This window comes from Acipenser ruthenus, chromosome 2, assembly GCF_902713425.1.
Source record: "Acipenser ruthenus chromosome 2, fAciRut3.2 maternal haplotype, whole genome shotgun sequence".
Classification (NCBI taxonomy): domain Eukaryota; kingdom Metazoa; phylum Chordata; class Actinopteri; order Acipenseriformes; family Acipenseridae; genus Acipenser; species Acipenser ruthenus.
The window spans coordinates 11,842,287-12,109,097 of NC_081190.1; the positions used below are offsets into that span (position 1 = coordinate 11,842,287).

Sequence of the window (266,811 nt, forward strand, 5' to 3'; positions counted from 1 at the left end):
ATTAATGATTTGAGCTCGAGAAGGTGATATGCTATTAGAAACTATAAAGAAACTTTAAAATATATATTTTTAAAACTATTAATAAAATAAATAAATATTGATGATGGTACTTATTTATTTATTTAATTTGTTAAAACCTATTATTCTATTGTCATGCTGCCTTGAGATAATTAATCAACAGAATCAATTTAGCAAAGGTTTAGCTCTCAGTTCACGTGTTGATTTCCCTCAGTTTAAAGGCAACTTCAAAATCCTGTTCTGTCTCGCAGTGTTCCGGAAATAGAGGGCCAGGTGGCAACCCTATTTACAGGTAATCCATATGGAATAAAACATTCACAGGTAGTTTAAAAAATACGCTATATAGAACAATAATCATGTTTTTATAATTAAAAAAATAAAATAAAATAAAATACACGTTGTTTATTTACACGTAATTGAGCCTGCTTGCAATCTATACAGTAAGCTTGCACTGCAGCAGCACCAACTGCAGCGGACAAAGCTTTATTTAACAGTCACCATTCCAAGCAGGTTATCAGTCACATTTTACTACTGCTAAAAATATTAATACTACTACTGAACTTACGCTTGTCAAGTGACCCCACAGATTGGTTATGACTCCATGATACGAGTCGCTTGCACAGTTTGCATTCAGCTTTTTTTTGTTGGTTGTCTGGGCATTTAACAAGAAAATCCTAAACCGCAGAGGGGTTTCGAGACATTTCTTTAAATACAGCTTAGGCTATACCACTTACAACGCTTTTCTGTCGAGATGACAAATGAAGAAATTAAAGGTTTGCCTCTGTATAACACGAGCTGGAGTGGGGAGGGACGGACGGTGCTCAGTTTTCGAAATTCAAAGTATTCTGCCATAGCACTTCTCTTACACCGTCTTGTACACTAGGTGTTCAGTAAATATTTTACTGAAGCAATACAGGCTCTAGAGGTACGAGCCCACTGCTTTGGATACTATACCCGGGCACTTGCCAAATAAAGGTTTCAAAACCAAAATAATACATATTTTTTAAATTGATAAGAAAACACATTGAGTGACATGGTATAGAGTCTATACGTCATGAAAATATATTTGTTCCAGTTTAATTTTCATGAAATTCCTATTTTTTGAAGATTTTCATTTATCATAGCCATGACTTTGTCCTCTGCTGTGACAGCACCATTTTTTGATTAAAAGAGCGATACGTATGTAATATTAGTAGAATGGTGATGATTGTCAGTTTGTATTGGGTACATTTTCCATATATATTTTAATTTTAATTTCAATTTAGGGAAAGAAGCTTGTTTTTTGGAGTATAATATTCAAGCACAGGTGCTTTTTCGTCAGATAATTTCTGGCAAACTCTTCATACATCCAAGAAATCATCAGTATGTTTGGATAATATTCAATTGTACATATCTGTCAACCAACCAGGTGACTCATTTGACAATATACATGGTTTGTGAGCCCTTTTTGACTGTCACGCCAAAGGACATAATTATTATTATTATTTATTTCTTAGCAGACGCCCTTATCCAGGGCGACTTACAATTGTTACAACATATCACATTATACATTATTTCACAGTATACAGATATCACATTATTTTTACATACAATTACCCATTTATACAGTTGGGTTTTTACTGGAGCAATCTAGGTAAAGTACCTTGCTCAAGGGTACAACAGCAGTGTCCCCCACTGGGGATTGAACCCACAACCCTCCAGTCAAGAGTCCAGAGCCCTAACCACTACTCCACACTGCTGCCCAATGTCACACCAAAGGACGTACCATAAAGAGAATTGTGTTTTTTGACAGTTTAACATCAATGTATTCAACATTTGATTACAACATGTTTTCAGAACAACACAAGAAACAAATCACCTATAAAAACCAGAACATTTTCTTCTGTTGGAACAACTATTTGATATCAAGTGCAATGGATTTTGAATATCAGTACCGGGTAAATAAGAAACAACAAACAAGATCATTTATTTAATTAATTTCTTAAAAAACTATAAACATCCTATCTGAAGGTCTAAAAGAAGGCATTATTACATTTCTAGACCACGATGAGGTCTCACTTGATACATATTTGATTGAACAGTACCCAATCAACGTTTGTAAGCTTGGCAGAGCGACAGGATGGCCCTGGCTCTGATATTTTGCTTAAAATATTGTGTAAACTGTAGCATGTATAATCTGGTCTCTCAGGCCAGACAAATGCATTTTTCTTCCCAAGCTGCACCACGCAATTCACCTCTACTTCATCATCAAGGATCTTTGTTATCTGGCCTACTTATAGCTGACCATCATACCTGATGATGACAAAACGTCCTACGATATACGTATCCTCTTCATCCTCACTATCAGCAGAGCTAGAGAAGAGGTTGTCTGACTCATTGCTGGGCTGTGGGATCTCAATTTGGTGTTCGACTTTGGTTCTAAAATCAACTTTGGTTGGTTTGTAGCAGGAGCAGATCTCTGGGCGCTCACAAAAACAACTGACATCCCTATGGAAGATGACCCCCAGTGAAGATGAGGGAATTTGGTAGGTATTCATTATCCCAGTTATTTTCTTTACAGAGTCTGGAAGCATCTTGTCGTACCGGAGTATGTCAGATTCACCTATCCATTTGACCTTGATAGAACTCGATGATTGTTGCTGAGAAACTCATAAAGATCTTTGGGAGACTGCAGGTCACTGCCGCTGTTTACATGTTTGTCAGCCGTCCTTTTTACCGCGTCCCCTACTCCATCTGGAGCGCCTTTCCCGTGCAACTTCTCTGTAAAATTCCATGTCACACGTTTGAACCCCTGCTTGAATGGAATTGTGCTCATCAAGTAGCAGTTGGCCTTATTACAATAATGAGTAAGAGGCCTGTCACTGATTATATGTAGGGTGTCTATTTCTGTCTCATGTTTTTCTTTCAAGTCCTTAATTACTTGCTCAATGTGCACCCATACCGCTTGTTCTTCACGTCTTGTTGAATCTGTGTTGAGTTTCTCCCTGTACTTTCTAGTTCTCTCTGTACTATTTCCAGTCATTGTGATGCGTTGTCTGACTCATAGAACAAAGAAGAAAAAAATGAGGAATTATCATATTTTCCCTCATCTTTCATGATAAATAATGCTCTAACACTTTATATTAAGGTGCTGCTTATTAATGTTTTATAAATATATATCATATATGCTTAATAACTATGTTATAGAGTGTTGATAACGCATTATAGATGGTTTATAACCATGCAATAGCCATGGTTACTGCATGGAATTATGTTTAAACATCCCAAAGTACAATAGGCGGTTAAAAACTGCCCCTTTATAAAACTGTAATTCCGTCTATGGTTATTGCATGGTTATAAGCCATATGTAATGCTTTATCAACACTTTATAACATAGTTATTAAGCACATATTATATATTTATGAAACATCAATAAGCAGCACCTTAATATAAAGTGTTACCAATAATGCCATAATTACCTACATTGTCATATTTATTAAAGTGTAGGGATAGTATAAAGATGGCCTTTAAGACAGCTATGAACTGTTCATATTGTGAGAAATATATGAAATACAGAATGATGTGGGGAAATGTATGAGAAGCAGCACATTTTTTTTACAAATATAATTATAGTGACTCAAAAAGAAGATATCTGTGTCTTCCTGTGTGACGCTCAAGATCTAGCTGCAGAATCACTTACAATTACGTCTCATCTGAAAGACGGAGCACAAGGAGGTTAAGTGATTTGCTCAGGGTTACACAATAAGTCAGTGGCTGAGGTGGGATTTGAACCAGGGACCTCCAGGTTACAAGCCCTTTTCTTTAACCACTGGACCACACAGCCAACCATTTACAGACCTCATTACAGCCACCCATACAATCCAATTACCTTGAAGGTATTCTATAGTCTGTTCTATAGTCTGTTCTTTGATCACATCATTTATTAGATGATGATTTATTATTATATGAATTTTTTGGGTGTCGCAGCAAAGAACATGAAGTTGACACACAGTCAGAAGGGTATCAGAAAATTGAATTATTTCGATATTTCAGATAAAAAAAAATCTCACCTCTTCCTCACAGCATGTGGTCCTCCAATGTCTTCTGTACTTCCTGGTCAAATGGGTCCTCAATATAAGCATAGGCATCCAAATAAAAGACGCGTTTTTAACCACAAACTAATGTCACACCAGAGGATATTAGTTTGAGGGACACGACTTAATAAACTGGTACTATTTGGATGTAGCTTAGATCAGCTTTATGTTTTTATATGGCAAAGTACAAATGTGTGAAATTATGACTGGACCTTTAAAATTAGATATTTTAATAATTTAAGTAGAATTATTTGTGTTTCACTTTTCACAACCTTGCTCAGGACAGTCACACCAAATGACATTTCACATGTTTAAACCAATATTATGCACCCAATATTTCTGTATTTGTAGATTATGTTGTAATAACAATTTTCTAGTTTTCTTCTATATTACTCATTTTTTGTCAGGACATCAAAAATATTACGTCAACTTATGTTAACGTAATATACATTATACAAATCAAAAGATCTAATGTGAGTGACATTTTATGTGTGATTTATAGTATTCACACATTGTCAAACAGTTTCTGTTAATAGGAAGAAAGGAAAAAAGGTAAAACAATCATCGAATCCCTGCACTTCAGGAAATAGTAAATAGTAATATTTTGGAGGTATTCAAACTTGAATGCGGGACTATGTGTGTATTAATACTGCATTTAATGCAGAACTATTTGCCAGTAAATATAAACATTGCAGTATGACTGTATGTTAAACATAAGAGTTTAAGTGGTCTAACATTCAGATTCGGGAATTGTGAAGTGCATTCTACTGCCATCACACGCAGATACTAGATTTAATATTGCGACCGTGCCGTACTTTACATTGTATGAAAAAATGTGTTCATCTTGCAAAAGGCATTTCGACAAGAGTCCAGAAGGTGTTCAGTGTTTCACAGGCTGTTCCTGAAAATCATTTTTGAACCTTGCCAGTTACCGTAGATGTTGTCTTCTCCTTCCGTCTGCTGTAACTATGGCGTCTTCAATGTCACTGCTGGTTTTGAAAAGGGCCTCTTCGCTAAATGCAGCGACTAAATCAATACTAATTCCGACCAGGTAAAAACTCAACATTTGTAGACATTCAGCAATTGTTTATGCGGTTTTAAAAACATGTACATTAACGTGAACATGGTGTACAGCGAGCAGGGATTATCAGTTCTCTCAGACCTTCTTTATTGACTGTGTTTTGTTTTTGAGACGCTATTTATTGGTATTTTTTATTATTATTAATGTCAGGACACCTAGACTTTGAGGAAAACTAAAACTGTAAAAATATTTTAATGTCCTTCTAACGACCTCACGACAAATGATGATAATAATAATAATAATAATTGTGCAGGGTATGTGAGAGATGGGGTTTATAATGTGTGATTTGTGTTTAGCAAATCACACATTATAAAAAAAGGGAAAGTAGTGTGACAGAAATGAGATTTACTATTACATTTAGACAAATGGCCTATCTAAATGATAATGCATTTGAAGTGGGTGTCACCGTGCAGTATCGCTAGTAGGCAGTACAAAACATAAGTGAATAGTAGTGATTGCATGAATTGTTTAAATATCACGAGTACACTTTTAAACTATTTGTATTGCAACAATATAATGCAATATTCCAGGCTTGGTTTTGGGATGCATTGTGTCTCAGGTCTCGTCTCAACACACGAACGTTGTGCTATGTTGTCTCTTGTTTTGCTATGTTGTGTCTTGTTTTGCTATGTTGTCTGTTGTTTTGCTGATGATTTCAGCACTGTTGCAGCTATGATTCTTGAAACGCTGCAGTACCTGCACTTTACAGCTATAGCCTATATCTCTTTCCAATCCGGGACTGTTTTCTAACCAACTGACGATTACTTATTTAACTTATCTCATGCGTTATTACTAGTAAAAAAAAAAAAACTAAAAAAAAACTTAATATAAACCTCGAGAGACTGTTGCAGCAAGTGTGTTGCTCATAGGCGATTCTAATGCAAACAGTAAAACACTTAATTTTTTTTTTTTAAAAATGGACAGATCAGTGTGTCACATTTCGAATAACCCAGTTGAGATGTGTCACACTGTGTCAATTGGGGCCATGTTTGTAAACAGCTGGAGAATACTGCGGGCACTTGGTGTAATGTTAAGCTTGAAGGTCACACTGTAATTACAGTCGCTGAGCTCTTCTCTTTGCACTGGCTAACACTACTGTACAGCCGAAATGATTAGACTTAGAAGGATGTGAACGTTTCTAGCCAGTAGTCTAGACTGTGCATTGACTGGAGTGGCCTGTTCTATTTTTAGAAACCGAATTCTCAGGAAGGAAAGGTGTCTGTAAGCCTTTCTTTCGTTCTGGACAAAAATGAATTACAATTCTGTTTTATGTCAACCATGACCTTATCTATTGAGGACATTGCATCTTTAATGCATGTGCTTTTTGCTAGTTATCCAGTGTTAAAATAATCTTTGCATAGCTCAAGCATGGTGCTACAGAAATTAGTATGTGCTATTAATTTGCATAATTGTGACTCCCAAAAACATTGAAATAAGAAAGTTTTGCAAACCGCATCATCACTAATACAGTAAGTGTTGCAAATGTATTCCATTTGTACTAGAGTATCACCCCCTAACTCTTAACTGTTAAAACAGGCAAACAGTTTTATTTGTTCAGGAGAGCAAGGTATCAAAATATTTGATCTAAAGATGTATTCTTATAAATAAATGTGGAATACTACAGTGTAGTGAAGAGTGTAGTACAGTGATTTAGAGCAGCCCGGCCTCCCGCCCGCTGAGCGCAGCCCGGCCTCCCGCCCGCTGAGCGCAGCCCGGCCTCCCGCCCGCTGAGCGCAGCCCGGCCTCCCGCCCGCTGAGCGCAGCCCGGCCTCCCGCTCCCTGAGAGCAGCCCTGCCTCCCGCCCCCTGAGAGCAGCCTGGCGTGTCCCTTCTTAATATTGCTGCTTGTTCTTGACTGCAGCATGTCCAGTACCACATGCAGTATGTGGTACTAGGTTTCCTACAGAATCCCTGTGAAATTTAACATCATACATTAATAAAGCAGTGTGGGGTCATGCACACCTAACTGGACTAATAGTTAGGGTCTGGTGAATCCACAAACATTGTTAAATACATTTAGCAACCCAATTAATTTTTATACATTTATATATTCTCCACTAATATTAATAATAAGAAACAATGGTCATGTAATATCAGGGCCTTCCTGGGAAGACTAGCATTACAGTACCTTTAGAGTTACAAGTATATAATGGGCAAATCCTGTGTTTGCCAAAAACAGGCACCTCTGAGAAGTGGTTTCTTTCAACTCCAAAACACTGCAGACCTGTAAAGAGATGTTGCACAAATACCTACACTCAAATGGCAGAAGAAAATAATGGTTAAACGCAGCACTCTAGTTAACTGGGCCAGGTTTTGGGATTACCCCTTTATAATTTATATATGGTATCACTTATTTCCATATAAGACACTGAACCTATGTCATTTGTTATAGTTGGGCTGTCACTTTGCAAACTTAATTAGTGCAAGAAGAGTGAATCGCATCTTATAGAAATGGAGCTTGTTGTTGAAGAATGTATCAGCAGATCGGTGACATGCTGTGTTTAAGTACTATGCCAAGGGGGGAAAAAAAAAACGCAAAAACTTAAGCCGTAAACAGGGATATTGAAGTTGTCATCATCCCTTACAATGAACCATATCCCTTTGAAATTGGACTTTAGGCCTATATTGCCCACCATGGTGGAATCCTGTCATGTCAAACAGGATGAGTAATGTGCCATGTAAACATGCAGTGTGAAGAATCTGGAAACGGGAACGCTTCCTGAACATGCACTGTTCTAATTAACTTAGTAACAGCTTTCTTTAACCTTGTGTCTTGCTGTGTTTTTCAATGTCACTCTGCCCCCTGTTGACAGGTAAGAAAGATTGTTTGGGCTGTAATGTGTTGAAGAGTTGGCTTGCATTCATTTGCGTCTGTCTAAACTTTCCCATGTCTTGTGGCTGGTGTTTAATTGGGATTAGACTGCCCTGACTGTACTCTACTACTGTTTGTGTGGACAAACCCCACCTACAGCTCTTCAGCTCCACTGTGATGAGAAAGCTGCAGGCTGTTCATGTCAAGCTCTGTATAGGAGTCTTGTGCACAACCACAAGAGTAGGGCCCCTGAGATATATATATATATATATATAACAGAATGTACCCTGTTTGCTGAAGTTTTATGTCTTTGGAAATGATAAACATTTAGTGGATTTCATGTTTACATCTCTACTGATCTTTTGTATAAAAACAACCTACGGTAGAATGTGAAATGCATGTGTTTCAGCTAATGACAAATGCATGTGTTTGAGTTAATGAAGAAGCTTGAACCCAGCCGGGTTAGTAAGAGGTGAGCTTGTGCCAAAGAGAAAATATCTGATCCACCAATTTCCTGTGTTCTGGGATATTTAACTAGTTAGTCTACTAGACAAATTAAGCTATTGATTTACAATGATACAATTGAAAATAAAAGGGTAAACATTTAATGTCACCACACAAAAACTCTCCAATCAGAATAACCCTTCCATGTACCGTTCCTTTGCAGCATGTGCTGGCTTAAACTTGTACTGTAGAGCTGAGGCATATTTGCACAATTGATCCAGCTTTTCCTGCAGTTCAATGTTTTGCTTCATTCTTTACTAAATTAAAAAATAGCTAATATATTGACAGTTTTGAGTTTGAGTTGGAATGAAATATTTTTACTGAAAGGATTAATAATACTGTGGTAGAGGTAGCGTAGCTGAAGCATGAGCAAGTACAACTTTAACAATCACCTGCATGCATTTTGGTGTCTGCAAAAAGCATTTACCATCTAGTCCTGACATCCTATAATAGCCTGTGGAGAAGCCTGCCTACGAAGCCTTCACATGCTTACCCTCAGCAGCCGTCAATGGCAAGTTTTCTAAAGTGTATAACTTGTTTATGTTCGTTACTCCCTTCTTCAACCTGGGAAAGGGGATTGTCAAGACTGGGATGCCCTTATAGTGCCCCCCCCCCCCCCCCCCGGATTGTGCACATTCCTGCACCTGTCCTGAATTAGGCACCCTACATTAGGGTTCATTAAAACCACTCTTGCACCACCATCCACCTTTGCCTTTAATAGCTTCTGTAGTTTAGGTTTATTGCTTGGATCATAAAATGCCATGTGGCAAGGTTCTACCTCGACGTAAACTTAAGAGTTATTCCTTTGGAGATGTTGTGGTGGTCTTTCTTCAGTAGACCTGTCTTTGTGCCTTTTTATGTTGGTGAAAGATTAAGTGCACTTGAAAGGTGTCGGATCAGTAGCACTCACTGGGGACTTTAAGGCTGTCTGTTTATCCACTAAGCATGTTAGCAGTAGCAGACAGATCTCAAGCTTCCCCAATCTGCCCTGCCAAATACCTGCAGTATGCATTAAACTAGACTTGGGAATCCCTCTCCCCCTTGGCAGGAGAGGTAACTTTAACCATTTCATGCTAGTTACTTTGTAGAAACTGCCTGCTGCCACTACAGTGCCAAAGTCTCATATCTCAGAACCATTTGATATTTGCAGGTTGTATTCTAAACGTGTTGGTCACCATGACCTACGTATGGCTGCCATATTAAGGTCATGCAGCCTTTTAAGTTACTGCTGTATAGAGACAATAGCGCTGTTCTCTTAATGCTTGGTATAGAGTTGTCTAGTAAAAATACATTGTGTTAACCTGTGGCAATATTAATGTACTTATGAAACTGGAGCTGTGGATTATAACATGCAGGTCTAGTAAATGACTAAAAACTACTACATTGAGTGAATGAACATACGTATCAATTTGGGGAATTGCTGCCATGTTGGCATCTTGATTAGGGCCTTCATAAACACATTAACTGTTCAGTATATGATGATAATAACAATGGTGTTCCCTGCAGGAAGACCTGTTTTATGTGACACATTTCTTAAAGATGTATTTTGTCGCAAGACTGTTCAAGATATCTTCTTCCTAACTCAAAATGCAGGTGTTTAAAGTTAGTGAGATCCTGTTTTTCTTGGTCAATACAATATACAAACAATTAAAACGTGTCTCAACACAGTTCTAGTTATTCCAAGAGAACCTACAGAGAACACATAAGAACATAAGAAAGTTTACAAACCAGAGGAGGCCATTCAGCCCATCTTGCTCGTTTGGTTGTTAGTAGCTTATTGATCCCGTAATCTCATCAAGCAGCTTCTTGAAGGATCCCAGGGTGTCAGCTTCAACAACATTACTAGGGAGTTGGTTCCAGACCCTCACAATTCTCTGTGTAAAAAAGTGCCTCCTATTTTCTGTTCTGTATGCCTTTATCTAATCTCCATTTTTGAACCCTGGTCCTTGTTTCTTTTTTCAGGTAAAAAAAGGTCCCCTGGGTCGACATTGTCTTTACCTTTTAGGATTTTGAATGTTTGAATCATATCGCTGCGTAGTCTTCTTTGTTCAAGACTGAATAGATTCAATTCTTTTAGCCTGTCTGCATACGACATGCCTTTTAAACCCGGGATAATTCTGGTTGCTCTTCTTTGCACTCTTCTGCAGCAATATCCTTTTTGTAACAAGGTGACCAGAATAGCTGAAAGGCTCCAGGTTATAGTTGGGAAAAATCCGAATTCTTCTAACAGAAAAGGAAAAGAGCAAATAGTAACAGTTGTAGGCTTCTGTAGCAAGTAAACAAGTGCCATTATCAAGCATTCTTTTTGATTAGTACAACATGTTGCACTATTTGTTTAATTTGTTTTTTATTGTTAAAAGACAGCTCTCAATTTCAAGTAAACATGAGTCATATCGTGTCTAAATATAAAGCAACTAACGTAGTGTTCTGGTCACAGGCTAATGTGATAACTCCAAGCTCCCACTGTATTTTAATTGAATATATACAAGTTACTTTGACTTGAATGAACCTGGGCATACATTAAGAAAATAATATTATGGTCCTTGGCAATGGCAGTTTGTGGTTAATGTATAAATCCTGTTAATATGGCTGACAAAATTAGAAGATGTAGTGCTGTTCTTCATGTTCTTCTGATTATCTTTAGACAACATGTACTGTAGGCCTGCAACCATTAACATGAACACACCATCAAAACACAAATGAACCGGGTAAAAGTGGACTTTAGGGTAAATGGCCTGGTTGTCTTTTTTCATTACTACAGCATATGATCTTCCTTTATTTTTATGGGGAAGTCTAGGTTATCAGTCAATCAATCTTGATTTCTTACATAGCGCCTTTTAAGATAAATCGACTCAAAGCGCTTCACAGATAAAAATAACACATTTAATAATATAAAATAAAATTCAGAAAAATTGTAAAAGATGATAACATATCCATTTAAATTACATACATTAAAATAATTAGTCATTTTAATTCCTACTTTAAAAAGCAGTGGCACATAATACATAATGGGATAGACTGGGGAAAAAAAGCAGTGTGGCAATTTGAAAAGTAAGTAAACCTCTGAAGAAAAGCAAAACCGAGGAGCCGACATTACCTCCCCCCCATACACACACAAACAGAAAAAGTAAATCTAGCATTTTCCTTTGTGTAGGTAGGGTATATGCTCAATCTTTATGAAGCAAGATTCCTTTGTAAAAGGCTTAGCTGCAGAATGAAACCTCTGGTCCCTGATTACCTGCAGCATAGTGCTTGTACAATCTAATCCTTATTGGGTTGTCTGCAGATTTTTGAAGGATAAAAACTTTTAATTTGTTTTCTTTCTCAACTTGAGACTCACCAGACATCACAGTAGGAGTCATGCATCTTTAGATTAAGGGTCTGACCCCCTAGTGTAGGTAATGCACTGGAGATGAATGTGAGCATTATCAGTCCCGATGATCAAGCAGATGATTGTGAGTAAGATACTTGGACCAGATAGTGTACAGTCAGCACTCGGAGATCCGTTACCCAGGTAAACGTCAGTCGCGTTTTACCGCCCTTGTATTAAGAATAAAATCAATCCCCATTATATATATATATATATATATATATATAATATATATATATAACAAATTAATGCACTACCCGTCACATGCGATTTCCGACCCCGTCATCAGTTTTGCAATACAAAGCCCATCTCTTCAATGTTACAATTTATTTGAATATCTTGTCACAGCCCTCATTTTTCTTTTCTCTCTGCATGCCAAATCAGTCTTTGCAGTTATACTGCGCTTCCTCCAGTTTCACCTGATGAAAATGCAGCCAAAACAAGCGAAGAGACAAGCTAGGGTAATGTAACAGTTAACCATTAAACAGTTTTAGATACTGTGATGTCATTTTTTGTTGAATCTGTGATCTTTAGTTGCTTTTGTGCATTTTCATTTGCAAGTAAACTGACATTAGGGCCTTATCAAGCACTATATTCTGTAATTTTGAATACTGACTTTCGATACTGTTTTAATTCTGGAAACTTTCTTTTTTTTAATCTTTTGCTAAATTGCATTACCTTTTACGTTGTATGCAGTTCTGCGCATGGGTAACATTTTGATTTAATTTTGCTGTTGGGTTGTTAACGGGGAATTTTACATACTTTTAAATCCGGTATGTATTGTAGCAGTATGTACTGTATTACAGTCCATGTGTTGTCTCTTTCAGCAAGTGATATTTTCAGAATCATATCGTTCTGAATTAAAATACTTCTGGTGAAAATATAGCACTGTACCAACAAAACCAATACAGTACATCTAAATGGAAGACTACGTATTTTAAAAGTCTTTTTAGATATTTATTTTTTATATTGTATCTTTGTTGTGTTCCCTGAAAAACTGACAAGGGTTGGAACGGGCCAAAATGAAATATCAGATATGCGTCACACGCGTTAACCGTCACTGATAGGGTCGGATATGCGAGTGATGACTGTTACCTTAAAAGTTGCTGATAGAAATCAAAGTACAGACAAAGGCAATGTATTGGGGAGGCTCCTTTACTGTATGTTTTTGAAGGGCAAAGTTTACCACAATTTTTCTAAAAGGCATTCAAACATTGTAACCCTATAAACTAACAAAAAAGCAACTGAAACAATCACTCCATTTCAAAGTTATTAGTTTTACAAGCAGTTTTACAAGCACTGCCTGGGCGAGGTATGTGTTAGGTCGGCTGGGGAGTCCTTGCTGGGCGCCTGCAGGCCGGCCTGTACGCAATTCAAAACTGCGTGGTCCTCCAATGCTGTAAATTCTGGATATGGCTGCACGGCGGGCTTGCAGAGTAATAAAAAAAGCGGACGGCTGACGGCTCGTTTCGGGGGACGCGAGTGCTCGTCTTTGTCTCTCCCGAGTTAATTCGGGAGTTGTAGCCAGGTTGAATAACAATTGGACATTCCAAAACTGGGAGAAAGTGAATAAAAAGAAAATAAGGCTGTAAAGGGTTAAACGGTACACAACACCCCTAAATGGCTCAGTGTGTTCTAAACGTTTTAACAAAAATGTCCTGTTGTATCCTGCTTGGAGGATGCATTGTAAACCATTGCAGGTTAATTCCAAAAACTTTCGATAATTTTCCGAAAAGTAATTCAGATATTAAGTCATGTAAACACAGTTTTTCCGAAAACTTTTCGGGAAATTGGAAACCACCTAGAATATTCCAATAGTATTCTGAAAACTAACATAATTTATGTCATGTAAACACACTTTTCAGAAAACTTATTCTGATAGTGTACTGCACATGTGCAAACACTGACATCATTCCCGCGCACGTGATTATTAAAGCAAAAAAAAAAAAAACACAACGGCAATAATGATTCAACTTTTTGGAGCCACAGAAATGAGACTCAGTACCTGAACAATGGGGGCTGGGAGAACGAGTTTTGTTTTGTTACATTCCTATTTCAATGTCCATAGATTAACACTCACATCTTAACTGACTTTTTGTAAATATTACATCCCAACAACTTATTTTTGGATCGTAAAAAGATGAATAAAACAAGTACAAGAAAGTATGATAAGAATGTATCAGATTTGCTTGGCTTGTTATAGACCGGTCTTGTGTAAGGACGGTAATAAAAAGCAGGTTAGTGATGCACATAACGGGAATGATATAATAATACCTAGTCCAAGGGATGCTTTTCCATTGAGTCTTGGATGTCAGATTTCAGTCATCAATCAGTTTATACAGATCCATTTTTTAACTTACTGAAAGTTATATTATTCATTTAAATAAAGTAATAGTATTTGATGAATAGAAAACACCATTATTACAACTATAGTAGTTCATACATAAATTGCCTATACTGTTGCAGCAAATTAATTCTGTCTAGGTAGAATGCATTGAGAATTTACAATAACTTATATGAACAAACGGGTGAGCTTTTGCAAGGAGTGGCACACGCTGGGCAATTAGAACCAGAGAGATATACTGGATAACAATCTGTTGAATACAGCATAAGAATTTGCAACTTCGCTAAATCTCTTCGCTAAAATACCTGAAAATTCATGCCTCAGTCTTGCTGCAGACTGAACCGAGCCCCGTCTGTTCCCATCCTAGCCTTACAGCAGACTGAAGCGAGCCCTGTCTGATCCCATCCTAGTCTTGCTGCAGACTGAACCGAGCCCTGTCTGTTCCCATCCTAGTCACTACTGCATATGTGCAAATGCTCTACGTTTTCCGAAAAATGAAATCCATGTACACAGTTGAACTGATCCGAAATGTAATTGGATTATCTATTCCAAGTCATGCAAACACAAAAAAGTGTCGTTTTCAGAAAACTTGATCTCGTGTAAATGTACTGGATGTAAAATGTATAATACATCAATTCTGTTTTTTCCTTGAGCATGTGCATCTTAGTTGAAACTGTAAATGACTCTTCACACAAAATGTTTAAATGGTTAGTCTATTAAACACACACTAGAGTTTCAGCTTGACAAGAAAAACTGTTGAAAACAATAACCCGATTGCTCCTCCAGTACCTACAGCTCTGGTAAATGTTTTGCATCACCCCATAGAACTAACTAATTGTGCTTCATAAAGTCAAATGAAACCTGCTGAATAATGTTATGCTAACATACTCTATTACACACCGCTTGGTGGTTTTCCAAATATTTACACTATAGCTATCTATAGTGCTGTCCACCCCATCGGTGGCTGTCGTGTGTTTGTGAAGTGATTCCTCTCCTGAAAAGTGTTCTTTATGACCTAGCCTGTGCTTGGTCAGGATCTATGGGCCCCATTTCAAGGAAGCACAGTAAAACGCAGATGTGAGGATAAAGTACTTCACGCTGGCGCTGGATTGCACCGTCCCGTCATCTACTGAGGAAAAGGAAAAGCTGCTTAGGAAGTTCTTGGATATTATACATGGCAGAGTAGCAGTCCTATGGGTGGGGCAGCTGGCTAATTCACCCATTTCTTACCTCGACAGACTTGGGTTTGAGTCCCACTTTGGCTACAAGTGGTATGAGTTTGTTGGTCTCAAAGTAGCCACCAGTAAACTTTGGTCCATAATTAATTAAAAAAAAAAAAAAAAAGCTTTCTTCATTTCTTGAGGGAAAAGTCAAACCCATTCCACACTTCTGAGTTCATTAAGATTTGCTTAAACATTCTTTTACAGAAGAGCTGGTGAAAAGTGATGTATCCCTCCTATGTGCTGATGAATATCAGACATCTTTATTAGGAAGTGCTTCAGTGTAGGAAAGATAAGAAGTGTTGATGGGGAAAGGCTTCTGAAAGGATTTGATTAACATCAAAGAAAGCTGTCGATGTGGAGGGAGATTTACAAGAGCACATTTTTCCCATTCTGTGCAGGAAATGCATTCAATCATGATGTTTTTAAGGCACAGTTAGCCGTGAAACAGCACAGACACTTTCCTGAAATCTTATTGTTCTTCCTCTGTTATCGGTGGTGTAATGTATTATAATGAACAGAGCAGACACTTTCCTGAAATCTTGTTGTGCTTCCTCTGTTATCGGTGGTGTAATGTATTATAATGAACAGAGCAGACACTTTCCTGAAATCTTATTGTTCTTCCTCTGTTATCGGTGGTGTAATGTATTATAATGAACAGCACAGACACTTTCCTGAAATCTTGTTGTGCTTCCTCTGTTATCGGTGGTGTAATGTATTATAATGAACAGAGCAGACACTTTCCTGAAATCTTGTTGTGCTTCCTCTGTTATCGGTGGTGTAATGTATTATAATGAACAGAGCAGACACTTTCCTGAAATCTTGTTGTTCTTCCTCTGTTATCTGTGATGTAATGTATTATAATGAACAGAGCAGACACTTTCCTGAAATCTTGATGTTCTTCCTCCGTTATCGGTGGTGTAATGTATTATAATGAACAGAGCAGACACTTTCCTGAAATCTTGATGTTCTTCCTCCGTTATCGGTGGTGTAATGTATTATAATGAACAGAGCAGACACTTTCATGAAATCTTGTTGTGCTTCCTCTGTTATCGGTGGTGTAATGTATTATAATGAACAGAGCAGACACTTTCCTGAAATCTTGTTGTTCTTCCTCTGTTATCGGTGGTGTAATGTATTATAATGAACAGAGCAGACACTTTCATGAAATCTTGTTGTTCTTCCTCTGTTATCTGTGATGTAATGTATTATAATGAACAGAGCAGACACTTTCCTGAAATCTTGTTGTTCTTCCTCTGTTATCTGTGATGTAATGTATTATAATGAACAGAGCAGACACTTTCATGAAATCTTATTGTTCTTCCTCTGTTATCGGTGGTGTAATGTATTATAATGAACAGAGCAGACACTTTCATGAAATCTTATTGTTCTTCCTCTGTTATCGGTGGTGTAATGTATTATAATGAACAGAGCAGACACTTTCCTGAAATCTTGTTGTTCTTCCTCTGTTATCTGTGATGTAATGTATTATAATGAACAGAGCAGACACTTTCCTGAAATCTTGTTGTTCTTCCTCTGTTATCGGTGGTGTAATGTATTATAATGAACAGAGCAGACACTTTCCTGAAATCTTGTTGTTCTTCCTCTGTTATCTGTGATGTAATGTATTATAATGAACAGAGCAGACACTTTCATGAAATCTTGTTGTGCTTCCTCTGTTATCGGTGGTGTAATGTATTATAATGAACAGAGCAGACACTTTCCTGAAATCTTGTTGTGCTTCCTCTGTTATTGGTGGTGTAATGTATTATAATGAACAGAGCAGACACTTTCATGAAATCTTATTGTTCTTCCTCTGTTATCGGTGGTGTAATGTATTATAATGAACAGAGCAGACACTTTCATGATCTCTGAAATCTCATTGTTCATCCTCCGTTATCGGTGGTGTAATTTATTATAATGTGCTCTTTGGCAGTCTGGAAAAGTGTGGATTTAGGAAGGGCTGGATTATGGACTGAAGTTGTACAGGCACTGGCAATGTTGAGATGTTAGATCATGTGCACAAGAGACTTAACAAACAGAACTTCATTTTAATCATGTAAACGGTGGTTGATCTTAATAACAGCAGATATTAAACTGTCTCCCAAGGGTATAAAAACCAACACATTGCAGTGCAAGTGAGGTCATGGGGGTTTGTTTTCTGTGAATGTGAATTCTATTAGTAATTCTGTTTCCTTCTAGAGCTGGGTGAACGAGCCACGGTACAGCAAATGTAAATAAAATCATGAATCACTTGTCCTGAAATCCCAGTTGCTCCCCCCAAATTTCAGTTTTTATTTATATAAAAAAATAAAAAAAATAGATTGATCCACTGAGATGCACACTCCATATGTGAAATGCATTGGGTTTAAAAAAAATAAATAAAAAAAATTGAAGTTCAGATTGTTAATGAAGCGACTACCAATTACATAAGCAATGTCTGGTCTGAAACGGGAGCAGAGATACAATTGTGCAAGAGAAAACGCTGGATATTGTCCTGCCTTTTGAAGCAGTTTGCTTCAGGAGTGCAGTGTGATTTTATAACAACGCAGAAAGACCTTTAATAACATTCTGCATGAGAGAAAAAAAAAAAGTTCCAAAGAAAGTTTCTGCGTCTCGCAGTACATTATGTGTGGGTTCGTGACAAGCCAGCTACTGTACATTGAGCACAGAGCAGCACAGTCCTTGCCACTGGCTCTTTCTCTGTGACAGTGAGCCTGTGGGCTGACATAAAGTGCAGTCTGTTGTTAACTGGTAAATGGGAGCATGCCAGAAGCTCAGCAGACAGAACTAATGGGGTGGGAGAGGATTTTTCCTGCCCATGTCTCTCGTCCTTCCATTTCTTGTTTTCTTTAAGAAAGTTTTTGTTGTGTAATTGTTTGTCAGGTTTGTGCATCTTTGTTTTCCTGTGGCATGACACAGATTTTAACTTGTTGTCTTGCAGGTCAGCAAGCACGACGGCATGGCGGCTGGCGCGAGACCAAGCCCACGACACGCAGCTCATAACCGTGGAGGAGAAACTGGTAAGGATATGCTGAGCACTGCCTCAGGGGAACAATGCCATTGCATTAAGCATTCATTGATGTCAGAAATGCTCATCCCGACTGCAAAGCTAAAGGAAGCAAGTGTGGAAGATGCTGTAGTGGAATTCATTTGGAAGCTCTGAAACAAGTGTGGAAGGCACTGTAATGGAATTCATTTGGAAGCTCTGAAGTGGGGCATGAGAGGGCAGGGGTTAAAAGGTCCCAAGGCCCTTTATTTTTTTTTATACCCATTTGTATCAAAACTCAGTGTGTTTCAGAAATGTTGGGGTTCGGTGGCTTGGTGATTCAGTGGATTGGCACTGAAATAGGATAGACCCTTTCAGCACTGAGCCAATCCCAGACATTTTGATGTGATTGCTAGTGGTGGTCTCCTGTCCCTGAAGTCATTGTCATGAGTTCACGGCTGATCTTATACACATTTTTTGAAATAGCAATGGAACAGATTCTGGATTGGTTTAGGCCCTTTTTTGCTGTACCTTTTGTCAAATCCATAATCGGAACGAAACAAACGGGTTGGGAGAGTAAACTGGTGCACAGCTAAACTTTTCAAAATAATGAAGCCAGTTTTATCTGGTGACATCCAAGTTGCCCCACCAGAACAAGTTGTTTTTAGTTTTTCTCCTATTGCAATAGTACCACTGAATGAAAAGTATAAAAATGAAATGCTATGTTAATTGCGATGCCCAAATGGAAGTGCTCAATTTTCAGATCAGCAAACAGTGGATTGTAACATGAAAGAGGTTGTTTACAGTATGGGCATGCTGTGTAACTGGTTTACATTGTGATCACTTTGCTTGCTTAACCATGAAGATTAGTGCCCAATTGAGTTTGTATATATTTGATGTAATGGAGCGCAGATGACATCTGGGGTGGGTTAGGCACACGAAGCTGTGCAGGATGAGGTTTCCTTCAGAAGATTTGCAGGTGTAACTTAATATCAGTGCTCTCATTACAAATTCATAGTATTCCTGCAAGTTTCACTCTGTGGATGGTATTTTTTAATATCCCCACTTATCCTATGAACCTGTCACACATCAACGCACATTCTTCTTATTGGAATAACAGAACTGTTGGGGGAATGTTATCTTCCCATCACCTTCCGAATGGAGTTGGGGCAATAGAATATTTTGATTAATGGGATGGGGTGGGGAAAAAAGCTGGTTTGATGCAAATGTTACATGATTCAATAAAAACAAAACATGAAAGTGTTGCGACAGGGTTTGTCCAACAGAAATCCTTTTTTTTAGCAAGCGCGCCTATGTTTAACAATTTGACAGGTTTAGTATGTAGGGGCTGTTCAGATGGAAATGTTAGCAAACATTGTTAGGATACACTGGTGCTGTGTTGCTCCCAGTTTAGTAAGGTTTAGTACCCCATTAACTAGGAATGTATGTTGAGCAGGGATTTTCATATGTGTGCTGGGTTTTTCTACCCTTACACTTCAGTGTTTTGCTTGAACTAGACAGTCCTATTTATAGGACCTTGACCAATTTGCAATTTTTCAGATTCAGAACACAACTTTAAGCACTGCCCAGTGATTCATCAGGAGTGATCATAACTGTTCTCCATTTAGTAGCTTGAAAAAAAAAGAAAATACTAGTACATACTGGCAATCAAAGGGATTGTCTAGTAAAGATTATACCAGTGTACTGTATACTGACAATCAACGGGATTGTCTAGTAAAGAAAATACCAGCGTACTGTATACAGACAATCAACGGGGTTGTCTAGTAAAGAAAATACCAGCGTACTGTATACTGACAATCAACGGGATTGTCTAGTTAAGAAAATACCAGCGTACTGTATACTGACAATCAACGGAATTGTCTAATTAAGAAAATACCAGTGTACTGTATACTGACAATCAATGGGATTGTCTAGTTAAGAAAATACCAGCGTACTGTATACTGACAATCAACGGGGTTGTCTAGTTAAGAAAATACCAGCGTACTGTATACTGACAATCAATGGGATTGTCTAGTAAAGAAAATACCAGCGTACTGTATACTGACAATCAATGGGATTGTCTAGTAAAGAAAATACCAGTGTACTGTATACTGACAATCAACGGGATTGTCTATTATAGTCTGCTTTACTAACGTAAACAGGCTGTGAACGTGAAAGGTGGATAATTAACATTTGGACATTCAAAGATCACAAAGCTGTCAGTCATGTTTGCAAATCTTATCATCACATCTTTGGGCGCAGTCGACATGTGCTGTCAAACCGTTGCGTGTTAAACCCCCGTCTGTCAGGGGAGATTTAGTGGCACGCTGGCGTGGGAGGTATTTCATTCATACTGCACATATTACACATATTTGCTCTTCTTGTGCCAAATTGCTGCCCCTTTGTACAGGGAATGGGGCCACTGCAATAATTCATAATGTTATCAAACTTTTACTAGAGTTTCAAAGTGTCTTTTCTTTAACATGAAAGGAATGACTTGAAAGGTGCAGGATGTTGACCTTCTGTGGCTGTGAATTCATGTGAGGCAGAGAAAGTTCACGGATTGGAAAATAAGGGTTTGCCTAATAATGTTGGAGCCTCTTTCTAAACTCTACCCAGGAGCTGAGATGTTCCATAGCCGCCTCTCAAAAGCAAAAGGTTAAAGACTATATAAAAAGCATTAATAATCATACTGTAAGCTTTTCTAGAAGCACGGATAAGCTTGTTGAAGGGCTTAATTGCATGCGCTGAGCAATTTGTTCCAACAATCACACACCAAATAGTGAACTGCAGTACAATACTCCACACATTGTTTGAACAAAGCCATTTAAGTAGCTGCAGAGACATGTGTACTGTGTGACTGCTGTACTGACACAGTGCAGGCTACTGTGCTCTCTCTCAGGTGTACTGTGTGGCTGCTGTACTGACACAGTGCAGGCTACTGTGCTCTCTCTCTCAGGTGGACTGTGTGGCTGCTGTGCTCTCTCTCAGGTGTACTGTGTGGCTGCTGTGCTCTCTCTCAGGTGGACTGTGTGGCTGCTGTACTGACACAGTGCAGGCTACTGTGCTCTCTCTCAGGTGTACTGTGTGGCTGCTGTACTGACACAGTGCAGGCTGCTGTGCTCTCTCTCAGGTGTACTGTGTGGCTGCTGTACTGACACAGTGCAGGCTACTGTGCTCTCTCTCAGGTGGACTGTGTGGCTGCTGTACTGACACAGTGCAGGCTGCTGTGCTCTCTCTCAGGTGTACTGTGTGGCTGCTGTACTCTCTCTTTTCTCAGGTGTACTGTGTGGCTGCTGTGCTCCTCTCTTCTCTCAGGTGTACCGTGTGGCTGCTGTACTCTCTCTTTTCTCAGGTGTACTGTGTGGCTGCTGTGCTCCTCTCTTCTCTCAGGTGTACCGTGTGGCTGCTGTACTCCTCTCTTCTCTCAGGTGTACTGTGTGGCTGCTGTGCTCCTCTCTTCTCTCAGGTGTACTGTGTGGCTGCTGTGCTCCTCTCTTCTCTCAGGTGTACTGTGTGGCTGCTGTGCTCCTCTCTTCTCTTGGGTGTACAGTGTGGCTGCTGTGCTCCTCTCTTCTCTCAGGTGTACCGTGTGGCTGCTGTACCTTCTCCTGTCTCAGCAGGGGCCTCTGTGAAGTAAAGCAGGAATAGAGAAGAAGACAAACAGGATCTTTAGGGATCTTGAAATAACAATAGCTGTATTGTTATTTTGACCATACAAATGCAGTCGCTTTTTAAAACATTTATTTTATTTTAAAACATTTACAGTGTTAGAATCACAATTTCTATAATCAACGCATCTCTGCTTCAACCAGGGATGCACCGATTTGTGATTTTTTTTTTTTTTAATGATTTATTTATTGCGGGCCGATTTCAGATATTCTCTATCAATAATTGGCTCATTTTGATAACGATTTCTCCCATTTAGCAGTAATACACTTGTAAACCATCACTTAATTGTGATTTGACACTTGAAAATATAATGAAGCTTTAAGCTGAACAGATGACACATGTTACTTGTACATTATGCAGTCTGTATAAGTAATACTATTGACAGAAGTGAAATCACGTGTTTATTTCAAACGGTGTCAGAAAATTAACAGCAATTTTGTACTTTTTCTTCAGCTAACCTAAATAAAATAGCACTCACTAAATCGCATGTCTCTTCAGCTAAATAAAATAGCACTCACTAAATCGCATGTCTCTTCAGCTAACCTAAATAAAATAGCACTCACTAAATCGCATGTCTCTTCAGCTAACCTAAATAAAATAGCACTCACTAAATCACATGTCTCTTCAGCTAAATAAAATAGCACTCACTAAATCGCATGTCTCTTCAGCTAACCTAAATAAAAGAGCGCTCACTAAATCGCATGTCTCTTCAGCTAAATAAAATAGCACTCACTAAATCACATGTCTCTTCAGCTAACCTAAATAGCACTCACTAAATCGCATGTCTCTTCAGCTAACCTAAATAAAATAGCACTCACTAAATCACATGTCTCTTCAGCTAAATAAAATAGCACTCACTAAATCACATGTCTCTTCAGCTAACCTAAATAGCACTCACTAAATCGCATGTCTCTTCAGCTAACCTAAATAAAATAGCACTCACTAAATCACATGTCTCTTCAGCTAACCTAAATAAAATAGCACTCACTAAATCACACGTCTCTTCAGCTAAATAAAATAGCACTCACTAAATCACATGTCTCTTCAGCTAACCTAAATAGCACTCACTAAATCACATGTCTCTTCAGCTAACCTAAATAAAATAGCACTCACTAAATCACATGTCTCTTCAGCTAAATAAAATAGCACTCACTAAATCACACGTCTCTTCAGCTAACCTAAATAAAATAGCACTCACTAAATCGCATGTCTCTTCAGCTAACCTAAATAAAATAGCACTCACTAAATCACATGTCTCTTCAGCTAAATAAAATAGCACTCACTAAATCACACGTCTCTTCAGCTAACCTAAATAAAATAGCACTCACTAAATCGCATGTCTCTTCAGCTAACCTAAATAAAATAGCACTCACTAAATCGCATGTCTCTTCAGCTAACCTAAATAAAATAGCACTCACTAAATCACATGTCTCTTCAGCTAAATAAAATAGCACTCATTAAATCACACGTCTCTTCAGCTAACCTAAATAAAATAGCACTCACTAAATCGCATGTCTCTTCAGCTAACCTAAATAAAATAGCACTCACTAAATCGCATGTCTCTTCAGCTAACCTAAGTAAAATAGCACTCACGAAATCGCATGTCTCTTCAGCTAACCTAAATAGCACTCACGAAATCGCATGTCTCTTCAGCTAACCTAAATAAAATAGCACTCACGAAATCGCATGTCTCTTCAGCTAACCTAAATAAAATAGCACTCACGAAATCGCATGTCTCTTCAGCTAACCTAAATAAAAGAGCGCTCACTAAATTGCATGTCTCTTCAGCTAAATAAAATAGCACTCACTAAATCACATGTCTCTTCAGCTAACCTAAATAAAATAGTACTCTGTAAGTTACCTGAGACTTGAAAGCTTGTGGTATACCACAAACGGACATGTTAACCCCAGTATTCTAGCTGGTCATTTACAGTAGTAGATAAACTCTTCATGTATTTTTTAATCTTTTTCTTTTAGCTGGCATTTAGCTGAAGGAAATGCAAATGGGCAGTATAGCTCAAAAGAAAATGTCAGATTACTGTACGTCACTAGAACCGATTACTTGTAATTGTCTTTAGGTACAATTTCATATCACTAGCAAACAGGTGTGACTTAATCAGTCGCATAACGGAGGATTCATCGATCAATAGAAGATGTCAAGAAACCCCTAACCAAGGCCCTTTAGTCAATCTATAGAAACGTTGTTAACACACTGCCAAAGCTGAGATCTGCAACGGAGAGAGATGTGAATATACAGATCAGCACAAGAAAGTGAACTGTGTTTGTGTGATGGTTCATGGATAGCTATGTACGTATTTGTGTTTAAATACGTGTGTGTGTGTGTGTGTGTGTGTGTGTGTGTATAATAATAATAATGTGTGTGTGTGTGCACAGAAGGTGTCTGCAAGCTTGCATTAGATTATACAGCTAATACAGAGAGAAGTAAGGGAGGAGGTATTGCATGTAAAAAAAAGTTTCCTCCCTTGAGATATTTACTGAAAAAGGTCAGTTGTTTCAGTCATCACTTTAAATTGCTTTTTCACAGTCCAGCTTTGTTCTTTTGTCTGTTTTATTCTTAAGTTGTTTCATAGTTTCTGAATAGTGTAACTGTACGTGTATTTGTGTACTATAACCTTTGAAAAGGATATGCTATGTAGTGTACTTGCAGAGGGATCGTTACAAAAAATTAGTGATGTCAATCATTTTAAATGCTTGTATTAGGACTACTACTAATAAAACCCGTTTGTGCTTTTTAAATGATGACAATTAAAGATCTGTGTGATTTGCTGCACAGTAGCCTGATTCCCCTTGTGCTGCATGCTTCAGCTTGCTTTTGTTAGTAATTGCTGTTTGATTAAGCACGCTGTGCTGTTAGAAAGCCTGGCTGCTTGGCCAGTGATACAGAGCTTCACACTGAATGTCTGCAGGCAGTTACTTATCCAGTCTGGCAGAAAGGAGGAGCGGGCGGATGGTCCAAATAAAGAAAACACAGGAATCTTAACTGCTTGTGAAGCTTTTTTATAGAGCTTGTCAAAAAGCACTTGGATTTTAATGAGCTCTAAAGGAGAGGGGGTGGAGGATAGATACTATGTATTGAACAGGTATCTGAGTATTCAGTACATCTTGCTTGACAAGCCAGCTTGATGATTTGGCATGCAGGAACAGTCCAGTCTGTGTGGTACACTTTCATCTCATTATTGGCACTATATTTGCCATTGGTAAAAAATCTGATTTTATTTATTTGCAGTTGCCAGACTACAGGGCCATGAAGATAATCAAGCAGATTCTGGGTCATCAGATTTTCTTCACTTGTTCTGTAAAGCAAATGACACAAAACTGTACTTGCTGTACAGTAGTTAAGCCTATACTGCAATATGTATTAAAGAGTTCTCATCCTGGATTTCAATCTGTTTTGTCGCATGTTTTAGGAAGCATTTGCTTTTAAATGTTCTGTTCCACTGAAATGTGGTGCTGTATAGTAAAGTGCACTTCATGCTGTGAGTGTAATGTGTCTAATGTCTAGAAGTTTACTTTGCACTCCCACACCTCCTTCATTACACCACCAGTGGGGTCAGTTTCCACGTCAAATGCAAATAAAAGGAAAGCTGCAAAGGCACAGCACTGCCGTGGACATTTTAGTGGGTGCAGTTAATAGAGTTTCCTGAAGTGTGAATTGTACAGTGAGGCTAGAGGAGGAGGAGGAGGAGGAAGAGCTGTGTATAACCCTCACTCCCTTACTCCCCCTTGGACACATCTCAAGTGTCTGTTTTGTCTGGGCTATCGTACAGCATTCTTGTGCAAAAATGTCAAGGATTCAGTCTGGAGCACTGTGTCAGAGGATATGCCTCTTTTTGAAGGGGTAGACAAGAGGCTTTATGTATTATTCACTAAATAGTATTTAATTTCCTTAACACTCCCGAGAAAGTAACCTTTGGAGAACTCTTTGCTACTGGCTGCTTTTTTATATCACCTGATGAAAAGACATGCAAAGCCTCCAGAATGTTTTCTCAGAATTAATAAAGAAGCAGCTTTTTCCAGCACATATCTGTTCGATTTCATAATCTCTCCACTCAAAAGCACATTCTCTTGTATTCTTTCAATTGTGTAATGCCAGTAACGTGTTTGTATCAGTAGTCTTTTTACATGAACTCCATTTCTCTTGACTAGACAGCATGTGAAGTGAAATGCAGCAACTCTAATGTTAACTTTTACATTCATGGTTCACTTTTAAATGTATTTAAAACATAGACTTAGGATAGAATTTGTGTTTTGTGAAAGGGGGTAATTGTAAAAGTTCCTTAGAACTAGAATAGTAATGGATACAAGTTCTGAAGTTTCCAATTTAAATTTAAACTCTGTCCACATAAAAAAAAAAAAAAAAAAAATATATATATATATATATATATATATATATATATATATATATATATATAGAGAGAGAGATATATATATATATATATATATATATATATATATATATATATATATATATATATATATATATATATATATATAGATATATATATATAGATATATATATATATCCCAACATTTAGCTGAAAGTTACATTTCATTTTCACCATTAATTTCCGGTTTTGAATAACCATAGGGGAAATATCACGGCTGACATGAATAGAAAAAACTGCTTGGAAGTAGTTGCTCTGTGCATTAATGATTCAGACAATTGCTTTCATCATCAATGATGAAGGTTCAGATGACGAAGATGTGGAGCAACTTTGAATTGCATTTCACCGGTCAATAAACATGTTAACTAAACTTCATGATTCTTTATCGTGACTGTGTGCTGTGCTCTACCTTTTGAATTTTAAGCAAGCCTAATTGTAAACGTAATCTATCTACCTAATGTTAAAAATACTCCCTCTGCAATAATGCCTTTAACTTCACACCTGCCTGAGTCAGCGCCCCTCAATATTGAACTTGCACTTTGCAGAGTGGAGTAACCTCAATACACCTACTGTGGAAAGAGAAGTGGAAGCTTACAGAACAGCTTTGAGATTTTTTTTCAGATTTTATGGATGCATATATTGGTGGTCTTGAAGACAGCATTTTCATGCTTCATAGAATACAACTGTCTAGTAAGAAAATAATAGCTAACCATTTATTGCCAACAAAATCCACCAATAGTGAATAGAATTAGTGTTTCAATAATGTGAGCTGGCCATTTGGGATAGTTCTACCTTTCACTACTGGGATGCTATAGCCGGTAATTGAGATAAAATGAATAATGAATAAAGTAGTGCATTTCTGGACCATGTAACAGTTCAAGTGTGAACCACCTTGAACAAGATTGCTTGTACTGCTACTGCTGTTGCACTAATTTCATTAATTAGCGCCTGATTCAGTGGTCTCCTTTCTAGGAGCAGAGTGTAGTGTAGTACAGCTTAGCACTGATCTGTATTGGGGGAGTGAGGTTACATTTCTGCATGTCACTCACTACCCCTGCATCCTATTATGTCTCCAACCTTTACTGTATCTCTAATTGAACACAACAAACTCATTTGAAAGCGTAATACAATGTGTGAAATGTGTGTGTCTGCTAGTGTGTGCGTTACACTTCTGTCTTCACAACAGAGAAACTTCTTTCAGCCAGCTTTGACTTGGAGTCAAAACATCCTGAAAGTAATTTGTTGCAATAACACCCAAAACGAAACCTGCACCAACCACACCGAGATAGAGGAACCATTTGTCTTGTGTCTTCCATTTAAAGCACAAGGCACTGGCAGAAGGCACAGGTGTCGTTGTCCATCAAATCAACAGTACGAAGGTCATTCTTGAAATCATTACTTAAAGGATGTGTTGCAGAAAGAATACCTCTGTTAGGAAAGAGGAACAAGACTAAAAGGCTAAAATATGCACGAGAACACAGGAATTGGACTATGAAACAGTGGTCAAAGGTTCTTTGGACTGTTGGTGGATGGACAACGATACCTGTGCCTTCTGCCAGTTCTGTTGTCAATTCAACGCTTGTCTTCTTTCTGTTCCTTAAGGATATTACCTTCAAGTATCGCATCATCCTTGTTAGACAGCTTTTTGGGTCTTCCAGTCCTGGGTTTGTGAATTACAGGTGTTTCTCTGTACTTGTTGATTATGCTTCGGATACCGCACCTTGAAAATCAAGTGATGTGAGCTATTTCACTCAGTCTTTTTCCAGCTTTATGCAAGGCAAGGTTGTTATAATAGTAGAAAACACTAGTGGAGGCTTTGAGTAAATTGTTGATGCTCATAATGCATCAGAGTAGAAAAATGCAACATATCTAAGACTTTTGCACAGCAGTGTACATGTATGGATGTTAACAGATATTTACATATAAAAGCAATAACTTACTTTAACTTAGTGGTGCTTTGCTTTATTATTATTATTATTATTATTATTATTATTATTATTATTATTATTTAGCAGATGCCTTTATGCAAGGCGACTTAGAGACTTTTCACAATATCCATGGAGATAAACAAGGTCTTGTTATATTGTTTTACTATGCCATCATCAGCCACCTCAAAACCGAAATATTTCTATACTTCACAGCGCACAGACTTTCTAGACAATCTGGAAGTAATTGAATCTTCAGCTGCTCTACATGTAAATGTTGACTCACGTCACCTCTAAAAGTATTAGGTACGGTGTCACGCCAAATTTTGCATTATTTTGAGATGTGTTTTGATGTTTTAAAAGTACATTTATAATACCGAAAGTTCACATTTTAAAAATACATTAATAATAGAGTAAGTAATGAACCACTGACGCATGCACATAGCTCAAAAGAATGCAAACCGGATAGCACTTAGTGCAGCATACAAATTGTGTTTGGTACCTAAACAATACTGAATAATACTGTGGTGTTTGCCTATGAGGCTGACCATGATTGGTATGTATAGGATTTGTTGTATCTTAATATAAAATAAACTTGATTATACTGTGTTTGTATTTTTAGCAGTATTGGCAATAAAATGTCTCTGTGAACGTACATGAATTATTTTTTTAATCCCATGATATTGTGATATGGAAATTATCGATATCCAACAATATCGATATCATATCAAAATATCAATATTGGTACCCATATATATATATATATATATATATATATATATATATATATATATATATATATATATATGTATATGTATATATTAGGATCCCAACCCGAAATACACCCCCATCTAGATCGGGTCGACCCCATCGGGTTCATTTACATTTTTAGAAACCCTCTTTTCGTGTTCTGGGTGGGGTTGTCTTGCAAATTACCCATCATCGCGATGCAGTAAATTCACTTAACCTGAACCTGATCTGAAGAAGATCATCTGAAAACACAGCCTAACTCAAGCAGAGAGCAGCAACGTCGCAATGCGTGTCGCCTTCCAATTAAAGCTACAGTACCACATGAGCTGCGCAGTCCACAACAGAGTACCATCATTTTTGCTGTATTCAGAATAAAATAACACATCAAACAGCAACCTAAATATTCTACATTTGTTTAATTCTAACAAATAATAACACAATAAAATAATCAGAGTAGTGAAACAATTCTGCATTGTTGGAATGTATTTCTATTGTTTTGGCCAGGTTACAATATTTTAATCAATCAATCATCAATCATGTATTTTTATATAGCGACGTTCATGGCAATGAATGCCCAAAGCGCTTTACAGGAAAAAAAAAAAATACAAAGTACAATGTCATAACTCAAATAAAAAAAAATGACTACAAATATTACAAAACAATTTAAAAACAATGAAAACCAAATGTGTTTTTAACAGTGCTTTACACTTCTCATGAGAATGACAGCCTCTCACAACTAGTGGCAACAAGTTCCAAAGTTTAGGAGCACTAGTGGAGAAACTCCGATCTCCTGGAGTGACACACCTGGTCAGCGGAACAGCCAGCACCTCCCAGAGTGACACACTTGGTCAAGGGAACAGCCAGTACCTCCCAGAGTGACACACTTGGTCAAGGGAACAGCCAGTACCTCCCAGAGTGACACACTTGGTCAAGGGAACAGCCAGTACCTCCCAGAGTGACACACTTGGTCAAGGGAACAGCCAGCACAGCTGACGCCTAGGGATATAGGGATGCAGCAAGTCCGATAAATATTTAGGGCCAGTTCCCCAGACAACCTTAAAGGTCAGCAGAAGAATCTTAAAAATAACCCGATATTTGAACGGTATCCAATGCAAAGTTTCCAGGACAGATGTATTATGTTCACTTTGTTTTGTACTTGTCAGTACAAAACAGCAGCAGCAGCATTCTGGACCAGTTGCACTATTCAGATTATTTTATTAATGTTGTTATTTGTTAGAATTAAACAAATGTAGAATATTTAGGTTGCTGTTTGATGTGTTGTTTTATTCTGAATACAGCAAAAATGATGGTACTCTGTTGTGGACTGTGCAGCTCATGTGGTACTGTAGCTTTAATTGGAAGACGACACGCATTGCGACGTTGCTGCTCTCTGCTTGAGTTAGGCTGTGTTTTCAGATGATCTTCTTCAGATCAGGTTCGGGTTAAGTGAATTTTCTGTATCGCGATGATGGGTAATTCGCAAGACAACCCCAACCTGAATTTAATCAAAAAATGTAAATTAACCCCAACCCAATGGGAGCGTATTTCGGGTTGAGGTCCTAACATATATTTTAAATGATGTCTCAATCCAAAAATGTTAGGTGATGCAAACTTTTGGAAATATCTTTTTATACTGTGCTGGCGGATTTGACATGCTGTACTGTAGGGTGCAGATTGAACAGTATTGCAGGGAAGCATTCCAAGCTAAGGGTGACGTGCAATTCTGCTGTAGTTAGTCTTGGCTCTTTCATTTACAGTAGACAAACACAACGCAGCGCTGGCTTGTGTGCAGGGTTACTGGGATCTGGAAGCCCATGATTGGCTCACTCCTGTGTCTTTCAGTAGATGGCAATGGTTCCAGCTGTTCACCTCCAAGTCCTGGAGATAAAAAAAAAAAAAAAAAAGTGTGCCATGTGTGTGTTATCATCACACTTGTTACATGTATATAGTAACTAGTGCATTGCTGACTTGTGTAATGTTATATTTAAACAGTTGTGCCCTGGCTGTATAAAGTGGTCACAGACAGACCTTATAAAACAAGCACTCTTTATAAACAGTGCGTGTGAATAGCAAAAGCTTGTTCCAAGAAAATTGTAAAACTAAAGCTGAAACGTCTGCTAAGAAATGTCTTTATTTTTTTTTTATTTTTTTTTAATTATTTTATGGATGCAGATATTGGTAGTGCTCTTAAATGCAGTAGAGAATACATCTATATAAGCAATAACAGAGTTTCACTAGACATGTATTAGCACCATAATACATATATAGTTAACATCTATACATGTACACTGCTGTGCAAAAGTCTTAGACATGTTGCATTTTTCTACTCTGATGCATTATGAGCATCAACAATTTACTCAACGCCTCCACTAGTGTTTTCTACTGTTATAACAACCTTGCCTTGCATAAAGAAGTATTTTAGTGATCAAGTGGTCCATTTGAGAGAGGCATACCTTTCACTTCTGGGATGTTCCAGTTGCTGTGATCCTGCTTGCTGGTATCACACCATTTTCTAATCTAATGTTAGTCAAGTTTTCCTGTGATTTTGTTTTTTAGATTTCTACAACACAGTAAATAGTGTTACCGATTTTTGGGTTAACATTGCATAGTAGATTTCTGTTGGCAATTTTGCATAATTGTTCACATTTCTTTCTTTTATTTGAAGTATGTTGTAAAAGCAACTCCATTTCACAAGCACCATCTTGGTGTCTGATATAATTTAGCTTCCCTATAGAGTCTGGAAAGTACTTCCCATGCATTCGTCCCTGTGGTCACTCATGAGTTGAGGTTTCATTGCACTAATGATGTCTGAACTGGAAAGTGTACATTCCTGTATAAAGGATTGTATGCTGGCTTCTTATCATCATAGGCAGATACTTTGCAGTTTTCTGCTGACTTCTGGTGGTCTTAAGTTTAGAAAGCTTTTTAATATTTAAAAACATATTTCTTACAAAAGTGTTGAAAGAGAATTGCTCCGTGTGTGACCCTGTCAGATGGGAACGGAGGAAGAAAATCTTTGCAGCCGTAGCCAGAAGTAAAGCTATTTTGTGTAGGTTTTAATGGAGTGAAGTAAAACATCGGGGTTCACCTACTACAATCAGCTGTTGAGGCATTTAACAGTAAATTATATGTATGCAAATAGCATTTTTTAAATAAACAAAAACTTTTTTTTTCAGTAATTAGCTACATTAAACTATATGAAATGTGTTTTAACTGTTTTGGATAAGTAACAAATTATGTATCCAACAACTGTATGCTTGTATCAGATTTTGTGATGCATTTAACAGTGGGTTACTGTTAGGAATAATATTTCTAGCTCTGGAATGGTCTTGTGTTTTTAATTGTGAGCTTTCTCCCATGCTCTTTCTTCCTAGAAGGACTTGAAGTGTCAGAGACATAGACACGCTTTCACATGATGGAGACTTTGCTAGCCGTCTGCTAAACTAAAAGCTTTGCATATTGTCGGCATACCCAGGTATTGTGGGCCTGTGAATAGTGTCAAACTTCATCGTTCTCATTTTGTTTCCTGTACTTAAAAAAAGAACAGTGCCAGCGCAGTGTGGGTTTGCTTTTGTGATCCTCTTTCCTAATTTTCCTGGGAAAGCCACATTCAAACCACACTCCGTGTTAGGATTACACAGAGGTATTATATACTGTGGCATAATGGATGGTATAGGCAGGCTATGCAACAGACTCTGAACCTTTTTTGGTTATTTTCTCCTGAACAAAATAAAATTGGAGCATACAGTAATTCTGCCCTTTAGAACAAGTATGTTAGATGTTTTTGTTGCAAACGCCTCACAATATAGTTGAATGAGCATCCAAGTAAAACATCTTCTATATGAGCTCTGAATAAATATTTATACCTGTTTTTTCTGGGATTTACCATACTATATTTCCAAAGCAAAAATAAAAAAAAAAAAACATTCTTAAGGCTGTTAAATGTTTTGTGACTTGACAGAAATCAATCTAGAAGTCTGTATTGAGCTGTGCATATATTCCCGGATTTCACTGGGTGAAACCTTGTTTGGTGCATAAGAAAGATATCCACCCAGCACTCCAGATACGGTTTTGGGTCTGGGAGTAACTTACCCTCTAATTTTAACACTGAGAGAGTAAATACATTTTCAGGGGGTAAAATGCAACATTACCTTCATGAGTAAGTCATGAGTAATCTCGATTAAATACTGTACAATCTGTAATGGTAATGGGGTAGGCATTAACAAAGTTTTACTTTGAACTACTATACAACCACACGTATTCTACAAGGTTCTTTATCGGCTCAGCGCATTTTTTTCGAGGTATCACACTGACTCTGCAAATAGTAATTACGTTCCTTATATTTTAACATTAAATTCTTAAACTCAGTGAACATGTTAAAGCTTCAATATAAAGCCATACAGATAAATAAAATAAGGAAATGCATTAATAAGTTATAAAACTGTTTGTTTAATATTATAGGCACCTTTTTTCGTGGTTCTCTGACGATGGTTCCAGTTGGATTTGTAGCTGGACTGTGGTGTTTTTACGCTTCAACCTGTAACTTCAATTTTTTCTTATTCTTACTGTGATTGGCAAGACAACAGGGCTAGCCAAAGACTGGGTAATGTTTGTTGGGTTGGTTTTTCTTGTGTACGGTTTCCTAGTAACTGAAGACATTGTATTCTGGGAAATGTAGTTGCTAGTGGAATGCTATGCATATTCTTACGCATTTTCTGTTTTAGTTTTAGTTTTTTTTTTTAATGCGCAAAAACAGCGGGTACGCAGCTTATCTGGACCGCTGTATCCATCACAACAAATCCATCCTTGATTTTATTAACCCACGTGTTCAAGTAACTGTTACAGTAATCATGCACATGCAGATATGCACAGTGTCCTTTTGGATTTTATTAAACCTCAGAAATATATGAAAGCCTATTTATTTATTTATTTATTGATTGCAGATCAAAAACTCTACATGTTTTCACATAAGGAACGTTTTTAAAAACAAAATTTAATGTAAGCAATTTTACACTACTATGTAATTTAGAAACTAGTTTAAAATATGCATTAGTTTTAGTTTTCTTAATGTTTAATAAACAATGTTAACACAGCCCCCCCCTCTACAGAATATGAATAATCTGTCACTTTCCCTTTAGTGTAACAAACTATGTTTCCTCCTGCTCACTGGTAAGTGGGGATTGTTAAGGTTAAGTAGGTGGGGCAACCGGAAATAATTCCTGAGCCTGCTAGCATTCTTGTGGTTTGATAAAGGCGGGGACACTTATTCAGTATTAATTTAAAGGAAAGGAAAGGTTCCGGCACAGCAGCTGCACTCCCTCAATATTACTCTAATTTACCACAGACACAACTGTCACAAACACAACTTATAAACTTGATATATAGCTATGACAGTGAGATGGCTTTTGTGTGGAGTTCATGCAGAAGACCTCCTTTATACAAATCAACTGGCAGATGACGGACAATGATGAAAATGAGATTCTTTGAAGTGGTAATGGTCATTGAAACGTGTGAAACCGTGGCATTGAAAGGAGAGCGGTCTGCAAGACTTGCAGTCCTGGGTGGCTGCTGGCAGCTTGCTGGGAGGTTTGTCTGTGTTTTGTCGCCAACTTCCCATCGCTTGTTTGCTAATTCCCTTAGGAATAGCGGTAGGTTCACTAAAGGTCTTTGAATGGATCCTGCTGTCCATTAATATGCATGCATTTTAATACCAGGTCTTGGGTTCTTTGCTGTTGTTAGGGGGACCTGGAACAGTAATATCACACCCGGAGCTAGACTCACACATGTACATACATTTAGATTGTATGATGCCCGGAGCTAGACTCACACATGTACATACATTTAGATTTTATGATGCCTGGAGCTAGACTCGCACATTTGTATTATTTTTTTTTTACACGTGGTATTTTTAGAGCTCATTCATTTGTTCTGTACTGTAGATTGTAGGATGCATTTGAGTTTTATGAATCATACCTTCGTTTTATAGCACTTTCCACTAGGCTTTATTTAACAAACTTTATAAGAAATCGATGCATTTGTTTTGCCAGTTTAGAACAAAAAAGCTGAATGACTACAACAAGTGCATAAAGATATCCTGCAATGTAACACACTTCCCATTAAAGTGTTTTGAGTGATAATGTATTTCTCCAGATTTAAAGAACATGTTTTTTTCGTTTAGCAGAGCAAAGATTTCCATCGACACATTGTCTGAAGAATTCAGATGTAAAGTTGGCAGAGAGAAAAGAAACTTCAGTTTTTATAGCTCCAAGCTAGTCCTTTTAAGTGTTCTACAATGTTGATGGAGTCTGGAGTAAGCGCTTACCCATTGAAATGTTACTTAAAAGACCAGTTTTCTTGTCACTGGCTTGGATTGTATGGGGAAAATGATCACAATAGAGTTTTGTAATGCATTTTAAAAGTGTGAGAAATCGGCTTGTCTAGACTGAGAGAGAGAGTCTACATTCAATTGGAAATGGTGTCAAGTATGTGATAGATGCCAAGGTTTTTTTTTCTTATTCCTTTTTTTCTCTTCTTTTTTACACTACAGTATCTTTGGCTGGAGCACTGCTGTGTTACAATTATGTACATGTCTTCTACAAGCAGAAACAATGCTGGAGTGCCGGTCTTTTAAAAACTCCAGACTTGCTGCTCTGTCAGCTGTTATTTACATGCATCTTCTGATTTGCCCCCAAACTTGTCTGTAAGACCTGCTCACTTGCAGTGATGTTTGGAGAGAACCGTACGAGTTCAAGACAAGCAAAAGTCGAGTCATGAAAAGGTTATTTAGAGCAAGGTTTGTTTTTGCATCCTGATCCCATTAAATTAATTTAATCAATTACATTTTTTTTAATGGAAAATGTTACAGCCTTCACAGGTTCTTGGTTTTCCAGTTACAGATCTCTTCTTTTAATAGCAAATGTGTGCCTGGTGCTACTGCACTTGTTCCTTATTTGTAGGTACAGTATGTGAAGAGCAAAAGCGCTTGCTGGAAAAGTGGGAAAGAAATTCTACGCCCAGGAAGACAGCACAACAAATAAAAAACTAGTTTGGAATTGTACTGCTTGATAAACAGAAGTCCCCATCTAGAAAAGCCTAGTTCCAGGATCACTGGGGCTTAATGTCATTCTCTGTTTGCCCAGAGTTCTATACAAGTCTACAGTGAGCTTCTCTGAAGCAGACCCATGCGTCTCTCCATTCTGTACATCAGACTTCAAACAGCATGTTTTCAGACATCAAGCTCCTGTACTCTGAAACATACTCCCAGTAAAATACAAGTATAATCTTTTCATCGTCTCACTTAAAACCAAGATCAAGCCGCTCCTGTTCAACAGTGTCTACAAGTTAAGTGGCCTGCAAACTGCAGTGTGCACTCTGAAGCATTGTGTGTGCCACCAAGGTGTGATTTTATATGCCAGTGTTTTTCAGTGTCATTTGGACATGAAGTCTTCTGTTGAGACCCCAAACATCTTGCATGTAGACCTGAGGACTCGGTACAGCTATACAACAGTACAAAGACTATTGAGAAAAGTCTTGTGTGTGGACAAGCTGCCTTCAGGACTATCTATGGGATGGGTTTTTATAAACATTTATTTTTATAGAATAACTGGTGAGCAATTTTCACAGGCTCATCCAGTTGATATTTCTCATAATAACCGGACATTTATGGAAACCTGCGCTCATTAACCCCAGCAACAGAGCGCGACCCCAGTGTGAGCCATCAAACTGAAAGCAATTCCACAACAAGCAACGCACAACTGTACATCTCTGGCAGGAAAACAATTGCTCACCAGAGATTATAAAAAATACTACATGGGGTAGTGTGTGATAAATGACAATTAGATACCCATCATCAGGGTGGGATGCTTTTTAGTTTTTGGGTTTTTTTTAACATTAAAAAGAACAATTTTTCTCACTTGCATTACCATAATGGAGATCAGTGGGAAGTAGATCCACATGGTGGAAGTGTACTCGGTGCACCCGAATGAGTCTGCATGCTTCAGTAGATCCTGCTTTGATGAGACTTTGAATCTGCAGCAATGAAAGCTGAAAGAATGTTAAGGGTCCTGTGATGAAGCATTTAGTCATGCATGTAATATTGAGCAGATTGAGGGTTAAATAAGGTCATCAACGCAGGCTTACCTCGACTTCTTAAAACACAAGCAAGCAGAAATACATTTACAAATGCAGCTGGGGTTGATCATGATGAGGATTGATTTATTTTTTTTATTTGTATTTTTTTCCTACAACAGAAATGGTGTTAGTCACAAGAAGTTAATTGCATTGTGTGTCTTTGTAGGATATCACGCCTTTGACTGGCGTTCCGGAGGAGCATATCAAGACCCGTAAAGTGCGGATCTCTGTCCCTGCCCGCAATGCCATGCAGTCTGGGGCAAACAACGTCCGCAAGTGGAGAATGGACTTCGATACCCGAGAACGCTGGGAGAACAATTTGATGGGATGGGCTTCAACGTAGGTTATTGTTTCAAAAGTACATGCTGTAATCATTAGATCTGAACAATCTTAAAACCTGCACGAGTGTGTACTGACATTTATTATAGTGGTGGTAACAGGCACAGTTTTACAAAATAATGACTGAAGTTACCAGTAAGAACTTGGTACTTCAATGTATTTAAGGTAAATGCTTTGTATTTATTTTTTTCAGGGCTGATCCTTTGTCCAACATGGTTCTTACTTTTAGCTCCAAAGAGGATGCTGTTGCTTTCGCAGAGAAAAATGGTACGTACTTCAACAAATCAGCAGTATTTTCAGTAATCCTATATAAAGCTTAACAATTGGTACATTGTGTCCTGGAGACAGGCTGAAACAACCCTGACATATGGCAGACATGTCAACGCCTGAAGAACAGATTCTGAAAATTGATATATATATATATATATATATATATATATATATATATATATATATATATATATATATATATAATATATATATATATATATGCCTCAGACAGTCCCTCTGTCTAGCCATGTGATTAAGTTACCAGGTTATGACTAAATGCCATGCTTGGCACTTGTAAACTGTATGTTGAAAAAAAGGGGGAAGGATTTAAGTATTATTCAGTTACCAGTAAAGATCACCCACTATCACATCATTAAAGTGTTTTTTTTTATTTTTTAAATCTTATGAAGACCTCATCTTCGCTTATGATTATATGATACTTTATCTACAGGACTGTCGTTGGAGTCTAACTGTATTGTAGTTTTTTCTGTGTTCTAATCCTAAAGCAATGTCAAATCTGAAAAGGCAACTCAGATTTAAAACAGATGAGGTTCTGATGAAGACATGGGACATTCTCCAGCTGATAACACTATGTAACACAATTTTTGTTCCTGGGTAGTAGTAAGTGTTATTTCCTAATTGCTTATGCCTCAAAAGTATAGAAAATGGCTATTATTCCCCACAAACTTTGCTTTTGTGACCGGAGTGATATTTTGAAATTTACCTATTTCCAATGAGAAAACGGGCGAATTTGTGTCTTTTCGTTCACATAAAGTCAGAAAAAAACGACATATGAATCCAAATTAACATGTATTTATACTAAAGTAATACGAAAATGACTACAAAAGATTTAGAAGTGAGTAGTTTTTCGAGATTTACGATTATACTGTAAATCACTTTCACGAATCAGCCACCAAATGTAGTCTCCCATCATGTTCTCGTTATACTGTCCTTCATTGACAGCTCATCCAGGAGCCTCAAAGCCGTGCTGCTCCATAATGGTAAAAAGTACCCGTCTCTTCCCCTGGCTCACTCGGTGCACCTCAGAGAGGATTACAACAGCATCAAGACCTTGCTGGACGCCTTGAAGTATGATGAGTACGGCTGGGACCCCCGGAAGGTGCTGATGCCACCACTGCACATCAAATTGGGCCTTATGAAACAATTTGTCAGAGCTCTAGATAAGGAGTCGGCAGCCTTCAAGTACCTTCAAGACTTCTTCCCTAAGCTGACTGAGGCAAAGGTCAAAGCCGGTGTCTTCGTTGGACCACAGATAAAGAAGATCCTGGAATGCAATGAATTCCCCAAGAAGCTCACTAGTAAGGAGAAAGCGGCTTGGAACAGCTTTGTCACAGTGGTTCGGGGCTTCCTGGGCAATCACAAGGCCGAAAACTATGTGGAGCTGGTTGAGACTCTGGTGAAGAACTACGGCACAATGGGCTGTAGGATGTCCCTCAAAGTCCATATCCTTGATGCTCATCTTGATAAATTCAAGGAGAACATGGGAGCGTACTCGGAGGAGCAAGGCGAGCGCTTCCACCAGGATATACTGGACTTTGAACGCCGCTACCAAGGACAGTATAACGAGAACATGATGGGAGACTACATTTGGGGGCTGATTCGTGAAAGTGATTTACAGTATAATTGTAAATCTCGAAAAACTACTCACTTCTAAATCTTTTGTTGTCATTTTTGTATTACTTTAGTATAAATACATGTTAATTTGGATTCATATGTCGTTTTTTTCTGACTTTATGTGAACGAAAAGACACAAATTCGCCCGTTTTCTCATTGGAAATAGGTAAATTTCAAAATATCACTCCGGTCACAAAAGCAAAGTTTGTGGGGAATAATAGCCATTTTCTATACTTTTGAGGCATAAGCAATTAGGAAATAACACTTACTACCCAGGAAACAAAAAAAAAAAAAAATTGTTACACTGTGTAATCGCACATGCATATAGTATAGTGAACACACTATTGTGCACATGGCCTTGCTAATGGAGACCCAGCAGACGTGTGTGGAAAGGGGCTGTATTTTGTGGTTAAAGTCGGATGTAGAAGGAGGCAAGGTAGTAAAACAGGTGGTTTAGGTGAGGTCACTGTGACCCTTCTGTACAGTAGTGATTGATGCAAGATTGCCTTGTTGGAATCAGTCAACCAGTCCCCTTTATAGACGCCTCTGGAAAGGCTTTGGGCTGTGCTGGTATCTATGAAGGACTGCTCCTTTGTTCTGTAATATAAAACATATTTTTAGTCGTGAAGACAAATGTGTTCCATTTGTAAAGAGAAAAGCGCCAGCATTTTCTCTGACTTTATAAACTGTATACTTTGTCCAGTGTTAAAACCCTCAATCATGTAGGATTTACTGAACACATTTATGTAAAATAAATACAAAAAACATGTTGCACCCTACCAGTGAAACATACAGAGGCTAGTGGTGTGTTTTCTGTCTGATCTATTGCTTGTCTGTGTTATCCAGCATCTGTTGATGCTTTACGGAAATCCTGATAGAGACCCCTGATTGAAAATATGCACTCAAAAAGAGACACGTCAAAAGCGCGTTTCTTTCCAAAATGGTTTAAAGGCAGTGCAGCAGGTGTTTCAGGTGTCTCACAGGTGGCTCCTGTGAGATACATTGTCAGGGTGAATCTTTAGCACAGTAGTAATTGAGAGTTGATTGACTTCCTGGAATCCGTCAGCCAGTGCCTTTTACAGTAGTCTCTGGAAACGCTTTGCACTGCACTAGTATCCCTGAAGGACATCTCTTTTGTTCTGTAATAAATCATTTTTACTAAGCCCAAGTGCATTGCTTTTCAAAATCATGAACTGTGTCCAAAATTCTAAGTACTTTAATCATTTAGGATTTACAAACACATTTTTTAAATTTTTTTTAAATATGGCAATAATAAGAATTATCCTTGTTTCCTTTTGTGAACTGGCCTCAGGATGTTAACCCTACTTTATTTTAAACTATTCCGACTTAACCAAAACCTGGTTTGTAGCCATTGTCAGAATGTATTTATTTAGTTTATTTATTATTTATTTAGCTTGCTCGGCTATTTAACCCCGCTTTTCTCCCCAATTTGGAATGTCCAATTAACACCCCTATTACGTTCTAAAGAAGGTCCTTGGCAAGGTTTGTAACAATATAGACAAGTGGTTCTCTCTCAACAGTGACATGTACATAGGTGCAGAAAGAATAATAAAAATAATTTCAGTGACAAGTCCTAAAAACATTACCATATATGGATGTACCCAAGACTGGTTTACTAATCTTCAGTGCCAAGTGGAATGATTCCCTATCGTCGGATCGCGCTCTGCCTTTTAAAGAACCATGATTACTGCAGAAGTATGTTGTTATTATGTATTTACTGCAAATAAACGTGCTGGTTTCTTTTTGTTGAACAGGCTGGAGCTATGATCTTCAAGAAAAGAAGGCACCAAAGCCTAACCCTAAATCCTATGGAGCAAACTTCTCTTGGAACAAAAGGACAAGAGTGTCTACAAAATAAACTGGCAATGGACATCTGTGTGTCTGACTATGTATAGTCAGCTGTGTTATATTTATAGATGCGCGTAATGCAATTCTTAATCTCCTAATAAAATGACCTTTAAGCAATTATGCCTTTTGAAGTCGGTAGGTTTTTACACTTGCATTTATTCACCTGGCTAAAAGCCTCATTGAAGTTGCCTGTGTCCTGTCATTTAAATTACACTCCAGGTAGTTTTGACAGAAGCTTTTGCTTCAAGAGAAGGCATTGCAATCAAGCGTGGCAGGACAGGGACTGTGTTGTGTTCTCTCCATTCTGCCCTTGATGCCTGATCAGCAGTCTCCCTGGAGTGCCTTATGGATTATAAAATGGTCCAATATTGTCAAAACCAGGCATGCCCACCAGCGCTTCCATCGCAACAAAACTGACCAATCAGAGAATGTTAACATGTTGTTGTTTATTATCCCAGGAGAAAGGGGGTATAGTGGAAATGCCCATATATCCATCCATACTGTATGCACAGAATCCACTCCACTAACAGTTCATGTACAAACTACTGTAGAATAACAGTGGTGCAGCTGGAAACCATGCAACACAGTTCAACCAGTCAGAGGGAATTACACTGAAACCCGCTTAATATCCCTTCAAAGGGACTGAGCTTACATTGTGACAATAAGCGGAGTGACATGATCAGGAGTTCAGCAATAACCTAACAAACCAAACCACCACGTACACATTGAAACCAACTGAAGTTCTCTTCTAGCTCCTCATACTTTCCTGTACACATTCTTTCAGCAGTAGAAGCCACTTGAGAGCTGTGCGATTGTTGATGGGAGAGAAGAACATTCGAGGGTTCTCGGATAGAGCAGTTATTTCAGCCTTCATGGCTATGTTTAAATCTTTTGGTTTACGAGACTTTTTCATTTTAATATGCAATGGTCAAAAAACCAGAGAGTGGGCTCCCGAGTGGTGCATCCAGTAAAGACACTCCATGTGGAGTGCAGGATGCGCACCTATAGCCTGGAGGTCGCAGGTTCGGGTCCAGGCTATTCCACTGCCGGCCGTAGACACGAGTTCCCAGGGGGCGGCGCACAATTGGCCGAGTACCACCCGGGGGGCGGGGAGTACTTGGGTCAACCAGGATGTCCTCGGCTCACCGAGCATCAGCGACCCCTGTAGTCTGGCTGGATGCCTGTGGGCCTGCCGTGGTCCGACGCTGTAGCTCTGAGGTAGCTGCATGGCTGGCCTGTAGAGTAAAAAGAAGCAGACGGCTGACAACACACGTTTCAGAGGAAGCATGTGTTCGTCTTCATCTCCCAAGTTAGCGTGGTTGCAGCAGTGAGCCAGGCTTAAAATTGGGCATTTCAAATTGGGGAGCAAATGGGGAAAAAAAAACAACAATTGGAGATTCCAAATAATAACAAAAGTCACATCTATTCTTTCATATGGATAGACATTCTAACATGACATGATCTAGAGAACAAAAAAACTCTTGTATTGACTTGAACAGAAGGCGATCCAGAAAAGGTCTCTATTTATTACATCATACCAGATTGTGGGATCTCTCTTCCTTTTATTGCTAAACTTCAGTAAGGCTGCAGCAGGATCAGTGTTCGAGACTTTGATGATCCCTGTACTCAACATGCCCCTAACCCCATGAGGAATGATGTGGATAGGTGGTTGCTCTTCTCGCTTTTCTTTTTTTGTGTGTTGTTGGATGGCTTCATTTCTATATACATGTGGTTGCCTTGTGATGTGTGGTTTTCATGAAGTAACACTAAACAAGGATCCGCTCCTCTGTTACTGCACCAGCGTTGACAATCAATACTGCAATTAGGAAAACTAGCCATGCAGTGTTATTTTATTATTATTAATATTGTTTGCATTTTGTTTTTATAACAGTAACCTTTAAATTAGTCATTTCCATTACATGAGAGTAGATGTTAAAACTTCATGATGATATAGATATCCTTCTGCCTGGTGTTGATGGCTGAAGTGTAATGCTGGCTCCAGGGATCAGCTTATTTTGTCTCCCTAGCGCATCAGCACACACAACGTCGGCGATGCTGGCTCCAGGGATCAACCAGGTTGTATTATCCAGACAGCTTAAAAAGTGTTCAATGGGAGAAACCCATTAATCCAATAAACCTGGTCTTTTGTTTGAAAAATCAACAAGAACCTAACTGTTCCTTGTCTAAAGGCATGTGTAGTGGTACCATGGTGTCCCGTGTTGCTGGTCTTTAATTGATTGGGATAATGACGTGCTTGTCTCCAGAGTGGCTCCACTGGGTTTCAGTGAGCTTTGCAGGGACACTTGTTCCAGGACATGTTTCAGCATGCTGTAAATGCAGGTGCATAGTGACCTATTGTTTTCAAACTGTTTGTGCCCTATTGGATCCTGTTTTATGGTTACAAACATAACACAAAACAGCAAAACACTTTCATCGCAAAAGTGAGCAAGCCCTAAAACTCCTGAGCAAAGAAAAGACCAGTCAGCTGTGTTCTGTTATACTCAATTTGCATCTAACCTGTGGTCATGCAGCATGACGAGAGTAACACATTGGAGAGGAGTGGGGATATTGACATCGCAGCGATAGAGCTGTGGGAATGTGTTTAGTCTTCATGGTCAGTCTGAGTTTCGACAGTTTGAGGAGCAATTCTGGGAAAGGCAGTTAATCAATTGAGAATGGAACACCCATGTCCAGATGGACTAGTTAACGCTGAATTAGCAAATGTGTTTCGTTCTTCTATTTTCTGCTATTCTTTTTCTTTTATAATGTCCTGGTTATTTGGCAGCTGAAACCGTTTTTGTTTTGTCTGTTTTTTCACTTTATAAGTTAACTTTACATGTCTCTATAGAGCAGAAGAGCGAGCTCAGATATGAGGCATTTATTACCACATGCTATATTAATGCTTTTACCAGACAGCATATGTGAACAGTATTTTCAATTTGATCCACCTCAACTGGTAAAAGTAATACAAAGCAATAATCTGCTTTATTTGTATTTATTTTTTAAAGTATATATTTGGTTAACATTTTTACATAAACACTGTTAAACCCACTAACAGCAAATATACTTACTATACCAGCAACACAGCATGGAAAACAGCATTGCAATCTGTGTTGCAACATTACTTTGTTAAATAGTAGTTTATTCTACAGATATAATGCCCACAAATATAATAACCTCTATAATGCCACCGATTGGTTTAAAATGCAATACTAAACCAATGACAGTTTTTGTTTAGACAACTCTGAGATAATACACCAGTTTGGAAGGTCATTGATGCTTCTCAGTGCTTAATCACAGCCATACGTTTTAACCACAAGTGAATGTGTATAGATATGGTTCAGTAGCTGCTGTGTGCTGGTTACAATTCCAGTGGTATGTTTCACACCACAGAGAAGCACTGAACATCAGAATTGCATTACTAGAAATAGGATTCATATGGGTTTTCAGGATTCATTTTGCAAAAGATGAACACCTTGAACTGTGACACTAGTATTCGTTTTAGTGCATTTCTGAAAACAGCGATCCATCACAAAGGCAGACAGCCCAGGTTCCTGTTCGTTTTCTTTTAGTGTGGACACAAATAGGTGTGACTGCATACTGAAGTAGCCAGAAAATGGCCTTGACAAGTAATATATAGTGTGACCTATAGCCTTGTTAAAGTATAAATATATTCAGCAGCGGTTTCTCCCATATTTAGGCAACAAAGCCATTATTACAAGATTTACTGCTGTCGCATGCAGAGAAGCTGGTAATAATAGATTTAAGTTGTACAGGTTTCACTGGTATTTCTATTGTACTGAAGGATTCAGGGATTATGTGGAGTCTTGGGATACCTGTATCTGTGCTGCTTGGACTGGGAACCTCTTTCAAAAGGAGCTCTCACTTGTGTTGGGTCTATATGTTTAGTCTAGTGGAACCAGTCTGGAAATCTGTGTGAGCCTGAAGCTCTTCCAGACTTTTTACACAATTCCAAAGGAATTCTGTTTTTTAAAAACTGTCTAACTCTTGGTAAATGCATATGGATCGACAATCTAAAAAGTCAAGGGAAAAAAATGATAGTTGATGGATTCAGAATGTGCACTCGCTTGTTAAAGTAATTGATCTGTACTACACAAACTCAAAGCCTGACAAAACTGAGCGGCTATAAAACATTTTCAGATGCTGGGAATGTTCTACACGACAGGCCTCTTCGCGAGTGTGGAGAATTATATGGGCTGTGAAGGATTTTTACACCTATCTAGAGAGTGTTTGCTGTTTTAAATTTTTTTTTTTTTAAAGCAGTGTTTGGTGTACCTGCTAGCATAAATGACAGGGCAGGATTGTAATGTGGGCAGAACCCTGCGAGACAGGCATTGTTGAAGGGCAGTCAGGTTGACAGATATATAAACCCCCCGAAAGGGTTCTCACGAAGAAGAAAACAAGCAGCCCAAAGCATCCATGGCATGCGGCTTCATTTGAGTTCAGGGCTCTTCAAAGGATCACTTTTGGATGGTTCGCTCTCAGGGCTAGACTGAGTGAGAAGGCCCTCTCTAGGGACTAAAGGCATGCCACAGCAGAACACACTCATTTTCCGCTATTTATCAGCTCCTGTATTCTTCTCTTCCCTTTACCATTCATACCTCTTTCAGCGCGGTTTTATTTTTTCTCTTTCTTTTGAGCAGGACCTGTGTGAGATCAAAGTTGCTATTGATCAGTGAATGAGTAGCGAAGGGGTGAAAGGGTTCAGGTCTTTTAGATACTGGAATCCCAGATACGTGTAGTGGGACTCATTCATGGAATCCCACTCAAACCACCAGGAATGTTTTGCTGGGAATTTTTGGAACCGGATTTGTTCCCAATTAAGGGGCCCATGTTTGCCTTGAGGTTGTACTATTACCTGTATAAAATAATTGGCAAAACACAGCAACTTTCTGTCTGTTAAGTTTAACAGTATGTGAGGCTATTGATGTTCATATTGGCATGATGTTTAAGAAAGCCGTTCGACTTTATTACATCTGATTGTTTTGGAAAAAGCATGAACTGTATTCTTTAAAAAAATATGAATATTGAGTACATTAAAGAAACTTTTTAGTCTAGACTAAGGATTTAAAATGTAGTGCTTAAGATGTATGAGCTCATAACTGCAACTGTGTGGTTTTAGAATGGGCTGAAACTTTAATACAAATCTTACTGTAAAATCGCACATCGCTATCACGGTTTTAAAAAATATCAATCATATTACTCAGATATTTTAATAACTTTGATCTAAATTACTAATAGTTTTGTATTTCCTATATCTGATGGTTTGTTTCTTAAACCGTCCCCTTTTCATATGTAGTTAATTATACTATTGACAAGCAAACTGTTCTTATTTTAAACAGTATCAAAGTATGCAAATCCACTAGAAAATAGTCTGGTTTTAAATATATTTTTTAACAAAATTATTATAGATATGTACTTATACTTGAAGTTTACTTCTAAGTATATTTTCTATTTATTATTTATTATAGTGTTGTTGTCTTTCATGTGCAATTTTTTTTTGTCTTTTAAGAAAATAACGTAACATTGTTTAACCAGAACTTTTAGACCCACGGTTCATTTACAGGAATGTCCTGCAAAGATATAGCCTCAAAACACGCTCTACTAACAAATATAAAAAAAACATTTTTACACACACACACACACACACACACACACATATAATGGTGTCTAGCTGTTATATGTATACACTTTACCAATTGTTTATTACCACTATACCTACAAGTATATAGGAATGTCATTTAAAAAAAAAAAACATTTCAGAACTTTTGACTCTCCTTTGTCGAAATGAAATACATTCACTGCCATTTAACAGTTATCTTTACATCAGACTAACAACAATTAATAATGAATCTATATGTGATGCTAGTATTAGGAAATGTGTTCTAAATGAATAATGAATCTATATTGCATGCTAGTATTAGGAAATGTGTTCTAAATGAATAATGAATCTATATTGCATGCTAGTATTAGGAAATGTGTTCTAAATGAATAATGAATCTATATTGCATGCTAGTATTAGGAAATGTGTTCTAAGGGTCAATAAATACAGCTTCAGCGGACTGCTGGAGTGTCAGATAGGTTACTCATTTTCAATGCATCTAGTTTCATTCAGGTTTTTTTTTAAATCATAATGTAGCAATATTTTGTGTACATTAAATAGTATGATAAATAATATAATACAAAAAACACACACACACAAAAAAAACAGCTAAGTCTGGAACATAAAATACACATGTCAAAAGCATAAATCGTGGACTCCCCGCTTCTTAATTATACTCTGTTAATACAATAATATGACGTGTCCATAAAGGCATAAATCAATCCTTTCCTAATTGCCGCACTCTGTAGAGTACATATCCTACACAGTCTTGTTACGCGGTGTACTGTCTGAAGCAGCGTTAATCGATGAGTACGTGAAAGGCACTCTTTCCTGTCCCGTTTGAAGAAGATGCGAGTTGGCAGCACTGAAAAAGCTCCAAGATTAATGGTGTAAAGGGGGACTCTGACAGCTTTTCCGCTAGTTGCAGTCCTCCTGGGTGGGCCGATTGGTCTTGGATGTCACTTTTGCTACTTAATCTTGTGTATCTGAACAGGCTGACGTGTTTGGGGAACCCGGACCGTCCAGCTCTGTATAGACATCAGTTGGAGGGACAGATAAAAGGAAACGGCACAGAAATACTCCCTTAAAAACGAAAAGAAAAGAAAAGCACATTATAGCAACAAAATAATTAGTGGCCCGAATCGAACAATGCTGTTATCACACAACACATTCCTAATGATCTTTTACACCGACCGAGAGATCACAAGATTTATTTGAATAGTTTCATTAACATGAACAGGTTACACAAAGTGCGCGTTATTTATACAGGAACATTAAAGCTACATTTAAATTATTCTGGAGTCTCATTCCTTATTTGGAGGGTTGTTTTCAATTGTAGTACTAAACGCTTCTGGTGAATCCTGATCATAGCTTGCCAATTAGGACATTCATATACACTATGTTATTATTAAATAAATAATTCATTTTGAATTGACGACACTGTTTTCTACTGTTTATCTTCTGTTAAAATGCATAATACCTCTGTAATGCCAACAGTGTTCATTTAAAAAACGACACGACCACTTTTTTAGTTAGTAGGCTTATCTATCTATCTATCTATCTATCTATCTATCTATCTATCTATCTATCTATCTATCTATCTATACAGATAGATAGATAGATTCTTCTAAACATGGGTAAAACTTGTGAGTGTAATAATACTGCTAATCTAAATGTGTCTAAACGAGACTAAATATGAATGTCATTCTGTTTTTTGACTAAAAGTGTAGAGCAAATACTATTTAGCTAACTAAACTATACAATAAAAAATGCAATTCTGCCTGAGGTTTATTGTTGATATTATACAACATCACAATCCAACCACCTGCAGAGTTTCAACACGATGGGTAGACGAAGACAGCCCAACTTTCAAGAAATATCAGTTATTTATCAAATACCCAGATACACTTAAAGGCAACAGTGGAGAAAAGGCTAATTTTCGGAGACAATGGCAGCGTTTTTTTGTTTTGTTTTTTTAAGTACAGATGGCCAACTAAGTACAAACACAAAGTACATAGGAAAAAAAACGACAAAGGTGATATAGACACGTTCTATCAATAGGAGTTACACTTCAGTATGTTAATTACAAGTAGTATTTGTTCTAATATTAATTAAACACACACACACACACATTTTATTTTAATGAACAATATTAATTGTTCATTAAAATTTTATTAAACAAGATAACATATTCAAAACATGTATACAGTACGTTTGTACAGTTACGGTTTATTTTAGGAAATTGTTGGTTAAATCAGTTAGTTTTAGCTGAAAAACGTTTGGTGAAAACACAAATGTAATACCGTAACTGTAAAAAGCAAAGTAGGTGCTTTGAACCTAATGTACTGTAGAGTGTTTTGAGCGTGAGATTGTTTTAAAAGCACATAGTGCGTTGGTTTGAACGCATTAGTAGAGTGTTATGAATTTACACTAAAAACAACTTCAACGATTTAATTGTTGGGGGGGGGGGGGGGGGGGGGGGGGTCACTAACTCTACTGTGCAGAATAAATTAATTTTTTTCTATGTGTAAATATCGGGACTGTCCCGACCATATAGGGACTGTTGGCATGTATGCGTTACTCATGCAAGACACCTCCAAATCACGCGATAACTATTGGGACACAATTAAACACAATTACATCGGTGAAGTTGTTTGGTACATACTGGTCTTCTTCACCACGCATCAGTGTCATACAGTCTGTTTAATTACATGCAGTCAAAGTCTCCCTCACTTTTCTGGGTTCTTGTCAGCTGCCCTTTCATCCCTGGCACGCTAATGAAAGGACATAGTGGCTGATCACAGTGTCACAAACGTTTGAGTTATTTTATGGAATCGAGGGATTCCCAGACAGATTACTGTTTTTAAATGAGCAGCTGTTCTCTTTCGGCCCGTTATGTCTGTCTCTGGCAGCAACCCTGCTGCTGGGTTAAATCCTGACACGGAGCAGAACTCCGAGTGACAGGATAGAGCTTGACTTTCCTTGTAAAAACCCAGCAACAAAGCCTACTTTAGAGAGTGGAGGTGTGCATTTGCAAGGCTTCTCTGTAAAAGCAAGCAAGTGCAATAATGCTGCTGCTGCTATAAACGCTATCATTTTGAAATCCCCCCTGGTTATTCTAGTGATAAACTGCGCGTTACCATGACCCGTGTCCGTGTGCGTGTTTCTCTATGACTTGTTTGTACTAGTCTATGCTCTTGTCTACAGGGGTGCACATTTGTCGGGTACCTGATATAGCGCCAGGAACATTACATTCTGGCGCCAGTAAACATGTTTAATTAAAAATCCAAAAAAACAAACAAAAAAACATGGTATCCCTTAACAAACGGTGCTGTGTGGATTAGTGTTAGTGTTAAACGGTGCTGTGTGGGTTATGGTTTGTGTTAGTGGCAAGTGTTTGATGTGTGGATCATGTTTTCCAGCTTGTCTGTAGCTGCTGTGAAGGATTGTGTTTAAGGGTTATGGTTAGGGGTAGTGTTTGTGGTAAGTGCTTGAGTCTTGCGTAAATGAAATTGGGTTTAAATATCAAGCTGTTATCCATTAAGGGTGTTGGAAATGTTACCAATTAACAGCAAGGTGTGGGACGTTGTGCTCCCCCTTTCACTGTACTGTCACAAAATATACACTACAAATATTGCAAGCCTGGTCAATGAGGGTCATAGATTATATAAATTTAAAACCTGCCTCTTAGATCTGCATAAAACACCCTTTAAATTCGACTCGGCTTTACCTCACCAGAGTAACCAATTCATGAAAACCCAGAGCAAATACATGGCTTACTATTATTATTATGATGAGGATGATGATGATGATGATGACGATGATGGCAGAACACTAAATAGTGACAGTACAAATAAAACCATTTATTTTCCTGTTGTCTGGAATAATTGTGGTGCCTTTGACTTTGACCTGATTACACACATATCCCTGAATTAGATTTGTATATGAAAAGGATTTGAATAAGATACACAGACAGCGTGTGTTTCAGCGATGGTGTTCGAGGATGTCCCTGACAAATCAATGCTGTTCATCGGTATTGGGAGGAGAAGAAACATGTGGAAACATTTGACATTGTTGCAGATGGTCTTGTCTTGTCTGAGTGTGAGTGGAACTGAATCGGTCAAGGACAGGTTTAATCCTGCACTGCTGATGTGTGGCTGCTAGAAGATGCATCTGCTTAACACCACAGTTAAGAGAGAACTCCAAACAATTACTGCCAACTAACTGGGGGGATTCATTTTAAGAACCACTCCCATTTATCAATTTGCTCCAGCAACATTTAAATGGCATCAGAGCACGTTTCCAGTCCAGGCACCGACATTTCACCGAATGCAGGGAATTAAACTATGAAACCAATCCGCTTTAAATCTATTGGAAAGGGTTCCATTTCAAGCTGTAAATTTAAGTCCTTTAAATGAAACAGGATTCTGGGCAGTGAAAAAGAGCATTTCAGGACAACTTCACTAAGCCTTTGATCCAGCGCTCATTGTGTTTTTAGTTTTTCTTTTTTGTTGTTGTTAATGTTCCAAAACGAATTAGAAACAGCTTTCGTGTTCATTGAAGTCCTTAAATAACAGTGAGCTGTTTATTTGTTCTCCTTGTTATTATTGACATTGGTATTATTCTATTTTAATAACATGAAACTACTGCATGGTTAGTTTCATATGTTTGGATTGGAAACCCCTATTTTAGTGGCTAGGATTCAGTATTAGAGCACAGCAGTTGTGCATTCTGTCAACAGAGACATGCTGTTCATTGCAGTACCTGTCCTTCATTGTATCATATACCTTGAGCACTGGATCTATAACAGTGCTGTGCATGCTTGGTGTGGTTTAGACCTAAATCACTCATCAAAGTGACAAAGTTAATTTGCAAGCCCCTGAAGAGTAAAATACATTATAGAAATAATACATTAGACAGCCTGAGCAATGTGCAAGTTACTCCTGTTTCTAAAATAATACAGTAACTAAAGATAGTGCAGCATCCCCAATACAACGTCATGTCCAGAGCTGAACGTGCCTTTCTTTGGATTCCTGAGAGACACCAGAGTAAGACACTGCTGGGAGGTGTTGAGGACTGAGCCCCGGTCCAGGTTCAGACCCACACGCTGTCCTGTGTGCTAATAAACACCAGAGTAAGACACTGCTGGGAGGTGTCGAGGACTGAGCCCCGGTCCAGGTTCAGACCCACACGCTGTCCTGTGTGCTTAAAAACACCAGAGTAAGACACTGCTGGGAGGTGTCGAGGATTGAGCCCCGGTCCAGATTCAGACTCACACGCTGTCCTGTGTGCTAATAAACACCAGAGTAAGACACTGCTGGGAGGTGTCGAGGACTGAGCCCCGGTCCAGGTTCAGACTCGCACGCTGTCCTGTGTGCTAATAAAGCCAGCTCAGGTAACCAAGCAGGCAGATGCCACTTTATATTATTCAGCTCAGTCAGCAACCACAGAGTTCATTACATAACACATACCTGCCAAAAAATCCTCCCATTGCAGATCCCACTGCTGCCCTGGGGAGGGCACAGAGACAAAACCCTCCCATTGCAGATCCCACTCCTGCCCTGGGGAGAGCACAAAGACAAAACCCTCCCATTGCAGATCCCACTGCTGCCCTGGGGAGGGCACAGAGACAAAACCCTCCCATTGCAGATCCCACTGCTGCCCTGGGGAGGGCACAAAGACAAAACCCTCCCATTGCAGATCCCACTGCTGCCCTGGGGAGAGCACAGAGACAAAACCCTCCCATTGCAGATCCCACTCCTGCCCTGGGGAGAGCACAAAGACAAAACCCTCCCATTGCAGATTCCACTGCTGCCCTGGGGAGAGCACAAAGACAAAACCCTCCCATTGCAGATCCCACTCCTGCCCTGGGGAGAGCACAAAGACAAAACCCTCCCATTGCAGATCCCACTCCTGCCCTGGGGAGAGCACAAAGACAAAACCCTCCCATTGCAGATTCCACTGCTGCCCTGGGGAGAGCACAAAGACAAAACCCTCCCATTGCAGATCCCACTCCTGCCCTGGGGAGAGCACAGAGACAAAACCCTCCCATTGCAGATCCCACTCCTGCCCTGGGGAGAGCACAGAGACAAAACCCTCCCATTGCAGATTCCACTGCTGCCCTGGGGAGAGCACAAAGACAAAACCCTCCCATTGCAGATCCCACTCCTGCCCTGGGGAGAGCACAAAGACAAAACCCTCCCATTGCAGATCCCACTCCTGCCCTGGGGAGAGCACAAAGACAAAACCCTCCCATTGCAGATTCCACTGCTGCCCTGGGGAGAGCACAAAGACAAAACCCTCCCATTGCAGATCCCACTCCTGCCCTGGGGAGAGCACAAAGACAAAACCCTCCCATTGCAGATCCCACTCCTGCCCTGGGGAGAGCACAAAGACAAAACCCTCCCATTGCAGATCCCACTCCTGCCCTGGGGAGAGCACAGAGACAAAACCCTCCCATTGCAGATCCCACTCCTGCCCTGGGGAGAGCACAGAGACAAAACCCTCCCATTGCAGATTCCACTGCTGCCCTGGGGAGAGCACAGAGACAAAACCCTCCCATTGCAGATTCCACTGCTGCCCTGGGGAGGGCACAGAGACAAAACCCTCCCATTGCAGATTCCACTGCTGCCCTGGGGAGGGCACAGAGACAAAACCCTCCCACTGCAGATCCCACTGCTGCCCTGGGGAGGGCACAGAGACAAAACCCTCCCATTGCAGATCCCACTCCTGCCCTGGGGATGGCACAGAGACAAAACCCTCCCATTGCAGATCCCACTCCTGCCCTGGGGAGAGCACAGAGACAAAACCCGCCCATTGCAGATCCCACTGCTGCCCTGGGGAGGGCACATAGACAAAACCCTCCCATTGCAGATCCCACTGCTGCCCTGGGGAGGGCACAGAGACAAAACCCGCCCATTGCAGATCCCACTGCTGCCCTGGGGAGGGCACATAGACAAAACCCTCCCATTGCAGATCCCACTCCTGCCCTGGGGAGAGCACAGAGACAAAACCCGCCCATTGCAGATCCCACTCCTGCCCTGGGGAGAGCACAGAGACACTGGAGCGAGGCAGGAGCTGCATTCCCTGGAGGTAAACAGAGTACAGATTGAGTCATTTGGGATGAGATTAGAGGGTCAACAGAGGTTACAAAAGACTTCCAAACTGTTGCCATTCATGTTGTTTGTTATCTGAGCAGCAATTGTGCGATGCTGTTTACCACGACTTTTGAACCCTTCAGCAATTTAGGTGTTGGGATTATTTTCGCTATATTGTGTAAAACAAACATTCCTTTAATACTTTTAACGTTTAGCTATTAAAGAAATGCAAACAATTTACTAATACCAAATACTAATTTTGTGTTACACAGTTTTTTAGGGGCAATACTTCCATGTTAAATTGTACCTAAAACCAATGTAATTTGCTGGACACAGAAAGGACTGACATTTAAATGAGCTTCCAGTATAAAGAATACGATTTCATACCAGATAAATGATCTAAATAAACTACAGCATTGCCTTGCCTCATCATCATCATCTTTATAACACCAAAGCGGATATCTTCATGACGGTGTGTCGCTTCGGTTTGAAGACACTGTCAGGCCACACACTGTACACAGTATAGTCATAACTTTGTATTTGGTTTGCAGATTGCTTTTGGTGATTAGAGTAGCACGAGCAATTGGGTTTCTTGGGTTAACTTGAGTTAAAAAAAAAAAAAGAAAGACAAAGTGCAGTGTAAGTACTGAACAGCGTGTAGGTTTCCCCATTCCAATGCACTTTTCATTGTTGTTGTTCGTGTGAGGTTTCTTTGACACGGCTGCCAGATTGACATACATGGGAAGTGTCTCAGACTTTGCTGATAATGTCCTAACCCGGTCAGGCAGTGGGCAGCAAGCTATTGGCTTGCTCAGCAGAGCACAGCCTCTTTAACCAGATGAAGTCAGGACACGGCTGTGTTTTCTTTCAATTACAGTAACACTAAAGCCCTTCCATAGGATACAGGAGTCCTGCAATGCGGCTGCTCCTGAAGAATTCCACACACTGGCCCCTGGCTAGGAGTGTCTGATGAATGAGACCGCCTGCCTGGATAATGGAAGCGGGATGATTTGAAGCAGCTGGATTGAGGAAAAGCATCTGTTCCACTCTCAGAGTTAGTAAACAAACCGTGTGGAGAGCTTGGTGTGAGGGAGGTGAAGGATGCTTTTCAGGAACATTCACCCAACAAGTGGCTTGTAACTTTAAATATTTACATCAACCAGTTACAGTACAGCTTACAAATAGAAAATCAATGCTCCAAAGAAATGCATCAACATCCCATGTCCAGATGGTGATTTTGAGGCTAAAACCAAAAAAAAAAAAAAAAAAACACAACAAAAGTTGTATTCATTTATCATCCATCTGTGAGGTCTAAAATGACTATAATAGCAAAGAATTGCATGGAACAATGCATTATATGCGGCATGCACAATAGATTTACTACAATAGCAAAGAATCGCATGGACCAATGCATTATATGCGGCATGCACAATAGATTTTCTAAACGCTACATAGAATTGGATACTGATCACAGAAGTTCATTGACACATGTTACCAATCTGCAACTAAAATGGGAAACTCCATCTGCCTTCATAACAGAATGTAACACTGAGTCAAATCCACAGGAAAGAAGCACTGTTTATTGTTATCAGAGGTCATATTATTGAGATTGTTCTGGTTTAAAGATACCATAATATTATCCTAGTATGGGAATCCATGCAGTGCTTTGAGTTGGAATCTGATGATTGGACTGGCCAAGGGCAGTGTATGAGTCCACCCAGTGCTTTTTAAAGCAGTCCCCCACATCTTTGAATGTATGGATAGGGGCTCAATCATTGTGATACAGTCCATCCATGCCACATCATAGTAAGATCCCCTTTGTTCTCATTCTGTTTGATGTATGTACACTACAGCAGTGATATACAAAGTGCTCTTTATATATGAACATAAGCAAAATCATACAGTCATACTGTATTTATAATATGTGGCTAATTATAGCATCCATATGCTCTTGCGCTATCCCCCCAATAATAATAATACAGCTCTTATTCTAGGATTGGTATTAATGCCTCCTTGGACTGGACTGCAAACCCTCTGCAGTCTTTCAAAGCACCACATCATTGTAATGGTGAGTAGACTGCTAGAAAAGTGTGTGCAAATTATTAATCAGCAAACCTCTGATGTTTGATTGATTGCCGTTGATTCTTCAATGTTACATTCCTGTGATCTAGACCTTGATTAAATCAAAATGGATGGTGCTGTCATTGTTATACTCAATAGAGCTCACATTGTAACTACAGTAGAACATTATACTGTACCACAGTTTGACCCCCACTGTGAAATCTCTCCATATTCATTTCCATATTGACTTCAGCAGTTGTTCTTGTATCCATACTCGCCCAACCCGCAGTGATGGATATTTTTACATGGAATTTTGTTCATCCTTTTTGTTTGCGTGTGGGACATGACTGGGGTTGATAATACAAAAAGTAATGTAAAACCAAGAGTAAAACTTATTTATTACATGTGGTATCCCTTATAAAAGTTTACCATAGTAAAAGCACAGCAAAGTACTATAAAGCACAGTAAAAGCCTGGCAAGGCATAGGTACACATTGTAAAGTCCAGCCAGGTATGGTAAAGCATGCTAATAAACATGGCAAGCCAGGGTACAATATGGTGTATGCATCGTATAACCATAGGAAAAACTGCAAAAAATAGTGTGCAAAAATAGTGTGGTAAACATTTTTTAAAGGGATAGATTCTGCAGCACTAAGGGAGGAATTTCAAAGCATTCCTTTAGGCAATATTTAGAGACTGACTAACAGCATGTGACGAAGGCACAGGCCTTGTATATATGCCAGTGGTGGTCCTGCACCCTACTGAGCACATTGTGAATCCTGGTGAATGTGCCCAGGGAAACAGAAAAGCTGCTGGTTGTCAGCTGACTTTTGCTACTTTAAAGTCTGTAATCTCCTGCATCATTTCCAGTAGTGCGTATTTAACCCCTTTATGTCTGCTTCTCGTGTGACCCCTGCATCCCCACTGCTCTGCTGGCATTATGTCTGCTTCCTGTGTGGCCCCTGCATCCCCACTGCTCTGCTGGCATTATGTCTGCTTCCTGTGTGGCCCCTGCATCCCCACTGCTCTGCTGGCATTATGTCTGCTTCCTGTGTGGCCCCTGCATCCCCACTGCTCTGCTGGCATTATGTCTGCTTTCCGTGTGGCCCCTGCATCCCCACTGCTCTGCTGGCATTATGTCTGCTTCCTGTGTGGCCCCTGCATCCCCACTGCTCTGCTGGCATTATGTCTGCTTCCTGTGTAACCCCTGCATCCCCACTGCTCTGCTGGCATTATGTCTGCTTCCTGTGTGGCCCCTGCATCCCCACTGCTCTGCTGGCATTATGTCTGCTTCCTGTGTGGCCCCTGCATCCCCACTGCTCTGCTGGCATTATGTCTGCTTCCTGTGTGACCCCTGCATCCCCACTGCTCTGCTGGCATTATGTCTGCTTCCTGTGTGGCCCCTGCATCCCCACTGCTCTGCTGGCATTATGTCTGCTTCCCGTGTGGCCCCTGCATCCCCACTGCTCTGCTGGCATTATGTCTGCTTCCTGTGTGACCCCTGCATCCCCACTGCTCTGCTGGCATTATGTCTGCTTCCCGTGTGGCCCCTGCATCCCCACTGCTCTGCTGGCATTATGTCTGCTTCCTGTGTGACCCCTGCATCCCCACTGCTCTGCTGGCATTATGTCTGCTTCTCGTGTGGCCCCTGCATCCCCACTGCTCTGCTGGCATTATGTCTGCTTCCTGTGTGACCCCTGCATCCCCACTGCTCTGCTGGCATTATGTCTGCTTCCTGTGTGGCCCCTGCATCCCCACTGCTCTGCTGGCATTATGTCTGCTTCCTGTGTGGCCCCTGCATCCCCACTGCTCTGCTGGCATTATGTCTGCTTCCCGTGTGGCCCCTGCATCCCCACTGCTCTGCTGGCATTATGTCTGCTTCCCGTGTGGCCCCTGCATCCCCACTGCTCTGCTGGCATTATGTCTGCTTCCCGTGTGGCCCCTGCATCCCCACTGCTCTGCTGGCATTATGTCCACACTTTTATTTCCACACACATTGATTATTGTAATGGTCTGTTGGCTGGGGTGTCTGGCAAGGTCTGTCAGAGACTCCAGCTGGTACAGAATTCATCAGCTTGGGTTTTAACTAGAACTGCTGGATCTGAGCATATAACCCCAGTCCTGGCCTCCCTTCATTGGCTGCCAGTGGGGTTCAGGGTTGATTTTAAGATTTTACTTCTTAGCTACAGGGCACTTGATGATGATGTGTCTCCTAATCTAAAAGATCTCTTACATGTTTATGTTCCCTCTCGTGCCCTGCGATCAGCTGAATTAAATCTTCTAGTGGTTCCTAAAGCTAGGCTGTGGTCGACAGGTGACTGGGCTTTCTCTTGTTATGCCCCGCACCTATGGAACTTACTGCCACTTATTGTAAGGGAGGCCCCTTCTCTTCATGTTTTTAAATCTCGTGTGAAGACCTACTATTATATAAAAGCTTTTTAAATTATTATTATTATTTAATTATTTATTTTATTATTAATGATGTCTGCTTCCCGTGTGGTCCCTCCATCTCCACTCGCCTCCTTGCATTTCTGCACTATGCTTGCTGTCAGAACCCTGTGCTGCTCTCTCTGGGGCTTGCTGATTGATTGCACTGTTTTTCATGTTGCTGTAGCCTGGTCTGGGCTTGTTGATTGATAGCACTGTTTTTTGATGCTGCTGTAGCTTGGTCTGGACAGCCTACTCTCAAGGGTTTATAATGTTAAAGAGATAATGGCTCGGATAGCGAGACGTTCGTATTCATTGCATTCGTATGTGAAAATAAAGGAAGCTCTTATTATTATTGTAGTTTTATAATTAATAAGTAAATGATTCATAATGGTGAATCAATATATATATATATATTTTTTTTAATTATTTGAATAAAAAAAAACAATTAAAACTAAATTATGAAAACTATACGGTACCAGCTTACTTTTCAAATTAAGAGCGAGGTTGCAAAATAGATTTAAAAACCAGATGTCAGTCATTAAATTAGTAAAATACATGTGTGTATTTTAAAAGTTAGAATGAATGTCATTTTAATGTGTCCCGTATTACTTTATTAGTGGTGATCAGCCAATTGAAAAATTACCCTGAAAATCCTGCTTTATATCCCTTGAAATCAAAGCACTAGCATTCTTGTGTATATTTGACAGGAACAGAAATAAAACTTATATATATAAAGAAACATATGGATGAATTGGGTGTGGGCACATATCGCACTGAGAGATGCCTTGGCCATGCTTCCCTTTCCCCTCGGAGGCTCTGTCTGTCCCCCTTCATTGCTGAGGCGCCTGTCGAAGGCACTTGGCTGACAAAAGCACGGGAGAGTGGAACTATTCCAGCATTCACCCTGGAGGAGAGAGACCGGGGGGGGGGGGGGGGGTAGTTCATGAAAAAAGATCATGTAATAAACAAGGGTCAGAGAGGTGGAGGGTCCTTGTATATCAAGAGTCTGAGTGAGGATGAGAGTGCTGCTTGGTGTGTGTGTGTGAGTTTATTATAATGAGTGAGTGAGGATGAGAGTGCTGCTTGGTGTGTGTGTGTGAGTTTATTATAATGAGTGAGGATGAGAGTGCTGCTTGGTGTGTGTGTGTGAGTTTATTATAATGAGTGGGTGAGGATGAGAGTGCTGCTTGGTGTGAGTGTGTTTGAGAGAGTTTATTATAATGAGTGAGTGAGGATGAGAGTGCTGCTTGGTGTGAGTGTGTTTGAGAGAGTTTATTATAATGAGTGAGTGAGGATGAGAGTGCTGCTTGGTGTGTGTGTGTTTGAGAGAGTTTATTATAATGAGTGGGTGAGGATGAGAGTGCTGCTTGGTGTGAGTTTATTATAATGAGTGAGTGAGGATGAGAGTGCTGCTTGGTGTGAGTGTGTTTGAGAGAGTTTATTATAATGAGTGAGTGAGGATGAGAGTGCTGCTTGGTGTGTGTGTGTTTGAGAGAGTTTATTATAATGAGTGAGTGAGGATGAGAGTGCTGCTTGGTGTGAGTGTGTTTGAGAGAGTTTATTATAATGAGTGAGTGAGGATGAGAGTGCTGCTTGGTGTGAGTGTGTTTGAGAGAGTTTATTATAATGAGTGAGTGAGGATGAGAGTGCTGCTTGGTGTGAGTGTGTGAGTTTATTATAATGAGTGAGTGAGGATGAGAGTGCTGCTTGGTGTGAGTGTGTGAGTTTATTATAATGAGTGAGTGAGGATGAGAGTGCTGCTTGGTGTGTGTGTGTGAGTTTATTATAATGAGTGGGTGAGGATGAGAGTGCTGCTTGGTGTGAGTGTGTTTGAGAGAGTTTATTATAATGAGTGAGTGAGGATGAGAGTGCTGCTTGGTGTGAGTGTGTTTGAGAGAGTTTATTATAATGAGTGGGTGAGGATGAGAGTGCTGCTTGGTGTGAGTGTGTTTGAGAGAGTTTATTATAATGAGTGAGTGAGGATGAGAGTGCTGCTTGGTGTGAGTGTGTGAGTTTATTATAATGAGTGAGTGAGGATGAGAGTGCTGCTTGGTGTGAGTGTGTTTGAGAGAGTTTATTATAATGAGTGGGTGAGGATGAGAGTGCTGCTTGGTGTGAGTGTGTGAGTTTATTATAATGAGTGAGTGAGGATGAGAGTGCTGCTTGGTGTGAGTGTGTTTGAGAGAGTTTATTATAATGAGTGAGTGAGGATGAGAGTGCTGCTTGGTGTGAGTGTGTTTGAGAGAGTTTATTATAATGAGTGGGTGAGGATGAGAGTGCTGCTTGGTGTGAGTGTGTTTGAGAGAGTTTATTATAATGAGTGAGTGAGGATGAGAGTGCTGCTTGGTGTGTGTGTGTGAGTTTATTATAATGAGTGAGTGAGGATGAGAGTGCTGCTTGGTGTGAGTGTGTGAGTTTATTATAATGAGTGAGTGAGGATGAGAGTGCTGCTTGGTGTGTGTGTGTGAGTTTATTATAATGAGTGAGTGAGGATGAGAGTGCTGCTTGGTGTGAGTGTGTTTGAGAGAGTTTATTATAATGAGTGAGTGAGGATGAGAGTGCTGCTTGGTGTGAGTGTGTTTGAGAGAGTTTATTATAATGAGTGAGTGAGGATGAGAGTGCTGCTTGGTGTGAGTGTGTGAGTTTATTATAATGAGTGAGTGAGGATGAGAGTGCTGCTTGGTGTGTGTGTGTGAGTTTATTATAATGAGTGAGTGAGGATGAGAGTGCTGCTTGGTGTGTGTGTGAGTTTATTATAATGAGTGGGTGAGGATGAGAGTGCTGCTTGGTGTGAGTGTGTTTGAGAGAGTTTATTATAATGAGTGAGTGAGGATGAGAGTGCTGCTTGGTGTGAGTGTGTGAGTTTATTATAATGAGTGAGTGAGGATGAGAGTGCTGCTTGGTGTGAGTGTGTTTGAGAGAGTTTATTATAATGAGTGGGTGAGGATGAGAGTGCTGCTTGGTGTGAGTGTGTTTGAGAGAGTTTATTATAATGAGTGAGTGAGGATGAGAGTGCTGCTTGGTGTGAGTGTGTGAGTTTATTATAATGAGTGAGTGAGGATGAGAGTGCTGCTTGGTGTGTGTGTGTTTATTATAATGAGTGGGTGAGGATGAGAGTGCTGCTTGGTGTGTGTGTGTGAGTTTATTATAATGAGTGAGTGAGGATGAGAGTGCTGCTTGGTGTGAGTGTGTGAGTTTATTATAATGAGTGAGTGAGGATGAGAGTGCTGCTTGGTGTGAGTGTGTTTGAGAGAGTTTATTATAATGAGTGGGTGAGGATGAGAGTGCTGCTTGGTGTGAGTGTGTTTGAGAGAGTTTATTATAATGAGTGAGTGAGGATGAGAGTGCTGCTTGGTGTGAGTGTGTGAGTTTATTATAATGAGTGAGTGAGGATGAGAGTGCTGCTTGGTGTGTGTGTGTTTATTATAATGAGTGGGTGAGGATGAGAGTGCTGCTTGGTGTGTGTGTGAGTTTATTATAATGAGAGGGTGAGGATGAGAGTGCTGCTTGGTATGAGTGTGTTTGAGAGAGTTTATTATAATGAGTGAGTGAGGATGAGAGTGCTGCTTGGTGTGAGTGTGTTTGAGAGAGTTTATTATAATGAGTGGGTGAGGATGAGAGTGCTGCTTGGTGTGAGTGTGTTTGAGAGAGTTTATTATAATGAGTGGGTGAGGATGAGAGTGCTGCTTGGTGTGAGTGTGTTTGAGAGAGTTTATTATAATGAGTGAGTGAGGATGAGAGTGCTGCTTGGTGTGAGTGTGTGAGTTTATTATAATGAGTGAGTGAGGATGAGAGTGCTGCTTGGTGTGAGTGTGTGAGTTTATTATAATGAGTGAGTGAGGATGAGAGTGCTGCTTGGTGTGAGTGTGTTTGAGAGAGTTTATTATAATGAGTGGGTGAGGATGAGAGTGCTGCTTGGTGTGAGTGTGTTTGAGAGAGTTTATTATAATGAGTGTGTGAGGATGAGAGTGCTGCTTGGTGTGAGTGTGTGAGTCTATTATAATGAGTGAGAGGATGAGAGTGCTGCTTGGTGTGTGTGTGTGAGTTTATTATAGTGAGTGAGTGAGGATGAGAGTGCTGCTTGGTGTGAGTGTGTTTGAGAGAGTTTATTATAATGAGTGAGTGAGGATGAGAGTGCTGCTTGGTGTGAGTGTGTGAGTTTATTATAATGAGTGAGGATGAGAGTGCTGCTTGGTGTGAGTGTGTGAGTTTATTATAATGAGTGAGTGAGTGAGATGAGAGTGCTGCTTGGTGTGTGTGTGTGAGTTTATTATAATGAGTGAGTGAGGATGAGAGTGCTGCTTGGTGTGAGTGTGTGAGTTTATTATAATGAGTGAGTGAGGATGAGAGTGCTGCTTGGTGTGAGTGTGTGAGTTTATTATAATGAGTGAGTGAGGATGAGAGTGCTGCTTGGTGTGAGTGTGTTTGAGAGAGTTTATTATAATGAGTGGGTGAGGATGAGAGTGCTGCTTGGTGTGAGTGTGTTTGAGAGAGTTTATTATAATGAGTGTGTGAGGATGAGAGTGCTGCTTGGTGTGAGTGTGTGAGTCTATTATAATGAGTGAGAGGATGAGAGTGCTGCTTGGTGTGTGTGTGTGAGTTTATTATAGTGAGTGAGTGAGGATGAGAGTGCTGCTTGGTGTGAGTGTGTTTGAGAGAGTTTATTATAATGAGTGAGTGAGGATGAGAGTGCTGCTTGGTGTGAGTGTGTGAGTTTATTATAATGAGTGAGTGAGGATGAGAGTGCTGCTTGGTGTGAGTGTGTGAGTTTATTATAATGAGTGAGTGAGGATGAGAGTGCTGCTTGGTGTGTGTGTGTGAGTTTATTATAATGAGTGAGTGAGGATGAGAGTGCTGCTTGGTGTGAGTGTGTTTGAGAGAGTTTATTATAATGAGTGAGTGAGGATGAGAGTGCTGCTTGGTGTGAGTGTGTTTGAGAGAGTTTATTATAATGAGTGAGTGAGGATGAGAGTGCTGCTTGGTGTGAGTGTGTTTGAGAGAGTTTATTATAATGAGTGAGTGAGGATGAGAGTGCTGCTTGGTGTGAGTGTGTGAGTTTATTATAATGAGTGAGAGGATGAGAGTGCTGCTTGGTGTGAGTGTGTTTGAGAGAGTTTATTATAATGAGTGAGTGAGGATGAGAGTGCTGCTTGGTGTGAGTGTGTTTGAGAGAGTTTATTATAATGAGTGGGTGAGGATGAGAGTGCTGCTTGGTGTGAGTGTGTTTGAGAGAGTTTATTATAATGAGTGAGTGAGGATGAGAGTGCTGCTTGGTGTGTGCGTGTGTGTTTATTTTCCAGCTGAATTACAAAACACAAAACTGCTGCAAAAGCTCCCTGGGATGACCCCTCTGCATGAGAGTGCTATATATATATATATATATATATATATATATATATATATATATATATATATATATATATATATATGTGTGTGTGTGTGTGTGTGTGTATGTATATACAGTATGTATGTGTATATATATATTGTGGCGATCTCGGTTAACGCAGGCAAGTGCATCACACAGGGTGAGGCAATCCAAACACAGGCGAAGGGCGGGCACGAACCTGGGACCTCTCGCACTAAAGCATAGCGCTGATACCAATGTACAAAAGAGCGTATATCAGGCTTGTGTCTTTGTGTGTGATTACATCACCTACCTGCTGCTGCCTTCCCCCACGCACGCTACACTATATATATGTGTGTGTTATTATTTATTTCTTAGCAGTCGCCCTTATCCAGGGCGACTTACAATTGTTGCAAGATATCACAATATATATATATGTGTGTGTGTGTGTGTGTGTGTGTGTGTGTCTGTGTGTGTGCACTGGGTTGGACTGGATTATAAAAGCACACTGCTCCACCATTAGCATCATGACAGGGGTTGTTTTTATTTAACTACATCTATCAAGGCTTTGTCAATATAACAGATAAATGCATAAATACAATGTAATATTATGACCGCCGTTAGAGACTCTGCTTTTCTTGGGCCAGGAATGGGGTCCCCAGGATCAGTTCCTTTACAAAATAACAATATACTATTGCTACACTACTGTTGCTAACTGCATAAACAGTGTTGTGAAATACTTTTCTAATGAGTACGACTGGGTCAGTATTAATTACACTGGTTAGCGTGCTTGCTTGAAGAGATTCTTGCACTTGGTTTTCCCAGCAATGAAATGTCTGAAATGGTTTTTGCAATAGAGACGAGTAATTTCATAAATATGAGAACATACAAGCACTGCGGGACGCAGGGTTCTTTTGGGGTTTAAACTACAGGATTAGTTACTCTTATTTTCTTGGTGTCTCCTTTAATTTTGTAATTCAAGAAATGATTTGGAAGGATAACAAGACAAAAATGGGAATTTGACTGCTTTTGGAATGTAATCAAATATTGTCATTCTTTGAATTGTTTTATGCCAAGTGCACTCATGCATGTTGTGACCATAACATTATTTGATTTGTATTTGATGTGTGTAAAATGCAGGACATGTATTATTGCTCTGTCTTATTATTGTAATAATGACACATACATAGGGGCCAATGTAAAGATACAGTGGTTTGCAGAAGTATTCACCCCCCTGCAAAGTTTTCACCTGAGCGTACTCCACGACGTTTTCAAATTAGACTTTCCATGTAGAATCTACACAAACTACTCCACATTGATAAAGTAAAAAAATGCATAGAATATAAATAAGTAAGATTTACAGAGAAAACAGATTAATCTCAGTTACATGAGTATTCAACCCCTTTGCTACTGCAGCCCTAAATCAGCTCAGATGCAAATGATTTGTTTGAAAGGTCACAAAATTAGTGAAATGATTTCAGCCTGTGTGTACTCAAAGTGGTTTAACTTGTAGATAATTTCCCTCAGGTATATAAAGACTTTCAAGCTGCAACTCACATAATGATCCAGCAAAGCAACCATGAAGACCAAGGAGTTTTCGAAACAAGTCAGGGATAAAGTGGTAGAGAGGCACAGAGCAGGAGAAGGGTACAAGAACATTTCAAAGGTGCTGATTATCCCTCTCAGTACAGTGAAGTCCATCATTAAGAAGTGGAAGATGCATCATACCACCCAGACACTACCCAGATCAGGTCGCCCTCCCAAACTGAGCAGCCGGGCAAGCAGGAAACCGGTTCGGGATGTCACTCTGAAGCCAACAATGACCTTGAGAGATCTGCAAAGTTCTGTGTCTGAGACAGTGTTCACACATCAACAATAAGCCGGTCCCTACACAAAGCTGGCCTGTATGGACGGGTGGCATGAAAGAAGCCATTAGTCAAGAATCCTCATTTTAAAGCACGTATGGAGTTTCTGAAAAAGCATGTAGATGATACTGCAGACATGTGGAAAAAAAGTTTTGTGGTCAGACAAGACAAAATGCAACTTTTCAGTCTAAATTCCAAGAGTTATGTCTGGTGCAAGTCTAACTGCACATCACCCAGTCAACATCATCCCAACTGTCAAGCATGGTGGTGGTAGCATCATGTTGTGCGGATGCTTCTCTTCAGCAGGGACTGGGAAGCTTGTCAGGATAGAGGGGAGAATGGATGGTGCAAAGTACAGGCGAATCCTTGAGGAAAACCTGTTTGAGTCAGCCAAGACGGGAGGAAATTCACATTTCAGCAGGACAATGACCTGAAGCACAAATCCAAAGCCACACTGGAGTGGTTGAACAAGAAGAGAATTAATGTTCTTGAGTGGCCCAGTCAAAGTCCTGACTTGAATCCAATCGAAAATTGCAGTCCATTGACAATCCCCAACAAACTTATCAGAACTGGAGCAATTTTCCCATGAAGAATGGGTAAAAATTTCACCATCCTATTGTGCAAAGCAAGTAGAGACCTATCCAAAAAGACTCATAGCAGTAATTGCTGCAATAGGTGCTTCTACCAAGTACTGACTTAAGGGGCTGAGTACTTATGCAACCAGTAAATTTCATTTTGTACATTTTCTTTGCAAGTTTTGCTGACATTTAACCTCCTCCTCATATAACAGTGTTCATTTTAACGACTACAACTTTAAATAAAAAAGTTCATTTGAAAAACTGTTCATACTTATTCGTAATTCAGCAAAATGTGACATTATTGGTAGGGGTGAATACTTCTGCAAACCACTGTATGCAAAGTGATTTGTGGCTGTAAAACACCCATATTGCTGACAAAAACCGTGTTTAGCTGGTGTAAAGTGGGACTTTAGCGGTCACTAAAAATGCTGCGCATGTAAAGAATGTTTTTCACCTGCTATCAAATTCGCATATAGCCATCATTAATAAATTTAAATGATATTGAAATGTATTCAAATGAAGAAAAGAGCATGGAATTGGGTGGGATCTGGAATATGAGATGTAAGGATTTTGCCATACACTTGGGCAATTGGTGACCCCCCAAAAACTTTACACCTCCTCTGACAAGGTGCACACCATTGTAGATGCGAGTAACTAAGAGCACACACCTGTAGAGGCCTGTCATTGGCCTCAAGATGGCTGTTGTGGTACACTTCCTGATGCGGCGACGCTTGGCTCTTGTTGAGGAGAGGCAGGAAAACCTTCGGAGGAGAAGGGCAAGATGGAGAAGACCTCCACATAGTCAAACCCAGGGTCACTTTGTTTGGGATGGATTGTGTCACTTTGTTTGGGATGGGTTGTGTCACTTTGTTTGGGATGGATTGTCCTCTCTGCTTGCCTCTCCAGCGGTGTCAGCTGTGATGTGGATGGCGGTCCTCCTCCTGTTCCTGCTGCATGCCTGTGCTGCGTTGCGAGTTTCGCTTTTGTTCGCTGATGCAGGTCCTGCCCTTTTTTCATCACCTGGTTGACTGTCCTGGTAACACCGAAAGCATCGACTTTCTCCACTATAGAGGACAATGTGGCCTCTTTGGTAGGATAATTGATGCTGGCTGAGGCTTTTCCAAATAACTGAATTTCATGCTGAGTGACCTCAGCCGTAAGGACTCTCAGATCCTCCTCAGAAAACTTGTATTTTCTTTTCTGTGTGCCAATTGGACTTTGAAGCCCTTCCTCTGGCATTATTTGGTTTGGTTTGATTTTCGTGCTCCACAAATCTCGTTGTTACTACTGAACAAGCTGTTTAAAGGTGCCGAAAATGATAAGAATCACCCCTAAAGATCAGGTTAATGAGTCTGGCAATAGCCATCCAGTTGACAAAGACTAACTGATAAACTAATATGAGCACTATTTTTGGTTTGTATTATTACTGCACAGACATATTGTAATGTTTAAAGTAAAATGGTAAGTTTGTTTATATTATTGATTGATTGCACTCTGGTTAGCATGTAACTTCCTTATAATTTAAAAGTGTACCAATAAATACTTCCTGTGTTAACTGTTATTCAGTTGTACTGTTTGTGTCAATTTTAGCCATTTATTTTAATTGCAGAATAATGCAGATTTTTTTTTGTTGGAGAATTTATTTATTTTTTTATTGTGGAAAACTAGTATTCATTGCTAACTCATTAAGAAGCTGTTTTTATATACCGAGGACACTTGTCTCGACTGGTAGCGGTGTCCACTGGGTGACATTTAATGGACAGCAGTACATGTTGACATTGTAACTTCCCTGAGGTCAATTAAAACGGAACCAAATTAAACAAGACACGTCTGAAGATTAATAGCCTTGTCAATTCATAAACATGAACCTGCAATACTGATCCAAGTTAGTTCAATGTGTTTAACTAGTCCATTTATTTTATATCACACATCAGTGCCAGATTGACAGAGCTCAGTCCAGCCTTTGGATCTGGTTTGACTTGATGCATGTTGTCTTGTGAAGTCACTGTGAACCTCTGAAGGTTACAATGACTAGAAAGAGAGATCTGGAAAAAGACAGAAAGATAGCCTTTAAGAAGACGCAGGGTCACAGGTCAGCAATGTCTCCCACCCTGTGTTTCCTAGAACCTCATCATTAGAAAGATCTGCGTGGTCTTTAATGACTTGATCTGGGATTCTGTCACAACATAAAAGCTGCAGATGATGCATCCTTCTTCCCAAGTTTGTTGAAATCCCAATTCAATCCCTTCTATTTCTGCGTCTCCTTTTCTAATTCAAGCCCTTCCATTTCTGCGTCTCCTTTTCTAATTCAAGCCCTTCCATTTCTGTGTCTCCTTTTCTTTGATCTCCCTGGCAATAGGTGTGAAATCACTTGCTGGTCTTTGTAAACTTTGCAAATGCCTCTCACTAATATGGAAGTTAACACTGGAACACTACCATTCATTTTCTTGTGTCCCGCCGCAAATGGCACTAACATGAAACTATGTCAGGAAATCATGTAGACAGCGTGTTCTATGCATACAGTATATGTGCACACATAGTAGGGTTATGGAAACACCCAAACAATGCTCCAGATGATGACTCTCTAGTTTTAGTTTTACCATATGAACATGTAAATAATTTAGATTTTTTTCTGTTACGATAGTATCAAATTAAAACTTATCACCATCCACAGTCTGATAGTCCCATGCTGCTTTGGTCTATCATCAAGATAGTCCAAGCTGGGGCTGTGATGCCTGCTTTATTATATATAGCGGCAGCTCTCCTGCTCATCTTTGAATGACCCACCATTGATTGATCAAAAGACTAATTCACAATGTAAAGGGTATACTGTAAACAAAACTGTCACTGCTAGACTTGTATAGAGGACCACAGATACCTTTACTGGAAGTGGCAACGAAAGGACAGCAGTGAAAGAGTCAGCAGAGACACGCCTCTTCTACTCAGCCTTTATTGTCATTGCTGGAGCGTGGAAATCATGTAGAAATCACACATATACACAGTAGAACTCGGGCATGACTGGCAGATGCCCACACGAGTCAGTTAACTGCTAAATATAGAATGTATTTCTCCAGTACAAAACACAGGCTATGTGCCTATTCAACTACAAGACTAGCTGTAATAAACATACAAATTTCAGATATTAGAAATTAATTACAAAAAAGGCAGTTGCATTGGCTAATAGGGTATAAACATTTGATAGATTCTATAAATACAATGAGATGCACCAAGCACACTCTTTAAAAAAAATTACGAAAAAGTCAGAGATTTGTTCAAACCGTTTTGAGAACAGCAGTAACGCACACATGCATGAGGGCAGTGGCACACAGAGGAGGGAGACAGGGAATGAAGACTCTACATTAAGAAGCCCAGGACAGGCTTTGAGAACAGCAGTAACGTACACATGCATGAGGGCAGTGGCACACAGAGGCCGGAGACAGGGGGGGACCTTACTGACAGGTGGAAGGCATTAGGCATCAGACAGGGACTTGTCACAAACAGCTGCTCTGGCTCTTGATTGATAGTGTTTTTATTCTGCTGAGGAGAATGCTGCAGCATTCTAAAGCATTGAACCAAACGGTAAAGCATAACATCCCACAGTCTTCATGTGAGGTTTCAGACAGTGTGCTGAAATTAAAACGAAAATGATCACAAAGCCTGTAGGGGGTTGTGCAGACTTACATCAGTCTAAGACAATATTAGAGTTGTTGGTCTTCTACAGCACCTCAGAAGGGAAGATCAACAGTAACACCAGATAGTCATTTGATGACCATACAAATACGTTAGAGCAGTGCTGTTTAAAAATGAAGCCAAGATCCAGCAAAACTAAATAAAGACCTGCAATGCACACTCGTCATTTATCAATGGGTGAAAATGAAGAGCCCTTATTTTTACTCTACAGCATCCCAATACATTTCACTTTTGGTAACATCTAGTGATCTCCTTCTACTGTACAGCTATGGCCAACCGTTTTGCAGCACCCAATAGAATGAACTCATGTTGCTTCATAAAGTCAATGAAACCTGCTGAATAATATTACGTTAACGTATTGAATTACACACCACTTTGTAGTTTTCCATATATTGAATGAAAAACTGACAAATTGAAAAATTTGACATTTTGAAATCTAGCATGAAATAATATACTACTATTATGGCTTCTGGTAGACTTTTGCGATATCATTTTGTAGTTTCTTTGAACATAATTTAGATATTTTATTTAATATCATGTAATCAATTATGTCTCAATCCTAAAATTCTAGGGGATGCAAAACTTTTGGCCATAAGTAATTTGTAGACATATCACATAAGGCTAGACTAGAACCAGCATTGCTAAAACATTCCTTGCTATGAGTTACTAATGCACTTGATTACCATGCTTACCAGATCATTTATATATTAAGCAAGTGTGTTATAATATTAAACTATCGATTTAGTCACAGAGAAAAAAAGTTTCACTTCAACAAATGCCCAACACATTATTTTCTCTACACAGTTTAAATAAAATAGCTCAAATAGTGATAAACAAGATTTCGTTTTTTCTAGTTTGGTCGTATGTTTTTTTTACATTTAATTTAAAATGGATTGAATATGTTACCAGTGGCTTTAAGGATCTTATCCAGTTATAGTAAAATACATCATTCACATACACTACTCGTACTCAACAACATGTACAGTACAGTTAAACATGGATGTGTTTTTCAGGACAGTTTCTGCTATCAGTGTGGATTTCCAGACATGTCATACTCTTCCAGGCTCCAGGTCCTTCTCTTCCAGCTGGCCGATGAGCTGGATGAAGCTTTCTCTTACTGCCTCCATGTTCTCCAGCGACGAGGGCTGCAGAATCCACCGCTTCCCCCGGGCCAGGGGCTCCAGCTCAAAATACTTCTTTATCTACATGAACAACACAGAAATACATCGATATTCAACAGGACTTTCTGCAGCCTCGTTTCAGTCCCATGTCAGTACTGATCAAAATGAGGAGCCATAGCATTGTTTGATTTGGTGACAGGTTGGTAGTTTGCTCTTGTGTTCGATTTTTGGGGATGAATGCAGTGTTTGTGAAATGGAATGGGACTGACAGACCTGGACACAGGGGGCTGTTAATAGCTGCAAGTTTTGAATCTGAATGAATGTGTGAATTTTTCTTCACGAAGCAGAGTTGCTGTGTTTTGATTCACTTTTGGTTTGTCTGGCACCTTTACCTTTGCAATCATGTTGAGATGGTTGAGGCAAAATCTAGTCTTTGTCTGGTGTCTGGTACCTTTGTAATCATGTTGAGATGGTCGAGGCAAAATCTAGTCTTTTTCTGGTATCTTTGTGATCATGTTGAGATGGTCGAGGCAAGGTCTAGTCTGTCTGGTATCTTTGTGATCATGTTGAGATGGTCGAGGCAAGGTCTAGCCTGTCTGGTATCTTTGTAATCATGTTGAGATGGTTGAGGCAAGGTCTAGCTTATGTTCCATACAATTGACACAATTGGTACTAATATTGCTGTTTACATGTTACTAAGTCTGTGGTAATTACTCTTAAATCAGAGCTAATCAAGTGACTGAAGAATGTTTTTTAAAACAGAGATATTTTCATTGCATAGTCAGGTCATGTTTTAATAACAAAAAATATATATAGTGGTGAAATGTACAGTCTTCATTTGAAACAAGTGTGGACAAATAAATCTTATTGTTAAATGCAGCTTACACTATTCTGTAGGAATTGGTAGAAGAAGAATACTTAAAGTGCTCTACAAGCAATAAAAGTACTTTCAAAATTCAATAAACTAACAAATGCTACTTTTAGTGTTAAGCAAGTAGTATCATGCCAAAAACAAATTAGATTCCCAAGACACTGTCATGACTTTTTATTTATTGACATATACACTATTGTGTTAGAAAAGCAATGTTAAACTTTCTTGCCACTATAATTACACAAATGGTTGCCAAGAGACAGAATTGCATTCCTTTTTTCAGCAACAGTGTACAAGAGGAATGCAAATTGTCCCAGTAGTACAAACAGAACTACAAATATGTAAAAAGAAATACGTCTGGGCAAAACACTTCCAGTAATTTGTACTGCCTGTGATATGATATTACGAAATACGCAATAATTCATTCACCTACGGGGTTCCAAAAGGTTATTTATGGTTTTTCTCATTCACAGCTGGCATAATAATAATAATAATAATAATAATAATAATAATAATAATAATAATAATAATAATAATAATAATAATAATAATATACACAACGATTATAACTGGCTGAAACTGCTTCCATTATTGTTTTATTGTCCATGGATGTTGTTTATCCATGGATCACCACTGTTCATGTTTCAAATTGATTCATGAAAAAAGACACAAACCCTAGGGAGAACCCAGCTCATTTTTTTGAGGATGTTGTGTCTAAATGAAACTCCTGGCTGTCACAGGAATGAGTGAACAGAACACACCAGGCAACCTTGACCTCAGACATAGGGCCTGCACTAAACCCCATCCAGCTTTCTGGAAGCCTGCCACCCAACCATAAAGACTACCACCATATTTCATCACACTTTCTCAAAGAGTTCCAGATTTATGGGGAGTTTCACCTCTGACACTGGACTTAGACTGAGCACCCTGACCTCTGACCCCCAACAGCCAGGACACAGTTTCTATCAGCATGTCGGGGGTCATTGCCTCCTCAACCAGGCTGCCCATTACCTTCCAGTTTTATTAAACTTGTTTTTAAAATGCAATGACCCCCTGAACATGCAAAGACAACTTTCAAAATGTGATCAATTTATACTGGCTCATAAAAAGACTCCATAACATTGTTTCTATACGTGGCCATACTGTCCGTACCTGTAATGTAACTTGTCTTTAAAGTCTGTGTCTTTATAATGGTATAACATACACCCTGAATATGAATCCCATTGCATTGCTTGAAATTATATTTACACTCATTATACTTTCTAATGGTGCAACATACATGTATCAGATTGATCAGTCTGCATCGGGGGTATTAGACTGGGGGGCTGCATCAAAACAAAGAGTTCAGATCTCAACAGAAGAAACCCACAGTGTTAACGAATGTGTCTGGGTAACATGAGCCTGAAAGACCTTCACCCTCCCAAGTGTTTATCACACACCCCCTTCTGGAGGGTTATGGGCCTGCAAGGAGAGCTACTCAACAGCAAAGCAAGCCTTTTCTACTCTGTGCTTGAATGTGAACAGTTCCATTGGTCTGAACAAGAGTGATTTGTTTGTTTTCTGATGGATTTGTTTGTTTTCTGATGGATGTGTTTGTTTTCTGATGGGCGTGTGGATTTGTTTGTTTTCTGATGGATTTGTTTGTTTTCTGATGGATGTGTTTGTTTTCTGATGGGCGTGTGGATTTGTTTGTTTTCTGATGGATTTGTTTGTTTTCTGATGGATTTGTTTGTTTTCTGATGGATTTGTTTGTTTTCTGATGGATGTGTTTGTTTTCTGATGGGCGTGTGGATTTGTTTGTTTTCTGATGGATTTGTTTGTTTTCTGATGGATTTGTTTGTTTTCTGATGGATTTGTTTGTTTTCTGATGGATTTGTTTGTTTTCTGGTGGATTTGTTTGTTTTCTGATGGATTTGTTTGTTTTCTGGTGGATTTGTTTGTTTTCTGATGGATTTGTTTATTTTCTGATGGATTTGTTTGTTTTCTGATGGATTTGTTTGTTTTCTGATGGATTTGTTTGTTTTCTGATGGATTTGTTTGTTTTCTGATGGGTCTGTGGATTTGTTTGTTTTCTGATGGATTTGTATGTTTTCTGATGGATTTGTTTGTTTTCTGATGGGTGTGTGGATTTGTTTGTTTTCTGATGGATTTGTTTGTTTTCTGATGGATTTGTTTGTTTTCTGATGGGTGTGTAGATTTGTTTGTTTTCTGATGGATTTGTTTGTTTTCTGATGGATTTGTTTATTTTCAGATGGATTTGTTTGTTTTCAGATGGATTTGTTTGTTTTCTGATGAATTTGTTTGTTTTCTGATGGATTTGTTTGTTTTCTGATGGATTTGTTTGTTTTCTGGTGGATTTGTTTGTTTTCTGATGGGTGTGTGGATTTGTTTGTTTTCTGATGGATTTGTTTGTTTTCTGGTGGATTTGTTTGTTTTCTGTTGGATTTGTTTGTTTTCTGATGGATTTGTTTGTTTTCTGATGGGTGTGTGGATTTGTTTGTTTTCTGATGGATTTGTTTGTTTTCTGATGGATTTGTTTGTTTTCTGATGGATTTGTTTGTTTTCTGATGGGTGTGTGGATTTGTTTGTTTTCTGATGGATTTGTTTGTTTTCTGATGGATTTGTATGTTTTCTGATGGATTTGTTTGTTTTCTGATGGATTTGTTTGTTTTCTGATGGATTTGTATGTTTTCTGATGGATTTGTTTGTTTTCTGATGGATTTGTATGTTTTCTGATGGATTTGTTTGTTTTCTGATGGGCGTGTGGATTTGTTTGTTTTCTGATGGATTTGTTTGTTTTTGAGGAGTGTGTGGATTTGTTTGTTGAAAATATTTGATGATAACATTGAAAATAATTGGCATGTTATATGTTTTCACACACTAACCCACTTAATATGTTTGTTCTCTGCCAGTCAGAGAAAACAAAATAAGAGCAAAATAAATAATTCTGTATGCCACCAACCTTTTTTAAAACTTAATTTAATTATTAATTATAATATTTAACCAGGAAAACCTATTACGAGATAACATGTTGTTAATAAAGCAATGGTTAATGATTAAAGAGTCGTTGGTAGAGTTAATGCCCTTTGACTTTGTCGTTAACTGCAGATAACCAACCCGTTTCTCAGGGATTAAACACAATTCCATTCAGACATAAGCTCCCTCCCTCAAGAAATACCCAGACAGCTTTTGAAATGAGCACAAGGTCACCCAGTCTAGCCTGTTCCAGGTCAATGGGAGTCAATGCAGAAGCCTGCTCTGCCAGGAAAGCTCATTAAATCTGTTAAAGGTGTATTCATGTATAAGAGTGACCCTGTAACCCAGAACGTGGGACCCTCCGCCTCACTGAGCAAGAGGAGCAATACCCGGATTCTTCACTTCTAATACAGCATACAGACAGCAATGGCTACAGCGCGGGCACAAGCTTTGCATCACCTGCAATGTTAGGATTGCGACATAATCCTATATATATATATATGTGTGTGTGAGTTTATTTAACATCATGTAACCAAAGAAACTACAAAATGATGTTGCAAAAGTCTACTGGAAGCCATAATAATAGTACATTATTTCATGTTAGATTTCAAAATGTCACATTTTTCAATTTCTGTCAGTTTTTCGTGAAGTATATGCGAAACTACAACGCGGTATGTAATTCAAGGTGTTAACATTATTCAGCAGGTTTCATTGGACTTTATGGAGCACAATGAGTTAATTCTACAGGGTGATGCAACACTTTTGTCCACAGATAAAGCCCATGCAGTGTGCAATACAAGAGAGTCCTGGACCTCCAGCCCTGCTGGCTCATACCTGTGCTGCAGTTTATTAACTACACAGGAAATCCTCACCTCACAATGTGATTCCTGTTTGAAATTCTTCTGCAAGGAGGACTATCTGGTATCACTTGATTGAGTAAAATGAAATGCCAAAACTCTGAGAAGGTACTGGCACTTCTAGCTTGTGATGAAATAACCATGACTGACAGCTCTCCACACAAAGGCCTATAATCCTTATGGGAAAACAGGGTCCCTCTGCTGTAGTGGAGTCCACTCATTACTCTCTGTGTTTACACAATTGTGTTCACTTGGAAACAACTTGCCAAATGAAATACCAAAAAATAAAATACATATTGGTACTGCATATGTTTTGGTGCTGACTTTAGCGAAAAGTGATATGAGAATCAAATGTTCTGTTTACCTACATACAGTAGCATATCTCCATTCACATTCCTGATTGAGCAACAATCTGTTTTTTGTGCCAAATTATGCAGAAGGGTTTTTATTGCCATACAGACGGCATTAAAAACATAAATATAATGTGAGCCAAGTGCTGAGAGCAGAGTAGTCTTCCTGCCTGGGACTACAGCACTGCAGAGCAGCCCAGCCCTGATAGAGTTAACATCTAGAAAACAGAAAGTACTGATTAGAGGAGAAACCTCAAAATGGAGCAAGGTAACCAGTGGTGTACCACAGGGATCAGTATTAGGTCCTCTGCTATTCGTAATCGACATTAATGACTTAGATTCTGGTATAGTAAGCAAACTTGTTAAATTTGCTGACGACACAAAAATAGGAGTGGCAAACACTGTTGCAGCAGCAAAGGTCATTCAAAATGATCTAGACAGCATTCAGAACTGGACAGACACATGGCAAATTACATTTAATAGAGAAAAGTGTAAGGTACTACATGCAGGCAATAAAATTGTGCACTGTAAATACAATATGGGAGATACTGAAATTGAAGAAGGAATCTATGTAAAAGATCTAGGAGTTTATGTTGACTCAGAAATTTCATCTAGATAATGTAGGGAAGCTATAAAAAAAAGGCCAACAAAATGCTCGGATATATAGTGAAAAATGTTTAAATCAAGGGAAGTTATGTTAAAACTTTACAATGCATTAGTAAGACCTCATCTAGAATACTGTGTTCAGTTCTGGTCACCTTGCTACAAAAAGGATATTGCTGCTCTAGAAAGAGTGCAAAGAAGAGCGACCAGGATTATTCCGGGTTTAAAAGGCATGTCATATGCAAACATGCTAAAAGAACTGAATCTATTCAGTCTTGACCAAAGAAGACTACCTGGAGATCTGATTCAATAAGTTACTAACAACCAAAACGAGCAGGATAGGCTGAATGGCCTCCTCTCATTTGTAAATGTTCTTATGTTCTTATGAGTCTCCCTGCCTGGTACCCCAGCACTACAAAGCAGCCCAGCCCTGATAGAGTCTCCCTGCTTGGGACCACAGCACTGCACAGCAGCCCAGCCCTGATAGAGTCTCCCTGCCTGGGACCACAGCACTGCACAGCAGCCCAGCGCTGATAGAGTCTCCCTGCCTGGGACCACAGCACTGCACAGCAGCCCAGTCCTGATAGAGTCTCTGTGCCTGGGACCACAGCACTGCACAGCAGCCCAGTCCTGATAGAGTCTCCCTGCCTGGGACCACAGCCCAGCCCCTGATTGAGTGGAATTCTTTTTTTTTTGTGACACAATCTCTACAGCTTGAACATGACACCCAGATTACTTGCTCTTCAGCATTTTGCAGGTTACAAGGAAATATAATCAGTGTGTGTTGAAACATAAGAATAGTTTGCTAAGGATTATACTCCAGATGAACCTCATTTCCCCTTCTTATGTAAACAGCAAGTCTTTGTTGCACACACGCACATCTATTTTCACTCAATCACCAAACAATAAAATCCAATATTTTGCTGTTATTTTTAAAATTCTCAATAATGTTACAACCTCTGAATGATTTCCTATTTCCTCTAAAATAAGCTTCGGAGGTATTAAATGGGGAATTTGATTTAGGAACAGACACACATATTGGAACCTATTGCCCTGAGTCACGGACACAAGACTACTCGAAACATGCTGTACAGCTAAAAAAAATCATTGGGCTCAAAGAACCAATCTTGTACACATTGACTTCTTCCTTTAGGCTAGCATTAGTCTAGACATCATAGCAGGGTTGACATTATTCAATAAACCCATTAGAAATAGGAGAATGGTTTGTCTATCTAATAGAAGAGTTCAAGTTTCTACATACTGTAGATCAGACTTTAGATGCTAGATCTGCAGTAAGTGACCTGTGTCAAATGTAGATGAATGCAGCTATTGCTCTGTGGCAGAAGAGTAAAGAAGTAAAAAAAGGATTAAAGCATTTGAACTATGACTGTGTCTCCTGAATCATTTCAGGGAAATAAAGAGACAGATGCAGAGATGGGATTTACTGACCCTCTTACTCACATCACAACATGGAGTAGTTGTAGAGAGCAATGAGCTCATCTTACCATTACATTACACATCCTAGGAGAGCGGCACTAACATCTTACACGGTTTGATTGGCTTTGATTTTGCTGTTACCAGATTCGCTTCATATCCTATACGTGTGTCTGTGATGATGTTGTACACAAACATTCAGTGACACCGTTGTGTCAACCTATAACAATGCAGCGATATTTTAAAATCTAAAGCATGGGAAAGGGGCAGTTTGATCCATCACCCCTTCTTTCCAGGGTGGAATCCAATTTCTTCAGTGAACAGCAGCAGTGATGTCATCGCTTCAGCTGGTAGAATATCCAGACATTTATTAAACCTCATTTCTATTTCTCATGTGGGTTTGTTTTTCTCATTTAAAAATGGGTGCAATAAATAAGTAGTTATTGACATTCCATTGGTCACGTCTTCCTAATTACTGATACAGAAGTGCCTCTGAATTCCAGTCCACCTCATCATCAATGTGATGCCATTGGCACATTTAACAAACTTAAAATGCATTTCTGCTTCAAGGCTATTTACAGTATACAAGTTAGGCACAAGGTCTGAGCACTGACCCTCAGTACTTCCCTTGAGTTTGACGGTGATCATCTTACAAGCATCTATTCTACCCAGAGTACCTGCTACTTTTATCTCAGTCAGCAGACTGGGACACACTTTATAGAGCAGATATTATTATTATTATTATTATTTATTTATTTCTTAGCAGACGCCCTTATCCAGGGCGACTTACAATTGTTACAAGATATCACATTATTTTTACATACAATTACCCATTTACACAGTTGGGTTTTTACTGGAGCAATCTAGGCAAAGTACCTTGTCCCCTACCTGGGATTGAACCCAAGACCCTCTGGTCAAGAGTCCAGAGCCCTAACCACTACTCCACACTGCTGCCCGTTCTGTTTGAACCCTTGACACTTTAGACTTGTTTATAGCCTACACACACGTATTTGCAGAATAATTATGCTTATTAATATTTAGTATTATTGTTTTCCTGATCTGGATGCTGTCCTGATTTTATCTTAAAATGCAAGACCAGTGCCAAGCTGGGTCTGTTTCAATAAAGCTGTGTTCTTGATGGGTCTCTTCCAATAAGGCTGTGTTCTTGCTGGGTCTGTTTCAATAAGGCTATGTTCTTGCTGGGTCAGTTTCAATAATGCTGTGTTCTTGTTGGGTCTGTTTCAATAATGCTGTGTTCTTATTGGGTCTGTTTCAATAATGCTATGTTCTTATTGGGTCTGTTTCAATAATGCTGTGTTCTTGCTGGGTATGTTCCAATAAGGCTGTGTTCTTGCTGGGTATGTTCCAATAACGCTGTGTTCTTGCTGGGTCTGTTTCAATAAGGCTGTGTTCTTGCTGGGTCTGTTTCAATAATGCTGTTTTCTTGCTGGGTCTATTCCAATAAAGCTGTGTTCTTGCTGGGTCTATTCCAATAAAGCTGTGTTCTTGCTGGGTCTATTCCAATAAAGCTGTGTTCTTGCTGGGTCTATTCCAATAAAGCTGTGTTCTTGCTGGGTCTATTCCAATAAAGCTGTGTTCTTGCTGGGTCTGTTTCAATAAGGCTGTGTTCTTGCTGGGTCTGTTTCAATAAGGCTGTGTTCTTGCTGGGTCTGTTTCAATAAAGCTGTGTTCTTGCTGGGTCTGTTTCAATAAGGCTGTGTTTGAATTCGGCCCCTCCTTGGTGTTTACAGTGATGATCGCCTGGCATATGAGCAGCACTGGGTGTAGTTAATGAGTGAAAGTCCCCCACTCAAATATCAGAGACCACCAATTACCCTGTCTGAAACTCTGGCTTGTAAAACTTGTAAAATGGTCTGCTACACACCAAAACGATATTGCTTAAATAACCCAAAATGCATTACCCATGAAATTGATCTGTTTTAATTTGTTCATTCTAAACCTCCTCAAGTTTCCATTTTATCTGTAGAGAGCAGATGCACATCTGCCTATCCACAAATCATTACGCCCATAAAGACACTGGCTGACTAAAGGGAACATCAAAGAGATTTCACAAAAAATTCAATGCATCCCATGAACTCAAAAGGATTAGGGATAAAAAGTTAAATTTGTATAGATCAGTAAAGACGTATTCTGTGTTCAGTATTCAGAATTAAACATTTGCTCTTGAAATTTCAATATTACTTTTTATTATTGTAAACCGGATGTTAGCTCCCCTTGATAAATGTGTTTTTTATTATTGTAAACCGGAGGTTAGCTCCCCTTGATCAATGTGTTTTTTATCATTGTAAACCGGATGTTAGCTCCCCTTGATCAATGTGTTTCTTTATTATTGTAAACCAGATGTTAGCTCCCCTTGATAAATGTGTTTTTTATCATTGTAAACCGGATGTTAGCTCCCCTTGATAAATGTGTTTTTTTATCATTGTAAACCGGATGTTAGCTCCCCTTGATAAATGTGTTTTTTATCATTGTAAACCGGATGTTAGCTCCCCTTGATAAATGTGTTTTTTATTATTGTAAACCGGAGGTTAGCTCCCCTTGATCAATGTGTTTTTTATCATTGTAAACCGGATGTTAGCTCCCCTTGATAAATGTGTTTTTTTATTATTGTAAACCGGAGGTTAGCTCCCCTTGATCAATGTGTTTTTTATCATTGTAAACCTGGATGTTAGCTCCCCTTGATCAATGTGTTTTTTATCATTGTAAACCGGATGTTAGCTCCCCTTGATAAATGTGTTTTTTATTATTGTAAACTGGATGTTAGCTCCCCTTGATAAATGTGTTTTTTATTATTGTAAACTGGATGTTAGCTCCCCTTGGTAAATGTGTTTTTTATCATTGTAAACCGGATGTTAGCTCCCCTTGATAAATGTTCTCTTTCTTCTGACCAGTTCATTTGGGATTTTTTGGCTTAAATAAATAATCTTTCAGTTTTGATTCCCTAAAACAATAAATGTGTGCAGACTAGATAAGGCGACCATGTTTGACCCTATGAAGCGATTCCCTATGGCAGAATGCAGGTTTATTCTGTAGTAGCTTGTGGAAGTGTGCATGGACAGCCACACTGCTGCCTTGCAGATCTCCACCTCAAAGTCCTTTGCACAGAGGTGCTGAATGTTCTAATGGAATTGTCAGTGACAAAACCAAGAAGTGCCTCTCTAACAACTTCAGCAGTTCAGTGACAAATGAACTCACTGGCAGAGGTGTGCTCCAGGATCCAGAACAGCATAAATATTTAACAATGTCAGTGCATATGACAATGGTGTTGAGTCAGTTAGAATGACCATGAGAACTGAGCTTCTCTAAATGCACAGACATGCATGTTTACATCAGACAGAGAGAAAGAGAGAGTCTCCTTTTCCACTGGGGATCCAAGCTCTGGCAATACTGGCAGACAAGCTGGCCATCTGCCTGGGATTATACACACAGTCTACACTATGAATACCGTACAGTATATGGAAATCCTTGTCAGGCATTGCTAAGGAACTTTACAGCTAAGGCACAACCAATATGCCTGAGATCATAGTCAAGTGCTGTCTGAACCCCCACACAGGCATATGATTTCAGACCAGAAGCTATGGCTGAATCTTTTCATTGGACATAGACAACAAGCATTTTAGCATAAGATAAGAGACCATTGTTTTCTATACCATGGCTGGGTACTATGAGGTGCATGCATTATCTGTGCTGCTATGGCATAACACTTCAGATCACAGCTAGATGCATATCGTGTATTTATTCATTATACACAAGGCTAATGTAATAATCACTTGATTGCATTATTAATTGTTTGTTAATAGAGCAGCAGATACACTTTTCCAGCCATGCAAGGCTGGTCGTCTTGCAAAGCAAAACAAAAAGAACCCTGACAGGATCAATAACTGCATAGCAGCCCCTTGACTGACGGTAACCCAAGGCATGTACAGGAGGTCACAGGAACGGTGTGTTTGCCTGGCCTGATCACTGATTCACAGTAACTAACATCTGGATCCAGTGGCTTGAATGAGGCTCTGGCAAGCCACCATGCCATTGTCACTGTTCCTCTGCATGTGGGGCTTGGCTCCCCTCACTTGCTCTGAAGGGGCTGATCTGGCCAGGCCAGGCCTAACACAAGTGAGCGAGAGAAAGCACACAGGCCTAAAGGTTGGTTCATACTTCAGACTCTGACATCATTTCTGGTCGGAGCCGAGGGTCTCTGACCCTGTGCGACAGGTACTAATTACGTCATCCACACTCTTGCGACGTGCGTCTGCTTTGGAAAGTCGTGCAGCCTTTTCTCATGTGTCTGCGACCTGAAATCGCACAGGCTCGGGTAATGTTGAAAAATGTCAACATTTGCTGCATGTTTGGAGTGCACAACTTTTATAGCTGTCTGTGCCTGACCTATCGCATTCATCTGCGACAGAAGTATGAACCAGCCCTAACACAACTGAGCAAGAGAATACGCACAAAGCATGGAGGCCTGTTGCTAGGCACAGCGTCACTACATCGAAAGCTGGAACACTCAAATGACCTGGAATTGTCTGAAGAATCCATCTGATCAGCTTCCTTACATTTCCACAATGGTACTCTTCATACAGTATGTAAACGTGAAGGGATTTTTTGGATTCAATGTACTTGTTACAGCATGTGCGGTGCTTTCAGGAAACGCATTCAGCTGCCTATGAACAGCGGACGCCTGGATAACTTCTTCTCAAATCATATCAATGAAATGATCCTACACAGTTTGTATTTGTTTTCCCTTTGCTTCCAATCACAACGATGTATCAATTTACCACCCAGATTGTATTCCTTGTGCTGCGACAATGAATCAGAATTAACTGAATAAATCAAAACTTTTCATTAATATTTTAATAATTCATTTTTTGTATAAGGCCTCATTTCTACTCTTTGTAGACATAATTCTTAGTTGTTTGTTTTAAATAAGAGGAATTGAACCCATCAGTCTATAAGAGGAAAAAACAGATAGATAGATAGATAGATAGATAGATAGATAGATAGATAGATAGATAACCAGTAAACGTGTAGTTTTACCAGCTCAGCGGTCAATGTATAAAATAACTGAGGAGGTGGTAGTTAAAATGCTACAGTATTTGAGGTGAATTCAGAAATAAAGTAGTGTCAGTGCACTTAATGAAAAAAAAAAAAAAAGATTTCTGTAAGATCTGTTACGTACTTGGTTATTTAACCAATTTATTATTTATTTTTCTTAAACAACAGCCTTAGGATTTATTTTTTATTATTGCAATATTATTATTATTACAAAAACATTAATACATGGCCTCTGCTAAATACATCATTATTATTATTATTATTATTATTATTATTATTATTATTATTATTAATAATAATAATAATAATAATAATAATAATAATAATAATAATAATAATAATGTATTTAACAGGGACCATGTATTAATGTTTTGTCCTATATACTTTATGTAAAAAAAAATACAAAAAAAAGTACTTTCCAGATTGTATTTGAAATCAAAATTAGGTATGGTTATAATGACATCTCTTTAGCAAAGCTCATGCCTCTACTAAGTTTGGTTTAGTGTTATTAAGGGGTTAGCATCATTGTATTAAAATGAACTCATTGAGAAACAAGCATAACTAACACAAGTGTGCACAGGTTTTGCATTTCAGTGAGAATCATACTTACTACTATCTCCTTAGTTATTTTATACATTGACTGCTGAGCTGGTTAATCTACACATACTACATACTAAGCTACACATGAACCATAACATTATATATATATATCTCCTGCCAGAGCTAAATCCACAGTTCGCTTGTGAATTGTCTGTTTCTACACAGGACAGGTCTTAAAAATAGGTCTTGTATATCATAATATGTCAGAAGATCGCAGAGCTGTGGATGAGCTCAGAGATATCACCGAATCTGACAGATCTCTGTTTGACTCAGACTCATGTCACGTGTGAATTGAGTTCAGAAGTCTTGACTTTGTCCTTATTGGACAGCTATCTGCATCTACTGCCTGTCAAACAATGGAGCAGGATTTACCACAGCTGGAGGTCCTTCCTCAAAAGGAGTTCTGCATTGAATAGGCTTGGAGATCGAGTTCCCCTCTCATCCTGTTATACTGGTCCCTCCAGGTCAAGGTTCAGGACATCGACTGAGATGTGTGGGAAAGCAGTGCAGACTTACAGACAGACAGACAGACAGACCGCTGTCTGCATTGAGCTTCTTATATAAAGTGGTCTAGAAGGGGTTAAGAATATGCATTGCAGTTAGCAGCACTGTGGTTAAAGGAACAGTATACAGTACAGAAATGAATGGGACTGATCACCACTTACACCTATGTCTCCCTCCACTGTTTGACTTGTTTTTCAAATTAGATGAATGAGAAAGCTTAAATCAGGTATATAAATAACACTGTCATTAGACAAACCCCAGCTCCTCCTCTACCGCAGCGCTACTGTATGTATATGACTTCACAATAATCCCCCTTTGCTCTATAAAACTCAATCTTTCAGATTCGTACAAGCCGACCTCAGCTTCTTTGAGCAACGAGGATCTGACCGGTTAATTAGTCAAGTCATGGAGACTTTCAATGGATTTCTACAGCCCACGCTTACCTGAAATATCTGCTTCTGAGGACTGACACCAAGATCCAAGCCACTAGGTTACTACAGCCCACGCTTACCTGAAATACTTGCTTCTGAGGACTGACACAAAGAGCCAAGCCACTAGCTTACTACAGCCCACGCTTACCTGAAATATCTGCTTCTGAGGACTTAGACCAAGAGCCAAGCCACTAGCTTACTACAGCCCAAGCTTACTTGAAATACCTGCTTCTGAGGACTGACACCAAGATGCAAGCCACTAGCTTACTACAGCCCACGCTTACCAGAAATATCTGCTTCTGAGGACTGACACCAAGATCCAAGCCACTAGGTTACTACAGCCCACGCTTACCTGAAATACTTGCTTCTGAGGACTGACACAAAGAGCCAAGCCACTAGCTTACTACAGCCCACGCTTACCTGAAATATCTGCTTCTGAGGACTGAGACCAAGAGCCAAGCCACTAGCTTACTACAGCCCAAGCTTACTTGAAATACCTGCTTCTGAGGACTGACACCAAGATTCAAGCCACTAGGTTACTACAGCCCACGCTTACTTGAAATACCTGCTTCTGAGGACTGACACCAAGAGCCAAGCCACTAGGTTGCTGGATCAGGGCAGAACAAAGATTTCTCTCAGGCATTACCCCTCAGTATTGCCCAATGGACATCCAGACAGCTCCTCTTGTAGTAATAAGAAGTGCTGTCTGCTTCTTTTCTCTCCTGGTTTTAAAGACAGCTCCTCTTGTAGTAATAAGAAGTGCTGTCTGCTTCTTTTCTCTCCTGGTTTTAAAGACAGCTCCTCTAATAAGAAGCGCTGTCTTTTATATTGTTAGTTGCAGTGCTGTTGATTTTACTAACTGTAATAAAAATGTAACATTTTATGATGCCATCTTGACTTTATTTTAAAGTAGTAATAGTGTGTTTTTAATTGAATGTTGAACAGCTTGCATTCTGGGTATTTTTTATTGTGTCTTCTTTTTGGCCTTGAAGTTATCGATGAATGTGTTGCACTTTTGCAAAATCTGTGCAAGGCTTTGTTTGGTTTGTTTTTGCTTGTTTTTTTTTGACACAGAGCAGCATGGTTTTCCAGACTGTGTGGCTGAGGTCTTGCATGTTGCGTCTCCCAGCCTGTGAATGATGAAAGGGTCATCAAAGCAAGGCCCTTGTACAAGACCAGTCTGTCAGCACAGGATCTCAGTAAGCACCCTGGATAGGGCCTTTCACCATGTGACCAGTCCTGTTGGACAACTCCAGCCTTGCACAACTGCTGTTGAGAATTAAAGGAAAGAGTTTTGTTTGTAAAATGTCTGTGCTTTATTCCAGGGTTAAAAAAAGGAAAAAATAATCTTGCTGACTTAAAATATAATAGTTCCTTCCAACCAATGCATTTCTATTTGATAAAAATTGTAATTCAGTACTGTTCTACAGTTATTTTAGTGAACAAACCCCTGTGGATTTGAAAAGTAGTCACAGTACCTAACATGCTAAAAACCTAGCGTCAAAATACACCAGCATGTCAACAGAATGGTTTTAAGCAGGAAGAGACACAGCTGCTTTAATGAATTCCCCCGTAGGTAGAGTCAAAGAACACAAGTCTCCTTTTAATGAGACCCCTTATAAAGCACAGGCTTGTACAGTAAACAGTACAGTAAAACCCTTTTATAACATGCTCTGCATTTGTGTGAAATTACAACACCTCTTCTAATAAGGCTGTCATTAATGTACAGTATATATTTCATATTTACAGTGCAGGCTAAATAGCAGTGCTTCTCACAATATCGGTCTTGTTATTACACAATTATCCATCCACTCACTGGATTCTGTTTCATATAATCCATACATACTGCATATATAGGATACAGGGAACCAGGAGCATGTGGTTAATTTTAACATTCCAGACACCTTCAGCTAACTAACTGGGACTATACAACAGTGGAGAATGTTCAGCTGTTTCCCTTGAGGAGAATAATTAATCAGTTACCCCCTTCAGTCACTGCTGCTATGCTGCTGCAGATGTGCATCGAGTAGCTACTGTAGTCACATCAGATACCCAGATCGAGTAGCTACTGTATTCACATCCGATACCCAGATCGAGTAGCTACTGTATTCACATCCGATACCCAGATCGAGTAGCTACTGTATTCACATCCGATATCCAGATCGAGTAGCTACTGTATTCACATCCGATACCCAGATCGAGTAGCTACTGTATTCACATCCGATACCCAGATCGAGTAGCTACTGTATTCACATCCGATACCCAGATCGAGTAGCTACTGTATTCACATCCGATATCCAGATCGAGTAGCTACTGTATTCACATCCGATACCCAGATCGAGTAGCTACTGTATTCACATCCGATACTCAGATCGAGTAGCTACTGTATTCACATCCGATACCCAGATCGAGTAGCTACTGTATTCACATCCGATATCCAGATCGAGTAGCTACTGTATTCACATCCGATACCCAGATCGAGTAGCTACTGTATTCACATCCGATACCCAGATCGAGTAGCTACTGTATTCACATCCGATACCCAGACCGAGTAGCTACTGTATTCACATCCGATACCCAGATCGAGTAGCTACTGTATTCACATCCGATACCCAGATCGAGTAGCTACTGTATTCACATCCGATACCCAGACCGAGTAGCTACTGTATTCACATCCGATACCCAGACCGAGTAGCTACTGTATTCACATCCGGTACCCAGATCGAGTAGCTACTGTATTCACATCCGGTACCCAGATCGAGTAGCTACTGTATTCACATCCGATACCCAGATCGAGTAGCTACTGTATTCACATCCGATACCCAGATCGAGTAGCTACTGTATTCACATCCGATACCCAGATCGAGTAGCTACTGTATTCACATCCGATACCCAGATCGAGTAGCTACTGTATTCACATCCGATACCCAGATCGAGTAGCTACTGTATTCACATCCTATACCCAGATCGAGTAGCTACTGTATTCACATCCGATACCCAGATCGAGTAGCTACTGCATTCACATCCGATACCCTGATCGAGTAGCTACTGTATTCACATCCGATATCCAGATCGAGTAGCTACTGTATTCACATCCGATACCCAGATCGAGTAGCTACTGTATTCACATCCGATACCCTGATCGAGTAGCTACTGTATTCACATCCGATATCCAGATCGAGTAGCTACTGTATTCACATCCGATACCCAGATCGAGTAGCTACTGTATTCACATCCGATACCCAGACCGAGTAGCTACTGTATTCACATCCTATACCCAGATCGAGCAGCTACTATATTCACATCCGATACCCAGATCGAGTAGCTGTTCACATCTGATATCCAGGTATACCCAGGAACTATATGAAGTGTGTGCTGCATACTAGTGGACTCACAAACTAACACAAAACACCCCCCAAGACTGGAACAACTGCCACAAACTATATGACTGTGGAATGAATTCTACCTTGATCAGTCATCAGACCTTAACACAAGTGAGTCTCTCTGGGAGAAGCTGCTGCAGGCACCACACCCAGGAAAGGAACCCCAACACGCAGCACTCTGCATACTATCTGAGACGCTGGAAAGGATGAGTGCCCTGCTATGTACACAGTAAAATCCTAGAGACTGATGCATCATTTAAATCTGATGTAGATCTTGTGTGCTCCAGGTTTTTAATATATCAGTATTTCTGTGTAAAGCGGTTATAGTGTATGCTAAACTCTACCGATTTCAACACATGAAAGATATCCTGAAATATTTCAATGAAACAGCTCTCCATATCTTATAGTGTATGCTAAACAATGTTGATTTAAAACACATGCAAGATATCCTGACTATTTCAATGAAAAAGTTCCTGAATATTTCAATGAAACAGTTCTCCACATCTTTGTGTCTCCCTCTGAAGCTCACCCTGAGACTCACTTACAGCAGCTCAGTGTTTCCAGCACATGATCACCCATGCAGAGAAAGCTGCCCTGTGATTGTACAGGAAGGTACACCTGTGTCTGCTCTTACCATCTGGCCCAGGGGGTTTGTTTATTTAAAGAGCACCTAGTCCCTTCAACACTTCTGCCTCTGTTGTGCTAAAGTTATTTAAAACTGGATAGGAAAAGGTCTACATGTGGGGCATGTTGTCCGTATCCTCCTTTGTAAAAACTTGCGAAAAGTAATCATTTAATATAGTTGCTATTTTTTTCTCTTCATCTATGATTTTGCATTTGTATCTATTTTACTTCCTCCTTCAATGTTCTTTTGCTGTTATAATATTGGAAAAACTTCTTGGAATTGATTTTAGCCCCCTTGGCAATGTTGATTTCTATCTCTCTCTTGGCCTTTTAACTTCCTTTTTGATTTGTGCTTGCAGTTTGCAAGTACTCTTTCTGTGTACTTTGTTCTTAGTCCCTTTTAAATGCTCTGTAAAGTGCCTTTTTTCTCTGAATATATATTTTTTTAATTGATCTATTAAACCGTTTTGGCCATTTTGTTTTAGATTTTGATTTGTCGACTTTTGGGATGTAATTGTTTTGTGCCTTTCGTACTACATTTTTGAAAAATATCCCTTTTTCCATGGATGTTTTCTCTATTTTACTCCAATCTACTTCTGTTAGTCTCTGTTTCATTCCTTCATAGTTTTTTAAATTGTAAACCTTCGCTTTAGTCATTACTTTTGGAGTTTTAAAAAGCACTTCAAATCATACCATGTTGTGATCTGACTTTGCCAATGGTTCTCTAACCTCTGTTTTAGTTATTCTGTCTTCGTTATTTGAAAAGACTAAATCAAGGCGTGCCTCCCCTTTAGTTGGTGCATTGACAAATTGCGTTAGGAAGCAGTCATTTGTCATTTCTACCACTTCAATTTCGGCTGTCATGCTCCCCACCAGGTTTTCCCATTTTATAAGGGGGAAGTTGAAATCCCCCCATTCTCCTTTGCTACACGCATTTCTAATGTCATTGTATAACAAATTATTTTGCTCTGTATCTGAATTTGTCGGTCTATATCATGCCCCTATTATTATGCCCTTTGAATTTTTGTCCATTATTTTGACCCATATTGATTCTGCAATGTTTAGTTTTTCCAGATTTAACACCTAGGCTTCAAGACTATTTTTGATGTATAGTGCTACCCCTCCGCCTCTTCTGTCCTGCCTGTCTTTCCTATACAGTGTATACCCACTAATATTATATTCGTCTCCATCCCTCTCAGATAACCAAGTTTCTGTAACACCTATCACATCGTAGTTACTTGTTAGTGCAGTAGTTTCAAGTTCTAACATTTTGTTTTTGAGACTTGTAGCATTTAGATAAATACATTTAATGGCTGTCTTATCTGAGGGGTTGCCCTTGTTTTGATGTAGTCTCCCTTCTGTTGTTTTGTTGATTTCTCCCCCCTTCCTTTCTAATTTAAATGCTTCTGAACCTCCTCGAGGATTCTTAAAGTACATTGGTTCCCTTTTTATTTAATTGCAGTCCGTCCTGCCTGTATAGATAGTCCTTGTTGTAGAATGTGGTCCAATGTTCAAAGAAGGTGAAGCCTATTCACACTGTAGATGCCTTTTCATTTCAATAAAGTGCTGTATCTTAGCTAAGGTTTCTGTTTTTTGATGTCTATTCTTTGTATTTTTCTGTGCTTATTTTTTTTTTTTTTTAGCTATTTTTGAGTTTTATGTAAATCGTTTTCAGGGCTTTCGCTTTTTATTTACTTTATTTTGGAAGCATTTCCGAAACGCTTGTACGTTTTTGTCTGTCAAAATATGTATAGTAGTAACTCAACAGTACTTGCACACTTAAGCTGTAACTTTTTTCCTTTGCTGCCTTCCACAACTAAATCCTTATGGTCACAGGCACATTTTCTGGGGGTTTTGTGTGTAGGCATTTTTTCACATTTCGCCAATTTACAACTGTTTTAAATCCTCCATATCTTAACCGTAATACAGCTTTAAATACTGCGAACAAGCCTTCATTCCTGTTTGTAATCTCGCAAGTGGAGTCTCCAGTAGAAATGCAGGAATGTGCTGTCACTCAGTAGTTGGAGTGGGTTTAAAGTATTCAGAACGAATCAATGAAATTTACCAGTCTGGAAGCGGGACATTGCCCAGCTGTACTGGGAAACATAGTTTTTTTGTAGTAGTGGTAGTAGTAGTAGTAGTAGTAGTAGTAGGCTTTATTTTTTTAATGGGAAAGGGTGGTCAACATGAATTTATTAACCACTGTTTTTCCAGTGGTTTCCAGTGTTTATTGGCTATACACCGATTTCATTTTTTTTGTATTGGGGGTGTTTTAACGTTTTTTTTTTTGGTTATAACCGAAAATCAGAAGCTGTAATCTTAGCATTGTAGATAGGGTGACCAGATTTTCAAAGCTCAAAACCAGGACACCTTGTTAAATAACTGTTAAGACTAATTAAACCATTTAAATCTAGGCTATTTAATAGTTATTTAAATAGCCATTCTCTCACTCTTAGTATTGTCTTTTTTTTTAAGCAGCTAGCTAATTTCAGTACACTCCTGGGTGTAGAATTTCTGGCTAATTACAGTTTATGTAGCTATATTATACGTATTGCGTATTTTTATACTGAGTTCAATAACAACAACAACAATAATAATAATAATAATAATAATAATAATAATAATAAATCATGAAAAATAAATGTAGGTATTTGGAATTGTTCTTTCTTTCTCTCCTCACTGCGTCAGGCTCTATTTATTGACGTTGTTGGTTTAACCTGGTCGATTGGGATGCTTGCTGTCTCTTGCTGCTCTGTCTGGGCTAAATCCTGCCACAACTGAACAGCTACAAAATGACCCTATTACACAGAACTGTAGATTCATATATTGAACATCAAACAGAACAGAACAGAAAACACAACAGAAAACGCATGGCGCACTGAGGAATAAGCACATACGCCTGTGTTCATCACTTTATAAAAAAACAACGTTCTTGTTTTCACTGCAGGTGCCATAAACTAAAAGTGGTTGTTTACGTTACTTTGACAAAAGGTATTTAGAGTGTGTCACGCTACAAGAAATGGCTGAAAACCAGGACTTTTTAAAGATTATGAGCAAAATGTCAGGATACCGGGACCGCTGATGGAAAAGTGGGACTGTCCCGGCTAAAACGGGACGTCTGGTTACCCTAATTGTAGATTCATTTATATTTAATTTCAATATAGTGCTGTATCTTAACATTGTAAATATTTGATCATGTAGCATCATCATTTCTAATCCCAAATGTAAACAACACCAGCACTGTTTCTTTGAAACCCAAGCCTTGAAAGACTGGGCTCTAAACTCATATTCTGGTACATAAACATACATGTTATTGCATTGAAAACTCTGCCCATGCTTTTCAGGGAATAGACGCATACACATGTGTGCTGTCTGATATAAATATAGAACAATGTGAAGGCTGGGTCTGTGCAGGGGAGGCAATTCCACTAAGGTTCATGACGTTATTTGGACCCTTTTCTAAAGTTGTGAGTTGTGGTTGTGAAAGTTTTCAATGTATGGCCACAAGAAGGACTACACTTGAAAATGACACTGTTACAGAATGTTGAAGAGCTTGAATCGATGTTGGTTGCTGAAGAGTTCATTCAGTCTAACAGGCTCAGTAAAAGGAATCATCATTTGTTAATGAACAATGACCTCATTTTAAGTTATCGCAATGCCAATAGCCAATTGAGTAAAACGTATTGCAATCTTAATGAGAGAGGTACTTGCTTGGCCTGGTCTCATCTAACTACATCATTCCATTGAATTACATTTCAAACCCAGCCGCTAAAGTAATTGGCTATTTGGAATTACAGCATGACTGGGTCTTTTTGGAATTACAGCACGGCTGGGTCTTTTTGGAATTACAGCACGACTGGGTCTTTTTGGACTGTTAATGCCAAAGTTGAGAGTAACAGTAATGGAAGTTTATGCAGTGAAACCCACTTACTATCACACCCGCTTACTATCATCACATTGAACTGTCCTGACCACAATACCACGGGAGTCAATGGAAACAAGCCCCTGATTATATCACTTTGGTTAATATCACACTCCATTTAATATCAAGGAAATGTAACAGTGATACAACTGATTTCCACCACACTTAATATCACTTCAGAATGTCTGCATCCACTGCAGTGCATTGTGACACATTCTGTATACACTGTACTGCATCCACTGCACTGCATTGTGACACATTCTTTATACACTGTACTGCATCCACTGCACTGCATTGTGACACATTCTTTACACACTGTACTGCATCCACTGGACTGCATCGTGACACATTCTTTATACACTGTACTGCATCCACTGGACTGTATTGTGACACATTCTGTATACACTGTACTGCATCCATTGAACTATATTGTAACACATTCTGTATACACTGTGCTCGACAGCTTTGTGGTCACATGATCACCCAGCTTGACTCATGGAGATCAGAAGTGTGTGTTTTTAGTGTTTTTTTTTTTTTTTTTACCTTTGCAAAATTAAAAAGTCTCGTAAACCAAAAGATCTAAACATAGCCGTGAATGCTGAAATAATTGCTCTATCCGAGGAGAAAAAGATTCTTAAAAACAGGAGTGCAATTCTGAGATTCTACCACAGCTCTCAAGTGGCTTCTACTGCTGAAAGAATGTGTACAGGAAAGTATGAGGAGCTAGAAGAGAACTTCAGTTGGTTTCAATGTGTACGTGGTGGTTTGGTTTGTTAGGTTATTGCTGAACTCCTGATCATGTCACTCCGCTTATTGTCACAATGTAAACGCAGTCCCTTTGAAGGGATATTAAGCGGGTTTCAGTGTAATTCTCTCTGACTGGTTGAACTGTGTTGCATGGTTTCCAGCTGCACTCCATTATTATTTACATCTACAGTATTTTGTACATGCTGCTCAGTCCCTTTGAAGGGATATTAAGCGGGTTCGACTAATTCCACACACAAAACATGTCTTTAGTTCAAATCAGAAAAACAAGTACAGAGGTAAAACGTTTCATAGAATGGGGTCAACTGAATCAAGCACATATTGTAATCCAAAATGTAATTCCCTTTACTGTTTAACTAATACAAAACCTACCGCTTTACTTCATGTGATCACAATAAAAGTATAACAACATGAATATTTTGTAACACTAAAATAAACGTATCAAATGAAAGGGCAAATGTTTCGCTGCAGACATTGAGAAAGAGTACTGTCACTGAAGTTCACTTCAGTGTTACTACTATACAGTACCACTGTCCCACCAGATTACAGTGCAATTAATACACTCCAATAAGAAAGGTAAATGCACAGCATGTTCCATTCATTATTATTATATTATTCATTTCATAGTGCAAGTTTCTCCTCCTCCAATGCTTTCTTCCAATGAGCTCTTACCACGTCAGCGTGGGCCTCTGACTCCTTAAGAAAAGTGCCATTGACCACGAGATTGAGGGGTTATGTGCATGAGCACACACAGGACAGAACCGCCTCGGAGCTGCCGAAGTGTCAATGGAAACAGAGTCCAATCTATAGCGCCAGTCCACACAGGACAGAGCCATCTCAGAGCTCAGGGCATGTCAATGGACTTGGAAATGCAGTAATAATGCAAGTGAGCTTTTTTAACTTGGGATGGAAGCTGCTCTCATACCTTTTAAAATGAAATGACATGCTTCTTTCAGAACTGCGTAAGTGACACCTATTCAGCAAATGGAAATGCACTGTGGATAAGGGTTATGGGTAAGGCCCTGTGAAAATCGCAATTTCACGGGCTGCGCGGAAATCGTGAAATTAGCCCAATACCGCAATTTTTACAGTATTCTTAAGAAATAAAAATAATTTCATAATTACGTGTATTTCATACAAAAAAAAAATCACATTAACGAAACTGTACAGCTCTGCTATGTGTCTGCGTGTAATATTCGCCATGCACACAGTGCTGTGCAGTGATTATGTCATGTCACTATATGCAATCTAAGCGGGAAATTAAAATACTACACGCTGTAGACAAGAAAATGGATGTCTCTAAAAAGGCTAAAAATGTGTCTGCAGCAGATCAGGTAAAGCAGTATCTAACAGGAGTTTTACACAGTGATGGAGGTAAGCTCTTCTGTACGTCCTGCAACGTTACTGTAGATCACCACTGAAACTGTGAAAATCGCAGAAATTAACATATTTCCATTTTATTTGTTTTGCAAGACCTAAATGCTGACAGGCATTTAGATTCAAATATTCACCGAAAGAGAAAGGCGGAAATCCAGAGCAATACTGTGACTGCTTTACTTGAAAAGAAACAAAAAACGATGACTTCCATATTCCAAAAGTCCACTTATTAAATTTTGACCTGACAGAGGTGTTTGTTTGTGCATATATCCCTTTTGAAAAATTGGACAACCAAAAGTTACGGAAATTCTTCAGACAGAGTGTAGCAAATGGTGGAGCGATTCCATCATCAGCCCAGCTGAGACAGGAATACTTACCTAACGTTGAGAGTATCACAAGCAGGAGATTATGGATTTGGTAAAACAGTCTGGTTGCTTGTCAGTGGTCACACCGACGAGTCGACTGATGCCCAAGATCAGCATGGGTTACACATTTTATTTGTTTTGCAAGACCTAAATGGTGAACATGCACCTGACGTACTAACTGAAAGCTGTCCTTGCAGATACACTTTACCTGCAGGCTGTTAATTACAACACCGTTTCACAAGCTATTGTAAAGTGCTTGAATAACTTTGATGTTAATGTTGATGTCAGTGCATTTATCTGTATATTCGCTGTTTAAAAATAATTATAATAATCTGTACACGTAATTTATAACATATTTCCGTGCACATTCCGTGAAATACGATACTTTACCCATGACACTACTGTGAATTTTAAAGAAAATTTCTGTGATTTTCACAGGGACTTAGTTATGGGATTATTGAAGCTATAACCTAGAATCCCTTTAAAAGTGCAGTAATATAAGTTAAGATAGGTTTAAGAAAATTAATGTACTGAATCTACCTGTACATCTGAGAATGTTTTCCTGAAGGCGTTATGTGGGGAACTAAAGACTAGAAGACTAGCTCTACCTCCGCTACGCTCCCCTGCCTCCAGAGCCCGCTCCTTCTCCACCCTTGCTCCGCAGTGGTGGAATGACCTTCCTACAGATGTCAGGACTGCCCAGTCCCTGACCACATTCCGGCGCCTCCTCAAGACTCACCTCTTCAAAGAGCACCTGTAGAACTCCTCTGTTAGTGTCCCAGGATACAATCACCCTTCATGTAAATGTGCTTTATTTTGCTCTTATCTGCCCCCTATTTTACTGCATTTAATCCTGTACTTCAGAATACTGTAATCTGCCAAGTGTTTAACTAGTACTTTGTATTTAATCACATCCTGATGTAACTATCACTATTTAATCATATCCTGATGTAACTATCACTATTATCTGCTGTATTATTGAATTGTGGTTTGTCACACTTGTACTTTGCTTGAACAAAAGTTATTGTATTTCTTGCTCTTATTGTATTACTTGTATTGTAACACTTGAAATGTATTTGCTTACGATTGTAAGTCGCCCTGGATAAGGGCGTCTGCTAAGAAATAAATAATAATAATAATAAAAAAAACAAAAATCAACAGCATTCAAGACCACAAAATACTTCAGGCTGTTTATTACCACTTATATCCATGGATCAATGATAGACAATCTACAATAAACTACAGATGAATAGATGTTGTGCAGTTAGCCAATGAGAAGTGATGTAAACATTTGATTAAATGAAGAAAATAACTGCAATCACACTGACTGCCGAGTTTAGACCACCAACAGTCATGTTTTTCTGACATTCCTTCATATTTCAATGTTCCCCTTCAGGTTCAGTTTAGGCACAGAAAGATGCTATCAGCTATTATGGGTCCCAGAAGGTCTGAAACAATCCCCAATTTGACTTCCAAAAGTGCAACAAAAAGCACTGTTATGAAAACACTAGGAATCCACACTATTGTCACTGTGCCTTAAAAAGGATTTCCTCATTTTCCCAAAGAGAGTTTGTAAATATTTTACTGGCAACAGCAACTGCTGATACTGTTCTAAAAAAATAATAATAATAAACATAAATATTTCAATACTTCAATGGAAAGATTCCACGCATTCTAAATACGGTTGAGCTAGAGGGATATAATCTTAACATATAAAGAAGAAAGTTTGTCTGTCTGTCTGTTCCTTTATGCATTCGGACCCCGCAGGAGCCAGTGCAACCAAACTTTGCATGGTAAGGTCAAGGGCTATGTTCGGATCCTAAATTTTGACCCCTGGGGTACTTTATTTAGTAACCCCTTTGCTGGATCACTACAGTAGCCATGTATCTCAAATTAAAGAAACCGGCAAAAATGGCAAAAAAATTAAAAAAAATAAAGTTAAAAAAAGGGAAAGGGGTCCGAGCGCATTGTGCGACACCCAAGATCGGTAACTTATAGGAAACCATAAGGCTACCGTTCCCCAATTTGTCATGCATGAGATATTGAAATATTGAATTGCCCCGGGCAACGCCAGGTACTTCAGCTAGTCCGTGATATATCTTTGTAAACGCATCACAACAACAAATCAAACAAGATCACTCCATCAGCTGTTAACAAAATGTCATTTAAAGTAAATTTCAATCTTTTTAATAAGATGTCAATTGAGGAATGGCTAAATCAAAACATCCTGGAAAATACAAGCACCTCTGAGATGTCTACAGTCGCTTTAAGTAGTACAGAGAGAAGTACTACTACTAATAATAATAATAATAATAATAAATATTTTTTCACAATCTTTCTCTCAGCTTCCTCTCTCTAGTCTCTGCTGTCTATCCACCCTGCTCTCCACCTCTCTCTAGTCTCTGCTGTCTATCCACCCTGCTCTCCACCTCCCTTTAGTCTCTGCTGTCTATCCACCCTGCTCTCCACCTCCCTTTAGTCTCTGCTGTCTATCCACCCTGCTCTCCACCTCTCTAGTCTCTGCTGTCTATCCACCCTGCTCTCCACCTCTCTAGTCTCTGCTGTCTATCCACCCTGCTCTCCACCTCTCTTTAGTCTCTGCTGTCTATCCACCCTGCTCTCCACCTCTCTTTAGTCACCCTGTTCAACTCTCATTGTGCAATAGTGTAGACACAAGACCACTCCCATTGACTGATTACAATGAGCCAATAAAAACAGCATGCAATAAACACTGGCAATCATTCATAAAGACCTTCTTGTTAACATTAAAAAGAATTAGCTAAGCAGCACTAATGAGCTGTTAATATACACTCACAATGCTGATAGATTTAATGCTGATGGTTTTGTTTTCCTTTGAAAAAAAAAATTGCACTTGGTTCAAAATATGGCCACATTTATTTAATTTGAAATTCTAAATGTTATTTAAAATTGGGGTAGATGTCTATTTGTAGAGAGAAAACAACATTTAACCTATACAGTGAATCTAAACCCTGTTAACAATAGCAACAATCCTTATTCTCCCACCAATGGAGTGGCCACATGATGTAATCTGTGTTCTAAACTGTATCATTCCCATCTTGCTGTGCTACTTACAACAGTTGACTGTGTTGGCTGTAATAACCAGAGACATGCATGGAGTTCAGTGAGTTACTTGACACCCAGATAAGCTGCAGGCATCGTGTGTGTCTGTTAGCATCTAAAGGTCTCAGGAACAGACCTGTAATAATATACGCTAGTGTTACACACAGCTTTTGTTTGGCTGAGCAGGGATTTGAAAACAAGACCTATTTGCTTCCAGTCCTCAGCTCTCAGTACTGAGCAATCACTGGCCTTACTTGCGCATTACTATAAACCAAGAGAATCCACAGCATCCAGAAACCATGAGGATCCACAATGCCCAGAAACCAGGAGGACCTCCCAACATCCAGAAACCATGAGGACCCACAACATCCAGAAACCATGAGGACCCACCACTGACAACACTGCCTTGCTGGAGGCTGGGTGGGGATGGGGTTGGTCCAGGAGCTGTGGATGACTGTGCCAGAGGAAAGCACTATTTTAAGACTACATTTAACTGGTTAACATGCATTGTGCATACTAGTATTCTAACATAACCGATTAGAAAGTAAACATCTACTGATTTGTAAATAAATTAACCAGATATTGTATATGAAGGCCATTGTTAACATATTATATATACTTTCAGAAACTCATTGTATAACAGATATGGTATATAAAGGATATTGTTAACATATTTTATATATACCTCAGAACCTCATTGTATAACATTGATGGAGTGAAATTACGAAGTCATGTTGTCTTGTGTTTACACGTGATTCCATTATCATAGACAGACTCAATGGCTGTGCTAATATCTATTAAGAATTAGTACAGCAATTGCCACTTGAGAGCAAAATCCAAGTTAAAAAAAAATGCTTTTACAGTGGGTGAATAGTAAATGCTCATTAGCAAACATTTGCCATCTTCTTTAAATGTGGTGGCTGTGTTGTCCTGTCCTGGTATAACCACTTTAAAAGAGGCCCCGAGCGAGTCACATATACAACAAGAGCACAAACAGAACAGAACAGGGAGGCATGGACAGCAGGGAGCACCTTCACAGCAAAGTGACTGGGAGAAATCGCTCTTCTGACCCCAATGAAGACTGTACATTTGGAAAGAATTTGAAGCACATTAATGCAGGCACCTGCTGAGACAGGGGAAAAGTGGAGCAGGAAAACAAGCTGAATGTTTCATATCACGGAATGTGTTCATACTAAGGAATGTTCCCACACATATTTAACAGGGTTTTACTTTATACTCTTACATTTCATCAGATGGCAATACTTATAGCAATTACTACAGGACCCAAGTGCACAAGGTCCAATGTTTTACAGTGCTACTGGCATGGATAAATGTGACAGCAGGGCATTTTCAAAGTCGTTATTTTAATTTCAATGTATAGGATCCAACTACAATGACATCTGAAGCTTGGACGCCAACATGGTTTCTGTTGGAAAGAAGGAGTGGATCCATTATTTACTGTACTACAGCAGAATCTGCTTTCAAAAAGACAGTCACAATCTGTTCTGCAAACTGTCTTGTCTTTTCCAGAATGATGTTGTGTGCATTTGTCTGATTTTTTTTTTTTTTTTTTTTATTTGAGTTTGGATTGGTTTATACTTTCTGTAAAAGTTCCCAGATCAGACACAGCACAGTTGAAGTTACCTTGCTAAGTGTACACTGAGTATCACTGTCAATGATCACACAGCACAGTTGAAGTTACCTTGCTAAGTGTACACTGAGTATCACTGTCAATGATCACACAGCACAGTTGAAGTTAGCTTGCTAAGTGTACACTGAGTATCACTGTCAATGATCACACAGCACAGTTGAAGTTAGTTTGCTAAGTGTATGTCACAAAGACGGCCGGAGTGGGTGGCGTCAGACCAGAAGCAGGAATTCACAGACACAGACAGTGGTTGTGATGAGCTGAGTGCAATGGCTGCACTCAGCGTTTATTAACAAATAAAAGGTTTGCAACAACAAAAACACAGGACACGGCACTACACGCCAAAATAAAAAGACAAACAAAACGGACTAGACAGTAAACAGACAGACAGACAAACGAAACACGGTGAGTGAGACAGTTCTTTCCTTATTATTATTATTATTATTATTATTATTATTATTATTATTATTATTCTTATTCTTTTTACCTCCTTCTCCACACTCGTTCTCCACTCACCGAACACCTAACCACGAGTGACTGAAACGTGCATCTATATATACTGTTGTGCTGGGATTCAATTACTAATTAATTACTCACTTGAATCCCAGCACGTGAATTCATTACGTGAAACCCCGTGTACACATATTATATTTTAAATGCACGTGCGTGATGTGCAATCCCGTGCCTAAATACAAATATACAATTTAAACACACGTGAAACACAGACCCGTTTATATCCCGTGTACCAATCTATACACCAACATTAACATACGCACGCATATACAACACAGAACACACAAATGCACACAGGGGCGGGGCACTTTGCCACATATACCCCCCCTTGTGCGCAGCACACATGGCCTCAACGGCCACCTCCCCCCTTAAAAACCCAGCAGTCCAGGACAAAGTCTCGGGCTGGGAAGGGAGGCTTCAGTGGGCCCATGGCTGGAAATGCTGTCAGCTCCCCTGCCGGTAGTGGCACGGCTGACAGCATGCTGGTCCCGTCCTGCAGCGAAAAAGCTGCGGGGGCAGGTGGTCCCCCGACCTCCCCCTTCTTCGTAGCCGGCAGCTCCCTCCTGTGGGGCTCCGGCCACAAGAACTCCTGCAGCGAAACTGCTGCTGGGGAAAGTGGTCTCCAGACCTCGTCCCCCTTCTTCGTGGCCGGCAGCTCCCCTTTCTGGGGCTCCGGCCACCGTACTCCCTGCGGAGGTACGGGCAGCAGAGGCAGCTCCTGCTCCTCTGCTCCGGGCGGTGGCGGAGGCAGAGGCAGCTCCGGCTCCTCTGCTCCTGGCGGTGGTGGAGGCAGAGGCAGCTCCAGCTCCTCTGCTCCTGGCGGTGGTGGAGGCAGGGGCAGCTCCTGCTCCTCTGCTCCTGGAGGTGGTGGAGGCAGAGGCAGCTCCTGCTCCTCTGCTCCTGGAGGTGGTGGAGGCAGAGGCAGCTCCTGCTCCTCTGCTCCTGGAAGTGGTGGAGGCAGAGGCAGCTCCTGCTCCTCTGCTCCTGGCGGTGGTGGAGGCAGAGGCAGCTCCTGCTCCTCTGCTCCTAGTGGAGGAAGCGGTGGAGGTGGCGGAGGCAGAGGCAGCTCCTGCTCCTCTGCTCCTGGTGGTGGTGGAGGCAGAGGCAGCTCCTGCTCCTCTGCTCCTAGTGGAGGAAGCGGTGGAGGTGGCGGAGGCAGAGGCAGCTCCTCTGCTCCTGGCGGCGCTGGCTCCCTCCGCTGTGGCGGCTGGGCTGGTGCGCGCCGTGCTGACTTCAGCAGCATGAATAGAGGCTGCTGGGGGACACCAGCCTCCTGCCCCTCTCCCCCCCAAAAATTTCCAGGGGGTTGGGCCTGTAACTCCTCCCCTTCCGGCTCTTGGGGCTGAACCAGCAGGCATTTTCCCTCTGCTGGTGGCTTGGGTCCCAGAGCTGTGGAAGCCCCGACTTGCCTCCCTTTGGGCTGTGGACGCACCGACTCCTCCCTTTTGGGCTGTGGACGCACCGACTCCTCCCTTTTGGGCTGTGGACGCACCGACTCCCCCCTCTTGGGCTGTGGACGTTCGGGCTCCCCCCACTCAGGCGTAGGACGTTCGGGCTCCTCCCACTCAGGCGTAGGACGTTCGGGCTCCTCCCACTCAGGCGTAGGATGTTCGGGCTCCTCCCACTCAGGCGTAGGACGTTCAGGCTCCTTCCGCTTGGGCACTGGCGAGCTGGCATAGGGGCATCCTGACCAGTCATGTCCCCCTTCCTCACATCGCCCGCACCAGCTCGGTGGCACCTCGGAGCAGTCCCTCCAGCGGTGATCCACCTCTCCGCACCAGGTGCACCAGGGGAACAGGTTCTCTGGCTCCTCTGGCCGCTGTTGCAGTTGTGGTTGGGGCGGTGGGAGCAGCAGTCTACCCCCCCCTGCTGGTCGTGGAGACTGAGGCGACCCCTGCTCCTCCCTCTCCTGATGGACAGGGCAGCGGGCCACGAAGTGCTCACCTCTGCAGATGGGGCATAGTTGGGGTAGCTGTCCGAGGGGGTACCAGGGGCAGTTGGTGCTGGAATGCCCAGGCTCAGCGCAGCAGTAACACCCGGGCTGCTGTTCCTCCGGCTGGTGTTGTGGTTGCTGTTGCTGCTGCAGCTTTCCTTTCCCCCTTCTCTTCTTACTCCTCCTCCCCACCTTCATCTCCTGGGCCGGTTCCTCCTCCTCCTCACCTTGGAAGGGGCAGATCGCCACCGTGTGTCCGTAGACTCCACAGGCCATGCACCAGCCTTGGTCCTCGAGGCCCCTGAGGAGGTCCTCCAGGTCCCGGCAGCCGTCTCTCCAGCCTTCCATTTTCACTTTTTTTTTTTTTTTTTTTTTTTTTAAACCAGTCCTGTGGTGGTTTTTTTTTTTTGTTTTTTTTTTTGTTTTTTTTTTTTTAAACACAAAACCCCCTCTCCTGGTCTGACGCTTGGAGGCGCTGTTATCCCACGATGACACCACGTGTCACAAAGACGGCCGGAGTGGGTGGCGTCAGACCAGAAGCAGGAAATAAACAGACAGAGATTTGTGGTTTGGTGAAGCTGAGCGAATGCTTTCGCTCAGCATTTAATAAACAGAACAGAAAATAAAAGGTTTTAACACAAAATACGGGACACGGCACTACACGCCAAAATAAAAAGACAAACAAAACGGACTAGACAGTAAACAGACAGACAGACAAACGAAACACGGTGAGTGAGACAGTTCTTTCCTTATTATTATTATTATTATTATTATTATTATTATTATTCTTTTTACCTCCTTCTCCACACTCGTTCTCCACTCACCGAACACCTAACCACGAGTGACTGAAACGTGCATCTATATATACTGTTGTGCTGGGATTCAATTACTAATTAATTACTCACTTGAATCCCAGCACGTGAATTCATTACGTGAAACCCCGTGTTCACATATTATATTTTAAATGCACGTGCGTGATGTGCAATCCCGTGCCTAAATACAAATATACAATTTAAACACACGTGAAACACAGACCCGTTTATATCCCGTGTACCAATCTATACACCAACATTAACATACGCACGCATATACAACACAGAACACACAAATGCACACAGGGGCGGGGCGCTTTGCCACAGTGTATTATTATTATTATTTTTATTTCTTGGCAGACGCCCTTATCCAGGGCGACTTACAATTGTTACAAGATATCACATTATTTTTACATACAATTACCCATTTATACCGTTGGGTTTTTACTAGAGCAATCTAGGTAAAGTACCTTGCTCAAGGGTACAGCAGCAGTGTCCCCCACCTGGGATTGAACCCACGACCCTCCGGTCAAGAGTCCAGAGCCCTAACCACTACTCCACACAGCACAGTTGAAGTTACCTTGCTAAGTGTACACTGAGTATAACTGTCAATGATCACACAGCACAGTTGAAGTTAGCTTGCTAAGTGTACACTGAGTATCACTGTCAATGATCACACAGCACAGTTGAAGTTAGCTTGCTAAGTGTACACTGAGTATCACTGTCAATGATCGCACAGCACAGTTGACGTTACCTTGCTAAGTGTACACTGAGTATCACTGTCAATGATCACATAGCACAGTTGAAGTTAGCTTGCTAAGTGTATACTGAGTATCACTGTCAATGATCACACAGCACAGTTGAAGTTAGCTTGCTAAGTGTACACTGAGTATCACTGTCAATGATCACACAGCACAGTTGAAGTTAGCTTGCTAAGTGTACACTGAGTATAACTGTCAATGATCGCACAGCACAGTTGACGTTACCTTGCTAAGTGTACACTGAGTATCACTGTCAATGATCACACAGATGAAGAAGGGTAATCAGAGGGCTGTTAGTTTGAGTCGCTGGGATCCCGGGGGAAGGAGTGTATCACATTGTTATCTATTGGCATTCCATCAAAGTTCGGTTTTTATGTCATTTGGAATGATGTATCGCTTTGTTTTATATCTTAAGCTAAAAATACATATTGTCTGTGTACCTGCTGTGTTTCTACATCGAATGCTGTTGTGTTCTTATTGCTATTGTGTTTTATCATGTAAAGTGCTTTGAGATGCTCTGCATTTGGGCGCTATAAAAAATGAAAGATTATTCTAGATTATTATATTATCGGAAGGAGAATCAGAGGGCTGCTATTTGCTCACGCAGCACCAGAGCCCCGCTCAACCCTTTTTAATATCTGATTACAAAGCTTGTTTACACTCACTGGTGATGAGAACAAGAACCCCAGAGCTGGAAACAAGGACTATATTAACAAAGGGGGCTGACTGGGCTTCATTCAACTCCAAAACATGTACTTTCCTCTTGTGAAGATGATCACTGCAACTTAAAACAAGGACAGTGTGGAAAATCTGCAGCCCGGATGCATGTCTCCTGCTGAGTGGCTGTGAATGAATGCGCTCCGCTCTGGGAAAAGGATCCAAACAGGATTTCAAACCCCCCATGCAAATAATTCAAACTCACATTGATTCAGGGTTTCACCACTCAGCTATTCATCCTTTTTCTCCAGGAATTTATTTTTTTGTTGTTTTTTTGTTTTGTTTTAGTTGGAAGGATTTTTTGTTCATACAAAAGTGTACTTAGTAGCGATATTTACATTCTCCAAGTAAGCTTTCTGTTCCCCATCCTGTCATCCCTTCAAACATAAAGTCTGGCCTCACGCTCTCGAAATAAAATAATAACACACTGGGGAAATCGAGCAAGTCCTGGTGCTTATTGTTAACACCAGAAACGGTCAGTCCTGCCCCACTGTTTTGACTAGGTTCTGTGTGTGTTCCCATACAGCATAGAGATTAAACTAGCCGTGGAACAGGATCCGTTACCCTTCAGTATTTGGGCTCCGCTCAGCTCTTTGTTCTTTGACAACCTTTCTGTCATTAGTAACCATTTACACATTATCAGTGAAACTTATACATAGAGGCCAACCCCAAACAGTGCTTTAGAAAGGATGCTGCAATACCTCCTGCAGAGAGCAACACATCCCTGCCTTAGAATCTCTTATATTTCAACAATCTGCCTTAATTTTTTTTTTTTAAACATTAAGTGACTTCTGGGGCATCAATGCCTGTCTCTGCTATCTTTACTCTACTATACATGTCTGAAGTATCTTTACTCTACTATACATGTCTGAAGTATCTTCACTCTACTATTCATGTCTGTAGTATCTTCACTTTACTATGCATGTCTGTCTGTAGTATGTTATTTGAGCTGAAGGCACAGAAACAGGGGATTCTAGTTCTGATATCCTATCTCTGCATTGATTCAAGAATAGCCTTAAGAGGCAAAACTGTTTTTAATGTACATATTTTTATACTTTCACTTTGAGTACACTTCAGTCATTGTAATGAACACATGTAAATATGATCTTTATTTTAATTTGTATTCGTGAAGAAAGGGACAGCACTGCTTCTTTTCTTTTAGCTTTGGTTTCCATACTAAAAAGATTTAAAAACAAGTCAAATATTTTGTTACCGGTACCGATCACTGGCTAGTAAAAGTAGTATGCTATTACAGAAGCTCTATTATGCACGAATATCCCTGTCCTTTTTAATTCTGACAAGTTTACAACAAACGTCTAAGAGAAATTACTGGAACCGTGTTATCAATTAACTGCACAATGCATTTAAGACAGTGTATACCATGACTCTGTAAGATTTTATAATGATGTTACCAACATTTTCCCATTTTAGGTTCCTAGGTACTATTACTCTGTGTTTTATACAGTTACTCCTCTTCACTCAGCAATGTGACAATCAATATCAATAGCTTCACGGTAATACTAACCTCAAGCTAAAACAAAAAATGTCTGGTAAAACATATACGATTCTTAACAATTCTTAAAACCAGCTAAAACTAATAGAATTCTAAAAAGAGAAGTACATTTGTGTTAAAATACTTTCCAACAGTGTGATTTGCTCCTATGATCTTAGGACCGCAAGCTAATGCTTTATTGATTTTACCATTGACCAATGGGACAAATCTGCAACATATTGTAGCTTCCTATGGGTCTTTACCTGCAAGGAGAGAGGCAGACACAGCTCTTTTAAAGACTTTTTAATAATGCAAGTACTGCCAGCCACAAGCACCACTCCCACTCATACATGCTGACAGCCCACTACCCTACAGATGCAGACATTCTCACAAGCCAAGGTAATAGCGCAATGACAACAATTAAGCTAAACAACCTTCTCAATAAATAATGGAACACGACAACACAAAAGGGCAACACAACAACAATTACTAACCATCAAATATTTACAGAATTAATGGTTTTCCCCAAAACAGTTCCTCAATCCCAGCCTCCTTTGCACCAGTTATTTACATACCGCTGCCATTCCTGAGACGAACACCTCACACAGCCTTGTTACAGTGCTGCTTCCTTTCTTCCGAATAAACCATCACAATTGGCACTGGCCTACCCCTACTTTCAAAATTCTCCTGCTTGCCTACAAGGCCCTTCATAACACTGGTCCAGAGTATCTCTCCAACCTGCTGACCTGCTATGTCCCTGCATGCAAGCTGAGGTCCTCTGACTCAGGTCTACTGGTTATACCCAAGCAAAAGCGTGCCACACTCGGAGAGCACTCTTTTAGCTTCATGGCCCCGACTCTCTGGAACTGTCTCCCAGCTTCAGTGAGTGCACCTCCCACAATCACTCGCTTCAAATCAACTCTCAAGACCCACTTGTTCTCTCTTGCTTTTAATGCTTTCTAAGCTTGGTATCTATTATTAACTGTTGTCTAAATTGCTATTTCAGGTTTTTTATTCCATCTTAACTGTATGATTCTGCTTGGCATACACATTTTTTCCTAGCCTTTTATTTAATGTGTTTGCATTGTTTTTTAATGTTGTATTTAATGTACTATGTCCTGTATTTCACTGTATTTAATGTATTATGCATTGTTCCTCACTTTCATGTAAAGCGCTTTGTGATGGTGTTCCACTATGAAAGGCACTATATAAAATAAAGATTGATTGATTGATCCCACTTATAGTACAAGGATTGTTTACGATGATCGTCAACATTCTTGAAAAAGAACATTCCATTCTGGGTGCCAGAGGTCATTGTGAACATAGCCAGTGTTGCATGAGACCAGCGTCACTGACTGAGAAATACTATACCATACAAACTGGCATCCCCATCACCTGACAAACAACATGCACTTCACATCATTGAAGCCACTTCAAACATACCCTTACTAGCCACTTACTGTTAAAGAAACAGGATGGAGTGGAACAGGCAGTTACAAGCAGTAACCAGGGAAATGAGTTTGGCATCACTTCTAGACTAATGATCCAGGACATTAGAATATATCAAAACAATTGCAATTATGTTGGTAAACAGACCACAAGTAGCAAAAGCATGTCATGAGTTTATAGAATTGGAACAGTACCCTTAAATCCTTTTCAAGACACGATAAAAAGTACACTAACATCAAAGATCAAAATAGAAGCATCGCTGCCGTATAACCTCAGGATTCAGATGTAGCACACAACGGTTTATGTAAAACTCCCCAAGTAATAAGGATGGCTAATTGAAAATGTTCATTTTTGTGTATAAATGCCTCCTTTAGTACAAATAAGTGCAGTAATGACCTGTCATTCCTTCTTAAATAAAACCCATTAGGTAGGGTACAAAGTCTCCAGGGTAGATCCCTCACTCTTTCATACACTTCATAATAAGATATATTTCTAGACTGGAAATGCCCAAATGTAATCCACAGATACAAACTATTCTGAGAAATGTCAGTACTACATCTTACAATACATCTGACAAGTCTTCAGGCACAGACATTAGGTAAACTCACTGATCTAAAAGTACAATCCAGAATCACCCAAGCAGGGTGAATCGTGTTAAATCACATCACTGAAGAAGGATTTTCAGGTCTGTGCAGATCATGTGCAGCCAGGGCTGGGAGTAAGAACAAGGGGTGAGCCATGGAAAACCACAGGGACTGCAGAGTAAGAACAAGGGGTGAGCCATGGAAAACCACAAGGACTGTATAGTAATAACAAGGGGTGAGCCATGGAAAACCACAGGGACTGTAGAGTAAGTACAAGGGGTGAGCCATGGAAAACCACAGGGACTGTACAGTAAGAACAAGGGGTGAGCCATGAAAAACCACAAGCACTGCAGAGTAAGAACAAGGGGTGAGCCATGGAAAACCACAGGGACTGTAGAGTAAGTACAAGGGGTGAGCCATGGAAAACCACAGGGACTGTACAGTAAGAACAAGGGGTGAGCCATGGAAAACCACAAGGACTACAGAGTAAGAACAAGGGGTGAGCCATGAAAAACCACAGGGACTGCAGAGTAAGTACAAGGGGTGAGCCATGGAAAACCACAGGGACTGCAGAGTAAGAACAAGGGGTGAGCCATGAAAAACCACAAGGACTACAGAGTAAGAACAAGGGGTGAGCCATGGAAAACCACAAGGATTAGAGTAAGAACAAGGGGTGAGCCATGGAAAACCACAGGGACTGTAGAGTAAGTACAAGGGGTGAGCCATGGAAAACCACAGGGACTGTACAGTAAGAACAAGGGGTGAGCCATGAAAAACCACAAGGACTACAGAGTAAGAACAAGGGGTGAGCCATGGAAAACCACAAGGATTAGAGTAAGAACAAGGGGTGAGCCATGGAAAACCACAGAGACTGTAGAGTAAGAACAAGGGGTGAGCCATGGAAAACCACAGAGACTGTAGAGTAAGAACAAGGGGTGAGCCATGGAAAACCACAAGGACTGCAGGGTAAGAACAAGGGGTGAGCCATGGAAAACCACAGGGACTGTAGAGTAAGAACAAGGGGTGAGCCATGGAAAACCACAGAGACTGTATAGTAAGAACAAGGGGTGAGCCATGGAAAACCACAGAGACTGTAGAGTAAGAACAAGGGGTGAGCCATGGAAAACCACAGGGACTGTACAGTAAGAACACATGCAGAGTAAGAGTAAAACACTGTTTTCTTCATACTATGTAAGATGTTTCTCAGCCAATCCTGTTTGAAACATCTTGTGTAAAAAAAAAAAAACGTGTGGTAGTTTTTAAAACACAGCTCAACGACACAGAAAGTGTTTGCCATTGTGTAACACTGACATGTTTTGGGAAGCACTTATGGGGAAACAAATGTACATAAAATGTGACTTCAGTGATTTATACAGAATAACATGTAGCACATGCTTTTATGGGTAAGATATGGATTGAAATTTGATTTTGTTTTACGAATTTAAACATCAGGATTGTTTGCATTCAGAACCAAAGTTCCCTTAATATATAACTGCAGCATGGCTTCACCACCAAGTCTTTGTATTCACAATCTAACAGCACCCCCCACGTCCAGCTGTGAGAGGGGGTCAATGGGGGAGTTTCCATGTGTGTTCTAATTTTACTTGATACATTGCATCGAGTCAAATGAAAAATGGCCCTATACATTTCGTGTTTATTTTCTGCCACAAACCTGATCCTCTGGAGCCGTTCTCTCAAACGTGCACGTGCAATGCCACTTCACGTGTAAATAACCCACATGGAAACTCACCCAATGTCACTGACATTGTTCAGAGGACTCAAAGTCCAAAACCACAACGGATCAAATGGCTTTAGACTTACTTAACTTGAACAACAAACATTTCAAAGTAAAATGTCTGTATTTCAATATATCAATTACAATAATGGAGATTTAACATTGAGGGAAAACAATGTGTACTGTATTAATTTCATTCCATAACATTCCCTTAATCTGGTCTATCTATGCAGTCCTTAGCAGAACTATTTGCCCCCCCTGGAAGGGCACCCCCTGATGCCAACACAAATGTTAGCAGCTGTAAAGATTCCACACCCCTTGCCAAGTGTCATTTCCTGCCAGCCTCTAAACCCCTGAAAACAAATACTGTACAGACGTCAAACTATTTCTGCAGATCAGTTGCTGACAGACAGGCTTTTAGACACTGTGGAATATCAGAAAGGTTTACCCTCGAGACTCTGGTTAGACCACGTGACGTTTTCCATAGAGCTTCCAAATCTCTGAGTCTATTTCTATTGTTCTTGGCAGTAAACAGAGCACAGCCCAAATATATCAAATGTAGAAAACCAGAAATACCAAAAAGGTATATTAATTGACAGTGTTTCGTGTTTTTGTTCTTGGCATTAATATTAGTTATTTATTACTCATTTAGCCATTCTTCTAGCATCGACATTACAGCAAGTAAAGGCGGATCTAATCCGTCATTAACCATATGTACGCACTTATAAACAGATGGAATCACAAAGACTTGATTTGTGAACTCAGCATACTGAGTGTGAACTGAACACACTTGGGTACAATAAGGAATGCATCGAATTTAGATTTTGGAGAATTATCTGCATTTTCTATTTGAATAGAGAAACTGATTCTGTGTGCACTTAAAGGAGAGGTCAACACCAATTTCAGCCTTGTTTTCCTACCTCTCATTGTGCCTATCAACAGTCTCAGAAGATCCTTTTGATTTCCAGAAGTTCTATCAACTTGAACTTGGGTTATGTGATGACCTCTTTATACCCGATTGTCACACACTGTGCTTCTCTTGCTGTGCCCGACACCCTTCCTCTGAGCTGGTAATGCAGTGTGTCACATCACACATTCTTTCTTGTTTGCAAATGTATTATTACAAATTGTTCTACAGTTTTAAATGTGTGGGATGTATTAAATACTGCACACACATATATCTATGCATACAATAAATATGTGAAATATTATGACATCACAGTGACACCTCTCCCAGATACCAGGCAGAGAAGCATTGGTGTGTGTGTGTTCCTATGTAACTGTGTGAGTGTGTTTTAGGGCATTGTACAAGGTCTTGTCTATGCTAGTCTTACATACCTCCACTAACATGCTCTTGGGATGTTGTTTTAAGATACACTAATGATATTCAGGTGCAAGCCCTGCGGCTTCCAAAGCTTACCATTCATTTGATTCACCCACAGAATAAGGTATTTGCCAAAAGGCAGATTAAATAATAAAGTATGTTTATATATGTCTGCTTTGGATACCAAATGGACTGAAGTCACAATGCATGTCGCACAGGTGGATAATATGAGGCAAGTAAGAACTGTGCAAAGACAGAGATCTGAAGAGGAAGTCCTTCATCTTGCTCCACTGTTTCCAGAAACGTGTAATAGTTTGGATAAGTGCTGCTCAGTGTAGGTTAGGTACAGCAGCATTCACATCCACGGGGCTGCTCACTGCTGGGGTAAGATGAGCCTTCACTTTGAGTTGCATTTCACATGTACAGTACAACGTGAGCCAGCTTGTTTCAGAGACTTCTTTATTATTATTATTATTCTTGCATGTAAGCCAAGCCATTGTACACATTTTTTTTCCCTTCAATACCTACAATTGTATAATTTCTTGCATAAAGATATAACATTGGTAGCGGTCCATGGAAAAACCCTTGAACCCCAAGGGGCCCTAGCTTGGACCAGGCATGACAGCACTGGGGTCAGTGATTTGAATAGCAACATTTCTATTGCCGTTGAGACTTTGGGCTTTTAGATATGATACAAAATGCAACTTGATTAAAAACAAGAGAGTGCGACAGGGCCTGATGATGTCACTACCTGATCTGTCAGTAACTGATTTACCCATTTTCCTGAAGGCCACAGGCACATTCTTCCAGGCACCTGGCATGCTGTATCATTTAGTGTCCTCCTTTAAAAATGCACACCATTCATTCGCCAAGTTCTTTAACATCACAATCTGCATTATTTAATTCTTCTGCCACTGTAGTCCAAAAATCTCTTTACTTCAGACATCTAATATACACAGCTTGAAGAGTAAGGACAACTTTTTTTTTATTTTTTTACTTTTGAATAACTATGCTAAAAAGGATTTTATGTGTGTTTCTGATGTCCCAATAAATCATGAAACACATAATATGCCACTAAGCTCAGTTTGAGCAGACTCTTTTGTGATCACCCATACAAAAGTCAGAACAGGAAAAAAAAAAAAAGAATATAACCCTTATTACTTCACATTACTTTATTGTTATAAACTTTAAATGCAGGATTTCCTAATAAATACAGATAGAAACGGACTAATATTTGGAATCTGTTTCTTGTAAGAAGGATGACATTCCTATTCATTTTTTACTTTCTCACGTCATGTAGCCTGATGTGTCCCAACAAGTCTTGTCTTCTGTGTCACCCGAACTGTCAGAGTCTAAAAGCAGAGCGGTACACAGATCAAACAGCCAGCCCTGCTCAATGTTTACCCAGACGGGAAGAGGAACTGCAGGGGTGAGCGAGAGGGACACATTCTGTGTTGATCTGACACCAAGAGTGTGGGAAAGAGCTCCTGCTCAGAACACACTGAGATCAATGAGCTAGTCAGGTGAGTGGGGATGACCAGAGTGTAGGAAAGAGCTCCTGCTCAGAACACTCTGAGATCAATGAGGTAGTCAGGTGAGTGGGGAATCATTTCTACTCATCAGGAATTAAAACACAGATTGTTTTGGTTCATTTTGCACCATCCATGCATCGGTCCTTATTGCCCCAATGAATCTGCTGAAGTGTTTCAGTAATGGAGTAATACAGGTAAAAGAGAATTGCACGTGAATGCTCTGGCTTGTAGCGATCACAAGTCATACAGGCTAATTCCCTTGAAAACAAATCAATGTTTGGGAAAGGCAGCATCCACATCATTCAGCTGAATCGTTCCGGCTCCAATAATATCTGGTAATATGAAAATGTTAGGCTATAAATTGGGAATCCAAAATAAACAAGGATGTTCATAAAATCCATCCCGTCATTACTATAAATACAAAGTTTCCAGCTACTAGCATCATTAACCCTTAAGTCTGTTTGCTTTTTTCTATATACAGTACAAGTCGCCGGCCTTCTTCTGTATAGAAACAGATCAGTTTATAAAGAAACTATAATATTATAATAAACACCTGGAAGCATTGATCGCAGACGGGTTATTTTAGTTATTAAAAAAAAAACCTGTCAGGGCATAGTCACACACACACACACAAACACACACACACACAGACACCGACACACACACACAGACACACACAGACACACACAAACACAGACAGACACACACACACACACACACACACACACAGACACACACACCGACACAGACACAGACACAGACACACACACACACACACACACACAGACACAGACACAGACACACACACACACACACACAGACACACACACACAGACACAGACACACACACACAGGAAGTGCGGAGATCAGTAGATCAGTGCAGCCATCACAATGCTTAGCTTTAGAACCGCTGACCAGGTCCCTTGCTATTTTGATCAGTTGAATCCCCATGTCTACTAATGGAAAATTGTAAGCGCTGCCTAGAGCCAATGAACAACAACTCACTTAAGATTGTGAAAAAAGTCTCTGTTTAGTCATCAACCATGTTGAGTAAAAGACAAACCAAAGTCCACTTGTTTGTTGTTTGCGGAGATTTGGTGGGTCGCACACTCAGGATGGCTCAACTGTATTCTTAATTCATTTTAGACTTGATGTTCAAGAATGTAAAAAGCAAGTGGCAACGTTTTACATCTAAAAAACAATTCTTTATTATTAAAAACACGAAACACACCGCGTTTAGACAATACTTGTCTTCATCAGGTGTTAGAGATTTAAAAAACAACATCAGGTGAATCCAATATGTAAGTCAGTAGATGGAGCCAATTACATAGAATAATACGTAATTAACTCATTAGTAAAGTATCTAAATACAAGATAATTGGTCCTGACATATACTTAAATAAATATGATAGTGTAAATATCATTATTCAATCATTAAAAGTACAACTATGGAAGCATGTATTCGTAATAGGTCATCAATACATTCTCAAAAGGGACTCGAAGTAAAAAGATCATTGATTTCAAATTCAGTAAGTGAGAAATAACAGTTCAAGAGTATTAACAACACAGATTATTACAATAACGTAACTTAGATTTAATTTGAGGTAAATGACTTGGTGTGGTTATCTTCTTCATTTCCGTACACATTGAACTCTGTAAATGGTAGTTTACGGTAGTTAAAGCTTGGGGCATTGAGGTGTAAGGTGACCACATAACCCCTTTGTGTTCTACGACCGCAGTGCATGGTGTAGGAGCCTCTAGACTCCCACAGGACTCATTCAAAGGTAATGCACCAGACAGGTCAGACTGTTCAATGCCTTATTCTTCACAGAGAACAGCCGACCTTGGATGCTTTTCAAAGTTACTTTGTTAAGATTAAAGCTAGCCCCTTTGACTTATGCTTTCTTAGGTGCGGGTGGAATCTAACTCATGTATACACTGGAATGTGTATAATCAATAGCAATCTTTACATGCATTTCAAGTGTCTCACACTACTATCATAGACTCATGACGTGTGATTATTAAGTCCAGAAGATGTATAAAGCACACGCTTGCTTAAACATCACAATAAAGCTTTGTATTCAGTTTTCTGCCGACAGCTTCTTTCTTGCATTTGTGTTTGTATGATATTTGAATAGGAGCTGTTCTCTGAATATCCAGTCAGTGTTTGGAGCAATGTACTTTCTAACTCATTAACCTCCTGTGGTGGGGTGCCCTGCTCCTGTGTGTATTTTTGTGTTTTATTTTGTATGTGGTGTGTTATTGTTGGTGTACAGGGTATAAATTGGGCTATGTCGCGCAAGTGTTGTAAAAATGTCTATTTGTATTAAGGCACGTGTATTGCACAATCACTTCATGTGCAGATAAAATGTATTAATATGTGGGCACAGGGATTGCACTAATTAGTTGACATGCCGGGATTCAAGTGAATGATTAATTAGCAATTGAATTCCAGCACAGCTGTATATATAGAGGCACAGATCACTCATTCAGGGTTGGGTGTTCGGTGAGGAGAGAACGAGAGTCGGACGGTAAAGAGAAAAATAATAAAATTTCTAGTCATGGTGACTTAAAATCAGCACGTTACTTGTTTTGGGTTTGTCTCACTGTGTTTGTTTGGTGTCTGTCTGTTTTGGTCAACGTGCCATTTTGTTTTGTTTGTTCAGTGTTTTGTTTTCTGTTTAAACCTTTCATTTTACAATAAACCAGCGCAACAGCGCAATTCACTCGCCACTCTCTGTGTTTCTTCCTGGCCTGACATCACCACACAAGCCAACCTGTCACACATTTATTAATACAATAAACACTGGAAAATTTCTGTGAAACCGAGAAAGTCTAATTATTATTAGTATTCCCATGCCACTTCCCTCTCCTCTGTCCTAATTCTCCTCAACCTCTCTGCTACCTTTGACACAGTCGATCACACTATTGTCCTGTCCTCCCTCGCTGACCTGGGACTCCCCGGCACTGCTCTTGCCTGGTTCTCCTCCTACCTCTCTGATCACACGTAATGGGTGTCCTGGCGTGGCTCACCCTCTGCCTCTTGCTTTCTTTCGATAGGTGGCTCCCAAGGCTCAGTCCTGGGACCCCTCCTGTTTTCTCTCTACACCCGCTTCCTGGGTCCCCTCATCTCCTCCCGTGGCTTCTTGTATCATTTCTACACTGATGATGCACAGATCCTCCTCTCCTTTCCCCCTCTGACTCTGACATCTCCTCCAGTATCTCTACCTGTCTCTCAGCCATCTCCTCCTAGATGCACTCGCATCATCTTACACTTGAATCTTGAATCCACCACCCTTGAATCCACCACCCTCTCTCCCTCTTCATCCACCAAGAACCTCGGTGTCACCCTCCATCCCTTCCTCTCCTACTCTCAGCACATCTCTACTCTGGCACGCTCCTCAGCAACATACACAGAATTCACCCTTCCTCACCAACTACACCATGCAGCTCTTAGTTCAGGCCCTGGTACTGTCCTGCCTTGACTACTGCAACTCCCTCCTGGCTGGCCTCCCTGCCTCTACTATCCGTCCGCTCTAGCTAATCCAAAACTGCTGCTCGCTTCCCTTCCTCGTTTCTCCCACGCTACTCCACTGCTCTGCTCCCTCTACTGGCTCCCTATCGCCGCTTGCATCCAATTCAAAACTCTTGTATTCATATCCGTATTCAAGTTTTTTGTAATTGCTCTTATTTGAAATCATTCTTATCCATTTATCGTACTTACTACGTGCTCTTTTTGCTCTTATAAAAAAAACATTTTTACTATAAGTTAACTGCTCTTAGTCGAATTCGCTCTTAAATGTAATCATTTACTGTATTCTTTATGTTGCTCTTATTTGTATTTAATCTTATTATCTACTGATTTTACTGACCTTTATAACTGCTCTTATCTATAATGTGATATTTTGTAATGTGATATTTTGCAATGTGATATTTTGTAACAACTGTATGTCACCCTGGATAAGGGCTACTGCTCCGAAATATTTCTTACCAGAAGGAATGATGATAACCAGATAGCCAGTTCAGATGCTGAAGCCTGAACGCTGCTGTATTCCAGTGTGTCCCATTTAAGCTCTTTACTCTTCTGATAAGTGTCTCAATCAGAGCCTAACCTCCCCTCTACCAGTCCTCCAGAGGACTGTGTGTTTCCCAACACAGGATGCCTGTGTTTCAAGTAATTGGGGCTGCCCATGGGACCAGTCTGTCCCACTCGACAGTAAAAAAAAAAAAAAGAAAAACAACAAGAGAGTCCAATGTAACTGAATAACTCTCTCTGATAAACATTCTGGAAAATTCACAAGAACTCGCTGATACTAGATTTAAAAACTGAGAGACCAGCAAAGAACAGAAGAGATTACCAGATATTCCTGATAAATAACGTGTGTGTGTGGGGGGGGGGGGGGGGGGGGTTTAAAAAAAACAAAAAGACAACAAAGACAACAAATACAACAAAACGTGGATCAAACAAGAAAAGTGTTTTTGAAGTGAGTCTAACTCTTCGGGAAGCCAAGGTTCAATCATCTGTTTGAACGTTTTGGAGACATCAGCCTCTAGAATTTCTCAAGAGGTTTTGAGGTCACTTGTCTCCCCTGTGTGGGGCTTCCAAGACTGAAATAAGATGTCTGAAGGCATGTCGTATTCAGACAGGCTAAAATAATTGAATCTATTCAATCTTGAACAAAGACTACGCGGTGATCTGATTCAAGCATTCAAAATTCTAAAAGGCATTGACAATGTCGACCCAGGGGACTTTTTCGACCTGAAGAAAGAAACAAGGACCAGGGGTCACAAATGGAGATTAGATAAAGGGGCATTCAGAACAGAAAATAGGAGGCACTTTTTTACAGAGACTTGTGAGGGTCTGGAACCAGCTCCCCAGTAATGTTGTTGAAGCTGACCCAATCCATAAACCTGACTAATGTGTGCTTATAAACTGTGGATGGCATCATTCTGTAACGTGGAAACAGCGTCTCATGGACTGACCCTGTTAGCCTCTCACGTCACACACTTGCACTTTCTCCAGCATAGAAGAACAAGCACACACAGAAGCACGCGCTCTGTTTCCTAATCATGCTATGCAGGCCATCTTCAATAAACGCTGTTTACAGGATACAGGACTTACAGCGATTGTAAGGGGATACACTGTATGGGCACAAGAGATTGGGAATGCTCATGAAGAGAAGTTTTCCTGCATGAATATATTCTGTAATATAGAGTGACATAGAGAGCACAGCAACCAGTGTCTCCCTGAAAATAAGGGATGTCTGAAATTTATATTGATAACTGATTAGGTTGTAATTAAGAAATAATATTTTCTACCTCGTAGAACTCTTTGCAGCTTATTACGTACCGTGCAATTTCCAAATCCTTATTTTAACACTTTTTAAGCAACTGGGTCTAACGTAGTAACACCTGATGTGTAAGGTGAGTTTAGAGCATCTGTAAGACTTTCTACTAAATTGTATGATCCTGGATGAGCAGGGCTGGCGAATGGAACTCAAAACACACACACGCATATATATAGTACATGTCTATATTATGAACAGACTGCAAAGCCAGTCATTTTCCACTAAACACAAACAGACAAAGTCCAATATTAGCTCCGGTGAACAGACATGAATAGATTACTGTACATGAAAAGGTAAAGGACTCTCTAAAGGACCAAAATAGTTGCAAATGCAAAGGGAGCCCCTTCACATAACTCATCCTAACATTAGCTCAGTGCTTCACTGCAAATCTATGCTGTGTTCAGATCCCTTTCACAGCTCAATATGAGACACCGCGCTACCCAACCATTCCTAACGATGCCACTCACCTCAAACATATTACACCACGGCTCTGCTTATCAACACTGAAATTAATCAAACCAACTCAACTGCAGAAAACTAGCAACAACAAACAACAACTCATGCAACTTTGTTGTGATCAATTCCTTGCTCGGTTTATGCAATGAACATTGTTTTATTACTTCCACACAATCTGCATTTGCTCTTCCACTTTTCCACTTGTTGCTAAATGGGGCACCATGTGTCTATTTATTCAATATTAAATTACAAAACATGTTGTCTGACTCTTCACTCAAAAAGCGTCAGTCTTTTTCATCATCATTTTAAAAAGAACATCCTGTGCATTCAATCCCCGCAGATCAGATTCAGTTCTGACTCATTTAAGTTTAGCATCCAGGATTTAGCAAGGTGTCGAACTATTTTTAAAAATGTATTTACAGGACTGCAAAACTAGCGTCTGATGTTACTAGTCTGAAACATTCAGAGTATTTGGAGGTTATTTTGCTGACAAAAAAAAACAAACTTCTAAAGTTATTTCAATGCTGTTACCACCACGTCTCACGTCAGTAATTATGTACCCATTGCTGCCCTGAGTTACATGTATAGCCAGCAATAGTTTGTATTGCAAGAATGCAAACACAGCCACCAAGCTTCTGAGGAGATGAGAGAAAGTTAGTTCAAGTGAACCGGGCAGACAGGCGGTGTAAGACTGTATATCTCCCAAGTATTGTTATGACTCGTGCATACTGGATCATTAATGCTTGCACATGGAATTCACAGTTCCCCCATCGTTGAAAGCAGAAATCCAAATTCAATCCAAATAAAGCCCCACGGAATAGCACTTTACTGCCATCTCTGTTTAACCTTCCAGCTGCAGCCTGTGTCTCCTCTGGTGAATACATAAGCTGTGGTGTACCATGCCTTGGGCAATGTTAAAGAGGTCCCTTCTAAACGTGACAATGCTGTATTACAGCAACACAGCATTTACTATGTGGGCTGCAGAAGAATCCTGCTGTGCACGGCACATAATGAACTTTGAATGGGCAGATTATTATGTCTACCTCACACAAGACAGAGTGTTTGTTTTCCAACCTTTGCAATGAGCAGAGTGGGCTCGTCTTGGAAAGGAAATAAGAACACAGACTTAGCCTAAGGCATCCTGTATTCAATCCCTGAATTCTATAACTTTTTAAGAACTTTCCAGACTTTCACTAATACCCTGTACATAACCTTGATAAACAAGTCTGCACAGTTCAAGTGTACCTGGTAATGTCATACATGTGTGTTACTATTTTAATTGTGGCTCTCTTAAAATGAATCAATATTCAAACTCACATGCTATACAGATCCCCAGGTTTGTATCAAGAGCATAACGGGATGTACCCCAGTGCTTCCCAAGCATGAGTGTTTGTGCAGACTTAGAAAACAGGCATTCCCACCAGTGTATTCCACCTGTGGAATCTGCACCTCTCTGACCTGTTTCTACACCATTGTCTGCATGTGCTGAGGAACAGCTGTTGAGAGACCATGTGGATTAAAACGCCACTCAGGGAGAACTAGTTTAGTAATAGTTTAGTTTAGTACTAGTTTAGTTTAGTTCTTGCTTTTTGGACAAACTGTTTCATTTCATCCCAATCCCAACAGACGTTTTTGTGAGTGAGCCTCAGGGACCTGAGCAACGCATTATTAACATGTGGCCTGCATCAAGATTTAAGATGTTGCTATTTTTTCTATCAAGTAAAGTGAATGAGAAAATGTTTAACAAGTTGTACTTTTCAGCAAATTATTTTTGGACGTGATAGACTTACAGATTTTTCATCACAAGGTTACTACAATTTGCAGTAGGATGCACCCTGTATGAGCTCCTATATGTCATGCTGAGGAAGGCATGCTTGTAATGTCTGTATCTGTTGACCTTTGTCCACAACAGGAAGACTACCTCAAGCTACAGAATTTTACAATGTCATCAGTTAATGCTGTATGTATTAACAATGAGGTCCTTCACAATCTTTAAGGGAATTTGCGTCTCAAACACAAGTCCAGGGAAGCATAGTCCCACCACAATAACAAATAATAGCATTGGAATGGGATCTACAGTGAGGCAGGGCTGAGATAGCAGGCTACATGGGAGACATGTACATAATAGCATTGGAATGGGATCTACAGTGAGGCAGAGCTGAGATAGCAGGCTACATGGGAGACATGTACATAATAGCATTGGAACCCACTAAACCCGTAGCACATCCACGCATTTTTTTCATGAAGAGGATCCTATATTTAATAGGTGGGAGATTGAGACTCCAGCAGAATGTAAAGTGGAGCCCGGGGTGCTGTTCCTGTCTCAGGACACTTTGTATTGTTCCCGTGCTTTGCACAGACAGCTTCCTCTCTGACACGAAGCTGCTCGTCTCACACAATTTGCATTTACTTTTTTTCTTTTTTTTTTAACAATGCAGATAATTTTGTTTTCTTTCTACCTCTCACCTAGCATACAAACTTCTATCTGGATTAACTTCAAATATGTGACAAAAGGAAATCACAGCAGCACCATATTCTTTGCATGACAGTGTAATTCCTTCTGCCTTAAAGCAATGTCTGCAAATCTCAGACAGTTTACTTGTTCATGTAGCAACATTTTACCAGGGGCACAATTCTTGCCAACTATTTTCTTTAATTTGCATTGATGTGCTCTGCTGATTTAACTCTTCCCTTCATGGCTTTTCTCTTTCAGATTGAAATGCACACTGTCTCTTCTTTACATGCAAGCGTTTAACTCTTTATGCTTGTTGTTGGGGTTTCTGTGATGTTGCCTTGTAGCTTCCAAAAGCAAAGCAGAAATGTGATGGAACCATTGAAGTTTAACACAATACATCCTTCTGCAAATCTTAGGGACTGTGAGCATGTTAAACTGTCACTTTACCAGCAGCATGTTGAACTGTCACTTCACCAGCAGCATGTTGAACTGTCACTTTACCAGAAGCATGTTGAACTGTCACTTTATCACGACACTGTTCACAGCTCTGGTCTGGAACTGGCCGAAACACTCTGTCCCTTTTGGGAACAATGAAATACCTTGGGCCGGCACCACAGACAGCCCCTATTTCCTGTTGTAACACCTCTGCCTGGCTGGGATCTAAGGGTATCTCTCCCAAAAAGAGAAAGGGGGCTCATGCAAATTCGCCCGATGACCAACACCCGCCTGTCTGCCGTCCTTCGGAAGAGCCTTGGTACGAGGCAGTATGTGTAAGCAATATAAAATAAATGTCATTGAATGTGATATGTAGAAAATGTGTGTAAAGGATGCACAGGAATTACAAATGTATTGTGTTAAAACAGGTGATAGAGCACACAGTGCACAGAACTGGAAAGAGTTCAAACAGGTGAGACAGCACACAGTGCAGAGAGCTGGAAAGAGTTCAAACAGGTGAGACAGTGCACAGAGCTGGAAAGAGTTCAAACAGGTGATACAGCACACAGTGCACAGAGCTGGAAAGAGTTCAAACAGGTGAGACAGCACACAGTGCACAGAGCTGGAAAGAGTTCAAACAGGTGATAGAGCACACAGTGCACAGAGCTGGAAAGAGTTCAAACAGGTGAGACAGCACACAGTGCACAGAGCTGGAAAGAGTTCAAACAGGTGATAGAGCACACAGTGCACAGAGCTGGAAAGAGTTCAAACAGGTGAGACAGCACACAGTGCACAGAGCTGGAAAGAGTTCAAACAGGTGAGACAGCACACAGTGCAGAGAGCTGGAAAGAGTTCAAACAGGTGATAGAGCACACAGTGCACAGAGCTGGAAAGAGTTCAAACAGGTGATACAGCACACAGTGCACAGAGCTGGAAAGAGTTCAAACAGGTGAGACAGTGCACAGAGCTGGAAAGAGTTCAAACAGGTGATACAGCACGTAGTGCACAGAGCTGGAAAGAGTTCAAACAGGTGATAGCGCACATAGTGCACAGAGCTGGAAAGAGTTCAAACAGCCCTGGAACTAGCCTCAAACCCTGGGAGTATCTGTCACTGTGACTGCGGAAGGAAGGGAGCCCCCATCGCTCATCAGCAGTGCTTACAGCCACCTATTATAACTGCCGTACACAGCAACAATGCATACACTCACATTTAAAACAACACAATCAGAGAAACTCATTTAACTAACACATGCATTAAAATGAGAATCCTCTCCCCAATCCTCACAGCTGCGTTGCTCTGAGCATGGAAGACATTCAGACGCAGGCAGTGGCTGTCGCTCGTATTAATACCAGGGTGCGGGTTCCCCGTTATATGGTATGGTAGCTCAGAAGTTAGAACAAATAAACAAACAGTAACATTTGGACATCCAATACAGCCAAACAATATGTGTGGGGGAGGCAATGGCCTGTTGGGTCTGGTCTCATTCCTCCACCCCAATCTCAAACGTCACTGGTCCTGTCAATACTGCACAGTGTATACACAAGATGGATGTAGAAGTGACTGCATGAACAGCTGTCCTCAAAATCATTTAGAAACACACTTGAGTTAAATCTTTGAATATTGTTGAGCATCGGGCATATGGAGCTGGTTCCAGATCATTTCAAAACAGATTTAGTTCATGGGAACAGCTCAGACAAGTATTTTAGGACTTTGTATTTCCCAGGCATTAAGAGACTACAGAACAACCCTTCAAAAGAGGCTTTTACATGCATCAGTTATGAGGGACAGCCCTGGCACCCTATTGGGTGAAGCTTTGATATAAAATTCTGATTTTGTTTTTACCATCTGTTTTATTTCACACTTAGGAATCTCTGATAAATGATGGCACACAATAAAATATGTCTTAATCTGGGCATGCCTACCACTACAGGCTATAGCCACAAACTACTGATGTATCTAAAGCATACTGGCAGTTCGTTCCATTTTGAAGTGGCCAGACTTTTTAAGCCATATACAGGTAACAGGTGTATGTAAACACAATAGGGCCTTCCTTGGCATGGCACCAGGGGAGTTGAATCATTTTCAAAAGATAGGGAATGCTTAGAAAAGGCAGATAATGTGCCCTAGTACCAGCTAGAAAAGTCTCCTTTTCACAAGACTCAGGAGCGCGGAGACTTCTAGCATTGTGTCTGTTCTCTGTGATTCAACAGATAAAGCTTGTTGTGAAATGTTAAAATACCAAACATTAAAGGACTTTGATGTTGTCATGGGTCTAAATAAACTTGAAATGACTGTTCAAGCCAATGCAAGCAGGTCTAATTCTCCAAATATGAGTCAATGCTCTAACAGGGAAAATAAATTGTCAAAAAGAAATAAAAACTTGAATGAGAACATGCTAACCCCCATTATCTGGCAGTCTTTTTTTGTGCTCAAAAGTACATTGCTGGAGTTGTGTTTGTCTATTAAATTTCCACTGGCTACTAGAAGTAACTCATAACATACAGGAAGGAGAGGGAGACTTTACCTGGGATTAATTCATATTTCTGGTTTTCTTTTTAGGATAAAAGGACACCTCTCTCTCTCAACCCCAAATAACAACACTGCAATACAATATAAAAAAGCAATCCCTCAAGTATACAATGTGCAAGTTTAAAAGTTTAAGCAATGTTAAACCACATCTTCTTTTAGTTTCATTGATAAGCATCATTTGAACAGAAATAAATAAACACAAATAGCTTCCACAGTGCTTTCACTTTCTACCCTTCAAGTCTGTACAAGCTAGAAAATAAAGAACATGAGAGAGGGGCCCTTGTGCGTTCTCCATTTCTTTGCAGGGATGTGTAGGAATATTGTCATATTCGATGTATCTAATCCACCTCTTAATTTCCTGTCTTTAATCTGTGCCCTTCTAACCCCTGCTTGTAGTGACTGCACTTGTGAAATTCAGACAATGTGATAGAAATGACTTGCTCGGGTCTCGAGTGTTATGGTAGTTTTTAAATTGCCCTCACTAAGTTCTTAACAAGCATAAAAGCAGGATTCTTTATGAATGTGTAGCAGCTTGATTAGTACTGTCTGTTCAGTGTGTTTGCAGTGAGAGGTATTGTATAGCTGTCTCAGGGACACTTTAATAATAATAAACACAATTGAAATCTGAATATTTTACAGTATACAGGATTTTTGTAAAGAAAAAAGTTTAAATTTTACCATGCCTGCTGGATGGACTAAATGTCCCACATTTTTCAGGAAGGAAGTTAGTAAAAGTTTTTGTGTATACATTTCCAACTTAATAACGAATCAAAACATGTTGCACTGCTGCATTTGAGCCCTGTTCCTGTGGGGAGGGTAAGGATAGCGGAGTCCGGATTTAGTCAGCCATCCAGCAAGCCAGCATGAAACACAGGAAGTGGTCAGGGCCCGTTCTGAACAGCATTCCTGCTCCAGGGTCAGTGGGTTTGATAATTAGCAGCAAAGCCTCGACACGGAGCAAAGCCTCGACAAGGAGCAAGGCCCCTGCTTTCATCTGCAGCCGCTGGTCTCTCTGAAGCTTCATTATGAGATTCACTCACACCAATTAGCAAAGATCAGAAACAATTCGCTTTTCAAAGGCTGCCTATCACGTCACATGGCACTTGCTTTGCAGTGATGTTACATGACAGCAAACCAGATGAATGATGAACAAGGCAGCACGGAAATGATCCTCTAGGAATTCCAGCTCTCCTCAGCAGTGCAGACCCAGGGGGTTCTTACAAAACAATATTCCAAGCTTGGACACTTTACAAAGAGCCTTGGTCTTCATCTCACTAAAACAGGGAACACAAAGCAAGCATCTATGTTGGCCAATCAAGTAGTATAGTGCCAGTATGGGACCCTTGAAACTGCAAAGTCCTCATTGTTAAACAACGATTCCAGTAGATTACATGGGACCCTTGAAACTGCAAAGTCCTCATTGTCAAACAATGATTCCAGTAGATTACATGGGACCCTTGAAACTGCAAAGTCCTCATTGTCAAACAAAGATTCCAGTAGATTACATGTCTGCATGTCTCCTGTATTACAGACCCAGTAGCTGAGAATTCCATTTGTATCACTGTTCAATGACTTGTTGTAATGAAATGCACAATCTGTGAATATGGTATGGTAGCTCAGAAGTTAGAACAAATAAACAAACAGTAACATTTGGACATCCAATACAGCCAAACAATATGTGTGGGGGAGGCATTGGCCTGTTGGGTCTGGTCTCATTCCTCCACCCCAATCTCAAACGTCACTGGTCCTGTCAATACTGTACAGTGTATACACAAGATGGATGTAGAAGTGACTGCATGAACAGCTGTCCTCAATATCATTTAGAAACACACTTGAGTTAAATCTTAGAATATTGTTGAGCATCGGGCATATGGAGCTGGTTCCAGATCATTTCAAAACGGATTTAGTTCATGGGAACGGCTCAGACAAGTATTTTAGGACTTTGTATTTCCCAGGCATTAAGAGACTACAGAACAACCCTTCAAAAGAGGCTTTTACATGCATCAGTTAGTTTCCTTGTATATTTCTGTCATCGATATCAGTGGTAATGGATGTCTTTGATAACATCAGCATTAAAAATGTAAAGTAATTAAGACACTAGACAATAACAGAACAGTATACAAACCGAGCTAGTGCTTTAGGCTTTCCTTCCAAGATGAACTCTATAAAGCTCCCCCAAGTATACAATCGAGTTAATATAGTGCAAGCTAATGATAGTGCAAGCTAATTCTGAGTGCTGAATTCCTAGGGGCAATGGGAGCTTTCAAAATACTAAACAACTTAGTGAGCTGTTTGTGGAGGGGCATGTTAGTGCAGAACACCTTGTCTGATACATTACGCACATCTGGAGCACTTCTGGCATGAAGACAAAGGTAGGTGAGACTGAAGTAGAAATCAAGCCATTACACAACAACAATTCAGAGACAGGACTTTCTCAATGAATTCGCTCACAGTCCTATAAACACCTACTGAAAGTGTCTCATGTTTGACAAAGAATAAGCTGTTAAAATGGTACCAGTGCCCCTGCAATGCACATTGCTTGACTGTCCTGGTCAACACGGACGTATGAGACCTTTCAGAGTTAATCTAACCTTGCTGCGACAGTTTAAACAGGGATGTCCTGGAATAACACCTTTTAATTTCACAGCTTGTATTGCAAGCACACTATACTCTACAATTAGACCTCTGGGTAACACTTCATATTGAGGGTCATACATAAGTATTTCATTATTATGCAATTCACCATTTGCTGAAGTTTAGTTCCATGTTAATAAACAGTCAATAGCTGTGCCATCATGTGTGTGTCTATCATTAGACCTGCAGTTGAGCTCCTGTTTCATATGTGTGTTGAGTATGTATTTTGAGACTTGGTGATTCCTAAAGTATGAAGGTATGTAATTTTACCGAAATTCGATAAGCTATCCATGCTACCTAAATAATGCACATGTAACCCCTAAGTGTTGATACCAGTGAGACTCATTCTAGCATGTCTCACACCCAGCAGAACCCGGGACTACGTCATGATCTGAGCTCATTCTAGCGTCTCACACCCAGCAGAACCCGGGGTCTACGTCCTGATCTGAGCTCATTCTAGCATGTCTCACACCCAGCAGAACCCGGGACTACGTCATGATCTGAGCTCATTCTAGCATCTCACACCCAGCAGAACCCGGGGTCTACGTCATGATCTGAGCTCATTCTAGCGTCTCACACCCAGCAGAACCCGGGGTCTACGTCCTGATCTGAGCTCATTCTAGCATGTCTCACACCCAGCAGAACCCGGGACTACGTCATGATCTGAGCTCATTCTAGCATCTCACACCCAGCAGAACCCGGGGTCTACGTCATGATCTGAGCTCATTCTAGCGTCTCACACCCAGCAGAACCCAGGGTCTACGTCCTGATCTGAGCTCATTCTAGCATCTCACACCCAGCAGAACCCGGGGTCTACGTCATGATCTGAGCTCATTCTAGCATCTCACACCCAGCAGAACCCGGGGTCTACGTAATGATCTGAGCTCATTCTAGTGTCTCACACCCAGCAGAACCCGGGGTCTACGTCATGATCTGAGCTCATTCTAGCGCCTCACACCCAGCAGAACCCGGGATCTACGTCATGATCTGAGATCATTCTAGCATCTCACACCCAGCAGAACCCGGGATCTACGTCATGATCCAAGCTCATTCTAGCGTCTCACACCCAGCAGAACCCGGGGTCTACGTCATGATTTGAGCTCATTCTAGCGTCTCACACCCAGCAGAAACCGGGATCTACGTCATGATCCAAGCTCATTCTAGCGTCTCACACCCAGCAGAACCCGGGACTACGTCATGATCTGAGATCATTCTAGCGTCTCACACCCAGCAGAACCCGGGGTCTACGTCATGATCTGAGCTCATTCTAGCGTCTCACACCCAGCAGAACCCGGGGTCTATGTCATGATCTGAACTCATTCTAGCGTCTTACACCCAGCAGAACCCGGGACTACGTCATGATCTGAGATCATTCTAGCGTCTCACACCCAGCAGAACCCGGGGTCTACGTCATGATCCAAGCTCATTCTAGCATCTCACACCCAGCAGAACCCGGGGTCTACGTCATGATCTGAGCTCATTCTAGCATCTCACACCCAGCAGAACCCGGGGTCTACGTAATGATCTGAGCTCATTCTAGTGTCTCACACCCAGCAGAACCCGGGGTCTACGTCATGATTTGAGCTCATTCTAGCGTCTCACACCCAGCAGAAACCGGGATCTACGTCATGATCCAAGCTCATTCTAGCGTCTCACACCCAGCAGAACCCGGGACTACGTCATGATCTGAGATCATTCTAGCGTCTCACACCCAGCAGAACCCGGGGTCTACGTCATGATCTGAGCTCATTCTAGCGTCTCACACCCAGCAGAACCCGGGGTCTATGTCATGATCTGAACTCATTCCAGCGTCTTACACCCAGCAGAACCCGGGACTACGTCATGATCTGAGATCATTCTAGCGTCTCACACCCAGCAGAACCCGGGTCTACGTCATGATCTGAGCTCATTCTAGCGTCTCACACCCAACAGAACCCGGGGTCTACGTCATGATCTGAGCTCATTCTAGCGTCTCACACCCAGCAGAACCCGGGGTCTACGTCATGATCTGAGCTCATTCTAGTGCCTCACACCCAGCAGTACCCGGGTGAGCTGCCAATGCTCCACAGGACTCCAGGTTTATTTACAATACCAGCACCACAATCCATGTGTGGCACGTTTATCTTATCAAGTGCTTTCTACACCCAAAATAAATACTAATTAGGTGGGTGGAGACTTACTTTTTACATGACAGTACAACAGTATTATGGCAATAAAAGGACATACTTAAAAGTAATATTATTGTGTTTGAAAAAAGATACATAACTGGGTAACGGATTCTTTCACATATGGCAAGTCTCACTTACACAATGAAAACTGCACTATGAAAATAACCCCCTACATTAGGTCTGGGAATGCAATGGGATGTCCGAGAATGTACAGTGGTTGACCTTTCACATTAGGTATGGGAATGCAACGGGATGTCCGACAATGTACAGTGGTTGACCTTTCACATTAGGTCTGGGAATGCAATGGGATGTCCAAGAATGTACAATGCTTGACATTAACACTGATATTTCTACTTACAATGTGAAATTGTAGGTTTGCTTAAAGTTATGACTATTGACAGAGCAGTCTTTCAGGATGGGAGTGATTATTGACAGGGCAGTCTATTGACAGAGCAGTCTTTCAGGATGGGAGTGATTATTGGCAGGGCAGACTTTCAGGATGGGAGTGATTATTGGCAGGGCAGTCTTTCAGGATGGCAGTGATTATTGACAGGGCAGTCTATTGACAGAGCAGTCTTTCAGGATGGGAGTGATTATTGGCAGGGCACTCTTTCAGGATGGGAGTGATTATTGGCAGGGCAGTCTTTCAGGATGGGAGTGATTATTGACAGGGCAGTCTATTGACAGAGCAGTCTTTCAGGATGGGAGTGATTATTGGCAGGGCAGACTTTCAGGATGGGAGTGATTATTGGCAGGGCAGTCTTTCAGGATGGCAGTGATTATTGACAGGGCAGTCTATTGACAGAGCAGTCTTTCAGGATGGGAGTGATTATTGGCAGGGCAGACTTTCAGGATGGCAGTGATTATTGGCAGGGCAGTCTTTTAAAGGATGGGAGTGACTGATTTCAACCCAAGTTCCCTCTAAGCTGTGCTGGCATTCACTCAGTAACAGTAAAACTGGAATTTGTTAGAATGAAGTTGGCAAGGATGTTGGTAACCTGCCCAGTGTATAACACACACCTTTTGTATAAACTTCAGAGACAGCATGCTATATGTAAATCAAAAGCATCCTAGTATACTATATATAGAATACTACAGTGTGAGTGAGTGGACTGTACACCCCCTTGTATATACTGTACAGCTCTGCCAATACATAACACAACATTTGTAAAAGGGTGTGTGTTACTCCCAACAGTACAGTTTTAGGGTCATGTTGTATTGGTGTGATGAATATGAATTTCATTTTTTATTGGTGGAGTGAATATGAATTTTATGTTTTATTGTTGGGGTGAATATGAATTTCATGGTGTATTGATGCGATGAATATGAATTTCATGTTTTATTGTTGGGGTGAATATGAATTTCATGGTGTATTGGTGGGGTGAATATGAATTTCATGGTGTATTGGTGGGGTGAATATGAATTTCACGGTGTATTGGTGGGGTGAATATGAATTTCACGGTGTATTGGTGGGGTGAATATGAATTTCACGGTGTATTGGTGGGGTGAATATGAATTTCATGGTGTATTGTTGGGGTGAATATGAATTTCATGGTGTATTGGTGGGGTGAATATGAATTTCATGGTGTATTGGTGGGGTGAATATGAATTTCATGGTGTATTGGTGGGGTGAATATGAATTTCATGGTGTATTGGTGGGGTGAATATGAATTTCATGGTGTATTGGTGGGGTGAATATGAATTTCATGTTTTACTGGTGGGGTGAATATGAATTTCATGGTGTATTGGTGGGGTGAATATGAATTTCATGGTGTATTGGTGGGGTGAATATGAATTTCATGGTGTATTGGTGGGGTGAATATGAATTTCATGGTGTATTGGTAGGGTGAATATGAATTTCATGTTTTATTGTTTGTTAGCAGCTAAGCTGGTTGATTTGAGGCCTCTAAAAGCAGGCCAGTTGCATTTTCCTGTCTCAGAGAATAGATCAAACACAGTTCTCGTGACAAGCAGTCCAGACGTATCCCTATTAGATAGGGTGAGGTTGCATGAGCATCAAAAGAAAACCAATCGTTTTATCTGTGTAGCACACACCATTCAACACCCCAACATTTAAAACCAGCCTCCTTTTAAAAAGAAATACACCGGGATGAGTGCCCAACAACTGGGAATAATCAGCCACTTCATTTGCATTTACATCTACCAAAATTATGCAAATTCCAAAAGTTTAATTCACGGTTTGCATACAAATTACACTTTTTTTTTTCTTTTCTTGTACGCCACCAATGCGTGAAGAGAATGTCTTTTTTTCTTCAAATGTTTTTTTTTTGTATTCCACACAAGGTTGATGTCCAAAAAAACAAAAAAAAGTGCAATTGTTTGCATCTAAAGAATACTAGAACTGAATTTACATTTGACTATGATATAGTTCACAGACTCTTTACTAGTGCCCTTGCAATATGAATAATATCTGTTCTACCCCAAGCGAATTGAGCATCAATACAATAAGAAAAGAAAATCTGAATGCTTTGAAATACAGTAGTCTCCGGCTAAGAGAACAGCCCTCGGGAAGCAAGCGAAGTGTTCTCATAGCCAAAGTGTTCTCCAAGAAGTAGTTAGCCACCAGACACAATATGAATCAATAAATAAATAAATACATATGTATTACTTGTCATAACGCATCAACATGAAATTAACTGAATAAGTAAAAGGAAAACAATAGGCAATTGTATGTTAACAAACTATAATAATAAAGTAACAGACAATCCAACGGTCAAAAAGCTTAAATCACTATATACTCTGAAATCAGCTGCCGGTGTGTTTCGGGCTACCACAATGGCAGAGGCAAAAAATATTGGGTTAACTTAACGTTAATAAATTAACTGTCAAATAAATTAACACAGCACCCCTACACATGTTACAAAATGCAGCAGCAATATACAAGACATGCACATTATTTAACAGAATGGTGAAGCAACTCACCAGAACGGGAAACACCAAATTGCTTGACGAATTGTGTCTGATTCAGGTTTTTTTCAAGAGCTCTAGCTTTCCAACTCTGTGCAGCAAGAGAAACAGCGGCCCATTTTGCTGTTTGTTTACATGCTATAATTCAATGATATGATGGAATTTCTGGAAAGAGTTAATAAACCAATCGGTGTCTCTCAAGACACTCTCGTGATGACAAGTCACTTTTTTACAAGACAGTACTGTGTCTGTTGTGAACGAATCGCTATTGGTGCCAAGAAGGTGTTCATTTAAGCAAAGTTCTTGTTCCTTTAGCCAGAGCATTTACAATGGGAAAAATCAGTTTCACCACAAGGGTGTTCCCTTAGGCAAAGTGTTCTATTAGGAGGTGTGCTTATACATGGATACTGTACTACTCTTATCTAATTAATAGCAACATGTTTTATAGTTAAACACCTGAAGTGTCTGACTTTAATAGAAGCAAAGAGGGCAAGTCAAAGACAAATGCATTGTGGACTTGCTGATACGCACCAACCTGTCTTTGTAATTTTATACCAGAGAGATTTCCATTTCACAGCACAGAGTGCACCGCTCTGATTCAGAACAATGGGCTGCAGTAAGTCTGACCCTTGTCAAAGTGTTCATGTGTTCACACTTAGAAAACAGAGTTTAAGTTATCCTCTTACTGCAGGAGAGCTACTTTAGCACTCATGAGAAAACCAGCTTTAATTCACCAAATGATGGATCACATCAAATTCAAATTCAAGGCTGAAAAGGGGTTTTAAAAGCCTTGGTGGTGTACTGTACTCCTACAACAATGAGAAAAGTATAACAACGCTGACTGGCAAGAAGCTACTGTTCATTCACAAAGACATTGTACACTCAACTCTGTGGAGGCCAGAAACAAGCCCTTCTCAGTGTGGAAGAGTGAAGCAAGTTCTCAAACCCAGCAGCTAGCAGCACTGATATATTACATTGAGAAAATAATACATTCAACTGCTTTACATCTATCGCTAAATGTTTTTATTAAATGCATGTTTGTTGCTTGTTTTAAAAACAAGACCTTGACAAGTCAGGGCCTTGTGTCTTTTTAAAAAGCTTTCTAGGAACCCTTTAAAAAGTATTCTACCATGCTTGTTAATGTAAACATAGGCCTTGTTGTTATTACTGCAGTGGTGTATCTGAAAGGGATTAGGTCTGGTGAAAACACAGTCACAGCTGGATCCGCAGGAACATTCACTCAGCACCATTGTGCAAACAGGAGAGCTTCAGCTGTTGCATGCAGAGCACTTTTACAGTCTTGTCCTTTAGGGAGGTTGCAATGCATTTGAAACCATTATAGTTTAAAGAAAACCTACAACTTATGACCAGTGATTATAAATGACAGAACAAATGACTTTATGTATTCGTACATATGCACAGCTTACTAAACATATTCCGGTTTTCTTGGAATACATCTCTAAAATTAGAGGAACTTTTTCATTAGAGTTGATGTGTCCCTTAAAGACAACACATCCTTCTTAGTGTATTTTGCATTTATATTATAAACTATACATTTTTCCACTTTCAATACCCATTTTCCTTCATCAATTTATTTGTTTACATATTTCAGATTTTTTCCAATTTTATTTAAGATGTTAGTAATTATTTATTTTTTCATGCAGGGAGGAAAAAGACAATTTCATATCTAATGTAATGTACAATACTGAATATATATATAGAAGTTGTTGCATGGAGTCCCAGCAACAGGGTAACTTTAAACATTTAATTAAGAATTATCTTGGATACAGGAAATGGTGACCTCATTTTGAAATGTATGCACAATTCTGAATTGTTAAAATAAAAAGAAGTTTCCAATCTGCTTTGAAAATGCATGGGAATGTACTGGCGGACTCCAGCCTATGGCCTCTAACCTGTTTCGAAGTAAATCAGGGACGCTAATGTGGACAAACAAGTCCTTTCCACACTGTCTGATCATCTCCTGGAGCCTCCATCCCTCTCCTCAACAGTCTAGCCATCCTCTCTCACTGGAGCCCCGGACTCATGCATTACAGCTCATTACATTCGATCCCAGGTTAGTCAAATGGAACTGCCAGCAATTCCCAAAGGCATGACTTCAAAAACCCGTCCATGTCAATGAAGTAAATCCCAGAGAGTCAGGTCACCCAGATCAATGATCAAAAGAAAACCCAGAAAACAACAGTACAAAGAACCAGGAAGAATATGAAGCACAGCAACTGCAATGAGCCAGTTCCTTCAGGAAATACAAGCATCGCGCAGCCCTCTGCAGCTCCTCAGCTCCGAGTCTGATTACTGCGCAGTCCTCTGCAGCTCCTCAGCTCCGAGTCCGATTACTGCGCAGTCCTCAGCTCCGAGTCTGATTACTGCGCAGTCCTCTGCAGCTCTGAGTCTGATTACTGCGCAGTCCTCTGCAGCTCCTCAGCTCCGAGTCTGACTACTGCGCAGTCCTCTGCAGCTCCTCAGCTCCGAGTCGGATTACTGCTGGAGGCCTTCATTGCTAAAGCTTATATTGCAGGTGACTCGCAGGATATATAGACACACCAGTCTTGAAGCTGTGCTTGCTTAGGTGCATCCCACTCTGTATGGTACAGCACAGCTAGAACAGGGTTACAATCACCAAAAGTAACTATTGAGTTGTTTGAGCAGTGCAGTACATGGGAAGTCTCTTTAATTAATGTGCTGTTGTCTGAACTTGCCCTGTTCAGCACTGCTACCGAGATCACTTTCTTCTCTATCATTTGGTACATGCCCCGGAGATTGTCTCAGACAGTGAACTCAACAGTGAAACAGCAAGTGGACACATAAGCAATGTAGTTTTATTGTGGTATAAGTTGAAACTGGAGCAGTGAAGAAGGAGAGATGGCAGGCACAGCCACAGCTGTTTTAAAAGCGGGAAGATGATTTCCTGTCCATCTGCAACAATTGTTTACCAAACTGTTGTAATGAACTCTTGTTTGATATGCAGAACAGGGAGCTGCTCTTACTTTGGAAACTGGGGAAAGCTGCCCCCTCTGATAGTCTGAATTGATCTGAGCTTTAGGTTTTGTTTGTTTGTTTTTTTTATTTTCCCAATACATCCCTATCACTCAGTGTCGATTCAACATGACCTTTGAACCCATTCTGTTACCCTGTTTACATTTGTCAACTAAAGATGAAACGTTTCAGTCAGCCATGATATGCTATTGGTCCTGTTTGAAGCAGCAGTCTTCAGTCACAGTGGATTAGCTGTTCCACACCATGGAGAAGCATTCCAAGTGATTTGGGGTTGAGCTGCTTGTTTATATAACTAACTTGCATGCTACAATCATCTATTAAAACACAAATAAAAAAAGTGCTGTTTTAGCTTCTGCTGTGGTTATATCCACCTTGAATCCATCCCAGACGCTCCTCTAGTTCGACGAGCCTGTATCTGAAGTCACGAGATGAAGCAGGGAGCTGCTGGGTTACAGTAACTGATATGTTGTCTCTTTCACTCCTGCAGCACACAGGTCTGTGCAGTTATTTACTTAACCTTTTGACTTCCACCATGTCACTGTTAAAATGGCTCTTTAACTTTGTTCTATAAAAGCTTTGTTATATCATTTTACAATCACACAGAACACCACATTGTTAACATAACCTAAGAGAAAACACAAGGAGATTCTGACAGGAAATCAGAATTCTGTAGCTTATGACAGCGTGTTGTGGTTGGTTTCATAACCAGTGCTGTCAAAAACAATAATCTCTTACACATACTGGATGTACTTTTAAAGAGAACACAATTTACATTAGGCAGGAGAATACAATTAGGAGCCCTCTTGTTTATTCAGCATAACTAATGGAACGTTCCACTGACTGTGCCAGACTTGTACACTGCAGGATTGATCAGGGGAAGGCAGGCTTGTACACTGCAGTATTGATCAGGGGAAGGCAGTGTACACTGCAGGATTGATCAGGGGAAGCCAGGCTTGTACACTGCAGTATTGATCAGGGGAAGGCAGGCTTGTACACTGCAGTATTGATCAGGGGAAGGCAGGCTTGTACACTGCAGGATTGATCAGGGCAAGGCAGGCTTGTACACTGCAGGATTGATCAGGGGAAGGCAGTGTACACTGCAGGATTGATCAGGGGAAGCCAGGCTTGTACACTGCAGGATTGATCAGGGGAAGGCAGGCTTGTACACTGCAGGATTGATCAGGGGAAGCCAGGCTTGTACACTGCAGGATTGATCAGGGGAAGCCAGACTTGTACACTGCAGGATTGATCAGGGGAAGGCAGGCTTGTACACTGCAGGATTGATCAGGGGAAGCCAGACTTGTACACTGCAGGATTGATCAGGGGAAGGCAGTGTACACTGCAGGATTGATCAGGTGAAGCACCACTTGGTGTACACTGCAGTATGGGCTCAACCCACAGGCTGGAGCTGAACACCCATCCCATCAAAAACACACAGCTTCTGTGGAGTTTCATATTGCACTGGAGTAAATCTTACGCAGAATAAATGACCTTAAAACAAACGTTCCCAATGTTCAATTCAAAGAAGTCTTAAAACATTGTACTGACTTTTCCAGTTTTTTTTTAATCTACCACCCTTGACGAAGAAATTCACAGAAGAGGTGGTGTGACAAATGGAAAACAAATTGTATTAAAGGAACCTTTTCTTTAACAACAATATATTTTTTGCTACACACAAGGGAATACTTTAAATGAAGACCATTCGAAGGCCACCAGTTCAATGCCAAGGGTAAACCACAAGGCTCAGGGCCAACTATGATGTAATGTAGCTTATCCGCATTGGAGAAGCACTGTTCCCACTTACTGTGTGCTGTGCACCACGCACTACACATACATCCTCAACCACAGAGACAGAGAGCACAACCATGCTACAGATACATCCTCAACCACAGAGAGCACAACCACGCTACAGATGCATCCTCAACCACAGAGAGCACAACCACGCTACAGATACATCCTCAACCACAGAGAGCACAACCATGCTACAGATACATCCTCAACCACAGAGAGCACAACCATGCTACAGATACATCCTCAACCACAGAGAGCACAACCATGCTACAGATACATCCTCAACCACAGAGAGCACAACCATGCTACAGATACATCCTCAACCACAGAGAGCACAACCACGCTACAGATACATCCTCAACCACAGAGACCACAACCACGCTACAGATACATCCTCAACCACAGAGAGCACAACCACGCTACAGATACATCCTCAACCACAGAGACCACAACCACACTACAGATACAGATACATGCACGGCACTCTCACATTAATGAAACTGAGAGTCATTCCCTTTGTATTCAGAGCCGCATGGCACTCTCACATTAATGAAACTGAGAGTCATTCCCTTTGTATTCAGAGCGGCATGGCACTCTCACATTAATGAAACTGAGAGTCATTCCCTTTGTATTCAGAGCGGCATGGCACTCTCACATTAATGAAACTGAGAGTCATTCCCTTTGTATTCAGAGCCGCATGGCACTCTCACATTAATGAAACTGAGAGTCATTCCCTTTGTATTCAGAGCGGCATGGCACTCTCACATTAATGAAACTGAGAGTCATTCCCTTTGTATTCAGAGCCGCATGGCACTCTCGCATTAATGAAACTGAGAGTCATTCCCTTTGTATTCAGAGCCGCACGGCACTCTCACATTAATGAAACTGAGAGTCATTCCCTTTGTATTCAGAGCGGCATGGCACTCTCACATTAATGAAACTGAGAGTCATTCCCTTTGTATTCAGAGCGGCATGGCACTCTCACATTAATGAAACTGAGAGTCATTCCCTTTGTATTCAGAGCGGCATGGCATGCTCACATGGATGTACCGTACTGTGGGCCTCTTGTTTCCAATGGTTCTGGTTATGCACTGATCCACCAGGATGAGCCCCACACTGTTATTGTGCTTTTTATTATAAAATGAAAGGTTCCGTGATTGAGGAATAATTCAATGTACCTAAAACAGCAACAGGACAGGACACAGAAACAACCTTGTGTTTCCTTTGTTGCAGTTGTAGATGCGAAAGCAATTTATTAAGAACTTTGTGGAATTGAAATCCACCAAGCAACAAAAGCGTAACTGTTAACTGCTCGTTTCAGATATGTAAATACTTTGAAAATCACAAGTGGGAATGCTGGGAGGTCTAAACAAATCCTGCATGCTGGTGAGACAGCTACACAGTGTCTTAGAGCAAGCTGTTTGTTCTTACATTAGAGTCCTGACTGGATGTCTAAAAACACCAAACACCCAAACTAATGGTAACAGTTCAATATTAAAGATCATCACATGCCATGCTATGAAAATGAGTATCTTACAGAAATAGTTATTCAGAATTGATAAACAGAAAATCCACTAAACTACACTGTGTACAGGTAGCAAGGAGTGCAGCTGTTAGACTGACGCTGTTACACTGTGTACAGGTAGCAAGGAGTGCAGCTCTTAGACTGACGCTGTTACACTGTGTACAGGTAGCAAGGAGTGCAGCTGTTAGATTGACACTGTTACACTGTGTACAGGTAGCAAGGAGTGCAGCTGTTAGATTGACGCTGTTACACTGTGTACAGGTAGCAAGGAGTGCAGCTGTTAGACTGACGCTGTTACACTGTGTACAGGTAGCAAGGAGTGCAGCTGTTAGATTGACACTGTTACACTGTGTACAGGTAGCAAGGAGTGCAGCTCTTAGATTGACACTGTTACACTGTGTACAGGTAGCAAGGAGTGCAGCTCTTAGACTGACACTGTTACACTGTGTACAGGTAGCAAGGAGTGCAGCTGTTAGATTGACACTGTTACACTGTGTACAAGTAGCAAGGAGTGCAGCTCTTAAGACTGACACTGTTACACTGTGTACAGGTAGCAAGGAGTGCAGCTCTTAGACTGACGCTGCTTAATGTCATATATAGTAGAGCAGCTTATCGTTTTTTGTCTGCATTATTTATGGCTTTCTCTTGTGGTCTTTTACAGCATGTAGAGATTTGTGCCATTAACTGAAGTTGGCGTGACAGAACACAGAAACACATTGCTGCTGGATACTCTAGGGAAGGCAGGCCAGTATCTGGAACAGAATGAGCCCATGCAGTGTGAGTGTTCGTTGATATCTATCACTTCCACTGTTGAGTCATACCCTTTACTAATACTGAAGGGTTCGAGTCTCTCTCTTCCTCTTATCTGAAGTACTGAACCCTAACCCTAACCATACATTGCCATCAAATGTGAAAACAACTTCTTTGTACCTTGTGAACAATACTTTGTATATTTTATCGAGCTGGTAATATTTTTTGTCCCCAAATCTAGCCCTTTTTACCTGATTTCTGAAGGACATTTGCAAATATCTATCAAATACCCCTCAGAACACTGTGAGAGTCAGATTTCCATTAAGCTTAATTATCTGGAATGACAAGTGACACAAGCTATAGAACAATATTATTTGGTAAATATCTAGTACAGACATGCTTAACAACACCACATATCTAATGCAAATGTAGAAGTTATACAACATTCCACCAATAAAGGGGTCAATAATGAACCCAGGTGGAAATACCAGTCGTATGAATTGTAGCGCTGATAGGGCAGCGCTGAGACCATTAATAAAACCTCATTATGGTGGATACTCTTCTAGTCTTGTGCACTGCTAGAAGTCTCTATGTAAAGACCATGCAGTCTTAGCTTATCGAATCCATCGTGATGACAATAGCTGTGCAGTACAGGAAAGCCGTGTCTCGGAAGCCTCTGCTGTATAAACAGTGTCCAGCTCCTCTGAAACTCTCACAGCTCAAGCTGATTTTAAAGCAGGTGAAATAGACCCCGGAACGATCTCCCTGGCTGTCACAGCCCTCCCAGCATCCTCTCTGCCTGTGCTGTTCAGAGTGGCGGTACTACTGGGGGCAAATGAGGTTGGAAGCTTCTCAGGCTGTTTCAGCGGGACTTCTGATTCCCACCTAAACAGAAGGAGGAACAGCACTCTTAAATTCCAATGCACAGGGTGTCAGTAGAGGATACATCTTTTTAAATGTACATCCATAAAGTATACGATACTGCAGCTTTAAAAAAAAACAAAAAAAAAAACACTACAGTACAGTACAGCAATCTAAAATGTTGATAGCAAGCACAAATTATACGATGAGTGTTTAAAAACAGCTAAATCAGTCAATCCACTTTCACTAACATCATTCACGTGTGGCTGAATTACAACAAAACTACTTTAAATAGCCAAGCTTAATGGATAGATTTAGAGCAGTAATACGCTGGGATTGCCTGAACTGACCTTTACATGTACATGCCTACGTAGAACTAGACAGTTTACAGTTCAGCAATAATAAATAACACCACCACCACCAATATGATCCTCTCAATCACACAAATCCTCAGAAGAGGACGCACCCGTGCAGTGTAAACATTTACAAACTACACCAACGTATTGCAACAAAACATCCACCTACTACTTCCGGGACCCACAAACAGATACAGTAACTTCTTCAGAATGTTTGAACACATTCTGAACTAGTCCTGCCAACTGATAAACAAGGAGTGACTGACGCGGGGTCACCCAAATCAGGGCCAGCAGAACATAAAGCCAGCAGGCGCTCTAACGCCCCCCTACAGTTGGGATTTGCATGCATACATGTTCTGGCCAAGTTCAAACTATTGCAACATTTTTAAATGAAAATATATATCTTAGATGGCAACCAATCCTAACCTCACATATACATGTGCACCGGTTGCATCCCAATTTCTATTAGTGTCCTGGAGAGAAAACAAGACATCTACCCTCTCAATTGATCTGTGTTAACCATTGCAGTGCCATTCAGGGGCCTCTCAATTGATCTATTATTGTACGTGAATACATCGTGTGGAGGGGTTCTCTTATTGTATAAGTGAATACGTTGTGTGGAGGGGGTCTCTTATTGTATAAATGAATACGTTGTGTGGAGGGGGTCTCTTATTGTATTATAATTATTTGTTTATTTAGCAGACGCCTTTATCTAAGGAGACTTACAGAGACTAGGGTGTGTGAACTATGCAGCAGCTGCAGAGTCACTTACAACTACGTCTCACCCGAAAGACGGAGCACAAGGAGGTTAAATGACTTGCTCAGGGTCACACAATGAGTCAGTGGCTGAGGTGGGATTTGAACCGGGGACCTCCTGGTTACAAGCCCCTTTCTTTAACCTCTGGACCACACAGTGTATAAGTGAATGCGTCGTGTGGAGGGGGTCTCTTATTGTATAAGTGAATACGTCGTGTGGAGGGGGTCTCATTGTATGTACAAGAGGTGTCATCTTGTGCAGTTTGGGCGAGAGGAAATGAATGGTTGATTTCTCATATGGGATTTACAATCAGTGTTTTGTTTTAACAGAAACTATTAACCTTTTTCCCCACTCTTAACTTGATGAAGAGAAGAGAGAAAAGAGAAAAGAGAAGAGTTTGATGCTTACAGGGCTACCAGAGTGCATTATTGTTCCCTTTTAGCCGAAGCGTACTCACTTTCTTTTTCCTTGATGATTCACTCATTTACAGGGTTGCTTCACGGAGTGGAAACATTTCATTGATTAAATGATTTGTTGTTGTTGTTTATTATTCTTATCCCTCTGCAGAGGCCGTGTTATGAAATACAGGATATACTGTGACGCAGGCAGTGGATACAAAACATCTCCTTGATGCCCTGTGAATAACCCTTTAAACTTCCTTCAGCAAAACCTCGACCTGTGGAAGCGGAGCAGGGCATTTTAACTGGCTTTCTTCACACTGTAGAAATGCAGCCTCTTCCCCTCGGAGAACAAGCACATGTTGGGTTTGGAAGCTTACCTCTTGTAGAGAGCGGGCAGCTGGCTTGTCTTGATGGTTGGCCAGTATTAAGAAAGGCAGTATGCAGAGCTGGGGGTGCTGCAGGGCTGAGTGAAGCTCGTTTCTTGCGATTTCTAGCTCCTCTTCTGAAGAAGCACTGTCCAGTACGAATATCACCCCTTGGGAGCCTTGGTAATATCGACTCCAGTACTTCTTGATATTGTCAGCCCCTTACAAAGCAAAGCAAAGACGTTATTGGCTTATTTAACAGCAGTCTTGAACAGTTTCATGCAGATGTAACTTATGAGTTGTAGCTTTGTGAATGTGTGAGTTTGTAATGTACAGGAGAATATCAGCATTACAAACACATTGGGAGGGTGTTCATAAGTACACTAAATCAGAGATCAGATACCTATGTGTTACCTTCCCTACCGAGTCACATACACTACCTGCAATCAGATCTGCATGCGTCCGATTGACACCGAACCCTAACCTCTAACCCCTAACCCTAACACTCCCCACTGTGTCACATGCACGACATGCAATCAGATCTGCATGCGTCCGGTTCACAGAACCCTAACCTCTAACCCCTAACCCTAACCCTAACACTCCCCACTGTGTCACATGCACGACATGCAATCAGATCTGCATGTGTCCAGTTGACACAGAACCCTAACCTCTAACCCCTAACCCTAACCCTAACACTCCCCACTGTGTCACATGCACGACATGCAATCAGATCTGCATGTGTCCAGTTGACACAGAACCCTAACCTCTAACCCCTAACCCTTACACTCCCCACTGTGTCACATGCACTACATTCAATCAGATCTGCATGTGTCCGATTGACACAGAACCCTAACCTCTAACCACTAACCCTAACACTCCCCACTGTGTCACATGCACGACATGCAATCAGATCTGCATGCGTCCGGTTCACAGAACCCTAACCCTAACACTCCCCACTGTGTCACATGCACTACATGCAATCAGATCTGCATGTGTCCGGTTCACAGAACCCTAACCTCTAACCCCTAACCCTAACACTCCCCACTGTGTCACATGCATGACATGCAATCAGATCTGCATGCGTCCGGTTCACAGAACCCTAACCTCTAACCCCTAACCCTAACACTCCCCACTGTGTCACATGCACGACATGCAATCAGATCTGCATGCGTCCGGTTCACAGAACCCTAACCCTAACCCTAACACTCCCCACTGTGTCACATGCACTACATGCAATCAGATCTGCATGCGTCCGGTTCACAGAACCCTAACACTCCCCACTGTGTCACATGCACTACCTGCAATCAGATCTGCATGCATCCGGTTGACATACAGACATATGTTCAGATGCATGCCCAGCCACCACCAGTAGGGGATGAGCATTCGAGAATTGCTTGTAAATTAAATTTGAGAAAATGCTTTTATCCTGTTTTGGTTAGGAACATAATTTCCAAATGCTTTAACCTAAATCTTTAACCTGAGGAATATTATGAACAAAAACTAATGTGAAATGCCATTTTAATTAAAATGGCCAGTTTGAATAAACTGGCCAGAAGGTTCTGTACATTTCCTGGCTCATGTTGATGCAGGTGATAAGTAACGGTCACTTCAAATCTACATCTTTAAGCAAGTTTCCAATCAAAACAACCTGAGCTCTTGTTTCCCACTGGATTGCAAATTATTAACAGATCTTTGTCAACTGGAACAATCCCAACTGCTTTTAAAACTCCCGTGGTTAAGCTATTACTCCAAAAAATCTCATTTAGATCTACAGTTTCGTGCAATTTTAGACTGATCTCCAAATTACCTTTTATAGCGAAGATCATGGAGAAGGCAGAAGCCAATCAACTTAATATGTTTCTTTAGAACAATAAAGTTGCCTTAAAAACTGGGTAGGGTTGTCTGGAACTGTACTAAACTGCTTTAAATTATATCGTACTAATAGACGGAATTTTGTTTCCTTGGGAGATTCAGCATCAGGGTTATTTACAATTACCTGTAGCGTAAACATAGTGTACATTTTCACAGCTATGATGATGATACACAGCTTTATATTTCTGTGAAACCTGGGGACACCTCTGCGGTCTCTGATTTAATTCAGTGTCTGAATGATGTAAAAATCTGGATGTCTCCATTTTCTACAATTAAAATCAGATAAGACAGAAGTTTGCATTTTGCAAATTCCAGCAACAACTGTAATTTGCCAATTCTCTAATAACAGAGTTGAGTAATTTAAATTCAAACCTAAAATCAGAGGCCAGAAATGTGGGATTCATATTTGATTCTGATTTATGTTTTGAGGCTCATATCCGTAATGGTCACCAAAGTATCTTTTTATCATCTATGAAATACTGCTAAGATTAGGTCTTGTCTTTCATTGTCTGATTCTGAGACGCTAATTCATGCTTTTGTGACCACATAACTCCTGTGCTGGCTTCTCTACGCTGGCTTCCTGCAAGATATACTCATTATAAGATCCTACTTTTGACTTATAAAACACATCACGGCCCGGCACCTGATTATCTAAAGAGCTGTTGTCCCTGTATGTATCTAGACGTGCTTTAAGGTCGGCTGATTCTGGTCTTCTGTCCCTCCCATAGATTAAGACAAAAAGTAAATGAGAAAGAGCTTTCAGTTACAATGCTCCCAGCTTATAAACTACCATCTGATATTAGAGATGCAGAGTCACTTCATATTTTTAAAACCAAGATTAAAAACTCACTTTTTTTAGACTAGCATTTTATAGACAATGTTAAGTGTTCATCTCTTTTTATTTCTCTACTAATATTGATGTTTTTTATTTTTTGGTGTTTTGATTTATTTTACTACAACTTGTTCATATTCCTGTTTTTGTATTGTTTTAATTCATTTTATTGTAATTCTTTGTTTTTATTGACTTTTTAAAGCGCTTTGATATACTGTTGTATGAAAGGCGCTATATAAATAAATAACCATACTTGCTTACTTAACAACCAATCAACAAAGGGTATTCCACTGGTTTGTGTTTCCAAAGACATTTACCACTTTACAACATTAAACATACACCACATTACAGCTATTTACACCAATAAAACCCACATTACAGCTGCAATTAATACACGTAACTGCAGTGTTTTCAGATTTCCTGTCCTGGCAGATTACAAAGAGTTACAGTTTATTCATCCCATGTTAACATCGCATCAGGTTTCATTTAGCTAGGCACTATATTATAATTAGGGCTTCTAGTTTTGAGGTTTTATTTTTGATCACGTGACGTCCCTTTAAACATATTTTGAGCCGATTCACTTTCTTAATCAAACGCTAATTACCAAAGGAAGTTGTTTCTTTTTACCCTCATGTCTTGATTGAGTTAACAAACGACGTGCATTGATCTCACCTGATTCTATTTCCTGCATTTCGTTCCGACTCAGATCGCCGAATTCATCTTATTAATTTCCACTGCGTTAGTTTCTAGTAGTGCATCACTAATTTAAACAATCTGGTATTCAGTTAAGGCTTAACAACCATTAATTAAGGTTTAAAGGGAGGGAGAGAGATGGAAAATAAAAACCAAAAACTAGAAGCCCTAATTATATACCGTACAGCTATGGCTAAAAGTGTTGCATCACCCTATAGAATCAACTAGTTTTGCTTCATAAAGTTGAATGAAACCTGCTGAATAATGTTACGTTAATATATTGAATTACATACCGCTTTGTAGTTGTCCATATACTTAAGGAATATACTTAACTAGTTAAAATTTTCTTCCACAAAAAAACTGTTCAAATTGCATTTTGGGCCCAAGACTTCACAGCTAATGTATTTCATTATAGTAGATCCTAGGTTGGGGAGTTATTGGCAGCTCTGACCAGTAACATCATCATCTCGTGAGACTGACAGCTACAGTTCAGTGCATACCAGCATGCTGAGTGCATGAAGTTCATGCTGTGATTTATAGTCTGGTAGTGAGAGCTACAACCTGACGAACCACCAGCACATTACTGAGTCCTGAGACAATGTGCTAGCAGCTTTCTATGTGGCCCTCACTGGAGGAACATGGAAGTGAAGTCATTCTAGCAGGAGTTATGTCATCCAACAGAAACTCCACGTGGAGTTCCCAGCAATGTCAAGCAGCAAATCATAACAAGCTCTAGTCCCTTCTTCTATCTTGTGCTGTAATCACTTTCGGTGTTTAATTCTCAAGGCAGGTTCGATGCTTTTTAAAACATGTCTTCATTGATGACCGGTCCTTGTTAAGCAGATTGCTTAATCCAGTGGTTCTCCAACAGGAATAAAGATACTTTGTAAGCAAGGATTCTGAGTCAGGTAAAGCAGGCAGTAATTCCCATACCCATTACTTGTTAAAGTGTAGTGTATTACAGAAACAGCTCCTCAACCTTACTGGATTGCTGACTGCATTGTCGTCTCTCACTCGCACAATTAGACAGCTTATTACTCTTTTTCTTCAAGTTATCTTTGTCTGTTTTGACTTCTGAAATTCTAGGAACATTGAGAATGTCAGCATATCATCCTATATGGCACACAAGCATTTCACCACAGCAACGAACAGTCATTAAATGGAAGAGAAGACGAGGCATTGCACATTATCTGCTCACCACTAGAGGTCACAGTTTCCCAATGGCCAATTCTTAGCTCCCGAATTTCTGACCACGCTCTTGTGTATGCTGGTATTGAAAAATACAAGGTTTAAAGGTTCAGGTAAAGTACCAAGAGGTGTCAGGACAGAAGTATTTAAAAAAAAAAAAAAAAAAAAAAAAGGATTGTCAGCTAGAGTGACTATAGACCAGCTTTGTGGGGTCCCCAGATGACAATTTGAGAACCACTGATACAGACATGGCGAATTAATTGAAGTCACTTTATATCCAACGACAGCTGCATTGCATTTTCTTACCAAACTGAACATCCCTGGGTTGTTCCATCATCCTGTTACTCGTTACACAAAGGCACAGAGATCCTGTAGCCTGAACGGCTAGTCGAGAATTAAAAATGTTGCAGCATTAGATTTTAAGGGAATTTTTCTGATTGTCTTACGGGCAGATCACTGGTTGTCTGCAAACAAAACTGATTTTCCGCAACACAAAAAAATGAATTATATATATTTCATATTTTTGGAAGATGCAAGCCCACTTTTTTGTTTAAAAAAATAAATGAACAAGCACCGTATGTACGTGAAGATCACAACCGAGAGTTTATAGTAAGATCCGATCTGTTCATTTACATGCTCGCTCAGTTGATACATATCTCATTCGCTGACATACACAGCTACACGTAAATGCTTTGTCCATACACAACCAAACAGTACACAGATCATGGCAGATTTGTACTTTCACTACATGACATACTGCATTTTTAAAAGGAAATAAAGGCAGTGCCTAACCAAATGTGTTTTTACATCCATTTCCAAGATTTCACAGATGTTTGTTAAAATTTACGACTTTCACGATTTCCGTGACCTCTGTGACAAAATCGTATCCTTACTTATAATATATGATTCACCAAAAGATACAGTGTCTACTGCACATATCAACCTATAGTAAAAGCCCTTGGAATGTGAAATCAAGTCAAGGTGGTTCCTCAGGGTGTCAGCACATTATATACTGACCTTGAGATAATACTGGAATATAGCTTCAAAATCACTGCTCAGTTGTACAGCACATTGAGTATTAGTATTAGAACATCATATTCATTGAAAGAGCTATATGTTTGGGAATTAAGTCTAGAAGAAAGATCTTCAAATTTGCTTCCATTATTAATTAACATTTGTAAAAATGGCAACAAAAAAAAGAAAAATCAAATCTTGGCAAGAGCAGTGAGGTGTGGTAACAGAAAAAAAGTCTGACTCCTGATGAACCTGCATGCTTGTCAAGTGACACAGCGCGTGTGCATTTCTGTTGAAGGGATGCTGGCACTAGGAATAGCCAGTGCACACATCCACGTCATGTGCCAGCAATGTCTGCATCCCAGCAAGTCTGGAATACCTGCAGGATCACACTTTGTTTAATTGCCACAGCAAACCCCTAGGAAAATGTACAGATAGTTCTGTTTCACCTTCCTATCACTGTCTGAATGATAGAAAAGGACATTCAAATGTCATCAGACCTGCCTACGTTTCACAACCAAATCACATGGCAATCCGTCCTGAACCCTTTGAGCACTTCTCCAGCCCTTCAGTGCTAATCAGCTTTACTTTGTGCTCGTCACTCTTACCAAGTTTAGGAAGAACGTTGCCTCCTCTGAATGGGACTCTTCTCTAAAGCACATTACACTGCTGCGTTCAGCACACCTGTCATGTGCCTCATGCCTCACAGGAATCAGAAATGATCAAGGTCTGGAAAACTGGCCTCATCCTCCGTCATATGCTGTCATTCCTGTCTAGTATTTCATCGTAGAGAAGGGTGGCTTGTTTTTGTTTCTCTTATTCTACCTGGAAAGGCATGTTTTTACAGGACTCGAGGTTGACTTGAGACAACTTGAGTTACTTGTGAAAACAACCCGCATCAAGTTTACCATGGTTATTGTACTTTAATAATTGCTCCTATCTGTATTATGATATTCTGTAATGTGATACATTATAATTAAGGCCCTGTGAAAATCGCGATTTCACAGGCTGGGCGGAAATTGTGAAATTAGCCCAATACCGCGATTTGTACAGTATTCTTAAGAAATAAAAATAATTTCATAATTATTTGTATTTCATACAAAAAATAAAAGAAATCACATTAACGAAACTGTACAGCTCTGCTATGTGCCTGTGTGTAATATTCGCCATGCACACAGTGCTGTGCAATGATTATGTCATTTCACTCTATGTAATCTAAGAGGGAAATTAAATTACTACACACTGTATATGAGAAAATGGACGTCTCTAAAAAGGCTAAAAAATGTGTCTGCAGGAGATCACGTAAAGCAGTATCCAGCAGGAGTTTTACACAGCGATGGAGGTAAACTCTTGTTTTGTATGTCCTGCAATGTTACTGTAGATCACTACCGAAACTCATCTGTTGACAGGCATTTAGATTCACCGAAAAGAGAAAGGCGGAAATCCAGATTAGTACAGTGACTGCTTTACTTGCAAAGAAACAGTAAACGATGACTTCCATATTCCAAAAGTCCACTTATTAAATTTTGACCTAACAGAGGCGTGCGTTTGTGCAAATATCCCTTTTGAAAAATTGGACAACCAAAAGTTACGGAAATTCGTCAGACAGAGTGTAGCAAATGGTGGAGTGATTCCTTCATCAGCCCAGCTGAGACATGAATACTTACCTAAAGTTTCCGAGTATCACAAGCAGGAGATTATGGATTTGGTAAAACAGTCTGGTTGCTTGTCAGTGGTCACACTGACGAGTCGACTGATGCCCAAGATCAGCATGGGTTACACATTTTATTTGTTTTGCAAGACCTAAATGGTGAACATGCACCTGACGTACTAACTGAAAGCTGTCCTTGCAGATACACTTTACCTGCAGGCTGTTAATTACAACACTGTTTCACAAGCTACTGTAAAGTGCTTGAGTAACTTTGATGTCAGTGCATTTATCTGTATATTTGCTATTTAAAAAAAATAAAAATAATCTTTACACGTAATTTATTTTATATTTTATGCACATTCCGTGAAATTACGATACTTTACCCGTGACAATGCCATGAATTTTAAAGAAAATGTCCGCGATTTTCACAGGGTCTTATTTATAATGTGATAACTTGTAATGTGATACCGTATTACTTCGAATTTAAGACCGTCCAAATTTATCACCCTCAATTTGAGGAAAAAATAAAACATCAAATAAATATGCATTTACAAAGATACTACCTCAGTTATGCTGTTGTATCGTACAAAACTGACACGAAACAGTGTTGTTGTAGATTAACCACGAAGCTTGTTTATTGTGCTGCGGACTGTATAATACTTAAGATGGCGTCTCTGTCATACACACACCACCACTCACTTACAGCATCACACATCCTGGCAACAGCAAACACAACACAACACTCCACTGCATCAGGCAACATGTAACCCAGCAACCACAACCGCATTGAACATTGCTTGGTATGTCAGAAAATACGGGGGTCTGATCAGAATTTCCGATCTGTCCAAGCTGGTACTGTTTGTTAGAAATGCTGAAATTGTAAACGTTTCTCTTGGAATTCCTCAGGAAGCTTGGTTTGTTTTTTCTCAGCCGTGTCATATTGCTGCGTGTGTACTCGGGCAGATGCCTTTGTTGTCTTTTCTCAGCAGTAAGTCACGTTGCTGTTTGTGTACTTGGGTAGCCACGTCTTTTGTTGGCGATTTTAATACACGCATCACTATACTGTACTCCAATTTACGAAGCAGGCTATTTTTGAGAAGCAAAAAATGATTAAAAAAGTGCATCTTAAATTCGAAGGAATACGGTATTTTATAATGCGATATTTTGTAACAACTGTAGTCGCCCTGGATAAGGGTGTCTGCTAAAAAAATAAATAATAATATTAAGAAATAAATAATAAATAATGTACACAGGAATGTTGTAGTTTCAGGTTGATAAGGGTTACCACGGTTTTACCATTTATTACCATACTTATATTGTCCTTTCTTGAACTGTACTTTATTATGCTTCGCTATATTATTACAATTTAAAGTCAGAGTAGCAGAATAAAGAAAAGCAGAGGGAGTGTTTGACATTATCATAGACACAAATATTCCTTAACATGACTTCCCAGAGCAGGTAACAGTGCAGGGCTCCCCCTTCATAAGGCATCCCTTTATACAAGGGCTCCCACTGGCCCCATAATGCTATTCCATTGGCCTTTGCATTCTCAGCATACAGCTGAACACGAAGAGCAGGGCATGTAACTACAGTGTTCAAAACATACTATACTGACCAATGGGTGTTAGAATAATCTTTTACAGTAATGGAATATTAGTTTGTACAAATTAAACAATTGCAGAAAACTGAGCATTGAAAATTGTAAGGGTTACAGGAACACCCTGCACTGTTTACATGAAACGAATACCCTTTTCTATGCTGTATCCTGTGCTGTCCGTATCGCATTTTAATCATAATTTTGCGTCGATATTTTTATTAATACACAATGGGTCATAAATCCCCTGGGAAATACATCTTTCAGCTTTTACTCAAAATCGTTCTCAAGAGAAAGAGGTTCTCTAATAAGCACCATGCTGTACCAGTAGAGCTCCCTCCTCAAGAAGGCTTGTCCTTTCAATCACAGCACCAGCATTGTTGCATTGACCGGATACACCAGGATTCATTATAATCACAGCACCAGCATTGTTGCATTGACTGGATACACCAGGATTCATTATAATCACAGCACCAGCATTGTTGCATTGACCGGATACACCAGGATTCATTATAATCACAGCACCAGCATTGTTGCATTGACTGGATACACCAGGATTCATTATAATCACAGCACCAGCATTGTTGCATTGACCGGATACACCAGGATTCATTATAATCACAGCACCAGCATTGTTGCATTGACTGGATACACCAGGATTCATTATAATCACAGCGCCAGCATTGTTGCATTGACTGGATACACCAGGATGCTCACAGGAGAATTTTTTTTTTGCGAATGCCGTAAAGCAAAAGTTGAGGAATTCATGTCTGGCGGATTTATGACAGATGATGTGTGAATACAAATATCAAAAACAACCAAGATTATGATTAAAAATATATTGCTGTGATATAGACAACCCAGGATACAATAGGTTTCTTGTGCACACTGCAGCATGTTCCGTCACACTTTCAGAAAGGACTATCCCACAGAGGTTTGCTTAGAACAGTTAGATTAACAATGTTACCTCCAAGTTCCTTTACATTCAGGATTGCGTTCTGGAATGGAACTGCTTTGATGCTAAAACCTGAAAAGAGATGTCAGAATACAATTAGACTCCTACGGATTCTATTACATCATGCATGGATTGTCTGGGGTCACAGAATACAATTAGACTCCTACTGATTCTATTACATCATGCATGGATTGTCTGGGGTCACAGAATACAATTAGACTCCTACTGATTCTATGACATCATTCATGGATTGTCTGGGATGGAAAATGTACTTCAACAGACATTTCAGGAATATATGTATGTCCTCGTACCTGTTCACCCATAACCCCTGATCAAAAAGCTTTGAGTGGGCCGGGTCATGGGCCCATACATAACTAGGATGTTAAACCTATGCTTAGGAAACACTCATTTCTCAAATTACTATTTACAAAATCGGGTAAGCTAATATTATCCCATTGTTTGTTTGTTATACAAAAATGTTACACTTTATGAATAACCAGAAAATTCATGACAGGATATTAGCGGAAGGATAATTCTGAAATGCACAGGTTTTTACCCACAACAGGCAACTTTCTTACCAAACCAACCTTTATTACACGTTATACAGCGGTTGTGGGTAAACTATATCCTTGATGCTGCCAAATGACTGATTTATTGTACCTGCCCATTTTGTACAAACAATGCATTATTGCAACGTGACTCACAAGGAGAGTGAAATTTGCAGAAAGCCCTTCGTATCAGTGATAGGGGTTGTGAAACAGCAGATGAACCATCCTGTGTGTGCTTCCCAGTGTATTGGAATACACTGGGGACCCCTGCAGTAAGCTTTGGGAACTCATTCACATTTAGATTTGGTTGTTAGCTTATTTTATCAAAGGCTCCATTAGGTAACCACCCACTCAATACTTGAATACAAGTACATTGCCAGTTCTTTGTGTAGTTTTTTATTTTGTTACAAAAGGAAGACCGATATATAAAGCTAGTGGGTTGCTTTTTATTTCTAATAATATGTGAGTCTCTAGAGATGTTATTGCGTGCAATTACACAACACAGAAGCCCTATTAACAGCAAGTGCATGGGCAAAGACACACTTTAACAGCACAGCATTAGAAAGGAACTGCTTTACCTGTTCCTAGCTGCAACAAAGTTGTTTCTGGGTAGTTTTGCTCTTTTTCAAATTGCCTTTGAGCTTGTTGTGAAGGTTTTATGTGAGGATTGTATACTGTAGCCCAAGCGGTTTACCTTACCTGTGGTAGGCACAACTGTTTCTGTGCCTTCACTACAAAGACGTGAAAGCAGACTGGTCTTGCCAGAGCCCGTCAGACCAATGCAAACCACATCATACTCCGGTCTCGGAGGAGGAGGTCCTTTGCAGCAGAGTGCTCTGAAACACTGGAGAAAAAATACAAATATCACAAAGGGGTGTTTATTATGCACTTGCATTCATTTTCAGAACAGGTACACAAACTGGTCTATCAGTACATGAATCACAGTTTGTGGCTGGAAGCCATTTCAGCAAATGCAGTGTGAACTGTGAATGGGATGTTTAAAAGTAATGTGGAAATATCAACATCTACAACTAAATGAGAAAGTAAAAGCATAATTTCAAAAATAAACTTTTTTAGATCATAAAAGTGATTGAATCCATTTCTCAATCTTGAGTGGCTAAAATGACTGTGGAGCTACACTGTATAGCTGGCATGTTCAAGATCAGTAGATCCAGGGGAGGAAGGGATCCTTTCAGCTGCTTGTTTCAGGGGACAAGGAAATCAGCAAACAAAAAAACTAACTTAATAAACCAAAGAATATACAGTAGCTCTCACAGAACAGAAGAGCAAGACATGTAGGCACCAGTACTCCTAGCTTGTATCATATTATGCCTAAAAAACAATCTTGAGTATAAGCTTCATGTTGCATGTGTTGTGTTTTGTATTGTATGATGTGGAAACGCCCAAATTGGGCAATACTGTACGATATCCTGGTGCTACAACTTCACTCCTCTGTCTTCAATCACATCTCCACTCCACTGTTCCACTGGCTTCAATCCCATCTACACTCCACTGTCTTCAATCACATCTCCACTCCACTGTTCCACTGGCTTCAATCCCATCTACACTCCACTGTCTTCAATCACATCTCCACTCCACTGTTTCACTGGCTTCAATCCCATCTACACTCCACTGTCTTCAATCCATTCTACACTCCACTGTCTTCAATCCCATCTACACTCCACTGTTTTCAATCACAACTCCACTACACTGTCCCACTGGCTTCAATCACAACTCCACTACACTGTCCCACTGGCTTCAATCACAACTCTACCCCACTGTCTTCAATCACAACTCCACTCCACTGTCCCACTGGCTTCAATCACAATTAGCTGGGTAGGTGTTGCTTCTTTAGCTACCATGATGTTGTTGCTGGAAATTTATGCCTAGAAATATTAAGAATGCTGAAAGTAAAAACAAAGCAATCTGCCATGCCTTTGAAAACACACTGACATTTTTATTTATGTTATGCTTTTAATTAGATTGGATGCATTTAGATTGTGTTTTATGGCGTTTCTGTAAAATGCCTTGAGACATTACCTCATTGTTTTTTCAGTTGTATTGCTGATTGGTTGGGTTTTATGGTAATGAATAATCTCTCTCATATATATATATATATATATATATATATATATATATATATATATATATATATACACATATATATATATACACACACACACACACACACACACACACACACACACACTGGTTTGCAGAAGTATTCACCTCCCTGCAAAGTTTTCACATTTTGTTGGCACCTGAGCGTACTCCACAAAGCTTTCAAATGAGACTTTACGTAGAATCTACACAAACTACTCCACATTGATAAAATTAAAAAATGCATATAGAATATAAATAAGTAAGATTTACAGGGAAAAGCAGATTAATCTCAGTTGCATAAGTATTCAACTGCTTTGCTACTGCAGCCCTAAATCAGCTCAGGTGCAAATTATTTGTTTGAAAGGTCACAAAATTAGTGAAATGGTTTCAGCCTGTGTGTACTCAAAGTGGTATAATTTGTAGATAATTTCCCTCAGGTATATAAAGACTTTCAAGCTGCAACTCACATAGTGATTCAACAAAGCAACCATGAAGACCAAGGAGCTTTTGAAACAAGTCAGGGATAAAATGGTAGAGAGGCATAGAGCAGAAGAAGGGTACAAGAACATTTCAAAGGTGCTGATTATCCCTCTCAGCACAGTGAAGTCCACCATTAAGAAGAGGAAGATGCATCATACCACCCAGACACTACCCACATCAGGTCGCCCTCCCAAACTGAGCAACCAGGCAAGTAGGAAACTGGTTCGACATGTCACTCTGAAGCCAACAATGACCTTGAGAGATCTGCAAAGTTCTGTGTCTGAGATGGGAATCAGTGTTCACACATCAACAATAAGCCGGTCCCTACACAAAGCTGGCCTGTATGGACAGGTGGCAAGAAAGCAGCCATTACTCAGAAAACCCTCATCTTAAAAGTACATATGGAGTTTGCAAAAAAGCATGTAGATGATATTGCAGACATGTGGAAAAAGGTTTTGTGGTCAGACGAGACAAAAATTGAACTTTTCGGTCTAAATTCCAAGCGTTACATCTGGCGCAAGCCCAACACTGCACATCACCCAGTCAACACCATCCGAACTGTCAAGCATGGTGGTGGCAGCATCATGTTATGGGGATGCTTCTCTTCAACAGAGACTGGGAAGCTTCTCAGGATAGAGGGGAGAATGGATAATGCAAAGTACAGGCGAATCCTTGAGGAAAACCTGTTTGAGTCAGCCAAAACTGGGGAGGAAATTCACATTTCAGCAGGACAATGACCCGAAGCACAAAGCCAAAGCCACAATGGAGTGGTTGAACAAGAAGAGAATTAATGTTCTTGAGTGGCCCTGTCAAAGTCCTGACTTTAATCCAATCGAAGATTTATAGCAAGACTTGAAGATTGCAGTCCATTGACGATCCCCAACAAACTTATCTGAACTGGAGCAATTCTCCTGTGAAGAATGGGCAAACATTTCACCATCCTACTGTGCAAAGCTAGCAGAGACCTAGCCAAAAAGACTCATAGCAGTAATTGCTGCAAAAGGTGCTTTTACCAAGTACTGACTTAAGGGGCTGAATACTTATGCAACCAGTACATTTCATTTTGTACATTTTCTTTGCGTTTTGCTGACATTTAACCTTCTCCCCATATAATAGCATATATTATTTGTAATTCAACAAAATTCTACATTATTGGTTCTGCAAACCAATAATGTAGCATACATATACACAGTGCCTATAGTAAGTATTCTCAATCAGATTCAAGTCCGGGCTTTGACTGGGCCACTCTAGGACATTCACTTTCTTGTTTTTAAGCCACTCCAGTGTCACTTTGGCTGTGTGCTTGGGGTCATTGTCCTGCTGAAAGGTGAATCTCCATCCCAGTCCAGACATAACGCTTTGCATTTAGGCCAAATAGTATCTTTGCTTTGAATGTACTACCCAACTGTGGGAACTTACAGAGATAGGTGTATTTAATCTGAAATCATGTGAAACACTTTTATTACACACAGATGCACTCCATTTAACTTGTTGTGTGAATTCTGAAGGCAATTGGTTCCACCTGAGCTTATTTAGGAGTGTCATAGCAAAGGGGGCGAATACTTACTGTATCTATTGAAGACTTTTCAGGTTGTTATTTTTAATTGATTTCTTTTTTCACCCCCCCATTTTTTCACACATTGAAAGTGTTGAGTAGGTTGTGTAAATCAAAGAAAAAAAAAATCCCATTTAAATGCATCGATTTCAGGTTGTAACACAACAACCTGTGAAAACGTCCAAGGCGGGGTGAATACTTACTATAGACACTGTGTGTATATATCTGTGTGTGTGTGTGTATATATATATATATATATATATATATCTCAATGAGACTTCTGCACCTGTTAACAGGTAGTTTGGCCCACTCTTCCTGAGCAAACTGCTCCAGCTGTCTCAGATTTGATGGGTGCCTTCTCCAGACTGCAAGTTTCAGCTCTTTCCATAGATGTTCGATAGGATTCAGATCAGGACTCATAGAAGGCCACTTCAGAATAGTCCAATGTTTTGTTCTTATCCATTCTTGGGTGCTTTTAGCTGTGTGTTTTGGGTCATTATCCTGTTGGAGGACCCATAACCTGCGACTGAGACAGAGCTTTCTGACACTGGGCAGTACGTTTCGCTCCAGAATGCCTTGATAGTCTTGAGATTTCATTGTGCCCTGCACAGATTCAAGGCACCCTGTGCCAGGCACAGCAAAGCAGCCCCAAAACATAACCCAACCTCCTCCATGTTTCACTGTAGGTATGGTGTTCTTTTCTTTGAAAGCTTCATTTTTTCGTCTGTGAACATAGAGCTGATGTGACTTGCCAAAAAGCTCCAGTTTTGACTCATCTGTCCAAAGAACATTCTCCCAGAAGGATTGTGGCTTGTCAATATGCATTTTAGCAAATTCCAGTCTGGCTTTTTTACGTTTTTCTTTCAAAAGTGGAGTCCTCCTGGGTCTTCTTCCATGGAGCCCACTTTCGCTCAAAAAGCGACGGATGGTGCGATCAGAAACTGACTTTCCTTCACCTTGGAGTTCAGCTTGTATCTCTTTGGCAGTTATCCTTGGTTCTTTTTCTACCATTCGCACTATCCTTCTGTTCACTCTGGGGTCGATTTTCCTCTTGCGGCCGCGCCCAGGGAGGTTGGCTATAGTTCCATGGACCTTAAACTTCTTAATAATATTTGCAACTGTTGTCACAGGAACATCAAGCTGCTTGGAGATGGTCTTGTAGCCTTTACCTTTACCATGCTTGTCTTATTTTCTTCCTGATCTCCTCATACAACTCTCTCCTTTGCTTTCTCTGGTCCATGTTCAGTGTGGTGCACACAATGATACCAAACAGCACAGTGACTACTTTTCTCCATTTAAATAGGCTGAATGACTGATTACAAGATTGGAGACATGTGTGATACTAATTAAAGAAACTAATTAGTTTGAAATATCACTATAATCCAATTATTTATTATCTTTTCTAAGGGGTACCAACAAATGTGTCCAGGCCATTTTAGAATATCTTTGTAGAATAAGCAATAATTTATCTCTTTTCACAGCTTCTTTGCTTTATTCTATGACATACCAAAGGCATGTAAGTATACATGATAAAATAGCTTTTAATTTCATCACTTTTCAGGAGGAATGAAGCATTATTTCAATGAGCTGTAAGGGTACCAACAAATTTGAGCACCTGTGTATATATATATGTGCCCAGTCCCTGACCACATTCCGGCGCCTCCTTAAGACTCACCTCTTCAAACAGCACCTGTAGAACTCCTCTGTTGTATCCTGGGACACTATCACCCTTCATTTAAATATGCTTTATTTTGCTCTTATCTGCCCCCTATTTTACTGCATTTAATCCTGTACCTCAGAATATTGTAATCTCCCAAGTGTTTAATCTGTAGTATTTTGTACTTAATCATATCCTGATGTAACTATCACTACTTAATCATATCCTGATGTAACTTTCACTATTATCTGCTGTATTATTGAATTGTGGTTTGTCACACTTGAGAATTATTGTATTTCTTGTTCTTATTGTATGACTTATATTGTAACACTTGAATGTATTTGTATTTGCTTGCGATTGTAAGTCGCCCTGGATAAGGGCGTCTGCTAAGAAATAAATAATAATAATAATAATAATATATATGATTTACATTACATGAGAGTAGGTGTTAAAACGTCATGCTGATACTGGACTCAGCTCTTGCCAAGATAAGTACCAACTAAGACATAGCTTATTTTACTGTAAACAAATGTGATCCATCTGTGTTTCCTTCCATCTGATGATGTAGATATCCTTCTGCCTGGTGTTGATGGCTGAAGTGTAATACTGGCTCCAGGGATCAGCCTATTTTGCCTCCCTGGCACATCAGCACACACAACGGCTGCAATGCTGGCTCCAGGGATCAACCACAGTGCGGCCTTCCTAGCGCATCAGAATGACAACCGTCTGGACTGAGCTGAGTAGGGTACTTCTCTGGGGTCTTCAAGTGGGCATCTTCCATCCTTGGTGACAGTGATTCTGGCGTCCCAGCATCACCCCCCTCCGTCCCCCACTCAGCTAAGCTTCTCTAGTATACTGTATCCTTGAATAAACATAATTGTGATCATATAACAAGCTGCTTCACATGATTTATTTTGATTGTTTTGTATATGTATTGTCCTCAGTGATTGAGCACCATTGACATTTGGTCCGCTTTTAAGAATCAATCGCTTATAAGAATCAAATCTGTTTATATATATATATATATATATATATATATATATATATATATATATATATATATATATATATATATATATATATATATATATATATATTGTTGTGACCGGCCGGCACTCATGACTTTTCAAGCGCTAAATTTTAATAACAAAAACAAAAACGAAAATGAAAACAAACACCTAGCTCTTACGAGCCCTAACTAAACATGAGCAGGAACCTACTCTATATAAGCCGGACAGCTAAGCTGTTTACCGGCTGAAAACAAAACACACAGTTTTCTTTATCTACACAAAAGTAACACACAGTACCTCTCTGTGACGGCTCAGCAGCAGGGTACACCTCCTGCTTCCTTCTACTTAGCGGCCCAGTGCAGACTGACTGCACCTCTTAAATACCCTGCACCTGGTTCTAATTTACAATTACTTCCAGGTGCAGGGGATAATTAACAATAAAATAATTAAACAAAACGTGCATACGCACATGTTTTATGCAGGGAGGATATTACCCCCCCTCCCTGCTGTGTTATATATATATATATATATATATATATATATATATATATATATATATATATATATATTAGCTCAAAGAGCCAGCTGCCCAACGTTTCGATATATATATATATACATATATATATATATATATATATATATATATATATATATATACACACACAGTATATATTCCAGTCTGTAGCAGTGTAGATAGTTAGTTCACAATGAATTTCACTGTTGTGATAAAAAGTTAGCTTTATAGCTGCCTCAAGGCTCTCCTTCTTCACAATTTAATAAAGACATCAAGACAGCAAACATCTCCTGTAATTAGACATTGTGGCAAAGGGCCAGCATTGGCTCCATAGCAAAGCTTTGACAGCAGTTTTAACGAGCGAAAGCAGCAGACACCCAGCACAGCTGGAATGAATTCATACTGAAATGCACCACATTCAATCGCTAAATCAAAGTGTAACCTACAGAACAGATTTAATACACATACAACCATGAAGATCTCAGAATGAGTAACAGTGATCAGTAACAATAATCCCACTGGGCTCTTCATTAAATAGCAGATTGGTCTGCCTTGTGCCACAGTTATGGGCTGGACCCCACATGTCTTTAAGAATGGTGGTCCATTACTCCGGGAGTACGGACCACAAGTGGGGCACGTGGAGGATTGCAACCGCAAAACTAGACTTTAAAATGAATTATTTTCTTGAAAGCGACCCTGTGTCTGTCCATCTTATCAGGGTTGACATTAAGCTTTGTGGAGTTGACTTGAATCAGCCATTTGTAAAACGGACCAGAGGAATTGTGTGGTTAGATGGCTTTTTTTTTTTTATTTGCAGCATAAAACAACTTCCCTTAGTGCTCTGTTGAACTAGAAAGCAGCCGTTTTCCCTTCATACAGTAGAAATGGGAATTGTACAAAGGTTAAAAGAAGGGCTTGCTCTCCCTCACTCTGTATGAGCATATTGCAAACAATGAGCTTGAAGACTGGCAGCACTATCTGGGATAGTGCTGGTTGTAATCTGGCAGCACACACTGCAGTGTCTATTGTTCATCATTTTCCTATTGCTGGTCTCGGCTATGCCAAGATACTCCTCGCAAACTCGCTCTGCAGCACAAGATGTGAAACAGCTCATTGTGAACCAGGCCTCTCGCAGATAGGACATCAGCTTGTGGATTCTCTTTCAACTGGCTGAGCGCAGACCCTGGGAACATGCCTTCTGTCTGGCAGTGCACAGAAAGCATGAAGACAGGACAGAGGCTGCTTCTTCAGCCAGTTTCCAGCACTCCAGACAGCGCCTGCAGGCCAGAATCCAGCATGTGTCTGTGATGCTCAATCATGACCTTTGAAATGACAGCCATTTCTATCAAGCGAAATGTGGAGATGGAGAGCAGTTGAATGACATGTATGTAATAGACACCAGCAACAGTCAAAACAGAAGACTTCCCATTGCTAAGGGCGCACAGGGTGCCTTCAATCACCTTTTTGTTTTTGCTGCCGAGTTTGTTTTCGTTAAATTGCAATGATGCCAGAGACCCACCGCACAGTAAAGTACAAAGAGGAGTGGAACTGCACTGTTAAAACATGAAGACAAATCCCCTCTCACCTAGAAAAACAAGAGGCTTGTGGATCTCATGCTGTGCACAAAGAAGGGCAATACTGTACATGACATCTTAGCATGGCCTTTTTCTCTATCGAGTGCCTAGCATAATCCAGAGACAAGATGCATAACGGCCGTATTTTTCAAAATAATAATGCATTTTACACCTTAACTGTCAAATTCACAAAGCACACAACTGTACTGATTAGAGACCAGAACCATTTTTAGATTCCAGCAGGAGCAAGCGATTTATATCCGGTCAGCTTCCTTGCGTGTAGAATGATCGAGAGCCTATGGGCATACAAGGGCAGACTGTTTTGTTATTTAATACCCTTATTTAATACCCTTTTCCCCCTCTCTATATACCACCAATGGCTCCTCTCTAACATTGTATCTGTGACCCTCAACCCAAGTGAGTCCGGATCAAAGACTTGGAAAAACATTTCCACCCAAAATGGACGGGCTGTCTGTCTGTCAAAAGGTGATTCCCACTGAGCGCAGAGGACAGCTCGGGTTACCTCCATGTGCCAAGATGAAAGTGCTGGCCTGAGCCCCACTAATCCACATATATTTTGTTCTTTCCAGCAGGGGGACCAATGAGACAACGAAACAGCAGTCGCTGACACTTTTTGCCAAAACACTGTTAGCATAATCAAAAAGGATTACCAACCAGCATTCGCAAAGCAGCTCAAGGTTACCTTGGGGGCTGCAATGCTTCGGCAAAAGATGCAATGAACTCATGTTAAAAACGCACTTCATTCTTCCAGGAACGCTCTGGAGGAGGATGGTTGAGGGGGGGGCTGGGGAGGGGGCGGTGCTGTAAATCTTAATGTCAACGACAGGGAGGCTGTTGTGAGCCATTACCATAAATCTGACAAACGCTAATTTGATGGGAGGCTGTATCTGTCTGCTCCAAAGCTAGTCTAGACAGTCTTTTGAGAAATCCTGCAGCGGGGTTGTTTGTTCCCAGTAACACCATCTGGAAATGGCAACATGAGGCGACCGGTGCAGTTCACACACGGATCAAAGGGTGCGCTTCTACTGCTATTGTGCACTAGAAATGCAGAACAAGCTCAATATATATTAAAATGTATGGAAATGCAGAACAAACTCAACATATAGATGACAATGTATGGAAATGCAGAACAAGCTCAACATATAGATGACAACGTATGGAAATGCAGAACAAGCTCTCTCTCTATATATATATATATATATTTGGCTTGGACACCCTTCAATAACATATTAATATTCATTGAGGAAACCAAAATACCTGCATTCATTTATTTCTTTATTCATTTGCACACTAGTTTACTTCGGGTCAGACAAGACACAGGATATCTCATTAGCGCAGGGAATTGAAATATACATCTATGTTGTATGCAGATAGCAAAGCCTGTTAGTTAACTGGGTGTTACAAGCTACTTGCCTTACAGACATCAAATATTGGATGTTACTGAATTTTCTAATGTTGAATTCACATAAAACAGAGGTTATGCTGGTGGGCTCACAGTACCAACTAAAAGGAAATGTGGGATTACATGAGCTTGACACTTGCAGTCTCTCATCGAAACTTAAACTACAAATTAAGAGCTTGGGGGTCATCTTTGATCCTGATCTCTCATTTGAGAGTCATATTAGGGAAGTTACTAAAGTATCTTTTTACCATTTGAGAACTATAGCCAAACTTAGACCAATTATTTCTGTATCTGATGCGGAGAGTCTAATGCAGGCCTTGTTTCATCTAGAATTGATTATTGTAATGCACTTTTTTCTGGTGTCCCAAAATGTGTGGTATCCCGCTTGCAGCTTGTTCAGAATACTGATTTTAAGATTTTGCTGTTAACTTACAAGGAATGGATTAGCACCTAGTTATTTGCAGGAGTTACTGACCCTGTATCTACCAAACCACACTCTGAGATCACAGGATGCGGGGCTGCTGGTTATTCCTAGGGTCGACAAGAGCAACACGGGAGGTAGGGCTTTTTCTTGTAGAGCTCCTAAATTATGGAATGCTCTGCCTTCATCTGTCAGGGAAGCTGGGACTGTTACAGTTTTCAAGTCAAGACTAAAAACACACTTTTATAAAATGGCTTTCTTATCTTGGTGGGTTTTAATGTAACTTTAAAATGGCTGCTTTTGTATTATGTGTATACTGTTATTTAAAACTATTATTTAAATGGTCTGACTGTGGCAGTTGTATGTGTGACATGCTATACAAATGTATTGTGGTTTGTTATTTTTTCTGCTATATACTGCACAGTGCTTTGCGATACTTTTGTATAAAAAGAGCTATATAAATGCAATAAATAAATAAACTAACTTTCTATACATTTAGTAAATGTCAGACAGTAAAATGGTGACATGGCTTTGCATTGTTCCGTTATTTTCCTAAACCACATTTTAGGCACTTTCCTAAATTCCTAAACTACATTCTAAGCACTTGCCTAAAACTGATAATTAATAATCACCATATTTCTGTCTGTTGGCAGCTTGTTAAATGCCTGGGCAGTTAGTTAATTGAAGGGATTTGCTGTCTTCCTACAACATTTATATTACATAAATCCAGACACATGTAGAATTGCCTATAATACTCTAAACCATGCTTGTACCAAGTATCAGGTCTCTGCAGTACAGTACCATGTAAATGCAGCAGACTGAAATACAGTACCATGTAAATGCAGCAGATTGAAATACAGTACCATGTAAATGCAGCAGATTGAAATACAGTACCATGTAAATGCAGCAGATTGAAATGGAGCTTTACAAAAGAGAGAGCAGCTGCTACAGGCAGCTTTGGAGAGGGTTCAAGTGAGGTGAATTTGTGCAGATTCAGAACAGTGTGGAATGAAGTGTCTGCTGTGGCTCATCATCTCAGCATTGCAGCCAGGGAGCCTGGGAAGCTCTCCAGAACATGAGCTGCACACCGTTAAAAAGTAAAGATGCACCCATTTCACAGGCTTTTCATCCTTCCTGTGACACTGCCCCTCTGAATAAGAGCCTGACGCTGGAGACTCCGGGGTTTTACTTGTACTGGTATTGCTTCTTTATTAACCTTCTGTCATACCCCACTACTGGTTCATATTTCATTGTATACACTTACTAGCCGTATAAACACTAAATGGTCTATTTAATCATCAAAGCTTTCTATCGATACCAGACCGAAGATAAAGTTTAACAATATTTTTTTTTGAAGACTCTTCTCCAATAAGCGCATGGGTTAGTCTAATTCAACATATAACAAAGTGAACACATTTATCTGTCTCACCCGTCACAGCGCAACACATTTTTAATATATGATGCGTAATAATAATTTATATTAACAAGAGTAAGATGGAGACACTGCGACCATAAACAGCCTACCCAAGGGAATCAGTTTCATTTTTCTACAAGCATTGTACTAGCAAGACTGCAGTGTTCATCTCATTGAGGGGGTCCTCTTACCAACCACTGAACATTGCAGAAAATGGAATGGGAAGGTATTTAGGATATAAATCTTCTAATTGGAAGGGGTGATTAGCCTAAACCTATTACCATAGCTTTGTTAAACCTTTAGTTTTCCACACAATATAGTCGAAAAAATCTTTTCCGCACTGAGACAGATCAAAGCCCAACGGGCCTCCTATTGAACCACCCTGACTATTACAAATGTGAGCTCAGAGGGGGAGAGCCGGGCTCCTGAACAGGGGGGTAAAAGGACTGCACCAGTTAGTGATCATGTGTCTACAAAACCAATTCATCCGAGATGGCCCCAATCTTTAATAAAAACACATCTTTGGCTCCGTTTGCCAGTGTGGGAACATTTTTAAGATAAACATATTTCAAGCAACCCTAAACGCATAGCTTTAATAGCCATTTACAGGTCTATTGTTAAAGAAAGATGGGGGTGGACTCAAAAATGAATAGTTTTATACAGGTATATAGAATTAGGCTGACACGGGGCAAAGCATTCAATTCATTTTTATGCAAATGCCCTGCTCTGATAACAGCAGGAGTAAGGATCTTTGATAATAGACAGAATACTTCACACTATTCTATGTAAACTGATTTCACAATAATTCATTACAATGTTCATTGTTTTATTATACATAAAATGTGTCTGATCCTCTGTGGAAGTTCTCTGACTGACATCAAGTCAAGACAATAAATAAGATACCAAATTCCTGGGATAGTGGAACTGCCCCCAGATCCTCCACATGCAAATTACAGAAGAGTTTCAAAACAACCAATAAACAGCTGAGGACCATGTTGATCTGCTGCACTATATCTGAAAGCCAGCTGAGGACCATGTTGATCTGCTGCACTATATCTGAAAGCCAGCTGAGGACCATGTTGATCTGCTGCACTATATCTGAAAGCCATCTGAGGACTATGTTGATCTGCTGCACTGTATCTGAAAGCCAGCTGAGGACCATGTTGATCTGCTGCACTGTATCTGAAAGCCAGCTAAGGACCATGTTGATCTGCTGCACTGTATCTGAAAGCCAGCTGAGGACCATGTTGATCTGCTGCACTGTATCTGAAAGCCAGCTGAGGACCATGTTGATCTGCTGCAATGTATCTGAAAGCCAGCTGAGGACCATGTTGATCTGCTGCAATGTATCTGAAAGCCAGCTGAGGACCATGTTGATCTGCTGCACTGTATCTGAAAGCCAGCTGAGGACCATGTTGATCTGCTGCACTGTATCTGAAAGCCAGCTGAGGACCATGTTGATCTGCTGCACTGTATCTGAAAGCCAGCTGAGGACCATGTTGATCTGCTGCACTATATCTGAAAGCCAGCTGAGGACCATGTTGATCTGCTGCACTATATCTGAAAGCCAGCTGAGGACCATGTTGATCTGCTGCACTATATCTGAAAGCCAGCTGAGGACCATGTTGATCTGCTGCACTATATCTGAAAGCCAGCTGAGGACCAGGTCCCAGAGGGGACATTTCCACTGTGCCACAAGGCTCCTTTGAGGAGTTTGGGGCCAGCCATAATCTGAGTGCATTCTTCTATACAGTTGGTTATTTTAAAAGCATATCTCGAATGTCCAGTTTTGTAAACGTGTATTTTTGTTTTTAAACATGATGTCCATGGAAGTGGACAATAGGTAGGATTTTTGGAAATATTTTGTCAGCTGCTGTACAATAACTTAGATTATTTACTATTTAGATGGTTGAAATTGGGACATTTAGAAAGAAACAAAATTGTTTTCTTTACCAGCACAATACCACGATATATTAAGGGTAGTGGATCTAACTGCTGTGTTTGTTATTCCATGCTGTTAAGCAGGCATCTAATTGACTATTCACATTTTTGATTCACTGGGTGAGAAAGACACAGAATTCAATAAAGACTGTAAATAAAAATGCTTGCAAATGAACCAAACTTAAATACAAATCCTTCACACACCTATACAGTCGCTGGATGTTATGTACTGGTGTGTAAGGTAACACTGCCTCCTCTTGGACGGAACCAGAACTACAGCTATGATTGTTTAACAGAAAGCCTGGGTCTGCTGATGTTTCAAGGGGCCTGAAGTTCAGTGAGATTTTTGGTCTCTTAAGATATTCTTCCAAGACGGATACGTAATGCCTCTATTTTAATAATATTGTATTTTAGTTTAATATCCTATTATACGGGCAGCAGTGTGGAGTAGTGGTCAGGGCTCTGGGCTCTTGACCGGAGGGTCGTGGGTTCAATCCCAGGTGGGGGACACTGCTGCTGCACCCTTGAGCAAGGTACTTTACCTAGATTGCATTAGTAAAAACCCAACTGTATGAATGGGTAATTGTATGTAAAAATAATGTGTAAAAAATAATGAAATTGTATGTAAAAATAATGTGGTATCTTGTAACAATTGTAAGTCGCCCTGGATAAGGGTGTCTGCTAAGAAATAAATAATAATAAATAAATATGTGCATGCTGCTTTATTTCCTGATGCTGTACAGTAGGCTTCTCACTCACTATTCACCCATCAAACTAGAACAAAGCATTCTGGTAACAATCTAAGGGGTGTGTCACATTAGATTGAAAGGGTTATAAACACAATATGAGGGGTGTGTCAAATTAGATTGAAAGGGTTATAAAACACACTCCGAGGGGTGTGTCACGTTAGATTGAAAGGGTTATAGCTCCCGAGTGGCGTATCCAGTAAAAGCACTCGCGTACAGTACAGGATGCGTCCTATAGCCTGGACGTCGCCGGTTCAAGTCCAGGCTATTCCTTTGCCGACCGAGGACGGGAGCTCCCAGGGGGCGGGCTGTCATCAGACTGCTTCAGGAATCAGTTGAATTGCATGCAAATGAGCAAAGTTCCATAAGAACTGAAATCACATGCAGATATTTATCATGAAGCATCTTCCAAATCACACTCCTTCACAACGCCCAAACAACGACAGCTTTGGTGTGATGCATTTTCCAGTTCTGTGGGACCAATATCTTGTCCTTGGTGCCTTTCAATAAGAATCCTGTCCTGATCATTGAATGAGCTGCGCTGTCAGTAAAGATACCACAGCTTTAAATATTAAACTAGTTTAAACTTGAGTATGAATCCTGTCCTGATCAGTGAATGAGATGCGCTGTCAGTAAAGATACCACAGCTTTAAATATTAAACTAGTTTAAACTTGAGTATGAATCCTGTCCTGATCAGTGAATGAGATGCGCTGTCAGTAAAGATACCACAGCTTTAAATATTAAACTAGTTTAAACTTGAGTATGAATCCTGTCCTGATCAGTGAATGAGATGCGCTGACAGTAAAGATACCACAGCTTTAAATATTAAACTAGTTTAAACTTGAGTATGAATCCTGTCCTGATCAGTGAATGAGATGCGCTGTCAGTAAAGATACCACAGCTTTAAATATTAAACTAGTTTAAACTTGAGTATGAATCCTGTCCTGATCAGTGAATGAGATGCGCTGTCAGTAAAGATACCACAGCTTTAAATATTAAACTAGTTTAAACTTGAGTATGAATCCTGTCCTGATCAGTGAATGAGCTGCGCTGACAGTAAAGATACCACAGCTTTAAATATTAAACTAATTTAAACTTGAGTATGAATCCTGTCCTGATCAGTGAATGAGATGCGCTGTCAGTAAAGATACCACAGCTTTAAATATTAAACTAGTTTAAACTTGAGTATGAATCCTGTCCTGATCATTGAATGAGATGCGCTGTCAGTAAAGATACCACAGCTTTAAATATTAAACTAGTTTAAACTTGAGTATGAATCCTGTCCTGATCATTGAATGAGATGCGCTGTCAGTAAAGATACCACAGCTTTAAATATTAAACTAGTTTAAACTTGAGTATGAATCCTGTCCTGATCAGTGAATGAGCTGCGCTGACAGTAAAGATACCACAGCTTTAAATATTAAACTAGTTTAAACTTGAGTATGAATCCTGTCCTGATCAGTGAATGAGCTGCGCTGACAGTAAAGATACCACAGCTTTAAATATTAAACTAGTTTAAACTTGAGTATGAATCCTGTCCTGATCAGTGAATGAGCTGCGCTGTCAGTAAAGATACCACAGCTTTAAATATTAAACTAGTTTAAACTTGAGTATGAATCCTGTCCTTATCAGTGAATGAGCTGCGCTGTCAGGAAAGATACCACAGCTTTAAATATTAAACTAATTTAAACTTACTGTAGGAGGGTTAAAAGCATCCTGTTGCTTACTGAAATGTTGTCAGGAACGTGTGTTTGAACTGCTGCCTCCATCATATCCCCTGTGCAGGGGTTTTCATCAGAAGAATTTTGTTGTTCAAAGCTACCCTTGTATGTTTGCATGGACAGATCCACTGGGAAACAGGCAGCTCTTCAGTTTAGAGTGACAATGTCATAGAGCTGGAATCCTGTTTCTTAGGGGATTTCACACTTGCTTTGTTTGGGCTGTTTGATGCCCGTTGCTCTATTTAGCAAGTTAATTCTGATTTGAATCCTTTGAAACAAACCAAGTGTGAAAGTGCCAGGGGTACACTGGAAGTAGCATACTATCCATGTTATAAGCACGTTTAAAAATAATGTGAAACAATAAATAATAAATCAAACAAATTCAGTGTAACAGGAACAGGTCGACATGATATGTCGACCTGTTCCTATCCAGTTTTAAATAACTTTAGCATAACAGAGGCAGAAGTGTTAAAGGGACTAGGAGCTCTCAAAATAAACAATTTCCCTGGGCCGGATGAGATCCTCCCAATAGTACTCAAAGAAATGAAGGAAGTTATTTACAAACCGCTAACCAAGATCATGCAACAGTCTCTTGACACAGGGGTTGTACCGACAGACTGGAGAATTGCAAACATAATACCGAGCCACAAAAAGGGAGACAAAACCGAACCAGGTAACTACAGACCAATAAGCCTGATTTCTATTATATGTAAACTTATGGAAACTATAATAAGGTCCAAAATGGAAAATTACATATATGATAACAGTATACCGGGAGACAGTCAGCATGGTTTTAGGAAAGGGAGATCATGTCTAACTAACCTGCTTGACTTTTTTGAGGATGCAACATCAACAATGGATAATTGCAACGCATACGACATGGTTTATTTAGATTTCCAGAAAGCTTTTGACAAAGTCCTGCATAAAAGATTAATTCTCAAACTGAACGCAGTAGGGATTCAAGGAAATGCATGCACATGTATTAGGGAGTGGTTAACATGTAGAAAACAGAAAGTACTGATTAGAGGAGAAACCTCAAAATGGAGCGAGGTAACCAGTGGTGTACCACATAGATCAGTATTAGGTCCTCTGCTATTCCTAATCTACATTAATGATTTAGATTCTGGTATGGTAAGAAAACTTGTTAAATTTCCAGACGACACAAAAATAGGAGGAGTGGCAAACACTGTTGCAGCAGCAAAGGTCATTCAAAATGATCTAGACAGCATTCAGAACTGGTCAGACACATGGCAAATGACATTTAATAGAGAAAAGTGTAAGGTACTGCACGCAGGCAATAAAAATGTCCATTATAAAGATAATATGGGAGATACTGAAATTGAAGAAGGAATCTATGAAAAAGACCTAGGAGTTCATGTTGACTCAGAAATGTCTTCATCGAGACAATGTGGGGAAGCTATAAAAAAGGCCAACAAGATGCTTGGACATATTGTGAAAAGTGTTGAATTTAAATCAAGGGAAGTAATGTTACAACTTTACAATGCATTAGTAAGACCTCATCTAGAATATTGTGTTCAGTTCTGGTCACCTTGTTACAAAAAGGATATTGCTGCTCTAGAAAGAGTGCAAAGAAGAGCGACCAGAATTATCCCGGGTTTAAAAGGCATGTCGTATGCAGACAGGCTAAAAGAATTGAATCTGTTCAGTCTTGAACAAAGACTACGTGGTGATCGGATTCAAGCATTCAAAATTCTAAAAGGTATTGACAATGTTGACCCAGGGGACTTTTTCGACCTGAAAAAAGAAACAAGGACCAGGGGTCACAAATGGAGATTAGATAAAGTGGCATTCAGAACAGAAAATAGGAGGCACTTTTTTACACAGAGAATTGTGAGGGTCTGGAACCAACTCCCTAGTAATGTTGTTGAAGCTGACACCCTGGGATCCTTCAAGAAGCTGCTTGATGAGATTCGGGGATCAATAAGCTACTAACAACCAAACAAGCAAGATGGGCCGAATGGCCCCCACTCATTTGTAAACTTTCTTATGCTCTTATGTTCTTATGTAACTGCAAATTGAAACTGCTCCCTCACATCTTTCCCATGTTAAACAGATAATATGCGGACCATGTAATATACTTCACATCGATTTCAATGCTGTTCTCACTCCAGTTTCTCAATAAAAGCTATGGGGCAGCTTGTAGAAAGTATCCTACAATGAACATTCTTATTGTATAAGAATGTGAACTTCTTTACCAGTCCAGGACAATGTATTGCATAAATAAAACCTTCACTGTTCACTGAAAGGCAGTGCAGTTGATTATGTGCACACTTGCAATTCAGCAAAACAACACTAGATGGTGGAAGAGGACAAATCAGCAACTTATTTTGTCAAGGTTTTTCTTAACCACTTCAGCTCCAGGGCACAGGCATGTATGTCAAATGAAAGAGCACTTGCAGTACCATGCCTGCCCTAACACTTCAGGGTTCTCAGAGTTACTTCCATGAGCAGCTGTAGAGTGTTTAGTCATGGGATATTCTAAATTAGCAGTTCTAATTGCATATTTATGTTCCGCTACTCTTTCTTTTAGTTCTCCCTCAATAAAAACACCCACATGGGCATTCCAAACGACAGACTACATAAGCAGTGTTACAATTAATGAAGTTATTGATCTCATGTGATCTATTTGTCTTAACATCACTAAATTGTTTATCTTGCACCCACATCTGAATGTCCCTTTTAATACCGCAGGAAACAATCAACCATCTAAACTATATACATAGTGTTTAACCTTATTTTACAAAAAAAATGTATTCCTTTTATATATTGTGTGCGTAATTTTGTACATACGTTACATAAAAAAAGGGAATATTTATGTTATATATATAAAACGTTTATTTTACTGTGTATACATTTTGCTAACTAATATATATATATATATATATATATATATATATATATATATATATATATTATAACTAGGGCCCTGCGTTTTACGCGACCTGCTTTCTTAGGCTGCACTTCATTCCTCCCACCGCAAGGTGGTCATGTAGTCTGCTTAATTAAACCACTTATTTATTAATAATCTCCTGATTCCTTTAATCATCTCAATTAGTCATTCTATTAACGCGCATTGGTGCGCTGATTAGGCGGCAGCAGCAACTATGGACATTTATTTAGTCATGCATCCCTTTATTACTAATACGTCTTATTCAATATTATTTCTTAGAATGTGTAAATAAATAATTTAAATGTTTGAAGTTTACTAGTAGAAACACATAATTTGTCAACAAAATATTAAAAAAAACAGCACTGATTCCTGGAACAATTTATATAAAATACTGAAATCATAACATCAATGCTGTAACATATATTACAAATATAACATAATAATAATAATAATAATAATAATAATAATAATAATAATAATAATAATAATAATACAAGGTTGTTCGCAAGCAGCACATTAAGTGTCACTTACAGTTTCATGAAAGAAAAATGTCCCGCGCATTAAATGTTGCTATTAAACTTAAGCATCGTCAGTTGGTTAATCCTGCCTTCTTTCATAGATTGACGCTGTTCTGTAAAAACTTGGTCAAGAAGAAACACTTCTTTCAGCATCTACAGAATTGGTAACAACTGACAAATATGTTATAGCCTTTCATGTTAAATTGGGAAATAATTCTTCAGCTTTAATCCAAAATTCATTCAAAGTCATTCTACTGCTGTTTTCTTTTGCATATGGTAGGTATTTGTCCATTTCTGATTTACAGTCATCAAATCCTGGAACAGAATATAATGGGAGGGCTTCCAGATCCAAACTACACACTTGTTGTGGGTCAAATATCCTCACTGCCATCAGAAAGTTATGAGCTGGTTGAAAAAAATGTGGTTTCTTTTTGCATTGATCCGGGTTGTAGTAATTAATCAATTTTTCAGAAACATCATGGAAGTTTTTTACACAGCGGCGTCTGTGCTGTGTACCTCTTGTGCCATTGCTCGGTATGTATTTATTAATTCTGCACCTTAATTAAATGTCTGATGGACTCTCACTTCACGGCTTTCAAACCACTGAATCAGATCCACCAGTCTCTTGGCATGCGTCGCAATTAGGGAGAGTTGAGATTTTAAACTTTGCACATCTTTAAGCAGTTTCTAGCGGTCCATTAACACTACAGTGTTTGGTGAAATGTGCATTTCTTTTTCCACAAAGCCTGTGTAAAAAGGGATGTATTTGGAATGATATTCAGCAGCAGAATACCAAGTGCCCCATCATGTTATGCATGGCTCAGGGTAAAGTACAGCCTTCTTGTTGGATTGCTTCTGTCAGGTGGTCTTTAAAATGTAGTTTTCTTCTTGGGCAATCTTTAAACTATTTATTTAACGGTTGCAACCAGCTTGTCTGCTTCCGGAAAATCATTTGCCCAGATATTGCTGGCAAGGGCTATTATGTGGGCATTACAAGTCAAATGTACTGAATTTGGTAGTAAACCTCAAAGAATGTCATTGTATGTCTTGATCATGTAACTGGCATTATTGGAGACAAATCCAGTCACATTATTAAAATTAACTTAAAATGCGTTTAAACATTACACAACGCCCTGTGCCACCGATGAGTAATTCACAGAGTGCAGATTAACTGTATCAGCTAATATTACTTTCATTTCAAAGGTATTCATTAGTCCTTGGAGAACAAACAAAATGTGCAAAACATTTGTAGACTCGTCAGTAACTACAGATACACTGTCAGACATCTTTACCAGTTGTACAATTTCCATCTTGTGCAACTCAGCAATTTGGGGTAGATATCCCTTTCTCAGTTTTTTTAAAATCGAACCCCGATGTTGACATTAATTATCGTGCAAATTTTAACGATGATTATCTCTACCAACTTTGTCAAGTTCCTTGGTGAGCGTTGATGGACAGCAATCTTCAAGTCATGCCACAAATTTCCGATTGGATTTAGGTCGGGGCTCTGACTGGGCCACTCAAGGACATTTACCTTTTTGTTCCTTAGCCACTCCAGTGTAGCTTTGGCTGTGTGCTTTGGGTCGTTGTCATGCTGAAAAATGAACTTCCGTCCCAGTTTCAGCTTTCTTGCAGAGGGCAGCAGGTTTTCCTCAAGGACTTCTCTGTACTTTGCTCCATTCATTTTCCCTTCTATCCTGACAAGTGCCCCAGTCCCTGCCGATGAGAAACATCCCCATAACATGATGCTGCCACCACCATGCTTCACAGTAGGGATGGTGTTCTTTGGGTGATGCGCTGTGTTGAGTTTGCGCCAAACATAACGCTTTGCATTTAGGCCAAAAAGTTTCATTTTAGTTTTGTCAGACCACAAAACTTTTTGCAACAGGGATGAGAAATGGATATTGAAGGGATGAGAAATGGATATTGAAGGGATGAGAAATGGGTAGAGAAGGGATGAGAAATGGGTAGAGAATGGAAACAAAGGTCCTCAACCTGAACACCAGAAGCAAACATAGGTGAAGGCCATGTGGGGGAAAAAAACCTGCCAGCCAGCCATAATGGTGAAAACAGGAAACAGATGTTTTGTGATTGATGGAATGCAAGGGGCAAGCTGGCAGGCAGGACGAGTCTGCCTCCCCTGATACAAAACAAAACAGAACTCTCCCCAGAGTGCAGAAATCTCTCTTCCACGAGCTAGAGACCCATCTACAGGCATCAAACACTGTGCAGGACAGGAGTAACTGTCTGTGTGGAGAAATCTCTGTTCCACTAGCTGCAGGTATCGATTAGCAATCCTTACAATTGAATGTTTCCCTACCTTACAAAGTGCACTGTGAAATGCTTAGTAAATACCAAATGTGAAGTAATGTTTAATATCCATTATCCAATTGAAAGGTAATGCTTTTTTTCCCCCACCTGAAAACACAATTTCACAATCTAACACATATTAGGAACATCATTGTTTTTGAGGTTATAGCTCCTTGTTTTCACTAAATACTACATTCATTATCATCTGTGTACACATGTAAACTAATACATGTACACTTATGTTCACCCCACCCTAAAAAAAGAACAAGTTTTCCTGATCAGCAAAGAGACAATTTCTGTATTTATTTCAGACACATGAGCATGTGTTCCTTTAAACACAGTTAACAAACTGTACCGACAAGGCTGAGAGCTGATTAATTACTATAATTCAGAAGGCAGAGTTGAAACCAGAAGTAACCCTTCACTGGGGGAGTGAAGGGTTACTGACTGGGGGAGTGGACTGTGTATTCTTACCCAGTCCACTCCCCCAGTCAGTAACCCTTCACTGAAGAACACACACCCGGTCGGTAACCCTTCACTGAAGAATACACAGTCCACTCCCCCGGTCAGTAACCCTTCACTGAAGAATACACAGTCCACTCCCCCAGTCAGTAACCCTTCACTGAAGATCACACAGTCCACTCCCCCGGTCAGTAACCCTTCACTGAAGAACACACAGTCCACCTCCCCGGTCAGTAACCCTTCACTGAAGAACACACAGTCCACCTCCCCACCCCCCTGGTTGTACAGACAAACAGACAGACAGACAGACACCAAATGTTGTGTTTGTTGCCACAAGCCTTTTTCTTTCCATTTTGCCACATTACAGTGGCTTGATCCTGAACAGATATCCAGGGAACAGAAGGAGACAGCAACCACACAAAGCGCTCTGCAATCAGTGTATATAACGCAGTGGGTGCCACCGTTTAACAGCGAGCAAGTAGGAGATTGATTGGATGTCTTATAAAACTTTCCCAGGAACAAAAAGAGAAACTGTTTTGAAAAGGAAACTGGCATTGTTTCCCAAACAGTTTTGAAAATGCCTCCCTGTTGCTGCTGGGTTACATCAAGTGATTGTTTAGATCTGTATCCTGTTTAGCTCTATACAAGTTCAGGGTCCCACACACCAAGTGATTGTTTAGATCTGTATCCTGTTTAGCTCTATACAAGTTCAGGGTCCCACAGCTAGCATGCAGTCACCCAATTCGGCTCCAGGAGCAATGTTTCCGGACTGTATGTATCTAAGCTGAATAAAACGTGTATTGTGTACTGCTTAGTATAATAGTGAATGGGAAGTAATGTTTAACATCCAAATTGAAAGGCAGTGGTTTTTTTTGGGTTTTTTTAAATAAATGTAATATGCCAGTATTGATTTTATTCAAGCCTTGCCCATCGTTGAAACAGTGCCATTCAGTTTACTGCAGGTAGTTTACACCTTTACAAAACATTAGAAATATTCTGCCATTCAACGTGATTGGAAATGGTTGACAATGGTTGTGTAAATACAGCTGCTGACCATGGTGGCAAACCATGGCTAAAGGTACCATGATCATGGTCAACCATTACTATTTACATTTGAACATTCCCAAAGAGACAAGACTAACTGCAGTAAACAAAGTGATTGTAACTCTGCAGGTTGAGTCGAGTGCTGCAGCCAATACAAGACATAACAGCGAGACCAATCCGCTACTGGAAGAGTTATTAACATGGTCACTGTTTCCAGAAAGACACTGCAGCAAGACCAACGATGTATTGGATGAGCACTAACTGCATTTATAACTATGTGTGCAGCACACAAATGTACACACCGTTATTCATTTCCCCAAACGCTGTGCATTTCATCAACGACTGTACTGCATGAGCTGGCTTGCATGTCAGCATGCTACCCTAACGAGGGCATTGCTGACCAGGAAGAAACCTTTAAAAAGAGGCTCACGCTGGCTTACACTGCAGCTCACTGTATAATTCAAATCACTGATTTAACTGTGCCCCCCACCCCCACTTACTGTAGACAATGTGGAGATCCTTTAGAATGAAGCACTGCAATGAATGTGTCAGCTCTGTGACATTACACTTTACCATGAGGGTCAGAATGAATGTGTCAGCTCTGTGACATTACACTTCACCATGAGGGTCAGAACGAATGTGTCAGCTCTGTGACATTACACTTTACCATGAGGGTCAGAATGAATGTGTCAGCTCTGTGACATTACACTTCACCATGAGGGTCAGAATGAATGTGTCAGCTCTGTGACATTATACTTCACCATGAGGGTCAGAATGAATGTGTCAGCTCTGTGACATTATACTTTATCCAGACCCACAGTTTGGGATGTAGGGCTCTGTAGTGTTCGTGGTGGACTGCTTTTGTACTCGGGCATATCTCATGGAAAATGATTGGTGCGGCTGCAGGAAATCTATGATTTCTGGGAATAGAACACAGTGAGGTCATGGATTTTTCCTGTTCCTGCTTTCATCAGCCTTCCTGGGGCAGGGGTGTCATGACACCTCCCGAGAGGAGACTTAAACCAGCCTGCACTGCGTTGTATTGTTAGTTTATTACAGCTCCTACATGAATGAACTGGCATCCTAGCTTTCTGCACCCAGTACAACAATCCCATTCTCTGGCAGCCCTGCCATAGCTTGAGTGCACTTGGCTTTTCACAGCATGGCTTTTGTGGTTTGAAATAAAAAAATCCAGATATTACAAAGTAAAAACGCCTCAGGGATAAATGACAAGTTGCCAAGTTACAGAAAACAGCCCAGCTACCCAGAATACTTTGAAAAGACTCCCAGCACCCAATTTGGCTGCATCTACATCTACAAATCTATGTTGACAGAAATGAAAGTAGCCAATAAGCAAGACAAACAAGAGGTTACATCCAACTCCAATTAAAAGAACCAACTCCTGCTCACATTCTACTGTTAGATTCCAATTAAAAGAATCGACTCCTGCTCACATTCTACTGTTAGATTCCAGTTAAAAGAACAAACTCCTGCTCACATTCTACTGTTAGATTCCAATTAAAAGAACAAACTCCTGCTCACATTCTACTGTTAGATTCCAATTAAAAGAACAAACTCCTGCTCACATTCTACTGTTAGATTCCAGTTAAAAGAACAAACTCCTGCTCACATTCTACTGTTAGATTCCAATGCACTATCACTTATTTAACTATTACTTTCTCCTCATCACTGTAAGAAAATATGAAACATGTTCGGCAGCGGTTATATATATATATAAAAAAAAGAATCATTAAGATTAGATTATGGAAAAAACAATCATTCTGTTTTTGTTGAGTGACATTCAAATTTAACAATCCATTTTTTCCTGGTTAGAAAAATTAAATATTCTACAGGTGTGTGTGATTTTAAAACATACCTCGCACAACTAAGAGCCATCTCTTCCACTGATATGAAGGCAAATCTGAAAAAACAGAAAGGGGTTTGCACTCCACTTCCTACTGGCTGGCAACACCAGCAGCTTGTCCTGAGGAGGTCAGAGCTCCAATAGCATATTGCTATTACAAGCACTGTATGACTGATTAGAGTTGTTACATTTACATGCAAATCTTGTTCACGTGAACATGCTTAAGACAGAGTTAGAATATTAACTTCGGACGTACTTAAGCAGGCTAAAATGTCGGTTGGTGCAACAGGCAGAATTCAAACAGGGTTTAAGAGTGACTTTTAAGACTTGGACTTGCGTTCGGCTGGTGCAACCCACCCCTGGAGACTCTTGGTTTTCATTTAAGGCATCCTCACACAATATTAACTAGAGGTCTATCGCTTCTGGCACATTGTATGGGACCCCATTCACACAGACTCGGATACAACTACCAGAGAGTACTGGGACAAAAAATGTTATTTTTTAGTGAATGATTTCCATCCAAACCAAACTTTTAAAATCTAGATTTTTGAAAACGAATGACAAGCCTTGGCTTCCAAGTGGATTTCTTCAATACCTATCTTTCAAAGCAGGCTTAATAATAAACTTATCAGCGTTATGCAAGATTCAAAGCTGCAACACACTTGTTTCTTTTAAGGTGGTGCTGAACTGGTAAATAAACAAAACTCTAATTAACTACAAAGTAAAACCTTAAATTCAAAGCTTTTGTTTAAAAAAAACGAAGACAAAATAAAAAATGTAGTTACATAAACATTGAAATGATTGTAAACATGGACGCATGCTGTGCTAGACACGTGACATTCTTCAAGCCAACAGCAGAAGAAAAGCAAACCTATTTCACATTGCTAGCAACAAGGATATTAAAAATACCCCACAGATCCACTTACAACTAGCTGCGCTTCCCTTACAAAGCTACAGCAAACAGCTTTATTTGTGTCTTTGGTGCAATGTGGAACAGTGCTGCTCCACCTTAATCACATGTCAACAGTTGCTATGGGAGCAGGAAGCCAGCTTCTGTCTGACAAAAGATCTCACTTGCAATATTGAAAATGCACAAAATGTTAATACAATCCTTACACAGCATAAATAACAAATATGATAAATAACATGTTAATAAAGTCCTTACAAGCAACAGCTCACAATGTATATTATAAATAACATGTTATTTGTTCAAGATCTTACATTACCGTATAAATGCCAATCCTGCAGAGAGCAAATGAGAGCAAAACACAATCAGACATCGTCCACGGCAACAGTGTAACCCCCAGCAACAAACAAGAGATTGAGTGTATGTGAATGAGCCGGGGAGGAAGAAGCTGAGGCAAGCAGGCGATCTCATTAGACTCAATGCATGCCCCAGCACACCGACACGCTCTCAGCAGAGAAGAAAATAATCTGTTTGAAAGGAGATAATGACCCAGCGCAAAGTTCACATTAACACGGCGATACCCACCTTGTAGATTAAAAGCTCAGGGACATATTCACTTTCTAAAATAACAATAGCAATTGGATTAGACAATATAAAATGCTACTGTACATGGATAAAACTGCAGAGCGCATTTTACATGTACAGGTTTATATTCACCATAAAGCCCTGCAAATGTACTTACACAATATAGGCCCTACCAATCTGATAAAACTATATGACAGTATGTGCTCTATTTAGCAACAAGTTCAGGGTCATTCATTTTGTTAAGACAACAATACAACTTTACCAGGTATAAAAACAAGCACAGAAATGCATAACTCTGCCTTGAGTATAAAGCGCTGTGCTACCACACGTATAAACAGGTGTCAAGAACTATAAAGCATTTACTAGATATTTACTAGACCAGTGGTTCTCAAACACTTACTGGTGGACACATTGCTAATTTTTCCTAAAAATACCAAGTATATCATATAACAAATAAAGAAAATAGACATATGCACTTCTAAATGTTTTCATTTATTTCTGTAATAAAGCCAGCGTGTCTCTCTTAAATACAGCAGCCCCTCTCTAATGGGCAGAGATTTGTGACGCATGCCAAAATGAAATCTGATCAGAATGAAAGCTCCGCCAATCAACACGCAGTTTGACTGACGTTGATGCCGGCCAATAGCATCTACAGAAACAGAAGCAGTATGAGGAATCGGAATGCAAACAGCATGAACTGTGCTAAATGAAAGCTGGATAAAGATTCATTAAGAGAGGAGTTGCTGGGGGGCTGCTAGGGCCGCACAAAATCCCGCTGGTGGCCGCATTTGAGAGATGTTGTTCTAGACTTCTTGTGTGCTGCCTCGTTTCCACTGCCTGGCTCTACAGGCTTCGGATGCCCACGGCGAGCTGCCCAAATCAGAAGAACGTTTCAGTGCTTTTCAACAAACCTGGACAACCTCAGAAGCTCTTGCTGTGCGTCAAAGATCGCAAGTTTCTTTCAAACATAACTGCAAGCAAACATTAGTAAACTTTATACCTCCTTTAAGAAAGTTGCAACCAAAAGTTTGCTCCCATATAGTAAACTGATACTTTTAAACTGGCAGTTTAGATATTTCTAAATTGTTGTATTGGACGTGTGTTTTATCATTAGGTAACTGTATATAAACACATGGACTTGACTAGACCCTACTACAGTACACAATGAAAGAAGTAAAAGTGACAGTCTATTAAAAAAAGTACCTACAAGGTTTTTATTATTAGTTTATTTAGCAGACGCCTTTATACAAGGCAACTTACAGGGTGTGTGAACTATGCATCAGCTGCAGAGTCACTTACAACAATGTCTCAGCCAAAAGACGGAGCACAAGGAGGTTAAGTGACTTGCTCAGGGTCACACAGCAAGTCAGTGAGCGTGCCGGGATGTGAACCGGGGACCTCCTGGTTACAAGCCCTTTTCATCTTTTACTCTTGATCTCTTTGAAGACAATTTCACTTTCATCACTTACATGCTGTTTTATAGTAATGGAAAGAAAAACATCTTGACCAAGTCCTGCATACATTTAAAGTATATGCCTGTCTGTGTGATGCACTTTACTCATACAGTTGGTGCATGGACCAATACACTGCATGAAACCAAAGGAGTACCTGCATTTCCACACGAAACAGCACATATGTCCATGACTTGTGCAGTGAATGTAATGAACAGTGGTACTGTAATAATGTGTGGTTTTTTGCACTATAGTTTGGATAAAGCCTGACATCCTCATAGCTTAACAGGTGAACCTGCTCTGCTTTAAAATAAGAGTGGTTTCAATACATAATGTAGGTGGTGGCCGTGTGTTCACATACTGTATTGCTTCCCTATCAAACAAAGACGTGTACCTTGCTGCATCACAGTCAGCCAGAATAAATCTTCAACTAGCCAATGTTAACACATAACCCTATCACACAGCTGTGCAGCACAGCAGGAGGTTTCAAATGAACTCTGTGGGGAAAACAGATCCAGTGATACAGTAGCACTTTTCAACAACACTACAACTAGCTAATTAATTCATACTTACGCCAGACATGTTCTGTTTGATACCTGCTGGTTTCAATGAGGGTCATTCCACGTCAACTCAACCAGAAAAGGGGCATTTCGTTGCCCCTCCGTCTCAGATTTTCCTTGACAAATTCACCTGGGGGTTTTCTGACACGCTGAGTTCAGAAATGATAGCCATTATTTTTTATATTTTGCTTGATGCTTGTAGATCTCATTAACATCTATCCAAACATATCTTTGGGTGATTTTTTGGAGTCCCCCCCACGCAAGTTATTATGGCCTAAACTTGGTACAAATAGAAAAAATTCAAATTTCAAGGGGGTTTAATGACCAGTGGTGGGACTTGAAACCAAAAGTTTTTCACAGAATTTGAAAGACTGGTTCCTAAGGGTCTTACAGCAATACTTTTTAGGACCCACATCCCCTACAGGGTAAAGGTTTAGGCTGAAGTTCGAATAAAACGTGTTAGTTACCCCTCGTCTTGCAATTTGCCAGAAGTGAGTAGGGTGCGTCTAGTATTTTTTTTTCTGAAAAGCCCTATTCAATACAAGTAGAACGAGGTGCTACACATGATGGTAGCATCTAAATTGCACCCTGGGTGATTCTTCTGGACAAGGTCCCTTTCTCACTTTAGGTTGACCTTTGCTAGGTCACAGGTCAAAGGGGAAATTTTTACAAAAATAATGGCTATCATTTCTGAACTCGGCATGTCTGAAAACCCCCATGTGAATTTTTCGCGGAAAATCTGAGACAGACGGGCAACGGCACTGGTTGAGTTGCAATGGAATAACCACTAACTAGATGAGCCACACCCACTGAAGCTCTAGACAATCAGACTTGTCATTGTTATTTGTTGTAATAACTCATGTCTTGAATTCCTTATGAAATATAGCTTTACATAACTTGCACCTTCTTTATCGTGTGTGCACAGTCCTCACTGCCTGGGGAGAACATCCCTATGGCTTTTAGAACTTTGTAGACAGTGGAGAAAATGCCCAGCTGGCTTTCCTCACAAATAATAATTACTGGTAAAGAGTCTTTCTGCAGTGAAAAAATAATAATACAGTGCAAACAATGTAGAATTCAAAAGTGAAATGTACGTATTCAATATATCTCTGATATGCACCTGCAACACTGTACTATACTAAACTATATCTTGAAAAACACTATACTGCAAAATCTGCAGGTGGAACAGTTTCAGAAAATGTACACACTTTATAATGACTTATTAAAATCAAAGACAATGTGTAACTATTTTCAAATGGGCTGTGCTGCACTCTGAGAGGCTTGCAATGTCACAGCTGTCGGTTTCTTCATTACAACTCTTCAGTTTAAACACCAGACAACTCTACAAAACAATTGTCAGCATGAATGATGGTCGTAATTGAAGTCAAATGTGCTCAAGCTTGCTGCCCTGTTGTCTTATCTGGCGCAGTGCTTACACACACACACACACAACAAAGTGGGCAACTCCAAGGGCAGTGTTTGTATGTCCAGTGTTGCAACTCATACTGTGATCAGCCAAGCTGAACGCAAGGTCCTGCATGTCCAAACCAATCACTAGTCATATCTCTGCTCAGATCTAATGGCAGCACAATTACTGAACCAGAAGCATACTTAGCATTCCTATAATTCAGCGCTAATGGATCTGTCAGTCTGATAAGAATCCATTATACACTGCTAGTTACAGTATATGAGCTCATTCATTAATTCCTGATTAACCACTGTTAAAGTAGAAGTAACACATTGCATTATTTCTCCTCGATACACTAAACACTTGCAGGTAAACCAAGTTTGAAAAATAATAATAATCCACACAGGTATTTAAATGGAAATGACATACCAGATAATCCATGTACTGGGTTAGTTGCCGTTATCTTCAAAAAGTAAAGTCTCTATACTTTCTTGGTTGTGTCTTTGGTATATACCTGATGTCTTTGGTATATACTGGATGCATTCAAAGTACTTTATTGATGGCACCGTGCTTTGTATTCCCCGCCTTTGCACAGCAGAAAATAAAAAGGCAATTCCTTGTGATGTAATAATTCGGGTGCTGTGGCGGCTTTGCTGGGTTCCAGATGCACCAACGGTCGAGCGAGTTTGATCTTCGGAGTTATGTGAAGACCCGCTTTAAACCACTTCGTTACGATGACAACATTTCCGTGCTTTCAGTACAAATACAGTGTTACAGGAAATGTAACCAGTCCTCTTTGCGTATGGGTGGGCAAGTCATGTGATTGGACACGTGCTGCTATTTTCATTTAGCAAAGGATACGCATCCAACAGCTGTGAAGTTACGCAGCGTGCACCCATGACCACGTGATTCGGGTCTTTCGCAAGCTAGAATGTGGAAAGTGCGTAAATAGTCATGTTTACAGTGAGTGCAGACACTGTACCTTGCAACGGGACTGGTATTGGTCATGTATTATACACAAATATACATATGAACCCAAGTGGCTGTCTAATAATTAACACCACAAAAACAATGAAAGGTTGTCTGACCTCATTTATTGAAAATGGGGTTCTTTCAGGTTGAAATATACATGTTGCCCCATTTTTGCATGTAGCTATTAATCTTAAATTTAGGAAGTTAAATGAACTTGTTTCTTAATGAACACTTAATTAAATTAAATTGTTTATCATTATTATTATTATTATTATTATTATTATTATTATTATTATTATTATTATTATTATTATTATTATTATTATTATTATTATTATAACGCCTATAACACTCAGTACACCATACCAGATAGACAGGGCTGAGCTCAGCTTATGAGAGTCTTGCAATACCGATACATGGACAGAATGGTAGCTCTATTAGTATTACATGATAATTGTGATATGAATCTTTGTAATACCGAATAATAGAAATACAATGTGGCTCTACATTGGCTTTTGGAAAGCTCTAGCAAAGAGAAAAGCAAATTAATTATACACCATCCACTACACCAAATAACTGTTTCTAATATCACGTGGTAGGCTGTTATTGTTTTAATGATGCAGGGGAACTGGGGCGTTTTTCTTTTCTTCTTCAATCCACTGACGCAGTAGCAACTCTGAAGCCATTCAAATAACAGTAGCCTATCTAATAACAGTCATTAAACATGGGGTGTGTTTATTGCAGATAATAACAACTCAATGTTTTCATTACATTATCATCTAATCAACGCATGTTAAATGTACAAAAAGACAGATTCTAAAAATAGACCCGCTATTACTATTTAAAGCTGACATACACATAATCAGAATTATTACACAAATAATCCACAAGATTGTTTATTTTAGCTTTGAATGGTGCCCAAGTAACAGCATTATTGGCTTTGCTGTTAACTTGCTGAGCACACTGGTACAGTTTTGTACTTCACAAAGATCAAAACCGGGACGATTTAACTATACTGTTTCACCGGGAACCGAGAAATGAAGGTTGAAAACGAGGACAACCACAGTTTTCCCAGGATCTCTGATAAACCTCTATCTATCTATCTATCTATCTATCTATCTATCTATCTATCTATCTATCTATCTATCTATCTATCTTGTCATAAAGCTAGAGAAAGATACAGGAAGATTTCCAAACATTTCAGTATCACAATTTCAACTATTGTTTCTATTATCAAGAAGTACAAGACTCATGGTACTGTCACAATGCTCCCTCAGTCTGATAGAAAGAAGGTTCTTTCACCAAGAACAACTAGAAGAATTGTGAGGAAGGTTAATAACAATCCAAGATTGACTGCCAAAGATATTCAAAGTCAATTGGCTCCAAGTGGGACTGGGGTTTCCATTTCAACCATAGGTCAAGTATTGCATGGTGAAAGTCTCAATGGTCACAGGCCAATGAAAAAGCCACTCTTAAGAAAACGTCACAAGGAAAATCACTTAGTTTGAAAAACAGCATTTGAATGATGGATATGAGTTCTGGTCAAAGATTTTGTGGATAGATTAAACAAAAATCGAGCTATTTGTCTATTTGTCGAGCTATAGTCTAGAGCAGTCACTCTGTACTAGTCTAGAGCAGTCATGCTGTACTAGTCTAGAGCAGTCACGCTGTACTAGTCTAGAGCAGTCACGCTGTACTAGTCTAGAGCAGTCACTCTGTACTAGTCTAAAGCAGTCACACTGTACTAGTCTAGAGCAGTCACGCTGTACTAGTCTAGAGCAGTCACGCTGTACTAGTCTAGAGCAGTCATGCTGTACTAGTCTAGAGCAGTCACGCTGTACTAGTCTAGAGCAGTCACTCTGTACTAGTCTAGAGCAGTCACGCTGTACTAGTCTAGAGAAGTCACTCTGTACTAGTCTAGAGCAGTCACGCTGTACTGGTCTAAAGCAGTCACGCTGTACTAGTCTAGAGCAGTCACGCTGTACTAGTCTAGAGAAGTCACTCTGTACTAGTCTAGAGCAGTCACGCTGTACTAGTCTAGAGCAGTCATGCTGTACTAGTCTAGAGCAGTCACGCTGTACTAGTCTAGAGCAGTCACTCTGTACTAGTCTAGAGCAGTCACGCTGTACTAGTCTAGAGAAGTCACTCTGTACTAGTCTAGAGCAGTCACGCTGTACTGGTCTAAAGCAGTCACGCTGTACTAGTCTAGAGCAGTCATGCTGTACTAGTCTAGAGCAGTCACGCTGTACTAGTCTAGAGCAGTCACGCTGTACTAGTCTAGAGCAGTCACTCTGTACTAGTCTAGAGCAGTCACTCTGTACTAGTCTAGAGCAGTCACGCTGTACTAGTCTAGAGCAATCACGCTGTACTAGTCTAGAGCAGTCACTGTAATGTACAGTAGTGTGAGTGTATTGAAGTAAAAAGGAACAGGGTGCAGTTTGAAGTGAGATGCTCATGAATTGTTTATATCCTTAATGTACAGTAGTTTGCAGATAATCCCAAGATCAAGCAGCAATGTAGTTTTTCCAAATTTTCCACCAAAATTTACTGGACTTTTAAGACCACAGTATTCAAGGAGGCATTTCAGGGCTCTTAATGTAATGGTCAACGGACTGTGGCAAACAGCAGTTAAAGTAACTTGGGAACTTCCAGTGCATGGATTACAAGACAATGAGAAACCTGCATGTTTATACTTGTGTCCAGTGAGGTGTATGAACCCCAATGGTAAAGAAGCTTGTTTGCATCTGAAACTCGCATGTGAGTAACACCCATCCCCTGTCAAGACTGGGGATTCAAAACTAGAGCCATCGCTATAACTACCACAACATATACAAACATTAATACAAAGTAGCATCTACTGGAGTAGGAAAGGGCATTGCAAAGTGAAAGCAATTTTCAAGACAGTGTGACATGTCTATGAAAGGATGTACAAGCCCATTCATGTGTGTGACATGTCTATGAAAGGATGTACAAGCCCCTTCATGTGTGTGACATGTCTATGAAAGGATGTACAAGCCCCTTCATGTGTGTGACATGTCTATGAAAGGATGTACAAGCCCCTTCATGTGTGTGACATGTCTATGAAAGGATGTACACTCCCCTTCATGTGTGTGACATGTCTATGAAAGGATGTACACACCTCTTCATGTGTGTGACATGTCTATGAAAGGATGTACAAGCCCCTTTGTGTGTGACATGTCTATGAAAGGACGTACACACCCCTCCATGTGTGTGACATGTCTATGAAAGGACGTACACACCCCTCCATGTGTGTGACATGTCTATGAAAGGATGTACACTCCCCTTCATGTGTGTGACATGTCTATGAAAGGATGTACACACCCCTTCATGTGTGTGACATATCTATGAAAGGACGTACACACCCCTCCATGTGTGTGACATGTCTATGAAAGGATGTACACTCCCCTTCATGTGTGTGACATGTCTATGAAAGGATGTACACATCCCTTCATGTGTGTGACATGTCTATGAAAGGATGTACACTCCCCTTCATGTGTGTGACATGTCTATGAAAGGACGTACACACCCCTTCATGTGTGTGACATGTCTATGAAAGGACGTACACACGCCTTCATGTGTGTGACATGTCTATGAAAGGACGTACACACCCCTTCATGTGTGTGACATGTCTATGAAAGGATGTACAAGACCCTTTGTGTGTGAAATGTCTATGAAAGGATGTACACACCCCTTCATGTGTGTGACATGTCTATGAAAGGACATACACACCCCTTCATGTGTGTGACATGTCTATGAAAGGACATACACACCCCTTCATGTGTGTGACATGTCTATGAAAGGATGTACACTCCCCTTCATGTGTGTGACATACAGTATAAATGTAGGTAGGACCCCTTCATTATATCCCTGTGACCGGGCGTTTCATCCCCAGCTGGATTTTATAAACCTTACAGCTGCAGGAGTCTCTTGACAGACTTTATTGAATTTGTGACATGTAGTGGCAGCTGAAAGTTTGTATCTTCTGTCCTTCACTTGTCTCAGATCTGCTGTCCCGAGACTTGATGAAAGACATGTTCACAGTGCAGATCCTGTTTATTCCTAAAGATCAGCAGCTGTGAAGAGGACATGTGCAACTTTTTCCTTGCATTGTCTGTATGACCTCCTTGTTTCTGGAGTCATGGGAGTGCACAGCCACACACTCCAATACTAAGATATGTCCAACAAGCCATGAGCCCCAACAAGCCATGAGCCCCAACAAGCCATGAGTCACAACAAGCCATGAGTCACAACAAGCCATGAGCCACAACAAGCCATGAGTCACAACAAGCCATGAGTCACAACAAGCCATGAGCCACAACAAGCCATGAGTCACAACAAGCCATGAGCCACAACAAGCCATGAGCCACAACAAGCCATGAGCCACAACAAGCCATGAGTCACAACAAGCCATGAGCCACAACAAGCCATGAGTCACAACAAGCCATGAGCCACAACAAGCCATGAGTCACAACAAGCCATGAGCCACAACAAGCCATGAGCCACAACAAGCCATGAGTCACAACAAGCCATGAGCCACAACAAGCCATGAGTCACAACAAGCCATGAGCCACAACAAGCCATGAGCAACAACAAGCCATGAGTCACAACAAGCCATGAGCCCAAGCCATGAGTCACAACAAGCCATGAGCCACAACAAGCTATGAGTCACAACAAGCCATGAGCCCAAGCCATGAGTCACAACAAGCCATGAGCCACAACAAGCCATGAGTCACAACAAGCCATGAGCCACAACAAGCCATGAGTCACAACAAGCCATGAGCCACAACAAGCCATGAGCCACAACAAGCCATGAGCCACAACAAGCCATGAGTCACAACAAGCCATGAGTCACAACATGCCATGAGTCACAACAAGCCATGAGCCACAACAAGCCATGAGCCCAAGCCATGAGTCAAGCCACAACAAGCCATGAGTCACAACAAGCCATGAGCCACAACAAGCCATGAGTCACAACAAGCCATGAGTCACAACAAGCCATGAGCCACAACAAGCCATGAGCCCAAGCCATGAGTCACAACAAGCCATGAGTCACAACAAGCCATGAGCCACAACAAGCCATGAGCCCAAGCCATGAGTCAAGCCACAACAAGCCATGAGTCACAACATGCCATGAGTAACAACAAGCCATGAGTCACAACAAGCCATGAGCCACAACAAGCCATGAGCCACAACAAACCACAACAAGCCATGAGCCACAACATGCCATGAGTCACAACAAGCCATGAGTCACAACAAGCCATGAGTCACAAGCCATGAGCCACAACAAGTCATGAGCCACAACAAGCCATGAGCCACAACAAGCCACAACAAGCCATGAGTCACAACAAGCCATGACCCACAAAATACAGTTTCGCCAGCCAAGCCTATTTAGTATTCTGATTGGCTGGATATATGTTAACCGTCGGCTTCACAAAGTTTAAAAAAAATCTTTACACAGTATGGATGACGTTAAGTGTGCATGCTTAGAATTTTTAGAACATGATGCAGTGACAAAATATCGCCTCATTCGAGAGCATTTAACTTATTTTGAGATAACTCAGAACTACTGCACATTGCAAGGAAGGATTCACAGGTCCCGTTATCCGTGTTGCTTTGCCAGCAGTGCGGTTTACTGGATGTTTGATACCGTGATCTTCTTTTTCCAAATGCAATGCTAGCTACTTGTTACCCAGTGGTTAGTTTTGTCTGCAACTGTGTACAACTGAATGTATTGTTTATTATGTGCTTTCAAAATAGTTAATAGCTTACAGGTTAGGATTGGGCAAGATGCACAGTTTAACTATGCTGAAAATACGATTAATGCAGTTTCCGGCGTATTAAAAAAAAAAAAAAACATCAGTAGTGCCTTGTATACGCACAGGTGCCAGTAGTTTAAAAATATATTTAATTCCTTTGGAAATCGTATGCATTATCGATGTTTTTAACATGGGCGTTTTGCACCCATCCAATTCGTGAAACGTTGTTCTTGTAACTTGTAAGGTATTAGCATGATTCGACATTTCCACGCTCTAATAAATAACTGTTAAGCTTTATTTAAACTAATGATTATAGTTTCCAATCTGGATGCAAAAAAAAAAAAAAAAAAAAAAAGAATACACCTTGGTTAACGAATATGAATCTATTCACGTAAGATATGAAAGCTATTGAATAAGCTATAGGGACGTGGATTTTGGTTAAGTTTTATGAACGTTATGGCCAAATGTTTTGCATCACTCTATAGAATTTACATATATTTTGCTTCATAAAGTCGAATGAAACCTGCTGAATAATGTTACGTTAGCTTATTGAATTGCATACTGCTTGGTATTTTTCCATATAGTTAACAAAAAACGGACACAAATTGAAAAATGTGACATTTTTAAATCTAACATGAAATTATATTATGGCTTTCGGTAGCCTTCTGCGATATAATTTCGCATTTTCATTGATTACATGGTGTTAAATAAAATATCAAAATCATGTTCGTATATTTTGTTTTATTTATAAAAAAAAATGAATGATGTCTCAACCCTAAAATTATAGGTGCTGTAACTGAATCAGATTGAACAGGAATGCTTGGCACTGTCAAAAAATGGAAAGATATCTGTATTTTTGCTCCAGTTGCAAAAATGTCCTGGCTATGCCAGTGTTCTGAGTACTTCTGGGTTCTGATGCTCCAATTGGGTTATCATCATTTTTCTCTAAAACTGCCTCTGCCTGGATAGGAACTTGCTTTCAGCTGGTCTGTGGAATTCTGACTGGGACGACTGGCTCCTCCCACAAATCCTGCACCTCCTCTTCATTGACGTTCCAGTGCTGTTCTCGCCGTCTTTAACACACCTATATAAACACTAGGATAGCTGGGCAGACAAGATGAACACATTTAAAAAGCTGAACCCGCCAGCCACTTGCGACTTGTGCAACAAATCATGTGGGTAGTGGAAGGGCATTGTGTGATTCTAAGCAAGAAAATGACTTCAAGGAACTCAGCGGAGACTCCTGGTGGTGACATGTGATACTGCATGGTGCTTTCCATTGCTTCAGGTTTCGCGCTGTTAAGAAGCGGTGTACTGAAAGACACTAACCAATTTACAGCAATAGAGAGCACCCCTGCACCCTTCAGAAATCCCAGCTGTATTCAGGAAACTGACTTCACAGACAGACCGCACCGATCCTTGGGTTATGGAACTGGCTTCCACAGACATCAAAGATGGGCTAGCCACTCAGGTAGGCGGTGTATTTCATTATCTTTTCTTTTTTTAAAAATACAAAATCCCCATGTTAGTGACAAAGAGACCTGACACTACGGGAGGGAGTGCAGCACACAGGTGAACTTAAAACAGTTCAGATACTGCAGTACTGGAGACTGATCCTGCACAGGTGAACTTAAAACAGTTCAGATACTGCAGTACTAGAGACTCACCCTGCACAGGCGAACTTAAAACAGTTCAGATATTGCAGTACTGGAGACTCACCGCTGCTCCTGATGCTGCTCATTCTTTATATATATATATATATATATATATATATATATATATATATATATATATATATATATATATATATATATATACAGTACTGTGCAAAAGTTTTAGGCAGGTGTGAAAAAATGCTGTAAAGTAAGAATGCTTTCAAAAATAGACATGTTAATAGATTATATTTATCAATTAACTAAATGCAAAGTGAGTGAACAGAAGAAAAATCTAAATCAAATCCATATTTGGCGTGACCACCCTTTGCCTTCAAAACAGCGTCAATTCTTCTAGGTACACTTGCACAAAGTCAGGGATTTTGTAGGCATATAGTCAGTTTGTTCGCTGAAGGGCTGGAGAGCGGTACACGAATGAGTGTCTGCAGGCAACAGTGAAGCATGGTGGAGGTTCCTTGCAAGTTTGGGGCTGCATTTCTGCAAATGGAGTTGGGGATTTAGTCAGAATTAATGGTCTCCTCAATGCTGAGAAGTACAGGCAGATACTTATCCATCATGCAATACCATCAGGGAGGCATCTGATTGGCCCCAAATTTATTCTGCAGCATGACAACGACCCCAAACATACAGCGAAAGTCATTAAGAACTATCTTCAGCGTAAAGAAGAACAAGGAGTCCTGGAAGTGTTGGTATGGCCCCCACAGAGCCTTGATCTCAACATCATCGAGTCTGTCTGGGATTACATGAAGAGAGAGAAGCAACTGAGGCTGCCTAAATCCACAGAAGAACTGTGGTTAGTTCTCCAAGATGTTTGGGCCAACCTACCTGCCAAGTTCCTTCAAAAACTGTGTGCAAGTGTACCTAGAAGAATTGATGCTGTTTTGAAGGCAAAGGGTGGTCACACCAAATATTGATTTGATGTAGATTTTTCTTCTGTTCACTCACTTTGCATTTTGTTAATTGATAAATATAAACTATTAACATGTCTATTTTTGAAAGCATTCTTACTTTACAGCATTTTTTCACACCTGCCTAAAACACAGTACTGTATATATATATATATATATATATATATATATATATATATATATATATATATATATAGTTTCAAAAGAAGAAGTTTGCACCTTCACATTAGACAACGAGACACGACTACATCACATGCATTTCCAGTTTTAATCACTAGAGGTCAGCAACGACTTACAGATAATAGAGTATCTGCAGAATAACGGATCGGATAACTGTTGTACTGCTGATTTCTAAATCTTATGTAAAACATAGCAATTGTGCATGAATAAATATAAACATAGGCTGCAGAGTCGCTGTTCAGTATTTCACTACAGTGAAAAGAAATATTGGTATTTTATATGTATTACTAAGTTCCTATTCTTTACTGAAGGCAAATCCATCTTAAATCATGTAGCCGCTGTATAATAGGTGGGTGTAGGTAAACAGGATCCTCACTGTAACTGCACAGCTATACAGCACTATAGTGTAGTGAGTAGAGTACTGTACACTTAATATCCTCACTGTAACTGCACAGCTATACAGCACTATAGTGTAGTGAGTAGAGTATTGTACACTTAATGCCAATTGAATGTTACCAGAACTGTAAGCATGCATGTAACATTAAGCAAAATATGATGAAAGAGAGGAGCTGACATAAAGAATTGTAAACATCTTCCACAAGGCAGCTTCCTTCTGGAACTGAAGAGCGTGATTCGACTGTAGACTGAAGCACGTCTAACTAAGCTTCTCCAATAAAATCCATGGGCGCAGCTGCCAGAAAGTCTTGTGTCTTGTGGGTATAAGCAAAGTGTAATAGAGCAACACAGTTTGTAAACCAAGGAGCAGAGCCAGCACTCAACAGGACAGCGTATAGAAAGACCAAGGGAATCCCAGGAAGAAACACAGACTCGTCATCAGACAGTATTGTTGCCAAATCTAAAAAAAGGCCAGCCGATCCAGCCCTTCACTGATAAAACAGCGGAAGCCTGTCTTTTTATAGAGTATAGAGCTCTGCGGCTGGGACTGGGGTCTGTCTCCAAACAGACACTCAGGAGGAGAATGGAAGGAGTCACCGTCAGGCACTGGCTGAAATGCCCAGTCCGCTACCAGGCCTGGTTTGTAGAGAAGGACCTGGAGGAATGCAAGGAGGAGCACTCCTTATTCGCCCTGCCGGGGCCCTCCGTCCCAGGGCTGAAACTGGGGAGCGAGGGAGCTGCCACTGGAGAGACAGGCAGGGAGCCTGCTTTCCAGGTGCTGTTAGACGTGGCTCAATTCCGCCCTGAGGAGATCCTCATTCAGGTGTACGAGGGCTGGCTCCTGGTGAAAAGCAAGCATGGGCCCCGGATGGACCAGCACGGCTTCATCTCCAGGAGCTTCACTCGCCAGTACAAGCTGCCAGACGGGCTGCATGCGAGAGGCCTGAGCGCTGTGCTGTGTCATGACGGGATTCTGCTGGTGGAGACGAGACACTGAGCTGATGAAAGAGTTTCATTCGCTGTTTCAAGAGGCTTTCTTTGAAGTTCGCCCATCAGCACAAGAAGAGAGAGAGATTCCATGTTAAAAGTTGGTCTTGTTCAACATATACAGACAGAAACGTTTGAAGTGTTTTGTTAAAGTGGTGAAGGCTGTAATTACCTGTACTGTTCAGTGTGTTAAACAACGACATAACTTTATATTTCAGTTAAAATGGATAGAAATTAAATAACTTCAATGTATCTTTTGATTTTTTTGTATTTTTTTTTTCACCTGTAATGATCTGGTACACACACAGAAAAGACCATTAGGACAAAGGGATTATAAAGGCAACTGTAAATATATACAATGCATGTTCTTCAGATCTTTGCTGGAGGCCTGAAGCATTCTCAACATTTTGTTTTTCAGGCTAATGCCTTTGTCAGTGTCAGTAATGGCAGTGTCAACAAACACTGGCTAGGAAACATAATACGGTTATAAAGCCTTCTTTGGGAGGCATCTCTGGCAAGTTCATACAGACAGGTGGGTGTTAAGGGTGTAATTGCTATTATCTGAATATAAATGATCTGAAATCCGTATTTTCATTGTGAGATGGGAGTATGGTCCTAGCTTGCCTTGTGAAATAGAAAGCGCAGGTGGTGTGCCACATTCTTCCTTTAAAACCCCCATGATGAAAAATGCTTTTCTCATCAGCATCGTTCAGAACTGATAACCTTTGAAACTGGAACAGCACACTAGCATGAACACCCACTTGATGATGTGTTCAGAGTGACTTCAGTTCTAACTATAGAGCTGGAATGCACAGTGCTGTGGCGTGCCAAGCTCAACACAGCCTTGATACAATCTGTTGTGCTGAATTAGAACTATCTCCAAAGAGAATCCAGCACTTCTAAATATGGTGATCTCCCAGTGTTCCAAGATCTGCAGAAAACCAGTCTAGGAAATCACATTTTTAGCCTTTTTAGAGACATCCATTTTCTTGTTTACGGTGTGTAGTATTTTAATTTCCCTCTTAAATTGCATACATTCACATGACATAATCATTGCACAGCACTGTGTGCATGGCGAATATTACACACAGGCACATAGCAGAGCTGTACAATTTCGTTAATGTGATATTTTTTTGTATGAAATACAAATAATTATGAAATTTTATTTCTTAAGAATACTGTACAAATCGCGGTATTGGGCTAATTTCACGATTTCCGCGCAGCCCCTGAAATCGCGATTTTCACAGGGCCTTATTTTTTAAACCTTGTGTCAGTATACACCATGTATTATAACACACTGAAACACTGTGTCAGTATACACCATGTATTATAACACACTGAAACACTGTGTCAGTATACACCATGTATTATAACACACTGAAACACTGTGTCAGTATACACAATGTATTATAATCCATTCCATGTCAGAAACAGTCAAATTGTTAGATCGTCCTGGCTTTTTTTTTTATTTCACATTTTTTTTACACGTAGAAAACAGTAGGCAACAGTAGGTATAGCCTATCAAATTATTTCTGTTGCCTACCAATTTCCTGGCGTATTAAAAATGTTCTGAACAGAGCGCACACAACTAAAACAGTTCAAACGCGCTGCTAAGCTGCTGCTCTCGCTTGTGTTGAATTCATTTGCCACACAGACACTGAATTATTTATTATTTTTTTTAATTATCTGCACCTCCTTGAGTCATATAATACAACGGTAATGATAAGGGGTGCGTTCACTGAGATAATTCTGCGCAGATTCTGTGCAGAATCTGACCAATTTAGCCAACCCATTGGCTAAATTGGTCAGATTCTGCACAGAATCTGCGCAAAATGATCTCCGTGAACGCGCCCTGTGCATTCCATGAACTCCCGCCCCGGTAAAAGCCAACTGTGCAATCTATGGGCTACATCCTTTTCTGATTTGAGTCGGAGATCAGAAAACACGATAGACTGACAGGAGAAAGAACCAATAACAAGCAAGGAGTGCCCGTTAGATTCTGAAATGACCAATCGCCATTTAGTTTTTTGTGTTTTAGGTGTTTAGAAATGTTATGTGCTCAACGTTAGTGTGGTAGAGAGGACTGAGAAAGCGGTATTGCTGAGCAGTGTGTCTCCCAGTTAAATAAATAGAATTTGCAGTGTTATATTGTTTTTTTTTAAAAAGTGCTGGGCATCGAGAAAATATCGACCTGGTTGTAGACATATTAATTAAACGGAAAGGAAAATAAGTAAATACATTTAGGCACTCGCGATCACGAAAGGGTCTGCAAAGGGGAGCCTAGTCACGTGACCTGGCCTCTTTACCGGCTTGTCCTATAACTCATTATTCAATTTTATTTTCAATTTAAAAAATATGTATTCCTCAAAACTGGTCATATGTGAGGGCTTTCTCACAATAATTACATTTGTTAAAGCAACTATTCAGGTTGTTCTGTAAATAATAGGTTACAGAAATATACAGCATTTCAGTAAAAAAAAAAAAAAAAAAAATGTGTAAAATTAACCAAAAAAAAAAAAAATTCTAAAAACATTTAAATAGCCAAATTGGAGCCACTATAAACAAAAGAGAAGTGTAGCTAATTTTATTATTATTATTATTATTATTATTATTATTATTATTATTATTATTTATTTTAATTTTATATTTTATGAAACAAAATGCATAAGAAGCAGCTCACACTACAAAACTTTCTGTAGCCAATAAGAAACCAAATGCATGTGAAAGCTTACACCCCACAGCAGAAGCAGCAGAATGAATTCGATTCTGGCTGCAGAAGCCAATGAAGTTAGTCAAGAAACAGGAAGTGTCATAACTCGGCTAGGTTCAGGTCACAAAGCCTTTGTGGATGCTAACAGGTGTTACCTGAGCCATGAAATCTCATTCATTCTTTACCTTCCAAGGCACAGATTTGCATTGCGTGGCCACGATGAGACTCTGAGTCTGTTAACAAAGACAACTCTTTGGAGCTGCGAGATCTTCTTCTGAAATATGACGCAGAGATTAATGAAAGAGAATGTTCTCCTAAGAACAGACAGAGATATGCGGCTGGTCATGTACAAAATCAACACTGCCTTATTTTTGTGTCCAGATACAAAAGAATACACCATTTTGTTTGCCTAAGCTGCTCTCGGACCCCCACATATAATTTGCCTACTTCAGACATTCAATTGCCTACCATTTCTGTGAACCCTGTGTCTGCCCCTGGTGCTCAGCACGTTGACAGCACAGTGATTTATTATATACAAAAATAAAATAAGTAAACGCATGGATTACTTGATTAATAATTCTGATTATGTGTTTAGTCATTCATATTATGCTTAACTTCATGGACCATGACTATTTTTTTTATTGTATTTTATGTTGGAAGTGCCACCAGCCAAGTCAGTCTTTTTAGGGCTTCAGAGTTGCTACAGCTTCAATGAATTGAAGACAGAAATGTCCCAGCATTGCATGAATAAACCTAGTGATGCAGCGGATATCGTCTAGGCTTCATTTTTGCAAAGATCTCGACCATGACATCAAAATCAGGGTTTTTTTTTTACCAATGATTTTTAAGTTGCCATTAGAAGCAGACTACTCAGATGAGGATTGGTCATGAAAAACTGACACACACTGGTTTCGTATTTCTGTAAAATGACGCTTCGTTGTTTTAATAATGTTGACCAATAATAATAATAATCACATTCACACACTAACTGAAGATTTTATTAAAACTGAAAATCATTTAAAAAAAAAAAAAGTATATTAAACTAATGTTCTCAGTATTTACAAAGAAATATGTGTAGATGTATTCTTTTTGAATAATTTACATGTTAAACCAAATCACATAAGCATTCACTGTGTGTGGTGTACCCAGACTATTTCTTTGTTTTATTTATTTTATTTCGTCTCCACAAAAGGAGCAAAAGCAGACAGTATTTTCTTGTCATGACTAGCAACATTTTTTTTATGTACTCGTGCTGTATTCGTTTGCTTCACTCCCGGTGCCCTTAAGTCTAGGTCAGTGACGGCACTTAAGACTAGGTCAGTAGCTGTCAGCCATGTGCAGAAATCTTGATTCGTCACCAGCCCCCAAATCCACCCCACCCGAAAAAAAACCTTAGGTCTGGTATTTATATATCTACATTTGTTTCTAAACTTACTATATAATAGAAATCTGTACATATGAATAAAGTATTCCAGATTCAATCTATTTTTCACATTTAGCAAAACATACATTAGAACTATTTCTGATACACAATCAACTACATTTTATGTATATTTCAGATTTAACAGCATTTTATATGGGGGTTACATTGGGAAGTGCTACCTTTTTAAATTATGGATTTTGTTTAATATAAAGCTTTTACTATTACATGTATGTACAACTCTGTCATTAGTAATTCTACACATGAATTATTCAATGTGTAATCTTTTAAAACACCGTTGCGTCTCAATGTATTACTGTAAACAGCTCAGATCGATTCGTGCTGCCTGACTGTATGTACATACCATTTAACCTCCGCCTTCGATTACTCAGACTGATTACGTGTGGCGCTGTTGTTGCAATTCAGAACGAGACGGTACTGCAGCTGGAGAGATACAGCAGGAGTGCTCGCAAGTAAAATCTATGCAAAACTGAACTGGATGCAAGCCGGATTCAACTTTCCAAACGTAGTGCATGAAATGCATCGAAAGCACACGACTCAGGGTCAGTCGGATTTTAATAACAAAGAAAAGGAGTAAGAGTGAGAAGAAAGTAGAAGGGAGAGGTGTTTGTTTCGCAAAGTCTTTCCACTTGTGTTGAGTTTTTGCTGGTGCTGGCTGAGTGGTAATTCATTGGCAGTTCTATTATTCGTTTCGTTGTTTGGGACTATGGCGCTGAGGGCGAGGGCTCTGTATGACTTCAATTCGGAAAATCCCGGGGAGATCTCCGTGCAGGAAAATGAAATCGTAACCCTGGACAGCGAGACGGATATTGAAGGCTGGCTGGAAGGAGTGAATAGCCGAGGGGCTAGGGGGCTTATCCCAGCTTCTTACGTGGAAATCCTTAAGACTAGCGAGCCTCCCCCTTCTTTAAACAACGCAGCCGGCAATGGGAACGCGTCCAGGTATGGCAACATTCCCACCGGTGGATACGACACTTCATCTTACACGACCCAGACCCAGAATCAAAACTTCACCCAAGCCCCGGCAGCCTTTACTTCGCTTTCTGTCCCTGTGCAGCAGCAGCAGCAGGCAGCACAGCAGAACTACCAGGCGAGCCAAGGCAGCGATGATGACTGGGATGACGACTGGGATGACAGCTCGACCGTGGCGGACGAGCCCGGGGTGGTGGGGGGCGGTAGTCAGGACTGCCATGCGGCTCGATACAGGATCTCCACCCGGTCCGATACCTCTTCTGTATACAGCAGGAGTGGTCAACAGCAGTCAGCCAAGGGCTCGGCAACTGTCAGTAGAAACCTCAACAGGTTCTCCACCTTCGTAAAATCTGGCGGAGAAGCGTTTGTACTGGGGGAGGCTGCCGGCTTTGTGAAAGACGGTGACAAGATCTGCGTGGTGATGAGTCAGTATGGCCCCGAATGGCAGGAGAACCCGTACCCCTTCTCGTGCTCCATAGACGACCCAACCAAGCAAACCAAGTTCAAAGGGATGAAAAGCTACATGTCTTACAAGCTGACCCCCACGCACACGCAAAACCAGGTGAACCGCAGGTATAAGCACTTCGACTGGCTCTATGCCCGGCTGGTGGAGAAATTCCCGGTTATTTCGGTACCACATATACCGGAGAAACAAGCCACGGGCAGGTTCGAGGAAGACTTCATTTCCAAAAGAAGAAAGGGGCTGATTTGGTGGATGAACCACATGACCACCCATCCAGTCTTGTCGAGGTGTGATGTGTTTCAGCATTTTGTGACCTGCGCTAGCACGGACGAAAAAGCATGGAAGCAAGGAAAAAGGAAGGCGGAGAAGGATGAAATGGTGGGGGCCAATTTCTTCCTTACCATCAGCACCCCGCCGGCCCCCCTTGACTTGCAGGACGTGGAGAGTAAAATCGACGGCTTTAAAACCTTTACTAAAAAGATGGACGACAGCGTGCTGCAGCTCAACGCCACTGCCAACGAGTTTGCAAGGAAACAGATCACCGGGTTTAAGAAAGAGTATCAGAAAGTCGGCCAGGCTTTTAAATCCCTGAGCCAAGCGTTCGAGCTCGACCAACAGCTGTACTCCGCGGGGCTGAACCATGCCCTCGAGCACACGGGAGACGCTTATGATGCCATCGGGGAGTATTTTGCAGAACAGCCCAGACAGGACGTGGACCCAGTGATGGACTTGTTAGCTCTTTATCAGGGACACCTGGCAAACTACCCGGACATCATCCACGTCCAGAAAGGTAATACAATGTTTTTTTTTATACTTTGAGAAGAATTTAAAATCAAGTGCATTGAATATGCACGTACTGTATTAACCACACGGTCAATGTAAAAGAATAAATCCATAATAATCGGTCAAGTAACCCGGCTCTATCTTCAAAAGGCATTTTGCGTTAGAGTACCAATGCAGTAATATTAATAACTGTAATAAGAAATCATAGTAGGACGGGCAGGTAAACAGAAAGGGTTATGTCAAACTGCAGCATTAGTTTTGTAGAAGTGGTGAGCATATTGCGCTGTAGCTATATATCACGTCAAATGCTACCTGTGACACCGCTGCTTCTGTGTGAGAAATCAATCTCTCATTTTTACTGAGTTTAATGACATCCCTATATCAATACGTTCACTCACAGTAGAGTGAGAATGTTAATAAATATGCCTTGGTTCTGCTGTTTAACGAACATGTGCATTGAACAGTAGAGGTACAATAATGTGTGTTTCAGGGCAGTTCACAATGGTATGTGCAGTGTAGTGATCTATGAGTAGTCATGTTAAATTAGCAGTGGGTTTTTCAGTTCCCGTGGTCAGGGGGTCCTGTATCTCTAATAGTAAACGTGCACGTACACAGGGTCATTATTGAGGGATTTCTACGTGAGCGAGACTCATTCGAGTGAATCTGTTTTGCATTCACTGTGCAGTAGAACGCGGTAATGCAGTCGTCACTACCCTAATCTGACTCTGTTGAACGCGGTGTACTCAAAGCGGCTCCCAAACGTTTCTTTTGCTTCATTCCATTCCAATGAGCTGTTACTATAAAATGAAGTGTCCCCACCAAACCTGCAAGGGGAGCTGATCACTGTAAACCCACCTGATTGCCACGAAGTGTGAAAGCATAGGAACTATTGATAGTGTACTTATCAAAGCATAGGAACGATTGATAGTGTACTTATTAAAGCATAGGAACGATTGATAGTGTACTTATCAAAGCATAGGAACGATTGATAGTGTACTTATCAAAGCATAGGAACGATTGATAGTGTACTTATCAAAGCATAGGAACGATTGATAGTGTACTTATCAAAGCATAGGAACGATTGATAGTGTACTTATCAAAGCATAGGAACGATTGATAGTGTACTTATCAAAGCATAGGAACGATTGGTAGTGTACTTATCAAAGCATAGGAACGATTGGTAGTGTACTTATCAAAGCATAGGAACGATTGATAGTGTACTTATCAAAGCATAGGAACGATTGATAGTGTACTTATCAAAGCATAGGAACGATTGATAGTGTACTTATCAAAGCATAGGAACGATTGATAGTGTACTTAAAGCAGGAACATGTATTACCGCACTGCTTTCTAATACACTGTATTTGAGCACTGATTTCTATGCACTGTATTTGAGCACTGCTTTCTATACACTGTATTTCAGCACTGCTTTCTATACACTGTATTTCAGCACTGCTTTCTATGCACTGTATTTGAGCACTGCTTTATATACACTGTATTTCAGCACTGCTTTCTATACACTGTATTTCAGCACTGCTTTCTATGCACTGTATTTGAGCACTGCTTTCTATGCACTGTATTTCTGCACTGCTTTCTATACACTGTATTTCAGCACTGCTTTACTGCATTTTGGCAAGTTTGCATCAGAAATAGGATCACCATGGCACTACTGTTGACATTTGCAGCAGATTACTTCTCCAGGTGTCTAATTTATATTTTCCCTGCAGAGAACAGCTCAGTCCACTGTATGTACTGTAGTCAAATGCATTACCACTCCCAAAGAATGGGTCAGATGATGTCATCTTTACAGGGAGAAAATAGCCTTGCAAAACAGACACTCATACAGTAACAACAAGGAGCCATGCATAATGAGTTCAACAGCTACGCTTTACTAATTCCAAAAATAATGTTGTTGAAGAAACAAGAAGACACTACATCATCTTCCTATGGCATCTAGGCTGTGTATTTGGGACACATTTTTAATAACATATACACTATACAACAGTTATTAGTATTTAAACAGAGACCCTTACAATAATTATGAATTTCTGAAGCATGTTCTGGAAACTCCTCAGGCACAATGTAACGTACTGTATCAGGATTGAGTGAATTTGTGTTTTGTGGATAATAGACACGTATGGATCGTGTTCTTTTAGCCATCTAGCACCCACACTTTGGAACTCCCTACCGAGGCACATTAGAAGCATCCACTCTCTTTCCCTTTTTAAAACACATATAAAAACATTTTTGTTTGATCAGGTTTGTAGTTAAAATTCTTCTTGTAGTATTGTTGTTTTCTGTTTTTGTTATTATTTTTTTTTTTTTTGTAGATTTTGTAAAAGTGTTTGTTTTTTGCTTTTTCCTTTGCTGGCTCTGTAAAGCGCCCTGAGGCGCTCCCCGTGTATATGGGGCGCGATATTAAATATAAATGTGATTGATTGATTGACTTTGAGATATTGATTCCCAGTCAAACTATTCTTTTCTTGGTCAAGTTTGATTATGTACCAGAAAAAAATTACCTTTTTTGGGCAGAAATATAAATAAACGTATCTCTCGGAGAACATTTGAGGTAGTTATTCACTTCATATTTGCATTACTGTATGTAAACCCTGCAAGTAAAATGTGTCGGTGACCTTGACGTAGACCTCTGACCCAATTGGGCTGCCATACTGAGGGCGTGAGTCTCCTCATGGTAGACAGGAGTGTTTATTGAGGAGTGTGAACCTGACCTGTGAATGGAAGTCCAATCCATTCATCCTGATCTGTGAATGGAGGGACCCAGATGCCTCTGGGGGCTGGGTGCAGACTTCTGTATGGAAGTTCAATCCATTCATTCTGTTTGGACTGTACAGTTTAGTTTAAACTCTTGAGGGGGCCAGACGTCTTTGGGGGCTGGGTGCAGACTGTCTTCTGTTAGCTCTAGGGCTTACTTTAGGTTCTCTGAAGACGTAAAGTATGTAACACCTGTAAAGCACATATGTACAGTACATACTGCCTTCACTTCACAACCAGTAGGCCTTCTGATGTTGTCCACACAACTATTTATCTTCATTCTATCAGATTCCCCCTCCTGTACCCTGTGCCCCCTGGGACGCGGGTTTGGTTCACACCTGTCTGTTTCAGCACCTCGACTGGAGAAGAAAAAAATGAGAAATCCTTTTGAAATACACATGTTGCAGATCCCGCTTAGTCCCAGACTAATGTAGTACTGTGGGTCATGTGGTTTTCTACCCTTTCCCTGTGTGATTGTGTCAGCACTCTCCAGCATTATCTCGCCTGGCTTCTTGTTTGCATTGCTGTGGAAAGCAAGCGCACAGTCTGAGGGCTGAGTCACACTCGCTGAAGAGCGGGCTTCTGGACCACTTCATGTGTGTTTTTCCATGGCTGGCAGCCTGCAAGGTGTCAGATACAGTGTACAGTAATAGAATATGGCTTTCCTTTTCCAGGAAGTAGGCTTTTCACAGGGGTGTGCAGTCATCTTCAAACAGCCAGGATGCTGCATGTGTTTAAAATGATGACTCCTGTAATGAATTCTAACCTGATGGAGTGAAATGATCAGGATGCTGCATGTGTTTAAAATGAGGACTCCTGTAATGAATTCTAACCTGATGGAGTGAAATGATCAGGATGCTGCGTGTGTTTAAAATGATGACTCCTGTAATGAATTCTAACCTGATGGAGTGAAATGATCAGAATGCTGCGTGTGTTTAAAATGAGGACTCCTGTAATGAATTCTAACCTGATGGAGTGAAATGATCAGGATGCTGCGTGTGTTTAAAATGATGACTCCTGTAATGAATTCTAACCTGATGGAGTGAAATGATCAGGATGCTGCGTGTGTTTAAAATGATGACTCCTGTAATGAATTCTAACCTGATGGAGTGAAATGATCAGAATGCTGCGTGTGTTTAAAATGATGCCTCTTGTTGTAATGAATCCTAACCTGATGGAGGGTTCTGGCTGCTCTCATACTCATCCAGTTTTAAGTAATCACAACTACTGTAACAAAATAGTTTCCTCAATGTTTTCCACTGCTGTATGCACATCCATTTATTAGCTTAGGTCCCAGATGTGCAATTTTAAACCCCGATCTCTGATACTATACTAGGTTAAAGAAATGCTTTTTAAACCCCGATCTCTGATGCTAGGTTAAAGGACTGACTTGCCCCCCCGAGAGTGGAATTGTCCCCACCCCTTTCACTGGCTTCTTTACTGTCAGTAACCAGTTAGCTGCTTCCCCTGGTAACTGACATGCAGAAGACACTGCTGGTGTGAAATGGCCTGGGAAGTGCAGCAGTGACAGGTTCCTGTTAGGTAGGGCTAGCAAATGAAGAACAGAGGAACAAACAGGTTTACTATAGCATGTTTCTCTTTAAACCACACGCTTGAGACTTATGTAGATCATGGGAGTGCAAACTGGGTAAGATATATTTTACAATAGCTAAAATTACTTTCAAGTCTGCAACACAGCCATTGAGCATCCAAAGAGCATGCAATCTTTAAAAGTGGCACAGCGGAGCTATTGAGAAGAGAGTGTGAGAGACGTGGGGGAAATGGATCTGCTCACGGGAGTGAGACGTTACAGGAGAGCAGAAGAGTCATGCAATCTTTAAAAATGGCACAGCAGAGCTATTGAGAAGAGAGCGTGAGAGACATGGGGGAAATGGATCTGCTCACGGGAGTGAGACGTTACAGGAGAGCAGAAGAGTCATGCAATCTTTAAAAATGGCACAGCAGAGCTATTGAGAAGAGAGCGTGAGAGACATGGGGGAAATGGATCTGCTCACGGGAGTGAGACGTTACAGGAGAAGGAAGCAAGTGAGCAGTAAAACTAATTAGGCCACAGAAGTTACGCAATTGAGTTTTGTAAGAATGAAAGGTGTTCAGTAAAATATTGTGTAATATTTCAATAACCCGTCTGAAATAGAAAATGCACATCAGAAAACACACTTCTGAGCTACTGTACAGGTCATGCAGTATACAGTGGTGGTCACCTGTCCCTCACTAAGTCAGTGTTACAGTATACTGTCTGTACTGTCCTTCACTGTAAGTCAGTGTTACAGTATACTGTCTGTATTGGGGTTTATTCTTCAAAACAAATACAACATGTTGTTGCTAAAAGCTGGGGAGGCAATTCAATTTTGAGGTTCAGAAAAGTCTACCTGTTTACTCTAGTCTGGGGCAAAGGCTGAGTCAAACTAGGAGTCTCTATAAACTAGTTTGAGAGTAGAAACCGGTGATATGCTTCAGACAGCAGGATCACTATACCGTATGCCTCCTGACTTTGACTGTCCACACAGCAATGAAGGCCAGCTATGATGTCACATCGTTGTTTGCTCAGGCTGGCTCACATGTGTACAGCAGCTGTCTGAAAGGAACGCTGTACAGTACGAGGAGAACAGACGAGAATATAATCCAGTTTTCTGGGCTGGGCCTTCCATAGAAACAAGAAATCATTTGAACACACACTCTTAACTCTACACATTACAGGTTACATGTGGTGCTTCTGAAATGTGAGATGAAACCAACAGAATGCAAACAATGGGTATTCAGGGAAACTGGGGGGGAGCATCAGGGGGGGTCTATTGCATTGTACTGCAGCTTCAGGGGGAGGTCCTATTGCATTGTAATGTAGCTTCAGGGGGGGGTCCTATTGCATTGCACTGTACCTTCAGGGGGGGTCCTATTGCATTGTTCTGTAGCTTCGGGGTGGGGGTCCTATTGCATTGTACTGTAGCTTCGGGGGGGGGGTCCTATTGCATTGTACTGTAGCTTCAGGGGGGGTCCTATTGCATTGTACTGTAGCTTCGGGTGGGGGGTCCTATTGCATTGTACTGTAGCTTCGGGGGGGGGGGGGGGGTCCTATTGCATTGTACTGTAGCATCAGTGGGGGTCCTATTGCATTGTACTACAGCTTCAGGGGGGGTGCTATTGCATTACACTGTAGCTTCAGGGGGGGGTCCTATTGTTTATTTAGCCGACACCTTTATCCAAGGCGACTTACAGAGACTAGGGTGTGTGAACTATGCATCAGCTGCAGAGTCACTTACAACTACATCTCACCCGAAAGACAGAGCACAAGGAGGTTAAGTGACTTGCTCAGGGTCACACAGTGAGTCAGTGTCTTAGGTGGGATTTGAACCGGGGACCTCCTGGTTACAAGCCCTTTTCTTTAACCACTGGACCACACAGCCTACTATTGCATTGTAATGTAGCTTCAGGGGGGGTCCTATTGCATTGTACTCCAGCTTCAGGGGGGGGGGTCCTATTGCATTGTACTGTAGCTTCAGGGGGGGTCCTATTGCATTGTACTGTAGCTTCAGGGGGGGTCCTATTGCATTGCACTTGGCAGATGCACTCAAATCCCCCCCCACCCCGATGAGAATGAGAAGGCAGATTCTTCTGCTACTCTAAAATACCCCCCCCCACCCCGATGAGAATGAGAAGGCAGATTCTTCTGCTGCTCTAAAATACCCCCCCCCACCCCGATGAGAATGAGAAGGCAGATTCTTCTGCTGCTCTAAAATACCCTCCCCCACCCCGATGAGAATTAGAAGGCAGATTCTTCTGCTGCTCTAAAATACCCCCCCCCACCCCACCCCGATGAGAATGAGAAGGCAGATTCTTCTGCTGCTCTAAAATACCCCCCCCACCCCGATGAGAATGAGAAGGCAGATTCTTCTGCTGCTCTAAAATCCCCCCCCCCACCCCGATGAGAATGAGAGTTTAAAGTTAAATTTCAGTTTTTGTTTGCTTGTTCAGCTACAAAAAGGCCAACCTCAAGTAAACCTCATGTTATTACTTTATGAAAACATGTCTGTGTCCGCTGTTTACTGTGAAGAAACGGAAATGGCAAGGAATGAAAAAAAAAAAAATGTGTTGTCAACATTCTGTACTGTTTATTTCAGGAATAAACAAAACAATGTTTTGTCATGGAATTTGACTTTTACCAAAAACAGAAAAAAATATATTAACAGGTCTCATTTGAACATATAATCACATTCATTTTACCAAATTATGTTTAATCACGGTACAATTAATCAAGTAATATCCGGAAGTACACAGAGGGCGATCTCCATTTCCTGGTTTGGGGCCAGGAGACTATGACATCCCAGCACTAATTTTATTGTTTTGTTTTGTTTGTTTTTGTTTTGTTTTGTTTTGTTTCAATTCTCCTTCAAGCAATAACAACATCATTGCAGGTGTTCTCTGCGCGTCACAGCGCATCACTGGACTTTGTTGTTTTCACCTGCATTCATTCCACACCTGTTCCTGCTGCCTCCGATTAAGGATTGCTGTGGATTCATCTTCCCTGCCGGTGTGAGCAGCAGCATGTGCGGCAGTCGTGCAAGAACATCAGGAAAGGACACGGGCTGTTCTGGGTGTTTCTGTGTTGTGTGTTGGTATTTTATTGGTTGTTAGTTGTGTATTTTAAATGTTTGTAATTCTTCATTTGCTTTTATATGTCTGCTGTCTTTTTCATCTGCCATTTCTCTCCGTATCCTTATTTTTCTTTTTCGATTTTCTTTTTCCTTCTTATAAGAAACATTTTAAAATGTTTGCTTTTATTATTTTTATATTTTGTTTAATGTTTGTAAGTTGCTTTGGATAAAAGCGTCTGCTAAATAATGAAATAATAATAAAAAGCAATACAGTAATAACATTGTAGAAGGAGGCATTTCCTCCAGCACGGGCACACATTGCAGATTTCTACTGCAGAAAGTGCGTTGATAGCAGAGTATAGCGGTTCTGCATCAGCAGCTCAGCATGTGTTAGACTGTCACGAAGATTAAATACATTAAGATTTATCAATAGACCCTGATGGGGGTCCATGTCTTGCATCAGTAATGGCAGGTCCACTGTGGTTCCAGGTTAGTGCTCCAGTCACGGTTTATTGATTTGAAACTAATTAAAATGAGTAACAGTGCAGCAGCAAAGAAGCAGGTTTTCTAATTCAGTGACAGTAGAATAATAATAATAATAATAATAATAATAATAATAATAATAATAATAATAATAATAGACACAGTGCACTGCTCTGTCATCTTAGTACATTGTTATGGCAACATTTAGATTCTGGTTGTGACTTTGAACAATACTGGTGCAGTCTGTCCGGTACAGTAAAGACTTCTAAGGAGAACCCATATTTATATGTGGATGTAAGAGTAACAAAACATTGTAGAATGCTATCAGTGGAAATACTTTGTTAAATGACTGTGTACCCAAGCCCTTCTGTGTTGCTGAATTCCTTATATCTTCAGCAGTGTCCAGTGTGTACACAAGCATGCTCTGTACTGGGCTGTATATCGTTGCATTGGTGTGTCTTTTTCTTAGCCTGCTGCTTACTTACTCACTGCAGGGTACAGCAATATAAAAACCTCCTTTTGTGAGACAGATGTACTGTATCTCCGGCCCTGTGAGGCAAGCGAAAGGACAGTTGCATGTACCGCTAAACTGAGAACATCAGCAGAGGATGGGGAGTCTTCCTATTGATTAATTGTATAAAATAAATCCACATTTCTGTTCCGTCGGCACTGTATTGTTGTTATTAAATCTCGTATACCCGTCCCGTGACGTGCACCTGGGTTAAAGGCTCCAGGTTCTGTCATTGGCAATACGTGTTCACTGGATGAAGCAGAACAAAAACAGGAAAACGGCTGAAGATAAACACAAACATGTTTTTCATGTTTTGTTTGAAGCAGTATATCAGCCCATCCAGAAAGCCACACTATACCTGGGAGTTTCACAGTGCTCGTGTTTGTTTGAAGCAGTATATCAGCCCATCCAGAAAGCCACACTATACCTGGGAGTTTCACAGTGCTCGTGTTTGTTTGAAGCAGTATATCAGCCCATCCAGAAAGCCACACTATTCCTGGGAGTTTCACAGTGCTCGTGTTTGTTTGATGCAGTATATCAGCCCATCCAGAAAGCCACACTATACCTGGGAGTTTCACAGTGCTCGTGTTTGTTTGAAGCAGTATATCAGCCCATCCAGAAAGCCACACTATTCCTGGGAGTTTCACAGTGCTCGTGTTTGTTTGATGCAGTATATCAGGCCATCCAGGAAGCCACGCTTCACAGACCCCAGCAGAAAATGTTTAAGCCAGTCCTGCACTGCAGATCTCGCATTGCACTGTAGAGCAGCGACGTCATCGGTATGGGGCTTCAAACAAGGGTTAAAACAAACATTAAACAAGGAAAGGTGTTGAGTTCTTCCTGAGCGCGATGCCTTTATTATTCAGTCATTTTGTTTCACAGTAAAAGAAAAGGATTATTTTGGTCTCTTGGCAACTGAACAGGAAATCTAAGTCCATTTTTGTGGCGGGTCTGTTTTTCGTGTTCCGAGCAAAAATAAAAAATGTCCTGGAAGGACGAGAACAGTCACAAAACGCCAATTCCGACAGTATGAGGAATGTTATGCAAATGAAGTGGGTACCTAATTAAAATAGCCCCCGCGCAAAAATCAAAAGGGTTGATGTGGTCGGATTGAGTATTTTCCGTCTAAAATGGTTCCGCCTATTTCAGAAAGTCCTAATGGAGATAGAAACCTATTTCAAACAGGCTCCGTCTAAAGAAAATGGTGTGGGTACAGTGACTCTGACTACTTTGGCGATGGTGCTCAATGTGTTGTTAGAGATTGCTGCGATTTTAGAGGATGAAAGGGATAATGTAGCTGCTATGCCAAATGAAAAATAAATAAATAAACTAATACATAAATGAATAAATAAATAAATGTCTATATATTTATATATTTATTTTGACATTTATTTATTTATTTGTGCATTAATTTATTAATGTATTTTTCATTTTGCGGAACCAAAACTATAATTGAATACAATATACATTAAAAAAAGTGAGGCTACATTAAAATAAGAGCTCTCTAACTGCACTTGTTGTCTCTTTGTCCTTATGTACTTGCTTTATTATTGTGTTCTATTAAATGTCTCTTCTTATTTGCCTTATTATTGTGTTCTAGTAAATGTCTCTTCTCTTCTTTCTCCGTATCTCCTGAAACACACGTCTGTTTTGTTTTTCTCTGCCTTTGCTACCTTTCAATCCCACATGTCCATTGATTGAAATCCTGAAATGATGTAAACAGTGTCATTTGCATCATTAGCATGTAGGTTTATCATTCAAATTCTGAATAGTTTTTCCGCCACTTTTATGTAAGTTTGGGAGAAGAGTCGGGTTCAAACAGACGGAGACGGCGAGTTTCGGACTGTCGGAAGGCACTTTTGATATTCAGGGCCTGTGTGTCTGGTGTTTCTATGTTGCACTTCTGAACTTGCTAATGCTTGTCCAGGTTGTTGGGATACGGCAGAGAACATGCCTATAGAAACAGCAGCTTAAAGAAACCCTCTGCAAATGTAAACCTTGCTACAGACCCGTAACACAGCCACCTACTGGAGTTCATTCCAATTATGGATATAGGCAGCATACCTCAGGCTTTAACATTTAGTGAATGCACAAGGTATACAAGTGTGTGTTGAAGTGAACGTGTGCCGTTAACTTGTGAACCACATTGTAGTAATGTTGCAGCCTGAGCCAGGTGCTTTCTGCTGCTCTGAGCAATGTGTGATCAGTGCAGAGGAAACAGTGAAATGTGATCTCTCTAGATGTCAGAGCCTGTGTAGAGACTGCCTGTTGAATGTTTGGTATGAGTTGTGCGCATGACTAATCCCAGGCAGCTCCTCACTGGGAGTTCAAACTCACTGTGTTTACAGTAGCCAGGTAACATGCATGGTATACTGTGCCAGAAATGATCACAAAGACTCGTATCTGTCCAGTTGTACCACAACAGTTCATTATACAATGCCATGCATCAGTGCTAAGGTTCCTTGGAGAATGTCTTTTGTTAGGGAGAGGAGAGATGAAATGCAAGGTGATTTACAATCCATTGGAGCTGAGATACTGAACCACCAAGGTGGAATGTTTTCATTGGTTGCCATGTCTACCACATTTGACTGACAGATGACTTTACCAGGGGAAAAAATATATGGGTGGTAGTCAAAGGGCAGTCTTTTGGTTGAGATGTCCAGTATAATATTCATTTACAGTAGAAATACAGCGATTGAAGCTACAGAGCAATGTACAGTAGTTTAAAGGGTACATAAGGACCTTTTTATTTTATTGTGTTACATGTTCCCATGTGTTGCTACAACTGTTTACGTAAGGTGTGTGTATTGTTTTATTTTTTTTACATTTTGACCACTGGTAAATCCATCTGTTACATATGTGAGCAGGAGAATGATGGGAAATGTAGTTATGAGAGGTCTATGCAGGTACATGGGAAGCCATCTTGAGGCAGGGAATGCAATTTAAAAGTTTAAAAAAAGTGGTCAAAATGTAAACAAAAAAAAAAATTAAAACCATACACACACCTTACGTAAACAGTTGTAGCAACACATGGGAACATGTAACACAATCAAATAAAAAGGTCCTTATGTATAAACTCAATTCAGTAAACATACAGTAACAGGCTACGTTTAGCAGGTTCATCTCAAAGGGTCATTTTAAAGACGCAAGTTACTGGCAACGTTTGCAGAGCCCATTTGAATGTTTACTGGGCTGGTTTAAGACAGAAATGAAATGAATTGAAGAGCTGGGTCAGAGTAATCACTATGTTAGTGCTCATGGCTTTTAAGCAGAACGTGTTTTACATTGATGGCCACTGGCTGTACAAATAGGAATACGTACAAATCTGGAGCATTAATGTACAGTGCTGTATGTGTATAACCCACGGCACAGGGCACAGTGCAGTGTGGAGCTTCATACAGCACCATGTGACTAAGAAGTTGTCATTAAGAGTAACATGGCTAACTTGGATTCTTTGAGCTATCCTGTGTTTGCTTTGTTTTTAATCATAAGTTATTTTGTTAATGGAAGCTCTTCATGCCAGTTGAGTTGTACTGCATGCTGAGTATTAACATTCTGCATGCTGAGTATTAACATTCTTGAGACAATCTATTTGCTATGTTCTGTAATTGCTTGTAGTTCTCTGTGGCTGTCACAGGGTCTGTGCACTGTGTTCTGTAATTGCTTGTAGTTCTCTGTGGCTGTCACAGGGTCTGTGCACTGCGTTCTGTAATTGCTTGTAGTTCTCTGTGGCTGTGACAGGGTCTGTGCACTGTGTTCTGTAATTGCTTGTAGTTCTCTGTGGCTGTGACAGGGTCTGTGCACTGTGTTCTGTAATTGCTTGTAGTTCTCTGTGGCTGTGACAGGGTCTGTGCACTGTGTTCTGTAATTGCTTGTAGTTCTCTGTGGCTGTCACAGGGTCTGTGCACTGTGTTCTGTAATTGCTTGTAGTTCTCTGTGGCTGTCACAGGGTCTGTGCACTGTGTTCTGTAATTGCTTGTAGTTCTCTGTGGCTGTCACAGGGTCTGTGCACTGTGTTCTGTAATTGCTTGTAGCTGTTTGTGGCTGTCACAGGGTCTGTGCACTTGATTGCTCAATGCAGTCTCTCCTCCCCTGCTGTTGGCTGGATGAAATATGTGAAGTGCTTCTCCTTCATTTCTTGGCTCAAACCCTTGCTCTGCTCTGGTTAGTCAATAATACATGAATTGTACTCTGATGAGGACCGTAAAACAAGCCTCTGTCAACTCCACTGTGTATTACATGAAAAAGCTGTTGTTTCACTTGTTTGAGTGCGACTTTACAACAGCAAAATATATTGACATTATCAGGCTTTTCTTTTTCTATCAACTTGAAATGTCAATTCGAATGTTGCCTCATTGCTGCAAGCCACTTCCTGAACAGGAGGACTGCAGACAAACAGACAGCCTCTGTCTCTGCTGTCAAAACAATGTTCACATGAGAAACCAGAGCAACAAATCTTACTGCACCAAGCAGCTGAACCCTGGAATAGTCACTGACGGATGCAGTTCCATAACATGGAGAACTGAGCCTTTTTATTATTTATTTTATTATGCTACAAACAAGCGAATGTAGAATAAAACCATAATAAAGTGCTGCTGTTGAAGAAGAAAGCAAAGCAACAGTGAAAGGCAGGATAGAGTAGCGGCAAATAGCTGAATAAAACCCTACTGTGTCCGAAAGCATGTTACTGTGGACACACCATCAGAAATAATACAACTCTGAACACACAGTACTGCATGCACACAATGTGAGGGTTTCCTTAAAGAAAGCTCCTGGATGTTTCTATCAGTTTATACTGTAAATGAAGTAGACCAGTTCCTTATTTGCTAGGTATCGTAATTTAATTATTGGTTTTCCAGCCACAAAAAAAAACAAAACACACAGTTAAACTATGGAAAGAACCTGTGGCTGTCTCATTGAAGCTCCGCTGCCTTTGTCTTCTGAGAACATATTTATATGCCTTTTCTTAAAAGTGTAACATATTGTGCAGTATCCTCACCAAAGCTGTGACGTGCAGTAGAACCATCGCTGTGGAGTAAAGGATTGAAGCTGTGAGTGAAGGGTTAGGGTTAGGGTTAGGGTTAGGGTTAGGATTGTGAAGTGAAGGGTTAGGGTTTAGGATTAGGGTTAGGATTGTGGAGTGAAGGGTTAGAGTTTGGATTAGGGTTTAGGGTTAGGGTTAGGATTGTGGAGTGAAGGGTTAGGGTTAGGATTAGGGTTTAGGGTTAGGATTAGGGTTTAGGGTTAGGATTGTGGAGTGAAGGGTTAGGGGTTAGGGTTAGGATTGTTTAAACTTGTATCTGTGCTGCAGTAAAGCCATCCTGCAGTGTAACCTGAACAATATGTTGCACACAGATCTGAAATATATAATATATCATAGATTGTAGCTCTTGGAAAAGTGTATAACAAGGCATTGTTACTGTCCTTAGTGACCTTGTAAAGAACATACAGTACAGAGAATTGGGATGAAGCCTGGTGCATTGAAAACTTCATCTGTGGTTTAGAAATGTTTTAAAGATGGCATTTTCTGGGGGACTCTGGAGTGAGTGGGCTTACAATGAAACTTGGTAAAAATGCTTTTAGTATAAATTATTCGGTAAACGTGTTTGCTCTCATCATTACAGCTGTAGTAGGGAATAGGGTTAAAACACAGTTTCCATTTTGCAATCTATACTGTAACACTATTGTAGTTTGGAAGGAGCTTTCAGGTGGCCTGCACGTACAGTGCAGTGGCTGTGTGTACAGTAGTTAAATACCTGTGGTTACTGGGTCTGTTATTTTTCTCTGTTTAAAACGTATCGGTGACCCACTTCAAGCTAGATCGAAAGCTTCACCAGGGCTCTCCCAAACCTTTTCCCATTCGGGGTCCAGGACTGTCAACTACAACACTGAAGCTCCCAAAGGGGGTTCCAATAAAGTACAAAGGCTTAAATGTCACGGTACATAAATACTCTTTTTTTTAAATTCATTTTTAACAATAAGATACAAACAGTAAGCCACAAACTAAAACTTTGTTTTCTGTATAAAACAACAGAGAACCAAGGCATAGCAATAGAATCCACAAAATTAAAATTAAATAAAGATCAAAGGACAACCAACCAGGCACCCCCCACTGCTCCTATATTAAAGGAGACCAAGTGCTTTTTAAATTCATAAATCATAATTCTTTTTTTGTCTTATTTAAAAGACCTACAGTTCCCTGAACTCACTAACTTGCTTATTCAGTATTGAAAACTATGTGTGCTCTGCTCTCCGTGCCAGAACACTAAGCACTAGGAAAATGAGAAGTGAAGTCCTGCTTTTGTTACATTTCTTAAAACTGCATCAACATAGTTAATAGCAAACTCGAGGGGGGCTCATGTTTAAAACCTATTTAATATGATCGTCTAGTATTAGGGATTCTGTCTAACTTTGTGCACTGTAATCAGCTTGTCATTGTTAATTACAGTACTGCTGAAAAGAATCTGCTTTAAGTCATTCCACAGCAGTCTTTCTACCTCCAGTAATTGAACACAGTCCCTCTATTCAGCTCTAACAGGAAGAGGTTAAAGCACAGTGTTCTGAGGAATGGGGTGTGGTTACAGTTCCACTGTGTGAGCCTCTTTCACAGCCTTGACTGGAGCTGCTCTGAAGTGCCAGGATTACTTGAGGAGGGAGAGTGGCAGCTCCTTGACCTAATCGATACAAGCTGGGGGTGGGAAGGTGGGCCAGGACTAGTGGTTTGGAACAGATGGATACATTTGTTTTATACGCTTTCTTGTTCAGATGTTTGTTTCTACAAGGCGTATAACTTGTGAACACTGTGTTGGATCGATCTGAAATTTGCTGTCCAGCTTTGTAACAGTGATGGAAACAGACATAGCTGCAGATTTTTATACCAAACCCCACCCGCTTAATAGACCTTAATAGCGCCAGCCTGTGTGAGCGCACATCGGAGCAGTTTACCATGTTAGGCAATCATTTCTTTACTTGTGGTTTTATACAAGATGCTGGCAACAATAAAGTGATTATTACTGTGCGTCCGCGGTGACTCTGTAAACTCAGACGCTGATTCATCGTGGTAGATTACCCTACTGTGGACTTCAGAAGAAGTCAGCTGATGTACTATAACAATCATAAACACAGATGGCAGCTTTAAAAACACAATTCCATATTGTAACTGGTGTCTCCATGATAAGACGGGAAGCACGGGACCTTTTGAATGGGCCGTTTCTGGGAATAGCTGCACAGATGCAGTTTCCGGGTGTTTGAATTCTGTTCGGTACTCCAGCAAAGTGTAGTGCTGTTCCCACATTCTTATCTGCTCACATGCCCTTGACCAACTTCCAAATAGCAAGGAAGGAGATTTCATCCTAACTGAAGGATTGGACAAAAACAGGAAACAGAACGAAAATGACTTCTTATTTAAAGCTCTTTGAGGGTCTTCACTCAGAATCATGTTCAGTTTCACAGAATGCTGTAGCTGTTAACGGATTTCCTGGAAACAAAGCACTTCAATGATTTGGGTTCTGTGGCCGGTAGGTCTTCTGCAGTGCGTGCCATTGAATCAAACGCAAGGACTTTCAATTGTACCTCAGCTGCAAATTTAACGCTACAGAGGTACAGTGCGAGCATGGGCTGTACTATTCTGCTGTATACAGACAGTCCAGACAGTAAGTCCCACATCTGATGGCCCCATACTGCTGTAGTGAAATGACTGTTGAAAGCTACATTTGAATTGGCAAACATTATGCAAGACTGCTTTGTGTTGAGATCAATACGTGCAGTAGTGCTGTATCTACAGACACCAAACAATGCTTCTTGGTTTCCATAACAGGGCAAACTGTATCCAAGCACAAACACAAACCCTGAAAACACCCAGCTGGACACAATGCAGGAGTGTGTGTGCGTGTGCGTGTGTGCGTGTGTGTGTGTGTGTTGGTGGATTATTGGTGTTGCTCTCTGTTCGAATGCTGGGCACAATCCAGTTTCTGTAATTGTTGTCATTAAAAAGAACTAGAAATGTGCTGTCTATAGGAACAGACACCTCAGAGACTGATCTTATTATTAAACGTTCATTAACCCCTTTTATATTTACATTTTTATATGAGGTGGTTTTGTATGGCACTGACATTAATTACAGCAGGTTAAAGAGTAAGTAGCAGGGTTCCGAAAAATACAGCGTTACCCGTCCCCACGTGTTGCTACAACAGTTTAAATAACGTACCTGTCATTTTTCTTTTCATTGTTAACATCCTGACAACTTTTTACTTACAACTTTAAACTCTGTTTCAAAGCTCTTTTCTAAACGGCTGCTCTAGTGCACTGGGGTTTGTTAACAATGAAAAGAGAAATGACAGGTACGTTATTTAAACAGTTGTAGCAACACATGGGGGCGTGTATTCTTCAGAACCTGGTTACCCCGCTACTTACTCTTTAAGATGCTATATACTAAGCATTGCCACATTGCTGTACTGCTGTGATACTCATTGTTGAGCAATCATTCCAGCTGTCACAAGGCTGACTCGAGTAGCTTACCAGCTTTTATTGGTATGAAGTTTAGCCTGTAAGCTTGAACTGTAACTCTGTATGCAGGTCAAATACAGGGATTGGTTTATACAGTGAAGGTCATGCATTGTGCCAGCCTTTTGATGGCTGTAAAATCATTATCTACTGTTTCACACTGCTAGGATGTAGTTTGGTAGAAACAAATCTACAATAGATAGTGTATACAGTAATTAAGTTCTGAGATTGAACCATGACTTTCAAATGAAGTGCAGCTGTAAACCTGGCTGTGTTGTGCTGTGCTGTAAGACCTTTACAGAAAACACACTCCCTTTATTTGCAATGTCAGTTCATTGTTTATGTACAGTGTACTCTGTTCTTGGTTCTCTGGTTTCACAGGGTGTGTTATATCTTTTCCTTGTGTATGTTCAGTATGCTCTAGTTTAACAGGGAGTGTTGTAGCTATTCCTTGTGTATGTACAGTATACTCTGTCTTTGGTTCTCTAGATTCGCAGGGTGTGTTAAGTGCAGCTGCTTTACTCATTTCCTATGTAAATGTGCGAATGTAGCAGAACGAGTTGTGAAACTGCACAGTCAGGACTGGAATTGTTGGCCAAACTACTACCTTTCAGTTCTGTGGCAGTATAGTTTGTACTGACAGGTGACTCACTGCTGCATGTTCTGGGATGAGGTTGAGAGGGAGGTCAGGGTCAAAGGTGAGCTATAAAAAGCTCTGTTAAATACAGTGGAGAATACAACTGAATACAGTCGCCTGGCAGTGCCTGGGATGGGAGCTTTCAGTGGGAGAACACCACAAATGATACCACTGTGCTTCTTGCTCCTTGACATGAGTTCAGAAGCACAGAAACATTATCTACAAATTGTTGGTCTGGAGCCTTGTGGGATTACCCTGTCTTCACACTGATAGTTCCCACAGTTCCATCATCTCAGCTATTCACTCAAAGCAACAGGTCAAACAAATAAGCTGGCGTGTACACAGGTGTTCTTCTGAACAGTACCTTTGTACTTGCTGTTAGATTTCCATTGATTTCTTTGCTTGGATCTGTGCAGTGTACTGTGTTAACGATTTGAATTGCAATGCATCCTGGTTGTATTCACTGTAGGACCACTCGCATGCAAAGTGAGTACAGCTGTATAACTTTGAACCACGTACATGGTAAGCAAAGTGTAACGGGTACAGTTGCAGTGGAGATGGGAAGCCTCCAGTGACTGCCTGTCTAACTGGCTTGTTCCTTTGTGCTTGCAGGAGCCCTCACCAAAGTGAAGGAGAGCCAGAAGCATGTGGAGGAGGGGAAGATGGAGGCGCAGCAGGCGGAGGGCATCAGCGAGCGCTGCAACATCATCTCCTTCAGCACACTGGCGGAGATCCAGCACTTCCACCAGGTCCGCGTGCGCGACTTCAAGGCCCAGATGCAGCACTTCCTGCAGCAGCAGATCTGCTTCTACCAGAAGGTGACACACAAACTGGAGGAGGCCCTGCAGAAATACGACAGCGCCTAAGAGGCCCCCTTCCATCCTTCACCTCTCCCCAACTCTGAACAACAGTTAGCCCTGCTTCAGCAATACCAAGGGAAGCACACTCCAGTTACCCACTGCAATCCTGCTCCAATTAGATTCAGCAATACCAAGAGAAACACACACCAGCTACCCACTGCAATCCTGCTGCAGTCGGATTGTGCGCCACTGTTGTTTTCCAAGTGGTTTAGGGTCCAGTGACTATACCCTGACTATTGAGGAAACAAGGCACACAGACACCAGGGAGTTACATAGAGCTTAGTCTTGTAGATCATCTTTATTAGTATTTATTAGCAAAGCAAGTAAAACACTGCAGTGGTTTGTCTATAGGGAGGGAGGTATGTAGGTTGGTGGGACTATATTAGAAAAAAACATAAAACAGGAAGTATATTATAACGACAAGTTATATTTTGTATGCTTACACAACCAATGTAACATTTGCAGACTGTTTGTTATATGCCTTATTGCATTGTATAAAAAGTGTTTTGATATGTTATTGTTTATTACGCATCCAACATGTTAGAAGGATCCTGTGATAAAGATATCTACTGTAGACTGGCCTGCCTTGGTTGCCTTGGAATATCCCCCTGGATAAACTTGAGCCTCAACAAGAAATAGCCGTTTACAATAACCTAATAGAGCAGCTGTCACCGCTGCCTTGTGCCTTTAGACTTCCTGTCTCTGTTAACCTTTGTAATAACAAATAGATCCACAAAAACATCATCAGGCCTGTTTCAAAGGATTGACTAGCAAAGTAAAGCACATCTCTGATGTGAAGCCAAGCTATAAAAGACAAGTGACCTCCCTCTCCAGTGTCTTGAGGAATGACCTCCCTCTCCAGTGTCTTGAGGAATGACCTCCCTCTCCAGTGTCTTGAAGAATGACCTCCCTCTCCAGTGTCTTGAAGAATGACCTCCCTCTCCAGTGTCTTGAAGAATGACCTCCCTCTCCAGTGTCTTGAGGAATGACCTCCCTCTCCAGTGTCTTGAGGAATGACTGCCTTCTCCAGTGTCTTGAGAAGTAAAGTTGCTTGTGTATCCAGTAGTTCCTGATGAAATGTGTGATATCCATTACCCTGAGAAGCCTGTGGTTCCTCTTCACTCTGAGGAAATGTTACTAATGAAGACTGGAATGTACCGAGGGAGGGGGAGCTCCAGGCTTGATGTTTGCACTCAAGGCACCAGCATAAACACAAAAACAAAATCCAAACACCAGGCTTGTATTCAAAGAAAGCATGCCGGGTGTGTAACGAGAGGAAGTACTTTTCAAATCCCTGTGGGTCTCTGCTTCAAAAACTGCTTTTAACTGTAAGCAGCAGCTAAAGCAGGACAGTCTTTGTATATTGCTTTTTTTTGTAGCACTTCATATAAAAGTGAACAATTGAAAGCTGCATCTCTTCAAGCTATTCAGCTGCACCGTGCAGCTCCCAGGACCCAGTGTACCAGCTCACAGTACAAAATAAACCCTTCCCACAGAACTGCTTGCTTGTTTTACTATTCAACTGCAATGGTCCATTGAATACTCAGCTCATGTTGGTATTTACACACACACACACGCACGCACACACACACACACAGCTGCATTTCTCAAAGTAGTTTTTTTCTCATTCATGATCCTATCATTAAAATGTGTGAATGGAAGTGTAACGTGCACAGAAGAGGCTTCGGGATCAACACTCTGTGACACAAACTGTGACACTTGTGCTTTGCTCTTCCTGTGAAGGGCAGTAGCAGCACGTCCTGTCCAGTATTGACCACTGCAGCTTGCTGGGAGTAATAAGAAACTCCCCAGACAGCTGAGTAAAGAGGCGTTTCAGTTGATTTCACTGGATTTATCAGCACAGCTGCACAGCAACAAACGTGTTCTGTATCAAGTGGGTGTAATTCTTTTAGTTTTAATCAATTCAAAGATTAAGTTATTACTGCACACACAAGCCTTTATTGATTTTGTTTTCTTATTTATTTAGGGTTAGGGTTAATGATGGACATATACCAGTGGCACTTCATTATTGATATTTATGTACTCTGTCTAATAAGAGTGAATCGCAGGTGGGATGGAGGAAGGAACAATCTACTTCATTTAAAAATATAATACAATTCAGTACTGTAAACAGTACTAAATACAGTCGCCACTTTAATTTGTACCTAAATCATTCTGAACGCATGTACTGACCATGCTGTCTGTGCCCTGCTATATTCTACTGGAAAGCTCTTGCGTATTATACAACAGTTTACTTTTAGAAGGCAAGATTTTTATTATGCCCTTCTAACCATTTTTTTTGTCCCCCCTGACAGTGTGCTTGCTGTGCTCTGCAGTGCTCACACTCCTGACAGTGTGATTGCTGTGCTCTGCAGTGCTCACACCTCTGACAGTGTGATTGCTGTGCTCTGCAGTGCTCACACCCCTGACAGTGTGATTGCTGTGCTCTGCAGTGCTCACACTCCTGACAGTGTGATTGCTGTGCTCTGCAGTGCTCACACCCCTGACAGTGTGATTGCTGTGCTCTGCAGTGCTCACACTCCTGACAGTGTGATTGCTGTGCTCTGCAGTGCTCACACCCCTGACAGTGTGCTTACTGTGCTCTGCAATGCTCACACTCCTGACAGTGTGATTGCTGTGCTCTGCAGTGCTCACACTCCTGACAGTGTGATTGCTGTGCTCTGCAGTGCTCACACTCCTGACAGTGTGATTGCTGTGCTCTGCAATGCTCACACTCCTGACAGTGTGATTGCTGTGCTCTGCAGTGCTCACACCCCTGACAGTGTGCTTACTGTGCTCTGCAGTGCTCACACTCCTGACAGTGTGATTGCTGTGCTCTGCAGTGCTCACACCTCTGACAGTGTGATTGCTGTGCTCTGCAGTGCTCACACCCCTGACAGTGTGATTGCTGTGCTCTGCAGTGCTCACACTCCTGACAGTGTGATTGCTGTGCTCTGCAGTGCTCACACTCCTGACAGTGTGATTGCTGTGCTCTGCAGTGCTCACACCCCTGACAGTGTGCTTACTGTGCTCTGCAGTGCTCACACCCCTGACAGTGTGATTGCTTTGCTCTGCAGTGCTCACACCTCTGACCGTGTGATTGCTGTGCTCTGCAGTGCTCACACCCCTGACAGTGTGCTTACTGTGCTCTGCAATGCTCACACTCCTGACAGTGTGATTGCTGTGCTCTGCAGTGCTCACACTCCTGACAGTGTGATTGCTGTGCTCTGCAGTGCTCACACTCCTGACAGTGTGATTGCTGTGCTCTGCAGTGCTCACACCTCTGACAGTGTGATTGCTGTGCTCTGCAGTGCTCACACCTCTGACAGTGTGATTGCTGTGCTCTGCAGTGCTCACACCCCTGACAGTGTGCTTGCTGTGCTCTGCAGTGCTCACACTCCTGACAGTGTGATTGCTGTGCTCTGCAGTGCTCACACCCCTGACAGTGTGATTGCTGTGCTCTGCAGTGCTCACACCTCTGACAGTGTGATTGCTGTGCTCTGTAGAGCTCACACTCCTGACAGTGTGATTGCTGTGCTCTGTAGAGCTCACACTCTTCAGTGTGATTGCTGTACTCTGTAGAGCTCACACCCCTGACAGTGTGCTTACTGTGCTCTGTAGAGCTCACACTCCTGACAGTGTGATTGCTGTGCTCTGTAGAGCTCACACCCCTGACAGTGTGATTGCTGTGCTCTGTAGAGCTCACACTCCTCAGTGTGATTGCTGTACTCTGTAGAGCTCACACCCCTGACAGTGTGATTGCTGTGCTCTGCAGTGCTCACACCCCTGACAGTGTGATTGCTGTGCTCTGTAGAGCTCACACTCCTCAGTGTGATTGCTGTACTCTGTAGAGCTCACACCCCTGACAGTGTGCTTGCTGTGCTCTGCAGTGCTCACACCCCTGACAGTGTGATTGCTGTGCTCTGTAGAGCTCACACTCCTGACAGTGTGATTGCTGTGCTCTGCAGTGCTCACACCCCTGACAGTGTGATTGCTGTGCTCTGTAGAGCTCACACTCTTCAGTGTGATTGCTGTACTCTGTAGAGCTCACACCCCTGACAGTGTGATTGCTTTGCTCTGCAGTGCTCACACCCCTGACAGTGTGATTGCTGTGCTCTGCAGTGCTCACACCCCTGACAGTGTGATTGCTGTGCTCTGTAGAGCTCACACTCCTGACAGTGTGATTGCTGTGCTCTGTAGAGCTCACACTCCTGACAGTGTGATTGCTGTGCTCTGTAGAGCTCACACTCTTCAGTGTGATTGCTGTACTCTGTAGAGCTCACACCCCTGACAGTGTGATTGCTGTGCTCTGCAGTGCTCACACCTCTGACAGTGTGATTGCTGTGCTCTGTAGAGCTCACACTCTTCAGTGTGATTGCTGTACTCTGTAGAGCTCACACCCCTGACAGTGTGCTTACTGTGCTCTGTAGAGCTCACACTCCTGACAGTGTGATTGCTGTGCTCTGTAGAGCTCACACCCCTGACAGTGTGATTGCTGTGCTCTGTAGAGCTCACACTCCTCAGTGTGATTGCTGTACTCTGTAGAGCTCACACCCCTGACAGTGTGATTGCTGTGCTCTGTAGAGCTCACACTCCTGACAGTGTGATTGCTGTGCTCTGCAGTGCTCACACCCCTGACAGTGTGATTGCTGTGCTCTGTAGAGCTCACACTCCTCAGTGTGATTGCTGTACTCTGTAGAGCTCACACCCCTGACAGTGTGCTTGCTGTGCTCTGCAGTGCTCACACCCCTGACAGTGTGATTGCTGTGCTCTGTAGAGCTCACACTCCTGACAGTGTGATTGCTGTGCTCTGCAGTGCTCACACCCCTGACAGTGTGATTGCTGTGCTCTGTAGAGCTCACACTCTTCAGTGTGATTGCTGTACTCTGTAGAGCTCACACCCCTGACAGTGTGATTGCTTTGCTCTGCAGTGCTCACACCCCTGACAGTGTGATTGCTGTGCTCTGCAGTGCTCACACCCCTGACAGTGTGATTGCTGTGCTCTGTAGAGCTCACACTCCTGACAGTGTGATTGCTGTGCTCTGTAGAGCTCACACTCCTGACAGTGTGATTGCTGTGCTCTGTAGAGCTCACACTCTTCAGTGTGATTGCTGTACTCTGTAGAGCTCACACCCCTGACAGTGTGATTGCTTTGCTCTGCAGTGCTCACACCCCTGACAGTGTGATTGCTGTGCTCTGCAGTGCTCACACCCCTGACAGTGTGATTGCTGTGCTCTGTAGAGCTCACACTCCTGACAGTGTGATTGCTGTGCTCTGTAGAGCTCACACTCCTGACAGTGTGATTGCTGTGCTCTGTAGAGCTCACACTCTTCAGTGTGATTGCTGTACTCTGTAGAGCTCACACCCCTGACAGTGTGATTGCTGTGCTCTGCAGTGCTCACACTCCTGACAGTGTGCTTGCTGTGCTCTGCAGTGCTCACACCCCTGACAGTGTGATTGCTTTGCTCTGCAGTGCTCACACCCCTGACAGTGTGATTGCTGTGCTCTGCAGTGCTCACACCCCTGACAGTGTGATTGCTGTGCTCTGCAGTGCTCACACCCCTGACAGTGTGATTGCTGTGCTCTGTAGAGCTCACACTCCTCAGTGTGATTGCTGTGCTCTGTAGAGCTCACACTCCTCAGTGTGATTGCTGTACTCTGTAGAGCTCACACCCCTGACAGTGTGCTTACTGTGCTCTGTAGAGCTCACACTCCTGACAGTGTGATTGCTGTGCTCTGTAGAGCTCACACTCTTCAGTGTGATTGCTGTGCTCTGTAGAGCTCACACTCCTGACAGTGTGATTGCTGTGCTCTGTAGAGCTCACACTCCTCAGTGTGATTGCTGTGCTCTGTAGAGCTCACACTCCTGACAGTGTGCTTACTGTGCTCTGTAGAGCTCACACTCCTCAGTGTGATTGCTGTGCTCTGTAGAGCTCACACTCCTGACAGTGTGATTGCTGTGCTCTGTAGAGCTCACACTCCTCAGTGTGATTGCTGTACTCTGTAGAGCTCACACCCCTGACAGTGTGATTGCTGTGCTCTGTAGAGCTCACACTCCTCAGTGTGATTGCTGTACTCTGTAGAGCTCACACCCCTGACAGTGTGATTGCTGTGCTCTGCAGTGCTCACACTCCTGACTGTGTGATTGCTGTGCTCTGTAGAGCTCACACTCCTCAGTGTGATTGCTGTGCTCTGTAGAGCTCACACTCCTGACAGTGTGATTGCTGTGCTCTGCAGTGCTCACACTCCTGACTGTGTGATTGCTGTGCTCTGTAGAGCTCACACTCCTGACAGTGTGATTGCTGTGCTCTGTAGAGCTCACACTCCTCAGTGTGATTGCTGTACTCTGTAGAGCTCACACCCCTGACAGTGTGCTTGCTGTGCTCTGCAGTGCTCACACCCCTGACAGTGTGATTGCTGTGCTCTGCAGTGCTCACACTCCTGACAGTGTGATTGCTGTGCTCTGTAGAGCTCACACCCCTGACAGTGTGCTTACTGTGCTCTGTAGAGCTCACACCCCTGACAGTGTGCTTGCTGTGCTCTGTAGAGCTCACACCCCTGACAGTGTGATTGCTGTGCTCTGCAGTGCTCACACCTCTGACAGTGTGATTGCTGTGCTCTGCAGTGCTCACACTCCTGACAGTGTGATTGCTGTGCTCTGTAGAGCTCACACCCCTGACAGTGTGCTTACTGTGCTCTGTAGAGCTCACACCCCTGACAGTGTGCTTGCTGTGCTCTGTAGAGCTCACACCCCTGACAGTGTGATTGCTGTGCTCTGCAGTGCTCACACTCCTGACAGTGTGATTGCTGTGCTCTGTAGAGCTCACACCCCTGACAGTGTGATTGCTGTGCTCTGTAGAGCTCACACCCCTGACAGTGTGCTCTGCTCTCAGGTTGCTGGAGGCAGTGCTGGGGGTGTGATTGCTGTGCTCTGCAGAGCAGTGGGACTGGCCTGATAGATTGATCAACCCCCATGCAGCACAGGCAGCACAGCCAGGAAAAAAAGTGAACTGAGCAAAATGAATAATTATTTAAAACAAGAGGGATCAACAGTGAAAACTGCTGAAGGAAATGGTTGCTTTGATTTAAAATGTAAAAGTTCACATAGTGCTACATAGAATATATTTATGGGTAAAATATTTCTATAATAATTGTGCAGAATTGATTACAATAAAAAGCTCAAGGTTAAAAAAAATGCATTTATCAAGGGAAGACCAACCAACACTTGGTGTATCCAGTTATCTAAAGTGATATTCTCTCATCTCTATATGGCATGTTTTACTATTTTCACTATTTAGCATTATTTTATTGTTTTATTTATTTAATACTTTAAACAATTTTATGGGTAATGTTCTTGTTATTATTGTCATTACTTATGTGTGTGTGTATGTGTGTGTGTATATATATATATATATAATATATATATTTTTTTTCTTTCTTCGTGTGAAGTGCTTTGTGGCAGTCCTCTTTAAAGACACTACAATATAATGATTGATCATTTGATTGATTGAACACACTGTTTTAAATGTTTTTATTGCAGTGTGAGCCCCCCATGCACTGTGTTCAGCTTGGATCATGTTAGCAGTTTGTTATTGTACAGGCAGGAGAGCTCCCCAGGACCGCACTGGAAAATCATTGAAAGCAGTAAAGCTTCCGTGCCCAACAACCACTGTGTGTTTTCTACTGAGAGTTTTCTACAGTCTTCCTAAATGCAGCCGGCTGTGCTCTCTGTGTCTTCAGAAAGCAGGCTTCCTAATCCTGCCCTGGAAATGCTTTGCAGTGCTCAACAGGCTCCTCCCACTGCCAAACTGACACAGCTGGCTGTCAACTGGACCTCATCTTCACCAGGGACTGCTTCCCCCTTGTCCTCTTGTCATTCCTCTCGATATCAGATCAGTACTTTATCTCCTTCTCTGTGTTGCTCCTATTCCTTCCTACTCTGCCAACCTCCTCTGTCACCTTCCATCGAAACCTCCGTTCTCTCTCCCTCTTGGTCTTCTCCTCTGCTGCTCTCTCGCACCTCCCCTCTCCCAACTCTGTTGATTCGGCTACCTTCACCCTCTTCTACTCCCTCACCTGCCTCGACTCCCTTTGCCCCCTCACCTCTCGAGCTGCCCTCCCCGCCCCAGCCCTGGCTCTCCTCCGTGCTCCACTCGACTCGTACCGAACTGCGCTCTGCTGAAAAGTTGTATCATTTCTATGCTTTCCCCTCTCTGACTCCCACATCTCCTGTATCTCTACCTGTCTCTTGGCCATGTCCTCCTAGATGCACTCACATCATCTTAAACTCAACCTCTCCAAATCAGACCTTCTTTTCTTCCACCCCTCTTCCTCCCTACCAGTGATCTCTCTTTCTCTTTTCCTCTTGAATCCACCACCCTCTCTCCCTCCTCATCCACTAAGAACCTTGGTGTCACCCTCTAATCCCCCCCCCCCCTCCTACTCTCAGCATATCTCTACTCTGGCATGCTCCTGACACTTAGTTCAGGCTCTGGTACTGTCCCGCCTTGACTACTGCAACTCCCTCCTGGCCGGCCTCCCTGCTTCCGCTATCCGTCCACTCCAACTCATCCAAAACTCTGCTGCTCGCCTTGTCTTTTCCCTTCCTCGTTTCTCCCACGCTACTCCACTGCTCCGCTCCTTCCACTAGCTCCCTATCCACTAACTCTTGTACTCGCAATTTGTTTCCTCGACCTTTCTGCCCCATCCTACCACCAGACCATTATTTCTTCCTACACCCCTCTGCTCCTCCTCCACCAGCAGATTAGCTGTACCCCACCTCCACTCTCCTGCTTCCAGAGCCTGCTCCTTCTCCACCATGGATATCAGGACTTCAGTTCCTGACCACCTTCCGGCGCCTCCTCAAGACACACCTGTTCAAACAGCATCTGTAAACACTACAACTCTCGACCATGCTGTACTACATGGCACCCACTTGTACCAGTACTTGCACCAGCTTGTACTTGCACTGAACTGCTCCATACTTTGCTGTATTCTACTACTGCTCTCAATCGTAATTATACTTTCTGTATCTTGTACTTGATTTTACTCTTACAGGTAACCGTATTCACATTTTTTGTAATTGCTCTTATTTGAAATTGTTCTTATCCATTTATAGTACTTACTACTTCCTCTTAATTGAATGTACTTTAGCAGTTTAGCTGCTCTTTGTCATAATCGCTCTCAAACGTAATTATTTACTGTATTTTTTATTTTCTCTCATTTGAATTTGCTCTTGCGATGTTGTATTTTATAACGGCTCTTCTCTGTAATGTGATATTTTGTAATGTGATACTTTGCAACAACTGGGTGTCTGCAAAGAAATAAATGATGATGATACTACTAGTAATGAGCTGGATCTGGAACACACTGCAACAGGAACAGGGTTCGACATTAACCATGGTGTGTGAACCGGACGTTTACAATATCCTGCAAGGCACATTGAAAGATGGCAGCTATTCATGTATTGCTCTGGTTTTTAATATAACATGTTTTAGATTCTTATATAAGAACATAAGAACGTTCACAAACGAGAGGAGGCCATTCAGCCCATATTGCTCGTTTGGTTGTTAGTAGCTTATTGATCCCAGAATCTCATCAAGCAGCTTCTTGAAGGATCCCAGGGTGTCAGCTTCAACAACATTACTGGGGAGTTGGTTCCAGACCCTCACAATTCTCTGTGCAAAAAAGTGCCTCCTATTTTCTGTTCTGAATGCCCCTTTATCTAATCTCCATTTGTGACCCCTGGTCATTGTTTCTTTTTTCAGGTTGAAAAAGTCCCCTTGGTCGACATTGTCAATACCTTTTCGAATTTTGAATGTTTGAATTAGATCGCCGCGTAGTCTTCTTTGTTCAAGACTGAATAGATTCAATTCTTTAAGCCTGTCTACATACGACATGCCTTTTAAACCCGGGATAATTCTGGTCGCTCTTCTTTGCACTCTTTCTAGAGCAGCAATATCCTTTTTGTAACAAGGTGACCAGAACTGAACACAATATTCTAGATGAGGTCTTACTAATTCATTGTAAAGTTTTAACATTACTTCCCTTGATTTAAATTCAACACTTCTCACAATATATCCAAGCATCTTGTTGGCCTTTTTTTTTATAGCTTCCGCACATTGTCTAGATGAAGACATTTCCGAGTCAACATAAACTCCTAGGTCTTTTTCATAGATTCCTTCTTCAATTTCAGTATCTCCCATATGATATTTATAATGCACATTTTTATTGCCTGCGTGCAGTACCTTACACTTTTCTCTATTAAATGTCATTTGCCATGTGTCTGACCAGTTCTGAATGCTGTCTAGATCATTTTGAATGACCTTTGCTGCTGCAACAGTGTTTGCCACTCCTCCTATTTTTGTGTCGTCTGCAAATTTAACAAGTTTGCTTACTATACCAGAATCTAAGTCATTAATGTAGTTTAGGAATAGCAGAGGACCTAATACTGATCCCTGTGGTACACCACTGGTTACCTCGCTCCATTTCGAGGTTTCTCCTCTAATCAGTACTTTCTGTTTTCTACATGTTAACCACTCCCTAATCCATGTGCATGCATTTCCTTGAATCCCTACTGCTTTCTCCCATATTGCTGTGGAAGAAGGCACTGGGGAGCACTTTGTGATTGAATGAATACATTTCTTGAATGCCTACAGTAGCAGAATGCAGTTTACGCAATTCTGCATGGTTCTCCTAATGTCGTTATTAAACAAAGTAATTTGAGAAAATATTTAATATATTTTATTATTTTGTGAGTTTTGTCGAGTTCGGCAAGATTTTGGTGTCTGACCAAAATTTCTACCAGAGCTTCAGCTTCTCGCACTGTCCATGTAGTTTAGGATTACCATGATTTCAACAGTGAATTTAATTTAATTTACTGACACTGTAGCAACTCTGAAGCCAAAAATAACAGTATATAAAAACACAATAATATTAAAAAAATTAAACATTGGGGGTGAATTTATTGCAGATAACTCATTATTTTATTTGTATATCATCTAGTCAAAACATTAAATGTACAAAAAGCCAGAATGATACAGTTTTGTACTTATTATTGGGCCAGTTAAAATTGTATCTGGGCCAGTAAAAACACTACCTCAGTGGCCCAAGGGGCCAGTAGTAAAAAATCTAAATGTAGAGCCCTGAAGAAGCCTAGTAATAGAATGAGATGGATGTGGAACACACTGCAACAGGAAGCGGCCTCTGCCTTGGAGCACGTCAAGGCCTTGCAGATCGAACACTAGAAAAATGTCGCTCCTGGACTGGATTAAAGGAAATGCATTCCAGCTGCTTTGCAACTGCAGGAAAACAAATGGGTTACAATGCTGAGAAGTTGCTGACACAAGCTAAAAGCGTTCACTGTGGCTAAAAGTTTTACTGTGTGGGAGTTGAGCACGATTCATTGTCTATAAAAGGACCGCATCAGTACAATATCTAACAGCAGCTTACTTTATTATGGTATAAAACCTTGTTAACATGAACAAGCTTTTAAAATCTCCAGAAACTGAAATGTTGAAATGCTTTGGTCCAGTTTAGGAAGTTGTTTGTCACCGAAATCCCCAAATACAGGTTTCAAAAGTTGTTACTTAGCTACGAGCCAAATATCCTAATAAAGAATATGTATGAACTCTCCTTTTTAAAAGAGAAAGACTAACCCTTCCTTATAGAAACAGATACATGGATTCTTGTATGTTTGTATTACAGTGACGTGTTCCATTTTGTTTTTGTATTTACAAAGCGACACCTCTGACAGAACCAATGTTAATGGTCAACCGCATTGATCAAACAGGCTATTATAGGCTAGGATAATAATGTCTTCCTGTTGTTTTTCATTCAGACGGCTGCAGTTTGACCAGTAATTAGTGGGCTTATTCCCGTCTTCCAGACAAGTCACAAAGGCCAGGAATATCCCCTGCTGAGCAGCTTGTTAATGAGAAACAGAACAATACTGCAAGATGTTATGTTGTCTGCCAGCAGTTGCAGGATAAATCATTGGTCCTGAATTACTGTGGTTTAGTTTGGGCACTTGCACTGGCCTGCACTTTTTGCAAGGATACACCTGTAATAAGGAAGTCAATCTGAATTGTCTGCACCGTGCACCCCAACTGAAAAGCTAGACCTCATTGTGAGTTCTGGCTTACATTGTCTGCTTTTCATAGACATGACAATTTCAGAAGCCTTTACATGATTGGCAATATATGTAGCCAATTGAGTTAATTAATGCAGAAAACATTACATTTCTCCAGGTCTTTCTGTGAGCAATGATTCCTCCAACGCAGCTGTCTTCTCCAGGTCTTTCTGTGAGGAATGATTGCTCACGGCTGTCTTCTCCAGGTCTCTGTGAGGAATGATTGCTCACGTCTGTCTTCTTCAGGTCTTTCTGTGAGGAATGATTGCACACGGCTGTCTTCTCCAGGTCTCTGTGAGGAATGATTGCTCACAGCTGTCTTCTCCAGGTCTTTTTGTGAGGAATGATTGGTCACGTCTGTCTTCTCCAGGTCTTTCTTTGAGGAATGATTGCTCACGGCTGTCTTCTCCAGGTCTTTCTGTGAGGAATGATTGCTCACAGCTGCCTTCTCCAGGTCTCTGTGAGGAATGATTGCTCACGGCTGTCTTCTTCAAGTCTTTCTGTGAGGAATGATTGCTCACGTCTGTCTTCTTCAGGTCTCTGTGAGGAATGATTGCACACGGCTGTCTTCTCCAGGTCTCTGTGAGGAATGATTGCTCACGTCTGTCTTCTCCAGGTCTTTCTGTGAGGAATGATTGCTCACGTCTGCCTTCTCCAGGTCTCTGTGAAGAATGATTGCTCACGGCTGTCTTCTTCAAGTCTTTCTGTGAGGAATGATTGCTCACGGCTGCCTTCTCCAGGTCTCTGTGAGGAATGATTGCTCACGTCTGTCTTCTCCAGGTCTCTGTGAGGAATGATTGCTCACGTCTGTCTTCTCCAGGTCTTTCTGTGAGGAATGATTGCTCACAGCTGTCTTCTCCAGGTCTTTCTGTGAAGAATGATTGCTCACGGCTGCCTTCTCCAGGTCTCTGTGAGGAATGATTGCTCACGTCTGTCTTCTCCAGGTCTCTGTGAGGAATGATTGCTCACATCTGTCTTCTCCAGGTCTTTCTGTGAGGAATGATTGCTCACGGCTGTCTTCTTCAGGTCTTTCTGTGAGGAATGATTGCACACGGCTGTCTTCTCCAGGTCTCTGTGAGGAATGATTGCTCACAGCTGTCTTCTCCAGGTCTTTTTGTGAGGAATGATTGGTCACGTCTGTCTTCTCCAGGTCTTTCTGTGAGGAATGATTGCTCACGGCTGTCTTCTCCAGGTCTTTCTGTGAGGAATGATTGCTCACAGCTGCCTTCTCCAGGTCTCTGTGAGGAATGATTGCTCACGGCTGTCTTCTTCAAGTCTTTCTGTGAGGAATGATTGCTCACGTCTGTCTTCTTCAGGTCTTTCTGTGAGGAATGATTGCACACGGCTGTCTTCTCCAGGTCTCTGTGAGGAATGATTGCTCACGTCTGTCTTCTCCAGGTCTTTCTGTGAGGAATGATTGCTCACGTCTGCCTTCTCCAGGTCTCTGTGAAGAATGATTGCTCACGGCTGTCTTCTTCAAGTCTTTCTGTGAGGAATGATTGCTCACGGCTGCCTTCTCCAGGTCTCTGTGAGGAATGATTGCTCACGTCTGTCTTCTCCAGGTCTCTGTGAGGAATGATTGCTCACGTCTGTCTTCTCCAGGTCTTTCTGTGAGGAATGATTGCTCACAGCTGTCTTCTCCAGGTCTTTCTGTGAAGAATGATTGCTCACGGCTGCCTTCTCCAGGTCTCTGTGAGGAATGATTGCTCACGTCTGTCTTCTCCAGGTCTCTGTGAGGAATGATTGCTCACATCTGTCTTCTCCAGGTCTTTCTGTGAGGAATGATTGCTCACGGCTGTCTTCTCCAGGTCTCTGTGAGGAATGATTGCTCACGTCTGTCTTCTCCAGGTCTTTCTGTGAGGAATGATTGCTCACGTCTGCCTTCTCCAGGTCTCTGTGAAGAATGATTGCTCACGGCTGTCTTCTTCAAGTCTTTCTGTGAGGAATGATTGCTCACGGCTGCCTTCTCCAGGTCTCTGTGAAGAATGATTGCTCACGGCTGTCTTCTTCAAGTCTTTCTGTGAGGAATGATTGCTCACGGCTGCCTTCTCCAGGTCTCTGTGAGGAATGATTGCTCACGTCTGTCTTCTCCAGGTCTCTGTGAGGAATGATTGCTCACGTCTGTCTTCTCCAGGTCTTTCTGTGAGGAATGATTGCTCACAGCTGTCTTCTCCAGGTCTTTCTGTGAAGAATGATTGCTCACGGCTGCCTTCTCCAGGTCTCTGTGAGGAATGATTGCTCACGTCTGTCTTCTCCAGGTCTCTGTGAGGAATGATTGCTCACATCTGTCTTCTCCAGGTCTTTCTGTGAGGAATGATTGCTCACGTCTGTCTTCTCCAGGTCTCTGTGAGGAATGATTGCTCACGGCTGTCTTCTCCAGGTCTCTGTGAGGAATGATTGCTCACGGCTGTCTTCTCCAGGTCTCTGTGAGGAATGATTGGTCACGTCTGTCTTCTCCAGGTCTTTCTGTGAGGAATGATTGCTCACTTTGCTCACGACTGTTAGTTATCGATTTTTTATTAATGTGCGCCCTTATTTTATTTCCCAGTGTTGTGAGCTTGTAAGCTAATCCGTGCTGTTGTATTTACATTGTAACACGTTAACTGAGATGGAGAATTTCATGTTAAATACAGGCTCCAAGTAGCGTAATTATTTCCAGTCCCCTGTGTGTGTGTGCTGTGTGGTGACATTCTCCCTGGTTGTGTGCTGTGTGGTGACATTCTCGCTGTGTGTGTGTGTGTGTGTGTGTTGTTTGGTGACATTCTGTGTGTGTGTGTGTGTGTGTGTGTGTGTGGTGTGTGGTGACATTCTCCCTGTGTGTGTGTGTGTGTGTGTGTGTGTGTGTGTGTGTGTGTGAGTGTGTGCTGTGTGGTGACATTCTGTGTGTGTGTGTGTGTGTGGTGTGTGGTGACATTCTCCCTGTGTGGTGACATTCTCCCTGTGTGTGTGGTGTGTGGTTACATTCTCCCTGTGTGTGTGGTGTGTGGTGACATTCTCCCTGTGTGTGTGCTGTGTAGTGACATTCTCTGTGTGTGTGTGCTGTGTATGGTAAAATAAGCTAATTTTCATTTTACTAAAAGCAAAAAATCATGAAAACATTCTACAGCAAAAATGCTCGTACAATCCTTTCATAGAGCTTCTTAATTTATCTTCCATGAATCTCCCACTCCTATCCTTAAAAAATAAAGAAACTCTGCCACCCCTTCACCTCCCCTCTTCCAGAACCCTGGAGTCACCACTGCTCCCCATACTGTACTGTAAGAGTAGCCATGGTAACCTTCAAGCCCGTCTGTCTGCCATCCCTTCACCTCCCCTCTTCCAGAACCCTGGAGTCACCACTGCTCCCCATACTGTACTGTAAGAGTAGCCATGGTAACCTGCAAGCCCGTCTGTCTGCCACCCCTTCACCTCCCCTCTTTCAGAACCCTGGAGTCACCACTGCTCCCCATACTGTACTGTAAGAGTAGCCATGGTAACCTTCAAGCCCGTCTGTCTGCCATCCCTTCACCTCCCCTCTTCCAGAACCCTGGAGTCACCACTGCTCCCCATACTGTACTGTAAGAGTAGCCATGGTAACCTGCAAGCCCGTCTGTCTGCCACCCCTTCACCTCCCCTCTTCCAGAACCCTGGAGTCACCACTGCTCCCCATACTGTACTGTAAGAGTAACCATGGTAACCTGCACGCCCGTCTGTCTGCCACCCCTTCACCTCCCCTCTTCCAGAACCCTGGAGTCACCACTGCTCCCCATACTGTACTGTAAGAGTAGCCATGGTAACCTGCAAGCCTCTACATACCCCTGATGGGCTCAGCTACTGAAATCTGGATAACCAATTGTTTTGATTAAACTATGCAGAGGCATCTGTTTCAATTTTCTTTCACATATTAGCATGCTGATTTGCCGCCTTAGACTGTTATATGGGTTAATGTGTAAGCCAGCAATCTCAATAACCCAGCAATCATAAAACTACAAAACAATGACAGGATAGTGTGGATTTGTGCCGAAGTACCCAGCCGTAGTCATAACTAAAACTGACAGTTTTCAGAACCGCCACGTGCAGTTTTATTTGTAAACTGGAGCTCTTGGCTCATTCAAGGCATTCCTCACATTGAATGTTTTCACACTGAGGTCCTGTCAGAATAGACCCAGGGGAGAATTTCATCATTGCCTGTCCTAGTAATGAATTAACACTTAGGTCACACACACTGATACTCCAGTTGCAATGGTTCTCTGTGACACTGTGTTAGCTCACACACACTGATACTCCAGTTGCAATGGTTCTCTGTGACACTGTGTAAGCTCACACACACTGATACTCCAGTTGCAATGGTTCACTGTGACACTGTGTTAGCTCACACACACTGATACTCCAGTTGCAATGGTTCTCTGTGACACTGTGTTAGCTCACACACACTGATACTCCAGTTGCAATGGTTCTCTGTGACACTGTGTTAGCTCACACACACTGATACTCCAGTTGCAATGGTTCTCTGTGACACTGTGTAAGCTCACACACACTGATACTCCAGTTGCAATGGTTCACTGTGACACTGTGTTAGCTCACACACACTGATACTCCAGTTGCAATGGTTCTCTGTGACACTGTGTTAGCTCACACACACTGATACTCCAGTTGCAATGGTTCTGTATGACACTGTGTTAGCTTACACACACTGATACTCCAGTTGCAATGGTTCTCTGTGACACTGTGTTAGCTCACACACACTGATGCTCCAGTTGCAATGGTTCTCTGTGACACTGTGTTAGCTCACATACACTGATACTCCAGTTGCAATGGTTCTCTGTGACACTGTGTTAGCTCACACACACTGATACTCCAGTTGCAATGGTTCTCTGTGACACTGTGTTAGCTCACACACACTGATACTCCAGTTGCAATGGTTCTGTATGACACTGTGTTAGCTTACACACACTGATACTCCAGTTGCAATGGTTCTCTGTGACACTGTGTTAGCTCACACACACTGATACTCCAGTTGCAATGGTTCTCTGTGACACTGTGGTAGCTCACACACACTGATACTCCAGTTGCAATGGTTCTGTATGACACTGTGTAAGCTCACACACACTGATACTCCAGTTGCAATGGTTCTCTGTGACATTGTGTTAGCTCACACACACTGATACTCCAGTTGCAATGGTTCTCTGTGACACTGTGTAAGCTCACACACACTGATACTCCAGTTGCAATGGTTCTCTGTGACACTGTGTTAGCTCACACACACTGATACTCCAGTTGCAATGGTTCTGTATGACACTGTGTTAGCTTACACACACTGATACTCCAGTTGCAATGGTTCACTGTGACACTGTGTTAGCTCACACACACTGATACTCCAGTTGCAATGGTTCACTGTGACACTGTGTAAGCTCACATGCACTGATAAGAACATAAGAACATAAGAAACAAATGAGAGCAGGCCATTCAGCCCATCTTGCTCGTTTGGTTGTTAGTAGTGTATTGATCCCAGAATCTCATCAAGCAGCTTCTTGAAGGATCCCAGGGTGTCAGCTTCAACAACATTCAGGGTTCTCCGATCCGCCCGTCGTGCAGATGCTACTGTGCCTTTAACAATAAGGATTGATTGTGCTTCTAGCAGACTAGATCACTTGCACATTGCTGGGTGAAAATAAAATCTTGGCACCACATGACAGCTGTGTTACATCTTGACTCAACATTTAACCAATCAGAGAGTTGAAGGTGGGGGTTCTGTGTTAAGCAATTCGAGAGGCTAAAATGTTAAAAATCATCGGCGCAATTCCCACCATACTACTGTATATTTGTGCCAGCTACTTTATTAAAAAAATATTAAGATTATTTTCGGGTATTATCATTCAGTCCATTTTTTGTCGTATTATTGTACTGTAAGGTCTTATATAGTACATAATAGCTATACATATGCAACAAAAAAAAAAGCGTATTTCTTTTGTTGTGATATCGTAACAATATGTACCCAGGTGCTTGTGAGAGATATTGTGGATTCATTTATAGAGGCTGTACGTCTTTAAGAAGAAAGGCATGATGGGATATCAGCTGTTGTCAGCTGACATACAAATGCTGAAGTGCAGAGGTGCTGGATTATTACACTGCGGTTTCATGCAACAGTTATAATAGTTATTATTTTGTTACCTCCAATAACCCTTTATCCAATAACCATTATCTTTCCCCAGTCAAATCGTAGAGTGCCTAAATAAGCATGGTAATTTACCATAACAAAAAAAGGCATGAAAAAGGAAATGTAGAACATAAAAAAGAGCAACCAGATATAGTCAACGAAAGACAACACATTATTTAAATTCTTTGTCATATTTAGTGCTCCCAGCTATAATGTTCTGCTGCCCGGCTGTACAGAATTCCTGGGGAGAACCCTGACATTACTGTGGAGTTGGTTCCAGACCCTCACAATTCTCTGTGTAAAAAAGTGCCTCCTATTTTCTGTTCTGAATGCCCCTTTATCTAATCTCCACATTCTATGAATTGAATCTCTAGATTCAATTCAGCGCTGCAGCGTCTCAGTTTCACCTGCCAGTACTGTCTGTCTGTGTGTTTCTGGCCTGACGTCAACCCTACAGCCAGCCTGTTCACACGTGGTTTCAGAAGTTTGATAACAGCGCCTCCAAGACTCAGCCCAGGAATAGTACAACGGGTGAATATTTTGAAGAACATTCTTTTTTTGTTGTGCGTGGATTTTTGGAGAAAGAAAGTCTTTTTTGTCTGTGTGTAAAGAGGTGTGTGATGCCATCAGCCTGCGGGACTGGATCCTGGACAATGCTGGGCTGGAAGCCCAGTCTATGCCCATAGCCATCCGGGTCCTGTGGCTGATGGACAGGGAGCGATGGGAAGCCTATGAGAGGGAACACACACCAAAAACCCTGGAGGAAGGTGTGGAGTTGGTCCTCTGCTATCTGGAGGCAGCGATAAACAGAACAGCAGCCCAGGCAGCAGGGAGTCCAGCGCAGGGGGAGAGGGAGAAGCCCCGCTGTCTCCAGCACCCGGAAGGGGGGAGCATGAGCGTCCAGCGCCTGGAAGAGGGGAGAACGAGCTTCCAGCGCCTGGAAGAGGGGAGCAGGAGCGTCCAGCGCCCAGAAGGGGGAAGCCCGTGCATCCAGCTCCCAGAAGGGAGGAGCCGTTGCTGCCGTCCCGAGAGCCAGAAGAAGAGGAGTGGCAGGCTCACCCCCCTGAATTTTTTTTGGGGGGGAGAAGGGCAGGATGCTGGTGTCCCCCAGCTGCCTCTGCCTCCACCACCTCCATCGCCAGGAGCAGAGCAGCAGGAGCTGCCTCTGCCTCCACCGCCAGAGGGAGAGCAGCAGGAGCTGCCTCTGCCTCCACCGCCAGAGGGAGAGCAGCAGGAGCTGCCTCTACCTCCACCGCCAGACCCTGCTGTCAGCATATTATGTGTTGTTATTATTATTATTATTATTATTATTATTATTATTATTATTAATATTATTATTATTATTATTATTATTATTAACAGCCTGTATTGAATGCAGTCTGGTGCATATGTTGTTGTTATTATTATTATTATTATTATTATTATTATTATTATTATTATTATTATTAACAGCCTGTATTAAATGCAGTCTGGTGCATGTGTTATTCAGGGTTTAAAAGCACTATCCGAGGGTGACGAGTTATTGAAGTGTAACAGGGTGGAGGCTGGATGGGAACCAGTGACCCGCGAGCATCTAAAACAGTATGAAAAGAGAAACTGCCAGTGTATCACCCTTAAGACATCAGCCTGAGTTGTAAACGTTTTAGGGTTACTTGTTTGTATTCCATGAATTCTCCACAAATAAGCAGGGGATGTACAATATGTACACTTTAATAAAACTGTCACTTAAAAATAATTTCAGTCAAAAGCAGCTGCAATAGCTATCCTTCAGTTCACTGAGATAAATGAATAAGAATGTTTCAGTGTTGCCAAAATGATGATCTATCCGGCGTGTAACAGTCCTCCCCTGTCACAGCCCTTTGGTACAGCCCCCCCTTCTCTCCAGCAGGAGAATCCACAGATCCGGTGTGTAACAGTCCTCCCCTGTCACAGCCAGCCCTTTGGTACAGCCCCCCCCCTTCTCTCCAGCAGGAGAATCCACAGATCCGGTGTGTAAAGGTCCTCCCCTGTCACAGCCAGCCCTTTGGTACAGCCCCCCCTTCTCTCCAGCAGGAGAATCCACAGATGCGGTGTGTAACAGTCCTCCCCTGTCACAGCCAGCCCTTTGGTACAGCCCCCCCTTCTCTCCAGCAGGAGAGTCCAGTCAGCTGGGTGTTCTAGAGTTCTGAAACATCGTTCCACTGGATTAGTTGTGCAGTGAGTGATCAAAACTGGTTTACTGAATACACAACAGATATGCCTTGGGGTTATTAATCTGCAGAGGAACATGTGTGCAGCTAAACTGACTATTGATGCCTGAAGTGTTCTGCTTAATTCTTCCCTTCCTCTATTAATAGTTTCTACAACATATCTGGATCACACCCGCTTGTGAATGTTATGAAATGTTCACATTTGTAAATCTAAGAGCCCTTGACTAAAACACACTTCTACTTAAGTTTGCTTAAAATACTCTTACTGTAGACCATTAAGCACAGAGAAAGCATGGGTCTTCACGTCTGTATCCATGGATACGTGCAGCAAGAATTCCAGCAAATCTCCACTGGTGCACCGGAATTGTGTGGTATTTTTCTTTTGTGATGGTTGTCCTCTGAGAATAAACTGCAGCCCATCTGACCCTACAAAGGGAAGCATGCTACTGGTCCCAATAACTGATGAGTTTGTCTGCACTACTAAGTGTTCAAGCCAATGGTAAGATTCAGAACCTTCTGGTTCAGAAAGTAAACCTCCTCTGAAATGAATTAGAGTGAAATGAGCTTGAGGTACAGCAGATATAAAGAATGGGGCGTAAAACAGTGTGGGCACCACTTTACAGTGTGGGCACCACTTTACAGTGTGGTTCTAATTGCTGTGCACTGTACACAGGAGTTACTGAGTAAATCAGTGTGGGCACCACTTTACAGTGTGGCTCTAATTGATGTCACTGTATTTACACAGGAGTTACTGAGTAAAACAGTGTGGGCACCACTTTACAGTGTGGCTCTAATTGTTGTGCACTGTATTTACACAGGAGTTACTGAGTAAATGATGTGTACTTATACATAATTACAATTTTATTATGCATACTTACAATGTACTTAATTTGGAAATCTTTTTGCTCGATATAACTCTAACCCTAACCCTAACTCTTTTCTGATACAATTGTGTACTTACATATACCGTGCAAAAAGATGAACCTGTTTCTTTGTATTGGTTTGTCCAGCATTAGAGGGTAGCCTGATTCTTTGTATTGGTTTGTACAGTATTAGAGGGTAGTCTGTTTCTTTGTATTGGTTTGTCCAGCATTAGAGGGTAGTCTGTTTCTTTGTATTGGTTTGTCCAGTATTAGAGGGTAGCCTGTTTCTTTGTATTGGTTTGTACAGTATTAGAGGGTAGCCTGTTTCTTTGTATTGGTTTGTCCAGCATTAGAGGGTAGCCTGATTCTTTGTATTGGTTTGTCTAGTATTAGAGGGTAGTCTGTTTCTTTGTATTGGTTTGTCCAGTATTAGAGGGTAGCCTGATTCTTTGTATTGGTTTGTTCAGTATTAGAGGGTAGTCTGTTTCTTTGTATTGGTTTGTCCAGCATTAGAGGGTAGCCTGATTCTTTGTATTGGTTTGTACAGTATTAGAGGGTAGCCTGTTTCTTTGTATTGGTTTGTTCAGTATTAGAGGGTAGCCTGTTTCTTTGTATTGGTTTGTCCAGTATTAGAGGGTAGCCTGTTTCTTTGTATTGGTTTGTTCAGTATTAGAGGGTAGCCTGTTTCTTTGTATTGGTTTGTACAGTATTAGAGGGTAGCCTGTTTCTTTGTATTGGTTTGTACAGTATTAGAGGGTAGCCTGTTTCTTTGTATTGGTTTGTCCAGTATTAGAGGGTAGCCTATTTCTTTGTATTGGTTTGTTCAGTATTAGAGGGTAGCCTGTTTCTTTGTATTGGTTTGCCATTAGAGGGTAGCCTGTTTCTTTGTATTGGTTTGTACAGTATTAGAGGGTAGTCTGTTTCTTTGTATTGGTTTGTACAGTATTAGAGGGTAGCCTGATTCTTTGTATTGGTTTGTTCAGTATTAGAGGGTAGTCTGTTTCTTTGTATTGGTTTGTCCAGCATTAGAGGGTAGTCTGTTTCTTTGTATTGGTTTGTCCAGTATTAGAGGGTAGCCTGTTTCTTTGTATTGGTTTGTACAGTATTAGAGGGTAGCCTGTTTCTTTGTATTGGTTTGTCCAGCATTAGAGGGTAGCCTGATTCTTTGTATTGGTTTGTCCAGTATTAGAGGGTAGTCTGTTTCTTTGTATTGGTTTGTCCAGTATTAGAGGGTAGCCTGATTCTTTGTATTGGTTTGTTCAGTATTAGAGGGTAGTCTGTTTCTTTGTATTGGTTTGTCCAGCATTAGAGGGTAGCCTGATTCTTTGTATTGGTTTGTACAGTATTAGAGGGTAGCCTGTTTCTTTGTATTGGTTTGTTCAGTATTAGAGGGTAGCCTGTTTCTTTGTATTGGTTTGTCCAGTATTAGAGGGTAGCCTGTTTCTTTGTATTGGTTTGTTCAGTATTAGAGGGTAGCCTGTTTCTTTGTATTGGTTTGTACAGTATTAGAGGGTAGCCTGTTTCTTTGTATTGGTTTGTACAGTATTAGAGGGTAGCCTGTTTCTTTGTATTGGTTTGTCCAGTATTAGAGGGTAGCCTATTTCTTTGTATTGGTTTGTTCAGTATTAGAGGGTAGCCTGTTTCTTTGTATTGGTTTGCCATTAGAGGGTAGCCTGTTTCTTTGTATTGGTTTGTCCAGCATTAGAGGGTAGTCTGTTTCTTTGTATTGGTTTGTCCAGTATTAGAGGGTAGCCTATTTCTTTGTATTGGTTTGTTCAGTATTAGAGGGTAGCCTGTTTCTTTGTATTGGTTTGCCATTAGAGGGTAGCCTGTTTCTTTGTATTGGTTTGTCCAGTATTAGAGGGTAGTCTGATTCTTTGTATTGGTTTGTCCAGTATTAGAGGGTAGCCTGTTTCTTTGTATTGGTTTGTCCAGTATTAGAGGGTAGCCTGTTTCTTTGTATTGGTTTGTCCAGTATAGAGGGTAGCCTGTTTCTTTGTATTGGTTTGTCCAGTATTAGAGGGTAGCCTGTTTCTTTGTATTGGTTTGTCCAGTATTAGAGGGTAGCCTGTTTCTTTGTATTGGTTTGTACAGTATTAGAGGGTAGCCTGTTTCTTTGTATTGGTTTGTCCAGCATTAGAGGGTAGCCTGTTTCTTTGTATTGGTTTGTACAGTATTAGAGGGTAGCCTGTTTCTTTGTATTGGTTTGCCATTAGAGGGTAGCCTGTTTCTTTGTATTGGTTTGTCCAGTATTAGAGGGTAGCCTGTTTCTTTGTATTGGTTTGTCCAGCATTAGAGGGTAGCCTGTTTCTTTGTATTGGTTTGTACAGTATTAGAGGGTAGCCTGTTTCTTTGTATTGGTTTGCCATTAGAGGGTAGCCTGTTTCTTTGTATTTGTTTGTCCAGTATTAGAGGGTAGCCTGTTTCTTTGTATTGGTTTGCCATTAGAGGGTAGCCTGTTTCTTTGTATTGGTTTGTCCAGTATTAGAGGGTAGCCTGTTTCTTTGTATTGGTTTGTCCAGTATTAGAGGGTAGCCTGTTTCTTTGTATTGGTTTGCCATTAGAGGGTAGCCTGTTTCTTTGTATTGGTTTGTCCAGTATTAGAGGGTAGTCTGTTTCTTTGTATTGGTTTGTCCAGTATTAGAGGGTAGCCTGTTTCTTTGTATTGGTTTGTTATAAGAGGGTAGCCTGTCTAAAGCTTTCTTTACTTTCATAACAGGTTCAACAATCGCTTCTTTTCTGACTTTTATATTCTTAGCTACAGCAGAGTTCTTGCTTGAATGAATGCTTTGCTAAACGTCATTATTGCCTATTTTGTTATTTCAAATTTCTGCTTCCCTATTAACACGAAGAAGGAAGTGAGCCTCCCTCTTGTGTCTGATACACGCCTCAATGAAAATACAAACAGAGAAACCTGTGAAGTCATGGATTTATACTGGCAAGCCTTTACAAGGGTTTATACTGGCAAGCTTTTGCAAGGCGGAGGCTGCTGCAGATTATTGTTAGCTGAAGTACACCGGGCCTGATAAAGTCCAACAATGAAACACATGGGGCACACAGACACAATCTGCCAAAGTTCACAGCAGACATTCTGTTCAGTGCATTGATGCAGCCTGTGCTCCGACTCTTTCTCACTGTCTGTGCAATAAAACTGCATTGTTACTGATTGCTAATAATTCCATGATCGGAGCGGCTTTTAAAATATTCTTATTCTTCATAAATAACATATTAAAGCTTTGAAATAATGAATTGATCAATAGCATAGTTTAGCAGGATATCAAAGGTAAAAAAAAAACACCATTCATTATAAAAACAGAATCAGACCTGTTTATTACTTGGAGGAAACACATCCAAAGAAACCTGATGCCAAAACGGAACCAATGTTGTATTGGAGAGGTCATGATCCAGTTTCCCTTGAGGGCAGTGGCTAATGATCCCTTTGTGCTGTCTTCATGTGTTCCGACAATTGCTGCATTTAGTGCATTCTTCTCCAGGGCAGCTGTTTTAATCTTTTCTGTTAGTCTTGGTGTCCTTGGTGTTCTTCTGTTTGCATGAACAAACCGCTGGAGCAATCATTGCTATCAGCTTTAGAGCCACATGATACCTCTTTGTGGAAGGGGAGGTTCTAATCATTATTATTTATTTCTTAGCAGACACCCTTACAAAGGGTGACATACAGTTGTATACAAAAAATAAATATGAAGAATTACAGTACAATTACTTCAGTCCAAATAAGAGAAAATACAACAAACAGTACTATTTAATATCGGGGCAGTTCAAGAGCAGATAAAAGTGATACGAGTACAAGTGAAGGATTAAATACAGTAAAACAGAGAGCAGATAAGTGCAAGATAAAGTGCATTAAAGGCAGAGTTCTATATTGTCCAGAAGGGAAGAGTTGAGTTTTACAGGTGTTGTCTAAAGAGATGTGTATTGAGGAGGCACCGGAAGGTGGTCAGGGACTGGGCAGTCCTGACATCCATAGGAAGGTCATTCCACCACTGCAGGGCGAGGGTGGAGAAGGAGCGGGCTCTGGAGGCAGGGGAGCGTAGAGGAAGTACAGCCAGTCTTCTAGTGCAGGCAGAGCGGAGAAGTCGGGTGGGGGTGTAGGGAGAGATGAGGGTCTGGAGGTAGCTGGGTGCAGTCCGGTCAAGGCATCGGTAGGCGACAACAAGACAGGATGCGAGCAGTGATCGGGAGCCAGTGGAGTGAGCGGAGGAGTGGAGTAGCATGGGAGTCCCTCCTCCCTATCCAGTGAGACGCAGAGTATGGGACAGGACGTAGAGAGAAGACAGCAGGAGTTACAGTGTTATCAGGAGAGAGCCTGGTTTCAGTGACAGCAAGGACATCGAGAGAGAGGTGGATGGCAAAGGCAGAGATGAAATCAGCTTTGTTAGCTGAAGAGTAACAGTTCCATAGGGCACCACAGAGAATGCAGGAGGGGAGAGAGTGGGAGGGGGGAGAGCGGGTGCAGTCGGCATTCTTTAAGTCTGTTTTTATAAGCGTTCCATAGGAAAGTTCCACCATGAGGCCTGACTCTGACTGCAAACTGCTGACTGTTTCCTCTCATTCTGGCTTCTCTCCAGAGCTTTGATTTTCACAGATAGCAGTAAAGTGTTTTTGCAAGCCATCAATACAGACCCCAGTGGTTTTAGTCATCTGTAAGTAATAAAGTTTTTTGTGCATGTGGAGTATGTCTTATTACACGTGTTTGAGAATTCTCAAGTCCCTACTTTTCAATAGTAAGTGCAGATGTCGGGAAAGTTGTGGTCCACATGATTGTATAAGAAGAAACCACATCTCAACATAATAGCATATCTGTGCTCTATGAATGTCTGCTAATTCTGTTCTCTAAAGTCATAGAAAAGCACTCCGTTTTATAAGCTTGAGGAGGTCTTTCATTAAATAAGTTGCAGTCAAGGAAGTACTTTACATTGTGTCTTGAATTACTGTGTATTTACATAGTAGTTAATAAGTAAATGCATGTGCAATTTCACATAATTAAAATGTACATAGTCACAATGTACTTAATGTGTAAATGTTTTTACACCATATATGCACACAATTGTATCAGAAAAGGGTTAGGGTTAGGGTTAGGGTTAGGGTTAGGATTATATCTGTCTGTCAGCTTAGCTGAGTAACAACACCCCATTCAACGCACTCCCTGATGTCTGTCAGTCACTCTGTGTTGCTTGGTTACACTGTCAGTCACTCTGCGTTGCTTGGTTACACTGTCAGTCAAGGGCGGCGTGTGAGTCTTTCCCCCCTGCATTTATTGAACCCAACGATGTACAGTAAGATACACAGTAAGATATATATATATAATGTGGAGTAGTGGTTAGTGCTCTGGACCAAAGGGTTGTGGGTTCAATCCCAGGTGGGGGACACTGCTGCTGTACCCTTGAGCAAGGTACTTTACCTAGATTGCTCCAGTAAAAACCCAACTGTATAAATGGGTAATTGTATGTAAAAATAATGTGTAAAAAATAATGTAATTGTATGTAAAAATAATGTGATATCTTGTAACAATTTCAAGTTGCCCTGGATAAGGGTGTCTGCTAAGAAATAAATAATAATATATATAATTAAGACTTACATTTTTTATTTTTATTACTCTGTTACTAGTGAGTCTGATTACTGAATAGTTTCATCACAGTAAGGATAACAAGCTGCACTGTTTTTTAAAACCTTTAAATCCGTTAACCTGTTCTGCAGTCCTACAGTACCTACACCAATTTTGAACACAATTTCCATCACTTCCCACCAATTTAAATCAATTATTAATACTGACCGTTAAGCTTCTGAACACGCACTTACAATCATACTTAAGGGCATTCAACGTATTTCATAAGGTATATCTGCAAAAAAAAAACAACCAAACAAACTGCACTCTTACCGTAAACTTTTGAATATCTATATGGAGCTCAGATCGGCTGGAAGAATAGATGTTAAACCAGCCAAGCATTGTCTACTCGAATGACATTGAAATGCAACTAAATCCTGTATTTCCTGTATTAGTGATACTGCAACAGGGCCGTCATGGCCTTGTTTACCTGTGTATCCGAAAACTGTCTTTGATAAGCAAAACCATTCATTTTCATCAGAATATTAAAATACATTTTCATATTTAGAGTACAGTAAGCAGGCAGATGCGGTTTTCTGCTGTCCTTGCAGACACTTTTTCAGAAGTTCAAAAGACCCCGCTTTCACTGAAAATGGAGTGAATGACTGGAAAAATCTAAAGAAAAAACTTCAGAAGCATTCATAATCTGGCACCACAAACAGTGTTCTGAAATGTGGCATTTGTTCAAACAGTCGAAGGAAGTATGTTCTGACTGTAGTGTCACAGTTATCAAATTCTCACAAAATGATGGTGCGTGAAAACAGAGAGTATGCTACAAAAATATTTTGCAACAAGTTCTGTAAAATCAAATTCAGATCAAGCAGTTTGTATAGATAACAGCAATTCGAATAAATGTAGAAATTGTGAAGAGGATGTTCCAGGCATGGGAATGAGCGAAAAGGATTCAGAGTTTTTGTCGGCTGCCTCCTGCAGCGGTATAGGGGGCTCAGATCGGTGGGAAGAACTGACGTTAAACCAGCCAAGCATTGTCTCCTACAATGACATTGAAATGCACCTAAATCCTGTATCTGAACTACAATGTTGATTTTGATATCCCAGCTGCCCTAGCGGTCTCGCGGTTGCGCAGTAGGAAAAATTAAAAATATGTTTGTTAGACCTGCTTTGCGCTTTGGCGGGGAAAAAATTGATCTTCTTCGCTCACATATGTTTTGTGTTGGTCAGAACAATTTCTTGTGAGGGTTTGGGCAATTTACTTTGGGGAGGCTTAGCCTCCCCAAGCTTCCTATACGCACTGTCTATGCCAGTCTATGCCATGTCAGTCACTCTGCACCGTCTATGCCATGTCAGTCACTCTGCAAAGCGTGGTTACACTGACAGTCTGCCGTCCTGCAGGACCACTGCAGATTTAACACCTTTTCTTTACATATAAAAAAACACTTTTATTAGCTGTTGTTCTATTTTTAACCTTATAGTTTGTCATTTTAAAGTTCTTCAGTCAGTTAAATGTTCAGTGCAAAACAACAAAAAGAAATGCTTGTGTTTATCATGCAAACCCTGCTTGTGTTTATCATGCAAACCCTGCTTGTGTTCTTCATTGAAACCCTGCTTATGTTTATCATGCAAACCCTGCTTGTGTATATCATGCAAACCCTGCTTGTGTTCTTCATGCAAACCCTGCTTGTGTTCTTCATGCAAACCCTGCTTGTGTTCTTCATGCAAACCCTACTTGTGTTTATCATGCAAACCCTGCTTGTGTTCTTCATGCAAACCCTGCTTGTGTTTATCATGCAAACCCTGCTTGTGTTCTTCATGCAAACCCTGCTTTTGTTCTTCATGCAAACCCTGCTTGTGTTCTTCATGCACCGATCATTGTGTCACACGCTGGCCTACAGCTAGGGTCACACATGTTGCATCACCCTGTACAATGAATTATTTTGCTATGTTATGTTAACATATTGAATTATATACCGCTTTGTAGTTTTCCACATACTTAACAAAAAATTTAACATGACACACTGTGCTACTATTATGGCTTCCGGTAGACTTTGGTAGTATCATTTTGTAGTTTCTTTGAATACATGATGTAAATAAAGAATTATGTTCATATATATATATTTCAATTATGTCTCAATCCTATAATTATAGGTGATGCAAAACTTTTGGCCGTAGCTGTGTGTACTTTACAAGTTTGTCTCATTGGAGAATGCTCTGGTCCGTCTCATTGGAGAATGCTCTGGTCCGTCTCATTGGAGAATGCCCTGGTCCGTCTCATTGGAGAATGCTCTGGTCCGTCTCATTGGAGAATGCCCTGGTCCGTCTCATTGGAGAATGCCCTGGTCTGTCTCATTGGAGAATGCCCTGGTCCGTCTCATTGGAGAATGCCCTGGTCCGTCTCATTATTATTATTATTTATTTCTTAGCAGACGCCCTTATCCAGGGCGACTTACAGTCGTAAACAAAAATACATTTCAAGAATGTATTTCAAGTCTCATTGGAGAATGCCCTGGTCCGTCTCATTGGAGAATGCCCTGGTCCATCTCATTGGAGAATGCCCTGGTCCGTCTCATTGGAGAATGCCCTGGTCCATCTCATTGGAGAATGCCCTGGTCCTTCTCATTGGAGAATGCCCTGGTCCATCTTGCAGCACACCACGCCCCTTCACCAGACAGCCCAACAGAAAGAAGCTGCTGATGTACAATGAGAATACCTTATATTTAAAATAGTGGTGGGTGAAAATCATGGATTTCAAACTCCTCTTTCTTTGAATCACTTTTACTCTATTATCTTATTCTGGGGCAATTTGAAAATGTTAGAGTCAGTTACACAGACATGTATATGAGTAATGTACATTGTCATCTTTGTGTTGTAATTTACAAAACAATATACCATTGTTTTTTTGTTTTGTTTTGCTTTTTTAAATAAACAAAATACAGTCCAGTTTAATAAACACCATTCATTTAAATGTTACTCTTAAAAAATCCCCAAACAAACTTGACAGGCTCTTAACCTTTCCAGCTTGTCAGGCTACATTCTGTCATGATTCATCAGCAACGACCAAACAGCATGGATTTATCTCTGCGGCTCCAGAGCTTTCGCTCCTGCTGATGTCATAGCCGGTGATGAATCCAGGCAAGGGTTGTAATGTGTTGAAGTGTCTGTTGTAAAGTCTGTGGCTGCTCTCCAAAGAATCCACTAACATCCTGCCTACTTGCTTAGCATTGCTGTAGAGTTGAACTGAAGTTTCTTTTTCCATGGAAAGTGGTCAGGACTGTCGATGCAGAACCACCAATCACTTCATAGCGTCTCGTCTCCTCCAAATAAAGGCCTGCAATATATATATATATATATATATATATATATATATATATATATATATATATATATATATATATATATATATATATTGTAAAACGACTCACCCACTCGGGTTCGTTGCCCCTTTAAAAACACGACCCAGGACACTCAAATGGATTTTTGTTAGCGCTCACGCGCTATTTTTTTAATAAACACAAACGTAAAACAAAGCACACAAAATAAACACCTAGCTCTTTCTGAGCACTAACTACACACGCAGGAACCTAACTATCACAGGACGGCTAAGCCGTTTCCCTGTTCCACAAAACTTAACCACACAGGTTTGCACTGTACCTTTTTCCTCGGGACTGCCAGGAAGCAGAGCACTCCTTTCTGCCTCCTTCTCTTTAGCAGCCCTGAGCAGACTGCCTGCTCTCCTTTTAAACCCCGCACCTGGGCCTAATTTCCAATAACGCCCAGGTGCGGATGATAATTAATAATAAAACAATTAAACTAAACAATAACACAATTAGAAAATCAAATGAAACAACAAAACAACACAAATCAAAACAGTGCATTTCTATAGCAGGGAGGTTTTAACCCCCTCCCTGCTGTTTCTCATAACCCGCTACTTCACAATATATATATATATATATATATATATATATATATATATATATATATATATATATATATATATATATATATATTAAACATCAGCTGTCTCTTAGCAGTGACACTCTTTCTAATCCGTTGAAACTACAAGCACTATCTGGAAGCACTTTCATGACAATGCAAGGAACAGTCAGAATTATACATTTTAAACTGCTGCCAAGCCTCAATAAAGAATCTGAAATGAAAGCAGAAAGTGTGTTAAAGAGAATGGGCAGGGCTGGATAAGTCCTTTTGATACTGTATCCAGTAATATCAAGCATGCCATTCTTCTCTTACGATGACCGGAGTCACAGTACAGAGTGAGCAGCAGCTGTGTGTGTGTTCAGATATTCTGAGAGTTTTGTGATTTTAGGAGAGAATTTGCCTTCAAGTTAAGCATGGTGCAATGTGCTGGTCTCAAAGACCCCAAAATGAATATTTATGGGGGTGCCCCATTTTGTTTATTTTTTTATTTTTTTATTCAGGTGATTTGGTGAGTTTAAACTTGGGAAACAATTGATTTCTTTTCCTCAGTTGCAAAGCTGACACCTTGTTTGTCCACTTGACTGCCAGGGTGAGTCGTGCCAGTATTAGACGCCAGAGACTGTCTCTCTCTCTCTAACTATCTGCCATTTCCCCCTAGTGAAACGGGGCCCAAGGTAGATACTGCTGGTTGCTTGGGGGATGTTCTTTGGTTTGTTGTACAGGAAAGTTACAAAATACAAATAAAAAGTGCACAGCAGAGTGGATAGAGCGCTTCACTGTGTTCCCTATTCAGATGTGCTCTTCTTTGTTGTGTATCAGATAGTAATGCCAAGGGGATTGTTCAAATCAAACGCACTGGCTTTGGCTAGGTTGGATACCAGCTGCATTTTGTGGGTTGATGAGTTTCACAAGAATTCAAGTGCTGTGTCTTGATGAAAAGCATGCCATGTGGTTTATTACAGAGCTGGCAACTATTCCCTAGTTATCTCATTTCAAATCAGTCTGCATGCCAGGGAGCACTGTCTGAATCACATCTCATCCCATCTTTCTGATAACAATGACTGTTACGCTGTCCAGTAATGATACTGCGAACAGTTCACCCTGTGTCTGGATTCACTTACTTGATTACCAATCCTCACCACATATCTACAGTGCCTTGCGAAAGTATTCGGCCCCCTTGAACTTTGTGACCTTTTGCCACATTTCAGGCTTCAAACATAAAGATATGAAACTGTAATTTTTTGTGAAGAATCAACAACAAGTGGGACACAATCATGAAGTGGAACGAAATTTATTGGATATTTCAAACTTTTTTAACAAATAAAAAACTGAAAAATTGGGCGTGCAAAATTATTCAGCCCCCTTAAGTTAATACTTTGTAGCGCCACCTTTTGCTGCGATTACAGCTGTAAGTCGCTTGGGGTATGTCTCTATCAGTTTTGCACATCGAGAGACTGAAATTTTTGCCCATTCCTCCTTGCAAAACAGCTCGAGCTCAGTGAGGTTGGATGGACAGCATTTGTGAACAGCAGTTTTCAGTTCTTTCCACAGATTCTCGATTGGATTCAGGTCTGGACTTTGACTTGGCCATTCTAACACCTGGATATGTTTATTTGTGAACCATTCCATTGTAGATTTTGCTTTATGTTTTGGATCATTGTCTTGTTGGAAGACAAATCTCCGTCCCAGTCTCAGGTCTTTTGCAGACTCCATCAGGTTTTCTTCCAGAATGGTCCTGTATTTGGCTCCATCCATCTTCCCATCAATTTTAACCATCTTCCCTGTCCCTGCTGAAGAAAAGCAGGCCCAAACCATGATGCTGCCACCACCATGTTTGACAGTGGGGATGGTGTGTTCAGGGTGATGAGCTGTGTTGCTTTTACGCCAAACATAACGTTTTGCATTGTTGTCAAAAAGTTCGATTTTGGTTTCATCTGACCAGAGCACCTTCTTCCACATGTTTGGTGTGTCTCCCAGGTGGCTTGTGGCAAACTGTAAACAACACTTTTTATGGATATCTTTAAGAAATGGCTTTCTTCTTGCCACTCTTCCATAAAGGCCAGATTTGTGCAGTATACGACTGATTGTTGTCCTATGGACAGAGTCTCCCACCTCAGCTGTAGATCTCTGCAGTTCATCCAGAGTGATCATGGGCCTCTTGGCTGCATCTCTGATCAGTCTTCTCCTTGTATGAGCTGAAAGTTTAGAGGGACGGCCAGGTCTTGGTAGATTTGCAGTGGTCTGATATTCCTTCCATTTCAATATTATCGCTTGCACAGTGCTCCTTGGGATGTTTAAAGCTTGGGAAATCTTTTTGTATCCAAATCCAGCTTCAAACTTCTCCACAACAGTATCTCGGACCTGCCTGGTGTGTTCCTTGTTCTTCATGATGCTCTCTGCGCTTTAAACGGACCTCTGAGACTATCACAGTGCAGGTGCATTTATACAGAGACTTGATTACACACAGGTGGATTCTATTTATCATCATTAGTCATTTAGGTCAACATTGGATCATTCAGAGATCCTCACTGAACTTCTGGAGAGAGTTTGCTGCACTGAAAGTAAAGGGGCTGAATAATTTTGCACGCCCAATTTTTCAGTTTTTTATTTGTTCAAAAAGTTTGAATATCCAATAAATTTCGTTCCACTTCATGATTGTGTCCCACTTGTCGCAAAGTTCAAGGGGGCCGAATACTTTCGCAAGGCACTGTATCTCTAAAAAAACTAATATTAACAGGGAGCGCTGCTGCACTGAGGATTGAATTTGAATTTGAATCTCCACTTCCATTCCCAGTGTTGAACTTACCTGAGAGACCTCGAGCTCTCCATTACAAGAACCAAGCATGTTTGTTTTCACCTCATGTTGTACTTCTACAGTAATCAGAGACACAATAATGGTGTTTTAGTATGCTATTAAAAGGAGTGCGGGACGCTGCAGCTTTGAGTAAGAATAGAAAGGCACTGCACTGTGTCAATGGGAAGTGAGTGAATCTGCCTGCTGCTCCAGAGGCCCTTGTAACCACAGGGAGGAGATCAGGATTCTCCTGGAATTATAAACTGCTAAAAAAAAAAAAAAAAACTCTGTGTGTCAGCTGCCCTTCATCCTCCAATAGACACAGCTTTTCAACATTATAAACTGCTAAAAAGAATTTGTGTGTGTGTCAGCTACCCAAGTGATTAATAAAGACAGGCTCTCTCAACCAGCACAGATTACAAGTGAATACCAGGCTCTCTCTCAACCAGCACAGATTACAAGTGATTAATAATACCAGGCTCTCTCAACCAGCACAGATTACAAGTGATTAATAATACCAGGCTCTCTCAACCAGCACAGATTACAAGTGATTATTAATACCAGGCTCTCTCAACCAGCACAGATTACAAGTGATTAATAAAGACAGACTCTCTCAACCAGCACAGATTACAAGTGATTATTAATGCAGGCTCTCTCAACCAGCACAGATTACAAGTGATTATTAATACCAGGCTCTCTCAACCAGCACAGATTACAAGTGATTATTAATACCAGGCTCTCTCAACTAGCACAGATTACAAGTGATTAATAATACCAGGCTCTCCCAACCAGCACAGATTACAATTGATTATTAATACCAGGCTCTCTCCCAACCAGCACAGATTACAAGTGATTAATAAAGACAGACTCTCTCAACCAGCACAGATTACAAGTGATTATTAATGCAGGCTCTCTCAACCAGCACAGATTACAAGTGATTATTAATACCAGGCTCTCTCAACCAGCACAGATTACAAGTGATTATTAATACCAGGCTCTCTCAACCAGCACAGATTACAAGTGATTATTAATACCAGGCTCTCTCAACCAGCACAGATTACAAGTGATTAATAAAGACAGGCTCTCTCAACCAGCACAGATTACAAGTGATTAATAAAGACAGGCTCTCTCAACCAGCACAGATTACAAGTGATTAATAATGCCAGATGGCTCAACACGTTAGAACATATATTACGATATATTGCATGTAAAAATTGAGATAAATAATATGAATTGTTTAATTCACCAATTGACCATCTGCCGAAGCAAATTAAGATAATCACTCACATGGTTTGCCAAGCCAATTTATATCATTAGATTAGATACTATCTAATAACATTCACACTAAAGATTAGTGCATATCCAAACTCTTAACATCATTCACATGCAGCTCTGTATTGAGTGATCTCTGCATATCCAGACTCTTAACATCATTCACATGCAGCTCTGTACTGAGTGATCTCTGCATATCCAGACTCTTAACATCATTCACATGCAGCTCTGTATTGAGTGATCTCTGCATAGCCAGACTCTTAACATCATTCACATGCAGCTCTGTACTGAGTGATCTCTGCATATCCAGACTCTTAACATCATTCACATGCAGCTCTGTACTGAGTGATCTCTGCATATCCAAACTCTTAACATCATTCACATGCAGCTCTGTATTGAGTGATCTCTGCATATCCAGACTCTTAACATCATTCACATGCAGCTCTGTACTGAGTGATCTCTGCATATCCAGACTCTTAACATCATTCACATGCAGCTCTGTACTGAGTGATCTCTGCATAGCCAGACTCTTAACATCATTCACATGCAGCTCTGTACTGAGTGATCTCTGCATATCCAGACTCTTAACATCATTCACATGCAGCTCTGTATTGAGTTCACTGCAGCTCATTCAGCTCATTGAGATGTTCATTGGTTTTCACATAGACCCCGTATTCAAAGCCAAGCAGAGGCCAATATCATAGTGAGAATTCAATCATGATTAAGAACTCGGGACCAAACACAGTGTTTATTACCGTCTGTGTGGAATAAATAAAAAACTTTATTTGCACACACTGGGTTAATGCTAATGGTATAATTCTTTAGTTAATCACACTGGGTTCATGATAATGGTATAATATATAGCGAAAAGTGTTAAATTTAAATCAAGGGAAGTAATGTTAAAACATTATAATGCATTAGTAAGACCTCATCTATAATATTGTGTTCAGTTCTGGTCACCTCGCTACAAAAAAGATATTGCTGCTCTAGAAAGAGTGCAAAGAAGAGAGACCAGAATTATTCCCAGTTTAAAAGGCATGTCACATGCAGACAGGCTTAAAGAATTGAATCTATTCAGTCTTGAACAAAGAAGACTACGTGGCGATCTAATTCAAGCATTAAAAATTCTAAAAGGTATTGAGAATGTCAACTCAAGGGACTTTTTTGACCTGAAAAAAGAAACAAGGACCAGGGGTCACAAATGGAGATTAGATAAAGGGGCATTCAGAACAGAAAATAGGAGGCACTTTTTTACACAGAGAATTGTGAGGGTCTGGAACCAACTCCCCAGTAATGTTGTTGAAGCTGACACCCTGGGATCCTTCAAGCTGCTTGATGAGATTCTGGGATCAATAAGCTACTAACAACCAAACGAGCAAGATGGGCCGTATGGCCTCCTCTTGTTTGTAAACTTTCTTATGTTCTTATAATTCGACCAGTCTTTCCCCATGAGATGAAAGACACTCAAGGCTTGTGTGTGACTCACAGATGTGATCTTGTTATGTGTACATGTGCAACTCTTTAAAAGATCCTCAAGCTTTATAAATAGCAACCCCACTTTACCGCTGGTCTCAAAGTGTGAAAAATACAGCACAGCTCTGCAATCCACTGTGTTTCTTATTATTGGTAGAACAAGCAAGTGCCATTGTACACAGCTTTTAAATGATGAATACTGCGTGTGTCAGCAGTCAGGCACTCGGCTGTGTTATTATTTATTTCAGATTTGTGAGATACATCATAAGGACCTGGATGCAGGAAGATGAGAACCAACCAGGAGAGAACACAGGAAAGACAGAAGCAAGATAAAAAAGCTGAAGAATCCAAGAGGACCATCGGGGTTAAATGCACTGGAGCCAAGTCAAGCCGTGGAGATGTGTGCTAACATGTCTGTAGAGCTCACTTGATAAGCACGTCATGATAACCTTCCCAATGTCTGATTATGAGAACTGAGAAATGTGCTTGAAGCATCACACATTCTAAGTAAGAAGTGAGGGCCATCATCTGCAGGGTCTCCCAGGTGCTTCTGTGAGGACTGATGTTGTAGGAGGTGATGGTTTAAAGCATGTCTGCTCAAGTGTGAAGGGGGGATTACTCTGCCATGTATTAATAGCAGAAATAAGGTAATCATATCTTCCAGATAATATGGTTCCTTTATACAAGGCTTTTGTATTTCCCCCTGGCAAACCTACATTAATTGAGGTGCTGTACTGTAAGAAAATGTAAACCATTTAACCCATTTAAATCATCAGTCATTGGGAATGAACTAACATAGAGTACATACACTGCTATAGGGAGCAGTATAAACTGTTTCTGGTGTGTTCTTTTAAAATGCAGACACTGCTATAGTTTCCTTTAATAATAATAAACCCAGTTTGTGGTCTGTGTAGTTTCCTTTCATAAACCCAGTCTGTGCTGTGTGTAGAGTTTCCTTTAATAAACCCAGTCTGTGCTATGTGTAGAGTTTCAGTTAAAATGTGTTTGCCCACTGACGATGGGAACGAGAATGCAGAGATGGGAGCCCAGCTATCAAGATTTAAGTTTTCGCAGGTATCAGGCTTTTAAAGACTGTCACCCACACCTGTGAGCAGAAACTGACCAAAGACTGTCACAGCTACTGGAAGCAGGCCGATCTTTGGGATATAAATTGAATATTTGTGAAACTGCAACAAATATTGTAATGGCTGTAATGTGTTTTAGAAAATATTTTTAGCAGATGTGCACAGGCCTGTCGTGGTGTTCACAGAACCAGTCCGAGCTGAGCCTGGCGCAAAGTTCAAATCCTGTTGGGAATGTGCGAGTTATTAGACATGGATTGAATGATTTAAACTAACCTGTATTGATTGAAATAATATGATAAACTCTTTGTCAATAATTATAGCAATAGTGTATATACTCCTTTCAAATAGATCTGTAAAACCAGTAGAAAATATTACTAGCAGTCTGTGAAGGCACCTGCTGGAAGGAGTCAAACTTGGCAGGCTCTCATCATAAGGCCTTGTTAACATATTCTAGTTTTATGAGAAAAAGTAGCCAGTTTCCTTCGTTACTTTACTTTCATTACTTCATATCTCATATTAATCAACACCAAAAAAAATGGCAAAAGGCTAGGATGTCTTAAAACCTGCTTCAACTGGATTTTGTATGAACAGAGAAAGGGGTCAGACTTCATTCAGTAAAATAATATTACCATTTCTATGAGCAACAGTTATAATGAAATAACTGAATTAGAAATACATGTTATAAAATCATTTAAAGTTAAACTGTTATACAAATAACATCATTATTGTTGAAAGAACATTACAGTTAAAAATGAAAGAAGTTCAGTACTAACTGACACTGTCAGAATATTGTAATAATTGTACTGTGTTTTAAATAATATAAACCAGCATAAATTTGCCCCATACTTTGTTAACACACATTTGTATATGAAGTTAAACTGGCCCATTGACAACATACAAAGGTAACATAATATGCGGCTAAGAGAGACATATAATTTTGACCCAGGTTAATCAAATAGAGCTGGTGTTACATATTAAAAACATCTCTCATATATACACATATACTTGTATTATATTATAGCAAGGATTCTGTGAACTTTGGTCCTGACTTTTTAGAAAAAGGAGGAGTTGGAAAAAGAGAGCAATGAAATCATGTTCCAATATTTTTTGGCAAGAAGTTATATCCAATAAGTTTTGAAAAAGGAGTTGACCAGATCCTTCTAGAATGTATAATTAACTTATAGATAAGAAATGTCAAGGCCGAGTGATGATTAGATTTATTTGGGACTTCTGATGTATTTAAGGGAGGGAAAATCTTATATAAGCCCAGAGCAAGACCGCATTCTATATCACTCAACTTGCTAACTACAAGCTAATGTGATCCATGCTCTGAGGATCTCTGAAAAACTGATTGCTGTTTGGTCAAATTTAGAAGTCTCTGCCATTTGAAGACAGTTCTTATTTTTCCTGTCCTTATATTATATTCTACACTTCCATATATTTTGGAAGGTAAGAACTATTTTGAATCTATCTCTTTTTTATATTGATGCATTGCTGTAAGGTATAGAAATTATGTTTTAGTTTTAAGAGAGTGATATATTGAATGTTCTAGAACGTAGCAGTGGGCACTTTAGCTTTTTGTATTCTATAGCCTAAGAGCTAAATATATGATAACCATAGTTGTATTACTGTATTGAAGTATTAATGCTGTTAAACCTGTAAAGGCACTGGAAATGCCCAGACAAAGGGCAGCCATAACAAAACAATCGCTACATAATATAGGAACAGGACTTTCCTTTCAGTAGAAACTCGGTTGTGTGTGAGGACCACTTCACACCGGACTGTTTTCAGAGAAACCTGGATATACAGGCAAGACGAAGCTGAAACCTGATGCAGTACCAACTGTTTTTGGTTAGTTTTTTGGGGCATTTTCTTTTGGGGGTGGGGGCAAATAAATGCAGTCGCGATTTAAATGTGACCTGCAGTCTATAAAATACTATGTGTGACTACAGAGCGAGTCAACCACAGGACGACACACAAAGCGTGACGGAAGAGAGCTCCAAAACATTCAATGTTAATTTGTTTTAATGGTATTTATACAATATACTCTCAAGGAGAGGCTGAAAATACATCAAAAGCTTTAGTTAATGTTTTCTATTGAAATGGTTATATATTGATTTAAATTACAGTTCCCCATTAAAATATGTGGAATCTTTTTTTTTCTCAAAAAAAACATTAAAATGACACATACAGAAATAAATAATAAAAATAGGTTTAGAATACACCTGCATCCACTACAACAAGCCGTTAGCTGTTCTGAAATTCATCTCCTCTGAGTTTTCTAACAACACCACAGAACACTCCAGGAGTTTACGAACGGTCAGAGTGCGCTCTGACACTGAGATTGAGTTTGCAAACGCACCCTATATATTCAAGATCGGCGAAAAAGCTGGTCTCGTAAAATGTGGTTGGCAGGGATAGGGTTGAATCCCCATCCTGCATAGCTCATGGGAATGTGGCTGGAGCCTTAATAGAGTAATTGTTTAATGGGTAATTAAGGCTCCAGCCACAATATAAAAGACCTACTCCAGGCTCAGGTGAGGAGTTTGTTGAGAGGAGTTTAGAGGAAGTACAAATGACAGCGAATGCTATCCAGTCAGCAAACCACGGTAATTATTGTTTGAGTTATTTTACTTTGGTCCTTGTGCCTATTTGAGTATTGTGTGTTTTTGTGTAAACCTTTTATTTGTTATTATTTAATAAAAGTCCTGCTACAGCAGTTTAGTCCCGTACCTTTTGTTATTGTTGAACGTCTTCCTGGTCCGTGATGTCATCCACAAGCCATCCTTTGTGACAGTGTCCCTGTGCCACTTCTTCTCATGATGTCATTTAAGGAAGTTTGAATGAGTAAACACAGACAGAAGCATTTAAGAGGAACAAATGGGCAAGTTCTTGGAAGCAATATAATCAAATCAAAATCATGTTCTTCTTTGTGAATGGATCACTACCTCTAACATAAAGCAGTACACTTGTGCTAGGATATAACCCAGTGTACATTAGTATACATTAGACCCCGCCTTCCTTTCCTGTGTAACAGGGCAAAGGGTTAGGTGTGAAACAGCAACTTCACACACTGCATCTTAACCATTATGCAAAAGAGCCAGGCTCATCTGCATTCAGGGTTATACAGCTTGTAACCTAATCGCATTTCACCGGCAGTGGACAGAATCCATTATGGACGCGTATCACACACACTGTCCATTGCACCTGTATATACCGCGTATCACACTGTCCATTGCACCTGTATATACCGCGTATCACACTGCCCATTGCACCTGTATATACCGTGTATCACACCTGTATGTACCGCGTATCACACACACTCTGCCCATTGCACCTGGATATACCACGTATCACACACACTCTGCGCACTGCACCTGGATATACCGCTTATCACACACACTCTGCCCATTGCACCTGGATATACCGCTTATCACACACACTCTGCACACTGCACCTGGATATACCGCTTATCACACACACTGTCCATTGCACCTGTATATACCGCGTATCACACTGCCCATTGCACCTGTATGTACCGCGTATCACACACACTCTGCCCATTGCACCTGGATATACCGCTTATCACACACACTCTGCACACTGCACCTGGATATACCGCGTATCACACACACTCTGCGCACTGCACCTGGATATACCGCGTATCACACACACTCTGCGCACTGCACCTGGATATACCGCGTATCACACACACTCTGCCCATTGCACCTGTATATACCGCGTATCACACACACTCTGCGCACTGCACCTGGATATACCGCGTATCACACACACTCTGCCCATTGCACCTGGATATACCGCGTATCACACACACTCTGCGCACTGCACCTGGATATACCGCGTATCACACACACTGCCCATTGCACACTGCCATAGAACCAGGGAGTAGAGTGCTGCTACAAGGAGCTTCCTGCACACAGGATACCCTTACTGTATTGAAGTGCTGGCCCCTATTGGTTTCACAGCTAGAAGATGGTTGCTCTATGTGTGACACTGCTTCAAAGTACATTGTAAATGAAGTGTTGCTCATGCTGCATGCAAAGCTCATTTCATTTGTATTGCTTGTGGCTGTTAAAGTAATACGTGGCCTCGGAGGAATTGTCTCATGTTTCTGTTCATTAAAACTTTAACTCTTGCTGTACTTCAGCACCTACCAAATACTGAAATTGGGGAGATTTATGTTTAAAAATGTTGCATATTTATTTGTGAACCCTAAAGAACTCTCTGCTCTTAGTGGCTAAAATTCAGGGTGTGCTAGTCTGCACTGCAAGTGCTTCTAGTTATTTTGGTTGATCTGCAATCAAACCAAGACATTTGCATATGATTGCATGATTGCCTCTAAAGGGTCTCTGGTCTGGTCTGTGATGTACTGGAGGGGGCTTCTTATCTGGTCTGGTCTGTGATTTACTGGAGGGGGCTTGTTATCTGGTCTGGTCTGTGATGTACTGCAGGGGCTTGTTATCTGGTCTGGTCTGTGATGTACTGGAGGGGGCTTGTTATCTGGTCTGGTCTGTGATGTACTGGAGGGGGCTTGTTATCTGGTCTGGTCTGTGATGTACTGGAGGGGCTTCTTATCTGGTCTGGTCTGTGATTTACTGGAGGGGGCTTGTTATCTGGTCTGGTCTGTGATGTACTGGAGGGGCTTATTATCTGGTCTGGTCTGGTCTGTGATGTACTGGAGGGGCTTGTTATCTGGTCTGGTCAGTGATTTACGGAGGGGCTTGTTATCTGGTCTGGTCTGTGATGTACTGGAGGGGGCTTGTTATCTGGTCTGGTCTGTGATGTACTGGAGGGGGCTTGTTATCTGGTCTGGTCTGTGATGTACTGGAGGGGCTTATTATCTGGTCTGGTCTGGTCTGTGATGTACTGGAGGGGCTTGTTATCTGGTCTGGTCAGTGATTTACGGAGGGGCTTGTTATCTGGTCTGGTCTGGTCTGTGATGTACTGGAGGGGCTTGTTATCTGGTCTGGTCTGTGATGTACTGCAGGGGCTTGTTATCTGGTCTGGTCTGTGATGTACTGGAGGGGGCTTGTTATCTGGTCTGGTCTGTGATGTACTGGAGGGGGCTTGTTATCTGGTCTGGTCTGTGATGTACTGGAGGGGCTTGTTATCTGGTCTGGTCTGTGATGTACTGGAGGGGCTTGTTATCTGGTCTGGTCTGTGATGTACTGGAGGGGGCTTGTTATCTGGTCTGGTCTGTGATGTACTGGAGGGGGCTTGTTATCTGGTCTGGTCTGTGATGTACTGGAGGGGGCTTGTTATCTGGTCTGGTCTGTGATGTACTGGAGGGGGCTTGTTATCTGGTCTGGTCTGTGATGTACTGGAGGGGGCTTGTTATCTGGTCTGGTCTGTGATGTACTGGAGGGGCTTGTTATCTGGTCTGGTCTGTGATGTACTGCAGGGGCTTGTTATCTGGTCTGGTATGTGATGTACTGGAGGGGGCTTGTTATCTGGTCTGTCAGCTCTGCTCTTTCTGATGACATTTCCATTTGATTCAGTCAGCAGTGTATGTGTAACTCCCCATCTCCATAATGTGATCCTCGGATGACTGCACTTCGGAGCAAACACTCCCTGCCCAAACGCATGGCAGTCTTTAACACTGAAAATTGTATTGCCTATGAAATAATAATCTGTTCACTAAAGTATCTGCATCTGGGTTTTCATTTATTTTCATTTACCAAAAAGAACCCAATATACTGTAGCTGTGTTATTGATGAAATGCTGACAAGTCTTTTTCAGATCATTTGAAGGCCAAAGCGTCTTTGCTACAGATAAAACCATAGAAAAACACTTTGCTCTGCATTCCTAACCTTCCACAGATAAAGCAGCTCAGGAGCACAGCTCCACGAGAGTTGCTCTCTGATAAGTGCTGCTGCCACAGTCTTCAGGAGACTTCATAGCAATAGCAGCACATTATTATATTATACTGTCTGGTAAGTGCACAGTCACATTGATTATGAACTGATGATTACTTCACTGGAATCCAATGGGTATTATATACCTCTGAACCTTCTCACTGCATGGATCAAATAATGAACTCCAAGTCCAATACGGAGTGATAATGGACCTGAAGTTATGTGACAGTGCAGTTATTACAGAGAGAGAGAGAGAGGTGCATTATTACAGAGTTGCAATTATTACACAGAGAGAGAGAGGTGCATTATTACAGAGAGAGAGAGGTGCACTATTACAGGGGTGCAGTTATTACAGAGAGAGAGAGAGGTGCATTATTACAGAGAGAGAGAGGTGCATTATTACAGAGAGAGGTGCATTAGTACAGAGAGAGAGAGGTGCATTATTACAGAGAGGGAGAGGTGCATTATTACATAGGTGCAGTTATTACAGAGAGAGAGGCTGCGTTAGGGTTAGCTATTCATTCTCTTTAGTCTATGCCATGGTTTCTGTGTCTGTCTTTATTCATATAATCAAAGTTTTAAATTGACACATTATTATAAAGTGTTTGTGTTAACATTTCAATTCATATATTTTCTTTTTAATAATGACATGACATTTGTGAGTTGAGCTTGCAGATGTGTGATTCACTCAGACATTATCTTAAAGATGCAAGTCACATGCTCCACTAGTCTGGAAGCAGCTGCAGTGACTCATTCTGTCTTCTTCTTTTCCTGGGAGATTTAGGGTAAAGTTGTATGATAATCTTAACCCCAAAAACATGCCAGAGATGCCTTTGTTTAGACAAGTACCTGTTCATTTGCCACCAGCAATGTGAAGGGTGGACACAGTTACTCCAAGGCATAAATCCCAGCAGTCAGAGGTAATCAATGCTTAATGCAGAACCCTGATCTGATTGCATTTTATTAACAATAGTGTGCTCAATGTATTCTTTAATATGATTCATGCAAGAGTAAAGACTGAATGATTATATTGCTTAACCTTGTACCAACAATGCTGTCTTTAATCACTCTGAATATGAGAATATACATTTAAACTAGTTGATCAGCCATAGCTAATATAATCAACATGTTATCCATGGCTCATACAAACAGGCACAAATAATGCTAAGAGAACCTCAAACAGTGAAACGCACACAGCAAGCACTGATCAAACACACACACACACACACAGCAAGCACTGTCAAACACACACACACACACACACACACAGCAAGCACTGATCAAACACACACACACACAGACATACACACAGCAAGCACTGATTAAACACACACACTGCCCTCTACTGCCGTGGAGTCACAGCCTCCTTTGAATTCCAATAATCAGCCCCTGCTCCATTCTTAGGACTGCAAAGCCATTGTCAGTCTGTTTGTAGAGTGTTCTCTTGCAGCTGCTTTACCCAGCATTGACACCTTTAACCCTTTAATGTCCTAGACATGTTCCCAGCCTGAAAACTAGCCTGGAGAGGAAAACGTGTGTCAAAACGAGAATCCCATTTCCCATTGCATCGTTTCTATCATGTTGAGCTGGTCTCTGGAGTCTCTGGTTCTTTGATGATGTCTTTGGAGAGTATATCCCATTTCCCATTGCATCGTTTCTATCATGTTGAGCTGGTCTCTGGAGTCTCTGGTTCTTTGATGATGTCTTTGGAGAGTCTATCCCATTTCCCATTGCATCGTTTCTATCATGTTGAGCTGGTCTCTGGAGTCTGTGGTTCTTTGATGATGTCTTTGGAGAGTCTATCCCATTGCCCATTACACAGTTTTTATCATGTTGAGCTGGTCTCTGGTTCTTTGATGATGTCTTTGGAGATTATTAAAACAAATGGATCCCCTGAATCACTTACACATGGGCTGATAATAGATCTATGAGCATGATGAGTGTGGTAAGGGACAGGTACTCCACATCTTGTTGTGTTCAAGGGAAGCAGTGAAGACTACACTGGAAACATGAGTGTCAACAGGTACCAATAGGGGCAGAGCTTCATTGATAGAGTTAACAAAAAAACAACATCAACAATAACAAAACATCCATGCTTTGAAAGTCATTCTGAAATTAAGTCTGCTCTTAACCATTATTACCAATTGAAATAACTTTGCAGCGCAATATTGCATTTTATTTTGGATTTAATAAACCCATGATATTGCGTGAAAATGGAATCCAATACTGCTCTGTATAAACTCTTAGCTCCCTGATTGTCAGTGAGCAGACAGCCCATAGCCCCACACTGAGCAGATCATGTGGGTGGTTAAAGCTCATTGACAACCAAGGCACCAGTGTGCTGCAGAAAGATGGAAAGTTGACTAATACCATTACTGTGACTAAGAGAATGTATAATACTACAGACTATAAATGGAAAATGTAAATGAGTACATCCATCAGCTGGAAAGTTTTATTCTGTATGATGTATGTGTGTGGAAACGTTTCATTGAGCTTTTAAAGCATGTAAAGAATGTGTCCCACAAGTATCATTTCCTTATTTCAAATAAAGCAATGACGTACAACAATGAGATCAGATTGATGGGTTCCCAAAATTGACCACAACACAATTGAATGAAAACACAGTCTTCTAGGTTAAACACAGACCACCCGTTTACATCACAATGCTCAGATCATTCAGTGTATCCAGTAAGAGTAGTCTAATAAATATACAAACCAACATCTTCTATACGGTAAAAAGCAACCAATGAAAATGCATACAGTAAACCGTTTGGTCAAAACTGTTATTAAACTCCATTATATTGTGGTACAGTGTCTATAGGCCTGCTTCACATTGTCATGTTAGTGTCTATAGGCATGCTTCACATTGTCATGTTAGTGTCTATAGGCATGCTTCACATTGTCATGTTACAGCGTCTATAGGCATGCTTCACATTGTCATGTTACAGCATATATAGGCATGCTTCACATTGTCATGTTAGTGTCTATAGGCATGCTTCACATTGTCATGTTAGTGTCTATAGGCATGCTTCACATTGTCATGTTAGTGTCTATAGGCATGCTTCACGTTGTCATGTTAGTGTCTATAGGCATGCTTCACATTGTCATGTTACAGCATATATAGGCATGCTTCACATTGTCATGTTAGTGTCTATAGGCATGCTTCACATTTCTCTAACATTCTGGCACGTTTTGTTTGAAATTCTGAAACCAGAACTCAGTATTACCAGACGTTTCTTTCTTTTGGCCAGTCAGCAGATTTCTGTTGGCTAGTCTTCATTAAGACAGCTGTTTAGGGTCATATTCCTCCTCCCTGGATCGTCATTTGAAACACTAACCAAATACAAGTTTTATAAGATTAGTAACTCGGCACTTTTAACTTTAAATAGTCTCTTAAAGTGTTTTCAATTCTGAAGCCATATGTAAAGCAGAGGTGTGAGAAAAGACAATTTGGTCAAGACACCCACATTATCTGTTCATCTCAAAATGTTTTCAGAACATTTTCACTTCCACGATTTCAAGTGAACGACTTGAAACAAACAGAATGAACCTCAATTGTGGAAAGAATCATAGATCAAAAAAAATAAGACCGTCCTAATTTAATAAGGTCCCTAATGCTGCACTTTTTAACTTGGTCAACTACATAATAAAACAGGTAATCCCCCCCCCAAATGTTTTTTTTGTTTCAATATTTCATCTTAAGGGAGGAGGTTATACAAGGCCTCGTTTTGGCCTATCAGAAATGCTGAATAATAAAATGTCATCTTCTGATCATTCAGAGATAATACTTGTAGTTATTGTTCATCAGAAATGACTCCTGCTCGGAGATCCTTAGACAATTACAGTGAATACTTAAGCACACAGCAACTCTATGAAAGTTTGGATTGTGTTTTTTGGAAATATTTATTTAGGTCAAAAATCAAGTGTTATGTACTTTAAGTGAATAATGATTAGATATTTTAAATATTGATTCGAAATATATTTCAAAACAGTTGTATAAATAGGAGTTGGCATGAAGCCGTATACTCTAAAAAAAAAAACAAAAAAAAAAACAGAGAATACAGAAAAGTTGCTCAACCAGATCCTTGTTGATTCTATGTAGATATTATTAGTTCTGCATTTCCAATGTGCAGCTGTGCTGGCAGCAATGCAGATAAAGACAAGTGGAGCAGCACAGTGTTTTCACTGGTAGGGTGTGCATGCAGCACAGTGTTTGCACTGGTAGGGTGTGCAGCACAGTGTTTTCACTGGTAGGGTGTGCATGCAGCACAGTGTTTGCACTGGTAGGGTGTGCAGCACAGTGTTTGCACTGGTAGGGTGTGCAGCACAGTGTTTGCACTGGTAGGGTGTGCAGCAGTGTTTGCACTGGTAGGGTGTGCAGCACAGTGTTTGCACTGGTAGGGTGTGCAGCAGTGTTTGCACTGGTAGGGTGTGCAGCAGTGTTTGCACTGGTAGGGTGTGCAGCACAGTGTTTGCACTGGTAGGGTGTGCTGCACAGTGTTTGCACTGGTAGGGTGTGCAGCAGTGTTTGCACTGGTAGGGTGTGCAGCACTGTTTGCACTGGTAGGGTGTGCTGCACAGTGTTTGCACTGGTAGGGTGTGCAGCACAGTGTTTGCACTGATAAAGTGTGCAGCAGTGTTTGCATTGGTAGGGTGTGCAGCACAGTGTTTGCACTGGTAGGGTGTGCAGCACAGTGTTTGCACTGGTAGGGTGTGCTGCACAGTGTTTGCACTGGGAGGGTGTGCAGCAGTGTTTGCACTGGTAGGGCGTGCAGCACAGTGTTTGCATTGGTAGGGCAGGGGGCTGCAGAGAGGCACTTCCCCTTTTGAAGCTTGTAAAAGAAACACCCAGATGTGAAAGCACAGCAGGGTTGTACTGTGACCAGGTGGGTGTTCTACATGTATTTAAACACATACAGCTTCTGTTTTCATTTCACACACAAATAACTTTGCAAATTCTCCTCAACCGATTTTAATTTAAAAAAAAATAATAATGAATTAAAGTGCATGAACACCATTCACTAGTCCTGATAGTTTGAGTCATTTTAACAGGCCTTGTTCCATTTCAGTGTGGGGTACCCAGGGGTTCATTTCTAAAGAGAAAGGGACAGAATCTTAGAATTAAGGAAGAGGGATAGCATTTCTGTTTCAAGACCTAATGTACTGACCTGGATTTGCAGTAGTCCACCTTTCCTAGCTGTGTTTTA

At 40.7% G+C, this 266,811-nt stretch overlaps 4 protein-coding genes across 4 annotated transcripts; 3 read left to right on the top strand and 1 right to left on the bottom strand.

Annotated features, from left to right (window-relative positions):
* Window positions 1–4,985: 4,985 nt before the first annotated feature.
* Window positions 4,986–41,523, top strand: LOC117403663 (NADH dehydrogenase [ubiquinone] iron-sulfur protein 4, mitochondrial-like). Its single transcript, XM_034911757.2, has 5 exons — window positions 4,986–5,142; window positions 18,366–18,444; window positions 37,460–37,632; window positions 37,826–37,899; window positions 41,313–41,523. The coding sequence occupies exons 1-5, from the start codon at window positions 5,060–5,062 to the stop codon at window positions 41,414–41,416; spliced, it is 513 nt and encodes a 170-aa protein (XP_034767648.2). The 5' UTR covers window positions 4,986–5,059; the 3' UTR covers window positions 41,417–41,523.
* A 27,813-nt stretch (window positions 41,524–69,336) lies between these two features.
* LOC131697844 (ADP-ribosylation factor-like protein 15) lies at window positions 69,337–179,102 on the bottom strand. Its single transcript, XM_058989467.1, has 5 exons — window positions 178,948–179,102; window positions 152,752–152,896; window positions 151,517–151,576; window positions 141,718–141,926; window positions 69,337–71,295 (listed from the first exon to the last, which is right to left on the bottom strand). Exons 1-5 carry the CDS (start codon window positions 178,999–179,001, stop codon window positions 71,143–71,145), a joined length of 621 nt encoding a protein of 206 aa, XP_058845450.1. The 5' UTR covers window positions 179,002–179,102; the 3' UTR covers window positions 69,337–71,142.
* A 13,621-nt stretch (window positions 179,103–192,723) lies between these two features.
* Window positions 192,724–193,767, top strand: LOC117403707 (heat shock protein beta-3-like). The gene has a single exon (XM_034925340.2). It carries the CDS (start codon window positions 193,122–193,124, stop codon window positions 193,533–193,535), a length of 414 nt encoding a protein of 137 aa, XP_034781231.2. The 5' UTR covers window positions 192,724–193,121; the 3' UTR covers window positions 193,536–193,767.
* Window positions 193,768–198,029: 4,262 nt separating this feature from the next.
* Window positions 198,030–219,767, top strand: LOC117963136 (sorting nexin-18-like). The gene is made up of 2 exons (XM_034902049.2): window positions 198,030–199,901; window positions 218,022–219,767. Exons 1-2 carry the CDS (start codon window positions 198,383–198,385, stop codon window positions 218,273–218,275), a joined length of 1,773 nt encoding a protein of 590 aa, XP_034757940.2. The 5' UTR covers window positions 198,030–198,382; the 3' UTR covers window positions 218,276–219,767.
* Window positions 219,768–266,811: the final 47,044 nt, after the last annotated feature.

Excerpts from the sequence above, each read along its gene's own strand:
- LOC131697844 (XM_058989467.1), bottom strand. The coding sequence starts at position 179,001 with ATGTCTGATTGTGTTTTGCTCTCATTTGCTCTCTGCAGGATTGGCATT. Across the intron at positions 152,897-178,947 it reads GCAGGATTGGCATTTATACG|TGTTTCAGAGCACTCTGCTG; the intron begins GTAATGTAAGAT and ends TTTTTTCTCCAG. Across the intron at positions 141,927-151,516 it reads GAATGTAAAGGAACTTGGAG|GGGCTGACAATATCAAGAAG; the intron begins GTAACATTGTTA and ends TTGCTTTGTAAG.
- LOC117963136 (XM_034902049.2), top strand. The coding sequence starts at position 198,383 with ATGGCGCTGAGGGCGAGGGCTCTGTATGACTTCAATTCGGAAAATCCC. Across the intron at positions 199,902-218,021 it reads CATCATCCACGTCCAGAAAG|GAGCCCTCACCAAAGTGAAG; the intron begins GTAATACAATGT and ends TTGTGCTTGCAG.
- LOC117403707 (XM_034925340.2), top strand. The coding sequence starts at position 193,122 with ATGGAAGGAGTCACCGTCAGGCACTGGCTGAAATGCCCAGTCCGCTAC.
- LOC117403663 (XM_034911757.2), top strand. The coding sequence starts at position 5,060 with ATGGCGTCTTCAATGTCACTGCTGGTTTTGAAAAGGGCCTCTTCGCTA. Across the intron at positions 5,143-18,365 it reads TCAATACTAATTCCGACCAG|GTCAGCAAGCACGACGGCAT; the intron begins GTAAAAACTCAA and ends GTTGTCTTGCAG. Across the intron at positions 37,900-41,312 it reads TGCTTTCGCAGAGAAAAATG|GCTGGAGCTATGATCTTCAA; the intron begins GTACGTACTTCA and ends TTTGTTGAACAG.